General features: G+C 41.0%; 4 protein-coding genes and 1 non-coding gene across 18 annotated transcripts in view; 2 read left to right on the forward strand and 3 right to left on the reverse strand.

Annotated features, from left to right (window-relative positions):
- The window catches only part of Tbc1d22 (TBC1 domain family member 22), a 78,358-nt gene extending 54,822 nt beyond the window's left edge, over positions 1-23,536 (reverse strand). The window contains exons 1-4 of one of the 2 annotated variants that reach the window (XM_071657909.1): positions 23,365-23,536; positions 19,512-19,562; positions 10,084-10,205; positions 326-541 (exon numbers count right to left, since the gene is read on the reverse strand). In XM_071657909.1, the coding sequence (XP_071514010.1) occupies positions 326-541; positions 10,084-10,205; positions 19,512-19,562; positions 23,365-23,441 (466 nt within the window). In that variant the 5' untranslated portion in view covers positions 23,442-23,536. The remainder of the gene's footprint in view (positions 1-325; positions 542-10,083; positions 10,206-19,511; positions 19,563-23,364) is intronic. The other variant, XM_071657910.1, reaches the window with a different exon arrangement.
- A 40,055-nt stretch (positions 23,537-63,591) lies between these two features.
- Positions 63,592-196,806, reverse strand: LOC139746567 (uncharacterized). 5 transcript variants are annotated; one of them, XM_071657931.1, is made up of 16 exons: positions 196,674-196,806; positions 162,504-162,564; positions 161,621-161,676; positions 156,657-156,893; positions 150,034-150,255; positions 142,944-143,062; positions 140,183-140,349; positions 130,396-130,561; positions 119,621-119,741; positions 109,722-109,874; positions 99,609-99,748; positions 93,682-93,789; positions 86,220-86,407; positions 84,447-84,551; positions 75,671-75,859; positions 63,592-66,437 (listed from the first exon to the last, which is right to left on the reverse strand). In XM_071657931.1, exons 4-16 carry the CDS (start codon positions 156,880-156,882, stop codon positions 66,353-66,355), a joined length of 1,989 nt encoding a protein of 662 aa, XP_071514032.1. In that variant the 5' UTR covers positions 156,883-156,893; positions 161,621-161,676; positions 162,504-162,564; positions 196,674-196,806; the 3' UTR covers positions 63,592-66,352. The 5 variants fall into 5 exon arrangements, with proteins under 5 accessions (XP_071514032.1, XP_071514029.1, XP_071514030.1 ...); XM_071657928.1 differs by having other exon boundaries at positions 156,657-156,890; positions 161,509-161,676; XM_071657929.1 differs by having other exon boundaries at positions 63,592-66,428; positions 161,509-161,676.
- A 41,377-nt stretch (positions 196,807-238,183) lies between these two features.
- Positions 238,184-288,358, reverse strand: part of LOC139746597 (ADP-ribosylation factor-like protein 2-binding protein) — a 139,082-nt gene continuing 88,907 nt past the window's right edge. The window contains exons 4-8 of one of the 8 annotated variants that reach the window (XM_071658001.1): positions 279,354-279,481; positions 245,400-245,542; positions 241,684-241,790; positions 240,688-240,867; positions 238,184-239,303 (exon numbers count right to left, since the gene is read on the reverse strand). In XM_071658001.1, the coding sequence (XP_071514102.1) occupies positions 239,241-239,303; positions 240,688-240,867; positions 241,684-241,790; positions 245,400-245,505 (456 nt within the window). In that variant the 5' untranslated portion in view covers positions 245,506-245,542; positions 279,354-279,481 and the 3' untranslated portion in view covers positions 238,184-239,240. The other 7 variants (XM_071658003.1, XM_071657999.1, XM_071658006.1 and 4 more) reach the window with 7 other exon arrangements.
- RpS7 (ribosomal protein S7) lies at positions 249,819-263,895 on the forward strand. 2 transcript variants are annotated; one of them, XM_071657997.1, is made up of 5 exons: positions 249,819-249,944; positions 253,557-253,730; positions 254,536-254,717; positions 260,486-260,636; positions 263,744-263,895. In XM_071657997.1, the coding sequence occupies exons 2-5, from the start codon at positions 253,557-253,559 to the stop codon at positions 263,819-263,821; spliced, it is 585 nt and encodes a 194-aa protein (XP_071514098.1). In that variant the 5' UTR covers positions 249,819-249,944; the 3' UTR covers positions 263,822-263,895. The 2 variants fall into 2 exon arrangements, with proteins under 2 accessions (XP_071514098.1, XP_071514099.1); XM_071657998.1 differs by having other exon boundaries at positions 249,928-250,084.
- LOC139746672 (small nucleolar RNA SNORD61) lies at positions 260,355-260,424 on the forward strand. Its single transcript, XR_011712190.1, has one exon. It is a non-coding gene; the product is annotated as a small nucleolar RNA SNORD61 (small nucleolar RNA).

The raw sequence follows: 288,358 nt of genomic DNA on the forward strand, positions 1-288,358 counted from the left end.
GTATATGTGCGTGTATGGGCGTTCAAGTATATACATATGTACGTGGGTGGGTTGGGCCATCCCTCACCTGTTTCCTTGTACTACCTCGCTGAAGTGGGAAACAGCGATTAAGTATAATACATAAATAAATGTCTTTCATAAGATTAGCAACATCTCACAGTAAGCACAAAAGTAAAATAAATTCATATCAGAAACATCTGTAATGCAGTTTGATGCATGACTGGTGCTCTATCATGCTCAAGACTCTGCACTATGTAATACTTCAAATAAACTAATAAATGGTTAATTCACTGAACCCTTTTTGATAGGACATGTCTGATCTTACTTGGAGTTGCAGAGGGCAACACAGCTGTGGAAGAGTGAATATTATTGACTGAGGTATTGGGCAATACTTCTGCCAAAGGAGGTTCTGTAGATACTGTGGTAGGCTGTAGCTGACTATGGAGTTCAGCCAAGTTACTGGTGGCTAACTGTCCAGACCGATGGCTGTTGATCACACTGAGAGCCGCAGACTGAACCATTCGATTTGATATCTTTACATCTGAAGGGAAATAATACCAATGTTTACAATAAATAAGTAAAATGAAATACAAGAGATCTGTCCCAGTATCAACCTGTCACTAGTAATTTCTGTATAAGTATGCAGGATATACCACACATGATCATGATCTGTAAATACCGAATTCCTTTCAAAAATGTTAAAAAAAGAAAAAATATCCTATATCTTAAGTGTATGCATTTAAAAGGTTAACATTCAAAAAGCAAAAAACTGTACTGTTAAGTGCAATGACCAATGGTTTTGATTTTTGCCAAAACAGCAGCTAATCTAATACGCACTCCTACGCCATCTATTTTCTGTGCATATAGAAAACAGCTGTACGACAAACTACCTAACTAACTTTTATACCTGAGCCATAACCATGAATATCATTTTTTTTTTTTTTTTTTGCTTTGTCGGTCTCCTGCGTTTGCGAGGTAGAGCAAGGAAACAGACGAAAGAAATGGCCCAACCCACCCCCATACACATGTATATATAATACGTCCACATACGCAAATATACATACCTACACAGCTTTCCATGGTTTACCCCAGACGCTTCACATGCCCTGATTCAATCCACTGACAGCACGTCAACCCCGGTATACCACATCGATCCAATTCACTCTATTCCTTGCCCGCCTTTCACCCTCCTGCATGTTCAGGCCCCGATCACACAAAATCTTTTTCACTCCATCTTTCCACCTCCAATTTGGTCTCCCACTTCTCGTTCCCTCCACCTCCGACACATATATCCTCTTGGTCAATCTTTCCTCACTCATTCTCTCCATGTGCCCAAACCATTTCAAAACACCCTCTTCTGCTCTCTCAACCACACTCTTTTTATTTCCATACATCTCTCTTACCCTTACGTTACTTACTCGATCAAACCACCTCACACCACACATTGTCCTCAAACATCTCATTTCCAGCACATCCATCCTCCTGCGCACAACTCTATCCATAGCCCACGCCTCGCAACCATACAACATTGTTGGAACCACTATTCCTTCAAACATACCCATTTTTGCTTTCCGAGATAATGTTCTCGACTTCCACACATTTTTCAACGCTCCCAGAATTTTCGCCCCCTCCCCCACCCTATGATCCACTTCCGCTTCCATGGTTCCATCCGCTGCCAGATCCACTCCCAGATATCTAAAACACTTTACTTCCTCCAGTTTTTCTCCATTCAAACTTACCTCCCAATTGACTTGACCCTCAACCCTACTGTACCTAATAACCTTGCTCTTATTCACATTTACTCATAACTTTCTTCTTTCACACACTTTACCAAACTCAGTCACCAGCTTCTGCAGTTTCTCACATGAATCATTTTATCATTATAAATTACTTTCATGCTTCTATCAATATCTCACAGAGCTAATTTCAGAATGAAAATAAAGGGCTAACAATGAAACAACCAAACTCACTATATGCTTAAGCCATCCTCAAAACCATAAGTTCACACTAGTAAATTACCTCTACAATTTCATTATCAACACTTTATAAACCTAACATCCTAATTAATTCCCAAAACCAATCCCCCATGTTCCATAACCTTTAATTTTAACATCAAACATTTATCATTTCCCATTTCTTCCACATTCATTTTGACCATTACTCAATCTGATTCTGTCCTTTTCATGACTTAAAAACCATATCCTCCATACTCACACAACTAAACAATTCCAAGTCAATTCTTTATTACCACCTTGACTTCAATAGTGTACAAAACTCACAGCATCCAAGATATCTATACCTGCAAGGTTTCACATTACAATATACCTTATCCTGGTTTCTGTGGCTATTTTCCACATATGCAACTCTGTCTGTAACCAGCCTTCCTTGGTAAGGTTCTGGTCTACCAGACTTTTTGATGCCGTAGGTTTCCATTCACAACATACTGAGCACCTTGGCTGGTAAGGTACATAATGAAGGAAGCTGTCTATTTGTGTGTGTGTGTGTGTGTGTGTGTGTGTGTGTGTGTGTGCGTGGGTGAGGTGGGGGTGGGGGGTCCCATTATTCCTTTCCTACATTCATGATAGTTTCCTTAGTACTTCTCATGGAATCTCTATTCTTAATGGACTTCAAATGGTACACACATTCTAACCACTCCATTCCAGAAAGGAAATGCCTTTAAAGATATGTATGTCTGAGCCTAAATCTTCCAGCAATTTCCAAGAGTATGTTATGAGCATTCATTTACTTCCTAAATTCCATCTCTCCATGATACCATAACAACCCATGAATTAAATAAAACAGGCTTTCACTATTCCAAGGAATTCATAAGAACATTACTCGCCATGATTTCATTACTTCTGTGGTCTCATAACCTTTAAGTTTTCATATTTCTCATGAATACAACTCCCTCTGACTGGAATATCCAAATTTCATCACCTCCATGACTTCACAACCCATCTACCTTTATTACTCCCCATGAGGTCACTAATATCCACAAGTTGACAAATCCCCAAAACTTCATTATCATCATAATTTTACCACTTCCCATGTCTTTATTACTCTCGATGATCTTATATTACTGACATAAGGTATGCATAAAAATCAAAGTTCACAATAAAGCACCAACAGATATAAAAGAACACCCAGCAATTTTCTATTCCAATCAAAAGAGTATAATAGCATTATACACAAACTGGCTGATAACATGCCAACTCAAAGTTCTCTTCCATATATGTACAAAAAGATTTATGATAATCATATAGCATATAGCAACCAACTAGATGTCAATATTAGCCCATATTGTGTAAAAGCTCTAATTCATGTCCAAAACCGGGTGGGTGCATGGAATGTTTACGATGCTGTTACACAACTTGGAGAAGACCCTGCTTCTGTTTCTCATTCCCTGTCTTTGCATTACTGAACTTCAGACTTAGAGCCATCAAACACTCAGCAAGGTCATTAAAAATCTTTAAATTCTAAATGATGTCTTGGGCAGCACTGCAGCTTGCTGTGCTCAGCCAATATCCAAGATCCTTGACTAACATACTGGATGGAATGCCTACAACAGGGAAGAAATCCTTATAGGGAAGTACAAAAGTCAGCCAGTTTTAGTGCTGGATTCAATTCTTTCACGAATTGAGTATTTCTGTATTTTAACATCACCCAACAAGGCAGGCGAAGCTGCAAATCTAGATAGTGTCCAGAGATCTTTCAAAGCCCATATTAATGTGTTAAAGGTAATAAATCACTAGAAATAACTAAAAATACTAGTTATACTCTTTGAAATGCAGACAGAAGTATACCATCATCTATACCTGAAAAATCCTAAAAAGTATGGTTCCCAACCTAAATTCGGAAATAACGTTCTACAGGCATGAAAGATTTGGAAGAACTTGTAAAATCTTACTTCTAAAATCCAAAGGTACCATATGCAAGATAAGAGAACATCTTACACATCTGGGGCCCAAGACGTCAACATCTTGCCATCTGCCATCAGAAACAGCATGGAATGCACAGCGGAGAAGTTCAAAAGTGCACCGGACAGTTACCTACAATGTTTATCAGAACGACCTGTCTGGGGAGTCTATGTAGGCCTGAAGGTTGCAGCTTCCAATAACTTGCTCAACCAGCGGCCTAATCCAGCAGCCTGAGCCCAGCCTAGGGTGTTGCGGTGAAGACCCCAGAAAACTCTAAAAAGGTATCAAAGGGTTGGATCAGTGCAAAAAAATTTCTGAGCTCAGATTTTCAGTGTTTCTTTTGACCAACTTCCTTTTCATGTCAACAGAGACACCAGATTCACACACAGCCACAGCAACAATCACCTCATTAGCGTACTGTTTCTCTTACTAACAATCAGGACTTCATCCCTGAAAGAACTTTTAACTTAGCTCAGTCATGCAAGCCTGATCAATCACTTAAGGGCTGAGAATGAGCTTGCTCTCTCTTACATGTCCAAGGCTCTGGGCCACATTGTAAGGGGCATGGTTCCATTCACTGCCACATCCATACACAGATATGTAAAACACCTCACTTCCACCAATTTTTATCCATTCAGACTCTATCTATTCATCTATAACTCAGCTGCCTGTTCCAACTGGAACTCCCTCAAGGGAGGTGGCCACAGCAATAGAGTCACCATAACTAGAGACTTCCAGTGCTGCTTCTTAGCCTTCAGTGTCTCCTCCTTAACAGTCTACTGGCAGAGGATAACTCCAGTGCAGTGTTTGCTGAGGCTCCTACCTAATGTTCATGCTGACTACTTCTACCAAATGCTCCTGCCTCAATGTTCCTATCTACTACTTTTATCTACTGCTCCTATCATTTTGCCAAAAGGCAGGGCTAGCACATATTGCTCACCACAAGAAGATCTAAAGTTACAAAGAATGAGTTGTGCAAGTTTAGTGTTACAGAGTGTTATGTATGACAAGGAGGTACTGTATGTCAAACTCTCACCCAATTAATCAGTCACTTATCTCTGCTAAAACTAATACCCTTGCTTTTATTCACATCTACTCTCAACTTCCTCCTTTAACACACTTCTAAACACAGTCATCAACTTCTACAGTTTCTCACTGGAATCTGCATCAGTACTGTATCATTACTAACGTCAACTACCTTGCTTCCCATGCCTTCTCATCCTCTATAGACTATATACTCAATCTTCTCTCCAAGACTCTCGCATTTACCTACCTCACCAACCCATCCATAAACAAATCCCACACTGTATATTCTCAAGTCCTTCAACAAAGCATCTTTATCATCACTATCATATACTTTCTCCAGATCCATAAATGCCACATACAAATCCAACTGCTTCTCTAAGTGTTTCTTACACATTCTTTAAAGCAAACACCTGATCCACACATACTTTATCACTTCTAAAACCACACTGCTTCTCTCCAATCTGATGCTTTGTACATGCCTTCACCCTCTAAATCTCTAAACTCTCATAAAAATTACCATGTACACTCAGCAAAATTATATCTCTGTAGTTTGAACACTCACTTTTATCTTCCTTGCCTTTACATAAGAGTACAATACATGCATTCCATCAAACCTTAGGAACCTCATAATACATCATACTATACAATATTATCTCTATTACTTTACAGTTATGCACATCACTTCTTTGAACTTCTGTAGAATAAATGTGTTTATGAACTGATTTTTAGCCTTGAAGACTTCATGGTAGGACTTAAGTTATGCCTCTCAAGGGTCACTTCCCCTATCTTCCTATTTCCCATGAGCCTAGCTCCATGCCCACAGAAGTTTTGCCAACCAGAGGTCTCCCAGAAAAGTTATCCCTGTGCTCTTCATGAGACCTCTGTACACTTTAAATTACCCTTCATACGGCATGCACACTTTCCTGTCCCAACACTTTCACTGCTCCCTTTTCTTCATTATTTCCCAAAAAAATTCTATACCCTAATAATCTAATTCCCCCTTTTAGAAAGCTAAAATACAAGGAGGGGAAGGTTTCTAGCCCCCCACTCCTGTCCCCTTTAGTCGCCTTCTACGACATGCGGGAATGCGTGGGAAGTATTCTTTCTCCCCTATCCCCAGGGTGGGGTGGCTGCGGGAAAGGATGAAGGCAGCATGTATGAATATGTACATGTGTATATATATATCCCTGGGGATAGGGGAGAAAGAATACTTCCCACGTATTCCCTGCGTGTCGTAGAAGGCGACTAAAAGGGGAGGGAGCGGGTGGCTGGAAATCCTCCCCTTTCTTGTTTTTTTTAATTTTCCAAAAGAAGGAACAGAGAAGGGGGTCAGGTGAGGATATTCTCTCTAAGGCCCAGTTCTCTGTTCTTAATGCTACCTCGCTAACGCGGGAAATGGCAAATAGTATGAAAAAAAAAAAAAAAAATGTTATATTACATTCATTTATCTATTTTGCTTTGTTGCTGTCTCCCGTGTTAGCAAGGTAGCGCAAGAAAACAGATGAAAGAAATGGTCCAACCCACCCACATACACATATATATACATACACGTCCACACACGCAAATATGCATACCTATACATCTCAATGTATACATATATATACACACACAGACATATACATATATACACATGTACATAATTCACACTGTCTGCCTTTATTCATTCCCATCGCCACCCCGCCATACATGAAATAACCCCCAAATGTGCGCGAGGTAGCGCTAGGAAAAGACAACAAAGGCCACATTCGTTCACACTCAGTCTCAAGCTCTCATGTAATAATGCACCAAAACCACAGCTCCCTTTCCACATCCAGGCCCCACAAAACTTTCCTCGGTTTACCCCAGACACTTCACATGCCCTAGCTCAATCCACTGACAGCACATCGACCCCGGTATACCACATCATTCCAATTCACTCTATTCCTTGCACGCCTTTCACCCTCCTGCATGTTCAGGCCCCGATCACTCAAAATCTTTTTCACTCCATCTTTCCACCTCCAATTTGGTCTCCCACTTCTTGTTCCCTCCACCTCTGACACATATATCCTCTTGGTCAATCTTTCCTCACTCATTCTCTCCATGTGACCAAACCAGTGTATGTATATGTATGTATACATTGAAATGTATAGGTATGTATATGGGTGTGTGGGCATTTACGTATAAACATTTATATGTGGGTGGGTCAGGCCATTCTTTCGTCAGTTTCTTTGCGCTACCTCACTAACGCGGGAGACAGCAACAAAGTATAATAAAAAAAATATGTGATAATCTAATTATCACCATTTGTTCTACATCTCTCCTTGGAATACACTTTTCAAATAAATGGACACCCCAAAATTCTTTGGTATTTCACACGACTTGACAACCCAAACATTTTCATAACCCCATAACTTCATTACTCATATGTCCCTATGTCTTAATTACTCACAAAAACTTTAACAATCCCCATATCTGCCCCACCCTTATGACACTTCCCATATCTGCCCCACCCTCATGACTTCATTGTGCTAAATCTTCATGTCTGATTTCAATTCCCTTAACCTCACAATTCCCCATGATTTCATTGTTAATCATGAAAAAAGGAGTTAAATGAACAAATACAAGTGAAGTCATCATGTTATATTTCAACGAAAGCTGGACTTTTATCAAAGTTATCTCAGTGGTAATCAAACACACTATCAACAAAAATAATTTTAAACAGATGGTGTGGTTTTACTTCTGAATCTCTTCAAAGTGGCAACAAAGGATTTACCATTTCTAATATATTCAAAACTTTATGATTCATCAGAGTTATCAATTTAATAGTCAATACACTGAAAATGCATTGTAATTAAATACATATATTTTTTTTAATATCCAACCATCATCCCCCATCAAAACAGCTTTTCCAGTTTGATAATGTTGATATTGACTACAGGTAGAATTCAGCATCTGCCAAACCTAAAATGTGCCAGATACGACAACATGCTAGTCAAAGGAGCATTTCCCCAAAATACTTTACTGGAAACATTTTACAAAACACATTGTTTTTACAGTATAACATATCAAGACAATAATAAAATCAGTCTTAAACAATCGCTAGGACAGAAAAAACATATGTATGAATTAGTCAACACCAGACATGAAACTGGAAACCATTCATACAATATGGTGATCTAACTATTCAAAACAACAGCCCTTTCTGACTCAGCAAAAACATGAAAATTCTTCTTGAGCCTTAGTATTACATACACTTGATGAACCAACACTGTATTCTTATCAAATCAGCCTCTCAACTTTCTATATTTACTTACATGTCTTTCATAATAGTGTTAGTGTAACTCACATTTGATCAAACTGCTGTACAAAAAGGTGTCTATATCTTGCTGGAATTGGACATCATAAATGCAGGATGCATAAAACACGTAATGATAAAGTTAGACCCTGTGATGACAGTGAATCACTGTAGCAGCAGACTGCTGATGAAGCTTGGCAATAAAAACTGCAAACAATGTTGCTTAGCAGCAATATTGAGAACTAATGCATTGCAAATTTACATCAAGCAATAAGAGTGGGCTGGAAACATGCCAAATAAAACTGTATGGATACAAATGACTACAATATGCAGTTATGTTGGGAGATATTAGAAATCCGATAGATTAGCTTTCCAGTACAGATGTTTAACACCAGATAATAAAGATTTTCAGTAAAAATAAATTTCAAGCTGAAATTTTTTTCAACAAAACAGAGAAATTTTGAAATGTGGATCAAAACACAGTGAAAATTTACAAGCACAGCTGAACTTCTTAGCATGTAAACAGGGAGGAACAACAGCAATCTAGAAACATTTCCTGTCACTCCCATTCTTAACTGCATACATAAAAACGTACTTGCTCTCCATCTTCATGAATCAAGAAATATAAAAAATGAGTATACTTCTAAAGTGGTGAGAATGAGAAATCTTAAAAATTAGGCATGTATGCACAGATACCAAGGGAAATTAAGTGAAGAGTGACACAGGGTGAGATCAGATAAAATCCAATTCAAACATACTTCAATGTATCAAATTTTAGCTTCTACTGGACCTTTTGGACCCAATTGGACTAAGTTTGGGGTCAACAGAAAATTCTGTGACAGAGCACTACGTCCTAAATATACTCCAGTAAGGTAACCTGCAAGGCTAAGCATGGGATGCAAAGGAATAGTCCTTCGGTTTCTGATCTCGTAAAGGATGCATCATCTCAGTGTAAGTTTTTCTATACTTCCTTAATGTACACCATTCTCTCTGTGCACACATACACACATACTTTTGCACTGATCTACAAAAGTTTAAAGCTGCAATATCATATTTTTTTACCTTTACACCTACAATGAAAATTTCAAAATGAAACAAGAACTAGCTTGATCATTACCTGTCAGTCTAAGCTGTGTCTTGGTCATCATCTACACTTACTCAGTGCCTCTCGTCATACATCTGTAGAGTTTTTAGTTGTACAAAAGCGTGTCTTTTGTATTAGACTACTTTAGCCAAGAATGATATATGTGGTACACATACTACAAGGTCCAAGAAACACCTCAGCACCACTGAAAAGCTGAAACTGATTAAGAATCATGAGCATGGAGAGAGTATCATGCACCTCATATGTGCTCCATTTCTGACTTAGATGTGACTTCTGGAGTAATGCTAATTCACAGAAGTCTTTGCTACTTCCTGAACACCTCTACCCTTGAGTAGGTGATCTACAGACCACATCATCATCAATGGACCAAGTTAACAGTAAATGAAGTTGTGAATCCTTGTGCATCTTGGGAAATTGTGGTACAGAATGGAATTCAGCTTTTGTCAGATCGCCTTTCCCCCAAATAAATTCTAAAGACTAGGGCTTCACTGTAATACACAGACAAGGTAGTGCCAGCATTCACTTTCAAAGAATGCAAATATGCAGAGGAGATATTAAAAAACCTAAGTAAATCTATTGTTTCTCAACAAACATATGATTAAGAAATACAAACTTAGTTATGAAAAAATGTAAGAAATCAAAAGAAGAATTATCTGACCTTATGTTTCTAATGTAATTTTCTCATACTACAAAAGGTAACCCATGCAAACTTTCAATCAAGCACCATAGTTACTTCATATCTTTGTTGACTGGTTCAGTACCTGATATAACACAGAACTCGTCATCACCACAGTCCCATGCATCGTTGACAGACTCTTGGTAGTCTTGGAAGCTATCATTTGACTCAGGTTTCTTCTGGGTACTCTCCTTACGGGGACTTGACCTAGACAATAAACTAAAAATTATCACATATCCAAAAAAATTATATCAATCAATTCTATTCATTGTACCATGTATGAATTCCTGAAAGTATATATTCACATCATACCAATACAAATGAACTGAAACTACAATGCTTGCTACTAATTACCCTGATTTGTTCCATTCTCATTTTAACAGGGTAGACTAACAAAAGTGCCATCTAAACAAGATCATGATGATGGAAATATTTACGTATAAATCTTGTCTGAGAGGGTATGTAACCAGCTCCAGTTTACTATAAATTAATTTCTACCTATACTACATTCCTCTGCATGACTCAAAAATAAACACTATGGAAATAGCTAAGTCTGCCTCAAAGAAAATGAGAGTCTTGTTTAAGTGTTGAAATTTCTTTAGTTCTTGAGAGTTGCTCCGTCATGCAAGAGACTGATCTGTCCTTGTATGGAGTACTGCTCTCACATCTAAGGTAGTTCTAGTTCTGCATCCTTACTTGACATAGCTGAATCGAAAGCCATCCAATTTATCAATTCTCCCAAGCTAATTTCAAAACTTGACCCACTTGCTCTATGCCATAAAGCTGCTTCACTTTCCCTCTTCTATGGCTATTACTTTGGTTTTTGCTCCCAAAAGAAGGCTGTTTGTGGGTCCCCACCGTTAGCTAGATCATCAACACTCAGCAAGCTACTGCATCACATGATTACTATAAAGCCATAGACAACCAAGGGTGGGCTATTTCTATAACTGTTTCCTTTCCTATATCTCAAAGGTTTGGACCTCTTTACCCTCTCATGACTTTACCAGTAACTATGACTTGGCACTTCTTAAATGACAGGTTCTCCTCAAAAATTCATAAATATTTCTCCCCACCTCCTTCTTCTTCCCTTCCATTAACTTCTTTATACTTCAATTAAGGCCCACCCTCAATATGGACCTTTTTCTGCGCCTGGAGCCTCCAACATGAAATAACAATGATTATTAATAATAATTAATAATAATAATAATAATAATAATAATAATAATAATAATAATAATAATAATAATAATATATTTTATTTATTTTGCTTTGTCGTTGTCTCCCGCGTTTGCGAGGTAGCGCATGGGAACAGACGAAAGAAATGGCCCAACCCACCCCCATACACATGTATATACATACACATCCACACACGCAATTATACATACCCATACATCTCAATGTACACATATATATATACACACACAGACACATACATATATACATACGCACACAATTCACACTGTCTGCCTTTATTCATTCCCATCGCCACCTCGCCACACATGGAATAACATCCCCCTCCCCCCTCATGTGTGCGAGGTAGCGCTAGGAAAGACAACAAAGGCCCCATTCGTTCACACTCAGTCACTAGCTGTCATGCAATAATGCCCAAAACCACAGCTCCCTTTCCACATCCAGGCCCCACAGAACTTTCCATGGTTTACCCCAGACGCTTCACGTGCCCTGATTCAATCCATTGACAGCACGTCGACCCCGGTATACCACATCGATCCAATTCACTCTATTCCTTGCCTGCCTTTCACCCTCCTGCATATTCAGGCCCCGATCACTCAAAATCTTTTTCACTCCATCTTTCCACTTCCAAGTTGGTCTCCCACTTCTCGTTCCCTCCACCAATGACACATATATCCTCTCGGTCAATCTTTCCTCACTCATTCTCTCCATGTGCCCAAACCATTTCAAAACACCCTCTTCTGCTCTCTCAACCACGCTCTTTTTATTTCCACACATCTCTCTTACCCTTACATTACTTACTCGATCAAATCACCTCACACCACATATTGTCCTCAAGCATCTCATTTCCAGCACATCCACCCTCCTGCGCACAACTCTATCCATAGCCCACGCCTCGCAACCATACAACATAACAAAAACTGCTAATAAGTGTCCTGAATGGCAATATACACTGCCTGTATGATGCATCAAACTAGAACTTAAGCACTACGGAAATTAGTTTAGAAGATAGGAAATTTAATAGTGGCAGTACTGTGAGATGGTTGTAGACAGTAAAGGCTGTGGCAGTGGAGGGGATGGTAGTGGGTAGTGCTGATGATACTGAGAAGTGGTTGTAAAAACAACCTCCAAATAAACATTCAGTATTAAATACATATTTTTATATTTTTTATTATACTTTGTTGCTGTCTCCCGCATTTGCGAGGTAGTGCAAGGAAACAGACGAAAGAAATGGCCCAACCCACCCCCATACACATGTATATACATACGTCCACACACGCAAATATACATACCTACACAGCTTTCCATGGTTTACCCCAGATGCTTCACATGCCTTGATTCAATCCACTGACAGCACATCAACCCCGGTATACCACATCGATCCAATTCACTCTATTCCTTGCCCTCCTTTCACCCTCCTGCATGTTCAGGCCCCGATCACACAAAATCTTTTTCACTCCATCTTTCCACCTCCAATTTGGTCTCCCTCTTCTCCTTGTTCCCTCCACCTCCGACACATATATCCTCTTGGTCAATCTTTCCTCACTCATTCTCTCCATGTGCCCAAACCACTTCAAAACACCCTCTTCTGCTCTCTCAACCACGCTCTTTTTATTTCCACACATCTCTCTTACCCTTACGTTACTCACTCGATCAAACCACCTCACACCACACATTGTCCTCAAACATCTCATTTCCAGCACATCCATCCTCCTGCGCACAACTCTATCCATAGCCCACGCCTCGCAACCATACAACATTGTTGGAACCACTATTCCTTCAAACATACCCATTTTTGCTTTCCGAGATAATGTTCTCGACTTCCACACATTCTTCAAGGCCCCCAGAATTTTCGCCCCCTCCCCCACCCTATGATCCACTTCCGCTTCCATGGTTCCATCCGCTGCCAGATCCACTCCTAGATATCTAAAACACTTCACTTCCTCCAGTTTTTCTCCATTCAAACTCACCTCCCAATTGACTTGACCCTCAACCCTACTGTACCTAATAACCTTGCTCTTATTCACATTTACTCTTAACTTTCTTCTTCCACACACTTTACCAAACTCAGTCACCAGCTTCTGCAGTTTCTCACATGAATCAGCCACCAGCGCTGTATCATCAGCAAACAACAACTGACTCACTTCCCAAGCTCTCTCATCCCCAACAGACTTCATACTTGCCCCTCTTTCCAAAACTCTTGCATTTACCTCCCTAACAACCCCATCCATAAACAAATTAAACAACCATGGAGACATCACACACCCCTGGCGCAAACCTACATTCACTGAGAACCAATCACATATAAGACTAATAATAAAAGTAACAGTTTAAAAATTAATATTAATGCCAAATTTGACACATTCTTGAACACAAACATGTAAGGGAGGTAAATCACACAGCAAGACTGACTATCTCTCACACACAACCCTGTAAGTACCACACTAAAACAAGGTATATGTGCTGTGTGGTTTACAAAAACCAATGTTTTGAATGACACCCTGTGAGATGACCCATTACTAGGTAAGACAGAGTTCAACAAACACAATTAATGTTGCTTTGCATGATGATGCATTAACACAAAAATTATATTGTTCCAGCTTTGACATTATCAATAACTATAAAATAAGTATTCACTATGAGTTTATGATGACCTACCAAGATCATTTGTAAAAGCAAATTATATACATTCTATAACTTCTACCTTAACATGTGTAATGTAAGGTGTCCACAAAAAACCTTGTCTGCCCCACCACACACTTTTAAAGGTGCTGCCACACTTATATTTTAGTGCTTTGTCATTTCTCCTTTGGCCTTTATTACCAGTCTGGACATGGAGCTGGCACGGTCCCAGAACAATTTTAGGTACACAGGGTCTTGATCTCTTGAATGACAAAAGGCATCGATGTGATGCAGGAAGCAGCCACTTGATTGCATTTTCTGAGCACCCAGTGAGCCTAGAAATTTCATGTGTACGCACATTTTCCTGCTTCCCGGTGAGAGTTCAAGCTTTCACCTCCTATGTAGGAGCCAACCACCCTGAAGCACTTTTGGAAGAAATGCAGCACCCCAAAAATGAATTCCCACAATGATGAGCCAGCTTAAACAGACAATATATTTCCTACGTATTCCTCGCGTGTCGTAGAAAGCGACTAGAGGGGACGGGAGCGGGGGGCCAGAAATCCTCCCCTCCTTGTATTAACTTTCTAAAATGGGAAACAGAAGAAGGAGTCACGCGGGGAGTGCTCATCCTCCTCAAAGGCTCAGAGTGGGGTGCCTAAATATGTGTGGATGTAACCAAGATGTGAAAAAAGGAGAGATAGGTAGTATGTTTGAGGAAAGGAACCTGGATGTTTTGGCTCTGAGTGAAATGAAGCTCAAGGGTAAAGGGGAAGAGTGGTTTGGGAATGTCTGGGGAGTAAAGTCAGAGGTTAGTGAGAGGACAAGAGCAAGGGAAGGAGTAGCAATACTCCTGAAACAGGAGTTGTGGGAGTATGTGATAGAGTGTAAGAAAGTAAATTCTCGATTAATATGGGTAAAACTGAAAGTTGATGGAGAGAGGTGGGTGATTATTGGTGCATATGCACCTGGGCATGAGAAGAAAGATCATGAGAGGCAAGTGTTTTGGAAGCAGCTGAATGAGTGTGTTAGTGGTTTTGATGCACGAGACCGGGTTATAGTGATGGGTGATTTGAATGCAAAGGTGAGTAATGTGGCAGTTGAGGGAATAAGTGGTATACATGGGGTGTTCAGTGTTGTAAATGGAAATGGTGAAGAGCTTGTAGATTTATGTGCTGAAAAAGGACTGATGATTGGGAATACCTGGTTTAAAAAGCGAGATATACATAAGTATACTTATGTAAGTAGGAGAGATGGCCAGAGAGCGTTATTGGATTATGTGTTAATTGACAGGCGTGCGAAAGAGAGACTTTTGGATGTTAATGTGCTGAGAGGTGCAACTGGAGGGATGTCTGATCATTATCTTGTGGAGGCTAAGGTGAAGATTTGTATGGGTTTTCAGAAAAGAAGAGTGAATGTTGGGGTGAAGAGGGTGGTGAGAGTAAGTGAGCTTGGGAAGGAGACCTGTGTGAGGAAGTGCCAGGAGAGACTGAGTACAGAATGGAAAAAGGTGAGAACAATGGAAGTAAGGGGAGTGGGGGAGGAATGGGATGTATTTAGGGAATCAGTGATGGATTGCGCTAAAGATGCTTGTGGCATGAGAAGAGTGGGAGGTGGGTTGATTAGAATGGGTAGTGAGTGGTGGGATGAAGAAGTAAGAGTACTAGTGAAAGAGAAGAGAGAGGCATTTGGACGATTTTTGCAGGGAAAAAATGCAATTGAGTGGGAGATGTATAAAAAGAAGAGACAGGAGGTCAAGAGAAAGGTGCAAGAGGTGAAAAAAAGGGCAAATGAGAGTTGGGGTGAGAGAGTATCATTAAATTTTAGGGAGAATAAAAAGATGTTCTGGAAGGAGGTAAATAAAGTGCGTAAGACAAGGGAGCAAATGGGAACTTCAGTGAAGGGCGCAAATGGGGAGGTGATAACAAGTAGTGGTGATGTGAGAAGGAGATGGAGTGAGTATTTTGAAGGTTTGTTGAATGTGTTTGATGATAGAGTGGCAGATATAGGGTGTTTTGGTCGAGGTGGTGTGCAAAGTGAGAGGGTTAGGGAAAATGATTTGGTAAACAGAGAAGAGGTAGTGAAAGCTTTGCGGAAGATGAAAGCCGGCAAGGCAGCAGGTTTGGATGGTATTGCAGTGAAATTTATTAAAAAAGGGGGTGACTGTATTGCTGACTGGTTGGTAAGGTCATTTAATGTATGTATGACTCATGGTGAGGTGCCTGAGGATTGGCGGAATGCGTGCATAGTGCCATTGTACAAAGGCAAAGGGGATAAGAGTGAGTGCTCAAATTACAGAGGTATAAGTTTGTTGAGTATTCCTGGTAAATTATATGGGAGGGTATTGATTGAGAGGGTGAAGGCATGTACAGAGCATCAGATTGGGGAAGAGCAGTGCGGTTTCAGAAGTGGTAGAGGATGTGTGGATCAGGTGTTTGCTTTGAAGAATGTATGTGAGAAATACTTAGAAAAGCAAATGGATTTGTATGTAGCATTTATGGATCTGGAGAAGGCATATGATAGAGTTGATAGAGATGCTCTGTGGAAGGTATTAAGAATATATGGTGTGGGAGGCAAGTTGTTAGAAGCAGTGAAAAGTTTTTATCGAGGATGTAAGGCATGTGTACGTGTAGGAAGAGAGGAAAGTGATTGGTTCTCAGTGAATGTAGGTTTGCGGCAGGGGTGTGTGATGTCTCCATGGTTGTTTAATTTGTTTATGGATGGGGTTGTAAAGGAGGTAAATGCAAGAGTCCTGGAAAGAGGGGCAAGTATGAAGTCTGTTGGGGATGAGAGAGCTTGGGAAGTGAGTCAATTGTTGTTCGCTGATGATACAGCGCTGGTGGCTGATTCATGTGAGAAACTGCAGAAGCTGGTGACTGAGTTTGGTAAAGTGTGTGGAAGAAGAAAGTTGAGAGTAAATGTGAATAAGAGCAAGGTTATTAGGTACAGTAGGGGTGAGGGTCAAGTCAATTGGGAGGTGAGTTTGAATGGAGAAAAACTGGAGGAAGTGAAGTGCTTTAGATATCTGGGAGTGGATCTGTCAGCGGATGGAACCATGGAAGCGGAAGTGGATCATAGGGTGGGGGAGGGGGCGAAAATTTTGGGAGCCTTGAAAAATGTGTGGAAGTCGAGAACATTATCTCGGAAAGCAAAAATGGGTATGTTTGAGGGAATAGTGGTTCCAACAATGCTGTATGGTTGCGAGGCGTGGGCTATGGATAGAGATGTGCGCAGGAGGATGGATGTGCTGGAAATGAGATGTTTGAGGACAATGTGTGGTGTGAGGTGGTTTGATCGAGTAAGTAACGTAAGGGTAAGAGAGATGTGTGGAAATAAAAAGAGCGTGGTTGAGAGAGCAGAAGAGGGTGTTTTGAAATGGTTTGGGCACATGGAGAGAATGAGTGAGGAGAGATTGACCAAGAGGATATATGTGTCGGAGGTGGAGGGAACGAGGAGAAGAGGGAGACCAAATTGGAGGTGGAAAGATGGAGTGAAAAAGATTTTGTGTGATCGGGGCCTGAACATGCAGGAGGGTGAAAGGAGGGCAAGAAATAGAGTGAATTGGAGTCATGTGGTATACAGGGGTTGACGTGCTGTCAGTGGATTGAAGCAAGGCATGTGAAGCGTCTGGGGTAAACCATGGAAAGCTGTGTAGGTATGTATATTTGCGTGTGTGGACGTGTGTGTGTACATGTGTATGGGGGGGGGGGGTTGGGCCATTTCTTTCGTCTGTTTCCTTGCGCTACCTCGCAAACGCGGGAGACAGCGACAAAGTATAAAAAAAAAAAAAAAAAAAAAAAAAAAAAAGTTTGTTAAGTATTCCTGGTAAATTATATGGGAGGGTATTGATTGAGAGGGTGAAGGCATGTACAGAGCATCAGATTGGGGAGGAGCAGTGTGGTTTCAGAAGTGGTAGAGGATGTGTGGATCAGGTGTTTGCTTTGAAGAATGTAAGTGAGAAATACTTAGAAAAGCAAATGGATTTGTATGTAGCATTTATGGATCTGGAGAAGGCATATGATAGAGTTGATAGAGATGCTCTGTGGAAGGTATTAAGAATATATGGTGTGGGAGGCAAGTTGTTAGAAGCAGTGAAAAGTTTTTATCGAGGATGTAAGGCATGTGTACGTGTAGGAAGAGAGGAAAGTGATTGGTTCTCAGTGAATGTAGGTTTGCGGCAGGGGTGTGTGATGTCTCCATGGTTGTTTAATTTGTTTATGGATGGGGTTGTTAGGGAGGTAAATGCAAGAGTTTTGGAAAGAGGGGCAAGTATGAAGTCTGTTGGGGATGAGAGAGCTTGGGAAGTGAGTCAGTTGTTGTTCGCTGATGATACAGCGCTGGTGGCTGATTCATGTGAGAAACTGCAGAAGCTGGTGACTGAGTTTGGTAAAGTGTGTGGAAGAAGAAAGTTAAGAGTAAATGTGAATAAGAGCAAGGTTATTAGGTACAGTAGGGTTGAGGGTCAAGTCAATTGGGAGGTGAGTTTGAATGGAGAAAAACTGGAGGAAGTGAAGTGTTTTAGATATCTGGGAGTGGATCTGGCAGCGGATGGAACCATGGAAGCGGAAGTGGATCATAGGGTGGGGGAGGGGTCGAAAATTCTGGGGGCCTTGAAGAATGTGTGGAAGTCGAGAACATTATCTCAGAAAGCAAAAATGGGTATGTTTGAAGGAATAGTGGTTCCAACAATGTTGTATGGTTGCGAGGCTTGGGCTATGGATAGAGTTGTGCGCAGGAGGATGGATGTGCTGGAAATGAGATGTTTGAGGACAATGTGTGGTGTGAGGTGGTTTGATCGAGTGAGTAACGTAAGGGTAAGAGAGATGTGTGGAAATAAAAAGAGCGTGGTTGAGAGAGCAGAAGAGGGTGTTTTGAAGTGGTTTGGGCACATGGAGAGAATGAGTGAGGAAAGATTGACCAAGAGGATATATGTGTCGGAGGTGGAGGGAACGAGGAGAAGAGGGAGACCAAATTGGAGGTGGAAAGATGGAGTGAAAAAGATTTTGTGTGATCGGGGCCTGAACATGCAGGAGGGTGAAAGAAGGGCAAGGAATAGAGTGAATTGGAGCGATGTGGTATACCGGGGTTGACGTGCTGTCAGTGGATTGAATCAAGGCATGTGAAGCGTCTGGGGTAAACCATGGAAAGCTGTGTAGGTATGTATATTTGCGTGTGTGGACGTTTGTATATACATGTGTATGGGGGGGGTTGGGCCATGTCTTTCGTCTGTTTCCTTGCGCTACCTCGCAAACGCGGGAGACAGCGACAAAGTATAATAAAAAAAAATAATATATTTCCTAAAAGATAGCCTGAGGCACACTGAGGCAGATTGCTAGTGCTCACACCATTAAAAACACAAGTCTCAGCGACCAGATGTACAATGATTTCACCTGAGAGCATTATGTGTTTGTAACCACACATTACCCATGCACTGTGTTTGAAAATATATGCAGGGCAGACACTGCTTTTTATGGACATTGCACTGTCAGTGCTCTTATAAACAAATACCTTGCACTCTAAACTGCTTATATGTATACCCAAAGCCAGTAACTAGATTATAATTACAATACAGAACTGTCTTCCACTCTAAAAGTAAAATTTCATTACACACCTGCCAAATTCCTTGCATGGCTAAATCATTCTTAAAAATATGTTAAACATTTTGATTATGTTTACAGTCAAGAAGTTGATGAAGGCCCTTACCTTGGGCAGTGAGTGATAGGAGGATGCATAGCTCCATACACAGCTCGCATGCTGAAAAGTAAATGAGTGAAAGGTGTACTAACCCGACGGTCGATATTCCTTAAACAACTTGATTTTTTATATCTGTTCTATACTTACCTGTCCTTCATTCAAAACAGTGATACATGGTTTATAAACCACTAAATGTATCCCAGCTTTCAATTAACCAACTCCTCATTCTGCGAGGTAAGAATAACTTCTGATGAATGGAAATGTAAGAGTAAAAAAGTCTATAACACACATGTCTTACTTCAAAGATAAGTTGACCAGAAATACAAATTTTATGATTTATCATATCAGTGCATGCTCCCATTATGATGAAGCGATACAAGCAGATATATAATGAGATACAATTACAAAAGCCTTCGTTGGATAACACAAAAGAACACACGCAACTCCCAAAGTCAATATCCGCTGGCACTATTCACCATAATTTGCGCACTTCAAACAAATAAATCATGGGACAAGTGACAGTACTTCTGCATCTGCTGGAAAAGAATTAAAGTTAGTATTAAGGATTTGGGAATCAATAAAAAATTTAATTTAAAGAACACATAGATACGATAATGTTCTTAAGCCAACTAAGAGCTAACAAGAGACAGAAAACTAATGATGAAAATGTTTAACATATATCTTTTTTCTTTCTTTCACAACTGTTTGCCATTTCCTGCTTTACTGAGGTAGCACATCAAGAACATATGGGAAAAAAAGGCCTCATTCATTCAATTACATTCTCTAGCTGTAATGTGTAATGCATCAAAAGCATAGCCCTCTATCCAACACCAAACCCCTAAACTTTTTCATGGTTTCCCCAAGCTGCTTCATATGTATCTATAAGAAGTAAAATTGAATACTGCCATGTTGTATGGTCACCAGTTAAGCAGGAAAAAAAAAAAATCAGAGAATTTAGAAACATTTTACAAATATACTATTGAACTAAAGAATATGAACTACAATGAAAGACTGAAAGAGCTAGAAGCCCATAGTCTTCAATACCTCATCAAAAAATCTGGAAGTTTAGAAGACATTCAGAGTTACATTTATCATCAGAAAACATTAGTGACATTAAATGATGAAAATATACCAAAATTGATTCCAAAAGGTAGTATCTACAGTTAGTACATCATACAGCAATACAATAAGAGTCCACTCCATAAATAATTTGTAGTGTGGATGGATACTTGATGAAAAGTACATCAGCATGCCTTTGAAAACTATCAAACCATTCCCCTGCTAACATTAATCCAATCAAACCATTCTCCTGCTAACATTAAACTAATCAAACCACACCCTACCAGCATTAAACTTATAAAACCAACCCCTGCTAGTATCAAACCAATCAAATCAACCCCTGCTAACATTAAACTAATCAAACCACACCCTACCAGCATTAGATTTATAAAACCACTCCTGCTAGTATTAAACCTGTCAAACTACCCCCTTCTAGCAGTAAAAAGCTTGACACCATAACTGAAAAGTAAAATCTATTAAGATCTACACAGACTCCCAGCCTTCTTCTTAATATGAAATAAACTCACAAAGCTTATGACATGGTGCTGTAGCCTAGATCTAAACACCTATTAGCCTTCCCATTTCTACCATTTTTTGCAGCCCAAACACAACTTTCACAGCAAATATATTAATTGCAAACTTTCTACATACTTTTTTTTTCTCAGTATTTTTAAGGAGTTTCCTTATAGTTGATCCAAGCAAAGACCACACTCTACAGGCTTCAGACAGGTGCAACTGCTTCAATAAGCTTAATGATCTCCAAATGAACTGCTGACAGCATTCTCATGAAAAGTGCCCTGAGCACCAAGTGAATCGGAGTATCAAGAGAAACAGAACTCCACCAAAAATATACAGTGCAAAGCAGCATAAAATGGAGTCAGTCTATAATGTATTTGTTTCTTGAGCTTGTTCTACAGGAATCCATTGTGTTACACAATTTCAAACAAGTTTTTACCTTTAAATCATGTAAAAGATCCTTCACATGACATCAAATTTTGTCAGTCTTATTTCCTACAAAAGTTTGGTGAGGCTTTTATTGGTTCTTAAGTTTGTGTATAGTTTTTATTTATTTTCATATCAGTGGCATTTAACCCTACATTATTCCTGAACTTCACACTCCCTTCCCTCAGTTATTTACAGTCAAAGGAAAGAAAAAATTATGAACTTCACGCTCCCTTCCCTCAGTTATTTACAAAGGAAAGAAAAAATTATGCAAATCATATTCCACCTCTTTTATCATATTCTCTAAATACCTACTGACATTAACACTGCAAAACACTATCTCTACAATTCCAAACCTAACAGTGAAGCAGAGGGTCATTTAAATTAATTCAACTTGATTGTTCGGAATCTGCGGAGCACTAAAACTTAATGGCTCTTCAGCACTTTTTTGCTTAAAAAATGTATATGAAAATTTAAATGAAAATTAAGATACTCTAAAAAATTAGAGTACTTAATTTGACTATCTTTAAAACTTGTCAATTTATTTTTCATTACTAACTTAAATTTCTGTCTTCCCTTCCACTGTCATATAGTTCACATCTAACTCTGAAATTCTCAAAAATTTTTCTTTTCGTTAGTACATGTTCCACAGCAATACTGAAACTGCAGGTGTCACATAGTAAGGCAGGTCTCCTCTCCAGTAAGTGACTATGGGTCAACACAATATGACTTCGACATTTGTCTACCTTGGGAGATAACCATTAAGAGACTGATAATTCAATTCCAATTAACAGCTCGTATCCATTGCTACCTCACTATCTAACTGTCAGAATGAGCAACATTAAGAATAATCAATCCTTAGTCAACAGAGAAATCTCACAATCTCAAAATGGCAATTTTTGTTGAAGGTAGAAGCCATACTTCAACAACATTCTTTACTCATTATAGTATGTCACTCCAGTGCTTCCAAGGACCATCTAGCTTGCCATTTACAATCAACACAATAATTCATCCTTTTTCTAGTCATTGTGCAGCATAGCTTTAGTATACAAAATACAATGAGACGCTATAGCCCAAGAATCTACTTAATTGTGCAATGTAAATTCGATTAACATCTTTATGTATATTCAAATTCAATACATAATGATCTTAATATATTTACCCTACTATATTTCTGTACTTCCAAGCCCTTGCCACTTTGCATAGAACTCAAGATTTTTGTAATTCTTTTTTGTCATCTCTAACTCTATATACGAATTGTATAATAGGTTTGAGTCTCCTAATACTATGTAGCATTGTCCAGAAGTTAGGATACAAGGATAAACTGATAATTTGCCAAACATCCAAACTAATCACCTTTACCTAACTCTCTACTGCAAGCATTTATCCCGACATAGTCTATCTCAATTTAACGTACAGATTTAGAAAAAACGCAGAAAAATAATCTTGTCGGCAAAATAACGTTTAACACACTAAAGACAACTAATCACCAAAGTAATCACTACATATCAGAAGAGCTGTGTAATCCACAAGGCTGTTCTACGAGTGAATTCCTACTCTTGAAACTGCGGCGTTTGAAAAACACCTCATTCACTAATGAAATACCGTCCAATAAGCCCATCTATAGCCAATCACAGAATGTTCAAATGTATCTAATTCAGTCAGTGAATCGATTCATCGTTACATAACTAACATTCACTTACATCAACCTTAAGCCTTGTTTGTATTCCGTATTTTCCCGTGAAATTGAAATGAACCATAAAATTCAGTTACAAGAGAGAAGTTTGGTACTATGAAGAAGCGGGGTTAGGCTGCTTCTGAGAACCGTAAACACATCTCAATTATCTCTTACTCCACCTACCTTCCTGGAACTGATTTGCTGTTCTTCTTCCAGAAGTTCTTTCCATTTTGGGGATCAACTGATTGCATCTTATGCATATAATCAATGGAAGCACAGCCAATACGGGGGAAAAGTGGGTTTTACATTGAAGACTTCTCCATGTTTGCCAACATAATATCATGAGGACGACACTGTGTGGATCCCATCCATCCATGATCAAAGTTTCATATAGCAGGCCATTCATGATCTGACGATATCATAGCATTTATGAAGTGACTCTTACATCATCAAAAGAACGTTTGATATCGTGAAACAGACTACATAAATCATGAATGTTATCTCATGTATCATAATGCATAAAAGGAGAAGTTAGTAATGAAGTACTGTTGACGATCTGTAGATTCTTAGTTTTTTATTCTATGAATGCTTAAAGATTGATCATCATTTCAATTAAAACTGAATGTTTATTATAAGTACAGTAAATGAAAACTATCTTTTTTCAAGGACTAGGTCCATATTGTAAATTTTATGTAAATAACCATCTTTTTAAGTAAATCAAATATTGATAGAGCAATATGATAAGTTTCTCATAAGAAAATAAGCATTAGATTACAAACTCGTATTAACTATAGATATGACGTGTCTTCCTTTGGCAAGTGTCAGCATCTTGTTCATACGTCAAAAATTATTTTCACCAGGACGGTCAGCCATACACTGTTTTATCTCTTCTCTGCACTTAATTTTCGAGGAAATATTTTAACAAGGAAGAAATTTCATTGATGCAATAACATACCCATGTCTGATTTCACCTCTCTATGATTATAATAGAGAGAAAAAATGCAATGATAATGAGATACACATTAAATTGTAGTGAATGAACTATATTGTATCCTATGTTGAGTATGTTATTATTTTGCTATTCACCTAGAAATTTTCAGGTAAAAGTTAAGTCTTATGTAAAAGAAATAGCATAACAATACAAGTGGGCTTATGCTGTAGATCAAGGAAGTTTCGTTTATGCTAAAACCCGAATAAAAACCAGTATATGCTGCCAGTATCAAGAAAGATTGCGAAAATGTCAGGAAGTTCAAAGAGAAAGATTTATCATAACATCAACAGATGTAATGAATAAAGAATCTAGAAAGTTTGAACTTGGAAATGTAAGGGAAAGTTTTCTGACGAGATTTTTTTGGTTATATTTACATGAAAATAAACGAACGCACTCACCTACCCTCAGGAGAATACCTTTAGGTATGAACGTGCCTGCCATTGATATATATCTAGTATACAGAACTCAGAGGTACTTTTACGGATTTTAGTTTACCCTGAAATACCTTGGCTCGTAACGCGCAAGCCAGGATATTATAACAATATGACGATTCTCATATATATATATATTCGTCATTTCAAGAGTTAGCGAGGTAGCGTTGAAAAAAACAAGAGGACAGCATAAGAGGGAACATCCTCACTTGGACCCCTACTCTGTTCCTTCTTTTGGAAAATTTTCAAACGAGGGGAGGATTTCCAGCCCCCCCACTAACTCCCCATTAAGTGGCCTTTTACGACACGTAGGGAATACGTGGGAAGTATTGTAATGGTTTGGTCACATGGAAAGAATGAGTGATGAAAGATTGACAAAGAGGATATATGTGTCAGAGGTGGAGGGAACGAGGAGAAGTGGGAGACCAAATTGGAGGTGGAAAGATGGAGTGAAAAAGATTTTGGGCGATTAGGGCCCAAACATTCAGGAGGGTGAAAGGCGTGCAAGGGATAGAGTGATTTGGAGCGATGTGGTATACCGGGGTCGACGTGCTGTCAGTGGATTGAACCAGGGTATGTGAAGCGTCTGGGGTAAACCATGGAAAATTTGTGGGGCCTGGATGTGGAAAGGGAGCTGTGGTCTCGGTGCATTACACATGACAACTAGAGACTGAGTGTGAACAAATGTAGCCTTTGTTGTCTTTTCCTAGCGCTACCTCGCTCGCACACTGGGGGAAGGAGGGGCCATTTCATGTGGCGGGGTGGCGGCGAGAATGGATGAAGGCAGCATGTACGAATATGTACATGTGTATATATGTATATGTATGTATACGTTGAAATGTATAGGTATGTATATGTGTGTGTGTGGGGGATTATGTATATACATGTGTACGAGGGTGGGTTGGGCCATTCTTTCGTGTTTCCTTGTGTTACCTCGCTAACGCGGGAGACAGCAACAAAGTATAAGTGACTGATTCATGTGAGAAACTGCAGAAGCTGGTGACTGAGTTTGGTAAAGTGTGTGAAAGAAAGTTAAGAGTGAATGTGAATAAGAGCAAGGTTATTAGGTACTGTAGGGTTGAGGGTCAAGTCAATTGGGAGGTAAGTTTGAATGGAGCAAAACTGGAGGAAGTAAAGTGTTTTAGATATCTGGGAGTGGATCTGGCAGCGGATGGAACCATGGAAGCGGAAGTGGATCATAGGGTGGGTGAGGGGGCGAAAATCCTGGGAGCCTTGAAGAATGTGTGGAAGTCGAGAACATTATCTCGGAAAGCCAAAATGGGTATGTTTGAAGGAATAGTGGTTCCAACAATGTTGTATGGTTGCGAGGCGTGGGCTATGGATAGAGTTGTGCGCAGGAGGATGGATGTGCTGGAAATGAGATGTTTGAGGACAATGTGTGGTGTGAGGTGGTTTGATCGAGTAAGTAACGTAAGGGTAAGAGAGATGTGTGGAAATAAAAAGAGCGTGGTTGAGAGAGCAGAAGAGGGTGTTTTGAAATGGTTTGGGCACATGAGAGAATGAGTGAGGAAAGATTGACCGAGAGGATATATGTGTCGGAGGTGGAGGGAACGAGAAGTGGGAGACCAAATTGGAGGTGGAAAGATGGAGTGAAAAAGATTTTGTGTGACCGGGGCCTGAACATGCAGGAGGGTGAAAGGAGGGCAAGGAATAGTGAATTGGATCGATGTGGTATACCGGGGATGACGTGCTGTCAGTGGATTGAATCAGGGCATGTTAAGCGTCTGGGGTAAACCATGGAAAGCTGTGTAGGTATGTATATTTGCGTGTGTGGACGTATGTATATACATGTGTATGGGGGTGGGTTGGGCCATTTCTTTCGTCTGTTTCCTTGCGCTACCTCGCAAACGCGGGAGACAGCGACAAAGTATAATAAAAAAAATAAATATATATATATATATATATATATACATTATATATATATATATATATATATATATATATATATATATATATATACATTATATATATATATATATATATATATATATATATATATATATATATATATATATATATATATACATTATATATATATATATATATATTTTTTTTTTATACTTTGTCGCTGTCTCCCGCGTTTGCGAGGTAGCGCAAGGAAACAGACGAAAGAAATGGCCCAACCCCCCCCCATACACATGTATATACATACGTCCACACACGCAAATATACATACCTACACAGCTTCCATGGTTTACCCCAGACGCTTCACATGCCTTGATTCAATCCACTGACAACACGTCAACCCCGGTATACCACATCGCTCCAATTCACTCTATTCCTTGCCCTCCTTTCACCCTCCTGCATGTTCAGGCCCCGATCACACAAAATCTTTTTCACTCCATCTTTCCACCTCCAATTTGGTCTCCCTCTTCTCCTTGTTCCCTCCACCTCCGACACATATATCCTCTTGGTCAATCTTTCCTCACTCATCCTCTCCATGTGCCCAAACCACTTCAAAACACCCTCTTCTGCTCTCTCAACCACGCTCTTTTTATTTCCACACATCTCTCTTACCCTTACGTTACTCACTCGATCAAACCACCTCACACCACACATTGTCCTCAAACATCTCATTTCCAGCACATCCATCCTCCTGCGCACAACTCTATCCATAGCCCACGCCTCGCAACCATACAACATTGTTGGAACCACTATTCCTTCAAACATACCCATATATATATATATATATATATATATATATATATATATATATATATATATATATATATATATATATATATATAGCAGGTGTTTGATGTTTTGAGTTGGAGGGATAAGCAAAGTGAAAGAGCCTTGGAAAGTGGTTGGTGAAGAGGTAGCGAGAGAAATGTGGGAAGGCCGTTGTAGTGGATAGTGATGCATTTGAAATTCAGTAGAAAGTGCGTGAGTGTGTTGTTGATTGGCCTGTTAAGATTTTCAGTATATGTATGGATCACGGTAAATTGGCGGAATGCGCGTAAAGTGCCAGTGTTTAAAAGCAAAAGGGACAAAGGTGTGTTCAACAGTGTTCCTAGTAAGTTGTTCGGTAGAGTGATGATTGAAAAAGTTGATGGAATGCATAGAGCATAAAGATGGGAAGGAACAATGTGGATCAGGTGTTTTCTTTGAGGAATGTGTACGAGCTACAAAGAAAAATGGATGGCTATGTGGCATTTATGGATCTGGAGAAAGCGTATATGGTTGATAAAAATGCTTTGTGGTAGGTACTACGAATATATGGTATGAGAAGAAAGCAATAAGAAACAATTAGGAATTTTTATTTAAAGAGTAAAGCATATATGCTGGTAAATAGAGAAGATGGGTCTGCAACAGGGGTGTGTGATGCCACCATGGTAATCTACAGTTAATTGATGAGGTAATGATGGGGGGGGGGGGGTTAATGCGAGGGTCGTGGAGAGAGGGGAAAGTATAAAGTCTTTTGGGTGTAGAAGGGCGTGTTGTCTGATAAATGACACGACGATGGTGGAAAATCCGAGTGAGAAACTGCAGAGGCTTGTGTCCGAGTTTGGGAGTGGATGAAAGGATGTTGAGAGTAAATGAGAATAAAGTACCAAGGTATCAAGAATATTAGTTTTAGCAGTGGAAAGAGGCAGGTTATCTGGTATGTGAGTTTGAATGTAGATAACATGGGGAAGTGTATAGTGACCTACTGTCGCTTCACAAAATGTCACCTTTTGACGGCACTTTGACTTGGTGGCAGGGCACCTCACATGACCTATCAATTTCGAGAAACGATTTTGTTGGCCCATTCTACTCGATGTTCTGCGATGGTGGGTCAAAATTTACCCTTGTAATTATTCCATTAATTACATGACCTGAACCTTTCTGTGATAAAAGCTGCTCTTACGGACCTGCCCTCATAACAACAGCATGGTGAGAGGTCAGAGTTTGTGACATTCGACTGCAATGTCTCCAATTTCCTTTGGGAATAGCTTCTGCTCCCAGACAGCTTTCATGAACTGACCTTCCTGCGTCTCATATACCCGGGGCATCAACGCTGGAGGGCAGTCAGCCACTCGATTCGCTCTAGACAAAGTGTACCACTCTAGTACCTGAAGTCTTAGCCATGTGACTCCAGAATCATGCTACCCTAGGGAGCCTCCTCTGTCAGTACAACTCCCAACGTGACTCCTGATATTTCATCTTCCTGGTAGGTTTTCTTATTGTGCTTCATCTCTGACGTCCACCTTAGAGAGGACTTGTGTGGAAAATCGCCTCTGGTTGGTCACAAGCAGCAGCTGTAACAAGGGAACTAAGGCTGCGACTGCAGTACTCCTGCAACCCAAGCGCAAACCAACAGCCGCCACTCACTTCAGGAGCCGCGATGCGCGCCACACTTACCTTCTGCAGGAAGTCCACGAACGCTTGGCAGACACGCACTTCTCCCATGTGCTCCTATTTCATCCCACTTTCTCACCAGCATCACTGGCTCCCTGCTAAGCCTTTCTTGTATCACTTAAACTACCATACTTTTCCTCTTCACCATAATCCTGCACTTCCAGTAGTTCATTTTCCTTGGGCTATCTCAGTATGTACCTAAACAAAGCATTGTTGTTGTCCTTAAATGTATTTTCGTGTCCCTCTCTTAGCTGCACCACTCCAAAAATCCAAATAAGAACACTATAAGTGTTTTAGATACCTGGCAGTGGTAAAAGGCAGTGAAAGGAAAGCTGGAAAATGAGGCGAGTCATAGGGTGGGTGAGGGGGCGAATGTCTTCAGAGCATTGAGAAATGGGTGGAGAGGTCACTATTTGCATTATGGTTCAGAAATCTGAGGAGAGTTTGCTGAAATGGTTTGGATACATGGAGAGAATGATTGAAGTGAGGTTGACATAGGAGATATATGTCAAAAGTGGAGGGGAAAAGAAGGAAAAGACCGAATTGGAGATAGAATAATGAAATGAATGATTTTGAATGCTCAGGGTCTGACCATACAGATGAGTTAAAAGGTGTGCACAGGATAAAGTGAATTGAAACAATGTAGTATACATGGGACAATATGCTGTCAGTGGATTGAACCACACCATTGGAAGCAGCAAAAGAAAAGTTTGTGGGGCCTTTTTGTGGACAAGAGGCTGTGATTTTGGTGCATTGAATATGGCAGCTAGAGAATGGATGTGAGCAAATGAGGTCGTCCTTCATCTGTTCCTAGCACTAATGTGGGAATAGCATAAAAGAAATATAAATTTTCTTTTCATACATGAATGCCATTTCCTGCATACACGAGTCAGCATCAGGAACAGATGACAGAGCATTAGGGTAAAATTCCTTGCTTGTTTCCTTGCTCTGTCCCTTCTTTTGGAAAGTAATACAGGAAGGGAGAATTTCAAGGCACCCACTCCTGCACCACTTAAGTCACCTCCTTGATACTTAGGGAATATGTGGTCAGTATTCTTTTTCCCCTATCTCCAGGTTATTAGGTTCAGTAACGTTGTGGGACAAGTTAATTGGAACATAAGCTTGAATGGAGAAAAATTGAAGGAAGTGAAGTGTTGTAGATATCTGGGGGAGTGGACATAGCAACAGATGGAACTATGAAAGCAGAAGTGTCACAGGGTGGGAGAGAGAGCGAAGGTTCTGGGAACGATTCGCAGCAGGGTTGCACAAAACCACAAAACATTCCATGGTTTATCCCAGAAGCTTCACATGCCCTGGTTCAATCCATTGACAGCACGTCGACCCTGGTATACCACAATTCACTCTATTCCTTGCATGCCTTTCACCCTCCTGCATGTTCAGGCCCCGATCATTCAAAATCTTTTTCACTCCATCCTTCCACCTCCAATTTGGTCTCCCACTTCTCCTCGATTCCTCCCCCTCTGACACATATATCCTCTTTGTCAATCTTTCCTCACTCATTCTCTCCATGTGACCAAACCATTTCAACATACCCTCTTCTGCTTTCTCAACCACACTCTTTAATAACCGCACATCTCTCTTACCCTTACATTACTTACTCGATCAAACCATCTCACACCACATATTGTCCTCAAACATCTCATTTCAAACACATCCACCCTCCTCCGCACAACCCTATCTATAGCCCATGCCTCGCAACCATATAACATTGTTGGAACCACTATTCCTTCAAACATACCCATTTTTGCTTTCCGAGATAATGTTCTCACCTTCCACACATTCTTCAACACTCCCAGAACTTTCACCCCCTTCCCCACCCTGTGACTCACTTATGCTTCCATGGTTCCATCCATTGCTAAATTCACTCCCAGATATCTAAAACACTTCACTTTCTCCAGTTTTTCTCTATTCAAACTTACCTCCCAATTCACTTGTCCCTCAACCCTACTGACCCTGATAACCTTGCAGTTATTCACATTTACTCTCAGCTTTCTTCTTTCACACGCTTTACCAACTTCTGGTCGCCAACTTCTGCAGTTTCTCTCCCGAATCAGCCACCAGCCCTGTATCATCAGCAAACAACAACTGACTCACTTCCATATTTATAATTTAGCATCTATGTAAAGCAGCTGAACTTAATTAAGAGGTATTCAGGTTCATTACCACAGCAAAACCATCTTTGAAAGTTACATGTCACAGATGACAATGATAAAGTATATCTACAGTGTAAGCATCCTAATTGGATATGATAATGTAATGTAGATATGGAGTATGCTCATGTATTAGTGGAAAGATACCTCAGTGCTGGGACACTTAATGCTACAATGAGTCAAGTGCTTTGTAATAAAACTTGTCTATGTATCCTTATATCAATAACAGCAGATTTTTAGTCTCTACTAGTATTGGACAGCAGGATAAAGGTTGTGACTCAGCATCTAGAAAATTAAATTTTTTTCCTTTGCTAAACACCAACAGTGAAAAAATATTTTGAAACTGTAAAACTTACATATATCTTAAATAATGCATGATAGTACTGAGACCCCATAAATGTCTTATATAAATAATGATACTAGTAAAAAAAACATAATTCAAAATAACTGTTTATGAGATATTCTGAGAATCAATTAATATTTGAATACAATAAATTATAAATGTTCAACATATCAATGAATTTCTTTTTTCAGGTGTTTATGTTATTTTGTTAAAGACATTACCACATACACTCATACAAATCTTGTAATACTTTTATATTAAAACCCTTTCAAATCTGATAGAGGACAGCTTCAGGGTTCATCCTTTCAAAGTATGCTATATAACTATAAGCAGAAAAATGCCTCCTACAGACTCTGAACTTTTGGTTAGCTGTTTTGGGGACTTCATAATTTTGAAGTTTTTGATGAGATTTTTTCTTTTTGTGACTTAAGTAATTATTATTCTTTTTTTTTTTTTTTTTCAAACTATTCGCCATTTCCCGCGTTAGCGAGGTAGCGTTAAGAACAGAGAACTGGGCCACTGAGGGAATATCCTCACCTGGCCCCCTTCTCTGTTCCTTCTTTTGGAAAATTAAAAAAAATTGAGAGGGGAGGATTTCCAGCCCCCCGCTCCCTCCCCTTTTAGTCGCCTTCTACAACACGCAGGGAATACGTGGGAAGTATTCTTTCTCCCCTATCCCCAGGGATAAAGTAATTATTATTATTATCATTATTTTGCTTTGTCGCTGTCTCCCGCGTTTGCGAGGTAGCGCAAGGGAACAGATGAAAGAAATGGTCCAACCCACCCCCATACACATGTGTATACATACACGTCCACACACGCAAATATACATACCCATACATCTCAATGTACACATTATATACACACACAGACACATACATATATACACATGCACACAATTCACACTGCCTTTATTCATTCCCATCGCCACCTCGCCACACATGGAATAACATCCCCCTCCCCCCTCATGTGTGCGAGGTAGTGCTAGGAAAAGACAACAAAGGCCCCATTTGTTCACACTCAGTCTCTAGCTGTCATGCAATAATGCCCGAAACCACAGCTCCCTTTCCACATCCAGGCCCCACAGAACTTTCCATGGTTTACCCCAGATGCTTCACATGCCGATTCAATCCATTGACAGCACGTCGACCCCAGTATACAACATCGATCCAGTTCACTCTATTCCTTGCCCACCTTTCACCCTCCTGCATGTTCAGGCCCCGATCACTCAAAATCTTTTTCACTCCATCTTTCCACCTCCAATTTGGTCTCCCACTTCTCCTTGTTCCCTCCACCTCCGACATATATATCATCTTGGTCAATCTTACCTCACTCATTCTCTCCATGTGTCCAAACCATTTCAAAACACCCTCTTCTGCTCTCTCTACCACGCTCTTTTTATTTCCACACATCTCTCTTACCCTTACATTACTTACTCAATCAAACCACCTCACACCACATATTGTCCTCATACATCTCATTTCCAGCACATCCACCCTCCTGCGCACAACTCTATCCATAGCCCACGCCTTGCAACCATACAACATTGTTGGAACCACTATTCCTTCAAACATACCCATTTTTGCTTTCCGAGATAATGTTCTCGACTTCCACACATTCTTCAAGGCTCCCAGGATTTTCGCCTCCTTCCCCACCCTATGATCCACTTCCGCTTCCATGGTTCCATCTGCTGCCAGATCCACTCCCAGATATCTAAAACACTTCACTTCCTCCAGTTTTTCTCCATTCAAACTTACCTCCCAATTGACTTGACCCTCATCCCTACTGTACCTAATAACCTTGCTCTTATTCACATTTACTCTTAACTTTCTTCTTTCACACACTTTACCAAACTCAGTCACCAGCTTCTGCAGTTTCTCACATGAATCAGCCACTAGCGCTGTATCATCAGCGAACAACAACTGACTCACTTCCCAAGCTCTCTCATCCCCAACAGACTTCATACTTGCCCCTCTTTCCAAAACTCTTGCATTCACCTCCCTAACAACCCCATCCATAAACAAATTAAACAACCATGGAGACATCACACACCCCTGCTGCAAACCTACATTCACTGAGAACCAATCACTTTCCTCTCTTCCTACACGTACACATGCCTTACATCCTTGATAAAAACTTTTCACTGCTTCTAACAACTTGCCTCCCCCACCATATATTCTTAGTACCTTCTTCAGAGCATCTCTATCAACTCTATCATATGCCTTCTCCAGATCCATAAATGCTACATACAAATCCATTTGCTTAAGTAATTATCAGTGTAAATCATTATGAACCATTGGTTGCTAAACAATGTTATTACATAAAATGTTCAATATCATATGAAAATAACCTTTTAACACCGTGATGTATTTCTTCTTTAAAAGTTAAACATTCATCCCCACTTAAAGGAACAAAATTAAAGACAAAATTCAACATATGTTTATTACCCCATTAATTACAATCTATCTTAAACTACTGCTTATCTTCAACCTAGATCTTACCTTATATGGTTTTCATAACCATCATAAGACTATCAAAATGTAATGACAATGAATTTGAGATGCTTACAGAGAGAAAATATACCTAACATTCTTCTTCAGAAACTGATGATAAATATAATGTGAATCCGGGTCTTTTATTTTTTTCACAAATGAAATATGCATGTGATGTTCCACCTATTCTCAGGTGCTAACAATCTGACACTTGTTTCCCTCAAAATTCTGAAGTAAACACTATCAGCTAACAGCAAAGTCTTTGGTAAACATGCAGGAAATGAAATAACACTAGCAGCATCAGTCAAGTTGTCAGATAATTAATGCTCAAGAAATCATGAAGAATACTATCTTTACTGTCTTTTGTATACAGTCTTAGATGATGCCCTTACACCTCTCTTTTCTATTTTACTGGCAACTTTATTTTGTCATCCCACTTCTCACTACCCTTCCTCACTTATCCACCTCCCATCTTTCACACACTTCTCCTTCACATGCTAGCAATGCTTCCCTGAATAGCTCTCATTCCTCATTCACTCCCTTTGCTTCATTCACTTTCACCTTTTGCCTTTCAACGCCCAATCTCTGCTCATATTTCTTCTTACATGCCTTTTTTCCTGGCTCATTTACTTTCAAGATTCTTTCCTCATTCATATTGTTTCCTCTTTTCTGGAAACCCCAACAAATCTTCACTCTTGCCACACACTTTTCCATAGTTTACACCTTACTTTTCACATGCCCTGATTCAGTCCATTGACAGCACACTGACCCCTGAAAACTGCATCATTCCAATTCTCTCTCTATCCCATGTACATTTTCTTTCATGCCCCAGCATTTAGGCCTCAATCACTCAAAATCTTTATCATTCCATCCTCCCATCTCCACTTTGGCCTCGCCATTCTCCTTCCTCCACTTCTGACATATACCCTCTTTGTCAACAGGAACAGACAAAGAAAGGCTGCATCCTCTCACATCCATCCTCTCGCTGTCATGTGTAATGTACCGAAACCACAGCTCCCTATCCAAAACAAAGCCCCATACACTTTTTCATGGTTTACCCTACATGCTTTACATTCCCTGGTTCAGTCCATTAACAGCATGTTGACTCCTGTATACAACATCATTCCAATTCACACTACCTCATGCACACCTTTCACCATTTTGCATGTTCAGGCCCAAATCACTTAAAATCTTTTCAATCCATCCTTCTCTCCACTTTGGTCTCCCCAGTCTCCTTATTCCCTTCACTTCTGACACACATATCTTCTTTGTCAACCTTTGCTCACTCTTTCTCTCTATATGTCCCTTTTCAGCTCTCTCTACCACCCTTTTTATTACCACAAATCTATCTTACCCTCTCATTTCTTACTTGATCAAACCACCTCACATCACATATTGTCCTCAAACATTTCATTCCTAACACATCCACCCTCCTCTGCATATGCCTCACAACCATATAATATTTTTGGGACTACTATTCCTTCGAACATACCTATTTCTGCCATCCAAAATAATGTTCTCTCTTTCCACACACTCCTCAGCATTCCTAGAACATTTGCCCTATCCCCAAACCTATAACTAACTTCTGCTTCCATATATATATATATATATATATATATATATATATATATATATATATATATATATATATATATATATATATATATTATCCCTGGGGATAGGGGAGAAAGAATACTTCCCACGTATTCCCTGCGTGTCGTAGAAGGCGACTAAAAGGGAAGGGAGCGGGGGGCTGGAAATCCTCCCCTCTGGTTTTTTTTTTAATTTTCCAAAAGAAGGAGCAGAGAAGGGGGCCAGGTGAGGATATTCCCTCAAAGGCCCAGTCCTCTGTTCTTAACGCTACCTCGCTATCGCGGGAAATGGCGAATAGTATGAAAAAAAAAAAAAAAAATATATATATATATATATATATATATATATATATATATATATATATATATATATATATATATATATATATATATTTTTTTTTTTTATACTTTGCCGCTGTCTCCCGCGTTTGCGAGGTAGCGCAAGGAAACAGATGAAAGAAATGGCCCAACCCACCCCCATACACATGTATATACATACGTCCACACACGCAAATATACATACCTACACAGCTTTCCATGGTTTACCCCAGACGCTTCACATGCCCTGATTCAATCCACTGACAGCACGTCAACCCCGGTATACCACATCGATCCAATTCACTCTATTCCTTGCCCTCCTTTCACCCTCCTGCATGTTCAGGCCCCGATCAAACAAAATCTTTTTCACTCCATCTTTCCACCTCCAATTTGGTCTCCCACTTCTCCTCGTTCCCTCCACCTCCGACACATATATCCTCTTGGTCAATCTTTCCTCACTCATTCTCTCCATGTGCCCAAACCATTTCAAAACACCCTCTTCTGCTCTCTCAACCACGCTCTTTTTATTTCCACACATCTCTCTTACCCTTACGTTACTTACTCGATCAAACCACCTCACACCACACATTGTCCTCAAACATCTCATTTCCGGCACATCCATCCTCCTGCGCACAACTCTATCCATAGCCCACGCCTCGCAACCATACAACATTGTTGGAACCACTATTCCTTCAAACATACCCATTTTTGCTTTCCGAGATAATGTTCTCGACTTCCACACATTCTTCAAGGCTCCCAGGATTTTCGCCCCCTCCCCCACCCTATGATCCACTTCCGCTTCCATGGTTCCATCCGCTGCCAGATCCACTCCCAGATATCTAAAACACTTTACTTCCTCCAGTTTTTCTCCATTCAAACTTACCTCCCAATTGACTTGACCCTCAACCCTACTGTACCTAATAACCTTGCTCTTATTCACATTTACTCTTAACTTTCTTCTTTCACACACTTTACCAAACTCAGTCACCAGCTTCTGCAGTTTCTCACATGAATCAGCCACCAGCGCTGTATCATCAGCGAACAACAACTGACTCACTTCCCAAGCTCTCTCATCCCCAACAGACTTCATACTTGCCCCTCTTTCCAAAACTCTTGCATTTACCTCCCTAACAACCCCATCCATAAACAAATTAAACAACCATGGAGACATCACACACCCCTTCAAGGCCCAGTCCTCTGTTCTTAACGCTACCTCGCTAATGCGGGCCTCTAAGGCTCAGCCCTCTGTTCTTGATGCCACCATGCCAATGTGGGAAAGGGAAAATATGTAAGAAAAAAAATATATACATGGAATGTATGTATAGTGCTATTATGTAAAAGGTAAAGAAGAAACAGCATCACCACCTCCTGTGTCAGCAAGGTAGCACCAAGAAACAGATGAAGAAAGGCCACATCTGCTCACACTCACTCTCTTGCTGTCATGTGTAATGCAGTGAAACCATAGCTCCCTATCCACATCCAGGCCCCACAGACCTTTCCATGGTTGACCACAGGCATTTCACATGCTCTGCTTCAGTCCACTGCATCATGTAGACCCCAGTATACCACATCATTCCAATTCACTCTATTCCATGCATACCTTTCACCTTCCTGGATGTTCAGGCCCCGATCGCACAAAATCTTTTTCACTCCATCCTCCCACTTCCAATTTGGTCTCCTGCTTCTCCTTGTTCCCTCCACCTCTGACACATAAATCGTCTTTGTCAACCTTTCCTCACTCTCTCTCCATATGTCTCCATATGTCCAAACTCACCCTCTTCTACACTCTTTTTATTTCCACACATCTCTCTTACCCTTTAATTACTTACTTGATCAAACCACCTCACACCACATATTGTCCTCAAAAATTTCATTTCCATAACATCCACCCTCCTCCATACAACACTATCTATAGCCCATGCCTCACAACCATATAACATTGTTGGAACTACTATTCCTTCAAACATACCCATTTTTGCTCTCTGAGATAACATTCTCACTTTCCATGTATTCTTCATCACTCCGGAACCTTCATCACCTCCCCAACCCTGTGATTCACTTCCACTTCCATGGTTCCATTCGCTGCTAAGTCCACTCCCACATATCGAAAACACTTCACTTCCTCCAATTTTTCTTCATTCAAACTTACATCCCAATTAATTTGTCCCTAAACCCTACTGAACCTAATAACCTTGCTCTTAGTCACATTTATTATTATCATAATGCAGTCTGTTGTGGATGAAAGAGCTTGGGAAGTGAGTCAGTTGTTGTTCGCTGATGATACAGCGCTGGTGGCTGATTCATGTGAGAAACTGCAGAAGCTGGTGACTGAGTCTGGTAAAGTGTGTGAAAGAAGAAAGCTGAGAGTAAATGTGAATAAGAGCAAGGTTATTAGGTACAGTAGGGTTGAGGGACAAGTCAACTGGGAGGTAATTTTGAAGAGAGAAAAACTGGAGGGAGTGAAGTGTTTTAGATATCTGGGAGTGGATTTGGCAGGAGATGGAACCATGGAAGCGGAAGTGAATCATAGGGTGGGGGAGGGGGCGAAAGTTCTGGGAGCGTTGAAGAATGTGTAGAAGTTGAGAACATTATCTCGGAAAGCAAAAATGGGTATGTTTAAAGGAATAGTAGTTTCCAACAATGTTATATGGTTGTGAGGCGTGGGCTATGGTGGATAGAGTCGTGCAGAGAAGGGTGAATGTGCTGGAAATGAGATGTTTGAGGACAATATGTGGTGTGAGGTGATTTGATCGAGTAAGTAATAGTAAGGTAAGAAAGATGTGTGGTAAAAAAAAGTGTGGTTGAGAGAGCAGAAGAGGGTGTTTTGAAATGGTTTGGTCACATGGACAGAATGAGTGAGGAAAGATTGACCAAGAGGATATATGTGTCAGAGGTGGAGGGAACGAGGAGAAGTGGGAGACCAAATTGGAGGTAGAAAGATGGAGTGAAAAAGATTTTGAGTGATTGGGGCCTGAACATGCAGGAGGGTGAAAGGTGTGCAAGAAATAGAGTGAATTGTGGTATACCGAGGTCGACATGCTGTCAATGTATTGAACCAGGGCATGTTAAGCGTCTGGGGAAAACCAGGGAAAGCTTGTAGGTTTGTATTTTTGCTTTTGTGTGGACGTATGTATTACATGTGTATGGGGGGGGTTTGGGGCCCCTTTTTCCCTTTTCTTTCTTTTTTCCCCTTTGCGCTACCTCGCAAACGCGGGAGCAGCGAAAAAGTATAATAAAAAAAAAAAAAAATTTTTTAATATATAATATATATATATACATTTTATATAAATTTATATTTATATTTATATAAAATAAAATAAAAAAAATTATTTTATTTATATATATTTTATATTATATATATTTTTATTTATATACTTTAAATATATATTTATATATATATTTTTTTCTTTTCTTTTAAACTTTTCGCCTTTTCCCATTTTGCGAGGTACGTTAAGAACGGAAGGGGGCCCTTTTTTTGGGAAATTCCCCTCCCGGGCCCCCTCTGTTCCTTTTTTTGGAAAAAATTTAAAAAAAAAAAAAAAAAAAAAAAGGGGGGGAGGATTTAGCCCCCCGCCCCCTTTCCCCCTTTTATTCCCCTTCTACGACACCGGGGAAAAAGGGGGGAAATTTTTCTTAAATCCCCCTTTTCCCCCCAGGGTTTAATAATATATAATAAAAATAAAAATTTTTAAAAAATAAAAATATATAAAAATTTTTTTTATATTTAAAAAAAAAACTTTTTTCGCTGCCCTCCCGCGTTTGCGATTTTAGCGAAAGGAAACAGACGAAAGAAATCCCCCAACCCCCCCCCCCCATACACATGTATTACAAACGTCCACACACGCAAAATACATCCCTACACAGTTTCCCGGGTTTTTCCCCGGGCCCGCTTCAATGCTTGATTCAATCCACTGACAACACGTCCCAAACCCCCGGGAAAAACATCGCCAAATTTTACTTTTTTCCTTTTCCCTCCTTTCAAACCCCCCTGCAGTTTTAGCCCCCATTTACAAAAAAATCTTTTTTTACTCCAAACTTTCCACCTCCAATTTGGGGCTCCCTCTTCCCTTGTTCCCCCACCTCCGAAAATATATCCTCTTGGCAATCTTTTTCCTTTACCCATCCTCTCCAGGGGCCCAAAACCCCTTCAAAAAAACCCCCCTTCGCTCTCTCAACCCCGCTCTTTTTTATTTCCCACATCCTCTTACCCCATTACTTTACTCACTCGTTTAAAACCCCCTCACACCCACATTGGGCCTCAAACATCTCATTTCCAGCCATCCATCCTCCCGGCAAAAACCTATCCAAACCCCGCCTCGCAACCATACCCAAAATTTTTTGGGAAAAAAATATTCCTTCAAAAAATACCCATATTTATTAAGATTATTTATATATAAATATATAAAATTTTATATATATATATATATATTTAAAATTTTTTATATATTTTATATAGCAGGTTTTGAGTTTTGGTTGGGGGGGATAAACAAAGTGAAAGAGCCTTGGAAAGGGGGGTTGGTGAAGAGGGTAGCGAGAGAAATGGGGGAAAGGGCCGTTGTAGTGGATGTAAATGCATTTAAATTCGTAGAAAGTGCGTGGGTTTTTGTTGTTTGGGCCTGTTAAGTTTTTTCATTTTAATTTTATGGATCACGGAAAATTGGGGGGGAATGCGCGAAAGTGCCGGGTTTTTAAAAAAAGAAAAAAGGGACAAAGGTTTTTTGTTTCAAAGTTTTCCCTTTGGGAAAGGGTTTTTTTTTCGGTAGAGGGGATGATTGAAAAAGTTGAGGAAATGCAAAAGAGAAATTAAAGATGGGAAGGAACAATGTGGATCAGGTGTTTTTTTTGGGGAATGTGTACGAGCTACAAAGAAAAAGGGAAATGGCTATGGGGTTTTTAAATGGATCTGGAGAAAGCGTAAAGGGTTTGATAAAAAGCTTTTTTTGGGTTAGGTTATTTAACAAATTATAGGGGTATGGAGAAGAAAGAAATTTAAGAAACAATTGGGAATTTTTTTTAAAAAAGAAATGCATATTTTGGCCTGGTAAATGGGAGAAGATGGGGTCTGCAACAGGGGTGTGTGATGCCCCAAATGGTAATCTCATTTTAATTGATGAGGAAATTTGAGGGGGGGGGGGGGGTTAATGCGGGGTCGGGGGAGAGGGGGAAAGTATAAAGTTTTTTTGGGGTGTAGAAGGGGCGGGGTTGTGAAAAATTGCCCACGGGTTTGGTGGAAAATCCGATTGAGAAACTGCAGAGGCTTGTGTCCGAGTTTGGGAGTGGATGAAAGGAGGGTTGAAGTAAAGGGAGAATAAAGTCCCAAAGGAAACAAGAATATTTGTTTTAAAATTTGGGAAAAAGAGGCGGGGTTATTGGTATGTGAGTTTGAAGGGTTAGTTTAACGGGGGAAAAGTGTATAGGACCTACTTCCCGCTTCACAAAATTTGTCACCTTTTGAGGGGCCATTTTGATTTGGTGGCAGGGCCCTCACTGCCCTTTTCAATTTCAAAAACGATTTTTTTTGGCCCCCTTCTACTCGAGTTCTCGATGGTGGGTCAAAATTTTAAACCCTTGAAAATTTTTTCCATTAATTACATGACCCTGAAACCTTTTGTGATAAAAGCTGCTTTTTCGGCCCTCCCCTCATAACAACGGGGAAGGGGTGAGGGGGTCAGAGTTTGTGACATTCGACTGCAATGTCTCCAATTTCCTTTGGGAAAAAGGGTTCTGCTCCCCGACAGCTTTCATAACTGACCTTCCTGCGTCTCATATACCCGGGCATCAACGCTGGAGGGCATTCCCGCCACTCGATTTGCTCTAGACAAAGTGTACAAATCTTTGTTCCTGAAGTCTTAGCCTTTTGGATCCAGAATCATGTACCCCAGGGGCCTCCTCTGTCATACAACTCCCAACTTTTTCCTATATTTTTATCTTCCCGGTAGGTTTTCTTATTGGCTTCATCTCTGACCGGGCCACCCTTTGAGAGGATTGTGTGGAAAATTTGCCTCTGGGGGGGGCCCCAAGGCACAAACTGTAACAAAAGGGGGAAATAAGGCTGCGATGCAGTACTCCTGCACCCCAAACGCAAAACCAAAAAGCCCCCACTCACTTCATGAGCCCCGTGCCGCCCCCACTTACCTTCTGCGGAAATTTCCCCGAACGCTTGGGGAGCCGCACTTCTCCCCTGTGCTCCATTTCATCCCACTTTTTCACCGCATCACGGCTCCCCGCTAAGCCTTTTTTGTATCAAATTAAACTACCATACTTTTCCTCTTTACCATAAACCCCGCCTTCCAGTAGTTTTATTTTCCTTGGGGCCCATTCAGTAGTACCTAAAAAAAAGTTTTTTTTTGTCCTTAAATTTTATTTTTTGGGGTCCCCCTCCCTTTTCTGCACCACTCCAAAAATCCAAATAAAAACCATAAGTGTTTTAGATACCTGGCAGTGGTTTAAAAAGGGAGTGAAAGGAAACTGGAAAATGAGGCGAGTCATAGGGTGGGTGAGGGGGGGAATGTCTTTAAGCATTGAGGGAAAAGGGTTTTGGGGGAGGGCCCCTATTTGCATTATGGTTCAGAAATTGGGGGTTTTTTCTGAAAGGTTTTTGGGTACAAAGGGGAGAATGGTTGAAGTGAGGTTTACATAGGAATATATGTCAAAAGTGGAGGGGAAAAGAAGGGAAAAAACCCAATTTGGGGATAGAATAAGGGAAAAGAATTTATTTTGAATGCTCAGGGGACTGACCCAAACCGATGAGTTTTAAAAGGGGTTTCACAGGATAAAATGTTTTAAAAAATTTTGGGATACAAAGGGACAATATCGGGCAGTGGATTGAACCACACCATTGGGAAGGGAGCAAAAGAAAAGTTTGTGGGGCCTTTTTTTTTGGAACCCAAAGGGCTGTGATTTTGGGCATTGAATTTTGGCACTAGAGAATGGATTTGAGCAAATGAGGTTTGTTTCAAACGTTCCCAGCAATAAGGGGGGAATGATTAAAAAGAAAAATAAATTTTTCTTTTTCCCTTTCAAATTTAATGAACCATTTTCCCCCGCAACACGAGTCAAAATCAAAGGGAAAAAGGTGGGGGGAAAAAGGGATTAGGGGGGAAAAATTTCCCTTTCTTGTTTCCCCTTTCTCGTCCCTTCTTTTGGAAAAATAATACAGGAAAGGGGGAATTTCCCAAAGGGACCCACTCCTGCACCACCCTTAAAGTCACCTCCTTGTACTTAGGGAAATGTGGGCAGTAAATCTTTTTCCCCTATCTCCAGGTTATTAGGTTCAGTAACGTTGTTGGACAAGATAATTGGAACATAAGGCTTGCATGGAGGAAAAATTGAAGGAAGTGAAGTGGTTTGTAGATATCTGGGGGAGTGGACATAGCAACAGATGGAACTATGAAAGCTAAGTGTCACAGGGTGGGAGAGAGAGCAAGGTTCTGGAAACGATTCGCAGCAGGGTTTGCACAAAACCACAAAACATGCCATGGTTTATCCCAGAAGCTCACATGCCCCGGTTCAATCCATTGACGAGCACGTCGACCCTGTATAACCACAATTCACCTCTATCCTTCTGCCTTTCACACCCTCCTGCATGTTCAGCACGGCCCGATCATTTCAAATCTTTTTCACTCCTCCTTGCCACCTCCAATTTGGTCTCCACTTCTCCTCATTCCTCCCCCTCAGACACATATATCCTCTTTGTCAATCTTATCCTCACTCAGTCTCTCCAATGTGAGACCAAACCATTTCAACATAACCCTCTTCTGCTTTCTCTACCACACTCTTTAATAACGCACATCTCTCTTACCCTTACCATTACTTTTCTCGAATCAAACCATCTCCACACCACATATTGTCCGCAATCATCTCATTTCAAACACATCCACCCTCCTCCGCACAACCCTATCTATAGCGCCATGCCTCGCACCATATAACAATTGTTGGAACCACTATTCCTTCCAAACATAACCCATTTTTGCTTTCCGAGATAATGTTCTCACCTTCCACACATTCCTTCAACCACTCCCAAACTTTCACCCCCTTCCCCACCCTGTGACTATTATGTTCCATGGTTCCATCATTGCTAAATTCACTCCCAGATATCTAAAAATACACTTCATTTCTCCAGTTTTTCTCTATTCAACTTCACCCTCCCAATTCACTTGTCCCTCAACCCTACTGACCTGTAAACGTGAGTTATTCACATTTACTCTCAGCTTTCTTCTTTCACACGCTTTACCAACCTTTTTGTCGCAACTTCTGCAGTTTCTCTCCCGAATCAGCCACCAGCCTGTATCACTCAGAAACAACAACTGATCTCTTCCATATTTATAATTTTGATCTATGTAAAGCAGCTGAAACTTAATAAGAGGTATTCAGGTTCATTACCACAGCGAAAACATCTTTGAAAGTTACATGTTCACAGATGACAATGATAGTTATATCTTACAGTGTAAGCATCCTAATTGGATTATGATAATGTAAGGTTAGATATGGAAGGATGCTCATGTTTCATGATTAGTGGAAAGATACCTCAGTGCTGGGACACATAATGCTACAATGTGTCAAGTGCTTTGTAATAAACTTGTCTATGTATCTTTATATCAATAACAGCAGATTTTTAGTCTATACTAGTATTGGACAGCAGGATAAAGGTTGTGACTCCGCAATTAGAAAAATTTAAATTTTTTTCCTTTGCTAAACACAACATTGAAAAAATATTTTGAAACTGTGAAAACTTACATTATATCTTAAATAATGCATGATAGTACTGGACCCCTATAAATGTCTTATATAAATAATGATACTAGTAAAAAAACTAATTCAAAATACCTGTATATGAGATATTCTGAGATCAATTATATTTGAATACATAAAAATTATAAATGTTCAACATATCATGAATTTCTTTTTTCAGGTGGTTTATGTTATTTTGTTAAAAGACATTACCACATACCTCATTAAATCTTGTAATACTTTTATATTAAAACCCTTTCAAATCTGATTAGAGGACAGCTTTCAGGGTTCATCCTTTCAAAGGATGCTATATAACTATAAGCAGAAAAATGCCTCCTACAGACTCTGACTTTTGGGTAGCTTGTTTTTTTGGGGCTTCATAATTTTGAGTTTTTGATGAGATTTTTTCTTTTTGTGATAAGTAATTATATTCTTTTATTTTTTTTTTTTCAAACTATTCGCCATTTTCCCGCGTTTAGCGAGGTAGCGTTAAGAACTGAGAATGGGGCCACTGGGGAATATCCTCACCTGGCCCCCTTCTCGTTCTTCTTTTTAGGAAAATTATAAAAATAAATTGGATTCGAGGTGAGGATTTCCAGCCCCCGCTCCCTCCCCTTTTAGTGCCTTTACAAACACGCAGGGAAATCTGTGGGAAGTATTCTTTCTCCCCTATCCCCAGGGTTAATGTAATTTTATTATTTATCTTAATTTGCTTTGTCGCTGTCTCCCGCGGTTTGCGAGGTTAGCGCATGCGGAAACAGATTGAAAGAAATGGTCCAACCCACCCCCATACACATTTTTGGGTGTATACATACAGTCCACACACGCAAATATTACTACCCATACATCTCAATGTTACACATTATATACACTCACAGGGACACATACATATATACACATGCACACAATTCACATGCCTTTATTCATTCCCATAGCCACCTCGCCCACATGGAATTACATCCCCCCCCCTCTATGTGTGCGATTGGTAGTGCTAGAAAGACAACAAAGGCCCATTTGGTCACATCAGTCTCTAGCTGTCATGCATAATGGCCCGAATCCACAGCTCCCTTTCCACAACCAGGCCCCACAGAACCTTTCCATGGTTTACCCCAATGATTCACATGCCGATTCAATCCTTTTGACAGCACGTCGACCCCTAAGTATAACAACATCGATCAAGTTCACTCTATTCCTTGCCCACCTTTCCCTCCTGCATGTTCAGGCCCCGATCACTCAAAATCTTTTTCACTACCAACTTTCCACCTCCAAATTGGTCTCCCACTTCTCCTTGTTCCCTCCACCCTCCACATACCTATATCATCTGGTCAATCTTACCTCACTTCAATCTCTCCATGGTGTCCAAGGACCATTTCCAAAACACCCTCTTCTAGCTCTCTCTACATCTCTTGTATTTCCACACATCTCTCTTATACCCTTACATTACATACTCAATCAAACCACCTCACACCACATATTGTCCTCTACATCTCATTTCAGCACATCAACCCCTCCGTAGCGCACAACTCTAATCCATAGCCCACCCTTGCAACCATACAACATTGTTGGAACCACTATTCCTTCAAACATACACCCAATTTTAGCTTTCCGAGATAATGTTCTCGACTTCCACACATTGCTTCAAGGCTCCAGGATTTTCGCCTCCTTCCCCACCCTTGACCACTTCCGCTTCCAATGGTTCATCCTGCTAGCCATAATCCACTCCCAGATATCTAAAACACTTCACTCCCTCCAGTTTATCTCCATTCAACTTACTCCCAAATGACTGACCCTCATCCCGTACTGTACCTAAGAACCTTGCTCTATTCACATTTACTCTTAACTTTCTCTTCACACACTTACCAAAACTCAGTCACCAGCGTTCTGCAGTTTCTCACAGGAATCAGCCACTAGCGCTGTATCCAGCGAACAACAACTGACTCACTTCCCAAGCTCTCTCATCCCCAACAGACTTCATACTTGCCCATCGTTCCAAAACTCTTGCATTCCACCTCCTAACCAACCCCATCCATAAACAAATTAAACAACCATGGAGACATCACACACCCCTGCTGCAAACCTACCAATCACTGAGAACCAATCACTTTCCTCTCTTCCTACACGTACACATGCCTTACATCTTGATAAAAACTTTTCACTGCTTCGAACAACTGGCCTCCCCACCATATATTCTTTGTACCTTCTTCAAGCACTCTTCAACTCTATCAATAAGCCTACTCCAGATCCATAAATGCTACATACAAATCCATTTGCTTAAGTAATTATCAGTGTAAATCTTTATGAACAGTGGTTGCTAAACAATGTTATTACATAAAAAGATCAATATCATATTAAAATAACCTTTTAACACCGAGAAGTATTTCTTCTTTAAAAAATTAAACATTCATCCCCACTTAAAGGAACAAAATTAAAGACAAAAATCAACATATGTTTTCTAACCATTTAATTACACTCTTAAACTTAAACTACTGCTTATCTTCAACGTAGATCTACCTTATATGGTTTTCATAACCATCATAAGACATATCAAAATTGTAATAGACATAGAATTTGATATGCTTACAGAGAGAAAATAGACCTAACATTCTTCATCAGAAACAGATGATAAATATAATGTGAACCGGGTCTTTTATTTTTTCAACAAATGAAATATGCAATTGTGATGTCCACCTATCTTCAGTTCTAAAAATCAGACACTTGATTTCCCTCAAAATTCTGAAGTAAACAAACTATCAGCTAACAGCAAAGTCTTAGGTCAACATGCAGGAAATGAAATAACACTAGCAAGCATCAGTCAAGTTGTCAGATATTTAATGCTCAAGAAATCATGAAGAATACTACTTTACTGTCTTTTGTATACAGCTTAGATGATGCCCTTACACCTCCGTTTCTATTTTACGGGCAACTTTATTTAGTGCCATCCCACTTCCTCACTACCCTTCCTCACCTTATCCACCTCCCATCTTTCACACACTTCTCCTTCACGATGCTAGCAATGCTTCCCTGAATATCTCTCATTCCTCATTCACTACCCTTTGCTCAATCACTTTCACCTTTTTGGCCTTTTCAATCAACACAATCTCTGCTCATAGTCTTCTTAAATGCCTTTTTTCCTGGCTCATTTACTTTCAAGATTCTTCCTCATTCATATTGTTTTCTTCTTTTCTGAAACCCCAACAAATCTCACTCTTCTGCCACACACTTTTCCATAAGTTACACTACTTTTCACATGGCCTATATCATATCCATGGAAGCACACTGACCCCTGGAAAACTGCATCATTTCCAATTCTCTCTCTATCCCCTGACATTTTTCTTCATGCCCCAGCATTTAGGCTCACTCACCTCAAAATCTTTATCATTGTCCATCCTCCCATCTCCACTATTGGCCTCGCCATTCTCCTTCCTCCACTTCTGACATATACCCTCTTTGTCAACAGGAACAGACAAAAAAGGCTGCATCCTTCTCACATTCCATCCGCATCGCTGTCAATGTGTAATGTACCGAAACCACAGCTCCCTATCCAAAACAAAGCCCCATACACTTTGTCATGGTTTACCCTACATGCTTTACATTCCCTGGTTCAGGTCCATTAACTAGCATGTTGACTCCTGTAATACAACCCTCCTTCCATTCACACTACCCCTCATGCACACCCTTTCCATCACCATTTTGCATGTTCAGGCCAAATCACTTAAAAGCTTTTCAATCCATCCTTCTCTCCACTTTGTCTCCCCCGCCAGTCTCGCTTATTCCCTTCACTTTCTTGACACACATATCTTCTTTGCAACCTTTGCTCACTCTTTCTCTCTATAATGTCCCCTTTTCCAGCTCACTCTACCACCCTTTATTATACCGACAATCTATCTTACCCCTCATTTCTTACTTATCAAACCAACTACACATCACATATTGTCCTCAAATACATTTCATTCTAACACACAAAAACATCCACCCTCCTCTGCCATCATGCCTCTACAACCATATAATATTTTGGACTAACTATTCCTTCGAACATACCTATTTCTGCCATCCAAAATTATGTTCTCAGTCTTTCCACACACTCCGCACATTCCTAGAACATTTGCCCTATCCCCAAACCTATAACTAACTTCGTGCTTCCCCATATATATATATATATATATATATATATTTTCCCTGGGGATAGGGGAAAAAAACTAATCCCACTATATTCCCTGCGTGTCGTAAAGGCACTAAAAGGGAAGGGAGCGGGGGGCGTGGAAATCCTCCGCCTCTGGTTTTTTTTTTTTTAACTTTCCAATAGAAGGAGCAGAGAAGGGGGCCAGGTGAGGATATTCCCATCAAAAGGCCCAGTCCTCGTTCTAACGCTACCCGGCTCGCAATCGCGGGGAAATAGGCGAATAGTAATAAAAAAAAAAAAAAAATATATATATATATATATATATATATATATATATATTATATATAAATATTTTTTTTTTTTTTAAAATAACTTTTGCCGCTGTTCACCGCGTTGCTAGTAGCGCAAGGAAACAGGATGAAAGAAATGGCCCAACCACCCCCATACTACATTATATTACATACTCCACAGCACCCAATATACTACCTACACAGCTTTCCATGGTTTACCAAAACGCTTCACATTCCCTGATTCAATCCACTGACAGCACGGCCAACCCCGGTATACCACATCGTCCAAATCACTCTATTCCTTGCCCTCCTTTCTCCCTCGCTGCATTTCAGAAGCTCCCCGATCGAAAAAAAACAAAAGCTTTTTCACTCCATCTTTCCACCTCCATTTGGTCTCCATCCCACTTCTCCTCGTTCCCTCCACCTCCGACACATATATCCTACTTGGTCAATCCTTTCCTCACAGTCATCTCCATCATGGTGCACAAACCATTTCAAAACACCCTCTTCTGCTCTCACAACCACGACTCTTTTTATTTCCACACATCTCTCTAACCCTTACGTTACTTACTCATCAAAAACCAACTCACACCACACATTGTCCTCAAACATCTCATTTCCGGCACATCCATCCTCCTAGCGCACAACTCTATCCAGTAGCCCACGCCTCGCAACATACAACAATGTTTGGACCACCTATTCCCTTCAAAACATACCCATATTTTGCTTTTCCGAGATAATGTTCTCGACTTCCCTCACATTCCTTCAAGGCTCCCAGGATTTTCGCCCCCTCACCCCACCCTATGAGCCACTTCCGCTTCCATGTTCCCATCCTCTGACCAGATCCACTCCCAGATATCTAAAACCACTTTTACTTCCTCCATTTTTTTCTCCATTCAAACTTACCTCCCAATGACTTGACCCTCAACCCTACGGTACCTATAACCTTGCTCTTATTCACATTTACTCTTAACTTTCTTCTTTCACACACTTTAAACCAAACACAGTTCACTCACTTCTGCAGTTTCTACGATGAATAACCACCAGCGCTGTATCATCAGCCAACAACAACTGACCTCTCTTCCCAAGCTCTCTCATCCCCAACAGACTTCATACTTGCCCCATCTTTCCAAAACTCTTGCATTTACCTCCCTAACATACCCATCATAAACAAATTAAACAACCATGGAGACAACACACACGCCTAACCCTTCAAGGCCCATCCTCTGTTCTTAACGCTACCATTCAAATAGTGATGAAAACCAATCGCTATGCGGCCCTAAGGCTCAGCCCTCTTTTCTTGAGCACCATGCCAATTGGGAAAGGGAAAATATTAAGAAAAAAAATATATACATGAATGTATGATAGTGCTATTATTAAAAGGAAAGAAAAGAAACAGAACACCAACCACCTGTGTCCAGCAAGGTAGCACCAAGAACATATGAAGAAAAAGGCACATCTGCGACCTCACTTCTCTTGCTGAGTCATGTGTAATGCAGTGAAACCATATGCTCCCTATCCACATCCAGGCCCCACAGACCTTTCATGTTGACCACAGCATTTCACATGCCTGCTTCATTCCACTAGCATCATGAGACCCCAGGTTATACACATCATTCCAATTCACTCTATTCCATGCATACCTTTCATTCACCTTCCTGGATGTTCATGGCCCCGATCGCACAAAATCCTTTTTCCAACTCCATCCTTCCCACTTTCCAATATGGTCTCCTGCTTCACCTTGTTCCTCCACCTCTACAACATAAATCGTCTTTGTCACCTTCTCACTCTCTCTCCCATATTCTCCATATGTCCAAACTCACCACTTCTACACTCTTTTTATTTCCACACATCTCTCTTACCCTTACATTACTTACTCAATCAAACCACCTCACACCACATATTGTCCTCATACATCTCATTTCCAGCACATCCACCCTCCTGCGCACAACTCTATCCATAGCCCACGCCTTGCAACCATACAACATTGTTGGAACCACTATTCCTTCAAACATACCCATTTTTGCTTTCCGAGATAATGTTCTCGACTTCCACACATTCTTCAAGGCTCCCAGGATTTTCGCCTCCTTCCCCACCCTATGATCCACTTCCGCTTCCATGGTTCCATCTGCTGCCAGATCCACTCCCAGATATCTAAAACACTTCACTTCCTCCAGTTTTTCTCCATTCAAACTTACCTCCCAATTGACTTGACCCTCATCCCTACTGTACCTAATAACCTTGCTCTTATTCACATTTACTCTTAACTTTCTTCTTTCACACACTTTACCAAACTCAGTCACCAGCTTCTGCAGTTTCTCACATGAATCAGCCACTAGCGCTGTATCATCAGCGAACAACAACTGACTCACTTCCCAAGCTCTCTCATCCCCAACAGACTTCATACTTGCCCCTCTTTCCAAAACTCTTGCATTCACCTCCCTAACAACCCCATCCATAAACAAATTAAACAACCATGGAGACATCACACACCCCTGCTGCAAACCTACATTCACTGAGAACCAATCACTTTCCTCTCTTCCTACACGTACACATGCCTTACATCCTTGATAAAAACTTTTCACTGCTTCTAACAACTTGCCTCCCCCACCATATATTCTTTGTACCTTCTTCAGAGCATCTCTATCAACTCTATCATATGCCTTCTCCAGATCCATAAATGCTACATACAAATCCATTTGCTTAAGTAATTATCAGTGTAAATCATTATGAACCATTGGTTGCTAAACAATGTTATTACATAAAATGTTCAATATCATATGAAAATAACCTTTTAACACCGTGATGTATTTCTTCTTTAAAAGTTAAACATTCATCCCCACTTAAAGGAACAAAATTAAAGACAAAATTCAACATATGTTTATTACCCCATTAATTACAATCTATCTTAAACTACTGCTTATCTTCAACCTAGATCTTACCTTATATGGTTTTCATAACCATCATAAGACTATCAAAATGTAATGACAATGAATTTGAGATGCTTACAGAGAGAAAATATACCTAACATTCTTCTTCAGAAACTGATGATAAATATAATGTGAATCCGGGTCTTTTATTTTTTTCACAAATGAAATATGCATGTGATGTTCCACCTATTCTCAGGTGCTAACAATCTGACACTTGTTTCCCTCAAAATTCTGAAGTAAACACTATCAGCTAACAGCAAAGTCTTTGGTAAACATGCAGGAAATGAAATAACACTAGCAGCATCAGTCAAGTTGTCAGATAATTAATGCTCAAGAAATCATGAAGAATACTATCTTTACTGTCTTTTGTATACAGTCTTAGATGATGCCCTTACACCTCTCTTTTCTATTTTACTGGCAACTTTATTTTGTCATCCCACTTCTCACTACCCTTCCTCACTTATCCACCTCCCATCTTTCACACACTTCTCCTTCACATGCTAGCAATGCTTCCCTGAATAGCTCTCATTCCTCATTCACTCCCTTTGCTTCATTCACTTTCACCTTTTGCCTTTCAACGCCCAATCTCTGCTCATATTTCTTCTTACATGCCTTTTTTCCTGGCTCATTTACTTTCAAGATTCTTTCCTCATTCATATTGTTTCCTCTTTTCTGGAAACCCCAACAAATCTTCACTCTTGCCACACACTTTTCCATAGTTTACACCTTACTTTTCACATGCCCTGATTCAGTCCATTGACAGCACACTGACCCCTGAAAACTGCATCATTCCAATTCTCTCTCTATCCCATGTACATTTTCTTTCATGCCCCAGCATTTAGGCCTCAATCACTCAAAATCTTTATCATTCCATCCTCCCATCTCCACTTTGGCCTCGCCATTCTCCTTCCTCCACTTCTGACATATACCCTCTTTGTCAACAGGAACAGACAAAGAAAGGCTGCATCCTCTCACATCCATCCTCTCGCTGTCATGTGTAATGTACCGAAACCACAGCTCCCTATCCAAAACAAAGCCCCATACACTTTTTCATGGTTTACCCTACATGCTTTACATTCCCTGGTTCAGTCCATTAACAGCATGTTGACTCCTGTATACAACATCATTCCAATTCACACTACCTCATGCACACCTTTCACCATTTTGCATGTTCAGGCCCAAATCACTTAAAATCTTTTCAATCCATCCTTCTCTCCACTTTGGTCTCCCCAGTCTCCTTATTCCCTTCACTTCTGACACACATATCTTCTTTGTCAACCTTTGCTCACTCTTTCTCTCTATATGTCCCTTTTCAGCTCTCTCTACCACCCTTTTTATTACCACAAATCTATCTTACCCTCTCATTTCTTACTTGATCAAACCACCTCACATCACATATTGTCCTCAAACATTTCATTCCTAACACATCCACCCTCCTCTGCATATGCCTCACAACCATATAATATTTTTGGGACTACTATTCCTTCGAACATACCTATTTCTGCCATCCAAAATAATGTTCTCTCTTTCCACACACTCCTCAGCATTCCTAGAACATTTGCCCTATCCCCAAACCTATAACTAACTTCTGCTTCCATATATATATATATATATATATATATATTATCCCTGGGGATAGGGGAGAAAGAATACTTCCCACGTATTCCCTGCGTGTCGTAGAAGGCGACTAAAAGGGAAGGGAGCGGGGGGCTGGAAATCCTCCCCTCTGGTTTTTTTTTTTAATTTTCCAAAAGAAGGAGCAGAGAAGGGGGCCAGGTGAGGATATTCCCTCAAAGGCCCAGTCCTCTGTTCTTAACGCTACCTCGCTATCGCGGGAAATGGCGAATAGTATGAAAAAAAAAAAAAAATATAAAAATATATATATATATATATATATATATATATATATATATATATTTTTTTTTTTTATACTTTGCCGCTGTCTCCCGCGTTTGCGAGGTAGCGCAAGGAAACAGATGAAAGAAATGGCCCAACCCACCCCCATACACATGTATATACATACGTCCACACACGCAAATATACATACCTACACAGCTTTCCATGGTTTACCCCAGACGCTTCACATGCCCTGATTCAATCCACTGACAGCACGTCAACCCCGGTATACCACATCGATCCAATTCACTCTATTCCTTGCCCTCCTTTCACCCTCCTGCATGTTCAGGCCCCGATCAAACAAAATCTTTTTCACTCCATCTTTCCACCTCCAATTTGGTCTCCCACTTCTCCTCGTTCCCTCCACCTCCGACACATATATCCTCTTGGTCAATCTTTCCTCACTCATTCTCTCCATGTGCCCAAACCATTTCAAAACACCCTCTTCTGCTCTCTCAACCACGCTCTTTTTATTTCCACACATCTCTCTTACCCTTACGTTACTTACTCGATCAAACCACCTCACACCACACATTGTCCTCAAACATCTCATTTCCGGCACATCCATCCTCCTGCGCACAACTCTATCCATAGCCCACGCCTCGCAACCATACAACATTGTTGGAACCACTATTCCTTCAAACATACCCATTTTTGCTTTCCGAGATAATGTTCTCGACTTCCACACATTCTTCAAGGCTCCCAGGATTTTCGCCCCCTCCCCCACCCTATGATCCACTTCCGCTTCCATGGTTCCATCCGCTGCCAGATCCACTCCCAGATATCTAAAACACTTTACTTCCTCCAGTTTTTCTCCATTCAAACTTACCTCCCAATTGACTTGACCCTCAACCCTACTGTACCTAATAACCTTGCTCTTATTCACATTTACTCTTAACTTTCTTCTTTCACACACTTTACCAAACTCAGTCACCAGCTTCTGCAGTTTCTCACATGAATCAGCCACCAGCGCTGTATCATCAGCGAACAACAACTGACTCACTTCCCAAGCTCTCTCATCCCCAACAGACTTCATACTTGCCCCTCTTTCCAAAACTCTTGCATTTACCTCCCTAACAACCCCATCCATAAACAAATTAAACAACCATGGAGACATCACACACCCCTTCAAGGCCCAGTCCTCTGTTCTTAACGCTACCTCGCTAATGCGGGCCTCTAAGGCTCAGCCCTCTGTTCTTGATGCCACCATGCCAATGTGGGAAAGGGAAAATATGTAAGAAAAAAAATATATACATGGAATGTATGTATAGTGCTATTATGTAAAAGGTAAAGAAGAAACAGCATCACCACCTCCTGTGTCAGCAAGGTAGCACCAAGAAACAGATGAAGAAAGGCCACATCTGCTCACACTCACTCTCTTGCTGTCATGTGTAATGCAGTGAAACCATAGCTCCCTATCCACATCCAGGCCCCACAGACCTTTCCATGGTTGACCACAGGCATTTCACATGCTCTGCTTCAGTCCACTGCATCATGTAGACCCCAGTATACCACATCATTCCAATTCACTCTATTCCATGCATACCTTTCACCTTCCTGGATGTTCAGGCCCCGATCGCACAAAATCTTTTTCACTCCATCCTCCCACTTCCAATTTGGTCTCCTGCTTCTCCTTGTTCCCTCCACCTCTGACACATAAATCGTCTTTGTCAACCTTTCCTCACTCTCTCTCCATATGTCTCCATATGTCCAAACTCACCCTCTTCTACACTCTTTTTATTTCCACACATCTCTCTTACCCTTTAATTACTTACTTGATCAAACCACCTCACACCACATATTGTCCTCAAAAATTTCATTTCCATAACATCCACCCTCCTCCATACAACACTATCTATAGCCCATGCCTCACAACCATATAACATTGTTGGAACTACTAATTCTTCAAACATACCCATTTTTGCTCTCTGAGATAACATTCTCACTTTCCATGTATTCTTCATCACTCCGGAACCTTCATCACCTCCCCAACCCTGTGATTCACTTCCACTTCCATGGTTCCATTCGCTGCTAAGTCCACTCCCACATATCGAAAACACTTCACTTCCTCCAATTTTTCTTCATTCAAACTTACATCCCAATTAATTTGTCCCTAAACCCTACTGAACCTAATAACCTTGCTCTTAGTCACATTTATTATTATCATAATGCAGTCTGTTGTGGATGAAAGAGCTTGGGAAGTGAGTCAGTTGTTGTTCGCTGATGATACAGCGCTGGTGGCTGATTCATGTGAGAAACTGCAGAAGCTGGTGACTGAGTCTGGTAAAGTGTGTGAAAGAAGAAAGCTGAGAGTAAATGTGAATAAGAGCAAGGTTATTAGGTACAGTAGGGTTGAGGGACAAGTCAACTGGGAGGTAATTTTGAAGAGAGAAAAACTGGAGGGAGTGAAGTGTTTTAGATATCTGGGAGTGGATTTGGCAGGAGATGGAACCATGGAAGCGGAAGTGAATCATAGGGTGGGGGAGGGGGCGAAAGTTCTGGGAGCGTTGAAGAATGTGTAGAAGTTGAGAACATTATCTCGGAAAGCAAAAATGGGTATGTTTAAAGGAATAGTAGTTTCCAACAATGTTATATGGTTGTGAGGCGTGGGCTATGGTGGATAGAGTCGTGCAGAGAAGGGTGAATGTGCTGGAAATGAGATGTTTGAGGACAATATGTGGTGTGAGGTGATTTGATCGAGTAAGTAATAGTAAGGTAAGAAAGATGTGTGGTAAAAAAAAGTGTGGTTGAGAGAGCAGAAGAGGGTGTTTTGAAATGGTTTGGTCACATGGACAGAATGAGTGAGGAAAGATTGACCAAGAGGATATATGTGTCAGAGGTGGAGGGAACGAGGAGAAGTGGGAGACCAAATTGGAGGTAGAAAGATGGAGTGAAAAAGATTTTGAGTGATTGGGGCCTGAACATGCAGGAGGGTGAAAGGCGTGCAAGAAATAGAGTGAATTGTGGTATACCGAGGTCGACATGCTGTCAATGTATTGAACCAGGGCATGTGAAGCGTCTGGGGTAAACCATGGAAAGTTCTGTGGGGCCTGGATGTGGAAAGGGAGCTGTGGTTTTGGTGCATTATTACATGACAGCTAGAGACTGAGTGTGAATGAATGGGGCCCTTGTTGTCTTTTCCTAGCGCTACCTTGCACACATGAGGGGGGAGGGGGTTGTTATTACATGTGTGGCGAGGTGGCGATAGGAATAAAAAAGGCAGACAGTATGAATTATGTACATGTGTATATATGTATAGATGTCTGTGTGTGTATATATATGTATACATTGAGATGTATAGGTATGTATATTTGCGTGTGTGGACATGTATGTATATACATGTGTATGTGGGTGGGTTGGGCCATTCTTTCGTCTGTTTCCTTGCGCTACCTCGCTAACGCGGGAGACCGACAAAGCAAAATAAATGAATGAATATATATTTTTTTTTATTTTATATATATATATATATATATATATATATATATATATATATATATATATATATATATATATACATATATATATATATATATATATATATATATATATATATATATATATATATATATATATATATATATATATTCTTTTTTTTTTTTATACTTTATCGCTGTCTCCCGCGCTTGCGAGGTAGCGCAAGGAAACAGATGAAAGAAATGGCCCAACCCCCCTCATACACATGTGTATACATACGTCCACACACGCAAATATACATACCTACACAGCTTTCCATAGCTTACCCCAGACACTTCACATGCCTTGATTCAATCCACTGACAGCACGTCAACCCCGGTATACCACATCGCTCCAATTCACTCTATTCCTTGCCCTCCTTTCACCCTCCTGCATGTTCAGGCCCCGATCACACAAAATCTTTTTCACTCCATCTTTCCACCTCCAATTTGGTCTCCCTCTTCTCCTTGTTCCCTCCACCTCCGACACATATATCCTCTTGGTCAATCTTTCCTCACTCATCCTCTCCATGTGCCCAAACCACTTCAAAACACCCTCTTCTGCTCTCTCAACCATGCTCTTTTTATTTCCACACATCTCTCTTACCCTTACGTTACTCACTCGATCAAACCACCTCACACCACACATTGTCCTCAAACATCTCATTTCCAGCACATCCATCCTCCTGCGCACAACTCTATCCATAGCCCACGCCTCGCAACCATACAACATTGTTGGAACCACTATTCCTTCAAACATACCCATTTTTGCTTTCCGAGATAATGTTCTCGACTTCCACACATTCTTCAAGGCCCCCAGAATTTTCGCCCCCTCCCCCACCCTATGATCCACTTCCGCTTCCATGGTTCCATCCGCTGCCAGATCCACTCCCAGATATCTAAAACACTTCACTTCCTCCAGTTTTTCTCCATTCAAACTCACCTCCCAATTGACTTGACCCTCAACCCTACTGTACCTAATAACCTTGCTCTTATTCACATTTACTCTTAACTTTCTTCTTCCACACACTTTACCAAACTCAGTCACCAGCTTCTGCAGTTTCTCACATGAATCAGCCACCAGCGCTGTATCATCAGCGAACAACAACTGACTCATTTCCCAAGCTCTCTCATCCCCAACAGACTTCATACTTGCCCCTCTTTCCAAAACTCTTGCATTTACCTCCCTAACAACCCCATCCATAAACAAATTAAACAACCATGGAGACATCACACACCCCTGCCGCAAACCTACATTCACTGAGAACCAATCACTTTCCTCTCTTCCTACACGTACACATGCCTTACATCCTCGATAAAAATATATATATATATATATATATATATATATATATATATATATATATATATATATATATATATTCTTTTTTTTTTGCTTTGTCGCTGTCTCCCGCGTTTGCGAGGTAGCACAAGGAAACAGACGAAAGAAATGGCCCAACCCACCCCCATACACATGTATATACATACGTCCACACACGCAAATATACATACCTACACAGCTTTCCATGGTTTACCCCAGACACTTCACAAGCCCTGATTCAATCCACTGACAGCACGTCAACCCCGGTATACCACATTGATCCAATTCACTCTATTCCTTGCCCTTCTTTCACTCTCCTGCATGTTCAGGCCCCGATCACACAAAATCTTTTTCACTCCATCTTTCCACCTCCAATTTGGTCTCCCACTTCTCCTCGTTCCCTCCACCTCCAACACATATATCCTCTTGGTCAATCTTTCCTCACTCATTCTCTCCATGTGCCCAAACTATTTCAAAACACCCTCTTCTGCTCTCTCAACCACGCTCTTTTTATTTCCACACATCTCTCTTACCCTTACGTTACTTACTCGATCAAACCACCTCACACCACACATTGTCCTCAAACATCTCATTTCCAGCACATCCATCCTCCTGCGCACAACTCTATCCATAGCCCACACCTCGCAACCATACAACATTGTTGGAACCACTATTCCTTCAAACATACCCATTTTTGCTTTCCGAGATAATGCTCTCAACTTCCACACATTCTTCAAGGCTCCCAGGATTTTCGCCCCCTCCCCCACCCTATGATCCACTTCCGCTTCCATGGTTCCATCCGCTGCCAGATCCACTCCCAGATATCTAAAACACTTTACTTCCTCCAGTTTTTCTCCATTCAAACTTACCTCCCAATTGGCTTGACCCTCAACCCTACTGCACCTAATTACCTTGCTCTTATTCACATTTACTCTTAACTTTCTTCTTTCACACACTTTACCAAACTCAGTCACCAGCTTCTGCAGTTTCTCACATGAATCAGCCACCAGCGCTGTATCATCAGCGAACAACAACTGACTCACTTCCCAAGCTCTCTCATCCCCAACAGACTTCATACTTGCCCCTCTTTCCAAAACTCTTGCATTCACCTCCCTAACAACCCCATCCATAAACAAATTAAACAACCATGGAGACATTACACTCCCCTGCCGCAAACCTACATTCACTGAGAACCAATCACTTTCCTCTCTTCCTACACGTACACATGCCTTACATCCTCGATAAAAACTTTTCACTGCTTCTAACAACTTGCCTCCCACACCATATATTCTTAATACCTTCCACAGAGCATCTCTATCAACTCTATCATATGCCTTCTCCAGATCCATAAATGCTACATACAAATCCATTTGCTTTTCTAAGTATTTCTCACATACATTCAAACGCGGGAGACAGCGAAAAAAAAAAAAAAAAAAAAAAAAAAAAAAAATTCTTCAAAGCAAACACCTGATCCACACATCCTCTACCACTTCTGAAACCACACTGCTCTTCCCCAATCTGATGCTCTGTACATGCTTTCACCCTCTCAATCAATACCCTCCCATATAATTTACCAGGAATACTCAACAAACTTATACCTCTGTAATTTATATATATATATATATATATATATATATATATATATATATATATATATATATATATATATGTCAGTGGATTGAATCAAGGCATGTGAAGCGTCTGGGGTAAACCATGGAAAGCTGTGTAGGTATGTATATTTGCGTGTGTGGACGTATGTATATACATGTGTATGGGGGCGGGGTTGGGCCATTTCTTTCGTCTGTTTCCTTGCGCTACCTCGCAAACGCGGGAGACAGCGACAAAGTATAATAAAAAAAAAAATTGTTTCTTACATTTTTCATATGTATATATATGTACGTGTGTGTGTGTGTGTGTGTGTGTGTGTATGTGCGTATGTGTGTGTATGTGTGTGTGTGTGTATATGTATATATATATGTATATTATCCCTGGGGATAGGGGTGAAAGAATACTTCCCACGTATTCCTCGCGTGTCGTAGAAAGCGACTAGAGGGGACGGGAGCGGGGGGCCGGAAATCCTCCCCTCCTTGTAATTAACTTTCTAAAATGGGAAACAGAAGAAGGAGTCACGCGGGGAGTGATCATCCTCCTCGAAGGCTCAGAGTGGGGTGCCTAAATGTGTGTGGATGTAACCAAGATGTGAAAAAAGGAGAGATAGGTAGTATGTTTGAGGAAAGGAACCTGGATGTTTTGGCTCTGAGTGAAACGAAGCTCAAGGGTAAAGGGGAAGAGTGGTTTGGAAATGTCTGGGGAGTGAAGTCAGGGGTTAGTGAGAGGACAAGAGCAAGGGAAGGAGTAGCAATACTCCTGAAACAGGAGTTGTGGGAGTATGTGATAGAATGTAAGAAAGTAAATTCTCGATTAATATGGGTAAAATTGAAAGTTGATGGAGAGAGGTGGGTGATTATTGGTGCATATGCACCTGGGCATGAGAAGAAAGATCATGAGAGGCAAGTGTTTTGGGAGCAGCTGAATGAGTGTGTTAGCGGTTTTGATGCACGAGACCGGGTTATAGTGATGGGTGATTTGAATGCAAAGGTGAGTAATGTGGCAGTTGAGGGAATAATTGGTATGCATGGGGTGTTCAGTGTTGTAAATGGAAATGGTGAAGAGCTTGTAGATTTATGTGCTGAAAAAGGACTGATGATTGGGAATACCTGGTTTAAAAAGCGAGATATACATAAGTATACTTATGTAAGTAGGAGAGATGGCCAGAGAGCATTATTGGATTACGTGTTAATTGACAGGCGTGCGAAAGAGAGACTTTTGGATGTTAATGTGCTGAGAGGTGCAACTGGAGGGATGTCTGATCATTATCTTGTGGAGGCTAAGGTGAAGATTAGTATGGGTTTTCAGAAAAGAGGAGTGAATGTTGGGGTGAAGAAGGTGGTGAGAGTAAGTGAGCTTGGGAAGGAGACCTGTGTGGGGAAGTACCAGGAGAGACTGTGTACAGAATGGAAAAAGGTGAGAACAATGGAAGTAAGGGGAGTGGGGGAGGAATGGGATGTATTTAGGGAATCAGTGATGGATTGCGCAAAAGATGCTTGTGGCATGAGAAGAGTGGGAGGTGGGCTGTTTAGAAAGGGTAGTGAGTGGTGGGATGAAGAAGTAAGAGTATTAGTGAAAGAGAAGAGAGAGGCATTTGGACGATTTTTGCAGGGAAAAAATGCAATTGAGTGGGAGAAGTATAAAAGAAAGAGACAGGAGGTCAAGAGAAAGGTGCAAGAGGTGAAAAAAAGGGCAAATGAGAGTTGGGGTGAGAGACTATCAGTAAATTTTAGGGAAAATAAAAAGATGTTCTGGAAGGAGGTAAATAGGGTGCGTAAGACAAGGGAGCAAATGGGAACTTCAGTGAAGGGCGTAAATGGGGAGGTGATAACAAGTAGTGGTGATGTGAGAAGGAGATGGAATGAGTATTTTGAAGGTTTGTTGAATGTGTCTGATGACAGAGTGGCAGATATAGGGTGTTTTGGTCGAGGTGGTGTGCAAAGTGAGAGGGTTAGGGAAAATGATTTGGTAAACAGAGAAGAGGTAGTAAAAGCTTTGCGGAAGATGAAAGCCGGCAAGGCAGCAGGTTTGGATGGTATTGCAGTGGAATTTATTAAAAAAGGGGGTGACTGTATTGTTGACTGGTTGGTAAGGTTATTTAATGTATGTATGACTCATGGTGAGGTGCCTGAGGATTGGCGGAATGCGTGCATAGTGCCATTGTACAAAGGCAAAGGGGATAAGAGTGAGTGCTCAAATTACAGAGGTATAAGTTTGTTGAGTATTCCTGGTAAATTATATGGGAGGGTATTGATTGAGAGGGTGAAGGCATGTACAGAGCATCAGATTGGGGAAGAGCAGTGCGGTTTCAGAAGTGGTAGAGGATGTGTGGATCAGGTGTTTGCTTTGAAGAATGTATGTGAGAAATACTTAGAAAAGCAAATGGATTTGTATGTAGCATTTATGGATCTGGAGAAGGCATATGATAGAGTTGATAGAGATGCTCTGTGGAAGGTATTAAGAATATATGGTGTGGGAGGCAAGTTGTTAGAAGCAGTGAAAAGTTTTTATCGAGGATGTAAGGCATGTGTACGTGTAGGAAGAGAGGAAAGTGATTGGTTCTCAGTGAATGTAGGTTTGCGGCAGGGGTGTGTGATGTCTCCATGGTTGTTTAATTTGTTTATGGATGGGGTTGTTAGGGAGGTAAATGCAAGAGTCCTGGAAAGAGGGGCAAGTATGAAGTCTGTTGGGGATGAGAGAACTTGGGAAGTGAGTCAGTTGTTGTTCGCTGATGATACAGCGCTGGTGGCTGATTCATGTGAGAAACTGCAGAAGCTGGTGACTGAGTTTGGTAAAGTGTGTGGAAGAAGAAAGTTAAGAGTAAATGTGAATAAGAGCAAGGTTATTAGGTACAGTAGGGTTGAGGGTCAAGTCAATTGGGAGGTGAGTTTGAATGGAGAAAAACTGGAGGAAGTGAAGTGTTTTAGATATCTGGGAGTGGATCTGGCAGCGGATGGAACCATGGAAGCGGAAGTGGATCATAGGGTGGGGGAGGGGGCGAAAAATTTTGGGAGCCTTGAAAAATGTGTGGAAGTCGAGAACATTATCTCGGAAAGCAAAAATGGGTATGTTTGAAGGAATAGTAGTTCCAACAATGTTGTATGGTTGCGAGGCGTGGGCTATGGATAGAGTTGTGCGCAGGAGGATGGATGTGCTGGAAATGAGATGTTTGAGGACAATGTGTGGTGTGAGGTGGTTTGATCGAGTAAGTAACGTAAGGGTAAGAGAGATGTGTGGAAATAAAAAGAGCGTGGTTGAGAGAGCAGAAGAGGGTGTTTTGAAATGGTTTGGGCACATGGAGAGAATGAGTGAGGAAAGATTGACCAAGAGGATATATGTGTCGGAGGTGGAGGGAACGAGGAGAAGAGGGAGACCAAATTGGAGGTGGAAAGATGGAGTGAAAAAGATTTTGTGTGATCGGGGCCTGAACATGCAGGAGGGTGAAAGGAGGGCAAGGAATAGAGTGAATTGGAGCGATGTGGTATACAGGGGTTGACGTGCTGTCAGTGGAGTGAATCAAGGCATGTGAAGCGTCTGGGGTAAACCATGGAAAGCTGTGTAGGTATGTATATTTGCGTGTGTGGACGTGTGTGTGTACATGTGTATGGGGGGGGGTTGGGCCATTTCTTTCGTCTGTTTCTTTGCGCTACCTCGCAAACGCGGGAGACAGCGACAAAGTATAAAAAAAAAAAAAAAAAAATATATATATATATATATATATATATATATATATATATATATATATATATATATATATATATATATATATATATATATATGCCCATACATGCACATATACATACACAGGCATATACATCTATGCACATGTACACATTCATACTTGCTGCCTTCATCCATTCATATCGCCACCTCGCCACACAGGAAACACACCCTCTTCTGCTCTCTCAACCACACTCATTTTATTTCCACATATCTCTTACCCTTTCATTACTTACTCGATGAAACCACCTCACACCACATACTGTCCTTAAACATCTCATTTAAAATACATCTACCTTCCACAGTACAAACCTCTCTATAGCTGATGCCTTGCAACTATATAGAATTGTTGGAACTACTATTCCTTCAAACAAACCCATTTCTGCTCCAAGATAACGTTCTCTCCTTCCACACATTCTTCATTGCTCCCAGAACCTTTGTCCTCTCTCCCACCCTGTGACTCACTTCCACTTCCATGTTTCCATTCGCTGCTAAGTCCACTCCTAGATATCTAAAACATTTCACTTCCTACAAATTTTCTCCATTTGAACTTACATCCCAGTAACTTGTCCCTCAACCCTACTAAATCTAATAACCTTGCTGTTATTCACATTTACTCTTAACTTTCTCCTTTCACACATTTTTCCAAACTCAATCACCAACCTCTGCAGTTTCTCACTTGAATCAGCCACTAGAGCTGTATCTCTGACGAACAACAACTGACTCACTTCCTAGGCCCTCTCATACCCAACAGACTGCATACTCACCCCTCCCTTCAAAACTCTAGCACTTACCTCCCTTACCACTGTATCCATAAACAAATTAAACAACCATGGGGACTTTACACACCCCTGCCACAGAGCGACCTTCACTGAGAACCAATCACTCTCCTTTCTTCCTACTCAACCCTCCAGATCCAAAAATGCTACACACAAATCCATTTGTTTTTCTAAATATTTCTAAATTCTTTAAAGCAAACACCTGATCCACACATCCTCTACCACTTCTGAAACCACATTGCTCTTCCCCAGTCTGACACTCTGCACATATCTTCACCCTCTCAATCAGTACCCTCTCATACAATTTCACAGGAATATGCAACAAACTTATGCCTCTGTAGTTTGAACACTCACCTTTATCTGCTTTACCTTTGTATGATGGCACTATGCATGCATTCAGCCACTCCTCAGGTACTTCACCCTGATCCATACATACATTGAATATCCTAACCAACCAATCAACAACACAGTCACCCCCTTTCTTAATAAATTCTACTGCGATACCATCCAAATCCGCAGCCATAACGGATTCCATTTTTCGCAAAGCTTTCACTGTTTCTTCTCTCTTAACCAAACCATTCTCCCTGACCCTCTCAATTCACACACCACCCCGACCAAAACACTTTACATCTGCCACTCTATCATCAAACACATTCAATAAACCTTCTAAATACTCATTCCATCTCCTTCTCACTTAATCACTTCCTGTTATTACTTCCCCCTTTTCCCCCCCTCCACCGATGTTCCTATTTGTTCTCTTGTCTTACGCACATCATTCATCTCCCTGAAATTTAATGATACTCTTTCACCCAAAGTCTCATATACATAAACATATCAACATATACATCTGTAGATATACACATACACAGACATATACATATATACACATACATATTCATACTTGCTTGCCTTCATCCATTCATGGCACAACCCCACCCCACAGGAAATAGCATCACTACTCCCTGCTTCAGCGAGATAGTGCCAGGAAAACAGACAAAAAGGCCACATTTGTTCACACTCAGTCTCTAGTTGTCATGTGCAATGCAATGAAACCACAGCCACCCATCCAAATCCAGGCCCAACAGACCTTTCCATGGTTTACCCCAGATATTTCACATGTCCTGGTTCAGTTGACATGCTGTCAATGGACAGAACCAAGGCATGTGAAACGTCTGGGTTAAACCATGGAAAGGCATGCAAGGCCTGGATGTGGACTGTGAGCTGTGGTACTGGTGCATTAAACATGACAGCTAGAGACTGAATGTGAATGAGTGTGGCTTTTTTGTCTGTATTTCTGGCGTTACCTCACTGAAGCATGAAGTAGCAATGCTGTTTCCTGTGGGGCCGGGTAGCGCCAGGAATGGATGAGGGCAAGCAAGTATGAATATGTATATGTCTGTATATGTGCATGTATGTTGATATGCACATGTATACGTATGTATATATGCATGTATGGGCATTTAAGTACACATATGTGTATATGAGTGGATGGGCTATTCTTTGTCTGTTTCCCGGCGCTACCTCGCTGATGCGTGAAACTGCGATTAAGTATAATAAATATAAAATATATATACATACATACAGATACATATATAACAAGTATACATATTCACAATTGCTCGCCTTCATTCCTTCCTGGCACCACCCCACCCCACAGGAAACAGTATGAGATGGTCTTGTCTTGTTTGGGCATTCAGTTGCCTGTGCCATCTCAGCAAATATGAAAAGAAAAGATGGAAATTGAGAATCTGAGTACATATTGATATAGTACTGATAAAATAACATTAAAAATAACTGGTGAAGTAATGTGGGGAATGATTATGAGAACATTCATCATGAGTGACAGAACACTGATATATACAATAAAATCAAGCTTGAATATTGCCATATCAAATGGTCTCACTATCAACACTGGGATAACTCAGAAACCTACTAAGAATTCAGAAACACTTTACAAGTAAAACTGAGGGATAGAAGCATTCAAATTATCATGAGAGGTTAAAAGAAGCCAAACTTAGCACCCTAGAAAGAAGCAAAACATACATGATAATCTACAAAGGGCAACCACTTGAGGGTGCCTAAAAGGATATACAGTATTTCCTCTAAAAGCATCCCAGCAAAGAAGAACCAGAGAAATTAAGTCTGCAACATTACCCTGGAACATAACAAAAAGACATCAAAATCTGTGCCCAGTGAGAGAGAAGGAAAAGTTATGCAATATGCATAGCAGGAGAAATGAATGGCATTAGCAATAAAGCAATAAATGCAGCAAGCACAAGATGCTAATTCTGTTTAAGGGTAAAATTTCATCATTGGTAATCAGAAATATGCAGGTGCAGTCCCCTGTTCCTTCAATATCTGAAACATAGTTTCTTTTTAAATTGAGTCTAACTTTACTCATCCTCTTCATATGCCTGAACCATTTCAGCAACTCTGATCAGCCTACTCAATTGGACTGTGTTTCCTACCACATCTCTACTCTTGCACTGCCATTCTTTATATGGTCAACTTGCCTTACACCATATATCATCCTAAAGTTTTTCATTTCTCACATGTCTGTCCTCACATATTTACAACTCACTTCTTCACAACAGCCAGGGCCACTATACCTTCAAACATGCCCATTTTTGTCCTAAAATACAATGAACTGTCCTTCCACATGCTTCTTAATGCATCTTGGACCTTAACATCCTCTTTCAATCTATGACTCAATTCAGTCCCCACGCTGCAACGTCCACTCCTACTCTGCTTCCTCCTCATTCAAATTTGCAAGTGAAACATGCTATCTCATCCACTTGAGACACTGCATTACCTTACTTTTGTTAGCATTTATTCCAATGTTTCTCCTTTCCCACACTTCCAAACTTTGTCACCAGCTTCTGGAGTTTCTCTCTGGAGTCTGCCACCAGAGCCAGATTATTTGCAAACAAATGATTCACCTTCCATACATTCCTATCCACAGCATTGCTGAAGCCCCGGGCCCTCCCTCTAAGACCCTTGCATTTACTTCCTTCACCACCCTATCCATAAAAGGAGTACACAACTATGGTGATATCACACTTCCTTGACACAGACACACCTTCACCAGGAGTTACTCATTCTCCTTCCTTTCTACTTGTAAACATGCCTTACTCAGGATGTTAAAAATATACAAACACGTTGCATCAATGACTCAGTCATATTATCCTTATGACAATAACAAACTTTTGAGTGTCTAAGTATTCCTTAAAAGACACTTGACTAGGTTACTATCTCACACAGAAATATGTTAACCAAAGCCATATGCACATGATTCTAAAAACATAGGGCACAAACAATTGCAATGTTAGCCTGCAGAAATGGCACATACAAGCAAATCAGTAGTGAGAAACAAAATCAGCTATTTACCAATATTTTAACAGAAAATACAGATAATTTTGTGCAAATCTGTTAAACAACTAAATCTAGTTAAACATTGTCTACATCTGTTATGTGCCCTTTAATTCATCCAGCTCCACTAACAGGCATATGAAGTACTCTAGAACTTTAATGCATATATAATGAAATGTGTTGCATTTCTGGAAGTCTTTCTGTCACAACCAAAAACGACTAACATGAGTTTTTTCACTGATATCTATAATCTTTGAAGAGTGTCAAAACTTCATATTACTACAAAACATGAATGTGTGGATATCATATAGGCTTTCTTAACATCTCCATATATACTGATGTAGATTGTAGTATAAGTTAACAATGCAGGTGTTGTTACCTTGAGTCAAAAGAGACCAATTCAAAAATTATTAACACATACGCCCCAGCTGCAGCAAAAGAGTTAACAGCCCTAGGATTCTTTATGGGAATCCCACAGCTCTCAGGTAGTCTTGATATGTACCTTGGGCAGTCCCAAAGATATTGAACAGAAGGGATATTGACATTTTGTTTGTGCTGGGGTTGCAACAACCAGTCAAGGAATAAATCCTTTGTTTCTTCAGTGGGGTGATGAAAACATGAAGAGGAAGAGTCTTGTGAAGAATTTGTTCTGTATTTGTAAACTCACAGTGATGGGTGGTGACCAGACCTTAGTCACAATAAAGTAATGTTTATCTGGGCTGTACAGATTTGAAGGGTTTTATCTTGGGAGGAGGTGTGCTGAGAATGATTTCTGCCAGGGGATATGCATGTAAATGTAATTAGTTGTTCTGGTACTGGTAGGTGAATAGGGTAATTGATTATGTTGGTAATGGACTATAAACCTAAGGTGTGCTTTCCATTTCTGGACTGGTATAGGCGGTTTGTGAGGAGGTGGCATAGATGGGTGGGGGTCATGTGCATCCATAATAAATTTTGTAACTGTCATGTCTAAGTATGTTTATGTGGAAGGATTCAGGTCTGTAAATGTAAGTGATATAAGTTTGTTGTCTGCAGTGCATTCTCTTATGGTTCTGAGAGCTTTAATCTGACTTTGAAAGTCTTTAGTTAGTTCAGGATATGGGGAGGCATGATGCATAGCTGTTCAAACAAATAGTTTGAAGACAAAGAAAAGAATTTCATTTTGTTCCTCAGAGGTTCTGAAGGCTCATAGTTTTTGTACTGCCTTTGTGCTTTATGTTGTTGATGTGAGGTAAAAATGTAATGTATGTAAATATGTCATACCTAATATCGGTGTTTTGTTGAGCAACAGAGATTGGCAGAAAAATGTGATGTGTGAGTATGTGTTTCATGCTTGCTGAACATCTGGTGATGCATATTAAGGAATGACCATGATTGCATCAACATACAAACTCCAGAGTTAGTCTGATGTACTGTTGTTGAAAGCCCAATCAGATGCAGAGTAATGAGAATGGTACACTGCAAGGAGTGAAAGAGCACTGGAGGGAGAGAAATGCAGGAAAAATGCATGGAATGGTGTATGTGAAGGTGGCATATAAAGACAGGGATATGTGATTACTGCTGTGGCCACTCCTTTGATGGGAGTTCCTTAAGGGAACAGGCATCAGACATATAGATAGATAGACTCTGTGACAGGGGGCTAGATATGGTTATAATCTACGAAACATATTGCATGAATCTCTGTGCAAGTTGGACTTGAGGGTTGACAAAGCCCTGTAACTATCATCAAACACAATACAATAGTTGTGTTAAGTAGGCAAATTATCTGATGATTAATGGGAAAATTGCATCTAAAATCATGAAAAAGTAAATATTCAATAAGATATTTACAACTTAGACCTAACTTTGAGTATGTATTTCAGGTTTGGTCACTCTACTTTAAGAAATGTAAATTTCTACTGAAGAATGTCCAGCAGAGAACAACAAAGCTGATAACTAAAATAAGAGACAGATGAGTAACAGAGAAAGGCATGAGGATATATATTTGCCTACAAGTGAAGAGAAAACAATGAGGGGAGACAAATACATACTTACAATTAGTAAACCAAATTATCCTAAAAGGGAACAGATGTTCACAGTGGTCTCAGGTATAAGCTTTCCAGAAGCATACAATTTAAATGTTTAAATAATTGTATGAGACAAAAGAATGCTTACAAGATGGGCCCAACAAATACAGAACTCTCTCCTTGTACTGTACTGTACACCTTCTACCTTAGCTAACTCAAAAGCAGGAAGATCATTCATGGCAGTCTCAGGTATAAGTTTCATGAGAGTTGCTTCATGAACAGCTGTAATCTAAATTACCTGTGAACTTTATGCCTGTTCTCTCAATTATTCCTTGCTGACATATTAACCAAAAAAAATTTCCTTGTTACATTCTTTTTTAAATGGAACTGAATGAAAACTAATTTGGTATGAATAACCTACATGATAGAGGGCAAAAGCATGAGAATACTCAGAAACTAGGAATAGCTAAGTAAAAAATTATTCACCTCTCTAAACACAAAATCATTAATCATACAAATTACCTAAAAAACATCACTGTTGGCATACAACTAATCTACATTAGCAGCAGGTCATGAACTTCCTGGAAAGGACACCACCTTACATACTGTGCTCTGACAATGATCTCCTGAATCTAAGAAAACTACAGATATAACAGTTTGCTGGGTAAGAGAAAATTCTAGGTTGCTGATGGAACTGTAAGGAAGTCACAAGATGGTCCACAGGTATACATATATGAGGAATGATGGAAGAGAAGAACAAAATGCTTTGATTGGCTATGTAGCAGTGGATGAAAGATTGAGAAAGGCAGTGCTGGATGCTACAGTCATGAGAGGATTCTTTGGAGATTGACCATTTTGTGGTTCTTGTGGAAATGAGGATCAGGAAGAAGTGGAGGTATGGTGTAAGGAAGAATGGAGAGGTAAAGTGTTGGCAAGGCAGAAGATGAATTGAGAAAATAAAGGGAGGAGTACAAAAGGAAGGTAACTGAAAGCTTGGATGAAAGTGCAGTGAATGTAGGAATGCAGTCATGTAGGAATGAGGTGTTTAGAGAAATACTAGTAAAGGTTGTAGAATCAGTAGCTGGATACAAGGTAGAGATAAGGAATAAAAAGGGCAATTCATGGTGGACAGAAAAATCCAAAATACTGTGGAAGAGAAGAAAAGGGCATATGGTAGATTACACAATAAGAATGGACCAGTGGAAGTTCAGCAAAGGAGGGAAAAATACAAAAATGTTAGTAGAATGTTAAGAAGCTGATACAGGAAAGCAGAGTAGATGGAGATTTTGGAAGAAAGTTAAGTGAAAAGTTTTAGAATAATAAGAAACTATATTGGAAAGAGGTGAAAAGGGAAAGAGGTGGCTGTAAGAGTGGAAATGTTGAAGTGTGAAGGAAGGAGAATCACTGAATCAAAAGCAGGAAGTGAAAGGAAGATGGAAAGAGTATTTTGAAGAACTGATGAATGTGGGAGAAGGGGAGGCAGCATTTGTTACATGCATGGGTATGGAGGAGGGAAGGAAGAGAATACAAGTGCAGAGGCCTACAGCAAAGAGGAAGATAAGAGAGACAATAATGAGGCAGAAGGTAGGAAAGGCACCTGAAATGGATGAGATTATGGCTGAAATGCTGAAGCATGGAGGATAAAATATGAAAGAGTGGATGCATCTTATATGTAATTGGACATGGAAACAGAAGTTTGTGCCTGAGGATTGGGGTGAAAGCTATTATTATTCATTTATTCAAATGAAAAGCTGTGATAGATATATGTACCAATAATAGGGGAATAAGTCTGTATTGTTGACTGGTTGGTAAGGTTATTTAATGTATGTATGACTCATGGTGAGGTGCCTGAGGATTGGTGGAATGCTTGCATAATGCCATTTTACAAAGGCCACGGGGATAAAAGTGAGTGCTCAAATTACAGAGGTATAAGTTTGTTGAGTATTCCTGGGAAATTATATGGGAGGGTATTGATCAAGAGGGTGAAGGAATGTACAGAGCATAAGATTGGGGAAGAGCAGTGTGGTTTCAGAAGTGGTAGAGGATGTGTGGATCAGGTGTTTCCTTTGAAGAATGTACGTGAGAAATACTTAGAAAAGCAAATGGATGTATGTAGCATTTATGGGTCTGGAGAAGGTATATGATAGAGTTGATAGAGATGCTCTGTGGAAGGTATTAAGAATATATGGTGTGGGAGGCAAGTTGTTAGAAGCAGTGAAAACTTTTTATCGAGGATGTAAGGCATGTGTATGTGCAGGAAGAGAGGAAAATGATTGGTTCTCAGTGAATGTAGGTTTGCGGCAGGGGTGTGTGATGTCTCCATGGTTGATTGATTTGTTTATGGATGGGGTTGTTAGGGAGGTGAATGCATGAGTTTTGGAAAGAGGGGCAAGTATGCAGTCTGTTGGGGATGAAAGAGTTTGAGAAGTGAATCAGTTGTTGTTCGCTGATGATACAGCGCTGGTGGCTGATTCGTGAGAAACTGCAGAAGCTGGTGACTGAGTCTGGTAAAGTGTGTGAAAGAAGAAAGCTGAGAGTAAATGTGAATAAGAGCACGGTTATTAGGTACAGTAGGGTTGAGGGACAAGTCAATTGGGAGGTAAGTTTAAATGGAGAAAAACTGGAGGAAGTGAATTGTTTTAGATATCTGGGAGTGGATTTGGCAGCGGATGGAACTATGGAAACAAAAGTGAATCATAGGGTGGGGGAGGGGGCGAGAGTTCTGGGAGCGTTGAAGAATGTGTGGAAGTCGAGAACATTATCTCAAAAAGCAAAAATGGGTATGTTTGAAGGAATGGTGGTTCCGACAATGTTATATGGTTGCGAGGTGTGGGCTACAGATGGAGGAGGGTGGATGTGCTGGAAATGAGATGGTTGAGGACAATATGTGGTGTGAGGAGGTTTGATCGAGTAAGTAATAATTGGATAAGAGAGATGTGTGGTAATAAAAAGAGTGTGGTTGAGAGAGCAGCAGAGGGTGTTTTGAAATGGTTTGGTCACATGGAGAGAATGAGTGAGGAAAGATTGACCAAGAGGATATCTGTGTCAGAGGTGGAGGGAACGAGGAGAAGTGGGAGACCAAACTGGAGGTGGAAAGATGGAGTGAAAAGCATTTTGAGTGATTGGGGCCTGAACATGCAGGAGGGTGAAAGGTGTGCAAGGAATAGAGTGAATTGGAGCGATGTGGTATACCAGGGTCGATGTGCTGTCAATGGATTGAACCAGGGCATGTGAAGTGTTTGGGGTAAACCATGGAAAGTTCTGTGGGGCCTGGATGTGGAAAGGGAGCTGTGGTTTCGGTGCATTATTACATGACAGCTAGAGACTGAGTGTGAACAAATGTGGCCTTTGTTGTCTTTTCCTAGCGCTACCTCGTGCACATGAGGGGGAGGGGATTGTTATTTCATGTGTGGCGGGGTGGCGATGGGAATGAATAAAGGCAGATAGTATGAATTATGTACATGTGTATATATGCATATGTATGTGTGTATATATATGTATATGTTGAGATGTATAGGTATGTATATTTGCGTGTGTGGATGTGTATGTATATACACGTGTATGTGGGTGGGTTTGGCCATTCTTTCGTCTGTTTCCTTGTGCTACCTCGCTAACATGGGAGACAGCGACAAAGCAAAATAAAATCTGTTTAAGTATACTCAGGAAAGTGTATGCAAGAATATTAATTGATAGAGTGATGGAAGAGACTGAATGCAGAATAAGTGAAGAGCAAGAAGGTTTTACGAAAGGTAGAGGATGTGTGGATCAGAATTTTGTAGTTAACATGACCATGGAAATGTATTTAGCAAAAGGTAAGAAGCTGTATGCAGCTTTTATGGATCTGGAGAAAGCATATGACAGAGTTGAGTGGAATGCTCTGTGGGATGTGCTAAAGATATATGGTATAGGAGGAAAACTGTTGGATGGTGTAAAGCCTTCTGCAGCAGTGCAAGAGCATGTGTAAGAGTGGATGGAAGCTGAGCAAAAAGGTTTGGGGTATATGTAGGTGTGAGGCAGGGCTGTGTGATGTCACTGTGACTTTTTAATATAGGTATGGATGGAGTGATAAAAGAGATGAAAGCAAAACTAGGGAAAAGGGATGCAGAGATGGAGTGTGGCAATGAGATATGGTGGCTAGTGGCCGGCCTGTTTGTGGATGACACTATGTTATTTGCAGAGAGTGAAGAGAAGTTGCAGAAAGTTGTAAGTGTATTTTATGAGGTGTGTTAGCAGAGGAAATTGGAAGTAAATGCAAGTCAAAGTAGAGTAATGGTGTTTGAAAGAAAACAGAGTAAAAGTATAGATTTTGTAACACCAAATAGAGTGAAAACTGAAAGTGTACTAAATTGTGCTCTGGATATTGGGGGGGGGGGGGGGGGGGGACTGGAAGAAGTGAGGAAATTCAAGTATCTGGGAGCTATCTTGGGTAAGTGTGGTGATATGTTAGGAGAGGTAAGGGAGAGAGCAATATAGACTAGAAGAGTCATTGGGTCCCTTAATAGAATAATGAAGGGTAGAGGTTTATGTATGGATGTAAAGAGATGATTAAGGGACAGCATAGTCCTCCCAACCCTGATCTATGCAGCCGAAACATGGAATGACGAACAGAGGTCAAGAATCCAGGCTGAAGAAATGAGCTATTTGAGAAGAGCATGTGGTGTGACTAGATGGAATGAAGAAATGAAAGGGTTTATGAGAGATGTGATATGGCATCGAATGCAAAGGGAGTGAATTGAGGAGTGGTAGAATGGGTGAAACATAATACTTTGAGGTGGTTTGGGGATGTGAAAAGAATGCAAAACTGGAAGTTTACAAGGAAATTGTATGATAGTACAATTAAAGGGGTTGGTGTGAGTGGAAGACTACCTGTGACAAGGACAAATAGGGTGGAGGAATACTGGAAGGAGAGAAACAGAGGAAGAATGCCTGGAATGGTGGGTGTAAGGGAGGCAAGTAAGGTCAGGATAAGTGGAGACTCTTCTGTCATGGCTGTCCCATGATGGGAGTTCCCGGAGGGAAAGGGCATCAAAGATATAGTTAGATAGATAGAAGTCACAGAAATAAAAGCCACTGACTGTCAACAATCACACAAAAGGTAACTCCTTTACTGGGCATGCTATGAAATACTTACTTCAAGAACTTGCATAATAAAGACAAGTTTTGTTGCAGTATCTGCTCTTTTAGCAAAATGATTATAACATAATAATGGGTAAAATAATGTGTGAAAAAAGGTTATGAGTTGAAGAAATCACTTAAACTATGTATCTTTCAAAAACAAATTCTGATTCTATTAGTAATAACACTACAGCAGTTTAATTCAGTCCCTGGGACTTTATATCACACCTTATCTTTGACATTACTGAAGTCAAGAGTGATGGTAGAGGAATGCTTCTGTCACTAACTGGAGTGTCTAATGCTACTATGTGACTAACAAAACTGAAATTCTTGAGCTTCTTGTGTAGCTAGTTAACCTAAAATGTAGCTATTTATCTCATGAGAGTCTGCATTTCTGTTGTCTGTCTAGAATCTGATATGCTACCATTTATTTGGTCACAATCTGAGACCTACTGTGAATAGTTGGAGGCTAGGATGTTACTTTGTACTTGGCTGAGGTCTCCAGTCCCATTACTCTTTTGGTTGGAGTTTGGTGTGTTCACGGAAGAAAAGCGACCATACATAGGATGGGCCATTAGTGCAGCTCTAAGATCTCTAAGTGTTTCTGTAGGTGGTTCATCTATGCTGCATGATTCTGGTTTCCTGTAATAAAGAATTCCAATAACTATATGATGATATTTTTCAGTCGTCTTAACAAAACATATTGGATGTGCATGGGGAGCTGTGGTTTTGGTGCATCACACATGACAGCTGGAGACTGAGTGTGATTAGATGTGGCCTTTTTATGTCTGTCTTCCTGGCACTACCTCGCTGATGCAGAGAGTAGTGATACTGTTTCCTGTGGGGTGGGGTGGCGCCAGGAATGGCTAAAGGTAAGTAGGTATGAATATGTACATGTGTACAACATATGTCTATGTCTGTGTATGTGTATGAATATGTGTTTATGTATAAGTACGTATATGTTACTTGGGATGTAAGTTTGGATGGAAAAAAATTGGAGGAAGTGAAGTATTTCAGATATCTGTGACTGGACTTAGCAGTGAATGGAACCATGGAAGAAGTGAGTCACAAGGTGGGGGAGGGGGCGAGGGTTCTGGGAGTGATGAAGAATGTGTGGAAAGAGAGAACATTATCTTGGAGAGCAAAAACGGGTATGTTTGAAGGAATACTAGTTCCAACAATAAGGCATGGGATATAGATGGGGTTGTACGTAGAAGGGTGGATGTTTTGGAAATGAAATGTTTGAGGACAATATGGGGTGTGAGGTGGTTTGATTGAGTAAGTAATGAAAAGGCAAGAGAGATGTGTGGAAATACAAGGTGTGGATGAGAGAGCAGAAGAGGGTGTGCTGAAATAGTTTGGACAGATGGAGAGAATGAGTGAGGAAAGATTGACAAAGAGGATAAATGTGTCAGAGGTGGAGGGAACAAGGAGAATAGGAGACCAAATTGGAGGTAGAACGATGGAGTGAAAAAGATTTTGAGCGATCAGGGCCTGAACATACAGGAGGGTGAGAAGTGTGTAAGGAATACAGTGAACTGGAATGATGTGGTATACTGGAGCCGACGTGCCGTCATTGGTAAACCGTGGAAAGGTCTGTGGAGCCTGGATGTGGACAGGGAGCTGTGGTTTCAGTGCATTGCACATGACAGCTAGAGAATGAGTGTGAACGAATAAGTTGGATGGAATGAAAAAGATTTTGAGCAATTGGGGCCTGAATGAGCAAGAGGGTGGAAAGCATGCAAAGGATACAGTGAACTGGAAAAATATGGTGTGCTTGGGTCAACATGGTATCATTTGGACTGAAACAAAGCATGTGAAGCACCTTGAGTAAACAATGGAAAGGTCTGTGGGGCCTGGTTGTGGATAGAGAGCTGCACTTTTGATGCATTTCATACGACAGCTAGAAAATGGATATGATTAAATATGGCTTTCCTTCGTCTGTCCTTGGCATTACCTCACCAGGAGGGTGGATGCATTTGAAATTAAATGTTTGAGGACAATATGTGTCCTGAGGTGGTTTGACTAAGTAAGTAATGAAAGGGTAAGAGAGATGTGTGGTAATAAACAGGGCATGGTCGAGAAAACTCAAAAGGGTGTGCTGAAAAGGTTTGGACATATGGAGAATATGGGTGAGAAAAGATTGACAAAGATGATAAGTGTCAGAAATGAAGGGAACATAGAAAATAGGGAGACTAAATTCTAGATGAAGGATGGAGTGAAAATGATTTTGAGCGATTGAAGCCTGAACATGCAGAAGGGTGGAAGGCATGCAAGGGATAGTGTGAATTGGAATGATGTGGTATACTGAGGTTGATGTGCTATTAATAGACTGAACAAGGAAATGTGAAACTTCTGAGTACACCAGGGAAAGGTCCGTGGTGCCTGGTAGTGGACAGGGAGTTTTGGTGGTTTTGGTGCTTTCCACATGACAGCTAAAGAATGGATGTGAGTGGATGTGGCTTACCTTGCCAGGAGAATGGATGTGTTGGAAGTGATATGTTTGATGATAATATGTGTTGTGAAGTGGTTTGATCAAGTAAGTAATGAAAGGGCAAGAGAGATGTGTGGTAATAAAAAGAGTGTCGGTGAGAGTGCAGAAGAGGTGTGTTGAAATGATTTGGACGTTTGGAGAAAATGAATGAAGAAAGATTGACAAAGAGGATAAATGTGTCAGAAATGGAAGGAACAAGGAGAACAGAGAAACCATATTGGATATGGAGTGGAAAAGATTCTGAGCAATTGGGGCCTGAACATACAGGAGTGTGCAAGGCATGCAAGGAATAGAGTGAAATGGAATGATGTGGTATACTGGGGTTGACATGCTGTTAATGGACTGAACCAGGGCAAGTGAAATGTCGGGTAAACCGTAGAAAGGTCTATGGGGCCTAATTGTGGATAGGGAGCTGTGGTTTTGTTACGTTACACATGACAGCCAGAGAATGGATGTAAGTAGATGCGGCCTTCCTTCATCTGTTCCTCATGCTATCTTGCTAACGCAGGAAACAACAATCAAGTATGAAAAAGGAAAACAGAAAATTTTGACTTAGGTTAATTATATATAACCATAAAAATCATAAAAAATCCTAACTTTTTAGTAAAGTATAAGTAGCTTACCATTTGGTTTTAGAATATATATATGATACTTATGAAACTACCTGCAATATCAAGAATTATGATCATATATATCAAGAAAAGAGAGGTAATGTATGATTTATGGTGCAGCCACCAAACTGTCCACAACAGACACCACAGAATAGGGGTGCACTGGCAAAGACTTGCATTGAAACCCAAACTCACCAACATAAATATGAAGCAAGGGATGGCATATGTGCTGGAGCATGTCAACAATCCAATTTGCTTCAAGGAACAGGTACCTTTTCTGTGATGAAAAAACATTCTCTACTGATGCTCCTACAGCAACAAGTTATGTATGGCGACAACCAAGCACTAGGTATCTGTCAACCACCTCTGCTCTCTCTTACCAAAATAGATTTCAACTACATTGAAAAATAATGAAATATGTGCCTATAAGAGATGATAGGCCTACACTACCTTCATGGTGTAATGCATTACGTTGTTAGGACTGTAACATGTCTATTATTGTCATAATATGAATTACTGTGGTAGTTTTAACTCCTGTATCATAAGAGTAAATGTGAATAAGAGCAAGGTTATTAGGTACAGTAGGGTTGAGGGTCAAGTCAATTAGGAGGTAAGTTTGAATGGAGAAAAACTGGAGGAAGTAAAGTGTTTTAGATATCTGGGAGTGGATCTGGCAGCGGATGGAACCATGGAAGCGGAAGTGAATCATAGGGTGGGGGAGGGGGCGAAAATCCTGGGAGCCTTGAAGAATGTGTGGAAGTCGAGAACATTATCTCAGAAAGCAAAAATGGGTATGTTTGAAGGAATAGTGGTTCCAACAATGTTGTATGGTTGCGAGGCGTGGGCTATGGATAGAGTTGTGCGCAGGTGGGTGGATGTGCTGGAAATGAGATATTTGAGGACAATGTGAGGTGTGAGGTGGTTTGATCGAGTAAGTAATGTAAGGGTAAGAGAGATGTGTGGAAATAAAAAGAGCATGGTTGAGAGAGCAGAAGAGGGTGTTTTGAAATGGTTTGGGCACATGGAGAGAATGAGTGAGGAAAGATTGACTAAGAGGATATATGTGTCGGAGGTGGAGGGAACGAGGAGAAGTGGGAGACCAAATTGGAGGTGGAAAGATGGAGTGAAAAAGATTTTGAGTGATCGGGGCCTGAACATGCAGGAGGGTGAAAGGCGGGCAAGGAATAGAGTGAATTGGATCGATGTGGTATACCGGGGTTGACGTGCTGTCAGTGGATTGAATTGGGGCATGTGAAGCGTCTGGGGTAAACCATGGAAAGTAGTGTGGGGACTGGATGTGGAAAGGTGTGGTTTCGGGCATTATTGCATGACAGCTAGAGACTGAGTGTGAACGAATGGGGCCTTTGTTGTCTTTTCCTAGCACTATCTCGCACACATGACGGGGGAAGGGGATGGTACTCCATGTGTGGCGAGGTGGCGATGGGAATGAATAAAGGCAGACAGTGTGAATTGTGTGCATGGGTATATATGTATGTGTCTGTGTGTGTATATATATGTGTACACTGAGATGTATAGGTATGTATTTTTGCGTGTGTGGACGTGTGTGTATATACATGTGTATGGGGGTGGGTTGGGCCATTTCTTTCGTTTCCAAAAGAAGGAACAGAGAAGGGGGCCTGGTGAGGATATTCCCTAAAAGGCCCAGTCCTCTGTTCTTAACGCTACCTCGCTAATGCGGGAAATGGCGAATAGTATGAAAGAAAGAAAGATATATATATATATATATATATATATATATATATTTTTTTTTTATACTTTGTCGCTGTCTCCCGCGTTTGCGAGGTAGCGCACGGAAACAGACGAAAGAAATGGCCCAACCCCCCCCCATACACATGTATATACATACGTCCACACACGCAAATATACATACTTACACAGCTTTCCATGGTTTACCCCAGATGCTTCACATGCCTTGCTTCAATCCACTGACAGCACGTCAACCCCGGTATACCACATCGCTCCAATTCACTCTATTCTTTGCCCTCCTTTCACCCTCCTACATGTTCAGGCCCCGATCACACAAAATCTTTTTCACTCCATCTTTCCACCTCCAATTTGGTCTCCCTCTTCTCCTTGTTCCCTCCACCTCCGACACATATATCCTCTTGGTCAATCTTTCCTCACTCATCCTCTCCATGTGCCCAAACCACTTCAAAACACCCTCTTCTGCTCTCTCAACCACGCTCTTTTTATTTCCACACATCTCTCTTACCCTTACGTTACTCACTCGATCAAACCACCTCACACCACACATTGTCCTCAAACATCTCATTTCCAGCACATCCATCCTCCTGCGCACAACTCTATCCATAGCCCACGCCTCGCAACCATACAACATTGTTGGAACCACTATTCCTTCAAACATACCCATTTTTGCTTTCCGAGATAATGTTCTCGACTTCCACACATTCTTCAAGGCCCCCAGGATTTTCGCCCCCTCCCCCACCCTATGATCCACTTCCGCTTTCATGGTTCCATCCGCTGCCAGATCCACTCCCAGATATCTAAAACACTATATATATATATATATATATATATATATATATATATATATATATATATATATATATATATATTTATATATATATATATATATATATATATATATATATATATATATATATATATATGGGAATGGGAATGAATAAAGGCAGACAGTGTGAATTGTGTGCATGGGTATATATGTATGTGTCTGTGTGTGTATATATATGTGTACATTGAGATGTATAGGTATGTATATTTGCGTGTGTGGACGTGTGTGTATATACATGTGTATGGGGGTGGGTTGGGCCATTTCTTTCTTCTGTTTCCTTGCGCTACCTCGCAAATGCGGGAGAGAGCGACAAAGCAAAATAAAATAAAAAATAATCATAATCTAATGGGATTACGAATACTTCTGTCTGTAAAACTTTTAACTCCCATATCAACATAATAGGTTAAGAGTAAATGTGAATAAGAGCAAGGTTATTAGGTACAGTAGGGTTGAGGGTCAAATCAATTGGGAGGTAAGTTTGAATGGAGAAAAACTGGAGGAAGTAAAGTGTTTTAGATATCTGGGAGTGGATCTGGCAGCGGATGGAACCATGGAAGCGGAAGTGGATCATAGGGTGGGGGAGGGGGCGAAAATCCTGGGAGCCTTGAAGAATGTGTGGAAGTCGAGAACATTATCTCGGAAAGCAAAAATGGGTATGTTTGAAGGAATAGTGGTTCCAACACAATGTTGTATGGTTGCGAGGCGTGGGCTATGGATAGAGTTGTGTGCAGGAGGGTGGATGTGCTGGAAATGAGATGTTTGAGGACAATGTGTGGTGTGAGGTGGTTTGATCGAGTAAGTAACATAAGGGTAAGAGAGATGTGTGGAAATAAAAAGAGCGTGGTTGAGAGAGCAGAAGAGGGTGTTTTGAAATGGTTTGGGCACATGGAGAGAATGAGTGAGGAAAGATTGACCAAGAGGATATATGTGTCGGAGGTGGAGGGAACGAGGAGAAGTGGGAGACCAGATTGGAGGTGGAAAGATGGAGTGAAAAAGATTCTGTGTGATTGGGGCCTGAACATGCAGGAGGGTGAAAGGAGGGCAAGGAATAGAGTGAATTGGATCGATGTGGTATACCGGGGTTGACGTGCTGTCAGTGGATTGAATCAGGGCATGTGCAGCATCTGGGGTAAACCATGGAAAGATGTGTAGGTATGTATATTTGCGTGTGTGGACGTATGTATATACATGTGTATGGGGGTGGGTTGGGCCATTTCTTTCGTCTGTTTCCTTGCGCTACCTCGCAAACGCGGGAGACAGCGACAAAAAAAAAAAAAAAAAAAAAAAAAAAAAAAAAAAAAAAAATCAACATAATCTAATGGGAATATGTATACTTCTGTCTGTAAAACTAACATTTTCTTTGTTTTTCATGCTTTGAACCAATTTGGTATATCTACAACATCCATCTTATGTCATCAGTTTTTAATCTGATTTGATGTCCATCATGCTGTGGGTACTGGGATGAATGGCTATGCAACTGTAGCGATGTTTGGATGGATACATGCAGGGGGTGTTGGGGAGCTCACAAATGTAGACCCAGGTCATTTCACATGGGAAAAGTATGTTGAAGTATTGGAGGAGAATATGTTCTCTCTGTGAGGACAATGCTTTACGCTGAGCCATAGCCTTTTTACCTTCTCCATGACAACAGCCAAATCCAAACTTGTTTGGCTGTTGTGGCATGGTCTGAGCAACACCTGGGAATCAGTGTTGCTACACCCATCCAAATCTCCGACCCTGAAACCTACTGAATATATCCGGGCTGTCATGTATAAAGACTTCCCACATGACTGCCATCATAGTTGCACTACAGTCAACAGTAACGCCTTGCAGGCATGGGAACACCTTCAATGCCCAGAGGGACAACAGCTGACATCAGAGTTGGTGGCATCCATGCCTCAACACATGAACAGTGTTCTTTAAGCAGGACAGGATCATACCAAATATTAATGTAATAAACATGTGATGTCAATACTCCTTACCTTACTTATTATTATATTACTACCTTGATATCTAATGAATATTTGAGTACCTCAATGCTACTTAAGGATACAGTCAATATATGCATTTACTCCTTGCTGATGTTGTGCGAAAGAACATTCTAAGCGTCATTATGCACATATTGTTTACATATGGATGATGTCTTTACACTGTCATTCTCAGTTAACATAACCATACAAAATACATTCATATGGAAGATACTAATGAGAAACAGCACGATGTGTTGTATATACTATATTGTTGCCAACCATTGTGGCATGCACGGCTACCACCTTCAAGCCTGGTCCTCTAACATTCCAAAAAACTTAGGTCTGATGTGTCTTATTTTCATGAACATTATTTTTCAGACACTTTTTTGAGAGACAGTACCTGTCATTGGTCTCCTGACGAAGGCTGTGTTAAATCCAGAGAAGAAAAAATTTGTAGCTCTCGCTTTCAGATTCCCTTGCTGTCTATGATCAAATCCAAAGGTTTTTCTGATTGTTCACTCTAATAGTTTACAATGTTCTCTCTGAAGCCTCCTTTAGTAATTCACTCTGTTGATCTGATTCAGTGTCCCTATTCCCTATTCCAAAGCTAGCACCTACTGCTCTGTTTTTCTTCCTGGGTACCAAAATTATTTCTTAATTTAATACCTGCCTTCTATTTCCTTTGTATAGTCTTTAGTCTCTGAATAATGGGTATATGACTTTCTTAATCTATCACTCATCCTCCTAGATAAGGCTTATGTTGCTTTCCATTTTTTTTGTTTTTGTTTTCTTTTCCTATGTCATTATGATTTTGCAGTCACGTTCCTTTACAGTGTTTTTTTAGTTCCCTGATGTCTACAAGTACTTCCTGTTACCTTTCAGGTTCATCAGATATACCAACCAGTCCCCATACTTTATATTCCAGGTATTTCATCTTTTCCTCTAAGGTTACCACAATCTCTGTAAACTTTTTCATAAAAGAGATGCAGTAATCCCAGCTCTTTCATTCATAATCCCTACTCAAACCTTCTCATCTTTTTTAAGAGATCCTTCAGTCAATATCTAGAATTGTTTCTCTTCTAAAAATTTTGTTTTCTCTCAATATTAACTTTACGTGGCAAGATAAGAAATTAAAAAACACTGTCCAACCTAGCTCATCAAAAAAATACATTCTCTGCTTTGAGTCACAGTAAGCTATCATATTACTCAGATATAAAAAGCAGTCCCTTCTGAAATCTCACACAGTCTTAGGATGTTCTCAGCTAAGATCATGACCCTTGGTTTGGAAAGTACTACTCTAGGGTAAGGAGGAATAGTAAGAGACAAAGAGGAAGAAATAAAGTGAAGTAACAGGAAATAGCAATCTTTATAAGGTAAGGATCATTAGAATACAACCATATGTCTATAAAATGAAAGAGTATTTCAGAGAGGTCACATTTTCAATAAAACTTTTTCTGTTTAAAAGATATGCTTATTTCAGCAAAGATGTTTTTATCATATTTACTTATTTGACAAAAACTTGTCTTAAAATTATATTCTCATGTGAATAAAACTCTTGCTATGTTATCCAATTAAATCATTATCTACTTAAAAGAGTTACCCATGGATGGAGAGTGTAAGATTTTTCAGGTGTTCAGGGAGGCGAAACCTTGTCCATGAAACAATGCCCTGAAGTTCAGTTGAACTGCCACTCACGTCAGAAAATCTGCAAGTCATAAGGTTATCAATAATAAATAATAATACATACAATAACAATAATTAATAATTATCTATTTTATCCTTTATTATACTTTGTTGCTGTCTCCTGTGTTTGCGAGGTAGTGTAAGGGAACAGACGAAAGAATGGCCCAACCCACCCACATACACATGTATATACATACACGTCCACATATGAACATATACATACCTGTGGATTTCAACATACAAATATATATACATACACAGAGATATACATATATACACTTGTACATAATTCACACTTGCTACCTTTATTCATTCCCATCGCCACCCCGCCACACAAGAAATGACACCCCTCTTGCCCCCGCACGCACGCAAGGTAGCACTAGGAAAAGACAACAAAGGCTAAATTCGTTCACACTCAGTCTCTAGCTTTCATGTATAATGCACCGAAACCACAGCTCCCTTTCCACATCCAGGCCCAACAAAACTGTCCATGGTTTACCCCAGACACTTCACATGCCCTGGTTCAATACACTGACAGCACGTCGACCCCGGTATACCACATCGTTCCAATTCACTCTATTCCTTGCATGTCTTTCACCCACCTGCATTTTCAGGCCCTGATCTCTCAAAATCCTTTTCACTCCATCCTTCCACCTCCAGTTTGGTCTCCCACTTCTCCTTGTCCCCTCCACCTCTGACACATATACCCTCTTTCTCAATCTTTCCTCACTCATTCTCTCCATGTGGCCAGAGAGCATTATTGGATTACATGTTGATTGATGTGTTTTTCCAACTTCTGTAGTATTTCCACTTGCTGCAGAATAGCATGTATAAAGTGCTTTCTTTTTGTACCAACAGCATGATCAAATTCACAACTAAAATTTGAGTGCATAGTGGATGCCATTATCAAGACTAACAATGTGTTCAAAATATAGCATATCATGGACTGGTTATGCAAAGATATTTAGGCAGCACCAACACAACAGATCAGTGGCTTTCATAACTGTGAGTGACATTCCACTGAGCACCAAAGGGACTTGATAGTAGATAAAGAAAAATTAATGTTTTATTTTCCCAATACACAAATTTTCAACAACAACATCTGTGGTTATTCACTGAATTTACCAAAAATCCCAAATGTTTCTGATCCGAATTCATACAATGTAGAATAAAGTAGCAATAGATGATTACAAAGAAGTTGAGGGGTTGGGGTGATATCTAACTCTGTTGAGGTTGAGGGTCATCTTGTGATAAGGTTGATGCCTCAACAAAGGCAACAGTCAGGTTTTATATTTCACCCAACACCCAACTCAACTCAGACTCAGGAGCATCAAGCATGAGGTGTAGTCAAGGGGTTAGTGGTGCTTTACAGTTATTAGATACCTTCCTAAACAGATTATGTAATGGTTTAACTCATGTGATTAATTATGTTTAGCAATTAAAAACACAGCAAACACTGGCCTATGATAATATACATAGAGATACTTGGAAAGAACCCAAACAAAAGATGGGCAAATTCCTCAAATACCAAAGTCATTTTACTAAGTATCACCAGTACCCTTGCAGTTGCAAGATTATGTGGGTTGACAAAACTTGGAATGCTGCACTGGAGACATTAGAGAGTATTAATTACCATGAATAAACATGTAATAGTGACAGTATAAAGTTCTTCAATACATAAAATTCTTACCTCACATGGAAAATTCTGGAATAATCACTAGCAAGGTCATATTTGTTTTGCAAGCAACGTAACAGGTAAGGGAAGAGCAAACTGTCATGAGGATTCCTGTCTTCAGCTTCGTCAGTATGATTCTGGCTGAATGGGCCCATTCCCTCATCTTGTCGTAGCTTCGCACCATCAGTGGCAATGATGACAATCTAAAATGTTGTTACTGAGTCACTTCTATTTGTCATCATAATAAGTGTAACTGTATTGGCCTGTAACAGTAAATCAATAAATCATCTCTTCAGCATACAATCATCAAAATAATTGTATGCAGATTTAAACATCAAGCTTTGGGATGGTGATCCTAAGTAGAACACAGTTATTAAGGGAGAGGCACTAAAGACTTAGAAACAGCATTGGATTTCACCAGTTATGGAGACTTCTTTGCCATGGCCACCCCACTGAGGAAGTTTCCAGAGGGGACAGGCATCAGAGATATAGATAGATAGATTGATAAAACATACCTTTAAAACAACTGTTAAATCTACCAAGGAATTCTAACATCTAAACACTGATTTCAATATAGTTAAAAAAACAACCCAGTGGGATAAAAAGGGTAAGGCTAGTCTACAGGTCTTTTATACAGCAGGAGTAAGAAACCTATATTACAACAAACATTGCTTGCTTAAAGCAGTACCAAAAATCAAAGAGAGTTCTTTAGTTATGTACACAGCATAGAGTGCAATATACATAAGCTTAGATCCATACATAAACCTTAAAAATATACATGATTCTGGTTTAAATATGGACACAAGCATTAAAATCATTTCAAGCAAGTTTCTAGCCTGCACAGTGGGGTGTCATACATTACTGCGCACAACCTGTTATCTTTTCACCTGGTTTACAATACTAAGTTACAGTCTATCTGAACATCATTTGGATGGAGTTCTACACTTATGCATCCCCAACTCTTGAACTTTCACAACTACCACATAACTTTTTATACTTTTATATACTGTCAGTATTCACAATTTCATCACTTTACTTATTTCTTTCATACAAAGCTCTCATACTCTAAATGTCTTTCTATACACTATGACACATTCATAATGAGGCCTCCAATTATTTTATCTAATCTTCATTACTTTACATTTACTTATGATGTTCTTCTCAAACTATATATCACAACATTATGGACCTTGTCTAAGTCATGAAGAAACCATGCAACTCACCATCTGATCACTATGAAATGGATGAGAAGACCATGTCACTAAATTCTAATCACTATGAAACAAGCTATCAGCTTGTAAACTCACTTTTTTACTTTAATTCAACTCTGCTAAGATCAACCCAGATCTAAACATCATGCTAAAGAGATTAAAAGAATTACCATTATAAGATTCAATTGGGAGGTAAGTTCGAAAGGAGAATAACTGGAGGAAGTGAAGTGTTTTAGATATCTGGGAGTGGATTTGGCAGTGGATGGAACCATGGAAGTGGAAGTGAGTCACAGGGTGGGGATGGGGTGAAAATGCTGGGAGTGTTGAAGAATGTGTGGAAGACGAGAACATTATCTTGGAAAGCAAAAATGGGTATATTTGAAGGAATAGTGGTTCCAACAATGTTATATGGTTGCAAGGCATGGGCTATAGATAGGGCTGAGCGGAGGAGGGTGGATGTGTTGGAAATATGATGTTTGAGGACAATATATGGTGTGAGGTGGTTTGATCGAGTAAGTAATGAAAGGGTGAGAGAGATGTGTGGTAATAAAAAAAGTGTGGTTGAGAGAGCAGGATAGGGTGTATTGAAATGATTTGGTCCCATGGAGAGAATGAAAGGAAAGATTGACAATGAGGATATATGTGTCAGAGGTGGAGGGAACGAGGAGAAGTGGTAGACCAATTTGGAGGTGGAAGGATGGAGTGAAAAAGATTTTGGGTGATTGGGGCCTGAACATGCAGAAGGGTGAAAGGTGTGCAAGGAATACAGTGAATTGGAACGATGTGGTACACCGGGGTGGATGTGCTGTCAATCGATTGAACTAAGGCATGTGAAGCATCTGGGGTAAACCATGGAAAGTTTTGTGGGGCCTGGATGTGGAAAGGAAGCTGTGGTTTCGGTGCATTATACATGAAAGCTAGAGTAGTGTTAATGCAACGGGAATGAATAAAGGCAGCAAATATGAATTATGAGCACGTGTATATATGTCTGTGTATGTATATATAGGGTCAAGTCAATTGGGAGGTAAGTTTGAATGGAGAAAAACTGAAGGAAGTAAAGTGTTTTAGATATCTGGGAGTGGATCTGGCAGCGGATGGTACCATGGAAGCGGAAGTGAATCATAGGGTGGGGGAGGGGGCGAAAATCCTGGGAGCCTTGAAGAATGTGTGGAAGTCGAGAACATTATCTCGGAAAGCAAAAATGGGTATGTTTGAAGGAATAGTGGTTCCAACAATGTTGTATGGTTGCGAGGCATGGGCTATGGATAGAGTTGTGCGCAGGAGGGTGGATGTGCTGGAAATGAGATGTTTGAGGACAATGTGTGGTGTGAGGTGGTTTGATCAAGTAAGTAATGTAGGGTAAGAGAGATGTGTGGAAATAAAATGAGCGTGGTTGAGAGAGCAGAAGAGGGTGTTTTGAAATGGTTTGGGCACATGGAGAGAATGAGTGAGGAAAGATTGACCAAGAGGATATATGTGTCGGAGGTGGAGGAAACGAGAAGTGGGAGACCAAATTGGAGGTGGAAAGATGGAGTGAAAAAGATTTTGAGTGATCGGGGCCTGAACATGCAGGAGGGTGAAAGGAGGGCAAGTAATAGAGTGAATTGGATCGATGTGGTATACTGGGATTGACGTGCTGTCAGTGGATTGAATCAGGGCATGTGAAGCATCTGGGGTAAACCATGGAAAGTAGTGTGGGGCCTGGATGTGGAAAGGGAGCTGTGGTTTCGGGCATTATTGCATGACAGCTAGAGACTGAGTGTGAACGAAAGGGGCCTTTGTTGTTTTTTCCTAGCGCTACCTCACACATATGAGGGGGGAGGGGGATGGTATTCCATGTGTGGCGAGGTGGCGATGGGAATGAATAAAGGCAGACAGTGTGAATTGTGTGCATGGGTATATGTGTGTGTCTGTGTGTGTATATATATATGTGTACATTGAGATGTATAGGTGTGTGTATTTGCGTGTGTGGACGTGTATGTATATACATGTGTATGGGGGTGGGTTGGGCCACTTCTTTCGTCTGTTTCCTTGCGCTACCTCGCAAATGCGGGAGACAGCGACAAAGCAAAATTAATAAATAATAAATATTAGCGGGTGGCTGGAAATCCTCCCCTCTCTCTCTCTCTCTCTCTTTTTTTTTTTTTTTCCCAAAAGAAGGAACAGAGAAGGGGGCCAGGTGAAGATATTCCCTCAAAACCCAGTCCTCTGTTCTTAGCGCTACCTTGCTAACGCGGGAAATGGCGATTAGTATAAAAAAAAAAAAAATATAGAATGTATGTGAAAAATATTTAGAAAAGCAAATGGATTTGTATGTAGCATTTATGAATCTGAAGAAAGCATATGATAGAGTTGATAGAGATGCTCTGTGGAAGGTATTAAGAATATATGGTGAGGGAGGCAAGTTGTTAGAAGCAGTGAAAAGTTTTTACTGAGGATGTAAGGCATGTGTACGAGTAGGAAGAGGAAAGTGATTGGTTCTCAGTGAGAGTTGGTTTGCGGCAGGGGTGTGTGATGTCTCCATGGTTGTTTAAGTTGTTTATGGATGGGGTTGTTAGGGAAGTGAATGGAAGAGTTTTGGAAAGAAGGGCAAGTATGCAGTCTGTTGTGGATGAGAGAGCTTATGGAGTGAGTCAGTTGTTGTTTGCTGATGATACAGCACTGGTGGCTGATTCGGGTGAGAAACTGCGGAAGCTGGTGACTGAGTCTCTGGTAAAGTGTGTGAAAGAAGAAAGCTGAGGGTAAATGTGAATAAGAGCAAGGTTATTAGGTACAGTAGAGTTGAGGGACAAGTCAATTGGGAGGTATGTTTTAATGGAAAAAAAACTGGAGGAAGTGAAGTGTTTTAGATATCTGGGAGTGGATTTGGCAGTGGATGGAACCACGGAAGTGGAAGTGAATCATTGGGTGGGGGAGGGGCAAAAGTTCTGGAAGCATTGAAAAATGTGTGGAAGTTGAGAATGTTATCTTGGAAGGAATAGTGGTTCCAACAATGTTGTATGGTTGCGAGGTGTGGGCTATGGATAGAGTTGTGCGCAGGAGGATGGATGTGCTGGAAATGAGATGTTTGAGGACAATGTGTGGTGTGAGGTGGTTTGATTGAGTAAGTAACGTAAGGGTAAGAGAGATGTGTGGATATAAAAAGAGCGTGGTTGAGAGAGCAGAAGAGGGTGTTTTGAAATGGTTTGGGCACATGGAGAGAATGAGTGAGGAAAGATTGACCAAGAGGATATATGTGTCAGAGGTGGAGGGAACGAGGAGAAGTGGGAGACCAAATTGGAGGTGGAAAGATGGAGTGAAAAAGATTTTGAGTGATCGGGGCCTGAACATGCAGGAGGGTGAAAGGAGGGCAAGGACTAGAGTGAATTGGATCGATGTGGTATACCGGGGTTGACGTCCTGTCAGTGGATTGAATCAGGGCATGTGAAGCGTCTGGGGTAAACCATGGAAAGCTGTGTAGGTATGTATATTTGCGTGTGTGGACGTATGTATATACATGTGTATGGGGGTGGGTTGGGCCATTTCTTTTGTCTGTTTCCTTGCGCTACCTTGCAAACGCGGGAGACAGCGGCAAAAAAAAAAAAAAAAAAAAAGAAAAAGAAAAAGAAAAAAAAAAAATAATAATAATAACAATAATAATAATAATAATAATAATATAATAATGCATATATAAGTATACGTTGAAATGTATAGGTATGTTTATGTGCAAGTGTGGATGTGTCTGTATATACATGTGTATGTGGGTGGGTTGGGCCATTCTTTCATCTGTTTCCTTGTGCTACCTCGCTAACGTAGGAGACAGTGACAAAGTAAAATAAATAAAATAAATTTGATTCAAAGTAAAAGTAATTTCAAAGACTCCTGTAGTTCTGTTCATGAATCAAAAAATCTAGGTTTAAGCTCCTTCCAGGGAAGTCAATTCATGGTCAATCCTGGTGCTCATCCTTTCCTTTGGGGCTGGCTGCTAAACAGATACTAGGAATAAGTTGGCGTATATATTTACTGTATTTTCATGTATATGTACAATATAGGAAAAGCTCGGCATCATGCCACCTCATGCTTCCCCCTCCCTTAACACAGCATGAGGCAAATGCCCACTTGGACTTGTATGTTGGTGTGACTTATTGGGATTCATAGGACGTGTACAGTTACATGCTTTAGCAGCATTATTAAGAATGTTATGCTTAATCTGTGCTTGAGAGTGGAACTGAGAGAGGGATACAAAAACACGATTAATAACAATACACCCATTGCCATAAGACAAGTTGCCAAGTTCAGAGACTTATCAAAGGCACTTCATCCGCATGAAGGCCACATCAACCTACCATCATCAAGCCTTATCAATATTTTGAGGTCTCTTGACTGTGATTTGGAAGACTGACACTGTTCCTATTGACTATCACATCACTCTCTAACACCTCTAACAAAGTGGACCAACTTATTGCTACACTAAGGTCAGTTAAAGCAGATACTGTACCTACAACAGAGCCATGGCAGATTGTTCCCAAGTCATGCTACATGGAAAATTATGAACTACTCCATCATTTATGAGCCTACTGGCATGGTGGGATGTAGTGCTGTTCTGTCTTAAGAAAAAGTCTCTAAGAATATAAATTACTGAGGGTTTGGAGATAATGTGGGGTCACATGATACTGAACACCCACCACGTACTAAAGTGAGCAGTTTAAGTGAGCTATCTTAGTAACATCTCGGATTACCTCAGAGTCAGATATCCATAAACAAAGTTAGCAATGAGGAGGGATTTAATGAAACTGATAATATGGACATATAGGAATAGCTACATTTATCACAAGTTGTAAACTTTCCTAAACACTGTTAAAACACCCTAACCTTCTTTTAACCTTTTAATGGCTATGTTGCTTTCCTTGAACCTCTTACAAGATAGGTTTAGGAGCATTTTAGTATTTCTTTTTTCTTATGAAGGGAAAAATTATGATGCTAAAGAAAAAAAATTAAACATACCTGACCAATAAGGCCACATTAGTTCCCTGGAAACCTACTACAGGCCAACTTTATGAACAATAAAAAGTCAGAAAAAGAAAGATTATGAGGGAAAACAATAAACAACAATCCAAACATACCTAATCATAGCTCCATGAGGAATAAAATGAGATCTTTAGAATCTGTTATAAAGTGTGCAAGATTCCTAGAAGCAGTGAAGGTTGCTATAAGGATACAAAGTTCTGGTTTTCTATGCAACAGTTGGTGGTAGATTTTCTTTCCAGAGATAAATCTAGACCACACTGATGTCTGGAAATCATACATGATAGTTACGGCAGTTTTTTAAACAAACAAAAGGTGGGAAACTTGAAATGTAAATTCATTTACATAGCCCATACCTAAAGAATAAGTTTATGTCAGTAGTATTTAAAGGATGTAGCAGTTAGTTTTGCTGACTAAATCTGCCTGACTTTGGTGATCATCACCATGGGCAGAGGGCCATGCAGTTCAACCAGCTTTTCATCTTTCCTTCTTTATGTGAAAATATAAATGGGTACCAATTACAGCAGCTGAGTGATATCGCACAGCTCAGATATACATGGCTAGCTTACATAACCTAACTTATCTAAAGTTTTCCCATGCGAGTTTAAATGTGGGAAAAGCAACTCTTACCTGACAGGACACATGCCTACAACAGGTCAGCATTATTCATGAACGAGTTTAAATGTGGGAAAAGCAACTCTTACCTGACAGGACACATGCCTACAACAGGTCAGCATTATTCATGAAGTTAAAATGGCACCTGAGTTATTTCACTGCACAGGATATATCAGAAATATTATTGCCTTCATAACATTATGTATCAATGATAAAGTACTAATTCTAAATTCTTCTATATAAATGCAAAAAAATAAGCTCTTAAATATCAGCTTCCATCATTATGGAATCATTCAACTTAGCTAAACATTAATTATCAATCATGACAAAATCATTTTACTTTGTTTAATATTAGTACTTCGTCATTATGAAATCATTGTATCTTCTACTCTCTCACTGTTACTCTTTACTCTGTGCCATCAGTCATTTTCAATGCATTATGAGAATCACACTGGAATGAGTAGTTTGTATATACATAATATGCTACACTCAGTGAAGTTAATAAGTATCTTCATTGCCCATTTATTTTTTGGGAGTGAAAAAAAAAATCTATACCGCAACCATTTGGGGGGTAAGCAGGGAAAACTTTGAAAGGCTTATGAATGTCATCATTGCTGATTTAAAGATTTGGAAACAAAGGACATTACCTTTACATTACTTTTTGCAAGGAGGGTGTCGATCCATGCGATGGGAGTCTCCAAAAGATGATGTCGCTGCTCCTCTGGGAGAGATAAAAGGTCCAAGTAGTCATACACCTGTAAGACATAACATAAAATGTGAAGATTTGGGTATGTTAGAGTATAGGGTTAGACTATGGATAATGTTTCAACTACAGGAGTAGTAATCTTTTTCTTTTCATACTATTCGCCATTTCCCGCATTAGCGAGGTAGCGTTGAGAACAGAGGACTGGGCCCTTGAGGGAATATCCTCACCTGGGCCCCTTCTCTGTTCCCTCTTTTGGAAAAAAAAAAAAAAAAAAAAAAAAAAAAAAAAAAATTAAATGTAAATTACAAGTATTAGCCTTTAAAATTAAATATCAAATGAATATTTTGATACAGAGGAGGATGGGAAACAAAATAATAAAATAGATGCAGAGCAAGGAGTAGACTGAGAGTAATGTTGGCAAAATCACAGAAATTCATATCCCTAAGTAAAATCATTCACAACTAATATGTAACAGGAAAATAGGGTATCCAACCACCCATGTCATTCTTTACATTGAATAGAAAACTAAAAGTCAAACTTTAGCAATAATTTGACATCCTAAATGAAGATTTAATTGGTACTGAAATTTATTGACACCAAACCATATCGTAAAATTCAGCATATCTGTCAAAGCCTGAATAATCTATGATGATGACAGCAGAGCAGCATGACAAAAGACAGATAGCAGAAATGAAAGACAAAACTTAGCCCTATACAAACATCTCTTACTTTGCCCTGGTTCAGGTTGCACAGATAGTTTTGCAGAGATTATCTAAAAGTTTTGCAGAGATTATTTAGAGGTTTTGCAGAGATAATTTTCTAAAACCCAATTGCTCCCCATGTGAGCAAGTCACACATACAATGGTTTACCCTTCCTATGAACATTAAGGCATTAGATTTCAGAGCTCCCATGACTCATTTAGTAGTCAATAATCAAAGTAAATAAAAAGAAAAAAAAGACAGCATGCCTTATGTTTAGGATGTATAAGAAGATAAAGGCTACGACATATAAAGGCTATACTAATTACAAATTGGTGGGGACAAGCAAGAAAAGTATCCAAGCTGTGTTGGTGACAGGCAGGGAGTGGTGGTATGTGCTGTCCCCCACTGACTGTCACAAATGTGAATTTAACTTATATTTATGAGGCACATACACATATTTTCTATGTGCTGTGAAGACCCATTACCCAGATTTCTTGGGTGAAACACAGGGATACCTACTATGTATATCATTATCATATTTGATTGCCATTTCCTCCTTCAGCAAGGTAGCACCAGGAAACAGATGAAGACCCATCCACTCATATAAACATATATACATGGATGCACATACATGTATATATACATACATATACATATCAACATATACACATACATACATATACATACACAGACTTACACATATATACACATGTACATATTCATACTTGCTTGCCTTCATCCATTCCCAGTGCTATCCTGCCCCACAGGAACCAGCATTGCTACCCCCTGCTTCAGCAAGGTAGCACCACGAAAACAGACAAAAAAAGGCCACATTCGTTCACACTGTCTCTAGCTGTCATGTGCAATGCACCGAATCCACAGCTCCCTACCCAAGTCCAGGCCCCACAGACCTTTCCATGGTTTACCCCAGACATTTCACACGCCCTGGTTCAGTCCACTGACAGCACGTCAACCCTAGTATATCACAACATTCCAATTCATTCTGTTCCTTCTATGCCTCTCACCTTCCTGTATGTTAAGGCCCCAATCACCCAAAATCTTTTTCACTCCATCCTCCCACCTCCAATTTGGTCTCCCACTTTTTCTTGTTCCCTCATTCATTTTCTCCGTATGTCCAAAACATTTCAACACATCCTGTTCTGCTCTCTCAACCACACTCTATTCATTTCCACACATCTCTCTTACCATTTTATCATTTATGTGATCAAACAACCTCACCACATATTGTCCTCAAACATTTCATTTCTAACATCTCCACCCTCTTCTGTACAACCCTATTTATAGGCCATGCCTTGAAACCATATAATATTGTTGGAACTACTATTCCATCAAACATACCCATTTTTGCTCTCCGAGATAACTTTCTCTCTTTCCAAACATTCTTCATCACTCCCAAAACCTTCACCCCCCCCCCCCCCCCCCCCCCCCTGTGACACTTCTGATTCCATGTTTCCATTAACTGCTAAGTCCACTCCCAGATATCTAAATCACTTCACTTCCTCCAATTTTTCTCCATTCAAACAAACATCCCAATTAACTTGTCCCTCAACCCTAATGAACTTAATAACCTTACTCTTATTCACAAAACAAGGGCATGGGATGATTCACAGAGGTCAATAATATAGGCTGTGGAAATGAATTGTTTGAGAGAAGTAATGGATATGACTAGCTGGAATGAAGAAAGTAATGATGGGATGTATAAGAACTTCAGTATGGCATAGAATGCAAAAGGAATTATCTGTGGAGCAGCACACTGGGTGAAATGTGATACTTTGAAGTGGTTTGGGCACATGGAAAGCATGCAAGACATCATTTACAAGGAGAATGTACAACAGAATGATCAAAGGAGTTTGTGTGAGAGGATGACCACCTGTGACAAGGGAAAAAAGAATGGAGGAGTACTGGAGGTAGAGAAATGGGGAAGAATATATGAAATGGTATATGCAAAGAAGGACATTCTTTGATGGGAATTCCTAGAGAGAATGAGTGATACATATAAAGATGGATAGACAGCATGATTCTTATGATATTTTGGGTTGATAATATACAGTTTGGACGTATGGAACAAATGAGTAAGGAAAGGTTGACAAAAAGGATATGTGTCAAAAGTGGGGGGACAAGGAGAAGCAGGAAACAAAATTGGAGGTGGAGAGTTGGAGTGGAAAATATTGTGAGTGACTGGGGCATGAACATGCAGAAGGGTGTAAGGTGTGCATAGAATAGAGTGAATTGGAATGATGTGGTATACTGGGGTTGATGTGCTGTCAATGGATGAACCAAGGCATGTGAAACATCTCAGGTAAACCATGGAGAGGTCTGAGGGGCCTGGATGTGGACAGGAAGCTGTGGTTTCAGTGCATTACACATGACAGCGAGAGACTGAGTGTGAGCAGATGTAGCCCTTCCTCGTCTGTTTCTTGATGCTACCATGCTGACGCAGGGGTGGCGATGCTGTTTCTTGTAGGTCAGGGTCGCACTGGGAATGGATGAAGGTGAGCAAGTATGAATACGTACATGTGCATATGTGTATGTGTATGTGCATGTATATATGTGTGTATATAAGTTGATGGGTCTTTCATCATCTATTTCCTGGTGCTACCTCACTGACGTGGGAAACAGCAATCAAATATAATAATAAAATGATAATAATAATAATAATAATAATAATAATAATAATAATAATAATAATAATAATAATTATTATTTTTTATCATTTTGCTTTGTCGCTGTCTCCCGCGTTTGCGAGGTAGCGCAAGGAAACAGACGAAAGAAATGGCCCAACCCACCCCCATAAACAATGTATATACATACACGTCCACACACACAAATATACAAACCTATACATCTCAATGTACACATATATATACACATACAGACACATACATATATGCCCATGCACACAATTCACACTGTCTGCCTTTATTCATTCCCATCGCCACCTCGCCACACATGGAATACCATCCCCCTCCCCCCTCATGTGTGTGAGGTAGCACTAGGAAAAGACAACAAAGGCCCCATTCATTCACACTCAGTCTCTAGCTGTCATGCAATAATGCCCGAAACCACAGCTCCCTTTCCACATCCAGGCCCCACAAAACTTTCCATGGTTTACCCCAGATGCTTCACATGCCCTGATTCAATCCACTGACAGCACGTCAACCCCAGTATACCACATCGATCCAATTCACTCTATTCCTTGCCCGCCTTTCACCCTCCTGCATGTTCAGGCCCCGATCACACAAAATCCTTTTCACTCCATCTTTCCACTTCTAATTTGGTCTCCCACTTCTCCTCATTCCCTCCACCTCCGACACATATATCCTCTTGGTCAATCTTTCCTCACTCATTCTCTCCATGTGCCCAAACCATTTCAAAACACCCTCTTCTGCTCTCTCAACCACGCTCTTTTTATTTCCACACATCTCTCTTACCCTTACGTTACTTACTTGATCAAACCACCTCACACCACACATTGCCCTCAAACATCTCATTTCCAGCACATCCACCCTCCTGCGCACAACTCTATCCATAGCCCACGCCTCGCAACCATACAACATTGTTGGAACCACTATTCCTTCAAACATACCCATTTTTGCTTTCCGAGATAATGTTCTCGACTTCCACACATTCTTCAAGGCTCCCAGGATTTTCGCCCCCTCCCCCACCCTATGATTCACTTCCGCTTCCATGGTTCCATCCGCTGCCAGATCCACTCCCAGGTATCTAAAACACTTTACTTCCTCCAGTTTTTCTCCATTCAAACTTACCTCCCAATTGACTTGACCCTCAACCCTACTGTACCTAATAACCTTGCTCTTATTCACATTTACTCTTAACTTTCTTCTTTCACACACTTTACCAAACTCAGTCACCAGCTTCTGCAGTTTCTCACATGAATCAGCCACCAGCGCTGTATCATCAGCGAACAACAACTGACTCACTTCCCAAGCTCTCTCATCCACAACAGACTTCATACTTGCCCCTCTTTCCAAAACTCTTGCATTCACCTCCCTAACAACCCCATCCATAAACAAATTAAACAACCATGGAGACATCACACATCCCTGCCGCAAACCTACATTCACTGAGAACCACACAAGTGAGTCAGTTGTTGTTCGCTGATGATTCCGTGCTGGTGGCTGATTCAGGTGAGAAACTGCAGAAGCTGGTGACTGAGTTTGCTAAAGTGTGTGAAAGAAGAAAGCTGAGAGTACATGTGAATAAGAGCAAGGTTATTAGGTACAGTAGGGTTGAGGGACAAGTCAACTGGGAGGTAAGTCTGAATGGAGAAAAACTGGAGGAAGTGAAGTGTTTTGGATATCCGGGAGTGGATTTGGCAGCGGATGGAACCATGGAAGAAGAAGTGAGTCACAGGGTGAGGGAGGGGGCGAAAGTTCTGGGAGCACTGAAAATAAACCATGGAAAGTTTCATGGGGCCTGGATGTGGAAAGGGAGCTGTGGTTTTGGTGCATTATTCATGGCAGCTAGAGACTGTGTGTGAACGAATGTGGCCTTTGTTGTCTTTTCCTAGCGTTATCTCATGCACATGCCGGGGGAGGAGGTTGTCATTTCATGTGTGGCAGGGTGGTGATGGGAATGAATAAAGGCAGCAAGTACGAATTATGTACATGTGTATATATGTATATGTCTGTGTATGTATATATATGTATATGTTGAAATGTATAGGTATGTACATGTGCGTGTATGGACGTGTACGTATATACATGTGTATGAGGGTGGGTTGGGCCATTCTTCCGTCTGATTCCTTGCCCTAACTCGCTGATGCAGGAGACAGCAACAAAGTATAATAAAAATAAATAAATAATAATAATAATAATAATAATAATAATAATAATAATAATAATAATAATAGTGCAGAGGATGTATACAAATTTTTCCTTATGGGTTGGTACGACAAAATGAGATCCAATAGTCATTAGAAATATTAGGGCTTGAAAATTCTAAGGATGTGTATAATTCCTGAGACGTTTTGAGTATGGATGATAATATAGTTGTACAGGGCTGAATAAATCTTAGATGATAAAAAGGATGTCTATTGTTCTTAAGAAATTTTTGCTCTTTAAATGATGGTAAAAAAAGAAGAAAACAAAGGTACAAAATGACAGATAAAAGTCACATGATCACCTCACAGTTACAGTAGGACTGAAGAATTTTCTTAAAGGCTCTGATAATGGGGACAAAGTCAGCTCCATGTGGGCCATATGGTGTCCAAACCAGAAGAACTACTTGACTTTCCTTGAGCTCTGCTCCTGGAGAGCCTGAAACTGAGAGTAAAAAATCAAAATATAACTTTTTTCAAACTTCTAGTTAAATATTTCCACATCCAAGGAAACCATGTCAGAAAGGCTTCATCTGCAACAAAATCAATGATAAAGAGTCAAGGAACTAAATGATTACATCCAATCATCCTTCTGCAAAAGTAAGTAAGCAATTAGGTTAAAAAAAAGAAAACTAAAAAAGATTTATAGGAGCTAATAACACCTTAAAAAAGAACAAGGATACACATATCACTAAAGCAGATAAGGCTAACACTGTTGTGATTTTAGACAAAAGTAACTATTTATCTAAAATGAATGATCTTCTAAATGATGACACAACATATTCTAAAGTTAGTAAAATCCCTTAAAAGCAATTAATTCTCATTTCAATAAAGAAATAAAGTTATTGTTGAAAGGTACTAGTTCTCTTATCAAAAGTTTGTCATCTTTGTCCCCTTCATTGCCATATATGTATGGACTTATCAAAACACATAAACAGAATTTTCCAGCAAGACCTATAGTGAGTTCAGTTTCTTTATTAAGCCCTTTAGTGGGTAAGGTATCAAATTCTAATATCATGAACAATATAGATTTAGTCAACAAGCTAAACAATATCAATGTTAATTTTGATTTCAAACTAATTAATTTTGATGTTTCCTCACTTTTCACTAAAGTTCCAGTTGATGACCTTTTAGAATATCTATCTGATGTCTTGGATGATATTCTTTTACCTGTTTCAAAGTCTATTTTCACTGAACTGATAAAATTGTGTATAAAAGACTGTGTATTTCAATTCAATGGAGATTATTGTGCTCAAAAATTTGGTATGGCAATGGGTAACCCTCTTTCACCTGTACTAAGTAATCTCTATATGGAATTTTTTGAAACAAAATTACTAAAGGATATCTTACCTTCTAATGCAATTTGGTTTAGGTATGTAGATGATGTTCTTTGTGTTTGGCCAACGAATGAAAATTTACAAATATTTCTCCCCTTAACAATTTAGTACCTTCTATCATATTTACTGTAGAAAATGAAAATAATGGTATGTTACCATTTTTAGATTGTATGATCCATAGGCAAGGAAACAAGTTTAAGTTTAGCATATATAGAAAACCCACCAATGTATGCTCATATATCCATTATTACTCATCTCAACATGATAGAGTTAAATCATCATCATTTCATTATCATGTTCCTTAGGGCATTATGAACTTGCAGTCCAGAGTTTATTGATGATGAGTTTGAGAAGATATATTCTATTGGATCTAAGTTAAAGTACCCTAGATCTTTCATTGATAAATCCCTTAAGTTAGCAAAGAAATCATTTTATAGAGTTGAGCCCAAACCTCCCATTGACACCAAGAATCTTTTAGTTCTCCCTTTTAATAATATTTTCATTTTACTTCCCATGTTGCTTAAATCCTTTAATGTAAATGTTGCCTTTAGCAACAATAATACTATAAAGAATATCTTAATCAGGAATTCACCAGAAAATTCTCTTGGATGCATCTATAAAATGACATGTGGAAATTGTGATAAATTTTATGTCGGTCAGGCTGGTGAGGATCTTTCTGTTAGACTTAAGCAAAATAAATATAGTATAAGAACGGGACAAGAATCAAATGCCTTGTTTAATCACGTTAAAAACTATGATCATTGTATTGGCTGGAGTAATGTCATCTCAGTTATTAACTCTAACCCTAATACCAAGAGTAATATCATTGATTTATTCATTTATTTTGCTTTGTCGCTTTTTTCAAACTATTCGCCATTTCCCGCGTTAGCGAGGTAGCATTAAGAACAGAGGACTGGGCCTTTGAGGGAATATCCTCACCTGGCCCCCTTCTCTGTTCCATTTTTTTTGGAAAATTAAAAAAAACAAGAGGGGAGGATTTCCAGCCCCCCGCTACCATATATATATATATATATATATATATATATATATATATATATATATATATATATATTTTTTTTTTTTTGCTTTGTTGCTGTCTCCCGCGTTTGCAAGGTAGCGCAAGGAAACAGACGAAAGAAATGGCCCAACCCACCCCCATACACATGTATATACATACGTCCACACACACAAATATACATACCTACACAGCTTTCCATGGTTCACCCCAGACGCTTCACATGCCCTGATTCAATCCACTGAGAGCACGTCAACCCCGGTATACCACATCGTTCCAATTCACTCTATTCCTTGCCCTCCTTTCACCCTCCTGCATGTTCAGGCCCCGATCACTCAAAATCTTTTTCACTCCATCTTTCCACCTCCAATTTGGTCTCCCACTTCTCCTCGTTCCCTCCACCTCCGACACATATATCCTCTTGGTCAATCTTTCCTCACTCATTCTCTCCATGTGCCCAAACCATTTCAAAACACCCTCTTCTGCTCTCTCAACCACGCTCTTTTTATTTCCAGACATCTCTCTTACCCTTACGTTACTTACTCGATCAAACCACCTCACACCACATATTGTCCTCGAACATCTCATTTCCAGCACATCCATCCTCCTGCGCAAAACTCTATCCATAGCCCACGCCTCGCAACCATACAACATTGTTGGAACCACTATTCCTTCAAACATACCCATTTTTGCTTTCCGAGATAATGTTCTCGACTTCCACACATTCTTCAAGGCTCCCAGAATTTTCGCCCCCTCCCCCACCCTATGATCCCCTTCCGCTTCCATGGTTCCATCCGCTGCCAGATCCACTCCCAGATATCTAAAACACTTTACTTCCTCCAGTTTTTCTCCATTCAAACTTACCTCCCAATTGACTTGACCCTCAACACTACTGTACCTAATAACCTTGCTCTTATTCACATTTACTCTTAACTTTCTTCTTTCACACACTTACCAAACTCAGTCACCAGCTTCTGCAGTTTCTCACATGAATCAGCCACCAGCGCTGTATCATCAGCGAACAACAACTGACTCACTTCCCAAGCTCTCTCATCCACAACAGACTTCATACTTGCCCCTCTTTCCAAAACTCTTGCATTCACCTCCCTAACAACCCCATCCATAAACAAATTAAACAACCATGGAGACATCACACACCCCTGCCGCAAACCTACATTTACTGAGAACCAATCACTTTCCTCTCTTCCTTCACGTACACATGCCTTACATCCTCGATAAAAACTTTTCACTGCTTCTAACAACTTGCCTCCCACACCATATATTCTTAATACCTTCCACACAGCATCTCTATCAACTCTATCATATGCCTTCTCCAGACCCATAAATGCTACATACAAATCCATTTCCTTTTCTAAGTATTTCTCACATACATTCCTCAAAGCAAACACCTGATCCACACATCCTCTATCACTTCTGAAACCACACTGCCCTTCCCCAATCTGATGCTCTGTACATGCCTTCACCCTCTCAATCAATACCCTCCCATGTAATTTCCCAGGAATACTCAACAAACTTATACCTCTGTAATTTGACCACTCACCTTTGTCCCCTTTGCCTTTGTACAATGGCACTATGCAAGCATTCCGCTAATCCTCAGGCACCTCACCATGAATCATACATACATTAAATAACCTTACCAACCAGTCAACAATACAGTCACCCCCTTTTTTTATAAATTCCACTGCAATACCATCCAAACCCACTGCCTTGCCGGCTTTCATCTTCCACAAAGCTTTTATTACCTCTTCTCTGTTTACCAAATCATTTTCCCTAATCCTCTCACTTTGCACACCACCTCGACCAAAACACCCTATATCTGCCACTCTATCATCAAACACATTCAACAAACCTTCAAAATACTCACTCCATCTCCTTCTCACATCACCACTACTTGTTATCACCTCCCCATTAGCCCCCTTCACTGAAGTTCCCATTTGTTCCCTTGTCTTACGCACTTTATTTACCTCCTTCCAATATATCTTTTTAATCTCCCTAAAATTTAATGATACTCTCTCACCCCAACTCTCATTTGCCCTCTTTTTCACCTCTTGCACCTTTCTCTTGACCTCCTGCCTCTTTCTTTTATACATCTCCCACTCATTTGCATTATTTCCCTGCAAAAATCATCCAAATGCCTCTCTCTTCTCTTTCACTAATGATCTTACTTCTTGATCCCACCACTCACTACCCTTTCTAATCTGCCCACCTCCCACACTTCTCATGCCACAGGCATCTTTTGCGCAAGCCATCACTGCTTCCCTAAATGCATCCCATTCCTCCCCCACTCCCCTTACCTCCTTTGTTCTCACCTTTTTCCATTCTGTACTCAGTCTCTCCTGGTACTTCCTCACACAAGTCTCCTTCCCAAGCTCACTTACTCTCACCACTCTCTTCACCCCAACATTCTCTCTTCTTTTCTGAGAACCTCTACAAATCTTCATCTTCGCCTCCACAAGATAATGATCAGCCAACCCTCCAGTTGCACCTCTTCTTAACATCCAAAAGTCTCTCTTTCGTGCGCCTATCAATTAACACGTAATCCAATAACGCTCTCTGACCATCTCTCCTACTTACATACCTATACTTATGTATATCTCTCTTTTTGAACCAGGTATTCCCAATTTTTTCAGCACATAAATCTACAAGATCTTTACCATTTCCATTTACAACACTGAACACCGCATGTATACCAATTATACCCTGCGACAATACTCACCTTTGCATTCAAATCAAATTTTAGGGAGAATAAAAAGATGTTTTGGAAGAAGGTAAATAAAGTGCGTAAGACAAGGGAACAAATGGGAACTTCAGTGAAGGGGCTAATAGGGAGGTGATAACAAGTAGTGGTGATGTGAGGAGATGGAGTATTTTGAAGGTTTGTTGAATGTGTTTGATGATAGAGTGGCAGATATAGGGTGTTTTGGTCGAGGTGGTGTGCAAAGTGAGAGGGTTAGGGAAAATGATTTGGTAAACAGAGATGAGGTAGTAAAAGCTTTGCGGAAGATGAAAGTCGGCAAGGCAGCGGGTTTGGATGGTATTGCAGTGGAATTTATTAAAAAAGGGGGTGACTGTATTGTTGAGACTGGTTGGTAAGGTTATTTAATGTATGTATGATTCATGGTGAGGTGCCTGAGGATTGGCGGAATGCATGCATAGTGCCATTGTACAAAGGCAAAGGGGACAAAGGTGAGTGGTCAAATTATAGAGGTATAAGTTTGTTGAGTATTCCTGGGAAATTATATAGGAGGGTATTGATTGAGAGGCTGAAGGAATGTACAGAGCATCAGATTGGGGAAGAGCAGTGTGGTTTCAGAAGTGGTAGAGGATGTGTGGATCAGGTGTTTGCTTTGAAGAATGCATGTGAGAAATACTTAGAAAAGCAAATGGATTTGTATGTAGCATTTATGGATCTGGAGAAGGCATATGATAGAGCTGATAGAGATGCTCTGTGAAAGGTATTAAGAATATATGGTGTGGGAGGCAAGTTGTTAGAAGCAGTGAAAAGTTTTTATCGAACATGTAAAGCATGTGTATGTGTAGGAAGAGAGGAAAGTGATTGGTTCTCAGTGAATATAGGTTTGTGGCAGGGAAGTGTGATGTCTCCATGGTTGTTTAATTTGTATATGGATGGGGTTGTTAGGGAGGTGAATGCAAGAGTTTTGGAAAGAGGGGCAAGTATGCAGTCTGTTGTGGATGTGAGAGCTTGGGAAGTGAGTCAGTTGTTGTTCGCTGATGATACAGCACTGGTGGCTGATTCTTGTGAGAAACTACAGAAGCTGGTGACTGAGTTTGGTAAAGTGTGTGAAAGAAGAAAGTTAAGAGTAAATGTGAATAAGAGCAAGGTTATTAGGTACAGTAGGGTTGAGGGTCAAGACAATTGGGAGGTAAGTTTGAATGGAGAAAAACTGGAGGAAGTGAAGTGTTTTAGATATCTGGGAGTGGATTTGGCAGCGGATGGAACCATGGAAGCGGAAGTGAATCATAGGGTGGGGAGGGGGCGAAAATTCTGGGAGCCTTGAAGAATGTATGGAAGTCGAGAACATTATCTCGGAAAGCAAAAATGGGTATGTTTAAAGGAATAGCGGTTCCAACAATGCTGTATGGTTGCGAGGCGTGGGCTATGGATAGAGTTGTGCGCAGGAGGGTGGATGTGCTGGAAATGAGAAGTTTGAGGACAATATGTGGTGTGAGGTGGTTTGATCGAGTAAGTAATAATAGGGTAAGAGAGATGTGTGGTAATAAAAAGAGTGTGGTTGAGAGAGCATAAGAGGGTGTTTTGAAATGGTTTGGCCACATGGAGAGAATGAGTGAGGAAAGATTGACAAAGAGAATATATGTGTCAGAGGTGGAGGGAACAAGAAGTGGGAGACCAAATTGGAGGTGGAAAGATGGAGTGAAAAAGATTTTGAGTGATCGGAGCTTGAACATGCAGGAAGGTGAAAGGCGTACAAGAAATACAGTGAATTGGAATGATGTGGTATACCGGGGTCGACGTGCTGTCAATGGATTGAACCAGGGCATGTGAAGCATCTGGGGTAAACCATGGAAAGTTCTGTGGGGCCTGGATGTGGAAAGGGAGCTGTGGTTTCGGTGCATTATTACATGACAGCTAGAGACTGAGTGTGAACGAATGTGGCCTTTGTTGTCTTTTCCTAGCACGGCCTCGCACACATGAGGGGGGAGGGGCTTGTTATTTCATGTGTGGCGAGGTGGCGATGGGAATGAATAAAGGCAGACAGTATGAATTATGTACATGTGTATATATGTCTGTGTGTGTATATATATATATATGTATACGTTGAGATGTATGGGTATGTATATTTGCGTGTGTGGACGTGTATGTATATACATGTGTATCTGAGTGAGTTGAGCCATCCTTTCATCTGTGTCCTTGCGCTACCTCGCTAACGCGGGAGACAGCGACAAAGGAAAATAAATAAATATAAATAAATATATATACAACAATGTTGTATGGTTGTGAGGCGTGGGCTATGGATAGAGTTGTGCGCAGGAGGGTGGATGTGCTGGAAATGAGATGTTTGAGGACAATGTGTGGTGTGAGGTGGTTTGATCGAGTAAGTAATATAAGGGTAAGAGAGATAAGTGGAAATAAAAAGAGCGTGGTTGAGAGAGCAGAAGAGGGTGTTTTGAAATGGTTTGGGCACATGAAGAGAATGAGTGAGGAAAGATTGACCAAGAGGATATTATGTGTCAGAGGTGGAGGGAACGAGGAGAAGTGGGAGACCAAATTGGAGGTGGAAATCTGGAGTGAAAAAGATTTTGAGTGATCGGGGCCTGAACATGCAGGAGGGTGAAAGGCGGGCAAGGAATAGAGTGAATTGGATCGATGTGGTATACCGGAGTTGACGTGCTGTCAGTGGATTGAATCAGGGCATGTGAAGCATCTGGGGTAAACCATGGAAAGTTGTGTGGGGCCTTGATGTGGAAAGGGAGCTGTGATTTCGGGCATTATTGCATGACAGCTAGAGACTGAGTGTGAACGAATGGGGCCTTTGTTGTCTTTTCCTAGTGCTACCTCGCACACATGAGGGGGGAGGGGGATGATATTCCATGTGTGGCGAGGTGGCGATGGGAATGAATAAAGGCAGACAGTGTGAATTGTGTGCATGGGTATATATGTATGTGTCTGTGTGTGTTTATATATGTGTACATTGAGATGTATAGGTATGTATATTTGCGTGTGTGGGCGTGTGTGTGTGTGTGTACATTGTGTATGGGGGTGGGTTGGGCCATTTCTTTCGTCTGTTTCCTTGCGTTACCTCGCAAACGCGGGAGACAGCGACAAAGCAAAATAAATAATAAATATATATAGGGTGTTTTGGTTGAGGTGGTGTGCAAAGTGAGAGGGTTACGGAAAATGATTTGGTAAACAGAGAAGAGGTAGTAAAAGCTTTGTGGAAGATGAAAGCTGGCAAGGCAGCAGGTTTGGATGGTATTGCAGTGGAATTTATTAAAAAAGGGGGTGACTGTATTATTGACTGGTTGGTAAGGTTATTTAATGTATGTATGACTCAGGGTGAGGTGCCTGAGGACTGGCGGAATGCCTGCATAGTGCCATTGTACAAAGGCAAAGGGGATAAGAGTGAGTGCTCAAATTACAGAGGTATAAGTTTGTTGAGTATTCCTGGCAAATTATATGGGAGGGTATTGATTGAGAGGGTGAAGGCACTTAAAGAGCATCAGATTGGGGAAGAGCAGTGTGGTTTCAGAAGTGGTAGAGGATGTGTGGATCAGGTGTTTGCTTTGAAGAATGTATGTGAGAAATACTTAGAAAAGCAAAGGGATTTGTATGTAGCATTTATGGATCTGGAGAAGGCATATGATAGAGTTGATAGAGATGCTCTGTGGAAGGTATTAAGAATATATGGTGTGGGAGGCAAGTTGTTAGAAGCAGTGATGTAAGGATGTAAGGCATGTGTACGTGTAGGAAGAGAGGAAAGTGATTGGTTCTCAGTGAATGTAGGTTTGCAGCAGGGGTGTGTGATGTCTCCATGGTTGTTTAATTTGTTTATGGATGGGGTTGTTAGGGAGGTGAATGCAAGAGTTTTGGAAAGAGGGGCAAGTATGAAGTCTGTTGTGGATGAGAGAGGTTGGGAAGTGAGTCAGTTGTTGTTTGCTGATGATACAGCGCTGGTGGCTGATTCATGTGAGAAACTGCAGAAGCTGGTGACTGAGTTTGGTAAAGTGTGTGAAAGAAGAAAGTTAAGAGTAAATGTGAATAAGAGCAAGGTTATTAGGTACAGTAGTGTTGAGGGTCAAGTCAATTGGGAGGTAAGTTTGAATGGAGAAAAACTGGAGGAAGTAAAGTGTTTTAGATATCTGGGAGTGGATCTGGCAGCGGATGGAACCATGGAAGCAGAAGTGGATCATAGGGTGGGGGAGGGGGCGAAAATCCTGGGAGCCTCGAAGAATGTGTGGAAGTCGAGAATAATATCTCGGAAAGCAAAAATGGGTATGTTTGAAGGAATAGTGGTTCCAACAATGTTGTATGGTTGCGAGGCGTGGGCTATGGATAGAGTTGTGCGCAGGAGGGTGGATGTGCTGGAAATGAGATGTTTGAGGACAATGTGTGGTGTGAGGTGGTTTGATCGAGTAAGTAACGTAAGGGTAAGAGAGATGTGTGGAAATAAAAAGAGCGTGGTTGAGAGAGCAGAAGAGGGTGTTTTGAAATGGTTTGGTCACATGGAGAGAATGAGTGAGGAAAGATTGACCAAGAGGATATATGTGTCGGAGGTGGAGGGAACGAGGAGAAGTGGGAGACCAAATTGGAGGTGGAAAGATGGAGTGAAAAAGATTTTGTGTGATGGGGGCCTGAACATGCAGGAGGGTGAAAGGAGGGCAAGGAATAGAGTGAATTGGATCGATGTGGTATACTGGGGTTGACGTGCTGTCAGTGGATTGAGTCAGGGCATGTGAAGCGTCTGGGGTAAACCATGGAAAGCTGTGTAGGTATGTATATTTGCGTGTGTGGACGTATGTATATAGATGTGTATGGGGGTGGGTTGGGCCATTTCTTTCATCTGTTTCCTTGCGCTACCTCGCAAATGCGGGAGACAGTGACAAAGCAAAAAAAAAATATATATATATATATATATAGAGAGAGAGAGAGAGAGAGAGAGAGAGAGAGAGAGAGAGAGAGAGAGAGAGAGAGAGAGAGAGAAATCAGCAGATCCTATTCAACAGAAAATATATAGGGAAGAGGCATCTACACATAAGTGACACTTCACTGTTTTCCCATGTTCTCACAACATATCATACCTCTTATTCTTTATTACGTAAATCCTTATGCTGCTTGTCTTATGTACATGATTCTCCTGCTTGCTGCAAGCAAATAACAAGAGCTTCATTGATGTGGGCTAAAGTGTTTCCACAAATCTAAATACTAAATTATAAAATATATGACAGGATATGTATATTAAAATTACTTTGCACCAAACTGATACATGAAAGTCTGTCCTCCTTTAACATGATTAAAAGTTTTGTACTCCCTTAAGAAAGAATTCTCAATACTTCAATGATTTTACCTAGACTGTAAGGCCCTTTAAAGCCTTCACAGAGTGGGCACATCTGCAGTACACAACAAGCACAAACAATGCCTGCTAATAACACTGCCACTGCCAAACCTATCACAATAGGTATTATATTCAGTGGTGGAGGATCATTTTTGACAACAGGATCTGAAAAATAAAAAGTTAATATCAGTCTTCAGTATATGGCTACTGTAAAATTTGGGGGCATTGTCCCAGCCTCGTAAAAGTCATTTAAACTATGTGATCACCATACCTACTTTCTTATGTCTTTAAATATACAAGGAGTACTGATTTTTGGTTCTTGAAACTTGGTATAAAGATGGCTCATATACAGAATCTCTATGAAAGACTCTACATATCACACTATGCTTAAAATAAGGTAAAATGAGACTAGATACAAAGAGAGTCACTTGTATTATGAGGTAATATCTCGTTTTTTTAATGGATGGTTGGACACATATGAGTTTATATATACTAAGCCATAGAAGGTATGTGAATCACAATTTTCTGAAGGAAAATGTAAAATGATTAAGCTTAAAAAAGTCTCATCATAAGTGCTTGCATAAACTGACATGGAAGGTACCCTTCCTCCTTCTTCATCTACTTAGTATACCAGCTTTTTATTTCCAACTTCTAACTCTTTTTGAGATTCCTTTGTATTAAAGCCATTAAAAGGCCACTGAGATCAAAATGAGAGGTATACTGAAAAATGTTTTCATTTAAATATCCAAGGAAATAATCTCTTCACATTAAAAAAGGCTCCGTCTAGACCAAGGGTTTTCAAACTTTTTCCAATGATGGTACTCTAAAGTCATATAACTATTTTGTGGCACACCTACCAAATTTTCCATTAGTAAAGTTGCCTTAAGAACAGGGTTCCCACTCTTTTACTGACATAAAATTCAAGGCTTTTTCCAGGATATTTCCAGGATTTGTTAAAGTTCTTGGTTCCAATTCAATGCTAAGTAAATGTTTTGAAAGTAAACATGCGATATTTATAAAAATTTCGCAATCTTTGAACGTATTTGAATTTAATGATATTGCATTGGGAAAAAAAGACTTTAACCCAATCTGAGTCAATAAGAGTTGACTTGGCAAATGCGAAGCACGTTTTTTCAAAAAATTGGCCATCACGATCATTATTAACCATTGCTTTCATTATTCCATAACAGATGTGAGCAAGCACTATCGAGACCGCGATTTCAGTTCGATTCATACCATACAACTCGTCCCACAAAAAAGCCGCAATGTAGTATTAAAGTATATTCAGGGTACGAAACGAGGGACGAATGAGGCCCAAAGGAAGTAACCTTTTTCTAACTTCCGTTTCAAGGGTTTTTCCTGGACATTTTCAATTTTACGCGTTTTCCAGGCCTTTTTCCGGCCAGGAGCACCTCAAATAAAATTCCCGGATTTTCCCGTTTTACCAGTGGCATGGGAACCTTGTAAGAACATGTACTGAAGGCTCAAAGAGCTGAATTATTGGATAAAATTAAAGTTGTACGGACCAATTACAACTTCAATAAAAAAGATGCAAATAAATAAATAATTTTGAAAATTTCCTAATCATCATACATGCTGGCGTTACCAGTACATACAATTTAGAAATCATTTACTCTTGCAGAGAAGTCAACCCATCAATTGACAAAAATAAGCCAAGTAATGAACAGCGAACAAATGTAAATAAAGAAACCACCATGAGGCAGATTTTATTATATTCCTGCGACTTTATGCATGAGACTATAGATATTAGTTGGTATCACATTCTGTATATACCAGTATATAAGAATGAACAGTGAATTGCAAAAACAATTACATTTCTCAGGTAACAAATGACTAAACATAAATTATGCTAAACACAAATTATGTTAAAATAATCAAAGCAGAGCAAAAGAGTTGACACTTTTGAGGTACCTCTGGGTAATGCCGGCGGCAACCCAGTGTGCTGTAGCACCCTGGTTGAAAATATTGGTCTTGATTATTGTCATATTTAAATGTACACAGATAATCTAACAAGGGAAAATGGGAACACGGGATGACATCCATACATTTAGTGTTACCCTTGACAGAATAGAATATCAGATACTGGGGCATTCTAACAATTCTAGGATGCTTTCAACTGAGTCACTGCTGGAATCAATGATTTCCAGTATTTTTCTAATTTGGTACTCCTTTTAAGAAAGTGGCATTTGCAGTTCCTATTCTTATAAAGTTCCTGGAATTCTGAATACTGTAATATGACATGAAGTACTCAAATAAGTCATGTTTACAGTATTTTCAGAATATAACCTCATTAATCAGTTTCAGTTTTTTCATACCTGATCACTGTTTCCTGTGTCAGCAAGGTCACACCAAGAAAAAGACAAAGAAAGACACATCTACTCACATACACACAGACACAGATATATTCCCATCAATTCTCTGGACCTTAGAACAATTGTAATTTTCATACATTTCTGTATCTTTGTTCTTTAGAGTAATATGAGGAATATACCCTAAGGGTTTCAGGCATGATTTTAGTTATGGTTTCTGTCATGGATTCATTCATGGTGTTAGTCCAAGACAAGTTGACAGTGCACAGGGGAGGGCTGAAACTGTAACCTTATCAAAATTTATACCTATGGAATAACAAGTCTATATAAAAAATTGTTAGGAATCTTTTTTACTTGACTAGGTTATCTATAATGCTTGACTCAGAATGAGGATGAAGGGATAAGGAGAGAATAATTGAGAAGATACACTAAAGGAAAGAACACTTTCTTCCAGCAGCTTAGAGTTGGCTTGATAGTTTCTTAATTTTGTCTAAGGTCTCAACATTATAGTTATCATCCTGAAAAGCTAAATATAGCAGCACCAACCATAACTTAATAAGGATTCTAAATCATGGCATTTATATAATCTACTATTTGCAATGATTACAGCATTTACTCTTCATAAGTTTCCTACTACTTTATCCCTGGGGATGGGAGAGAAAGAATACTTCTCACATATTTCCCGCATGTAGTAGAAAGCAAATAAAAGGGATGGGAGTGAGGGGCTGGAAATTCTCCCCTCCTCTTTTAATTTTCCAAAAGAAGGAATGGAAAAGGGGGCCAAATGAGGATTTTTTTCTTCCAAGGCTCAGCCATCTGTTCTTGATGCTACCTCATAAATAAACTTCATAATTACTGTAAAATCTTTTGTAAGCTTACTCACTCAAAGCTAGCACATTAAAACAAGTTTCATGGAACATTTGTGTACCATGTAGTACTGGGAGCAAAATAAGAGTTGGTGGAAATTTCATTTGTAAAATATCAAACACGTCTGCATTAAATCTCATGGCGAAAGGTGATATTACAATCAAGTTATGAGACAGGTTAAGTTCCGTATCAAATGTCTTTATGAGATGCCTAACTCAGGTAAAATCCAAACTGAACTTATGAATCTTAAGCCAATTAATTTTTAGATGCAGGGAAAAAATGCATAAAGTTTCACAATCTAACCCTTACAAAGTGATATTCATCTCAAATGACACTGCAAGTTGGGGGGACTACAGTAAAACCTCTGTTACTTGAAGTGCACTGGGTATCAGCCATCTTGGGTAACAGAATTATTAGTTAATCAAATTTTTTTTTATACATATTAAATAATTGTAGTTAGTAGTTGGTAGGCAACTAATGACCAGGGAGGTATGTTACCAGTACTATCTGCCTGGGTATTGGGAGGGTTAGTGATGGCTACAAAGTGAGCCAGCACTTCAGTACACAACCTATTCTTTGTAACTAGATTTTCCTGTGGTGAATGCTGTATGCTAGCTCTGCCTTTTGGCAAAATTGTAGGAACAATATACAGAGGTAGTAGGTAGAAACATTTAGGTAGAAGCATCAGGTAGAAACATTAGGTAGAAGCATTAGGTAGAGGGGGGGGCTCTGCAAACCCTGTGATAGATTTGCTCTCTGCTAGTGGCCTGTTAAGAGTAAGGCACCAATGGCTGAGAAGTGGCACTGGAATTCACTGGTTATAGAGACTCTATTACAGTGACCACCCCCTTGAGGAAGATCCAGAAGGGAACAAGCATCAGAGATGTAGATTGATAGATTATATAATTCAGAAATTGTAATACACCCATCTCTTGCTGTCTGTGGGGATTATGTTCTGTGAAAACCTCACACAAAAAAATACACAAATGGCAAACCAATAAACATACAAAGAAAAATGGGACATGTGCACCAGTTTCATAGACAGCACTGGCGGACTCTCCTCTTACCTTCATATTAAGTGATGTGCGGAACCATTTTACACCCTCCATGTCAGGACTGCTTGTCTCCTTTTCTGTTCTATCAAAATAGGACCACCAGGCTAGCCTTACCATCTACTCCTTACACGCACCAAACAACTACTCAAACCCCACTGATTTTCTTCACATAAGTTCTCTTCCCATCTCCTGGCTACAAAACTGCTTTTAAATATAATGATGATACAGTCCAAAAAATCTATGGCCCTTAATCCTCTGCATCATGGATTGCTAAGAATGTCCACGTTCCAACCTCTTTCTTCCGCCAATGAGAAAGGGGGCTCACACAACAGTTGTATACCAGTCCCTCCCACAACTTCTGTTCACCACACTAACATTCGTGGTCTTTCTAGCAACCTCTGTTCTGTTGAACACCATTTGTCTAGTATCTCTCTTAATATCTTACTTCTTTTTGAGACCCAGCTGTCTAATGATGTTCTCACAAGCCCCTTTCTCATGTCCGACTATAATCTCTACTCACAATTCCGGTTCAAAGATGGTGAGTGCTTATGCCTCAAGGATCTTGAGTCCCTAAACTATGATGTTATATGACTCAAGGTCTGTTTCCCAACTACCAGACTCTTCCTTGGTCTTGCCTACAGCTCTCTTAATTCTACAAACTTTATATCTTTCTTTGACTATCTAAACACTTGCCATGATCTGAGACCCTCTACCAAGGAGACTTCAATGTTCATCATAGGAAATGGTCAAAATTCCTTCTATATAAATGGTGGGGGACTGATGACCTCACATTCTCCATTCTCAATTATCACTCACCCTAACCACATTTCTGACTGCTTTGACTACTCTTCTAATATTCTGGATCTGTTCTGCATCTCTAATCCTGCATGCTGTAGCTACACAATCTCACTCCCAATTGGTTTATCTGACCACACTCTCATATATGCGTCTATCTTAATGGCACCTCCTCAACTAGCAGTCCCTTCTACACATAATTATTGGCACATCAACAAAGCTGACTGGAATAACTTGCAAATACCTTTACTGACTTTCCTTGAGTATATTATTGTCTCTTATGAGGTGATACCTCTGTCTCTGCCAAATGCATAGCAAAGGTTTTTGCTGCAGGAATGAATGCATTCATCCCCTGTTCCTCCAAGACAACCTCTTCTGGTCCTTGGCTCAACCATTCCTGTTCTGAGGCTATTCAGGCAAGTGATCAGCCATATCAGGCCCGGAAAAGTCTCCTTTCTTTGACTCCCATTCTTCATCTATCACTGCCAATAATCATTGCAAGTATGTTAACCATTAAGGAAAGCATTCCCTAAATCAAAGGGAGTGTGATAACCTCTCCTTTTCTTGCACTCATGTCTTTCTGGTTTTTAGCTAAGGGTATCGCCAACATGTTACTCCACCTTTCCTTCACTTTTCCCTTCTGATGGTACTATAGCCATCACTCCTAAAGAAAAAAAAAATTAAAATTCGTTTATCCTCTAACTCTACCATGAATGACTCCAACCTTCCTTCACCCCTGATGCTCCTCTTACTAATCCTATGCCCTTGCAGTTATCTCTTTTTAAACTGTTCGAAAATCACTTATCTCTCTGGACACAAGCAGAGTTTATGGTCCTGATGGGATCCATCCCAATATACTGAAAGAGTGTGCCTCTGAACTTGTACCTGTGCTTACTCGTCTGTTCTGTTTCTGTTTAAATACAGAACTTTTCCTTCTTGGAATCATGTGTTGGTACATCCCATCTCTTAGAAGGATGACCGTTCTAACTCCTTTAACTAATGCCCTGTTGCTTTGACATCTACCGCTTCCAATGTCTTTGAACTCTTCCTCAAATCCCATATCCTCAGACACCTTGAATCTCAGTCTCTTCTCTAATCACCAGTACAGCTTCTGAAAGGTGAGATCTACAGTTGATAGTCTTCCCTATCTTACTAATGTTGGTCATCATCCCTGAAAGATTTTGGAGAATCCTAAACAGTTGCCCTTGATATATCCAAAGCTTTTGACAGTGTGGCATTGGTGTCTAATTTCTAAGCTCCACTCTTTTGGCTTCCCTCTTTCAGTTTGCTTCTTAACATCTACTTTCCTCTCTGTCTGGTGTCTCCATGGTTACTGATGGATCAGCTTCTCCCTCTTTCTCCATCAACAGAGGTGTCCCTACACTTTTGCTCTATCAATGATTTCCTTTCATCTACAAACAACCAAATGCACTCATATGCTGATGACTCAAAACAGCATTCCTCCACATCCTTCATATCTGCTTCTTCTTCTCTTACTTGATCTACATCTGGTCTTGACACAACTTCTTCAATAAACTCAGACTTGGACATGATATCTCAGTGGAGTTGATGAAATCTGGTTAGGTTCCATGCCTCCAAGACTCAATTTCTGCCCATCTCTCTGTAGGAAAGTCCTCAAATTTCCAGTCTCCTTCGACATTTTCTGTAATTCTACCACTACTCAATGAATACACCTAGTATTACTGTAACAACCACTCTGTCTTGAAAACCCCACATTACAGAAATAGCTAAATCTGCATCTAAGAAACTGGGAGTCCTGTTTAGATGTCAAAATTTCTTTTCCTCTGAACAGTTGCTCAATTTATACAAAGGACTGACCCATCCTTGTATGGATTACTAGTCTCACATCTGGAGTGGTTCTAGCTCTGCACTCTCACTGGACAGAGTTAAGTGAAAAGTGATCCGACTTATAAACTCTCCGAGGATAACTTCAAAACTTGACCCTTGGTTCACTTTCCCTCTTCTATAGGAACTACTTTGGTTCTTATTCCCAAGAGCTAGCTGCTTATGTGACCTCACCACTAACTAGACCATGTAATACTTGGCAAGCTACTGCATCACATGATTATTGAGCAGATATTGGCAACTCAATTGTGGGCCATTTTGATAAATGTTTCTTTCCCTACACCTTAAAGCTTTGGAGCTGTCTACCCTCTCATGAATTTCCTAATACTCATGACCTGGCACTTTTTAAAAGACAGTTTTTTCACTTCCTATGAAATCTATAAGTACTTTCGTTTGTCTCTTCTTTTTCCCTTTTATTAACCTCTCTATACTTCAATCAAGGCTCAGCCTTGAAATGGACTTTTGTCTAAAAAATTATAAAAAACATAGCTTCTGACACTGAATAAACTTATCTAAATATCCTTTACTTGCTTGAAGTAGCTCTGACTCAGGTACACTGTTTTCTTTATATGGATGCTCAAAAATCTTCAGAGTTTTAGACCTGATCGAAAGGTTATTAAGGTTGCTTATCTTTTTTCCCATACTCTATGTGTAATAAGAGCATCTTCTCCCTAAGCAGATTTCTAACCCTTGTGGTTACCTACAGACAATGGAGTAGGTAGGAGCACAGCACTTTGAATTTTCTCTGCATTCTTCTTTATGTTGCGAATCATAGAATCACCCAGGTTGTAAGCATACCCAAGTGCTGACACTTCCTCTCCAGCATTAGCACTTTGTAAGGTTTCTAACTTCATTTCTGAGGTCTGAGAGGTTCCCTTTCTTTGAAGTGCTGGTTCTAGGGTTGGAGAAGATAATGCTTGATGTTTTATGCCATGTTAACAAACACAAATACATTGGGTTGCAGATAAATCACATTAGTATACCCAAATCTCACATGTAGCACAGATCCACACACAAACATGGAAACTACGAGACTGACCAGCTGGCAGGAATGTGGCGCGCTCCACCCAGGACCCATGCTTACTTCACCTGCCAACCCTTACCGAAGTATAGGAGCACTTTCTACTACCCTGACACTCCCTCATCAGCATCAGCACATTGTAAGATTTCTAGCTTCATTTCTAAAGTCAGGGAGGTTATCTTCCATTTAACTGCTGGTTCTGGGGTTGAAGATGTTGTTGGACATCTGGATGCCATATGAACATAAAACACAGGAGGTTGCAAGAAAATCACCTCAGCAGGTTTACCTAAATCACACAAGTAACACAGATCCATACACAACAGTAGTAACTGCGAGACTGACATACTGGCAGGAACATGGTGCACTCCACCCTGAATGCATACTTATTCCACCTGCCAACCCTCTATGAAGTTTTGGTGACTTTTTACTGCAAACACACCTGCATAGAGGCAAATTTTGACCAAGTTAAGTGAGGGACTGGTAGAAGCAGAATCCTCACATGACAGCAAAGCTGCATATAACGATTTTGCATAAGGCAAGGGCTGGGCATTTTAAAACATTTCGCTATTTGTGAGTATCTCACATAGATTATATATTGTCCTATGTAAACAAATATGCATTTTCTACCACACAGACTCACACAGGAGTAAATTTTGACCACATAAAATGAGGGATTGGTAGAGGCAAAATCCTCCCATGCTAGCAAAACTGCATATAATGATCATGCATAAAGGGAGGACTGGATATTTCAAAATATTTTACCTATTTGTAAATATTTTACATAGAGGAAAAATTAATATATGGAAGCAAATAAGCACTACTAAATGCTTCACTCTTCTTCTGCTTCTTGGTGATATCATAAATAGTCATCATGCCAACATTGAAGTCCTTCATAAGAGCTGCTTTGTACCTGCCCTTAACCAGCCTCTTGCACAACTCCATCTTTTTGTGGATTAAAGCGGTCCTCTTGTGCTTCATGCAACATGTAGACTGCTTCAAGAAGCTGTCAAGCAGTAGCTGACAATGATTGAATGAGGCCACTGTCTACAATAGTGGTCCAGGCACAAGAAACATGCAAATGTGCAAGCCAGCACATATCATCACGCCAGAAAACACTTGAGAGGCAGTAAACAATCACCAGAGACACAAAACAACAGGTGGTGAGTATGAAAAGCAATGCAGCATGGTGCATGCACAATCTGAAAAAATTCTTACACATCTTTTTTATTTTTCAATTTTTTTCGGATAACCAATGGTTGCCAACCAAAACAGAAAAACACGTTGTTTTTGAACATTCTGTTGTCCCAAAATCAAGGGTAACAGAGGTTTTACTGCACTTTCTCTTTTCACTTTCATTATGAAATATACCTTGCCACAGAACATTTTTCACTTTATCATTTGAAGCATCATAATAAGAATTCAAGAAAAAAAAAGATTGTATGTTGGTGATTTCTGATTACATAACACCATACACACTACAATGAATAAAACAAATTCTCTCATCAACCTGATGAAGTAATATTCACGATGCTGTCTCATCCTAAACTAGGAAGTTTTGAGCTGTAGGGTTGGGTAATGAGCACATTAATGTACCATGGCTGAGGTGTTTGGATCAAAACCAGCATATACCTGAAGTGTATGATTTATCTATCTATGGCAAGTGTTTTGGTCATCAGCAGAATAACTTATGCGGCCAAAGTCAATCACTCTAAAACAAGCAATAGATGAAGTGTCTGGGTTTATTTTGTAAATTGGCTAATATGTTTAGGTCAATTACACTAAAATGTACAATGCCTGAGGTATCAAGATTACAGACATTACCATAAACTAACCAAGTATTTTAGGGAATATTCTACCTGATATCTTTCCTCAAAGTGGGATTTAACTTAAGAATTCTTTCTAACACCATTCCTCACAGTGGAATTTGGCTTAAGGACTAAACAGACAGAGTGACAGATGGCTTGAAAAGACAGTTACCATTGAGCCTTACAGCATGGCTGAAGAGTGATGGGCAGCTATCTGAATCACAGCGCTCATCTATGGGTGTCACTCTTGCACAGTACCATCCACTGCTCAGGTTGAAGAAGATGTACTTTGTCTGTTGGCATATATACTAATTAGAAAATCATTTTCAAAATCATGGAATCACTGTAGCATTCAAAAGCTTGGATATAATTACAATTTTGTGCCGTTCTGAAAAAACAGCAAGCTGTGCTCATTGTAATTATCAGATATAATCTGTGTAATTCCTGTTCTGAAAGGGCAAAGCTGTGTTCTTTGTGAATGTTCATACATAGTCAAAGTCCTCTCTTACATTTGCAAAACTACGAAGGGAGGATTGTTTTGTCATTCACTAATACTATTTTCATCCATTTAATGATCTAATTAGACATATCTAAGCTTCCCTTATTTTCAGTAAATGATGAAGATGGGAAGAAGAATGCACAAAAAAAGGGGAAAATATATGAATAAGCATGTGATGATAGCTTAAACTGATGTCTAGATCACAATACTCTAAATAAAGCCATTCACACAGATGCAAATAACTTTGTGTTAATAATGCATAAAGTAACAATGTCATGTCTATATTGTAATCATTACTTTCAATATTTTGATACAGTAGGAAGGTTCTTTACCAATAATTACTTAATACACTGACTACTGCTATTCTAGATGTGTAGTGTACTTTCCTTTTCAAAGGACTGAAAAGAAATTCTATCAACTTTATTGTCTTACCTTTCAAAAGACCCCTATTTTCTGAAGTGGGAGTATGTGATAGAGTGTAACCAAGTAATTTCTAGACTAATGTGGATAAAACTGAAAGTGGATGGAGAGAGATGGGTGATTATTGGTGCCTATGCACCCGTTCATGAGAAGAGAGATCATGAGAGGCAAGTGTTTTGGGAGCAGCTGAGTGAGTGTTAGCAGTTTTGATGCATGAGACCGGGTTGTAGTAATGGGTGATTTGAATGTGAAGGTGAGTAATGTATACATACATATACATACATAGACACATACATATATAAACATGTGCATATTCATACTTACTTGCCTTCATCCATTCCTGTCGCTACCCCACCACACAGCAAATGGCTTACACTCACATATTTACATAAATGCCCACACACACTCACATATACATACACAGACATATACATACATACACATGTACACATCCATACTTGCTGCCTTCATCCATTCCCATCACCACCTCACCACACAGGAAATAGCAATACTCCCCCCAGCAAGGTAGCCCCAGGAAAGGACACAAAGGCCACATTCATTCACATTCAGTCTCTAGCTGTCGTGTAATGCACCGAAATCACAGCTTCTTCTCCACATCGAGGCCCCACAGACCTTTCCATGGTTTACTCCATATGTTTCGCATGCCCTGGTTCAATCCAATGACAGCACGTCGACCCCGGTATACCACATCGTTCCAATTCACTCCATTCCTTGCACTCCTTTCACCCTCCTGTATGTTCAGGCCCCAAATGCTCAAAATCTTTTTCACTCCATCCTTCAACCTCCAATTTGGTCTCCTGCTTCTTGTTCCCTTCACCTCTGACACATATACCCTTTTTCTCAAGCTTTCCTCACTCATTCACTCTGTGTGTCCAAACCATTTCAATGCACCTTCTGCTCTCTCAACCACACTCTTTTTATTACCACACATCTCTTTTACTCTTTCATTACTCACTCAGTCAAACCACCTCACTCCACATATTGTCCTCAAACATTTCATTTCCAACACATCCACCCTCCTATGCACAACCCTTTCTATAGCTCATGCCTCAAAACCATATAACATTGTTAGAATCACTATTCATTCAAACATAACCCATTTTTGCTCTCCAAGATAACGTCCTCACCTTCCACACATTCTTCAACGTTTCCAGATCCTTTGCCCCCTTCCCCACTTTGTCACTGTCTCCCACATTAGCAAGGTAGCACAAGGAAACAGACGAAAGGATGGCCCAACCCACCCACATACACATGTATATACATACACGTCCACACACAGCACATATATATATATATATATATATCTATACATCTCAACATATACATATCTATACATCTCAACATATACATATATATACACACACACACATATACATATATACACATGTACATAATTCATACTGTCTGCCCTTATTCATTCCCGTCGCCACCCTGCCACACATGAAAATGAAAACCCCTTCCCCCCGCATGTGCACAAGGTAGCACTTGGAAAAGACAACAAAGGCCACATTCGTTCACACTCAGTCTCCAACTGTCATGTATAATGCACCGAAACCACAGCTCCCTTTCCACATCCAGGCCCCACAGAACTTTCCATGGTTTACCCCAGACGCTTCACATGCCCTGGTTCAATCCACTGACAGCACGTCGACCCCAGTATACCACATCATTCTAATTCACTCTATTCCTTGCACGCCCTTCACCCTCCTGCATGTTCAGGCCCCGATCACTCAAAATCTTTTTCACTCCATCTTTCCACCTCCAATTTGGTCTCCCACTTCTCCTCGTTCCCTCCACCTCTGACACATATATCATTTTGGTCAATCTTTCCTCACTCATTCTCTCCATGTGACCAAACCATTTCAAAACACCCTCTTCTGCTCTCTAAACCACACTCTTTTTATTACCACACATCTCTCTTACCTTATTATTACTTAATCAAACCACCTCACACCACATACTGTCCTCAAACATCTAATTTCCAGCACATCCACCCTCCTCCGCACAACTCTATCTATAGCACACACCTCGCAACCATATAACATTGTTGGAACCACTATTCCTTCAAACATATCCATTTTTGCTCTCCAAGATAACGTTCTCGATTTCCACATATTTTTCAACGCGCCCAGAACTTTCGCCCCCTTCCCCACCCTATGATTCACTTCCACTTCCATGGTTCCATCCGCTGCCAAATCCACTCCCAGATATCTAAAACACTTCACTTCCTCCAGTTTTTCTCCATTCAAACTTACCTCCCAGTTGACTTGTCCCTCAACCCTACTGTACCTAATAACCTTGCTCTTATTTACATTTACTCTCAGCTTTCTTCTTTCACACACTTTACCAAACTCAGTCACCAGCTTCTGCAGTTTCTCACATGAATCAGCCACCAGCGCTGTATCATCAGTGAACAACAACTGACTCACTTCCCAAGCTTTCTCATCCACAACGACTGCATACTTTCCAAGACTTTTGCATTCACCTCCCTAACAACCCCCCCTTTTTTTTTTTGACGCTGTCTCCCGCGTTTGTGAGGTAGCGCAAGGAAACAGACGAAAGAAATGGCCCAACCCACCCCCATACACATGTATATACATACGTCCACACACGCAAATATACATACCTACACAGCTTTCCATGGTTTACCCCAGACGCTTCACATGCCCTGATTCAATCCACTGACAGCACGTCAACCCCGGTATACCACATCGATCCAATTCACTCTATTCCTTGCCCTCCTTTCACCCTCCTGCATGTTCAGGCCCCGATCACACAAAATCTTTTTCACTCCATCTTTCCACCTCCAATTTGGTCTCCCACTTCTCCTTGTTCCCTCCACCTCCGACACATATATCCTCTTGGTCAATCTTTCCTCACTCATTCTCTCCATGTGCCCAAACCATTTCAAAACACCCTCTTCTGCTCTCTCAACCACGCTCTTTTTATTTCCACACATCTCTCTTACCCTTACGTTACTTACTCGATCAAACCACCTCACACCACACATTGTCCTCAAATATCTCATTTCCAGCACATCCATCCTCCTGCGCACAACTCTATCCATAGCCCACGCCTCGCAACCATACAACATTGTTGGAACCACTATTCCTTCAAACATACCCATTTTTGCTTTCCGAGATAATGTTCTCGACTTCCACACATTCCTCAAGGCTCCCAGGATTTTCGCCCCCATACATAAACAAATTAAACAACCATGGAGACATCACGCACCCCTGCCGCAGACCAACATTCACTGAGAACCAATCACTTTCCTCTCTTCCTACATGTACACATACCTTACATCCTCGATAAAAACTTTTCACTACTTCTAACAACTTAACTTTCACACCATATATTCTTAATACCTTCCACAGAGCACCTCTATCTACTCTATCATATGCCTTCTCCAGATCCATAAATGTTACATCCAAATCCATTTGCTTTTCTAAGTATTTCTCACATACATTTTTCAAAGCAAACACCTGATCCACACATCCTCTACCACTTCTGAAACCACACTGCTCTTCCCCAATCTGATGCTCTGTACATGCCTTCACCCTCTCAATCAATACCCTCCTATATAATTTCCCAGGAATACTCAACAAACTTATACCTCTACAATTTGAGCACTCACTCTTGTCCCCTTTGCCTTTGTACAATGGCACTATGCAAGCATTCCGCCAGTTCTCAGGCACCTTACTACGAGTCATACATACATGAAATAACCTTACCAACCTGTCAACAATACAGTCACCCCCTTTTTTAATAAATTCCACTGCAATACCATCCAAACCCACTGCCTTGCCGGCTTTCGTCTTCTGCAAAGCTTTTACTACCTCTTCTCTGTTTACCAAATCATTCTCCCTAACCCTCTCACTTCACACACCACCTCGACCAAAACACCCTATATCTGCCACTCTATCATCAAACACATTCAACAAACCTTCAAAATACTCACTCCATCTCCTTCTCATATCACCACTACTTGTTATCACCCCCACATTAGCCCCCTTCACTGATGTTCCCATTTGTTCCCTTGTCTTACGCACTTTATTTACCTCCTTCCAAAACATCTTTTTATTCTCCCTAAAATTTAATGATACTCTCTCACCCTAACTCTCATTTGCCCTCTTTTTTGCCTCTTGCACCTTTCTCTCGAACGAATGTGGCCTTTGTTGTCTTTTCCTAGCGCTACCTCACGTGCGTGCAGGGGGAGCGGGGTGTCATTTCATGTGTGGTGGGGTGGCGACAGAATGAATAAAGGCAGCAAATATGAATTATGTACATGTGTATATATTTATATGCCTGTGCGTGAAGGGAGCGGGGGGCTGGAAATCCTCCCCTCTCAGTTTTTTTTAATTTTCCAAAAGAAAGAACGGAGAAGGGGGCCATGCGAGGATGTTCCCTCAAAGGTCCAGTCCTCTGTTCTTAACGCTACCTTGCTAACGCGGGAAATGGCGAATAGTGTGAAAAAAAAATATATATATATATATATATATATATATATTTTTTTTTTTTTTTTTTTTTTTTTTATACTTTGTCGCTGTCTCCCGCGTTTGCGAGGTAGCGCAAGGAAACAGACGAAAGAAATGGCCCAACCCCCCCCCCCCATACACATGTACATACACACGTCCACACACGCAAATATACATACCTACACAGCTTTCCATGGTTTACCCCAGACGCTTCACATGCCTTGCTTCAATCCACTGACAGCACGTCAACCCCTGTATACCACATCGCTCCAATTCACTCTATTTCTTGCCCTCCTTTCACCCTCCTGCATGTTCAGGCCCCGATCACACAAAATCTTTTTCACTCCATCTTTCCACCTCCAATTTGGTCTCCCTCTTCTCCTCGTTCCCTCCACCTCCGACACATATATCCTCTTGGTCAATCTCTCCTCACTCATTCTCTCCATGTGCCCAAACCATTTCAAAACACCCTCTTCTGCTCTCTCAACCACGCTCTTTTTATTTCCACACATCTCTCTTACCCTTACGTTACTTACTCGCTCAAACCACCTCACACCACACATTGTCCTCAAACATCTCATTTCCAGCACATCCATCCTCCTGCGCACATCTCTATCCATAGCCCACGCCTCGCAACCATACAGCATTGTTGGTACCACTATTCCCTCAAACATACCCATTTTTGCTTTCCGAGATAATGTTCTCGACTTCCACACATTTTTCAAGGCTCCCAAAATTTTCGCCCCCTCCCCCACCCTATGATCCACTTCCGCTTCCATGGTTCCATCCGCTGACAGATCCACTCCCAGATATCTAAAACACTTCACTTCCTCCAGTTTTTCTCCATTCAAACTCACCTCCCAATTGACTTGACCCTCACCCCTACTGTACCTAATAACCTTGCTCTTATTCACATTTACTCTCAACTTTCTTCTTCCACACACTTTACCAAACTCAGTCACCAGCTTCTGCAGTTTCTCACATGAATCAGCCACCAGCGCTGTATCATCAGCGAACAACAATTGACTCACTTCCCAAGCTCTCTCATCCCCAACAGACTTCATACTTGCCCCTCTTTCCAGGACTCTTGCATTTACCTCCTTTACAACCCCATCCATAAACAAATTAAACAACCATGGAGACATCACACACCCCTGCCGCAAACCTACATTCACTGAGAACCAATCACTTTCCTCTCTTCCTACACGTACACATGCCTTACATCCTCGATAAAAACTTTTCACTGCTTCTAACAACTTGCCTCCCACACCATATATATATATATATATATATATATATATATATATATATATATATATATATATATATATATATATATACATATATATATATATATATATGTATGTGTTGAAATGTATAGGTATATATATGTCCGTGTGTGGACAAGTATGTATATACATGTACATGTGGGTGGGTTGGGCCATTCTTTCATCTGTTTCCTTGCGCTACCTTGCTAATGTGGGAGACAGCAACAAAGTATAATAAATAAATATAGATATATATGGAGTAGGGAAGAAAGAATTCTACCTCCATATTCTCTGTGTGTTTGAGATGGCAAGTGAAAGAGGTGGGAGTGGGGGGATGAAATCCCCCTTTCTTGTATTTCAATTTCTGAAAAGGTAACAGAAGAAGAAGCCAACCAGGTAGTGCTCATTCTCATTGAATGCTCATGCTAGGGTTTCTGAATGTGTGTGAATGTAACTAAGATGAGATGAGGGGAGAGATTGGTAGTATGCTTGAGGAAAGAAACTTGGATGTTCTGGCTCTGAGTGAAACAAAATGCGAGGGTAAAGGGGAAGACCTGTTTGGAAATGTCTTGGGAGTAAAGTTATGGGATGGTGAGAGGACAAGAGTTAGGAAGAAGTAGCACTACTGAGGCAAGAGTTGTGGGAATGTGTGATATAGTGTAAGGAACTAAATTCTACACTGATACAGGTAAAACTGAAAGTGGATGGTGGGAGATGGGTGATAATTACAATAGTGATTATGCACTTAGCCATGAGATGAAAGATCAAGAGAGGCAAGTGTTTTGGGAGCAGCTGAGAGAGTGTGTCAGCAGTTTTGATGTACAAGACTAGGTATCAGTGATGAATTATTTACATGTGAAGGGAAGTGGTGTGGCAGAGAAGGGTATAATGGGGTGCACAGGGTATTTAGTATCATGAATGGAAATGGTGAAGTTTGTGGAGTTTCAGTAGGCATAAGATTACACATTAACTGATAGACATATAAAATGACACTTTTGGATTAAATAAGCTAAGAGGGCAGATGGCGGGATGTCTGATCACTATCTTGCAGAGGTGAGGGTGAAGATTTGTAGAGGTTTTCATAAAAAAGGAAACAATTCTGGGGAGAATAAAGTGGTGAGAGAAAGTGAGCCTGGAAAGGAGAGATTGAGTGTAGAATGGCAAAAGGTGAGAGTAAATAAAATGAGGGGTGGGTGAGGAATGGGAAGTACTGAGGGAAGCAGTGCTGACATGTGCAAGAGATGCATGTGGCATCAAAAGGTGGGTGGGCAAATTAGAAAGGGTAGTGAATGGAGGGATGAAGAAGTTGCTCATGAAAGAGAAAAGAGAGGCATTTTGGTGGCACCTACAGGAAAGGAGTACAAATGACTGGATGATGTATAAGAGAAAGCAACAGGAGGTCAACAGGAAGGTGAAGGGGTTGGAAAAGAAAACAAATGAGAGTTGGGGTGAGAGAGTATATGTAAACTTTTCAGGGAGAATAAGACGTTTTGGGAGGAGGAAAATGTGTGAAAGACAAGAGAACAAAGGGAAACATCAGTGAAATGGGGCAAAAGGGGAAGTGATAACAGGTAGTGATGAAGTGAGGAAGAGATGGAAAGCATATTTTGAAGGACTGTTAACTATGTCTGATGGCAGAGTGGCAGATGTAAGGTGTCTGGATCGGCTTGGTATGCAAAGTGAGAGAGGTGTGGAGAGTGGTTTGGTAATTAGAGAAGAGGCAGTGAAAGTCTTGTGTACAATGAAATCCAGCAAGGGGGCTGGAGTGAATGGTACTGCTGTTCAATTTATTAAGAAAGGGTGTAGCTGTGTTGCTAATCAGTTGGTAAGGATATTCAATATATGTAAGAATCATGGTGAAGTGCCTGTGGATTGGCAGAATGCATATACAGTGCCACCATATAAGAGCAAGGGGTATACTGGTGAGTGTTCAACTACTGAGATATACCTTTGTTAAGCATACCTGGAAAGTTGTATGGAAGGGTGATTGATTGAGAGGGTGAAGGCATGTACAGAGCATCAGACTGGGGAGGAGCAGTGTGATTTCTGAAGTGGTAGAGATATGTGGATCAAGTGTCTGCTTTAAAGAAAGTGAGTGAGAAATATTAAAAAAAACGGATTTGTATGAGGCATTTATGAATCTGGAGATGACATATGGGAGGGTTGATAAGATGCTTTGTGGAAGGTCTTAAGGATATACGGTGAGGGAGAAAAGCTGCTAGAAGCAGTGAGTTTTATCAAGGTTATTATGCTTGTGTATAAGTAGTAAGAAAGGAGAGTTAATGGTTCCAAATAAAAGCTGGTTTATGGGAGGGGTGTGTGATGTCAACATGTTAATGGACAGGGTGGTGAGGGAGGTAAATGCGAGTCGTGGAGAGAGTGGCAAGCATGCAGTCTGTGGAGATGATAGGGTGCTGGAAGAGTCAGCTGTTTTCTGATGGCAATGAGTCAGTGTAGGGGAGTAAACAAAGGTTCTAGGAGCACTGAAGAAAGTGTGGAAAGAAAGAACGTTACCTGGGAGGGGAAAAATGGGTATGTATGAAAGAATAGTGTTGAATGTGTGGAAGGCGAGAACATTATCTCAGAAAGCAAAAATGGGTATGTTTGAAGGAATAGTGGTTCCAACAATGATATATGGTTGCGAGACATGGGCTATAGATAGAGTTGTGTGGAGGAGGGTGGATGTGTTAGAAATGAGATGTTTGAGGACAATATGTGGTGTGAGGTGGTTTGATTGAGTAAGTAATGAAAGGGTAAGAGAGATGTGTGGTAATAAAAAGAGTGTGGTTGAGAGAGCAGAAGAGGGTGTTTTGAAATGGTTTGGTTACATGGAGAGAATGAGTGAGGAAAGATTGACAAAGAGGATATATGTGTCAGAGGTGGAGGGAACGAGAGGTGGGAGACCAAATTGGAGGTGGAAAGATGGAGTGTAAAAGATTTTGAGCAATTGGAACCTGAACATGTAGGAGGGTGAAAAGTGTGCAAGGAATAGAGTGAACTGGAACAATGTGGTATACTGGGGTCGACATGCTGTCAAAGGATTGAACCAGGGCAAGTGAAGCGTCTGGGGTAAACCATGGAAAGTTTTGTGGGGCCTGGATGTGAAAAGGGAGCTGTGGTTTTTGGCGCATTATACATGACAGTTAGAGACTGAGTGTGAACGAATGTGGCCTTTATTGTCTTTTCCTAGTGCTACCTCGCACACATGCGGGGGGAGGGGGTTGTCATTTCATGTGTGGCGGGTTGGCGAAGTATGAATTATGTACATGTGTATATATGTATATATCTGTGTATGTATATATATGCATACATTGGAATATATAGGTATGTATATGTGCATGTGTGGATGTGTATGTATATACATGTGTATGTGGGTGGATTGGGCCATTCTTTCGTCTGTTTCCTTGCGCTACCTTGCTAATGCGGGAGACAGCGACAAAGTATAATAAAAGAATAAATAATAAATGAAAATGAAAGAATAGAATTCCCAATGACATTATATGGATGCGAGGCATAGGCTATACATAAGGATGTGTGGAGTAGAGTGAATGTACTGGAAATTAAATGAATGAGGATCAAGTAAACATTGCAAGGGTAAGAAAGATGTGTGGTAGTAAAAAACGAGTGTGGATGAGAGTGTGTGTTGAAATGGTTTGGACATACAGAGAGAATGAGTTAGGAGAGGTTGATAAAGAGGACATGTATAGAAGAGGAGGGAACATGGAGAACAGGAAGACTAAACTAAAGATGGAGTGATGGCGTGAAAAAGATTTTGAACAATCACGGCCTGAAAAGCAGAAGGGTGAAAGGCATGCACAAGATAGTGAACTGGAATGATGTGGTATACTAAGGTTGACGTGCTGTCAATGGACTCACACAAGGTATGTGAAGCATCCAAGATAAACCATGGAATGGTCTGTGGGGCCTAGATGTGGTTAGGGATCTGTGGTTTTGGTAAATTACACATAGCAGCTTGTGTATGGATGTTAGTGGATGCGGTACTGTTCTCTCCAACATTCTGACGATAAATCACCCATATGAAAGAACATTAACTGATCTACTGTACGATAACACATGGTGGGTGGCACTGGACAACATTTATGCTATAATTTCTGAAAGGAATTCCTATTTGTGCCATCCACAGAGTATGAAAAAAATAAGTTTGCCTATGTATATATCATCCACAGGGAAAAGGTTACACAGCACAAACTAGATCATAATATGCATAATATTAAGCATAAAATTATTTGATTTTACTCACACTTTGAATTATTAGCTTCCCATTCGGAGGTATGCGAGTGATGCGTCCATAAGTGGTATTGTCACCTCGACAACTAATACTATGGTTGCTGTTATGCCACAAATGAAGCTCAAATTCTGAAAATCTATATTTATCATTTGATCTCCAAGTCACCAAAAGACTGCGGCTGGAAGAGAAAATATTCATGCTATACTTTGTATTTTCTCAGCTCTGTGTAAGCTTGTTTTGTGTACCATGTATGAAAGTTATTCTGCTACAAGGTTAACCTCATTTTCAGTTACTCTGATATAAACATATGATTACTTTCAATTTACCATGATATAAAGTTATCATTATTTTCAATGACTTTGATATCAAGGTATCATCATTTACAATTTTTCTTTTTTTTTTTTTTTGTCGATGTCTCCCGCGTTTGCGAGGTAGCGCAAGGAAACAGACGAAAGAAATGGCCCAACCCACCCCCATACACATGTATATACATACGTCCACACACGCAAATATACATACCTACACAGCTTTCCATGGTTTACCCCAGTCGCTTCACATGCCTTGATTCAATCCACTGACAGCACGTCAACCCCGGTATACCACATCGGAGCGCTCCAATTCACTCTATTCCTTGCCCTCCTTTCACCCTCCTGCATGTTCAGGCCCCGATCACACAAAATCTTTTTCACTCCATCTTTCCACCTCCAATTTGGTCTCCCTCTTCTCCTCGTTCCCTCCACCTCCGACACATATATCCTCTTGGTCAATCTTTCCTCACTCATTCTCTCCATGTGCCCGGACCATTTCAAAACACCCTCTTCTGCTCTCTCAACCACGCTCTTTTTATTTCCACACATCTCTCTTACCCTTACGTTACTTACTCGATCAAACCACCTCACACCACACATTGTCCTCAAACATCTCATTTCCAGCACATCCATCCTCCTGCGCACAACTCTATCCATAGCCCACGCCTCGCAACCATACAACATTGTTGGAACCACTATTCCTTCAAACATACCCATTTTTGCTTTCCGAGATAATGTTCTCGACTTCCACACATTCTTCAAGGCTCCCAGAATTTTCGCCCCCTCCCCCACCCTATGATCCACTTCCGCTTCCATGGTTCCATCCGCTGCCAGATCCACTCCCAGATATCTAAAACACTTCACTTCCTCCAGTTTTTCTCCATTCAAACTCACTTCCCAATTGACTTGACCCTCAACCCTACTGTAACTAATAACCTTGCTCTTATTCACATTTACTCTTAACTTTCTTCTTTCACACACTTTACCAAACTCAGTCACCAGCTTCTGCAGTTTCTCACATGAATCAGCCACCAGCACTGTATCATCAGCGAACAACAACTGACTCACTTCCTAAGCTCTCTCATCCCCAACAGACTTCATACTTGCCCCTCTTTCCAAAACTCTTGCATTCACCTCCCTAACAACCCCATCCATAAACAAATTAAACAACCATGGAGACATCACACACCCCTGCCGCAAACCTACATTCACTGAGAACCAATCACTTTCCTCTCTTCCTACACGTACACATGCCTTACATCCTCGATAAAAACTTTTCACTGCTTCTAACAACTTGCCTCCCACACCATATATTCTTAATACCTTCCACAGAGCATCTCTATCAACTCTATCATATGCCTTCTCCAGATCCATAAATGCTACATACAAATCCATTTGCTTTTCTAAGTATTTCTCACATACATTCTTCAAAGCAAACACCTGATCCACACATCCTCTACCACTTCTGAAACCACACTGCTCTTCCCCAATCTGATGCTCTGTACATGCCTTCACCCTCTCAATCAATATCCTCCCATATAATTTACCAGGAATACTCAACAAACTTATACCTCTGTAATTTGAGCACTCACTCTTATCCCCTTTGCCTTTGTACAATGGCACTATGCACGCATTCCGCCAATCCTCAGGCACCTCACCATGAGTCATACATACATTAAATAACCTTACCAACCAGTCAACAATACAGTCACCCCCTTTTTTAATAAATTCCACTGCAATACCATCCAAACCTGCTGCCTTGCCGGCTTTCATCTTCCGCAAAGCTTTTACTACCTCTTCTCTGTTTACCAAATCATTTTCCCTATCCCTCTCACTTTGCACACCACCTCGACCAAAACACCCTATATCTGCCACTCTATCATCAAACACATTCAACAAACCTTCAAAATACTCACTCCATCTCCTTCTCACATCACCACTACTTGTTATCACCTCCCCATTTGCGCCCTTCACTGAAGTTCCCATTTGCTCCCTTGTCTTACGCACTTTATTTACCTCCTTCCAGAACATCTTTTTGTTCTCTCATTTACAATGTCAGCACTTTTACCACAAGACTTGTTGTTACAAAAAAAGAATTACAAGATAAACAGATTAAATGAATTCACATGTTAATGTTGGTACAAAACAGGTTCAACATTCACTCAAAATTCTTTAAAGATAGGGGTTTTGGATAATGAAAACCTTTTTGTCTAGTATGTGAACCCTTTCAATACTTACAAAGGAGTATAGTCTCTCAAACTTTGGATTCTTATACTGATTATTTATCCTCCTGAGGCCCATCCCTCATATCTATGATAAGACAGAAATCTAGTGGGGGTAAATCTGCCACTAACGGGGTGCCTTTGTTTCAGCAAAGACCCCAATCCCATCACAGTGGACCCAACACTGCTACATGAGGGCAATGAACTCAAATCCCCAAACCAGGTGGACAATACTAGACCATCAAGATGGGTAAAGAAAGGGAAAAGTTTGAGGGGAAGCATGATGGGCTTCATGCTTCAAGTTCAAGTTTGAGAGATAAAAAAGGTTTTTCATCCATAACAAAAAAAAATCATACTTAAATTTCTTTTCTTTCTTTTTCTTTCAAACTATTCGCCATTTCCCGCATTAGCGAGGTAGCGTTAAGAACAGAGGACTGGGCCTTTGAGGGAATACCCTCACCTGGCCCAATTCTCTGTTCCTTCTTTTGGAAAATTGAAAAAAAAAAAAAAAACGAGTATTTGCAAGTGAAAGTATGCACAAATAAAAGAAAAAAGGGTCACTCTTATTCTCAACAAAATGGTGGATCATGTTTCATTCTTCCAGTCAGACAAGTTATGAAGCTGACCTAATGCTACACACTAGCAACGAGTACATTTAGTTTAAAGTGCTTAACATTAAAAGTGTTGATGAGCTCCAAAGACCTTGCTGGCCTGTCTCTGATATATTGATCCTCCTAGTCCTTCACTCATCCTCTCCATATGTCTGAACTTTATTAGCATGCTCTGGATAGATCTCTCAATCAGACTGTACTTCCAATAACATCTCTGTCTTACACTATTATTTCTGAAACAATTAACCTACCCCACACCACATGTCCTCACACATTCCATTGCCAGCACTGGCCTAAATTAGAAAATACAACAAGTGTTTTGTCCCCAGGCTCAGAAAAATAGTAATGTTAAAGATGATACATAAAGTGCTTGAAATAAAAATGATGAGTCATGGGGAGAAGAGAGAAGCATCTGACCTACCTATACTACAAAGGAGATTGATAAGGGGAGACAAAACTTGATTTAACTTCCAACATGGTTATGAAGCTATGATGATACGAAAATAGGTTGGTTTCATTGAGTAGAAAGGCATTATTAAACCAAATGATAATGACCAGAAGTTGGGAAAAAACAGATGAGGAATGATATTAAGAAATGTCTTCTAATTAACACAAAAAAGGACACTTGCAACTAATTACGTGAAGAGGAATTACATTCTAATATCACAATGTAATTCAAAAGCATACCTAACAGGAATAAAGGTTGAGTATCCCTTCTCTGAAATGTCTGACGAGAAGTGTTTCAGATTTTGGATTTCTTTGGATTTTTGAATATTTGCATATACATAATGAGATGTGGAAAACAGGATGGTGTGGAAATAAACAGGTTAGATCTGAGACATACCTCAATGTTTCGACTGTTCAGCAGTGTTCTTCAGGCTATACTGATTCTAGCATTTGGTGGGACTGTGTTCCCCAACAAGTGATGGTCACCCGGTCGGATGCCTTGGTGTGTCGCTCTCTGATTCGATCACTTGTCCTGCTGCCTCCACCCGTTCACAGCAATCTCTGCTGCCTGACATTACCAGCAGATGAACCCAGACCTTGTGTTAACATTGTTCTTAATCCTTTCCTCTAGGTAAGCTCTCACACTATCACTAAATGGTTTGTCACTTGCCTCTAGTTGCCTTGGTATTAACCATTTAGTGACAGTGTGAGAGCTTACCTAGAGAAAGGGATTAAGAACAAAGTTAGCAAAAGGTCTGGGTTCATCTGCTGATCACGTCAGGCAGCACAGATTGCTGTGAACGCATGGAGGTAGCAGGACAAGCAATCCATTCGGAGAGCGACACACCAAGGCGTCCGATCAGGTTGGGTGACCATCACTTGCTGGGAAACACAGTCCCTCAGAAAGCTGGAATCAGTATCTCCTGAGGAAGATGACTGAATGAACAAAATATTGAGGTATGTCTTAGCTCTAACCCATTTGTTTCCATACCAACCTGCTTTCTACATTTGTTGTGATGGATAATAGATAATGAGATGTCTTGTAGATGGGATCCAAGTCTAAACACAAAATCCATTTGTTTCATATACAACTTCTAAATGTAGCCTGAAGGTAATGTATACAATATTTTTAATAACTTGCATGTGAAAGAAAGTTGGTGTAACACTGAACCATCAGAAAGCTAAAGTGTCACAATGTCAGCCACCCATGTGGACAATCTGTGGTTGTTTGGCATCACCTTCATTCCTGACTGAATTTATATGCTACTGATAAGCAATTATTCTCTTACACTTATTCACACAGAGCAGAGAATAAGCAAAAAACTTAGTGAGTAATGAACTTATGTCTGGCAGTGACAATGGTTTGTAACAAACTGGTGCCAACAGAGCGTCAGAACCCAACATGGGCAAGTAAGGTCATGCGTGGAATTTTCCACTTGCAGTGTCAAATCGCAGCTTAAAATGTTTTGGATTTTGGAGCATTTCAGATTTTGGATTAGGGATGCTCAACCTGTACAAGATTATGAAAGAGTTCAGTATGCATACAATCCTCCCATTACAAAATGACATCCAAGCTTTGGTTAAAAATTTAGGTTTTGAAAGCTGAAAAACATTTTCTCCCTGAAGTGTTCTAAGCCTTTATATGCACTGTATGTCAATCCTTCCTCACTCATTCTCTCCATATGTCCAATTGATTTCAACACACCCTCTTCTGCTCTCTCAACCACACTCTTTTTATTTCCACACATCTCTCTTACCCTTTCATTACTTACTCAATCAAACCACCTCACACCACATATTATCCTCAAACATTTCATCTCCAACCATCCACCCTCCTCCACACAACCCTATCTATAGCCCATGCCTCGCAACCATATAACGTTGGTGGAACTACTATTCCTTCAAATATACCTATTCTTGCTCTCCAAGATAACATTTTCTCCTTCCACACATTCTTCATTACTCCCAGAACCTTCGCCCCCTCCTCCACTCTGTGACTCACTTTCGCTTCCATGGTTCCATTCGCTGCTAAGTCCACTCCCAGATATCTAAAACACTTCACTTCCTCAAATTTTTCTCCATTCAAACTTACATCCCAATTTACTTGTCCTTCAACCCTACTGAACCTAATAACCTTGCTCTTATTCACATTCACTCTCAACTTTCTCTTTTCACACACTTTTCCAAACTCAGTGACCAACTTCTGCAGTTTCTCACTTGAATCAGCCACCAGTGCTGAATCATCAGTGAACAACAACTGACTCACTTCCCAGGGCTTCTCATCCACAAGAGTCTGCATACTCACCATCCATCTCTCCAAAACTCTTGTATTTACCTCCCGAACCACCCCATCCATAAACATATTAAACAACCATAGGGACAACACACACCCAGCCAAAGGCCGACATTCAATGGGAACCAATCATTCTACACATGCCTTACATCCTTGATAAAAACTTCTCACTGCTTCTAGCAGCTTACCTCCCACATTATATACTCTTAAGACCTTCCATGAAGTATCTCTATCAGCACTATCACAGGCTTTCTCCAGATCCATAAATACTACATACAAATCCATCTGTTTTTCTAAGTATTTCTTACACACATTCTTCGAAGCAAACACCTGATCCACACATCCTCTACCACTTCTGAAACCACACTGCTCCTCCCCAATCTGATGCTCTGAATATGCCTTCACCCTCTCAATCAATACTCTCCCATACAATTTTCCAGAAATACTCAACAAATTTATGCCTCCATAGTTTGAACACTTACCTTTTTCCCCTTTGCCTTTTTTTTTTTTTTTTTTTTTTTTTTTTGCCGGTCTCCCGCGTTTGCGAGGTAGCGCAAGGAAACAGATGAAAGAAATGGCCCAACCCACCCCCATACACATGTATATACATACGTCCACACACGCAAATATACATACCTACACAGCTTTCCATGGTTTACCCCAGTCGCTTCACATGCCCTGATTCAATCCACTGACAGCACGTCAACCCCGGTATACCACATCGATCCAATTCACTCTATTCCTTGCCCTCCTTTCACCCTCCTGCATGTTCAGGCCCCGATCACACAAAATCTTTTTCACTCCATCTTTCCACCTCCAATTTGGTCTCCCACTTCTCGTTCCCTCCACCTCCGACACATATATCCTCTTGGTCAATCTTTCCTCACTCATTCTCTCCATGTGCCCAAACCATTTCAAAACACCCTCTTCTGCTCTCTCAACCACGCTCTTTTTATTTCCACACATCTCTCTTACCCTTACATTACTTACTCGATCAAACCACCTCACACCACACGTTGTCCTCAAATATCTCATTTCCAGCACATCCATCCTCCTGCGCACAACTCTATCCATAGCCCACGCCTCGCAACCATACAACATTGTTGGAACCACTATTCCTTCAAACATACACATTTTTGCTTTCCGAGATAATGTTCTTGACTTCCACACATTCTTCAAGGCTCCCAGGATTATTGCCTCCTCCCCACCCTATGATCCACTTCCGCTTCCATGGTTCCATCCGCTGCCAGATCCACTCCCAGATATCTAAAACACTTTACTTCCTCCAGTTTTTCTCCATTCAAACTTACCTCCCAATTGACTTGATCCTCAACCCTACTGTACCTAATTACCTTGCTCTTATTCACATTTACTCTTAACTTTCTTCTTTCACACACTTTACCAAACTCAGTCACCAGCTTCTGCAGTTTCTCACATGAATCAGCCACCAGCGCTGTATCATCAGCGAACAACAACTGACTCACTTCCCAAGCTCTCTTATCCCCAGCAGACTTCATACTTGCCCCTCTTTCCAAAACTCTTGCATTCACCTCCCTAACAACCCCATCCATAAACAAATTAAACAACCATGGCGACATGACACACCCCTGCCGCAAACCTACATTCACTGAGAACCAATCACTTTCCTCTCTTCCTACACGTACACATGCCTTACATCCTCGATAAAAACTTTTCACTGCTTCTAACAACTTGCCTCCCACACCATATATTCTTAATACCTTCCACAGAGCATCTCTATCAACTCTATCATATGCCTTCTCCAGATCCATAAATCCATGAGTCATACATACATTAAATAACCTTACCAACCAGTCAATAATACAGTCCCCCCCTTTTTTAATAAATTCAACTGCAATACCATCCAAACCTGCTGCCTTGCCGGCTTTCATCTTCCGCAAAGCTTTTACTACCTCTTCTCTGTTTACCAAATCATTTTCCCTAACCCTCTCACTTTGCACACCACCTCGACCAAAACACCCTATATCTGCCACTCTATCATCTTTGTACAATGGCATTATACATGCATTCTGCCAATCCTCAGGCACTTCACCATGATCCATACATACACTGAACATTCTTACCAACCAATCAAAACACAGTCACCCCCTTTCTTAATAAATTCAACTGCAATACCATCCAAACCCACCACCTTGCTGGAGTTCATCTTCTGTAAGGCTTCCACCACCCCTTCTCTATTAACCAAACCACTCTCCCTGAGTCTCTCATTTCGCACCCCACCCCAACAAAAACACCCTACATCTGCCACTCCATCATCAAACACATTCAAAATACTCAACCTCCTCCTCACTTCATCACTACCTGTTATCACTTCCTCCCTTGCCCCCCCTTCACTGATGCTCCCATTTGCTCTCGTCTTACATACATTATTTACCTCCTTCCAAAAAATCTTTTTATTCTCCCTAAAGTTTAATGATACTCTCTCACCTCAACCCCTCATTTGTCCTCTTTTTCAACCCTAGCACCCTCCTCTTGACCTCCTACCACTTTCTCTTATACATTCCCCAATCATTTGCACTCCTTCCTTGCAAGTATCATCGAAATGCCTCTCTTTTCTCTTTCACTGACTTTACTTCATCCCACCACTTGTTACCCTTTATAATCTGCCCACCTCCCACCTTTCTCAAGCCAGATGTATCTTTTGCACATGCCATCACTGCTTCCCTAAATAAGTCCCATTACTCACCTACCCTCCTCATGTCATGTGTTCTCACCTTCTGTCATTCCATACCCAATCTCTCCTAGTACTTCCTCACTCAACTCTCCTTTCCAAGCTTACTTACTCTCATCACTCTCTTCTCCCTGACATTCTCTCTTCTTTTTTGAAAACTCCATGAATCTTCACATTCACCTCCACATGACAGCGATCAGACATCCCACCAGCTGTCCTTCTCAGCACATACACATCCAAAAGTCTCTCTTTTATCCGCCCATCAGTTAACATGTAATCTAATAATGCCCTTTGACCATCTCTCCTACTCATATTGTGTATATTGTGTATATCTCTCTTTTTAAACCAGGCATATACTCAAGCAGGGGGTAGCGATGCTGTTTCCTGTGAGTGGGGTGGTGCCAGGAATGGATGAAGGCAAGCAAGTAAGAATATGTACATGTTTATATATGTACATACATAAACTTTCATACACGTAAGTAATAAAAGAGGGGAAGATTTCCAGCCCTAGTTCCCACCATTTTTCGTTGCCTTCTCCAACACACAGGAGATACATGGGTAATATTTGTTCTCCCCTACCCCAAGGGATATAACTAATTATGCCTCGCAAAGAAATATATGTGGAATAAGAAAACTGATTAATTACTGAAACAAAAGGAAAGGATACTGATCCATAATGAGCCAAATGACAGCAGCAGGTTATGATATGTGTGTTGGTGACATGATCCTAAGGAACTGTGAACACTGAATAGCAAGAAGCAGGTGGATTGGTGACATCGACATAGTGGCAGGAGATGACAGGCTAAGGGTGAACCTCCTTAATGAGCAACAGCTATGGTGATCTGAGGATGACTAAAAGGTGAAGTGAATGTGAAGCTTCCTCTCTATTTCTATGAGGGAAGAAATGATCCTGATCCCAATATTCATCATGGAACATCTCATTGCTCATGAGACAAACCACAGGGGATAGAAATTAACACTCAAAGAGTAAGAATACTTGTGGTGAAAATGACAGTAATGAGAATGATTAAATAAAATTGCCAGTAAAGAGAATGATTGAATGAAAATGACAATGACGAAAATGATTAAATAAAATTGACAGTGAAGAGAATGATTGAATAAAAATGACAGTGAACTTTAACAGTAGTATATGTGACAGACATTATATCAGAATAAGCTTGTTTATGATACTAAATCACTCAACTGACTTCTTATTGTTGGGATCCAAGTAGAATGTAGTATTCCAGCTCTTCAGATCAACACGATTGGATGGATCCACCCAAATGAAGTCAGAAAATTGAAGAGACTTATGTACTGGTTTTTCCACAGCCAACATATAGCAACCAAAATCGAGATTGCTGTAACTCATATGGCCCTGTAAAAAAGAAAGTCTGGTATACAGAATATGAAAGAAGACTCATCTTTTACTGATACTATTAATGTGTAGTAAAAGTTTTATATTTAATGTAGTATGTGTATACTGCATGATAAATTCAAAATCTACAACACTGTAGTTTGTTCTATCATAATACTGACAAAATACAACTCTCTGAAGCTGTATGTTCCTTACAGAATGAGTTTCACTTCAATGTGTGAGAAACTTACTGCTGAGTCTAGACAAAGTAAGTTAATGATACAAGTGCTGAAAACTGGAAAGCCAATTAATAAGGAAGCTTTCATACAACCAGGTGGTAACCCTACCGATTCATTCTGGCAATTAGCCACTGATACACAATATAGCTAAAATTCCATCTCACTGCCAAGGTCTGCCAACAGATAACATCATCTTACCTCTAGCCCTTTCCACCTAGCACAAAAATGAAAGTATTTGTTACAGCCAAACTAAGTCATAGGATAAATGTGATGACATGCACGTCTTTGGCTTATTTAATCTATGCTCAAAAATAACTTTCTTTTTATCAAAATCAATTTCTAAAGCCTGAAATTCAGCTAAAGACATCTCTGCTTTCATCATATGGATGTGTGGTCTACAAATGGGACAAAGGGCACTCAGTCATCCTTTATCCGAGGTTCATAATCTTACACAATAGGAAAATTAAACATACAGATGAGATATAGCTCAAATGTTCTTCATTAATAGATGCGACAATCATGGATAAAAGTGCTCCCCTGGTGAGACTTTTAACTCAGAAGGGAGAGGAAAAAGCAGTTTTAAGAGCATAATATTCAAGGAATTTAAACCCACCAAAGGAATCATTATGACCAAGGAATCACCAAAGTTGACAGCAAAATATATAGACTTGAAATCCATCAGCGTAATCATCATAACAATAATCTCTGAAACTGATAGCATATGGTGTTGTCAATTCATGTTACTGATGCACTAAATTCTACTGTGAACACTCATAAGTACTAACATCTGGATGTTATTTTAGTGTAATGTAAATCTAATGGCAAGGATTAGATCTAAGTATAAAACTAAAAAATTGCATAAAACATCACTAAAAAATACTTTCTATGCCTTCAAATAATCACTTCAAATTCATCCTTTTTTTTTTTTTTTTTTTTTTTTTTTTGCCGCTGTCTCCCGCGTTTGCGAGGTAGCGCAAGGAAACAGACGAAAGAAATGGCCCAACCCATCCCCATACACATGCCTTGATTCATCCTATAGCAACATATTTTTCCACTCCTTGGCAAAATCCTTTTTATGCATAATATCAATATCATAAATGATAGGGTTAGGAAGTGCTGCTACTGCAACAGAGATCAATGATTGGAAAAAGTCAGAATTTAGTGCCTTTTTGTGCTGACTTCATTAACACACCCTTAGTTGTGGAACCAATAGGGTAGGTGTTGCCCAACTCCCCGATATGTAAAGCCTTCATTGCTTAATCTTGCATTTTAAAGAGCTGGATTTATTTCCAGAGATTCGAGCTGTGAAGCTACTTGTCCTCAGGGTAGATGGGAATGAAATATATACATTCTTTCTTTTTTAAGGGACAGAAGGGGGAGTATCTACTAGACTTGCACAAGAAGGGTAGTTCAGACTGTTAAAAAACTGTGTTGGAACAATCAGATCTTACTTTCTCTGGACCCAAAAAGTTATAACAGGCCAGAAGAATCTAGCACAATATAATATTAGGAATAATTGCACTAAGGATGTGGTTCATGAAAGTATATCATCAACAGAGATACCTAAACGACTGCCTAATTTTATGATATAATTTTATGATATAAATCTGTGTTCAAACTGAAAGAAAAAGCACAAAGTGCATTTATATATGAAAAAATTATGTTGTCAAATAGTCTAACCAGTCAACTAGCAGCATCAATTCTTACCTTATGCTTTATGTTAGACTATCACAGTGACATGCTGCAACAATGAAGAGACTATCTATTCATTTGTGTTATCCTTACCTTTTTCAAGTCTGCAAGTACCTTGATGTAAGCAGAAATTTCCTAAAACATAATGGTTTCCAGTTATCCACATATATTCAAGTGTAAAACACCCAACAGTATATTAAAAATATGTGATGAAGATTTTTCTATCTTTATCTGGCAGTAATGAATACAAATCTAATAAGAGTGAATGCTGATTTAGGAGGTAAATCAAAGGGGGTAAGCCAGAGGCAGAGACTGAAGAAGAATTAAGAAAAAAATTTAATACAATGAAAAAGACATGAATATTTTTCTGTTCCTGAAAGGTGGTGGAGAAGTGGAAAATGTCTCGGAAGATAACGAATGTATATGCGACAAAAGGAAAATCTAGTAAAAAAAGAAAAGGAAATAAACCATAGCAAGACACTTAGGGGAAATCTAAGAAATTTCTTAATGTCGCATAATAGCTCTGAATCTATCAAAATTTAATTACTTCTTTTCATTCCTGAAATTAATTGAATGACTGTTGGCACATCCAAAAAAGAAGTGGATAATGTTCTGATCCATATATAATGATCCTTGATAATGTTTTTACCTTCTAGGATTTAATGGGTGGAATTTTTGACTAACCTGGGATCCATTACGGGGTCCTTTTGTGGGAAAGAGATCTCCAAAGTCAGCAGTCATGTTTGGAATGCAGTTTGTTTTGTTATGGATATCTGTTTGCTTGTACAGCCAAAGCCTCACATCTGATATGCAAGAAACTGCAATGAGTATCATAACAAGTGCAATATAAGATAACTAGAAATTGCAGAATGATAAACTGTGTCACTAACACCCGTTAAAATAAGAAACCAAACCAGCTTGAAAAACAAAAGAAATTAAACCTGAAAGATATAGTAACAGCAATAATGTGGGGCAGGAATTGGAACATAAAGCTGACCAGCTAACACAGTGAGCAGTTCTTCAAAAGATGCAAAGATAGAACACTCAAAAGCCAAAGCAAGAATGAAACATGCAACTTGTTACAAAAGTGTGAAGAAAAATCTTTAATGAAAAGAGTTAAGCAAAAGCAAGAAATGAAACATATAACTTGTTACAAAAGGGTGAAGAAGAATCTTTATTGAATATAGTTAACTAAGAGATGGAATTATGAATGCTGTCAGCATATAAAAGTTTAAAATGTTGTATGATAGCATACAGCTTAAAAGATGGCAACTCATGAATGCAGAGTTCCTTGTACTGCATATATAGGCAATTACACATAGTAGAAGGGAGCATGTGTATGTGAATACCTAATGTAGACTATCTATTTGAATAATAAAAGAAATACTGCACTAGTGGAGTTTCACCTCTTAACATAACTTTATCTTTACAAGTTTTTCAACATGTTAACACTAATTACATTTGTTATAACTTCAATACCTCATTCCAATAAACCCCACTCTACAACTACAAAAAAACTTCTCCCTTTATTGTCAATTTCCTTCACAGAATCAGCTAGGCCTGAAAATTCCAAGAAGTGACCAGGGAAATCAGTCTCAGAATAGTATAAACTATCAGAAGATCAATCGACCAAAGCTGACACCTCATAATTCATTTCTAAGACCTAATGTAACAGCTCAAAACTTTTGGCCTTAATGGGCAAGTTGTACTACTGATTAGCCATTTCCCATCATGCTCTAAAGCACTTGTTCAATCAGGTTTGGTTTGCAGATAGTGAAGCTTTCCTGTTGCTTGATCTAAAAGGTCTTTCTTTTTCCTCTGAAGAATTAAAAGAGTTATCATGAGGATTAACCACTGAATAATCAGGAACAAGAGCCTTTATCACTAAACTTACAATATGTGAAGGCCTAACAGTCTGATCCAAGGAAAAACCTTAACAATATCAGAGTGTCTATTGCAGATGAAAACTTAGCTGTACAAAAAAATAGGAATTTCCCCTCTGCTTTTTCTTTTTTGAAAATAGACACAACTTATTAGGTCTACCCTTTTCTTCAAAGGGAAACTGTAGCAAGAGACAATTCAAATGGTGTACTTACTAATTTTATGACCATCAACCACTTCCAGCAAACAGAACATTTCTTATGAGCAAAGAGATGTTTATATGAAGTGTAACTGGCATGGAAAGTGCAACTGGAAAGAGGAGGGTCATCAAATTCAATAGCCACTATATAACCTGCCAAACAGAGCAAACCTTAATTTTTGCTGATGTGGAAGTTTGACCATGAGGAATATAACATCTTCCACAGCAGGTGGGGACAACTTTACTCAAGAAACAAATAGAATCATATTACTCCATATCATATGAAGGCAGAAAAAACTCACTCATTATAACTGTTATCAAGCCAAGAAATGCCATTAAGTAAAAGTCAGTACAGTGATGTAAATGCAACTGAAACCAACATCCACCAAACTATGGAAAATGTATGGTTCTGTTTAAAAAAAAAAATTTTCATTTAAAAAAGATTAATAGTTTCAACAGGAAACTTCAGTTCCCTAAAAGAAGGATAATGTACAAAGTGATAAGATAAGGTAAGAATCAAAATGGCCTACTCACCATTAATAATATTATCCATACAAACAATGATACCCAAACTAAGAGACATTCTTGAAATTTTATATAGCAAAAGCAAAGGGTGAAAGCCCCTATGATTAATACTGGACAACTTTAGTTTCCAATTAAGTAAGATTCCACACAACGGAAAACTCCACAGTTCCATTCAAGTAACCAGTGTTGTGCATCTGTATTCCATTGACTCCAACTTACTGTTTCTTCTAATCTAAAATCTGGAGTGGAAATTATGATTTCACTTGAGCTACAGAGGGACTCAGAAGCCTACTGAACTTTAAAGACAAAGGTGACAAAGCAAGGATTCATAGAATTTCAAGGCATCTTAGTCAAGATTCCATTGCAACCAAGCCAAAATGAAAGCTAAGGTTCCATTCCAGGTAGATCTGCAACAGAAACTCAAACTGCTGTTGAGTTAAGAACAGAAATGAAAGTTCCATTTGGGTTCTGTGGAACTTGAAGCACTTCTAGGCTAAGGTCTTATTGCAGCCAAGCAAAATCAAAAGCTATGGTTTTATTTCAGCCTGACATACAATATAACCTCTACTTACCATTAAGTTTAGGACAATAACTAAGGTTCTGTTTGGTTCTATTAGGGACTCCCAAAGCTTCTCGGTCTACGTTCAATGACAGCCAAGCAAAACAAAACAAAAACAGCCAAACCTACAATAAAAATCTAAGCTACTGTTACTGCCATAGTGTAGCGCTTCGTGTTCCAGACCGTGAAGCATTCATGGGCTACCCTGGGTTGAATGCATAGGTCCAAATCCTGGTTGCAGCAGTTGGTCCACAGTCAACCCAGCTCTTCATCCACTGCTAAGGGTTGGTTGATTAAATGTGTACCTGGCTCAGGCAAGATTATATTTAGGGCCTCAGTTGCCCATGCCATCTCAGCTAACATAAAAAAAGTAATCACAGAGGTGATTTCCATGACCAAATGATCACACAAAAATGAAAGGCAATGTTTCATTTCAGTTAGACCTATGGTATAAACTCAGGCTATCACTGAGTTTAAAAGAGAAACTAAGGTTGCTGTGGAACTTCCCTAATGATCTTGGCAACAAAATAAAACAATCTTAACGATCTTGGAAAATGAATAAAACTAAGGATCTGCATACTGTATATAACCAAGCTTTGCTGACGTTCTGCAAGGGACAATCTGACTGGGAGCACTAGGATTTCCGTAAGTAAACATCTAACTCAGTTCCCCCTAGTCACTAGTGTATATCATTGGGACACTAAAAGAAGCATGGGAACTGTGGGTCTCAGGATATGTCTCCACCTCCCATTCAATGACTCAAAGTCATGAGATCATCTTGTGTGGTCCATACCTTTCAAAGGAGTGAAATAATCGTTCCGTCTCAAAATACCAATCAACAATTATCCCATGAAAACAAAAATATATATAGGACACTGACTTCACAACTTTTGTGTTAACCTCAAGAAGTCAGCACTAGCGGGTTGGGCCTTGCCCTAAAGATCTATTTTTGTAAGCCAGGTGAATATGACTGGCCAAGGAATCAAGAACAACAAAGATACTTGGAAAAAAAAATCACTTGAAACTCAGAAAATCAAACACATTGCAAGAAAAGATTACTTTATGAGAATAAAAAGCGATGAAAAAGATGTACAACAAACTCATGATCAACCAGCTAGTTCAGCTAACCAAAGATGCCTAAAAAATAGATTAAGGTACTCATAAGTTGTCAATCAATCAGATGAGAAGGGAGTTCCATGGAACACTTATCTTACTTGCACTGTTGTATAATCAATGAGAGTTACATAAGAATGGGAAGAAAATGCTTGAAAAATATGAAAAAATTTCATTCTGTATTAAGTTCATGGTCAAATGAAGAATTTTGTTCAAGGTATGAGCTAAGTTAAGTTCCAAATTAAACCTTTTTTCAAAAAAAAGTTAAACAGGTAGTATCCAAACTAGAGTAATAAATCATATGCCATTCATCTCCTTAGATGGTACGGAAAAACTGGAAAAAATTGTAAGGTATGATGCATGGCCAAATATTCAAATTATTAGTCAATCTAATTTTCTAGTTAAACACTTATATAGGGGGAATGATTCAGGCAAAATTCATCCCAGAATTACATCTCTTCCTCAAAACAATTCTTTAGATACTGGAAAAAACTGCATAAACTTTCATGAGTATCCGATTTGCTCTTCTCAAATTATGGCCAAGTATGACCCTCAGTGAAGGATTGTCTGGTGAATAGATATACAGATGACACATGGATGACATCAGTGGTGGACAGAGTGATCATGATCTACCAATCTATGTAGGCAACAAAATTAGCTTAATACAGATCCAACATCCCTAAAAGTCACAAGGTGAAAACACCAAAAATAACAACAGCTGAAAGAATAGTCAACATATCTGCACTGCAAGGAGCAATGGTTAACAGGTCTGAATGCAGAAAAGGTAGCTAGTAAAAACAATTGGCTTATGGCCAGTAGACACCACCTATGCCTCTGCACCAAAAATGTCAGGCCTAGGTGGGCTGACATGTGGTTATTGGGTCTCCATGAGAATGCAGTAGCTAGCTTTACAAATACTGCAGTAGATGAGGAGGGTGAAATCCTAAATGGATACATCATGTTTAGGGGGAAAATGGTGTTATGACTCCACTTTGATCAAGTGCACTCTCTGATGCCCATAAGGTTCATTTCAGAAGTAAGGTAGTACAACAAAAGGAAGACTTATTCAAGTGGTAGTAACAGGAAAAAAATCATTATAAATGAGGTCAAAAAGGTAGGCCACATCCTTTGTGCCATTTCCCAATCTATGTGGAAGCAAGAGTAGCAAAAAGGGAGCAAAAGTAGATGAGAATAAAGAAGCACCAACAACAACAGTAAGAAAAAAAACAATGGTAGAAACAACAATGATAGTACATGAGAATATTGGCGGAATGCGTGCATAGTGCCATTGTACAAAGGCAAAGGGGATAAGAGTGAGTGCTCAAATTACAGAGGTATAAGTTTGTTGAGTATTCCTGGCAAATTATATGGGAGGGTATTGATTGAGAGGGTGAAGGCATGTACAGAGCATCAGATTGGGGAAGAGCAGTGTGGTTTCAAAAGTGGTAGAGGATGTGTGGATCAGGTGTTTGCTTTGAAGAATGTATGTGAGAAATACTTAGAAAAGCAAATGGATTTGTATGTAGCATTTATGGATCTGGAGAAGGCATATGATAGAGTTGATAGAGATGCTTTGTGGAAGGTATTAAGAATATATGGTGTGGGAGGCAAGTTGTTAGAAGCAGTGAAAAGTTTTTATTGAGGATGTAAGGCATGTGTACGTGTAGGAAGAGAGGAAAGTGATTGGTTCTCAGTGAATGTAGGTTTGCGGCAGGGGTGTGTGATGTCTCCATGGTTGTTTAATTTGTTTATGGATGGGGTTGTTAGGGAGGTGAATGCAAGAGTTTTGGAAAGAGGGGCAAGTATGAAGTCTGTTGGGGATGAGAGAGCTTGGGAAGTGAGTCAGTTGTTGTTCGCTGATGATACAGCGCTGGTGGCTGATTCATGTGAGAAACTGCAGAAGCTGGTGACTGAGTTTGGTAAAGTGTGTGAAAGAAGAAAGTTAAGAGTAAATGTGAATAAGAGTAAGGTTATTAGGTACAGTAGGGTTGAGGGTCAATTCAATTGGGAGGTGAGTTTGAATGGAGAAAAACTGGAGGAAGTGAAGTGTTTTAGATATCTGGGAGTGGATCTGGCAGCGGATGGAACCATGGAAGCGGAAGTGGATCATAGGGTGGGGGAGGGGGCAAAAATTCTGGGAGCCTTGAAGAATGTGTGGAAGTCGAGAACATTATCTCAGAAAGCAAAAATGGGTATGTTTGAAGGAATAGTGGTTCCAACAATGTTGTATGGTTGCGAGGCGTGGACTATGGATAGAGTTGTGCGCAGGAGGATGGATGTGCTGGAAATGAGATGTTTGAGGACAATGTGTGGTGTGAGGTGGTTTGATCGAGTAAGTAACGTAAGGGTAAGAGAGATGTGTGGAAATAAAAAGAGCGTGGTTGAGAGAGCAGAAGAGGGTGTTTTGAAATGGTTTGGTCACATGGAGAGAATGAGTGAGGAAAGATTGACCAAGAGGATATATGTGTCGGAGGTGGAGGGAACGAGGAGAAGAGGGAGACCAAATTGGAGGTGGAAAGATGGAGTGAAAAAGATTTTGTGTGATCGGGGCCTGAACATGCAGGAGGGTGAAAGGAGGGCAAAGAATAGAGTGAACTGGAGCGATGTGGTATACCGGGGTTGACGTGCTGTCAGTGGATTGAATCAAGGCATGTGTATGGGGGTGGGTTGGGCCATTTCTTTCGTCTGTTTCCTTGTGCTACCTCGCAAACGCGGGAGACAGCGAAAAAAAAAAAAAAGATGAAATAGCAGTCAGTAAGAAAGCAGAATGCCTGTGCAAGAAACAACAACAGTACACAGAGCATCAATGGCAATATGGACTGTAAGAAGAGCATCAACAGGAAAGACAGCAGTATCGGAATATAAAAGCAACCAGTGTAACAGGGAACAAAGAAGCAACATCAGACAAGAATGCAGAAGCAACATCAACAGGAATAAAAACTGCAAGACCACAGAAGGATACATAATTCAGCAAAAATGACAACAACAACACCAAAAGGGGTTATAAAATGCAACAAGAATGACATAAAAAACAGTAAACGTAAATGAACAGGCAACAAAAATAACTAAAAATACAGCAGCAACTGCAAATGAATTAGAAAAATTGTGGAGAATGAAAAGGCAACAAAAACAACAATGGAGACAGCAGAAATAGATGAGAAGCTACAAATGCAAAAACAGCAATAGGGGAAATGCAGTAGAAAAAGGAATGCAAAGGCAATAACAGCAACAAGGGAGGCAGCAGCAATAGCAGAGGAAAGTGCTGATGCAATAAAAGCAACTGGAGTGGGAGGTGCAACAACAGAGGGAATGTAGAATTAAATGTAGCAATTCAACTAAAAAGAATAATACTGAGATTTGAGAGAATATACAAAAAAAAAAGAAAAAGAAGACTTCAGCAATAGCAAAAGAGCCATCATAAAGTCACCAGCAAATAGAGACAAGAATACAGACAGAAGAAACAACAGTCAACAACATAGCATAAAGATTCCACTTACTATTACATTCATTGGGGCATGAGTTTCCAGATGAATTCTTCAAATGAAAGGTAAACTTCAGAAGAGCAGAATCATTCCTGTAGGTGTGATTTATATCATAACAATTCTCGCAATTTTCCTCTGGCGTGGTACTTTCTTTTTTCGAAGCATATGCTTGCAACTCAAGGCCGATATCTCCTACACGCTTACTTCTTCTCTTCACCTTATCCCACCTGTAACAGCCTGGTAAAAGAGGCCATTTAGTAAAACAGCTAATAAAACATTGGGTATGTAGAAATGAATGAAGAGGAATATCATAAATGTGTGTTCAATTACTTATTTGCAATCATCTATTTGTCTTTTAGGGGAAGAGAGTTTTATTCTCATGTGGTTCCATCTCTTGATCAGTCTCTAAAATCATACCTTTTAAATTTCGGTATGCTGTCCACATGAACCATGTCCTACTGACATGTTTCTTGCTTAATTACATGCTATATCCACTGATTGTTCTATCTCATCTCTCAGAGAACTCTTCACTGTCTATGCTTCAATCTCAGTTGTGGCTGGGTCACCCTTTACTCTTCTCTCTTCCAAGGAGGGCAAATTTAAGGCCTTTAGCCTTTTTCTGTAACTAAACTTTCTTAATTTTGGTATCATCTTTGTTGCCACCCTCTGAGTTTTCTCTCTTAGCTCTTTGTGCTTGTTTAAGGGCAATAACCTGAGAAGAATATTTCAATTTTGGCCTTATTTAGGATGTGAACAACTTGCTAATTATTTCCTTATTCATATACTTGAATGCTATTCTAATATTTACCAGAGGAGAGTTTGTTTCCTTGACTATTATCTTAATGTGTGATACCTTTAGCCTTCTTTCACTGTATCCCATCCTCATTTCTTTATTTTTACTCTGGTTGAACTTCATGAACAGGTATCAGACCAACTCTCAAGCCTGTTTATTTTCCCTTTTAAATTCATGCAATCTCTCCCACTTTCCACTTCCCTCATGATCTATGTATCATCTACCAACATAATCAAGTAGGAGTTCATGCCTTCTGCTAAATCATATGTATAGATCAAGAAGAGTAATAATCCCATAACAGAATCCTGTGGCACTATGCTGGTGAATTCCACTCAGTTTAAAAAAGCTTCTCTGACATATATCTTCCATTCCCTGCCACTCAGATAATTTATCGGGTGAATGAGTCTCCCTATCATTCCCGCTTAACAATCCAACTTCTTAATCTGTCTCCCATGCAATACAGTATTAAATACTTTCTACCAGTTCTGATACAACCAATCCATTTAGCCTTCTACTCTGTCCAAGATAAAGCTCCCTCTCTCCTAGAAATCTGAGGTTCCTTATATATAACCTCCTTTCCCTGATGTCATATTGTCTAATGCTTCTCTGCAGGAAGTCATTCTTTTCCTTTCTGATGATCTTTTCCAGTTTCTTACAGACCACACTAATCAGGGAGACCAGTTTGAAGTCCAAAACTTTTTCCCAGTCTCCTTTCTTTGTCCACTCCCTTGGCATTTTTCCTTTCTCTGGCAAAATATTGAACAGTATTTCACAAAGTTTTATCAAATGTATCTGCACACACCTTCAGCACATATGGAGAAGTTCAATCAGGACCTTGAGCCCTGTATGGATCAAGACCCTTTAGTATTCTGTTAATGTCTTTTCTTGCATTTTTCTAAGTATCTCCATCCTTTCTAAGAGTTCCTCCCTGTTCTGTTTCACTGGTGTTGAGGTGTAGTGTCTTTCACTGTAAGAACACTTTTGAATTTGTCATTCCATTCCTCATTTATCCTTACTTTATCCACTTCAACTCTTCCCTTTGAATCCTCTTGCCTGATTAACTGTTCGTTAACTGACAATTTACTCCTGATGAATGTATAGAAGAGTTTTGGATTTTCTTATTTGTCTACATTTTTTTTTTCAAGTATAGTCATTCATTTGTAATGACTTATTTGTACTATGTAGGAAAGGAGTTTTACACAACTGGGGCCCTATCTCTTGAAAATTTTTTGCTATCATACTTCTTAAATTAATGTATGCTGTTTGCATTTACCATGTCCTTAGTCCATGCCAATCATCCACATGCACACTGTAAAAGTGCCTCTTTGCATCTTTTTAATAATGTTTGTTGCTTCATTTCATGTTATGTCCTCTTGTTGCTCTATTCCTACACCTCTTTAAGAACTGTTCACTGTCTATGTCATTGGTCTGTTTTAAAACTAAAAGGTTGTAATCAAGTCACCCCTCGCTCATAGATCTTCCAAGGGGAGCGCATTTAATAGCCACTGTCCTTTCCTTGTAACTCAGCTCTCATAATTCTGGTACAATGTTTGTTGCCCTTCCCTGGGCCTTCTCTATTGGGTCTTTTTGCTTTATTAGGTGTGGTTACCAACCCTGGGAATCAGTTTCTAGTTTTGGCCTTATGCAGGATATGAACAGGTAGGCAAATATCTCCTTGTGCATTTACTTGATGGCTATTCTGATAACTGCCTGCAGACAGTTTGTCTTCTTAACTATTCTCTTAACATGGGAATCCGGCGACAGGTTGTGCCAATGTCAACTCCCTAGAGCTTCTTGCACAAAGAATCCTGAAATGTATTTTCTGCTAGATAATAATCATATTGCAATCTTCTTTCAATTTGTCTAATCCTCATACATTTACATTTTCTTGGGATGAATTTCATTAACCATGTATCAGACCAATTTTGGGGTATGTTTAGGTATTGTATGCTGATGAAATTTTTCCTCACTTTTCATTTCCCTCATGATCTCTGCAACATTTGCAAACATAGTCAGGTGGGATTCTTTACCTTCAGGCAAGTCATTTACATACATCAAGAAGAGCAAAGTTCCAGTACTGAACCCTGCAGTAATCTGCTGGTCACCTGAACCCAGAGGAAAAGGCTACTCTGACATGTGTCCTCTGTTCCCTTCCACTGAGATAATCTTCCATCCACTAATGGAGTTTATCCCTTATTCCTGCCTGGGGATCCAGCTTCTTCGTCAGCCATCCATTCATTACAGTATCGATGCTTTCTGGCAATCTACATACAGAAAAATCTAACAAGCCTACCCTTTTGTTTGACAAAACTCACTTTCTTGTAAAAATCTTAGAGAGGTTTGCATTACATGACCTTTCCCTAAAACCATGTTGTTTCTCAATTAGGTAATTCATCCGCTATAGAAAGCATCAATTTTCTTTCTGATTATCTTTTCTAGAGCCTCTACGACCACACATGTCAGAGACAAGTCTTTAGTTCAGTGTCTCTTCACAGTCTCATTTCTTATAGATATGTATAATGTTTGCCCCTTTTCAATTCCCTTGGCATTCTGACTCTCTTCAGCAACTTCTTGAAAAGTATTTCAAGAGGTTTATCTAATGTATCCACACATATCTTCAGTAAGTAAGGCAAAATTTTATCACGTCCATCGCCCTTTTAAGTATTCCATGAATGAAATTCCTATACATCTAATGCTTTGTGCAAGCAAGTACTTATTTGTACTGCATGGGTAGGGAGTTCTATACACATGGGGCCCAATATCTTGTACATTTTTTACTGTAATACTTAATTCATGCATGATGGCTGCATTAACCATGCCCTGTCATTTTATTCCAATCATTCACCATCCTTCTACTATAAAAGTAATTCTTTATATCTTTTACAGCTATAAAAGTAATTCTTTATATCTTTTTTTAACAATTTCGTGCTAAATCTCATCTCCAATACGGTCTCCCCCTTCTCCTTTCTCCTTCACTTCTTACACATATAACTTCTTTGTCAACCTCTCCTCACTCATTCAATTCATATGTCGAAACCATTTCAGCACACCCTCTTAAGCTCTTTCTACTACACTCTCTCTTACCCTTTTATTACTCAATAAAACCACCTCACACCACATATTTCATTTCCAAGACATCCACCCTCCTCTGCACATCTTCATCTATGTCCCATGCCTCGCATCTATGCAACATTGTTGGTACTACTATACCTTCAAACATACCAATTTTGTCCTCCCAAATAACAACTCTCTTTCCACACATTCCTCAATGCTCTCCAACTCTTCACTCCCATCACCCACCATATGATTCATTTCCACTTCCATAGGTCCATCTCCTAACATGTCCACACCAAGGTATCTAAAGCACTTCACACCCAAACTAACCTCTCCCTCTACCCTGCTAAACCTAATAACCTTGTTTTTATTCACATTTACTCTCAACTTCCACCTGTCACACACTCTTCCAAATTCAGTCATCAACTTCTGCAGTGTCATTAACAGACATGTGACTCACTTCCCAGCCCCCTCATCCCCTGGAGCTTGCATACCTGTCTCTGTCTCCAAAAGCCTTGCATTTATCTCCCTCCTTGTAATTTAGTTCTCTTAATTCTGGTACCATCTTCGTTGCCCTTCTCTAGACCTCCTTTATTAACTCACTGTTTCTTTAGATGAGGTGACCAAACTTTAGAAGAATGTTCTAATTCTGGCCTTATGTATGATATGAACACCTTGTTAAATATTTCCTTATCTACAAACTTGAAAGCTATTCTGATATTTGTTAGAAGACAGTTTGTCTCCTTAACTATTCTCCTGACATGGAACTCTGACAAGTTAAAGATGATGTCAGCTCCCAAGCGCTTCTCCAGCACATAATCTGAAGCTTATATCCTGCTAGGTAATAATCATATTGACACAATCTTTTGCTCTGTCCCACCCTCATTACTTTTCATTTGCTTGGGTTGAATTTATCAAATGTGTTTCAGACCAACTTTGGAGTTTAGGTCCCCTTGCAAGCTGATGCAATCCTCCAGGAAGTTGATAGACATCAAACACTTATCAATTTCGGCTTGGAAAATAATATACCTGATAGAAAGGGGGTAAAAAGGAGGAAATGCATGTCAAAACACTGCTGAATGCTATTGGACTACCAGATGTGATTTCCATGATAAAGAAAGAAGAACTGGTGGTTATAACCAATATGTATGGGGGCATCCAGTTATGACTGATAAGGAAGTACTTCAAAAAGCTAGAAATCTTAAAAGCATGATGGAATTCAATGGGATATCCATCAAATGTGACAAATCCAAGGAAGAGAGGGAGAAACACAAAGAGCAGAGTCAAAAGACAAAAAATTGGAGACAACACACACAACAGGAAGATGGAGCAATTACTTATTTGTAATTATCTATTTGTATTGTAAGAGGAAGGGAATTTTACACTCATGTGGCCCTGTATCTTAAACACACTCACCTATGATACAACCTCTTATGTATGCTGTTTACATAACCAAGTCCCCTGTCAATATATTCCATTCATCCACCACTCTCATACTAAAAATAAATGTTTCTTTACATCCTTATTTACAAGCTTCATACTTAATTTCACGTTCAATCCTCTCATAATTATATCCCTACATCTCTCAAAGAACTGTCCACTTCATTGATCTCTTTTACTAACTTAAAGATTGTGATCCAGCCACCCCTCTGTCTTCTTTTTTCCAAGGTGGGTAAATCTATAGCCCCTAGCATTTCCCTGCAGCTCAGCCATCTCAATTCTGGTATCATCTTTGTTGCCCTCCTCCAGACCTTCTCTATGAGTTCTTTGTGCTTCTTTAGGTGTGATGGAGTGAAAAAGATTTTGAGTGATCGGGGCTTGAACATGCAGGAGGGTGAAAGGCGTGCAAGGAATAGAGTGAATTAGAACGATGTGGTATACCGGGGTCGACGTGCTGTCAATGGATTGAACCAGGGCATGTGAAGCGTCTGGGGTAAACCATGGAAAGTTCTATGGGGCCTGGATGTGGAAAGGGAGCTGTGGTTTCGGTGCATTATTACATGACAGCTAGAGATTGAGTGTGAACGAATGTGGCCTTTGTTGTCTTTTCCTAGCGCTACCTCGCGCATATGGGGGGGGAGGGGATTGTTATTTCATGTGTGGCGGGGTGGCGATGAGAATGAATAAAGGCAGACCACACGAATTATGTACATGTGTATATATGTATATGTCTGTGTGTGTATATATATGCATATGTTGAGATGTATAGGTATGTATATTTGCATGTGTGGACGTGTATGTGGGTGGGTTGGGCCATTTCTTTTATCTGTTTCCTTACGCTAACGCAGGAGACAGCGACAAAGCAAAATAAATAAATAAAATAAAAATAACTACGGGAAAACTATGCTATTTGCTTGCTTAGCTGTGCACTTGTTCATGGGTTGTTTATGACATTCATAGTAGTAGGTATAAGACTATTCTTGTATCTGTCTGTACGAATACTGGTTGGTACAAAGTGACTGAGGTGACAGATGACAGTCAGTACAGGCTGGACGGGAGGAGCTTTCTGCGACAAAGCCAAGGGCGAGGATTGGGCTGGTGCAGGTAACTGTCAGTGTCATAGTGTTTACACTAAACACCAAGACAACTACATAGAGACTCTCACTGAGTTACTGGTTCAATAGTTTCCTGGTAAAGTTATCTAGCATGCATTTCTTTTATAATCAATTCATTGAAGGTAGATAATCTTTTGTGAAGATTGTAGGTCCAATCAAGCACATATGTGTACATGTGTGTGTCTGCAGCATAAGGAAACCACAAATGAGGAAAAAACAGCACTCATATTACTAACCTGTATGATGAACAAAGAAGGTCTGATGTGCAACTACAGTGAAATTGTCAGGTGATGTCAGTGGATGCATCCCATCAAAGATGAAGAGGGTGGCACTGTAGTTTCCATGGGGCAGAGGAAGAGTCTTAACTATTAGTGTTCTTTCCTCCCAGCCAGGCCGATCCTGGTAATCAATTGTTACACAGCGCCTTCTTCCTCTTGATGTGAGACCACTAACCATAAGCATCACTCTCCCTGCTGGGTATCATGTATGGGTATTGTGCTGCATATCCAGTTCTGAGACCAGGTTATCACAGCTATCACCACTTTAGATAATCTCTCATACCAAGAATATTCTCATGTTAGTAATCATGCTCATACACCCTGAAAATGATGCACCACACTCATTATAACTTTGCACAGGTTCTTAATTAAAAATGTCCTCAATTTCCCTCCTGACACTCATAACTCCTTCAACATTCTTTATCAAAAACTGCAGATAAACCCAAATATACTCACACACTGAAAAGCCAGAACAGAAAACAATGATTATGAACAAAAAACAGTAACACATTCATTTAAAAAAAATGTGCCCAGGATACAGATAGAGTATATTTCCTTAAATCCATGTCTTGATTTCAAAAGTATTCTTTATTGTGACTGTATTCCAATAGAATGTACTGATCAACACGGTGACCATAAGGAAACCATTCCTGTTCTGAAGCCATTCAGGCAAGGAAAGGATCAGGCATACTGGCCTTGAAAAAACTCTCCTTCCTCTGGCTCCCATTAAGCTTTTATCACTGCCCATAACCACCACAAGCACGTCAACCATTAGGATAAGCTTTCCTTTATTCAGAGGAAGTACAATAACCTCTACTTTTTATCTACTGATAGGTCTTTTTGGTCTTAGCTAAGAGCATCACTAACAACTTCTGTTTCTCTACCTTTCCTTAACTTTTCCATTCTGATGGTACTACAGATGTCTCTGCCATACACAAAGCAACTTTCTTTGGTTCCTGTTTCTCTTCTAACTCCATATTGGATGACTCAAATATTTCTTCCCTCCTGATGATCCTCTTACTAATCCTATGCTACTCCCGGTTATCTCTTTTCGGATTGTCCATAAAGCACTTCTCTCTCTCTGGACACAAGCAAGGCTTTATGGTTTTGATGGCATCCATCCCTGGGCACTGAAAGAGTGTATATCTTACTAATCCTATGCTACTCCCGGTTATCTCTTTTCGGACTGTCCGTAAAGCGCTTCTCTCTCTCTGGACACAAGCAAGGCTTTATGTGATGGCATCCATCCCTGGGCACTGAAAGAGTGTATCTCTGAACTTGAACCTATGCTTACTTGTATGTTCTATTTCTGTTTAAAAACCACAATTTTTCTTTCTCTCTGGCAGCATGAATTAATACACCCCATCCCTAAGAAGGGTGACAATTCTGACACTTCTAACTATCGTCCTATTTCTTTGACATTTACCATTTCCAAAGTCTGAATCCCTCCTCAACTCCTATATCTTAAACACCTCAAAAATCAGATTTCTCTCTGATTATCAGTATGGCCTCCTTAAGGCAAGATCCACTGGTGATATTCTTTCCTATCTTACTAATGTCTGGTCATCATCCCTGAAAGATTAGGGGAATCATGTGTAGTTGCCCTTAACATATCCAAAGCTTTTGACAGGGTGTGGCCTTGGGGGTCTCATCTCTAAGGTCCCCTCTTTTGGCTTCCTTTCCTCACTTTGCCTCTTCATATCTATATTCCTCTCTGGCTGATCCATCTCTGTGGTTGTTGGTGGATCAGCCTCCCTCTTTTTTTCCATCAACAATGGTGTCCCTCAAGGTTCTGTCCAGTTCCCTACACTTTTTCTCTTTTTTTTTCAACAATTTATCCTCAACAAATAATCAAATGCACTCACACACTGATGACTCAACACTGCATTCCTCCACATCATTCAATCCCACTGCTTCTCTCACCTGATCTGCATCTTGTCTTGCCATAGCTTTCTCAATTAACTTAAGACTTGGACAGGATATCTCAGTGGGGTAGATGAGATCTAGTTAAGTTTAATGCCTCCAAGACCCGGTTTCTACCTATCTCTCTATCAAAAACTCCTAACAACTCTTGTCTCCCTATTGACAGTTCTGTAATTCTACCTCCTGACTCAATGGCTTTCTTGGATACCCTACAATGCAGGAACAGCTAAGTCTGCCCTTATGAAACTGGGTGTCCTGTTTATATGTCAAAACTTCTTTTCTTCTAAAGTTGCTCTGTTTATACAAAGGACTGATTCATCCTTGTATGGAGTACTGCTTTCACATCTGGGATGGTTCTAGTTCTGCATCCTTACTTGACAGAGTTGAATTAAAAGCAACCTGACTTAAATACCATCCTACGCTAATTTCCAAACTTGACCCTCTTGCCCTACCCCGCAATGTTGGTTCCCTTTCCCTCTTCTAGAGGTATTACTTTGGTTTTTGCTCCCAAGAGCTGGCTGCTTGTGTGCCCCCATCACTAGCTAGACCACACAATGCTAAGCAAGCTGCTGTGTCTCATGATTACTGTGTGGCCATTGGCAACTTAAGGGTACATCATTTTGATAACTTCTTTCCCTACATGCTGAGGCTTTGAAACACTCTACCTTCTTATGCCTTTCCTAATAACTATGACCTGGCACATCTTACAAGACAGGTTTTTCACTTCCTCCAAAACCCGTAAATACTTTTCCTTGTCTTTTCTTTTTCCCCTCCATAATTCTCTCTTATTTCAATTAAGGCCCAGCCTTGATGTGGACTCCTGTCTGGGACTGGAGCCTTCAACATAAAAGAAAAAAGGAATTACAGAGCACTACCACAAACATTTAAATAAAAAAAAAATTCATTAAACACTTTGAAACCCATACCATGCATTTCTTTCCTCACCTCTCTATCATTCATTTACTTCATACTTGTTCACCACTTCCTGCCTTAGCATCTTAGCACCAAGAATAATCAAACAATAGACTCATGTGCACACATTCACTCTTGTTTTTTATGTATGATCACCACAATCCTAGGCTACTAGCCAGTCAAGCTCCACAGGCCATTCTATGGTTTTCCTTGACCATTTCGTTTGACCTGTTTTAGCTTATAGCCAGCAGCCCCTATACACCACAGTGATCTAATTTATCCAATCCTATGAACACTTCTCATTCTCCTATATGCTCAGGCCACATTACCTCAAAACCTACTTTCATTGAATCTTTCTATCTCCTTCTCGGTGTCCTCTTCACTGTTGCTTCCTTTTCTTCTGACACATAGATCCTCTAAGTCTTTCTTTGCTCATCCTCTCTACACTCTTAAACAATTTCAACACATCCTAATCAGCTCTCTCAATCAGACTACTCTTCCACCAACACCTCTCTTCCTGTCATTCCTCACATGATCAACCTGCCTCATTTCCCAGTATGTTGACCTCTCCTTCCACACTCCTAAATGCATCCTGGACCTTGCCCCCCATTCCTAGAACTCACTTTTAGGTCACCATGCTTCTATTATCACTGCCATGACCACTCTTATGTATCTACAGCAATCCACTTTTTCAAGGTTATCCCCGTTCATACCTTCATACCTACATTCAAGCTATTCTGTCCCCCCCTACCCCCACCAGCTACACCTCACAACATTAATTTTGTTTCCTTTAATTCCTCCATTTTTCACATACTCTCCCAAACTCAGGCACCAGCCTCCAAGTTTACCACAGTGCTGTGTCACCTGTAAACGTTAACCAACTCACCTCCCTTGCACTACGACCCCCTGAATACAGTCAACCCACGCTTGTGTTTACCTTCCTCACTACCCCTTCCATGAACAGTTTAAACAGATAAGGTGACATCACCTTTGATACACTGTCACCTTTACTTTGAACAACTCAAACTCTTCTCTTCTTATTTACACACACACACACACACACACATCATAGTGATTAGCAACACTGAACATGAGTCACCATGGGCCAACCCACTGCCAGACCTGCATGGGTTTGAATCCTAGACCTGGGTGTATGTGTGTGAAAGAAGAGCAGAGACATGATACATATACATGAGGTTAAGAGATGGAGCAACACAAGCACTAATCTCTCTCTCTCTCTCTCTCTCTCTCTCTCTCTCTCTCACATTAACTCTTCTGATCAAAATTCCTCATCCCCTTCTGAAGCTCTCCTCTTGCATATGTATTTTCAACACCTTCTACAAGGCATCTCAGTCAACTTTACCATATGCTTTATCTACTTCCATCAACATCACAAGCAAAATCCTCTCCTTCTTCAAGTGTCTCTCACAGTCCCTCCAAACAAATCCTCTACCACTCCTGACACCACATTGTTTCTTCCCAATCTCATGTTCTGTACATGCCACCATCCTTTCAATCACCACTCTCCCATACAATTTACCAGGTACACTCAACAGAATTATACCTCTGTATTCACAATTTTTCTATTCCATCATTCTATTGATTCCTGAAATGATTATGAACAGTATGAGGTATTGAAAAGAAAAAACAAAATTCTTTTCAATTACTAGCAACAACCACAAAAAATTAGTCTTTTTAGTTGTTGGGAACTGATGATCAAGTACTGCTTGCTGCTTAACCTTTCATCAAGTGATTGGCATAGGTCATGTCGAAGGTGACTCAGACCTTCAACATGCCTCCACATTACACTTGGGGTTTAGCTTTACATGAAGTTTTATAATAGTACTAAGCCAATATTCTATTTAATACAAGGTGATTTTTTTCAATCACATCTGTTGTTTTGCTACAGACTGTTGAGGTCTGCTCAGAGAGTTTGCAGTTTGTTGTTCCATTTATTAATAAGAAAGTCTCTTACTGGAGTTATGGAGAGTAAAGAAGAGGTCCAGGATGGAGTTAGCAGTGTCCAGTAGGTGGCAGTTCCTGATGCTTAGGAAATCACGTCTGGTGTTCATGGCAAGACCACTCACCTCTTTTGATCTGTTCCTGTACCCTAGTTGGGAGTCATATCCTCTCACATCACAACCTGCCAGAAATAAACTAATGTGACTTTATGCCAGGACCACATCTAAAAAGAGAAAAATCACAAAAATTGTCATCAGATGGAAAGGGAGTTTGGAAATTGATAACAGAACTAAAGGTCGTAATAAAAGAAATCAGTACAATTAATGTGTTTCAAAATGAGTGACATCAATGTAAAGAAGACACCATTCACAAAAAGTGTCAAAGAGAAATATCAGAAGAGTCTTCTGTGAATGTTCTTGAAATAAACCAACAAAAGGAAATGATTATATAGCAGACACCAGAGACCTGGGAGAATTTTTGGGACTAATGATTAGAAGAAAAAGGGGTACTGACTGATGCAGTCGCCCAAAGCCATGGGGACACTGACACTCCAGAGTTGTGGAGACACTGGCACACCAGAGCTAGGGGTACACTGACACACCAGAGGTGTAGGGACACTGACACACCATAGCCGTGGGGACACTGACAGTCTAGAGCTGTGGGGAAACTGACATACAGATACATGGGAAATTGTTGTGAAGCTGTAGAGTAATATACACTGCAAGTGACAGAGAATATTAGTGATATGTAAGGTTTACTGGAAAGGTTTAAAAATGCAGTTTTCAGAATCAGTAGATGTTGACAAAAATGGTGATTTTCTACAAAACCAATTAATGTTTATAAAGCGACAACAGGAATTAAGATCAATAGGTCAGGAAGCAAAGAGGCGTAAATCGTTTATTACTTTTGAACAGAAAGAACATATTCTAGCGAAAGAGACAAAGATTTCCAAATGATGAGAGACTTGGATCACTTACTTTCAGGCGGTGAGACACTTGGAGCACTTACCCTTCGAGGTGTCATAACCGAAGGAGCAGATATCACCAGACCTCATGATGCCATGGACACTCTGGGTGAGGAAGAGATGAAAGGCTTGTTATTTTGGAGAGAGAGAGAGAGAGAGAGAGAGAGAGAGAGAGAGAGAGAGAGAGAGAGAGAGAGAGAGAGAGAGAGAGAGAGAGAGAGAGAGAGAGAGCACAGCAAGAACTCGGCAGAAATCTCCAGTGTATTCAAATTCACTGTCAAACAGCCTCCTCAGAATCTAATGGTCTGTTGTTTAAATTCCGTTGTATGCAGTTGTAAAATGCTATCAACTCCCCAGCGATCAAGTGCAGCGACCCAAAGCATTCTGTGGAGTCAGACGTTTTCAGAGGACTCCCATTGGTGAAATCAAATGTATGGAAGTCAGCAATAAAAGTGATGATCATGAAGGTACGAAAACTGAATTCTTCAACAGTCAAGATTATTCCTGAAGAAATTAGAAACGACTATCGAGAATTATGAAAAAGAAACAAATGACTGGCTAACGTGTAATAAAGAACTACCCCACACCAAACCACAATCTTATCCCGACTCTCCCCTGACGAACGTTCGTACAGCCATCTAGAAAAAGAACTCAGTCCCAGGAAAAAGATAAGCAAATCAGCATGCTATGAAAAGGACTTCAGTATCTTCTTAACATCTACATCGTTACGCTAAGCACAGAATACTTTCCCCGATGGTTCAAAAAGACCAGAGTAACATCATAACCAGATGCCAGAAAAGTACCCTAAGAACCACTAACCCATATCCTTCCTATAGGTCTAGAAAAACTTTCTAATAGAACTATCTAAGATTATAAGGACAATGAAAAGAGCAAATTCTATAACCCCTTTTAACACTATACGACTTCCAGAGGAGCAATAGTACCACCACCACCACCTGTCCTGCGTAGTCGCGTTTGCTGCAGAAAATAATCGCTAATAATGGCTATTTCCAGAGGATAAGGAATGACTTGTACACTTATAGAAACAGGAATAAGCAACACCTTTGAAAAAGTGCAGACAAATGGCCTACAATATAAAATACTAGTAACCACTAGACATAACAGAGATTACAGAACGACTACTGGCCAATTATGTAAACAAATGTTTGGCCGGACTCGTGATCAAGTGTGGGACATGATGACCCAGCCAGCCAGGCACAAGATGGCCTCCCATCACTAACACTAGTCACCAACCACACGGCTGACACTCCTCTACCTGATGTTTACAAGAGCCACAGGTAACCAACATAAAAACATTCGAAAAACAATCGGTAGAAAAAATCAAACAAGCAAATTTACTATATTAGCGCCAGGAAGAATAAGAGCCAACGATACAGTAACAACATAGTAACGATATAGTAACAATACAGTAACAACAAAAATGCACAAGTTACACAATCGTGGGTCACACATCAAGGGGTTTTTCCGCACAAGAGCAAGTTTCTCTGAAATTGTAATAATCATTTAGATAATGATTACCAATTAACAGGTGATCATTATTTTCCTATCGGTAACCAAACACACTGTAATAATAATCTAATTAATAATAGTCAACAAACTCGTGATAATCATTTAAAGATAACTAATCAGCAATAATCATGCAGATGATAATCAAAAGATTTGTGATTATTATTAACTTACTGATGATTAAACAGACTGGTGATAACTTTGTAGTTATTGATCACTAAGAGACTGGTGATGATTATCTAGTTGATGATAACCAAACATGCAGGTAATAATGATCATTTCGTTAATAATAACCAAGAGACTAGTGATATTCTAGTTAATAATATATGAGCGATAATAACTATCTCGTCAATAATAACCAACAGACTGTTAATAATCATTTAGGTGATAATAACAAGACTGGCAATAATCAAAGTTTATGATAACCAACAGACTGGTAACAATCATCTAGATGATAATAACCAAAAGACTGGTGATAATAATCTAGTTAACAATAACCAAGAAAGTAGTGATAATCAAGTTATCAATATCCAAGACTTGATAATCATCTAGTGAATAATAACCAAAAGACTAGTAACAATGATTTAGTGAATATTAACCAAAAGTCTGGTTTGTCATCAATCGTGGTAATGTGTGAGGCCGAGTAGATGATGGTCATGTGCCACACACTAGATGCCAGCCACAAGTTATGATGTAATGTTAACCTTCTGCCCTCACCACGGACAGACCACCGGGGCACAGTATGATATACGTGGTGTCACCAGCAAGCCTGGTACACCATGCGTTAAGAACAGAGGACTGAGCCTTAGAGGGAATATCCTCACTGGGGCCCCCTTCTCTGTTCCTAATTTTGGAAAATTAAAAACGGGAGGGGAGGATTTCTAGCCCGCAACTTGCTTTCCATTTTAGTCACCTTCTACGACAAGCAGGGAATACGTGGGAAGTATTCTTTCTCCCCTATCCCCAGGGATATCATATATATATATATATATATATATATATATATATATATATATATATATATATATATATATATATATATATATATATATATATATATATACACACACAAACTGACAAGTTTGATTCCTGGAATCTTGTAAGTTCAATTGAAAGAGTGATTGCATAGATTTTGATATTCATTATATATATATATATATATATATATATATATATATATATATATATATATATATATATATATATATATATATATATGTATATATATATATATATATATATATATATATATATTTTTCATTTTTTCCTTTTTTTATTATTATACTTTGTCGCTGTCTCCCGCGTTAGCGAGGTAGCGCAGTGACAGACGAAAGATTGGCCCAACCCACCCACATACACATGTATATACATACACGTCCACACACGCACGTATACATACCTATAGATTTAACGTATACATATATATGCATACACAGACATATACATATATACACACGTACATAATTCATACTGCCTTTATTCATTCCCGTCGCCACCCCGCCACACATGGAATGACAAACCCCTCCCACCGCACGTGCGCGAGGTGGCGCTAGGTAAAGACAACAAATGCCACATTCGTTCACACTCAGTCTCTTGCTGCCATGTACAATGCACTGAAACCACAGCTTCCTTTCCACATCCAGGCCCCACAAAACTTTCCATGGTTTACCCCAGACGCTTCACATGCCCTGGTTCAATCCATTGACAGCACGTCGACCCCAGTATACCACATCGTTCCAATTCACTCTATTCCTTGTACGCCTTTCACCCTCCTGCATATTCAGGCCCCGATCCCTCAAAATCTTTTTCACTCCATCCTTCCACCTCCAATTTGGTCTCCCATTTCTCGTTCCCTTCAGCTCTGACACATGTATCCTCTTTGTCAATCTTTCCTCACTTATTCTCTCCATGTGACCAAACCATTTCAACACACCCTCTTCTGCTCTCTCAACCACACTCTTTATATTTTCCACACATCTCTCTTACCCTTTCATTACTTACTCGATCAAACCACCTCACACCACATATTGTTCTCAAACATCTCATTTCCATCACATCCACCCTCCTCCGAACAACCCTAGCTATAGCCCACGCCTCGCAACCATATAACATTGTTGGAACCACTATTCCTTCAAACATACCCATTTTTGCTTTCTGAGATAACGTTCTCGCCTTCCACACATTCTTCAACGCTACCAGAACCTTCGCCCCCTCCCCCACCCAGTGACTCACTTCCGCTTCCATGGTTCCATCCGCTGCCAGATCCACTCCCAGATATCTAAAACGCTTCACTTCCTCCAGTTTTTCTCCATTCAAACTTACCTCCCAATCGACTTGTCTCTCAACCTTACTGAACCCAATGAGCTTGCTCTTATTCACATTTACTCACATCTTTCTTCTTTCGCACACTTTATCAAACTCAGTCACTAGCTTCTGCAGTTTCTCACCCGAATCAGCCACCAGCGCTGTATCATCAGCGAACAACAACTGACTCACTTCCCAAGTCTTTTCATCCACAAAACACTGTATACTTGCCCTTCTCTCCAAAACTCTTGCATTCACCTCCCTAACAACCCCATCCACAGGAAAATTAAACAACAATGAATACATCATGCACCTCTGCCGCAAACCGACATTCACTGGGAACCTATCACTTTCCTCTCTTCCTACTCGTACACATGCCTTACATCCACAATAAAAAAAACTTTTCACTGCTTCTAGCAACTTTCCTCCAACACAATATACTCTTAATACCTTCCTCAGAGCATCTCTATCAACTCTATCATATGCCTTCTCCAGATCCATAAATGCTATATACAAATCCATTTGTATTTCGAAGTATTTCTTACATACATTCTTCAAAGCAAACACCTGATCCACACATACTCTACCACTTCTGAAACCACACTGCTCTTCCCTAATCTGATGCTCTGTACATGCCTTCACCCTCTCAATTAATACCCTCCCATACAGTTTCCGGAGAATATATATATATATATATATATATATATATATATATATATATATATATATATATATATATATATATATATATATATTCTCTGGGTATAGGGGATTAAGAATACTTCTCACGTATTCCCTGCGTGTCGTAGAAGGCGACTAAAAGGGGAGGGAGCGGGAGGCTGGAAATCCTCCCCTCTCGTTTTTTTTTTTTTTTTTAATTTTCCAAAAGAAGGAACAGAGGGGGGCCAGGTGAGGATATTCCACAAAGGCCCAGTCCTCTGTTCTTAACGCTACCTCGCTAACGCGGAAAATGGCGAAGTTTAAAAAAAAAAATAATATATATATATATATATATATATATATATATATATATATATATATATATATATATATATATATTTCTTATTTTTCTTTTTATACTTTGTCGCTGTCTCCCGCGTTAGCGAGGTAGCGCAAAGAAACAGACGAAAGAATGGCCCAACCCACCTACATACACATGTATATACATACACGTCCACACACGCATATATACATACCAATACATCTCAACGTATACACATATATACACACACAGACATATACATACTTATACATCTCAACGAGTACTTATATATATACACACACAGACATATACATATATATACATGTACATAATTCATACGGTCTGCCCTTATTCATTCCCGTCGCCACCCCGCCACACATAAAATGACAAACCCCTCCCCCCCGTATGAGCGCGAGGTAGCGCTAGTAAAAGACAACAAAGGCCACATTCGTTCACATTCAGTCTCTAGCTGTCATGTATAATGCACCGAAACCACACCTCCCTTTCCACATCCAGGCCCACACAACTTTCCATGGTTTACCCCAGACGCTTCACATGCCCTGGTTCAATCCAGTGACAGCACGTCCACCCCAGTATACCACATCGTTCCAATTCACTCTATTCCTTACACGCCTTTCACCCTCCTGCATGATCAGGCTCCGATCACTCAAAATCTTTTTCACTCCATCTTTCCACCTCCAATTTGGTCTCCCACTTCTCCTCGTTCCCTTCACCTCTGACACATATATCCTCTTTGTCAATCTTTCCTCACTCATTCTCTCCATGTGGCCAAACCATTTCAAAACACCCTCTTCTGCTATCTCAGCCACACTCTTTTTATTACCACACATCTCTCTTACCCTACTATTACTTACTCAGTCAAACCACCTCACACCACATATTGTTCTCAAACATCTCATTTTCAGCACATCCACCCTCCTCCGCACAACTCTACCTATAGCCCACGCCTCGCGACCATATAACATTGATGGAACCACTATTCCTTCAAACATACCCATTTTTGCTCTCCAAGTTAACGTTCTCGACTTCCACACATTTTTCAACGCTCCCAGAACTTTCGCCCCCTCCCCTAACCTATGATTCACTTCCGCTTCCATGGTTCCATCCGCTGCCAAATCTACTCCCAGATATCTAAAACACTTCACTTCCTCCATTTTTCTCCATTCAAACTTACCTTCCAGTTGACTTGTCCCTCAACCCTACTGTACCTAATAACCTTGCTCTTATTCACATTTACTCTCACCTTTCTTCTTTCACACACTTTACCAAACTCAGTCACCAGCTTCTGCAGTTTCTCACCCGAATCATCCACCAGCGCTGTATCATCAGCGAACAACAACTGACTCACTTCCCAATCTCTCTCATCGACAACAGACTGCATACTTGCCCCACACCGTATATTCTTAATACCTTCCACAGAGCATCTCTATCAACTCTATCATATGCCTTCTCAAGATCCATAAATGCGGAAGTGAGTCACAGGGTGGGGGGTAGGGGGCGAATGTGTGGAAGTTGGGAACGTTATCTTGGAGAGCAAAAATGGGTATGTTTGAAGGAATAGTGGTTCCAACAATGTTATGTGGTTGCGAGGCGTGGGCTATAGATAGAGTTGTGCGCAGGAGGGTGGATGTGCTGGAAGCGAGATGTTTGAGGACAATATGTGGTGTGAGGTGGTTTGATCGAGTCAGTAATGAAAGGGTAAGAGAGATGTGTGGTAATAAAAAGAGTGAGGTTGAGAGAGTAAAAGAGTGTGTATTGAAATGGTTTGGTCACATGGAGAGAATGAGTGAGGAAAGATTGACAAAGAAGATATATGTGTCAGAGGTGGAGGGAACGAGGAGAAGTGGGAGACCAAATTGGAGGTGGAAGGATGGAGTGAAAAAGATTTGGGGGAATCGAAGCCTGAACATACTGGAGGGTGAAAGGCGTGCAAGGAATAGAGTGAACTGAAACGATGTGGTATACCAGGGTCGACGCGCTGTCAGTGTATTGAACCAGGGCATGTGAAGCGTCTGGGGTAAACCATGGAAAGTTTTGTGGGGCTCGGATGTGGAAAGGGAGCTGTGGTTACGGTGCATTACACATGACAGCTAGAGACTGAGTGTGAACGAATGTGGCCTTTGTTGTCTTTCCTAGCGCTACCTCGCGCGAGCGAGGGGGGAGGGGGGTGCCATTTCATGTGCGGCGGGGTGGCGACGAAAATGGATGAATGCAACAAGTATGAATATGTACATGTGTATATATGTATATGTCTGTGTATGTATATGTATGTATACGTTGAAATTGTATAGGTATGTATATGTGCGTGGGCGGGGATGTAAGTATATACATGTGTATGGGGTTGGGTTGGGCCATTCTTTCGTCTGTATCCTTGTGGTAACTCGCTAACGCGGGAGACATCGATAATATATAATAAATATAAATAATATATATATATATATATATATATATATATATATATATATATATATATATATATATATATATATATATTCATCTGTTTCCTTGCGCTACCTCGCAAACGCGGGAGACAGCGACAAAGTATAATAAATAAAATAAATAAATAAATATATATATATATATATATATATATATATTTTTTTTTTTTTTTTTTTTTTTTTTTTTATAGTTTGTCGCTGTCTCCCGCGTTTGCGAGGTAGCGCAAGGAAACAGACGAAAGAAATGGGCCCACCCACCCCCCCCCATACACATGTACATACACACGTCCACACACGCAAATATACATACCTACACAGCTTTCCATGGTTTACCCCAGACGCTTCACATGCCTTGCTTCAATCCACTGACAGCACGTCAACCCCTGTATACCACATGACTCCAATTCACTCTATTTCTTGCCCTCCTTTCACCCTCCTGCATGTTCAGGCCCCGATCACACAAAATCTTTTTCACTCCATCTTTCCACCTCCAATTTGGTCTCCCTCTTCTCCTCGTTCCCTCCGCCTCCGACACATATATCCTCTTGGTCAATCTCTCCTCACTCATTCTCTCCATGTGCCCAAACCATTTCAAAACACCCTCTTCTGCTCTCTCGACCACGCTCTTTTTATTTCCACACATCTCTCTTACCCTTACGTTCCTTACTCGATCAAACCACCTCACACCACACATTGTCCTCAAACATCTCATTTCCAGCACATCCATCCTCCTGCGCACATCTCTATCCATAGCCCACGCCTCGCAACCATACAGCATTGTTGGAACCACTATTCCCTCAAACATACCCATTTTTGCTTTCCGAGATAATGTTCTCGACTTCCACACATTTTTCAAGGCTCCCAAAATTTTCGCCCCCTCCCCCACCCTATGATCCACTTCCGCTTCCATGGTTCCATCCGCTGACAGATCCACTCCCAGATATCTAAAACACTTCACTTCCTCCAGTTTTTCTCCATTCAAACTCACCTCCCAATTGACTTGACCCTCACCCCTACTGTACCTAATAACCTTGCTCTTATTCACATTTACTCTCAACTTTCTTCTTCCACACACTTTACCAAACTCAGTCACCAGCTTCTGCAGTTTCTCACATGAATCAGCCACCAGCGCTGTATCATCAGCGAACAACAATTGACTCACTTCCCAAGCTCTCTCATCCCCAACAGACTTCATACTTGCCCCTCTTTCCAGGACTCTTGCATTCACCTCCTTTACAACCCCATCCATAAACAAATTAAACAACCATGGAGACATCACACACCCCTGCCGCAAACCTACATTCACTGAGAACCAATCACTTTCCTCTCTTCCTACACGTACACATGCCTTACATCCTCGATAAAAACTTTTCACTGCTTCTAACAACTTGCCTCCCACACCATATATTCTTAATACCTGCCACAGAGCATCTCTATCAACTCTATCATATGCCTTCTCCAGATCCATAAATGCTACATACAAATCCATTTGCTTTTCTAAGTATTTCTCACATACATTCTTCAAAGCAAACACCTGATCCACACATCCTCTACCACTTCTGAAAACGCACTGCTCTTCCCCAATCTGATGCTCTGTACATGCCTTCACCCTCTCAATCAATACCCTCCCATATAATTTACCAGGAATACTCAACAAACTTATACCTCTGTAATTTGAGCACTCACTCTTATCCCCTTTGCCTTTGTACAATGGCACTATGCACGCATTTCGCCAATCCACAGGCACCTCACCATGAGTCATACATACATTAAATAACCTTACCAACCAGTCAACAATACAGTCACCCCCTTTCTTAATAAATTCCACTGCAATACCATCCAAACCTGCTGCCTTGCCGGCTTTCATCTTCCGCAAAGCTTTTACTACCTCTTCTCTGTTTACCAAATCATTTTCCCTAACCCTCTCACTTTGCACACCACCTCGACCAAAACACCCTATATCTGCCACTCTGTCATCAGACACATTCAACAAACCTTCAAAATACTCATTCCATCTCCTTCTCACATCACCGCTACTTGGGATGAAGAAGTAAGAGTATTAGTGAAAGAGAAGAGAGAGGCATTTGGACGATTTTTGCAGGGAAAAAATGCAATTGAGTGGGAGAAGTATAAAAGAAAGAGACAGGAGGTCAAGAGAAAGGTGCAAGAGGTGAAAAAAAGGGCAAATGAGAGTTGGGGTGAGAGACTATCAGTAAATTTTAGGGAGAATAAAAAGATGTTCTGGAAGGAGGTAAATAGGGTGCGTAAGACAAGGGAGCAAATGGGAACTTCAGTGAAGGGCGTATATATATATATATATATATATATATATATATATATATATATATATATATATACGCTTACCTTCCTGCCCCAGGAGTCTCCCTTTTATCTTTAAGAGGATTGTGCAGCACTGAGGAAGCCGGCCATTTCCGCCAGTAAGGATCATGAATCTTGTTCAAATCTGATGCCATTTAGTGTATGGAGTGCACTGAGTTTGTGTATTGGTTTAGTGTTGATATTGGTGTGGGGATTTGAATGTTATGTGCGTCGTACGTACATGATGCCCAGAATGGTTGCTGTTATGATCAGCGGAAGTGATAATTCATCCAAGGTGAGTGGAAGTTGTGAGTGGAGCCACTTTTCCAACTGTGTAATGTAGTGCAGTAAGTTTACTGAGGGGGCATCAGGGTGATGTGACGTGATTATGGGGTCGTCTGTACATGAAAGGAACTTCGTGCTTTACATTGTGGCTTGCTAGCAGTAATGGGAGGTGGTCTACGAAGACTAAAGAGATCTGGAGCACTGTATTCCTTGAGGAACTAAACTGCAGAGCTTGTCTTGTGTTTTATAGATATAAAACCATTGTTTAGTGAGTAGTAAGGTGACCAGATATAAAACCATTGTGTTTAGTGAGTAGTACGGTGACCAGATATAAAACTGGCTAACCACTTTTTCTCATTGTGGTGGAGGGTGGTATCAAGTATCCTCTGCGTGAAGATGTGTTGGGGGACACTAATGGTTTATTGTTGTCCATTGCCACTAGTACTGCTGTTGAAGGCATCTAGGATATGTACCATAATGGTGGGGTGGTTGAGTGTGAAGCCATGTTGTGTGGGTGAGCGTGGGATATACAGTTTCTGTTGTGGATACAGAGTGATATATGGTGTTAGAAGGAGGCGGAGTTAAGTTATCTGGAAGGTATTAGGATAAGTATCATCTTGCTAAATTTCCAGATGTTACGGACGTCGTTGCGTAGCCAAGTAGTTGAAGATATCTTCAGGTGCTTGCATTGCAAATGAGCCAAAGTGTTTGATGTGGAAGTTTGATATGTTGTCAGGCCCGTAGCAGCAGAGTTCTCTAAGGTTTTAATTGCTTTCCTTATATCAGTGGTTGTGAAGGATTGTTTTTGGGTGGATTTTGAGTAGATCTGTCATGACTTTCTTCTTTAGGTGAGTTTGGTTTGTGGCTGCTTTTCGATGTGTTATATGATTATATATGTGTGGTCTTTGGGAGAAGGGGTTTCCTTATAATGGGTTGGGAGTGTTTCATGAGTGGGGCTAGAGTGATGTAACTTATATCCCGTGCCTAAGCCAGGTATCCAGTCTATCCACCAATATTTCAAATAATAGCTGGGTGGACTTCAGGCACATACAAAGATTACCTGTCAGAACGATTGGATTCCTTCCTCAGTATGTTTACGGATGATGCCAAAGTCATGAAGGAGGTAAAAGGCGAGTCCTCTGGAGACAAAGGCCAAAGTTAGTGCGATACATGAATGATAAAAGTGATCCCCATTAAATGCAAAGTATGATCATCAGACGACAGCGAAAGAAGACTTTACACTGAATATTATCTACAAGGAAATAAAATGCATGAATCTGTGAGTCAGAGTGAATTTTAGCAGGCATTGTCCCCAACCTGTCCTACAGCAGGAGAATAGCAAATATGAAAATAACTAATCAAACTGTTTGCATCTTATATTTGACCAAAACTAGAAAAAGCTTAAGCTTAGCTTCGGTCATCGCACTTCAAGAAGTACAAAGAACTAACAGATGTTCCGAGGAAGGCAACAACGATGGTATCAGATTAGTGATACCTGAGATACATTGTGGGAAGGGTTACACAGGCCCAGACTATGTCCACCACAGAAAAGAGTTACTGGTGACCTGATTACAAGGATAGAACCACTATAGGACGTAACATGAATAAAAAAAAGAGACGTAGGCTAATACTAATGTAGCTTAAAGTAGTGGACTAATAGAATAAACTGACTAGGGAAACTGAATGTTGACACCAAAAGTTGTCAAAGGATGGAGCCTCGCAATTGTAGAACTCACTCACTGTACAGTAAAAATAAGTAATTATACACGAGAAACAAGAACAGCCTTTAGCTTCACAGAAGCCTTTATGCACTATGGACCAGGCATAAAGACCACATAAGAAGCAGACAAGATAGGTTAGGTGGGAAGGTGTAGGAAGTGGGGGTATGGCTGACCTGGGGACTGGCTGCTCGTGTGGTGTTCCCGGGGAGTTGACTACAATATCACAGGTAGTGGGAAAGTCACCACCAAAAGCTGTAGAAGGTACAATGTACCCCCCCCCCCCCCCAACAGGGTCTCCTTAGTTCACTTACTGAACATTAATCTTATCTCTTATCTTGTTATCATAATGACACGTCCCTCAACCTCACAAGACGAGACAACACTATCTGCACCACACTTCCCGTACCGCACTACACCACACTACACTACCTGCACCACACCGCACTCTGCTGTTGTGGGGGGTGAGGGGGGGACCAAGAGGCTACTGTTGTACGGGGGGGGAGGTGTTACGGGGCAGCAGTAACGGCCAGTAACATATCAAGGTCACCTGCTATATGGGCTGCAGGCACAGTGGCTGGTCGGTCCTCACTACTACTGCTCCCAGGAGAGCTGGCCACCCCCACACGTAACTCACACACAGCAGGGGCATGATGGAGGGTGAGCACGTCTCAATCTCTGATATCTCTAGTGAAGACGTTAGCAGATAACTACAAGTTCTTGACGGAAAGACTCATGATTTTCACCGTCAGCTGTTCCCATGTTTGCTGACGAAGTAGGAATACAGGACTAATGGGGTGGAGGGATATTATGGCCCGTGCTAGGCCGCTCTGGGGTTGTGGCTGATGGGTGGGCCTTGTTAGGGAAACGCTGAACAAAATGATATTTTGTATAAATTTACTGAATACTTTTGTTCTCTATTGTTGGATCACTTTAATAATAATTCTGAATTTCATCTCCCGGTTCCCCCGCTCTCCGAGTGGGCTTCCTGGAGTGTGGTATGTAGTAAAAAATATAATCATAAAGTAAAAGGAGAAATTACTTACTTGAGCGAAAACACTTCTGTAAGGAAAGAAGGTCGGGTGAAATGAACCTCTTCGTTTTCCTGAGAGTAACGAAGGAGGGGGAAGGTGGTGTGCTCTGTTCGTATCTACACAAACACAAAACATTTCACAATGAACCACAAGTGAGGCTCATCAAGATGCTTGACTACCATACAGGAATAAGGGAGGTACGCCTTCAATGTAGAAAATATTATCTTAGTGGAAGAGAACAAAGGGCTTGTTAGAGGAGCCTTTTTCAAACGGTGCCTAGCAGCATATTGACAAGACTGCGATAGAACCACTACCCTTCCTCATCTATATAGATGATTTGCCAAAAGGTCTGGACTCTTACCCAACTGTGATAACTACTGATGAAAAGCTCATGAGAAAAGTGAAGAGTGAGTGGGGATTGCATCAATTTATAATTAAATTTACAAAGGCTGAAAAGTTGGTGTGATATTTGGTTGAGAAAATTCATCTGGATTTACATTTTACCGACTATAACACCAGTCAGCAGCAAGAAAATATAGTAGCCATCTCGTCCCGTCCACTATACTCCCACCATTACCTACAGTACACTCTGAGTGAACCTACCTTAACTATTATCATCGTTCAACGAGAAGCGACTGTCACGGAGTTGTCGTCAAACCGAGGAACAATTACATTCTGTGGTAAACTTTAAAGCTCTCGTTAAACAGCGGCTTCACTATCAAATGCTTATATCCTATCCTATCGTTGAGTCTGTGTGCTGTTAACTTGGTGAACATCAATAGCTGCTGAGCCAGGCTGTCGTTCACGTGGTGAACATCAGCAGGTGTGCACGAATTTCGAGTCAGCATTACATCTTTGTCCACACACTGAACTAAACACTCATTCCTATCCCTACACTTAACAGTAAACTAGCATTTTTCCAGTCAAGTGAGTGATTATCCTACTAAGATATTAGAATAAAACTACACCAATACAGTATACGAACTCTCCATCAATCTAATGACTTGTCTTTACATCTTAGTAAAACAATCACCCAGTTGCCTGGAAAATGCCAAGGTTATTGTTCAGTGTACAGATAAGAATTAAAGTAAAAATAATATAATCCAGCATAATTAAACACCGTGATAATGTACTCAATATCAGTCATGTACAAATTAGATCTTTATCAATCGTTCATGAGTCTATGTCAGGCCATCCGGAAGATTCAAGGTCCAGTAAAGGGTGGGGCAGGCAGACCCTTGTGCAACCTTGCTTCTTACTAATTAAAAAGTGAAGGTCACTTGACCCCATTCTGTGTTCCTCCGGTTTTGTTTACATAACCTGTATCGTATCTATTTTCTCACTCAGTAACTGGTCCTCTGAAGACACGGTATTACACGAAAGCGCTTGGGATTTTCGTTTCCTTTTACTACTGATGTTTCTGCATTTATGAAGTCACGTGTTTGACTCGTTGTGGATAAGGAGCTGTGGTTACGGTGCATTACACATGACAGCTAGAAACTGTGTGAACGAATGTGGCCTTTGTTGTGTGTCTTCCTGGCGCTACCCCGCTGAAACAGAGGATAGCGATGCTGTTTTTCCTGTGGGGCGGGGTAGCGACAGGAACGGATGAAGGCAAGTATGTATGTAATGTCTGTATGTATATGTATGTATATGTATGTATATGTGCGTATGTGGGCGTTTAAGTACATATATGTGTATATGAGTGGGTAGGCCATTATTCGTCAGTAAACTGGCGCTACCTCGCAGAAACTGCGATTATGTATAATGAATAAATAAATACAAATAAACACACACACACACACACACACACACACACACACACATACACACACACACACACACACACACACACACACACACACACACACATATATATTTTTTTTTTTTTTTTTTTTTTTTTTATACCTCGTCGCTGTCTCCCGCGGTTGCGAGGTAGCGCAAGGAAACAGACGAAAGAAATGGCCCAAACCCCCCATACACATGTACATACACACGTCCACACACGCAAATATACATACCTACACAGCTTTCCATGGTTTACCCCGGACGCTTCACATGCCTTGATTCAATCCACTGACAGCACGTCAACCCCTGTATACCACATCGTTCCAATTCACTCTATTCCTTGCCCTCCTTTCACCCTCCTGCATGTTCAGGCCCCGATCACACAAAATCCTTTTCACTCCATCTTTCCACCTCCAATTTGGTCTCCCTCTTCTCCTCGTTCCCTCCACCTCCGACACATATATCCTCTTGGTCAATCTTTCCTCACTCATTCTCTCCATGTGCCCAAACCATTTCAAAACACCCTCTTCTGCTCTCTCAACCACGCTCTTTTTATTTCCACACATCTCTCTTACCCTTACGTTACTTACTCGATCAAACCACCTCACACCACACATTGTCCTCAAACATCTCATTTCCAGCACATCCATCCTCCTGCGCACAACTCTATCCATAGCCCACGCCTCGCAACCATACAACATTGTTGGAACCACTATTCCTTCAAACATACCCATTTTTGCTTTCCGAGATAATGTCCTCGACTTCCACACATTTTTCAAGGCTCCCAAAATTTTCGCCCCCTCCCCCACCCTATGATCCACTTCCGCTTCCATGGTTCCATCTGCTGCCAGATCCACTCCCAGATATCTAAAACACTTCACTTCCTCCAGTTTTTCTCCATTCAAACTCACCTCCCAATTGACTTGACCCTCAACCCTACTGTACCTAATAACCTTGCTCTTATTCACATTTACTCTTAACTTTCTTCTTCCACACACTTTACCAAACTCCGTCACCAGCTTCTGCAGTTTCTCACATGAATCAGCCACCAGCGCTGTATCGTCAGCGAACAACAACTGACTCACTTCCCAAGCTCTCTCATCCCCAACAGACTTCATACTTGCCCCTCTTTCCAAGACTCTTGCATTTACCTCCCTAACAACCCCATCCATAAACAAATTAAACAACCATGGAGACATCACACACCCCTGCCGCAAACCTACATTCATTGAGAACCAATCACTTTCCTCTCTTCCTACACGTACACATGCCTTACATCCTCGATAAAAACTTTTCACTGCTTCTAACAACTTGCCTCCCACACCATATATTCTTAATACCTTCCACAGAGCATCTCTATCAACTCTATCATATGCCTTCTCCAGATCCATAAATGCTACATACAAATCCATTTGCTTTTCTAAGTATTTCTCACATACATTCTTCAAAGCAAACACCTGATCCACACATCCTCTACCACTTCTGAAACCACACTGCTCTTCCCCAATCTGATGCATATATATATATATATATATATATATATATATATATATATATATATATATATATATATATATGGGTGTTGACTGAGAGGGTGAAGGCGTGTACAGAGCATCAGATTGGGGAAGAGCAGTGTGGTTTCAGAAGTGGTAGAGGATGCGTGGATCAGGTGTTTGCTTTGAGGAATGTATGTGAGAAATACTTAGAAAAGCAAATGGATTTGTATGTAGCATTTATGGATCTGGAGAAGGCATATGATAGAGTTGATAGAGATGCTCTGTGTAAGGTTTTAAGAATATATGGTGTGGGAGGCAAGTTGTTAGAAACAGTGAAAAGTTTTTATCGAGGATGTAAGGCATGTGTACGGGTAGGAAGAGAGGAAAGTGATTGGTTCTCAGTGAATGTAGGTTTGCAGCAGGGGTGTGTGATGTCTCCATGGTTAATTTGTTCATGGATGGGGTTGTTAGGGAGGTGAATGCAAGAGTTTTGGAAAGAGGGGCAAGTATGAAGTCTGTTGGGGATGAGAGAGCTTGGTAGATGAGTCAGTTGTTGTTCGCTGATGATACAGCACTGGTGGCTGATTCATGTGAGAAACTGCAGAAGCTGGTGACTGAGTTTGGTAAAGTGTGTGAAAGAAGAAAGCTGAGAGTAAATGTGAATAAGAGCAAGGTTATTAGGTACAGTAGGGTTAAGGGTCAAGTCAATTGGGAGGTAAGTTTTAATGGAGAAAAACTGGAGGAAGTAAATTGTTTTAGATATCTGGGAGTGGATCTGGCAGCGGATGGAACCATGGAAGCGGAAGTGAATCATAGGGTGAGGGAGGGGGCGAAAATTCTGGGAGCCTTGAAGAATGTTTGGAAGTTGAGAACATTATCTCGGAAAGCAAAAATGGGCATGTTTGAAGGAATAGCGGTTTCAACAATGATGTATGGTTGCGAGGTGTGGGCTATGGATAGAGTTGTGCGCAGGAGGGTGGATGTGCTGGAAATGAGATGTTTGAGGACAATATGTGGTGTGAGGTGGTTTGATCGAGTAAGTAATGTAAGGGTAAGAGAGATGTGTGGAAATATAAAGAGTGTGGTTGAGAGAGCAGAAGAGGGTGTTTTGAAATGGTTTGGTCACATGGAGAGAATGAGTGAGGAAAGATTGACCAAGAGGATATATGTGTCAGAGGTGGAGGGAACGAGGAGAAGTGGGAGACCAAATTGGAAGTGGAAAGATGGAGTGAAAAAGATTTTGAGTGATCGGGGCCTAAACATGCAGGAGGGTGAAAGGCGTGCAACGAATAGAGTGGATTGGAACAATGTGGTATACCGGGGTCGACGTGCTGTAAGTGGATTGAACCAGGACATGTGAAGAGTCTGGGGTAAACCATGGAAAGTTCTGTGGGGCCTGGATGTGGAAAGGGAGCTGTGGTTTCGGTGCATTATTACATGACAGCTAGAGACTGAGTGTGAACGAATGGGGCCTTTGTTGTCTTTTCCTAGCGCTACCTCGCTCACATGAGGGAGGAGGGGGTTGTTATTCCATGTGTGGCGGGGTGGCGATGGGAATAAATAAAGGCAGACATTATGAATTGTGTACATGTGTATATATGTATATGCCTGTGTGCGTATATATATGTGTACATTGAGATGTTTAGGTATGTATATTTGCGTGTGTAGACGTGTATGTATATACATGTGTATGTGGGTGGGTTGGGCCATTCTTTCGTCTGTTTCCTTGCGCTACCTTGCTAATGCGGGAGACAGCGAGAAAGCAAAATAAATAAAAATAAATAAAATATATATATATATATATATATATATATATATATATATATATATATATATATATATATATTTATTATTTTCATTTATTTTGCTTTGTCGCTGTCTCCCGCGTTTGCGAGGTAGCGCAAGGAAGCAGACGAAAGAAATGGCCCAACCCACCCCCATACACATGTATATACACACACGTCCACACACGCAAATATACATACTTATACAACTCAATGTACACATATATATACACACACAGACACATACATATATACCCATGCACACAATTCACACTGTGCCTTTATTCATTCCCATCGCCACCCCACCACACATGGAATACCATCCCCCTCCCCCCTCATGTGTGCGGGGTAGCGCTAGGAAAAGACAACAAAGGCCTCATTCGTTCACACTCAGTCTCTAGCTGTCATGCAATAATGCCCGAAACCACAGCTCCCTTTCCACATCCAGGCCCCACACAGCTTTCCATGGTTTACCCCAGACTCTTCACATGCCCTAGTTCAATCCATTGACAGCACGTCCACCCCGGTATACCACATCGATTCAATTCACTCTATTCCTTGCCCGCCTTTCACCCTCCTGCATGTTCAGGCCCCGATCACTCAAAATCTTTTTCACTCCATCCTTCCACCTCCATTTAGTCTCCCACTTCTCGTTCCCTCCACCTCTGACAAATATATCCTCTTGGTCAATCTTTCCTCACTCATTCTCTCCATGTGACTAAACCATTTCAAAACACCCTCTTCTGCTCTCTCAACCACAGTCTTTTTATTACCACACATCTCTCTTACCACTATCATTGCTTATTCGATCAAATCCCCTCACATCACATATTGTCTAAAACATCTCTTTTCCAGCACATTCCCCCTCCTCCGCCAACCTTATCCATAAATCCACGCCTCGCAAACATTATACATTGTTGGAACACTATTCCTTCAATACTACCCATTTTTGCTTTCTGAGATAATGTTCTCGCCTTCCACACATTTTTCAACGCTCCACAGATACTTTTCGACACCTTCCCCCAACCTCGTGACTCACTCGCTTCCTGGTTCCATCCCGTGCCAATGCACTCCCAGATAGCAAAACACTTCTCTTCCTCCCGTTTTTTCGACATTCAAACTTACTACCAAGTGACTTGTCCCTCAACCTTCTGTGTCCACACCCGAAAAATTAAAACCATACTTTAAAAATTCTTTGTAACAAAAAAAAACCCCACACAAAACCACATACATATTTTAACCCAGGGAAACAAAATTTCCCAAACTGTGTTTTATTCTTCCCCCTTCCCCACCCCACCACACATGGAATACCATCCCCCCCCCCCTATTTTGGGGGGGGGGTTTAAGCGCTAGGAAAGGGGAACAAAAAAGGGCCCTCATTCGTTCCCCATTCAGTCTCTAGTGTCATGCAATAATGCCCGAAAACCACAGCTCCCTTTCCACACCCGGGCCCCCACACAGTTTTTCCAGGGTTTTTCCCCCAACTCTTCACATCCCCTATTTCAATCCATTGACATTCCCCCCCGGAAACGCAAAAAACCCCTTGCCCCCCTTTTTCCCCGCCGGAAAGGGGCCCGGGGCCTCAAAAATTTTTTTTCCACTACCCCACCTCCAAGCAAAACCACCCGTTCCCAAACCCGAAAAAATTTTTTCCAAAATTTTCCTCCCCACCCAAAAGGATTAAACCTTTTCAAAATATATATATGGGTGTTGACTGAGAGGGTGAAGGCGTGTACAGAGCATCAGATTGGGGAAGAGCAGTGTGGTTTCAGAAGTGGTAGAGGATGCGTGGATCAGGTGTTTGCTTTGAGGAATGTATGTGAGAAATACTTAGAAAAGCAAATGGATTTGTATGTAGCATTTATGGATCTGGAGAAGGCATATGATAGAGTTGATAGAGATGCTCTGTGTAAGGTTTTAAGAATATATGGTGTGGGAGGCAAGTTGTTAGAAACAGTGAAAAGTTTTTATCGAGGATGTAAGGCATGTGTACGGGTAGGAAGAGAGGAAAGTGATTGGTTCTCAGTGAATGTAGGTTTGCAGCAGGGGTGTGTGATGTCTCCATGGTTAATTTGTTCATGGATGGGGTTGTTAGGGAGGTGAATGCAAGAGTTTTGGAAAGAGGGGCAAGTATGAAGTCTGTTGGGGATGAGAGAGCTTGGTAGATGAGTCAGTTGTTGTTCGCTGATGATACAGCACTGGTGGCTGATTCATGTGAGAAACTGCAGAAGCTGGTGACTGAGTTTGGTAAAGTGTGTGAAAGAAGAAAGCTGAGAGTAAATGTGAATAAGAGCAAGGTTATTAGGTACAGTAGGGTTAAGGGTCAAGTCAATTGGGAGGTAAGTTTTAATGGAGAAAAACTGGAGGAAGTAAATTGTTTTAGATATCTGGGAGTGGATCTGGCAGCGGATGGAACCATGGAAGCGGAAGTGAATCATAGGGTGAGGGAGGGGGCGAAAATTCTGGGAGCCTTGAAGAATGTTTGGAAGTTGAGAACATTATCTCGGAAAGCAAAAATGGGCATGTTTGAAGGAATAGCGGTTTCAACAATGATGTATGGTTGCGAGGTGTGGGCTATGGATAGAGTTGTGCGCAGGAGGGTGGATGTGCTGGAAATGAGATGTTTGAGGACAATATGTGGTGTGAGGTGGTTTGATCGAGTAAGTAATGTAAGGGTAAGAGAGATGTGTGGAAATATAAAGAGTGTGGTTGAGAGAGCAGAAGAGGGTGTTTTGAAATGGTTTGGTCACATGGAGAGAATGAGTGAGGAAAGATTGACCAAGAGGATATATGTGTCAGAGGTGGAGGGAACGAGGAGAAGTGGGAGACCAAATTGGAAGTGGAAAGATGGAGTGAAAAAGATTTTGAGTGATCGGGGCCTAAACATGCAGGAGGGTGAAAGGCGTGCAACGAATAGAGTGGATTGGAACAATGTGGTATACCGGGGTCGACGTGCTGTAAGTGGATTGAACCAGGACATGTGAAGAGTCTGGGGTAAACCATGGAAAGTTCTGTGGGGCCTGGATGTGGAAAGGGAGCTGTGGTTTCGGTGCATTATTACATGACAGCTAGAGACTGAGTGTGAACGAATGGGGCCTTTGTTGTCTTTTCCTAGCGCTACCTCGCTCACATGAGGGAGGAGGGGGTTGTTATTCCATGTGTGGCGGGGTGGCGATGGGAATAAATAAAGGCAGACATTATGAATTGTGTACATGTGTATATATGTATATGCCTGTGTGCGTATATATATGTGTACATTGAGATGTTTAGGTATGTATATTTGCGTGTGTAGACGTGTATGTATATACATGTGTATGTGGGTGGGTTGGGCCATTCTTTCGTCTGTTTCCTTGCGCTACCTTGCTAATGCGGGAGACAGCGAGAAAGCAAAATAAATAAAAATAAATAAAATATATATATATATATATATATATATATATATATATATATATATATATATATATATATATTTATTATTTTCATTTATTTTGCTTTGTCGCTGTCTCCCGCGTTTGCGAGGTAGCGCAAGGAAGCAGACGAAAGAAATGGCCCAACCCACCCCCATACACATGTATATACACACACGTCCACACACGCAAATATACATACTTATACAACTCAATGTACACATATATATACACACACAGACACATACATATATACCCATGCACACAATTCACACTGTGCCTTTATTCATTCCCATCGCCACCCCACCACACATGGAATACCATCCCCCTCCCCCCTCATGTGTGCGGGGTAGCGCTAGGAAAAGACAACAAAGGCCTCATTCGTTCACACTCAGTCTCTAGCTGTCATGCAATAATGCCCGAAACCACAGCTCCCTTTCCACATCCAGGCCCCACACAGCTTTCCATGGTTTACCCCAGACTCTTCACATGCCCTAGTTCAATCCATTGACAGCACGTCCACCCCGGTATACCACATCGATTCAATTCACTCTATTCCTTGCCCGCCTTTCACCCTCCTGCATGTTCAGGCCCCGATCACTCAAAATCTTTTTCACTCCATCCTTCCACCTCCATTTAGTCTCCCACTTCTCGTTCCCTCCACCTCTGACAAATATATCCTCTTGGTCAATCTTTCCTCACTCATTCTCTCCATGTGACTAAACCATTTCAAAACACCCTCTTCTGCTCTCTCAACCACAGTCTTTTTATTACCACACATCTCTCTTACCCTTTCATTGCTTATTCGATCAAATCACCTCACATCACATATTGTCCTCAAACATCTCATTTCCAGCACATCCCCCCTCCTCCGCACAACCTTATCCATAAATCACGCCTCGCAAACATATAACATTGTTGGAACCACTATTCCTTCAAACATACCCATTTTTGCTTTCTGAGATAATGTTCTCGCCTTCCACACATTTTTCAACGCTCCCAGAACTTTCGACCCCTCCCCCACCCTGTGACTCACTTCCGCTTCCATGGTTCCATCCGCTGCCAAATGCACTCCCAGATATCTAAAACACTTCACTTCCTCCAGTTTTTCTCCATTCAAACTTACCTACCAAGTGACTTGTCCCTCAACCCTACTGTACCTAATAACCTTGCTCTTATTCACATCCACTCTTAGCTTTCTTCTTTCACACACTTTACCAAACTCATTCACCAGCTTCTGCAGTTTCTCACACGAATCAGCCACCAGCACTGTATCATCAGCGAACAACAACTGACTCACTTCCCAAGACCTCTCATCCACAACACTGCACACTTACCCCTCTCTCCAAAACTCTTGCATTCACCTCCCTAACAACCCCATCCATAAACAAATTAAACAACCGTGGAGACATCACGCATTCCTGCCGCAAACCGACATTCACTGAGAACCAATCACTTTCCTCTCTTCCTACTCGTACACATGCCTTACGTCCTCGATAAAAACTTTTCACTGCTTCCAGCAACATGCATCCCACAACATATATTCTTAATGCCTTCCACAGAGCATCTCTATCATATGCCTTCTCCAGATACATAAATGTTACATGCAAAGCAACCGCTGCTATACCGCGGTGTTCTGCTTGTGGTAATTGTCTTCAACATACAAACACAAACCACACAGCGTGTGATGCTTTAGTGTAAAGTCAAAGGTCAAATCAGTCTCAAATACATAACTAATTCATAACCAATACATATTTTAAAAATGTCATGTTTTAATTCTTGGATCATTCTAATACTACCGGTTGTTATTGTAAATAAAAACTGGTCGCCATCTTCGCGCACCAGATGACCAAACCTTCAAGTGCATCTTGCTAAGCGTTCCTGCTATTGCAGCACATACACTGGAAACGAATATGGTATCAATCAGTTCCTTACAATTTACACAGTTGCTCTAACTCAAAGCCTTGCCCACTTTGAGAGAGTTTAAATCTGAGACATAAATGCCACAGGGAAAACCCACACTAACAGATGTACAGTGAAATGAATATATTATTTACCACTTTCGTCAAAATATATTGATACAACAGGCGTTGCGTCGTTCTAATCAAGTGACTTTAATGTCGCACAATCGACTTCATACATTTGACTCATGAGTGTAATGTAAGATGTGGATATAATCAGGTGCCCTCTTATCAAGTCATAAGGAATTATAGTTTCTTGCAATATATATTTAGATCCAACTCGAAAACGCTGAATTACCATAGGTAGAATATGTTCATAGCCGTGTCCACACACTGTACAGGTCACACCATTAATATTTCTGTCCAACCTAACCTAACGTTGCGACATCTTGTAGTCTAGTGACCCTGTTATCTTCAACAGTGCATGTTTTACCAGGTACATTTATTGATGTACACTCAATTTGTTGGGCTTGTCTATACTTTTCTTGCTGTTTCAAATGTAATAGTAAGGTACTTCCTCCTTACAAATCTTCAACATATCCTTCACAATCGTATACTGTGTTCACTTGACGTAACCCAGGCAAGTCTGGCAATGACGGCAAGAGTATCCTGGAAACGTGTGTGACGGCCAGCCACAAGGCTGATATTACACACACATCAGCAGCAGCAACACATCATCACTCTTCATGAATGAGCAGGAGCAGCCTCTGCCTCAGCCACCACCACCAGTAGTCGCGACAGCACCTCATGGAGGCCCACCGTCACTCCTACAAGGTCACATAATAGCGTTGCTTGACAAACGCTGGGAGCAAGAGAGGCACGACACGCACCACGTGGCAAAATTTCCTGCTGTCTCACTGCTGGTGTAGCTGTCGAACACCACGACCTGTCTCACTGCTGGTGTCGCTGTCGAACACCACGACCTGTCTCACTGCTGGTGTAGCTGTCGAACACCACGACCTGTCTCACTGCTGGTGTAGCTGTCGAACACCACGACCTGTCTCACTGCTGGTGTAGCTGTCGAACACCACGACCTGTCTCACTGCTGGTGTAGCTGTCGAACACCACGACCTGTCTCACAGCTGGTGTAGCTGTCGAACACCACGACCTGTCTCACTGCTGGTGTAGCTGTCGAACACCACGACCTGTCTCACTGCTGGTGTAGCTGTCGAACACCACGACCTGTCTCACTGCTGGTGTCGCTGTCGAACACCACGACCTGTCTCACTGCTGGTGTAGCTGTCGAACACCACGACCTGTCTCACTGCTGGTGTCGCTGTCGAACACCACGACCTGTCTCACTGCTGGTGTAGCTGTCGAACACCACGACCTGTCTCACTGCTGGTGTAGCTGTCGAACACCACGACCTGTCTCACAGCTGGTGTAGCTGTCGAACACCACGACCTGTCTCACTGCTGGTGTAGCTGTCGAACACCACGACCTGTCTCACTGCTGGTGTAGCTGTCGAACACCACGACCTGTCTCACTGCTGGTGTCGCTGTCGAACACCACGACCTGTCTCACACTCTCTCTCCTACAGATACATTCATGCCGGGCTCCCCGCTCAATATATACTAAATGATAATACTCCTGCTTAACAAGGCCGTTTAAACTTGTCCTCAGACATCGTCACGCAATAAACAGGACACCTACAGAATGTATGGGAACGGATGTGGCCTTCCTTCGTCTGGTCCTAACGCTTCACTGCTATCGTGAGAAACGGGAAAAGAGAGAGAGAGAGAGAGAGAGAGAGAGAGAGAGAGAGAGAGAGAGAGAGAGAGAGAGAGAGAGAGAGAGAGAGAGAGAGAGAGAGAGAGAGAGAATGGAGCCAGGTGATGATATTCCCTCAAAGGCCCAGCCCTCTACTCTTAACGCTACCTCGCTAACGCGGGAGATGGCGAATAGTATGAAAGATATATATATATATATATATATATATATATATATATATATATATATTATCCCTGGGGACAGGGGAGAAAGAAAACTTCCCACGTATACCCTGCGTGTCGTGAAAAGCAAATAAAAGGCGAGTGAGCGGGGGGGGGGGGGCTGGAAATCCGCCCCTCCAGTTTCTACTTTTCCAAAAGAAGGAACAGAGAAGGGGGTCAAGTGAGGACTTTCCCTCCTAAGCTCAGCCTCTGTTCTTAACGCTACCTCGCTAATGCGGGAAATGACGAATATATATATGGGAGGGTATTGATTGAGAGGGTGAAGGCATGTACAGAGCATCAGATTGGGGAAGAGCAGTGTGGTTTCAGAAGTGTTAGAGGATGTGTGGATCAGGTGTTTGCTTTGAAGAATGTATGTGAGAAATACTTAGAAAAGCAAATGGATTTGTATGTAGCATTTATGGATCTGGAGAAGGCATATGATAGAGTTGATAGGGATGCTCTGTGGAAGATATTAAGAATATATGGTGTGGGAGGCAAGTTGTTAGAAGCAGTGAAAAGTTTTTGTCGAGGATGTAAGGCATGTGTACGTGTAGGAAGAGAGGAAAGTGATTGGTTCTCAGTGAATGTAGGTTTGCGGCAGGGGTGTGTGATGTCTCCATGGTTGTTTAATTTGTTTATGGATGGGGTTGTTAGGGAGGTGAATGCAAGAGTTTTGGAAAGAGGGGCAAGTATGAAGTCTGTTGGGGATGAGAGAGCTTGGGAAGTGAGTCAGTTGTTGTTCGCTGATGATACAGCGCTGGTGGCTGATTCATGTGAGAAACTAAAGAAGCTGGTGACTGAGTTTGGGAAAGTGTGTGAAAGAAGAAAGTTAAGAGTAAATGTGAATAAGAGCAAGGTTATTAGGTACAGTAGGGTTGAGGGTCAAGTCAACTGGGAGGTGAGTTTGAATGGAGAAAAACAGGAGGAAGTGAAGTGTTTTAGATATCTGGGAGTGGATCTGGCAGCGGATGGAACCATGGAAGCGGAAGTGGATCATAGGGTGGGGGAGGGGGCGAAAATTCTGGGAGCCTTGAAGAATGTGTGGAAGTCGAGAACATTATCTCGGAAAGCAAAAATGGGTATGTTTGAAGGAATAGTGGTTCCAACAATGTTGTATGGTTGCGAGGCGTGGGCTATGGATAGAGTTGTGCGCAGGAGGATGGATGTGCTGGAAATGAGATGTTTGAGGACAATGTGTGGTGTGAGGTGGTTTGATCGAGTAACTAACGTAAGGGTAAGAGAGATGTGTGGAAATAAAAAGAGCGTGGTTGAGAGAGCAGAAGAGGGTGTTTTGAAATGGTTTGGGCACATGGAGAGAATGAGTGAGGAAAGATTGACCAAGAGGATATATGTGTCGGAGGTGGAGGGAACGAGGAGAAGAGGGAGACCAAATTGGAGGTGGAAAGATGGAGTGAAAAAGATTTTGTGTGATCGGGGCCTGAACATGCAGGAGGGTGAAAGGAGGGCAAGGAATAGAGTGAATTGGAGCGATGTGGTATACCGGGGTTGACGTGCTGTCAGTGGATTGAATCAGGGCATGTGAAGCGTCTGGGGTAAACCATGGAAAGCTGTGTAGGTGTGTATATTTGCGTGTGTGGACGTATGTATATACATGTGTATGGGGGTGGGTTGGGCCATTTCTTTCGTCTGTTTCCTTGCGCTACCTCGCAAACGCGGGAGACAGCGACAAAGCAAAAAAAAAAAAAAAAAAAAAAAAAAATATATATATATATATATATATATATATATATATATATATATATATATATATATATATACATACATATAGGCATGTTTGAAGGAATAGTGGTTCCAACAATGTTATGTGGTTGCGAGGGTGGATGTGTTGGAAATGAGATGTTTGAGGACAATATGTGGTGTGAGGTGGTTTGACCAAATAAGCAATGAAAGGGTAAGAGAGATGTGTGGTAATAAAAAGAATGTGGTTGAGAGAGCAGAAGATGATGTGTTGAAATGGTTTGGTCACATGGAGAGAATGCGTGAGGAAAGATTGACCAAGAGGATATATGTGTCAGAGGTGGAGGGAAGGAGAAGCGGGAAACCAAATTGGAGGTGGAAGGATGGAGTGAAAAAGATTTTGAGGGATCGGAGCCTGAACATACTGGAGGGTAAAAGGAGTGCAAGGAATAGAGTGAACTGGAACGATGTGGTATACCGGGGTCGACGCGCTGTCAGTGTATTGAACCAGGGCATGTACAGCGTCTGGGGTAAACCATGGAAAGTTTTGTGGGGCTCGGATGTGGAAATGGAGCCGTGGTTTCGGTGCATTACACATGACAGCTAGAAACTGAGTGTGAATAAATGTAGCCTTTGTTGTCTTTTCCTAGCGCTACCTCGCACGCGTGCGGGGGGAGGAGGGGAATGCTATTTCATGTGTGGCGGGGTGGCAGCGAGAATGGATCAAGGCAGCAAGTATGAATATGTACATGTGTACATAGGTATATGTCTGTGTATGCATATGTATGTATACGTTGAAATGTATAGGTATGTATATGTGTGTGTGGGCGTTTATGCATATATACATGTGTATGTGGGTGGGTTGGGCCATTCTTTCGTCTGTTTCCTTGCGCTACCTCGCTAACGCGGAAGACGGCGATTAAGTGTGTGTGTGTGTGTATATATATATATATATATATATATATATATATATATATATATATATATATATATATATATATATATATATATATATTATCCCTGGGGATAGGGGAGAAAGAATACTTCCCACGTATTCCCTGCGTGTCGTAGAAGGCGACTAAAAGGGGAGGGAGCGGGTGGCTGGAAATCCTCCCCTCTCTTTTTTTTTTTTTTAATTTTCCAAAAGAAGGAACAGAGAAGGGGGCCAGGTGAGGATATTCCCTCTAAGGCCCAGTCCTCTGTTCATAGCGCTACCTCGCTAATGCGGGAAATGGCGAATAGTATATATAGTATATATAGTATGTATATATATATATATATATATATATATATATATATATATATATATATATATATATATATATATATATATTACACCTGACCAGTTGTTTTTCCCCTCCTGATGACTAAAATGTGGGTAAAAAAAAATTGTGCAACAAAAATTGTGGACCAAACCCACCGGATGGACAAGTGAGGATGGTCGGGTAGAGGCACTGGTGGATGTTCGGGTAGAGGCACTGGTGGATGTTCGGGTAGAGGCACTGGTGGATGGTCGGGTAGAGGCACTGGTGGATGTTCGGGTAGAGGCACTGGTGGATGTTCGGGTAGAGGCACTGGTGGATGGTCGGGTAGAGGCACTGGTGGATGTTCGGGTAGAGGCACTGATGGATGGTCGGGTAGAGGCACTGGTGGATGGTCGGGTAGAGGCACTGGTGGATGGTCGGGTAGAGGCACTGATGGATGGTCGGGTAGAGGCACTGGTGGATGGTCGGGTAGAGGCACTGGTGGATGTTCGGGTAGAGGGACTGGTGGATGGTCGGGTAGAGGCACTGGTGGATGGTCGGGTAGAGGGACTGGTGGATGAGGCACAGTTGTCTGGTAGTAATGGACGTTTGAGCTGAGGTCAGGATCGGTTCTCATACTGTACGGTACTGAACCCTCACAGGGTTCTCATGATGTACGGTACGTGTGCAGGATGTATGATGAGTGACGACATCATCATCCTGGACGAATACATAAATTACTCCAATATACGCAACGGTAGTTTCCAGGTGTTCATAACTCTGTAAACTTATTGACTATGATATTTGTGTCATTAATTCTTCCAATACGTACATTAACTATACATATTCATCTAATATCAACCTAACAATTTCATGACGTTCTACCGGAAGACAGACAAATGATATTCATGATGGCGCAAAATTCACCTCTCGTCTAAGGTAGGCTAAGACAATATCACACAAGCAAAATCTAATCTAAATCTAATTATTGAATATATTATAGGTAGGAATCAGGAGTATGGGCGGAATATAGGAATCCAATGGCAACAGTAATGACCACCAGACAGCCAGCTTGATATAACAAGAGCCACAGTCAACCTCCACCTTAGCTGTTTCGACGTTAATCAGACAGCCATATTTCAGAAAACCATTACCAGCAATTACTGTTATAGCTAACCGTACTAATATGTTTAAAACTCAAATAACTTAAAACAGAAATTACTTTACGGCAACTAAGCTATCTATTACTTACCATAAGTCGCCATACCTGTCTACCTTCGAAAAGCTATGTGAGATTCCATCAATGGCCATATATATATTGCGAGACTGTTTTTACTCTAAAATTTTAGAATTATTCTGAACGACTGAAATTGTTCAAGATTTTTCGACAGGCGGTTATAACTTGACGTTGTCGGTCCTAATGACCCTGGCAATCGAAAGGCTTAAATTTCAAATAACGAACCCACCTTCCACTTACCATGCTGACCAGCGAGGGTGTTGTCATCGGCATTTCTCTCCCTCCTACACCACCAGTGACTTGCTTATCATCGGATGAGACTCTTTGCTACCAAGAGGAAGATCACGTTCGATGGCGAGGTTTAGGGTGGGGTTAAGTCAGGTGTGAGAGGGGGGGGGGGTTAAAATGAAGTGGAAAGTTGTACCGATTATGTTGCGCCCTTGATAGGAGCAAAACTCTCCATCCTTACCAGCGGCCTCCACAATTAGCTCTCCGTCGGCAGCTGAATCTTAAACCTAACCTGACGGTTAGCTTACTGACACACCATCGATAACTTCCTCCATCATGATACACTACAATGAAATATCAACATAAACATTACAGCAAACTCAACGATAACATCTGACTCCCGCCTTCACCAGCGGTGTCTTCTCTACATGATACAGGGCAGTACAAGACGCTGGTTTACCGTCCCACGCTCTAGCAGCCGACAAACTCGTTCCTAACTGTTCTGTGTTTACCATTCAGTCACTTAGGAATGCACCTGCCTTACGATTGTGGATATACCTCAGGAGTGTACACAGGCCTCAAAAATGTGCACAGGCCTCAAAAATGTGCAGAGGCCTAAAAAATGTACACAGGCCTCAAGATTATACACAGGCCTCGAAAGTGTATACAGGTCTCAGAAGTGTACACCTGCCTCAGGAGTGTACACAGGCCTCAGTAAACACCTGCCTCAGGAATGTACATAAGCCTCAAGAGTATACACACCTCAGGAGTATACACAGGCCTCAGGAGTATACACAGGCCTCAGGAGTATACACAGGCCTGAGGAATGTACACTTAATTCACATGAGTCTAGAAAGGACTGACCCTGCCTGACACGTACACACCTGCCAGTAACAATGAAAGTTACAGTAACAGCAGATGTTGAGCTGCTGCCATACGTTACATTGGCACTTTGCAACAAATATATCTTGCATTACACCATCACTACACAGATCCATCAAACCACTCATCACATTATCCAACTGGTCCCCTCTTCCTACAACCGTTGTATCATTCATCATGCTTAGGTTCTACGTACCAGCATGTACGCAGCAACGTATCCTTCCCGCCCGGGTTGGGGCCACTTTTTCAGCCAGTTGACTGTGTATATGTATATATATCAAAATACATACATACATACATACATATATATATATATATATATTTTTTTTTATACCTCGTCGCTGTCTCCCGCGGCTGCGAGGTAGCGCAAGGAAACAGACGAAAGAAATGGCCCAACCCCCCCATACACATGTACATACACACGTCCACACACGCAAATATACATACCTACACAGCTTTCCATGGTTTACCCCGGACGCTTCACATGCCCCGATTCAATCCACTGACAGCACGTCAACCCCGGTATACCACATCGCTCCAATTCACTCTATTCCTTGCCCTCCTTTCACCCTCCTGCATGTTCAGGCCCCGATCACTCAAAATCTTTTTCACTCCATCTTTCCACCTCCAATTTGGTCTCCCTCTTCTCCTCGTTCCCTCCACCTCCGACACATATATCCTCTTGGTCAATCTTTCCTCACTCATTCTCTCCATGTGCCCAAACCATTTCAAAACACCCTCTTCTGCTCTCTCAACCACGCTCTTTTTATTTCCACACATCTCTCTTACCCTTACGTTACTTACTCGATCAAACCACCTCACACCATACATTGTCCTCAAACATCTCATTTCCAGCACATCCATCCTCCTGCGCACAACTCTATCCATAGCCCACGCCTCGCAACCATACAACATTGTTGGAACCACTATTCCTTCAAACATACCCATTTTTGGTAAAGTGTGTGAAAGAGTTTGGTAAAGTGTGTGAAAGAAGAAAGTTAAGAGTAAATGTGAATAAGAGCAGGGTTATTAGGTACAGTAGGGTTGAGGGTCAAGTCAATTGGGAGGTGAGTTTGAATGGAGAAAAACTGGAGGAAGTGAAGTGTTTTAGATATCTGGGAGTGGATCTGGCAGCGGATGGAACCATGGAAGCGGAAGTGGATCATAGGGTGGGGAGGGGGCGAAAATTCTGGGGGCCTTGAAGAATGTGTGGAAGTCGAGAACATTATCTCGGAAAGCAAAAATGGGTATGTTTGAAGGAATAGTGGTTCCAACAATGTTGTATGGTTGCGAGGCGTGGGCTATGGATAGAGTTGTGCGCAGGAGGATGGATGTGCTGGAAATGAGATGTTTGAGGACAATGTGTGGTGTGAGGTGGTTTGATCGAGTGAGTAACGTAAGGGTAAGAGAGATGTGTGGAAATAAAAAGAGCGTGGTTGAGAGAGCAGAAGAGGGTGTTTTGAAGTGGTTTGGGCACATGGAGAGAATGAGTGAGGAAAGATTGACCAAGAGGATATATGTGTCGGAGGTGGAGGGAACGAGGAGAAGAGGGAGACCAAATTGGAGGTGGAAAGATGGAGTGAAAAAGATTTTGAGTGATCGGGGCCTGAACATGCAGGAGGGTGAAAGGAGGGCAAGGAATAGAGTGAATTGGAGCGATGTGGTATACCGGGGTTGACGTGCTGTCAGTGGATTGAATCAAGGCGTGTGAAGCGTCTGGGGTAAACCATGGAAAGCTGTATAGGTATGTATATTTGCGTGTGTGGACGTATGTATATACATGTGTATGGGGGGGTTGGGCCATTTCTTTCGTCTGTTTCCTTGCGCTACCTCGCAAACGCGGGAGACAGCGACAAAGTATAAAAAATATATATATATATATATATATATATATATATATATATATATATATATATATATATATACATTTTTTTTTTCTTTTTTTTTTGCTTTGTCGCTGCCTCCCGCGTTTGCGAGGTATATATATATATATATATATATATGGAACGATGTGGTATACCGGGGTCGACGTGCTGTCAATGGACTGAACCAGGGCATGTGAGACGTCTGGGGTAAACCATGGAAAGTTCTGTGGGGCCTAGATGTGGAAAGGGAGCTGTGGTTTCGGTGCATTATTACATGACAGCTAGAGACTGAATGTGAACGAATGGGGCCTTTGTTGTCTTTTCCTAGCGCTGCCTCGCACACATGAGGGGGGAGGGGGTTGTTATTCCATGTGTGGCGAGGTGGAGATGGGAATAAATAGAGGCAGACAGTATGAATTATGTACAAGTGTATATATGTATGTCTATGTGTGTATATATATGTATACATTGAGATGTATAGGTATGTATATTTGCGTGTGTGGACGTGTATGTATATACATGTGTATGTGGGTGAGTTGGGCCATTCTTTCGTCTGTTTCCTTGCGCTACCTCGCTAACGCGGGAGACAGCGCAAGAAAAAAAAATATATATAATATAAATATATATATATATAAATATATTATATATATATATATATATATATATATATATATATATATATATATATATATATATATATATATATATATCCCTGGGGATAGGGGAGAAAGAATACTTCCCACGTATTCCCTGCGTGTCGTAGGCGACTAAAAGGGAATGGAGCGGGGGGCTGGAAATCCTCCCCTCTCACTTTCTTTTTTTAATTTTCCAAAAGAGGGAACGGAGGGGGGGGGGCGGGTGAGGATGTTCCCTCAAAGGCCCGGTCCACTATTCTTAACGCTACCTCGCTGATGCGGGAAATGGCGAATAGTATGAAAAAAAAAAAAAAATATATATATATATATATATATATATATATATATATATATGTGTGTGTGTGTGTGTGTGTGTGTGTGTATGAGTGAATGGGTCTTTCTTCGTCTATTCCTGGCGCTACATCGCTGACGCGGGAAATGGCTATAAAGTATAATGATAATAATAATAATGATAATAATAATAATAATAATAATAATAATAATAATAAATAAATAAATAAATAATGACAATAATTGAAGATCTGAGTTAGAATTTTGCTGTAGACCCGTCACACCACACCCTCCTCAATTATAACCCTTCCCGACCGCCTATCTCCCCTGAACCCCAGGAGCGACACACAAGCCTGACTGTATAGCACGACGTATAGTGACTGTATAGCACGACGTACCGTGACTGTATAGCACGATGTACAGTGACTGTATAGCACGACGTACAGTGACTGTAGCACGACGTTCCGTGACTGTATAGCACGACGTACAGTGACTGTGTACCACGACGTACAGTGACAGGAAACATTAACCGGACCTCAAAAATCCTTTATGAAAATTACGTTACTTGTAAAGTTACTTATGCCAAGTGGTCACCCCCCTGAGCACGACGCAACGGTTCGGCCCCACACCTCACGACGGGTTGACCCTTACAGGTCAGGTCAAAGAGCATTCCATGATACCCAAGGGTTGAACCCGGTGTTCATCGGTCGTGGTGAGGGGTTGAAACATCAGTGTAAATCCTTCGGTGTAAAGCTGTGGTCATGTCCTCAGTGTACTAGTAAGGATTATCTCTAAATTGTAAACATTCCTCATCATATTATTCCTCCATAAACTTAACCACTCCATTGGACGAGCTACATCAATCCCTTACCGCACCTCTAACTACCCTACTCCAACCAACTGCACCTGTATCTCATACATTATACAGTGCATCAATGCCTTACATCCTTGTATTATATTTTCACTTAATATATAAAAATATGTAAATAAAGACAAACACACACAAAGAACATGAATCAGAAGACCTTGACCTCTCCTGCCTTAACATCATATCAACAATATGGCGTTAGGATAACCGATTATATCCATTATAGATAAAAACAAGAAACCGACTCGAGGAAGACGTGTCGTCTTACCTGCATAAAACACTTGGGTCTCGGCATCGTTGCCTGACAGTACATCACCTGGCCGATGACCACAACACCACACAACCAGAAATATGATGTTGGTTTAAGGAGCGCCATCGAATAATGCTTACACTTACGAGTAGCCACCTGGTACTGGCTCGGGCGCGCAGTACGATGTGGTGGCGGCCGGGGATTTTTGCGTCTGGCAGCCAGTCACTAACTTCACCAGTATTCATAACACATACATGCTAGGTAAGGTTAGACTAAAGCTAAGAACAACAATAACAACTATATTAATAGTATTAAAAATAATGATGATGATGATAATAATAATAATGATAATAGACAATACCTCAGGATTCCAGCCGACATCTACAAGACTTGACCTGTTCTGTAAAACTTCATGATGTGTTTAAGAAAAGACTATCAACTTATTCGAGAATCTGAGAAGTAACATTACCCAACGATGTACCGTACCTTCTTGCTTCAGAGGTAACACTACCACTGTAATGTAACTACGTAGCTGTAATGTAATCTCTTAAATATTCTCGACTATTATACAAGTTTTTAGACTATAGGCGGGTGTTTTCAGGGAATGTAATATTATGCTTCATGAAAATGAAAGAGATGGATACGGAAACACGACTAACAATAACAGCAGTGCTTTGTTGCTTAAGGTACATATGGTGAAATAGCTCAGGGCAATGAACTACCGAAGGTGCAGGATTACGACGGGGAAGTAGGGGCCAACTTAAGCAAGTTGAGAAAATAAGAGACAGGCTTGGCACTGGTGAAAGTGGACGCCGGAGATGAGTAACCACAAGACCTGCCGGGAAGATGAAACACCACCACTCACGTAGGACACTTCTACTGACGGAGAAGGCGCCCCAAAGGCGGCTTGAGTCTAGTCACATGGCCAAGAATTCAGGTACCGTAGTGGTAAACTTAACGTCTAGAGTGGGTCAGCTGCTTGACTGCCGTGTTAAACTGAACTGAAATTATGGACAAGAAAAACCCTTCAAGGAAGAGCAGAAAGAAGGAAAGATGGGAAAGAAAAATAGTGGAAGGAAAGGGAAGTTTTAGTGGAAGCTTAAGTGAGAACTTGATCCAGCGTGCACGGGTTGTGTGAATTTGGCTAAGGACAGGTCAGGGCACGGAGAAGTGGACGGGGGTCTGAAGGGCTTTCTGGTGTATATTGAGGAAAGGTTAGAGTGGATGTAGGAGACAGCCAGGCTAAATATACTGGATGTGGGAGATGGGGTCTTTAATTTTCAGAGCCTCGTGTTTGTCCGGTCTGCTGTCTCCAGGGTCTCGGTGAACAAGGTATGGCAAGCTCGTACATGGTTTATTTGTATAACATTGTGTCTTCTTAGACATATAGGAGGCAGCTTTGCGCGCTGATGCAAGGATTCGGCTGTTATGAAATCCTGCCCGCCAGTTGGCGTTTAATTAAATATTTAGCGAACGTAATGTCTTGTTCTGGAGGCGGTGGTTTGAACATGTTGGCCTGGGTTGCAAGTGACGTGGTGTTAGAGTTCTAGGACAGAGAGTGGACGGATTAGGGCTGCGTACAGGTGTAGTTTGGTTTTCATGCTTGTACGACGAAAACGATAGTCCAACTAGGGCGAGTCGTACCTGGGTGGCCTAACTGTTATGTTTGCGTAGTGGGAATCTGTTACTAGTGAGTACTTAGGTTGGAGTAGGATTAACGAAACGGCAGTAAAGGTAAACAGAGAGGTAAGGTGTAGCGGGAGGTCACCTATGAGACGTGAAGTATGTTATCATGCACATTACTGGGTTATCTCTGATACACCACTTGAGCTTCCACTGGGAGACGACTGATCAATCTCGGATTGAGCTCTTCGAGACCAGCCAAAAATTTTACCGCGCACCAGTTGTCACATTTTCGGCGGAGAGTAACGTTAGTCACGGCGTATTGTCACTTGTCTACAAGATGACGGGACGGAGCGCTGAGGCACGCCTGCAGTTGGTTGAAATTTACGAGGCAGGTTGTTGTGGTATGTGATCTACGTCTTCCTGTTGTGCAGGAAGTTGCAAATTTTTCCTATAGGCTGTAGAAGATTAAATTAAGTACAGATTTTATAGCTCAGTCCTCCGTGCCACACCGAGTCGAATGCGTGTTCCAAGTCTCTGGTGACCAAGGCAGTTTTGTAACTTGTTTCTCTACTAACGTGTATGTCATTAGTCAACAGGTTAAGATTTGCTTGTGTCGAGTGGTATGGTCTATAGCCAGACTGTCTGGGGCGAGGGGTCTGTGTCTTCCAGGTACCATTAAAGTCTTTGATTGATCAGTCTCAAACGCTTTTCCCAAAGACTCAATCAAGCTTATGGGCCTGTAATCAATGGGAATTTTGTGGTCTTTACCAAGCTTGTGGGCCTGTAATTAACGGGAATTTTGTGGTCGTTACCAGGTTTGGGGATAAATGTAGTTCAGGCCTCTCAAAAGTGGGCTAGAAAATAGCTAGAGGTTACTGAAGCATTGTATATGTTGGAGATCCTGTGGCTGTCGACTCAGGTTGGTTTCTACACACATCTTACTGATGCTTAAATCTCTTTTCAGTCATTTCTTTGCAGAGCTTCCATTATGGGGATAGTAATGTCTTTAGGATGGCATGGTTAATTGTTACTCTGGGTGTTCTGCAGTGTTCGTTGTGCTGATTCCAAGCCATAATCTCCCTGATTTCTGGCGCTACTCGAAGACTGAGTGGGTGGGGAATGAAGACTTGTTCCTAGTGTTCTGTGGACGGTCTGGTTACCTCTTCTGGGTCAGTAACAAGTCTGTCGTTTTCTATCAGTGAGCAGGTACGGGCCTCCGGATTTACCAGTCTGTCACGGTCCTCTTCGAACCTCTTCATGGTATGGTTATGGGGTTAAGTGAGATCCCACTGTACTTGGCGTATGTAAATGTTTTGTTGGAATCTGTGTCTGTAGCATGCTGGTAGACTTTTCTGTTTGAGGGAATGAAGGTGAACCGTGGGGTAAATGTAGTTATGGGGAATGCTGCGTTCGCTGCATGTAATAGTGAAGAGTGGATGTGTTCTAAGTGTGTGTCTCTGTTATGTGTATGTCAATGTGTATGTCATTTCAGTCGAGTGTAATGCTGTTGTTATATAGGAGTCCTACTGTACTTTTTCGTACTTATATTTCGGTAGTTTTCATGAAGATTGTGTTTGAAGATATGTTTTCTTTTAATTTCGATAAATCATTTAACGTTCTCTTCTGAACTTTTCTATTAGTTCTCTATATTTCTCCAAGTGTAGTGACCAAAATTGAGAAGCGCATTCTAGTTTTGGCCTAATGCAAGAAGTTACCAACTTGCTCAATCTTTTCTTATGCATATGCCTGAATGCTATTCTAACACGTACCACAAGACAATGTCTCCTTAACCATTACTTTAGTGTGGAATTCAGGCGATAGGTGAGGGTCGATGTCGACTCCAAGTCTCTCTCACACAAGGATACATACAACTTACTCTGCAGAAGGGTACACGTTTGCCCTTTGCGCTCCCTTAGCACTTTGCCTTTCTTCAGCGACATGTTGTTTAGTATTTCAAGTGGTTTGTCAAATGTATCTGCTAATATTTTCAGACTGTATGCTGAAATTTCATCAGCTTAAGACCCTTCAGAATGGTGGAGAACCAGTAACATTGTTACATTCAATTGTGCTAAAACGCAATTTCTCCTTATAAGAATCCTTCGTTTAAAAACCTTCGTTTAAAAACATCTTAATTCAACCCTATTTTTAAAAGAAGGAACAAAGAAGGGGGCCAAGTGAGGATAATCCCTCTAAGGCTCAGTCCTCTGTTCTTAACTCTACCTTGCTAACGCAGGAAATGGCGAATATATGTGAATAGTGATGGGTGATTTGAATGCAAAGGTGAGTAATTAGGCAGTTGAGGGAATAATTGGTGTACATGGGGTGTTCAGTGTTGTAAATGGAAATGGTGAGGAGCTTGTAGATTTGCGTGCTGAAAAAAGACTGGTGATTGGGAATACCTGGTTTAAAAACAGAGATATACATAAGTATACGTATGTAAGTTGGAGAGATGGCCAGAGAGCGTTATTGGATTACGCGTTAATTTATAGGCGCGTGAAAGAGAGACTTTTGGATGTTAATGTGCTGAAGGTGCAACTGGAGGGATGTCTGATCATTATCTTGTGGAGGCGAAGGTGAAGATTTGTTGAGGTTTTCAGAAAAGAAAAGAAAATGTTGGGGTGAAGAGAGTGGTGAGAATAAGTGAGCTTGGGAAGGAGACTTGAGTGAGGAAGTACCAGGAGAGACTGAGTGCAGAATGGAAAAAGGTGAGAACAAAGGACGTAAGGGGAGTGGGGGAGGAAAGGGATGTATTTAGGAAAGCAGTGATGGCTTGCGCAAAAGATGCTTGTGGCATGAGATAAGTGGGAAGTGGGCAGATTAGAAAGTGTAGTGAGTGGTGGGATGAAGAAGTAAGAGTATTAGTGAAAGAGAAGAGAGAGGCATTTGGACGATTTTTGCAGGGAAATAGTGCAAATGATTGGGAGATCTATAAAAGAAAGAGGCAGGAGGTCAAGAGAAAGGTGCAAGAGGTGAAAAAGGGCAAATGAGAGTTGGGGAGAGAGTATCATTAAATTTCAGGGAGCATAAAAAGATGTTTTGGAAGGAGGTAAATAAAGTGCGTAAGACAAGGGAACAAATGGGAACATCGGTGAAGGGGGATAATGGGGAGGTAACAACAAGTAGTGGTGAAGTAGGAAGATGGAGTGAGTATTTTAAAGGTTTGTTGAATGTGTTAGATGATAGAGTGGCAGATATAGAGTGTTTTGGCCGAGGTGGTGTGCGAAGTGAGAGGGTCAGGGAAAATGGTTTGGTAAACAGAGAAGAGGTAGTGAAAGCTTTGCGGAAGATGAAAGCCGGCATGGCGGCGGGTTTGGATGGTATTGCAGAGGAATTTATTGAAAAAGGGGGTGACTGTGTTGCTGACTGGTTGGTGAGGCTATTCAATGTATGTATGGCTCATGGTGAAGTGCCTGAGGATTGGCGGAATACATGCATAGTGCCATTGTTCAAAGGCAAAGGGGTAAAGGTGAGTGTTCAAATTACAGAGGTATAAGTTCGTTGAGTATTCCTGGGAAATTATGATAGGATGTTGACTGAGAGGGTCAAGGCATGCACAGAGCATCAGATTGGGGAAGAGCAGTGTGGTTTCAGAAGTGATAGAGGATGTGTGGATCAGGTGTTTGCTTTGAAGAATGTATGTGAGAAATACTTGGAAAAACAAATGGATCTGTATGTAGCATTTACGGATCTGGAGAAGGCATATGATAGAGTTGATAGAGATGCTTTGTGGAAGGTGTTAAGAGTATATGGTGTAGGAGTCAAGTTATTAGAAACAGTGAAAAGTTTTTATCGAGGATGTAAGGCATATGTACGAGGAGGAAGAGAGGAGAGTGATTGGTTCCCAGCGAACATCGGTTTGCGGCAGAGGTGCGTGATGTCTCCATGATTATTTAATTTGTTTATGGATGGGGTTGTTAGGGAGGTGAATGCAAGAGTTTTGGAAAGAGGGGCAAGTATGCAGTGTGTTGTGGCTGAGAGGGCTTGGGAAGTGAGTCAGTTGTAGTTCGCTGATGATACAGCGCTGGTGGCTGATTCGGGTGAGAAACTGCAGAAGTTGGTGAATGAGTTTGGTAAAGTGTGTGAAAGAAGAAAGTTAAGAGTAAATGTGAATAAGAGCAAGGTTATTAGGTATAGTAGGGGTGAGGGACAAGTCAACTGGGAGGTAAGTTTGAATGGAGAAAAACTGGAGGAAGTGAAGTGTTTTAGATATCTGGGAGTGGATTTGGCAGCGGATGGAACAATGGAAGCGGAAGAGAGTCACATGGTGGGCGAAGGTTCTGGTAGCGTTGAAGAATGTGTGGAAGGCGACAACATTATCTCGGAAAGCAAAAATGGGTATGTTTGAAGGAATAGTGGTTCCAACAATGTTATACGGTTGCGAAGCGTGGGCTACAGATAGGGTTGTGCGGAGGAGGATGGATGTGTTGGAAATGAGATGTTCAAGGACAATACGTGGTGCGAGGTGATTTGATCGAGTAAGTAATGAAAGGGTAAGAGAGATGTGTGCGAACATAACAAGTGCGGTTGAGAGAGCAGAAGAGGGTATATTGAAGTGGTTTGGTCACATGGAGAGAATTAGTGAGGAAAGATTGACAAAGAGGATATATGTGTCAGAGGTGAAGGGAACGAGGAGAAGTGGGAGACCAAAGTGGAGGTGGAAGTATGGATTGAAAAAGATTCTGAACGATCGGGGCCTGAACATGCAGGAGGGTGAAAAGCGTGCAAGGAATATAGTGAATTGGAACGATGTGGTATACCAGGGTCGACGTGCTGTCAATGAATCGAACCAGGGCATGTGAAGCGTCTGGGGTAAACCATGGAAAGTTGTGTGGGGCCTGGATGCGGAAAGGGAGCTGTGGTTTCAGTGCATTACACATGACAGCTAGAAACTGAGTGTGAACGAATGTGGCCTTTGTTGTCTTTTCCTAGCGCTACCTCGCGCGCGCGCGCGTGCGGAAGGGGGGGGGGTGTAATTTCATGTGTGGCGGAGTGGCGACGGGAATGAATAAAGGCAGCAAGTATGAATAATGTACACGCGTACATATGTGTAAGTCTGTGTATGTATATATATGTATACGTTGAAACGTATAGGTATGAATATGTGCGTGTGTGGACGTGTATGTAAATACATGTGTATGTGGGCGAGTTGGGCCATTCTTTCGTCGTTTCCTTGCGCTACCTTGCTAACGCGGGAGACAGCGACAAAGTATAATATATATATATATATATATATATATATATATATATATATATATATATATATATATATATATATATATATGATTGGTATTCATAAAGCTGTTTCCCATGTTAGTGGCAGGGTTGCAGTCTTCTAAAATCAAAATCATTTTTCAACTCACGTTCAGTTCCTCAAGTTTGCATCATCATCATCATCATCATCATCATCATCATCATCATCATCATCTTCCCTCTCAATTCCTCAACTATATTAGCAGCTCTTTGAGTGACTACTGACTTGATGAATTTTAAAAAAGATTAGGATTTTCTACTGCCTTGAGCACAGTGTTATTTTCAGGTCTTTATTCCTCCTTTCTAATCATAATATAATCTTGCCTTCATATCTTATACGTTATAAATGACGGGTGTCTGCAGGGCTGCTTACACGTATGTCACAACCCATCACGAGGTTCCTTTGCTTCCTGACATCTTTTAAGGAATCCATCTCTTCTTAACCTTCCTCTGTTTGTGGTAAGAGCCACCTCTATTTCTACTTGTTCAATCTGTGTATGTGTGTGTGTGTGTGTGTGTGTGTGTGTGTGTGTGTGTGTGTGTGTAGCGGGGGGGGGGGGGGGGCTGTGAACGAGTGGTCATTGCCTCGGTGGTCGAAAGTGTGATGGGCTGACCGAGTTCACCTTGGCTCACCAAGAAGAGTAAAAGCCAAGGTTCCAGCAGGTGCAGGAGCAACAGATGGCTGCCGCCGCACCCATGACCTTGCTCGCCATCGTCAACAACATAAAATTATACGTGTGTGTGTGTCAGACTCGGTGCCGAAATGGTCATTCTTGTCGTCTGCGTGATATGTGGAGCTGTTAAGGATTTTACTGCCCGCCCGGCCCGGCCTGACCACTTTGTGATACACTATTACTTTACATCCTTCCTGCCACCACCTCCAACCACCTCACATTGACCTGCCCGCCAGTCTACCCCAGCACATCTCAAGGTTACACTGACCCACCCATCACATTCCGGGACACCTACACGTCACACTGACCCACCCGTCACATTCCGGGACACCTGCACGTCACACTGACCCACCCGTCACATTCCGGGACACCTGCACGTCACACTCACCCACCCATCACATTCCGGGACACCTACACGTCACACTGACCCACCCGTCACATTCCGGGACACCTGCACGTCACACTGACCCACCCGTCACATTCCGGGACACCTGCACGTCACACTGACCCACCCGTCACATTCCGGGACACCTGCAAGTCACACTGACCCACCCATCACATTCCGGGACACCTGCACGTCACACTGACCCACCCGTCACATTCCGGGACACCTGCACGTCACACTGACCCACCCGTCACATTCCGGGACACCTACACGTCACACTGACCCACCCGTCACATTCCGGGACACCTGCACGTCACACTGACCCACCCGTCACATTCCGGGACACCTGCACGTCACAGTGACCCACCCGTCACATTCCGAGACACCTGCACGTCACACTGACCCACCCGTCACATTCCGGACACCTGCACGTCACACTGACCCACCCGTCACATTCCGGGACACCTACATGTCACACTGACCCACCCATCCACATTCCGGGACACCTGCACGTCACACTGACCCACCCGTCACATTCCGGAACACCTGCACGTCACACTGACCCACCCGTCACATTCCGGGACACCTACACGTCACACTGACCCACCCGTCACATTCCGGGACACCTGCACGTCACACTGACCCACCCCGTCACATTCCGGGACACCTACACGTCACACTGACCCACCCGTCACATTCCGGGACACCCTGCACGTCACACTGACCCACCCCGTCACATTCCGGGACACCTGCACGTCACACTGACCCACCCGTCACATTCCGGGACACCTGCACGTCACACTGACCCACCGCTCACATTCCGGGACACCTGCACGTCACACTGACCCACCCGTCACATTCCGGGACACCTGCACGTCCACACTGACCCACCCGTCACATTCCGGGACACCTGCACGTCACACTGACCCACCCGTCACATTCCGGGACACCTGCACGTCACACTGACCCACCCGTCACATTCCGGGACACCTGCACGTCACACTGACCCACGCATCACATTCCGGGACACCTGCACGTCACACTGACCCACCCGTCACATTCCGGGACACCTGCACGTCACACTGACCCACCCGTCACATTCCGGGACACCTGCACGTCACACTGACCCACCCGTCACATTCCGGGACACCTACACGTCACACTGACCCACCCGTCACATTCCGGGACACCTGCACGTCACACTGACCCACCCGTCACATTCCGGGACACCTGCACGTCACACTGACCCACCCGTCACATTCCGGGACACCTGCACGTCACACTGACCCACCCGTCACATTCCGGGACACCTACACGTCACACTGACCCACCCGTCACATTCCGGGACACCTGCACGTCACACTGACCCACCGCATCACATTCCGGGACACCTGCACGTCACACTGACCATCACATTCGGGAATGCACGTCACACTGACACCGTCACATTCCGGGACACCTGCAGTCACACTGACACCGTATTCGGGACCCCTGCAGTCACACTGCCAGTCACATTCCGGGACACCTGCACGTCACACTGACCACCGTCACATTCCGGGACACCTGCACGTCACACTGACCCACCCGTCACATTCCGGGACACCTGCACGTACACTGACCCACCCGTCACATTCCGGGACACCTCACGTCACACTTGCTTCACATTTTGATCCACTCTCACTTCCGGGAAACACCTCATCTACTGCACTGACTGTGATGTGTGGTTTTTTTGTGACGTTAACAGGGCACCCGTTCAAATTGAGGGCTGCCGATCACCTGCCACCGAAATAGCCACCGCAGTCAGACACGTCTCCGGGCACCTGACTACGCCACGCCACATTCGGGCAACTCTGCATGTCACTGCCACCCGTAATTGGCGGGACCCGCACGCACACTGACCACTACATTCGACACTCACTCACATGACCCCGTCACTCCGACACTCAGTACATGACCACCTCACATTCGGGACACTCACGCACACTGACCCACCGTCACATTCCGGACACCTGCACGTCACTGCCCACCGTCACATTCCGGGACACCTGCACGTCACACTGACCCACCCTCAAACCTAGTCACACTGACCCACCTCACATTCCGGGACACCTCACGTCACACTGACCCACCCGTCACATTCGGGACACCTGCACGTCACACTGACCACCGTCACATTCCGGGACACCTGCACGTCACACTGACCCACCTCACATTCCGGGACACTGCACGTCACACTGACCCACCCGTCACATTCCGGGACACCTGCACGTCACACTGACCCACCCGTCACATTCCGGGACACCTGCACGTCACACTGACCCACCCGTCACATTCCGGGACACCTGCACGTCACATGACCCACCGTCACATTCGGGACACCTGCACGTCACACTGACCCACCCGTCACATTCCGGACACCTGCACGTCACACTGACCCACCCGTCACATTCCGGGACACCTGCACGTCACACTGACCCACCCGTCACATTCCGGGACACCTCAGTCACACTGACCCACCCGTCACATTCCGGGACACCTGCACGTCACACTGACCACCGTCACATTCCGGACACCTGCACTCACACTGACCCACCCGTCACATTCCGGGACACCTCACGTCACTGACCCACCCGTCACATTCCGGGACCCTGCACGTCACATGACCACCTCACATTCGGGAACTCAGTCCATGCCCACGTCACATTCCGGACACCTCACGTAACTGACACCTCACATTCGGGACACTGACGTCACACTGACCCCCCTCACATCCGGGACACCTGCACTCACATGACCACCCGTCACATTCGGACACCTAGCACGACCCACCGTCAATTCGAACTAACGTCCACGACCACGTCACATTCGGACACTGCACGTCACACTGACCCAGCAATTCGGGAACCTGCACGTCAATGACCACCGTACATTCGGGACCCTGCACGTCACTGACACGTCACATGGGAACTGCACGTCACACTGACCGTCACTTCGGGAACCTAGTACAGACACCCTCACTTCGGGACACTGCAGTCCACTGACCCACCTCACTCCGGACACCTGACGTAACGACCCACGTAATCCGGGACACCTGCAGTCACATGACAGTCACATTCGGGCACGAGTCACTGACCACCGTAATTCGGGACACCTAAGTCAATGACCCACGTACATTCGGGACACTGCACGTAACTGACCACCCGTCACATTGGACTGGCAGACACCGTCACATCGGACCTGACTCACAGCCACCGTACATTCCGGCACCTACCGTCACACTGCCCCGTCACATTCCGGAACTAGTCACACTGACCGCAACATTCGGGACACTGCACGTCACATGACCCACTCAATTCGGACTGCGTCACTGACCCCGTCACTCGGGACATGCAGTCACAGACCCATACATTCGGGACACCTCCGTCACACTGACCCACCGTCACATTCGGGAACTCACGTCACATGACACCGTAATTCCGGGACACTGCACGTCACTGACCCGTACATTCGGGACCTGCAGTACACCCCGTCCATTCCGAGAACTGCGTCACCTGACCCACGTAATCGGAACCACGTCCACGCCCACCGTCACATTCGGGACACTCAGTCACATGACCCACCTCACATTCCGGGACACTGCACGTCACACTGACCACCGTACATTCCGGAAACTGCACTCACACTGACCACGTCACATTCCGGGACACCTAACGTCACACTGACCCCCCGTACATTCGGGACACCTACGTCACATGACCCACCGTCAATTCCGGACACTCACGTCACATGACCCACCCGTATCCGGGACACCTGCACGTCACACTGACCCACCTCACATTCGGGACACCTGCACGTCACTGACCAGAACATTCGGGACACCTGCACTCACACTGACACCGTCACATTCGGGAACTGCACCTGACCACGTCACATTCCGGACACCTCCGTCACACTGACCCACCCGTCACATTCCGGGACACTGCACGTCACACTGACCACCGTCAATTCCGGACACTGAGTCACTGACCCCCTAATTCGGAACCTGCAGTCACACTGACCCACCGTCACATTCCGGGACACCTGCACGTCACACTGACCCACCCGTCACATTCCGGGACACCTGCACGTCACACTGACCCACCCGTCACATTCCGGGACACCTGCACGTCACACTGACCCACCCGTCACATTCCGGGACACTACACGTCACACTGACCCACCCGTCACATTCCGGGACACCTGCACGTCACACTGACCCACGCATCACATTCCGGGACACCTGCACGTCACATGACCACGCATCACATTCCGGGACACCTGCACGTCACACTGACCCACCCGTCACATTCCGGGACACCTGCACGCCCACACTGACCCACCCGTCACATTCCGGGACACCTGCACGTCACACTGACCACCCGTCACATTCCGGGACACCTGCACGTCACACTGACCCACCCGTCACATTCCGGGACACCTGCACGTCACACTGACCTCCCCTAACCCCCACATGTAGCATGTGTCAGAAGATGCCGTACACAGGTACGTTTAGTCATGTCATCTGCTGGGGATGACACGGCCTGACACGTGTATCATGACTTGGACAAGACTGGCTCCCTACTTTGACATGACACACTGTAACACATTACGATAACGTACCCAGACTCTGGGGGCTGCATGTATCACCAGGTAGCCAGACTCTGGGGGCTGCATGTATCACCAGGTAGCCAGACTCTGGGGGCTGCATGTATCACCAGGTAGCCAGACTCTGGGGGCTGCATGTATCACCAGGTAGCCAGACTCTGGGGGCTGCATGTATCACCAGGTAGCCAGACTCTGGGGGCTGCATGTATCACCAGATAAGCGGGTCAGGGCGGCGCGCCGTGGGTTGGAGTTATGAGTGTCATAAACACCAGAACCAGACATCCCTGCATGGGAGCTGACCACCAGTCTGTGGTATCCAGGAGTTGCCCCGCCATCCCTCTGTGGGGAGGAATTGGGTTGCCTACTCCATCTCTGGTGGGAGCAGTGGGGGATGTCCACTTCTTGTCTGTAGGGGAGGCAGAAGGATGATCCTAACTGACTATGTCTGGAGGGAATGGTATTAAAATCATCCATGTATGTTAATGTTCCATCTACACTTGGACAACGCTTAACATCTCCACATAACCTAACCTCCCACACTACCTTCAACAAACCCCAAACTTTAGCGTCACCATTCTACCCGTACTTCTACTGACACATATCGTCATCTTACCTGATGTAATTATTCTTCACTTTTCCTACAATAACACATTATCGTTGGCATCATTACAGGATGTTCTTATAGTGGTATAAACCTAGGTTTAGCTCTGACGTATGACGACAATACTACATGAACGTATACATACGCTGACAACGGTAGTATGATATATTCTGAATACTGGCACCACTTATTGTACATGCCCGTATGAAATGGAATCTCTTATGCGGAGATGAATAATGATGTTTGCAGGTTATACAGTTCATCTGGTTTTTGTGCACACACACACACACACACACACACACACACACACACACAAACACACACACACACACACACACTATTTGTTGGCAAACATTGGGGCAACATTCAAGTCCATGTTTGACGAAATCTTCAACAACGTCTAAGCATCGTACGACGTTAAGACCAAACTTGAATATACTTCTTTACTTTGATGATCGCACGTACGAAGCAGAGTTAATACAGCAGGTTGTGAGGAAGGCAACAAAGATATTACCAGAATTATGACAGTTGACTTACAGAAAAAGACGACAAACCTTGATTATGCCATCATGGTGACCTGATCACAACCTTTAAATTTCTAAACCTGGCTGATGATAGCGTACACAGTAAACACTTGGCTGACAGCGTACACAGTAAACACTTGGCTGACAGCGTACACAGTAAACACTTGGCTGACAGCGTACACAGTAAACACTTCTTCCAAATGTGTAGCGATTGTACAACGAGAGGAAACAACGTGAAATTTAGCAATTTGTTCAAAAAAATGTAAATAATTTTACAATAAAAAATATAAAATGTAACATTATGAAGTCCGGAAAACGCCTCTGCCAGCTCACTATAAGCCATACTTACATGCATATATATATATATATATAATATATATATATATATATATATATTATATATATATATATATATATATATATATATATATTGTAACTAACCAGTCAATAACGGTCATCCACTTTCTTAAGAAATTCAACTGCAGCCTCCTCCACTCCATCTGCTTTGCCGCACTTTATCATCTGCAACGCTCCCATCGTGTCTTATCTTTTCATCCAACAACTTCCCAAAACTCACATCGCATATGTCCATCTGCGACTATACGTCATACATCAGTGTTCCAGCATCTGCCAATATGTCATCGAACATTTTCAACATTTCCTCCCACAATCAACCTTCTTTCAAAACATTTTCTTCATCAAATTTTTCCTGCAATTAACTCCCCTCCAGTTTTTGATTTTCCAAAGAAGGAACAGAGAAGGGGGTCAAGTGAGGATATTCCCTCTAAGGATCAGTCCTTTGTTCTTAATGCTTACTCAGGAAATGGCGAATATGTATGATCCTGAGAGGAAATATCCTCACTTGACCCCCTTCTCTGTTCCTTCTTTTGGAAAATCAAAAACTGGAGGGGAGAATTTCCAGCCCCCCTGCTTCCTCCCCTTTTAGTCGCCTTTTACGTCACGTAGGGAATACGTGGGAAGTATACTTTTCCCCCTAACCTCAGGGATATATATATTTATGGATCTGGAGAAGACATATGATAGAGTAGATAGAGATGCTTTGTGGAAGGTATTAATAATATATGGTGTGGGAGGAAAGTTGTTAGAAGCAAAGTTTTTATCGAGGATGTAAGGCATATGTACGAGGAGGAAGAGAGGAGAGTGATTGGTTCCCAGCGAACATCGGTTTGCGGCAGAGGTGCGTGATGTCTCCATGATTATTTAATTTGTTTATGGATGGGGTTGTTAGGGAGGTGAATGCAAGAGTTTTGGAAAGAGGGGCAAGTATGCAGTGTGTTGTGGCTGAGAGGGCTTGGGAAGTGAGTCAGTTGTAGTTCGCTGATGATACAGCGCTGGTGGCTGATTCGGGTGAGAAACTGCAGAAGTTGGTGAATGAGTTTGGTAAAGTGTGTGAAAGAAGAAAGTTAAGAGTAAATGTGAATAAGAGCAAGGTTATTAGGTATAGTAGGGGTGAGGGACAAGTCAACTGGGAGGTAAGTTTGAATGGAGAAAAACTGGAGGAAGTGAAGTGTTTTAGATATCTGGGAGTGGATTTGGCAGCGGATGGAACAATGGAAGCGGAAGAGAGTCACATGGTGGGCGAAGGTTCTGGTAGCGTTGAAGAATGTGTGGAAGGCGACAACATTATCTCGGAAAGCAAAAATGGGTATGTTTGAAGGAATAGTGGTTCCAACAATGTTATACGGTTGCGAAGCGTGGGCTACAGATAGGGTTGTGCGGAGGAGGATGGATGTGTTGGAAATGAGATGTTCAAGGACAATACGTGGTGCGAGGTGATTTGATCGAGTAAGTAATGAAAGGGTAAGAGAGATGTGTGCGAACATAACAAGTGCGGTTGAGAGAGCAGAAGAGGGTATATTGAAGTGGTTTGGTCACATGGAGAGAATTAGTGAGGAAAGATTGACAAAGAGGATATATGTGTCAGAGGTGAAGGGAACGAGGAGAAGTGGGAGACCAAAGTGGAGGTGGAAGTATGGATTGAAAAAGATTCTGAACGATCGGGGCCTGAACATGCAGGAGGGTGAAAAGCGTGCAAGGAATATAGTGAATTGGAACGATGTGGTATACCAGGGTCGACGTGCTGTCAATGAATCGAACCAGGGCATGTGAAGCGTCTGGGGTAAACCATGGAAAGTTGTGTGGGGCCTGGATGCGGAAAGGGAGCTGTGGTTTCAGTGCATTACACATGACAGCTAGAAACTGAGTGTGAACGAATGTGGCCTTTGTTGTCTTTTCCTAGCGCTACCTCGCGCGCGCGCGCGTGCGGAAGGGGGGGGGGTGTAATTTCATGTGTGGCGGAGTGGCGACGGGAATGAATAAAGGCAGCAAGTATGAATAATGTACACGCGTACATATGTGTAAGTCTGTGTATGTATATATATGTATACGTTGAAACGTATAGGTATGAATATGTGCGTGTGTGGACGTGTATGTAAATACATGTGTATGTGGGCGAGTTGGGCCATTCTTTCGTCGTTTCCTTGCGCTACCTTGCTAACGCGGGAGACAGCGACAAAGTATAATATATATATATATATATATATATATATATATATATATATATATATATATATATATATATATATATATATATATATATGATTGGTATTCATAAAGCTGTTTCCCATGTTAGTGGCAGGGTTGCAGTCTTCTAAAATCAAAATCATTTTTCAACTCACGTTCAGTTCCTCAAGTTTGCATCATCATCATCATCATCATCATCATCATCATCATCATCATCATCTTCCCTCTCAATTCCTCAACTATATTAGCAGCTCTTTGAGTGACTACTGACTTGATGAATTTTAAAAAAGATTAGGATTTTCTACTGCCTTGAGCACAGTGTTATTTTCAGGTCTTTATTCCTCCTTTCTAATCATAATATAATCTTGCCTTCATATCTTATACGTTATAAATGACGGGTGTCTGCAGGGCTGCTTACACGTATGTCACAACCCATCACGAGGTTCCTTTGCTTCCTGACATCTTTTAAGGAATCCATCTCTTCTTAACCTTCCTCTGTTTGTGGTAAGAGCCACCTCTATTTCTACTTGTTCAATCTGTGTATGTGTGTGTGTGTATGTGTGTGTGTGTGTGTGTGTGTGTGTGTGTGTGTGTGTGTGTGTGTGTGTGTGTAGCGGGGGGGGGGGGGGCTGTGAACGAGTGGTCATTGCCTCGGTGGTCGAAAGTGTGATGGGCTGACCGAGTTCACCTTGGCTCACCAAGAAGAGTAAAAGCCAAGGTTCCAGCAGGTGCAGGAGCAACAGATGGCTGCCGCCGCACCCATGACCTTGCTCGCCATCGTCAACAACATAAAATTATACGTGTGTGTGTGTCAGACTCGGTGCCGAAATGGTCATTCTTGTCGTCTGCGTGATATGTGGAGCTGTTAAGGATTTTACTGCCCGCCCGGCCCGGCCTGACCACTTTGTGATACACTATTACTTTACATCCTTCCTGCCACCACCTCCAACCACCTCACATTGACCTGCCCGCCAGTCTACCCCAGCACATCTCAAGGTTACACTGACCCACCCATCACATTCCGGGACACCTACACGTCACACTGACCCACCCGTCACATTCCGGGACACCTGCACGTCACACTGACCCACCCGTCACATTCCGGGACACCTGCACGTCACACTGACCCACCCGTCACATTCCGGGACACCTGCACGTCACACTGACCCACCCGTCACATTCCGGGACACCTGCAAGTCACACTGACCCACCCATCACATTCCGGGACACCTGCACGTCTCACTGACCCACCCGTCACATTCCGGGACACCTGCACGTCACACTGACCCACCCGTCACATTCCGGGACACCTACACGTCACACTGACCCACCCGTCACATTCCGGGACACCTGCACGTCACACTGACCCACCCGTCACATTCCGGGACACCTGCACGTCACAGTGACCCACCCGTCACATTCCGAGACACCTGCACGTCACACTGACCCACCCGTCACATTCCGGGACACCTGCACGTCACACTGACCCACCCGTCACATTCCGGGACACCTACATGTCACACTGACCCACCCATCACATTCCGGGACACCTGCACGTCACACTGACCCACCCGTCACATTCCGGAACACCTGCACGTCACACTGACCCACCCGTCACATTCCGGGACACCTACACGTCACACTGACCCACCCGTCACATTCCGGGACACCTACATGTCACACTGACCCACGCATCACATTCCGGGACACCTGCACGTCACACTGACCCACCCGTCACATTCCGGGACACCTACACGTCACACTGACCCACCCGTCACATTCCGGGACACCTGCACGTCACACTGACCCACCCGTCACATTCCGGGACACCTGCACGTCACACTGACCCACGCATCACATTCCGGGACACCTGCACGTCACACTGACCCACCCGTCACATTCCGGGACACCTGCACGTCACACTGACCCACCCGTCACATTCCGGGACACCTGCACGTCACACTGACCCACCCGTCACATTCCGGGACACCTGCACGTCACACTGACCCACCCGTCACATTCCGGGACACCTACACGTCACACTGACCCACCCGTCACATTCCGGGACACCTGCACGTCACACTGACCCACGCATCACATTCCGGGACACCTGCACCTCACACTGACCCACCCGTCACATTCCGGGACACCTGCACGTCACACTGACCCACCCGTCACATTCCGGGACACCTACACGTCACACTGACCCACCCGTCACATTCCGGGACACCTGCACGTCACACTGACCCACCCGTCACATTCCGGGACACCTGCACGTCATACTGACCCACCCGTCACATTCCGGGACACCTGCACGTCACACTGACCCACCCGTCACATTCCGGGACACCTGCACGTCACAATGACCCACCCGTCACATTCCGGGACACCTGCACGTCACACTGACCCACCCGTCACATTCCGGGACACCTGCACGTCACACTGACCCACCCGTCACATTCCGGGACACCTACACGTCACACTGACCCACCCGTCACATTCCGGGACACCTGCACGTCACACTGACCCACCCGTCACATTCCGGGACACCTGCACGTCACACTGACCCACCCGTCACATTCCGGGACACCTGCACGTCACACTGACCTCCCCTAACCCCCACATGTAGCATGTGTCAGAAGATGCCGTACACAGGTACGTTTAGTCATGTCATCTGCTGGGGATGACACGGCCTGACACGTGTATCATGACTTGGACAAGACTGGCTCCCTACTTTGACATGACACACTGTAACACATTACGATAACGTACCCAGACTCTGGGGGCTGCATGTATCACCAGGTAGCCAGACTCTGGGGGCTGCATGTATCACCAGGTAGCCAGACTCTGGGGGCTGCATGTATCACCAGGTAGCCAGACTCTGGGGGCTGCATGTATCACCAGGTAGCCAGACTCTGGGGGCTGCATGTATCACCAGGTAGCCAGACTCTGGGGGCTGCATGTATCACCAGATAAGCGGGTCAGGGCGGCGCGCCGTGGGTTGGAGTTATGAGTGTCATAAACACCAGAACCAGACATCCCTGCATGGGAGCTGACCACCAGTCTGTGGTATCCAGGAGTTGCCCCGCCATCCCTCTGTGGGGAGGAATTGGGTTGCCTACTCCATCTCTGGTGGGAGCAGTGGGGGATGTCCACTTCTTGTCTGTAGGGGAGGCAGAAGGATGATCCTAACTGACTATGTCTGGAGGGAATGGTATTAAAATCATCCATGTATGTTAATGTTCCATCTACACTTGGACAACGCTTAACATCTCCACATAACCTAACCTCCCACACTACCTTCAACAAACCCCAAACTTTAGCGTCACCATTCTACCCGTACTTCTACTGACACATATCGTCATCTTACCTGATGTAATTATTCTTCACTTTTCCTACAATAACACATTATCGTTGGCATCATTACAGGATGTTCTTATAGTGGTATAAACCTAGGTTTAGCTCTGACGTATGACGACAATACTACATGAACGTATACATACGCTGACAACGGTAGTATGATATATTCTGAATACTGGCACCACTTATTGTACATGCCCGTATGAAATGGAATCTCTTATGCGGAGATGAATAATGATGTTTGCAGGTTATACAGTTCATCTGGTTTTTGTGCACACACACACACACACACACACACACACACACACACACAAACACACACACACACACACACACACACACACACACACACTATTTGTTGGCAAACATTGGGGCAACATTCAAGTCCATGTTTGACGAAATCTTCAACAACGTCTAAGCATCGTACGACGTTAAGACCAAACTTGAATATACTTCTTTACTTTGATGATCGCACGTACGAAGCAGAGTTAATACAGCAGGTTGTGAGGAAGGCAACAAAGATATTACCAGAATTATGACAGTTGACTTACAGAAAAAGACGACAAACCTTGATTATGCCATCATGGTGACCTGATCACAACCTTTAAATTTCTAAACCTGGCTGATGATAGCGTACACAGTAAACACTTGGCTGACAGCGTACACAGTAAACACTTGGCTGACAGCGTACACAGTAAACACTTGGCTGACAGCGTACACAGTAAACACTTGGCTGACAGCGTACACAGTAAACACTTGGCTGACAGCGTACACAGTAAACACTTCTTCCAAATGTGTAGCGATTGTACAACGAGAGGAAACAACGTGAAATTTAGCAATTTGTTCAAAAAAATGTAAATAATTTTACAATAAAAAATATAAAATGTAACATTATGAAGTCCGGAAAACGCCTCTGCCAGCTCACTATAAGCCATACTTACATGCATATATATATATATATATATATATATATATATATATATATATATATATATATATATATATATATATATATATATATATATATTGTAACTAACCAGTCAATAACGGTCATCCACTTTCTTAAGAAATTCAACTGCAGCCTCCTCCACTCCATCTGCTTTGCCGCACTTTATCATCTGCAACGCTCCCATCGTGTCTTATCTTTTCATCTAACAACTTCCCAAAACTCACATCGCATATGTCCATCTGCGACTATACGTCATACATCAGTGTTCCAGCATCTGCCAATATGTCATCGAACATTTTCTACATTTCCTCCCACAATCAACCTTCTTTCAAAACATTTTCTTCATCAAATTTTTTCCTGCAATTAACTCCCCTCCAGTTTTTGATTTTCCAAAAGAAGGAACAGAGAAGGGGGTCAAGTGAGGATATTCCCTCTAAGGATCAGTCCTTTGTTCTTAATGCTTACTCAGGAAATGGCGAATATGTATGATCCTGAGAGGAAATATCCTCACTTGACCCCCTTCTCTGTTCCTTCTTTTGGAAAATCAAAAACTGGAGGGGAGAATTTCCAGCCCCCCTGCTTCCTCCCCTTTTAGTCGCCTTTTACGTCACGTAGGGAATACGTGGGAAGTATACTTTTCCCCCTAACCTCAGGGATATATATATTTATGGATCTGGAGAAGACATATGATAGAGTAGATAGAGATGCTTTGTGGAAGGTATTAATAATATATGGTGTGGGAGGAAAGTTGTTAGAAGCAAAGTTTTTATCGAGGATGTAAGGCATGTGTATGAGTAGGAAGTAAGGAAAGTGATTGGTTCTTAGTGAATGTAGGTTTGCGGCAGGGGTGTGTGATGTCTCCATGGTTGTTTAATTTGTTTATGGATGGGGTGGTTAGGGAGGTGAATGCAAGAGTTTTGGAAAGAGGGGCAAGTATGCAGTCTGTTATGGATGAGAGAGCTTGGAAAGTGAGTCAGTTGTTGTTCGCTGATGATACAGCGCTGGTGGCTGATTCGGGTGAGAAACTGCAGAAGCTGGTGACTGAGTTTGGTAAAGTGTGTAAAAGAAGAAAGCTGAGAGTAAATGTGAATAAGAGCAAGGTTATCAGGTACAGTAGGGTTGAGGGACAAGTCAATTGGGAAGGAAGTTTGAATGGAGAAAAACTGGAGGAAGTGAAGTATTTTAGATATCTGGGAGTGGATGTGGCAGGGGATGGAACCATGGAAGCGGAAGTGAATCATAGGGTAGGGGAGGGGGCAAAAGTCTGGGAGCGTTGAAGAATGTGTGGAAGTCGAGAACATTATCTCGGAAAGCAAGAATGGGTATGTTTGAAGAAATAAATAGTGGTTCCAACAATGTTATATGGTTGCGAGCCGTGGGCTATGGATAGAGTTGTGCGCAAGAGGGTGGATGTGCTGGAAATGAGATGTTTGAGGACAATATGTGGTGTGAGGTGGTTTGATCGAGTAAGTAATAATAGGGTAAGAGAGATGTGTGGTAGTAAAAAGAGTTTGGTTGAGAGAGCAGAAGAGGGTGTTTTGAAATGGTTTGGTCACATGGAGAGAATGAGTGAGGAAAGATTGACCAAGTGGACATATGTGTCAGAGGTGGAGGGAACGAGGAGAAGTGGGAGACCAAATTGGAGGTGGAAAGATGGAGTGAAAAAGATTTTGAGTGATCGGGGCCTGAACATGCAGAAGGGTGAGTGGCGTGCAACCCACATACACATGTATATACATACACGTCCACACACGCAAATATACATACCTATACATCTCAATGTATACATATATATACACACACTGACATATACATATGTACACATGTACATAATTCATACTGTCTGCCTTTATTTATTCCAATCGCCACCTCGCCACAAATGGAATAACAACCCCCCTCCCCCATAATGTGTGCGAGGTAGCGCTAGGAAAAGACAACAAAGGCCACATTCGTTCACACTCAGTCTCTAGCTGTCATGCAATAATGCACCGAAACCATAGCTCCCTTTCCACATCCTGGCAATACAGAACTTCCCATGGTTTACCCCAGAGGCTTCACATGCCCTGATTCAATCCATTGACAGAACGTCGACCCCAGTATGCCACATCGTTCCAGTTCACTCTATTCCTTGCACGCCTTTCACCCTCCTGCATGTTCAGGCCCCGATCACACAAAATCTTCTTCACTCCATCTTTCCTCCTCCAATATGGTCTCCCACTTCTCCTCTTTCCCTCCACCTCTGACACATATATCCTCTTGGTCAATCTTTCCTCACTCATTCTCTCCATGTGACCAAACCACTTCAAAACACCCTCTTCTGCTCCCTCAACCACGCTCTTTTTATTTCCACACATCTTACATTACTTACTCGATCAAACCACCTCACACCACATATTGTCCTCAAACATCTCATTTCCAGCACATCCTCCCTCCTGCGTACAATTCAATCCATAGCCCACGCCTCGCATCAATACAACATTGTTGGAACCACTATTCCTTCAAACATACCCATTTTTGCTTTCCGAGATAATGTTCTCGACTTCCACACCTTCTTCAAGGCTCCCAGAATTTTCGCCCCCTCCCCCACCCTATAATTCACTTCCGCTTCCATGGTTCCATCCGCTACCAAATCCACTCCCAGATATCTAAAACACTTTACTTCCTCCAGTTTTTCTCCATTCAAACTTACCTACCAATTGACTTGACCCTCAACCCTACTGTACCTAATAACCTTGCTATTATTCACATTTTCTCTCAGCTTTCTTCTTTCACACACTTTACCAAACTCAGTCACCAGCTTCTGCAGTTTCTCACATGAATCAGCCACCAGCGATGTATCATCAACGAACAACAACTGACTCACTTCCCAAGCTCTCTCATCCACAACAGACTGCATACTTGCCCCTCTTTCCAAAACTCTTGCATTCACCTCCCTAACAACCCCACCCATAAACAACTTAAACAACCATGGAGACATCACACACCCCTGCCGCAAACCTACATTCACTGAGAACCAATCACTTTCCTCTTCCTACACGTACACATGCCTTACATCCTCGATAAAAACTTTTCACTGCTTCTAACAACTTGCCTCCCACACCATATATTCTTAATACCTTCCACACAGCATCTCTATCAACTCTACCATATGCCTTCTCCAGATCCATAAATGCTACATACAAATCCATTTGCTTTTATAAGTATTTCTCACATACATTCTTCAAAGCAAACACCTGATCCACACATCCTCTACCACTTCTGAAACCACACTGGTCTTCCCCAGTCTGATGCTCTGTACATGCCTTCACTCTCTCAATCTATATCCTCCCATATAATTTACCTGGAATACTCAACAATCTTATACCTCTGTAATTTGAGCACTCACTCTTATCCCCTTTGCCTTTGTACAATGGCACTATGCAAGCATTCCGCCAATCCTCAGTCACCTCACCATGAATCATACATACATTAAATAACCTTATCAACCAGTCAACAATACAGTCACCCCCTTTTTTAATAAATTCCACTGCAATACCATCTAAACCCGCTGCCTTGCCAGCTTTCATCTTCCGCAAAGCTTTAATTACCTCTTCTCTGTTTATCAAATCATTTTCCCTAACCCTCTCACTTTGCAATCCACCTCGACCAAAACACCCTATATCTGCCACTCTATCATCAAACACATTCAACAAACCTTCAAAATACTCACTCCATCTCCTTCTCATATCACCACTACTTGTTACCATCTCCCCATTAGCCCCCTTCACTGAAGTTCCCATTTGCTCCCTTGTCTTACGCACTTTATTTACCTCCTCCCAAAACATCTTTATATTCTCCCTAAAATTTAATGATACTCTCACCTCAACTCTCATTTGCCCTCTTTTTCACCATTTGCACCTTTCTTTTGACCTCCTGCCTCTTTCTTTTATACATCTCCCACTCATTTGCAATTTTTCCCTGCAAAAATTGTCCAAATGCCTCTCTTTTCTCTTTCACTAATAATCTTACTTCTTCATGCCACCACTCACTACCCTTTATATATATATATATATATATATATATATATATATATATATATATATATATATATATATATATATATATATATATATATATATAATCCTATGAGTCCATGGGGAAAATGAAACACGATAAGTTCCCAAATGCACTTTCGTGTAATAATCACATCATCAGTTATTAACTTTAACTCTAGTACCACGAGAAATATCACTAAATATTCTATCATTAAATACACAAAGAATTATAATCTTTATATTAGTGATGGTCTATGCAAATTAGATAAACATTGATAAAATTTGTATAATGATAAGTTTATGAACGCTCGGTGTCTGTCTTGGACAATCGCATGTTTACCAAATGGCGTCTTACCTTCGTCTCTTCGTTGTATATCAACTGACTGTTATATTTCTTTCTTGTGTCTCCCCAAGATGATGTGATTATTGCACGAAAGTGCACTTGGGAACTTATCGTTTCATTTTCCCCGTGGACTCATAGGTATATACTTGATCACATGCAAAATTTTGATCCTTTTCAATATATATATATATATATATATATATATATATATATATATATATATATATATATATATATATATATATATATATATATATGGTGCAGCCTCCATAAGTTGGGTGTATAGTAACAGCTGCCAACGGGTCAGATATTTCAATGTGGGCGCTTGCTTGTAAGCAAGACAACGTCACGTTTTAAGTATAATACTTACTCTCGTTTTGCATTCTTATTGTCTAATTTGTAGTTAATTTCCTTTATATCTTTACTTTTTCGCTTTATGAAGCTTCTCTCTGCAAGATTTCGTTGCTTTATTTATCAATTAAGATGAGGTAAAGCTTGGCTCTCCGTTTGGATGCAGTTCACCAAGCTGGTATGGAGGACAGTGTGCAAGTGACGTCAGCAAGTCTGGATAACGTCTAACTCAAGTACTCGACAACTCCTTATATACAACTTAGGTTAATAACTATTATGGAGACAAATGTTAGACTATAACGTTTTCTAATGATAGACCAGCTCTTCCCCCGCCATCATTACTGGATCTTACCTGACCATTACGGTAACTCCTTGATTAGATGCCACGATACAATCCTTCACCACGACGGTACGATCCTCAGCACGACGGTACGATCCTCAGCACGATGGTACAATCCCTCAGCACGACGGTACGATCCTCAGCACGACGGTACAATCCCTCAGCACGACGGTACGATCCTCAGCACGACGGTACAATCCCTCAGCACGACGGTACGATCCTCAGCACGATGGTACGATCCTCAGCACGACGGTACGATCCTCAGCACGACGGTACAATCCCTCAGCACGACGGTACGATCCCTCAGCACGACGGTACAATCCCTCAGCACGACGGTACGATCCTCAGCACGACGGTACAATCCCTCAGCACGACGGTACGATCCTCAGCACGACGGTACAATCCCTCAGCACGACGGTACGATCCTCAGCACGATGGTACAATCCCTCAGCACGACGGTACAATCCCTCAGCACGACGGTACAATCCCTCAGCACGACGGTACAATCCCTCAGCACGACGGTACGATCCTCAGCACGACGGTACAATCCCTCAGCACGACGGTACGATCCTCAGCACGATGGTACAATCCCTCAGCACGACGGTACGATCCTCAGCACGACGGTACAATCCCTCAGCACGACGGTACGATCCTCAGCACGATGGTACAATCCCTCAGCACGACGGTACAATCCCTCAGCACGACGGTACGATCCTCAGCACGACGGTACAATCCCTCAGCACGACGGTACGATCCTCAGCACGACGGTACAATCCCTCAGCACGACGGTACGATCCTCAGCACGACGGTACGATCCTCAGCACGACGGTACAATCCCTCAGCACGACGGTACGATCCTCAGCACGATGGTACAATCCCTCAGCACGACGGTACAATCCCTCAGCACGACGGTACAATCCCTCAGCACGACGGTACGATCCTCAGCACGACGGTACAATCCCTCAGCACGACGGTACGATCCTCAGCACGATGGTACAATCCCTCAGCACGACGGTACGATCCTCAGCACGACGGTACAATCCCTCAGCACGACGGTACGATCCTCAGCACGATGGTACAATCCCTCAGCACGACGGTACGATCCTCAGCACGATGGTACAATCCCTCAGCACGACGGTACAATCCCTCAGCACGACGGTACGATCCTCAGCACGACGGTACAATCCCTCAGCACGACGGTACAATCCCTCAGCATGACGGTACAATCCCTCAGCATGACGGTACAATCCCTCAGCACGACGGTACAATCCCTTAGCACGACGGTACGATTCTTAACGCATGATGTCCTGGCCTTTGACGCGTCCATCAAGAATTAGATCAAGTTGAGGGCAAGTGGTAAGAGCAAGGTAGCTCATGACCCGACCAATAATGGACGAATGGATCAACCTACGTTTTCCATACAACTTTACATACCTACATCCCTGCATACTTGCATACCTACATCCCTGCATACTTGCATACCTACATCCCTGCATACTTGCATACCTACATCCCTGCATACTTGCATACCTACATCCCTGCATACTTGCATACCTACATCCCTGCATACTTGCATACCTACATCCCTGCATACTTGCATACCTACATCCCTGCATACTTGCATACCAACATCCCTGCATAACTGACACATCTACATTCCTGCATAACTTACATACCTACATCCCTGCATAAATGACACACCTACATTCCTGCATAACTTACATACCTACATCCCTGCATAACTGACACACCTACATCCCTGCATACTTACATACCTACATTCCTGCATAACTTACATACCTACATCCCTGCATAACTGACACACCTACATCCCTGCATACTTACATACCTACATCCCTGCATACTTACATATCTACATCCCTGCATACTTACATATCTACATCCCTGCATACTTACATATCTACATCCCTGCATACTTACATACCTACATCCCTGCATACTTACATACCTACATTCCTGCATAACTTACATACCTACATCCCTGCATAACTGACACACCTACATCCCTGCATACTTACATACCTACATCCCTGCATACTTATATATCTACATCCCTGCATACTTACATATCTACATCCCTGCATACTTACATATCTACATCCCTGCATACTTACATATCTACATCCCTGCATAACTTACATACCTACATGCCTGCATACTTACATATCTACATCCCTGCATACTTACATATCTACATCCCGGCATACTTACATATCTACATCCCTGCATACTTACATATCTACATCCCTGCATACTTACATATCTACATCCCTGCATACTTACATATCTACATCCCTGCATACTTACATATCTACATCCCTGCATACTTACATATCTACATCCCTGCATAACTTACATACCTACATGACTGCATATTTACATATCTACATCCCTGCATACTTACATATCTACATCCCTGCATACTTACATATCTACATCCCTGCATACTTACATATCTACATGCCTGCATACTTACATATCTACATCCCTGCATAACTTACATACCTACATGCCTGCATACTTACATATCTACATCCCTGCATACTTACATATCTACATCCCTGCATACTTACATATCTACATCCCTGCATACTTACATATCTACATCCCTGCATACTTACATATCTACATCCCTGCATACTTACATATCTACATCCCTGCATACTTACATATCTACATCCCTGCATACTTACATATCTACATGCCTGCATATTAAATAACTGACCTCTGAAATCCAACAGGTGGGGCAGAGATAGTGTCACACAGACATGGTATTGATTTCAATACAAGTTCTCGTAGTAACATTCGGCACGATCCTTTATAAATAGAAAAAACTTCTCTTGACTCTAAATAATGATTTGTTAGAGATAACGTGACTAGTGGAACTAAACACGTGTTTCCTAGTAAAGTATGAAACGATGATACACTCATCACCACCAGACCTGACCAGGCCCGCTAACTACCACCACCAGACCTGACCAGTCCCACTTCCACCAGACCTGACCAGGCCCACTAACTACCACCAGACCTGACCAGGCCTGCTAACTACCACCAGACCTGACCAGGCCCGCTAACTACCACCAGACCTGACCAGGCCCGCTAACTATCACCAGACCTGACCAGGCCTGCTAACTACCACCAGACCTGACCAGGTCCGCTAACTACCAGCAGATCTGACCAGGCCCGCTAACTACCAGCAGACCTGACCAGGCCTGCTAACTACCACCATCAGACCTGACCAGTCCCACTACCACCAGACCTGACCAAGACCGCTAACTACCACCACCAGACCTAACCAGGCCCGTGGTCGGGGTCTGAACATACAGGAGGGTGAAAGACGTGCAAGGAATAGAGTGAATTGGAACGATGTAGTATACCGGGGTCGACGTGCTGTCAATGGATTGAACCAGGGCATGTGAAGCGTCTGGGGTAAACCATGGAAAATTCTGTGGGGCCTGGATGTGGAAAGGGAGCTGTGGTTCCGGTGTATTACACATGACAACTAGAGACTGTGAACGAATGTGGCCTTTGTTGTCTTTTCCTGGCGCTACCTTGCGCGCGTGCGGGGGGAGGGGGGTGCCATTTCATGTGTGGCGGGGTGGCAGCGAGAATGGATGAAGGCAGCAGGTATGAATATGTACATGTGTATACATGTATATGTTTGTGTATGTAAATGTATGTATACGTTGAAATGTAAAGGTATGTATATGTGCGTGTGTGGGCGTTTATGTATATACATGTGTATGTGGGTGGGTTGGGCCATTCTTTCGTCTGTTTCCTTGCGCTACCTAGCTACACAGGAGACGGCGATAAAGTATAATGAAATATAATATATATATATATATGGATGTGCTGGAAATGAGATGTTTGAGGACAATGTGTGGTGTGAGGTGGTTTGATCGAGTAACTAACGTAAGGGTAAGAGAGATGTGTGGAAATAAAAAGAGCATACTTGAGAGAGAGCAGAAGAGGGTGTTTTGAAATGGTTTGGGCACATGGAGAGAATGAGTGAGGAAAGATTGACCAAGAGGATATATGTGTCGGAGGTGGAGGGAACGAGGAGAAGAGGGAGACCAAATTGGAGGTGGAAAGATGGAGTGAAAAAGATTTTGTGTGATCGGGGCCTGAACATGCAGGAGGGTGAATGGAGGGCAAGGAATAGAGTGAATTGGAGCGATGTGGTATACCGGGGTTGACGTGCTGTCAGTGGATTGAATCAAGGCATGTGAAGCGTCTGGGGTAAACCATGGAAAGCTGTGTAGGTATGTATATTTGCGTGTGTGGACGTATGTATATACATGTGTATGGGGGTGGGTTGGGCCATTTCTTTCGTCTGTTTCCTTGCGCTACCTCGCAAAAGCGGGAGACAGGGGCAAAAATAAAAAAAAAAAAAATATATATATATATATATATATATATATATATATATATATATGTATTATCCCTTGGGATAGGGGACTAAGAATACTTCCCACGTATTCCCTGCGTTCGTAGAAGGCGACTAAAAGGGAAGGGAGCGGGGGGGCTGGAAATCCTCCCCTCTCGTTTTTTTTTTTTTTTCATTTTCCAAAAGAAGGAACAGAGGGGGCCAGGTGAGGATATTCCAAAAATGGCCCAGTCCTCTGTTCTTAACGCTACCTCGCTAACGCGGGAAATGGCGAATAGTTTAAAAGAAAGAAAGAAAAGAATATATATGTATGTATATAAGGTAGGGTTAGTTAGTGAACACACAATAAAAAGGCACCTCTCTCATAACAATACTTATTACAGCACCTTGAGAATTGCATTTAGAAAATAGCCCAATTAAAGGCATTCACAAAGAGCCTCAATTGCACCATAAATCGGCAGGAGTGGTGGAAACCCGAAAACAAACTCCATGTCAGTATCCTCAATCTATATGCTCGTATTTATTGATATTCCTATTTCCTTCTTATCAATGATTTCTCTTTATATGCAGTATTTACAGACAACAATGTCACTAAGTACCTAAGTTATCTAACCATGATATCGTTCAGCGTACCTTCCGTCTATCCCTTTAACCAAACCCGTTTAGACATAAACGCTTCCTTTAATCTTATGACAATTGTTTCCAGCTACTGATATCACCTTTCACCTCCTAAACTATTGTAACTAATCTTGTGTCATCTCGCATTTCATTTCTTAGTCTAATTCGACTTAAATATCATAATATCTTTGAACATACCTGCAACTGTAAGTAATTGTTGTTACATCTTGGACTTGCTGCTAAACATATGGCCTTCCCTACAAAACCCCACCACAGGAATCCCCGAAACATAAGAGCATCCAGTCCCTCCGGCCTCACACTATCTGTATCTCTAAGGGATTTTTCACATTTATCTTACAACTACATTTACTTGTGTGTGTATATATACACACACACATATATATATATATATAATATATATATATATAAATATATAAATATATATATAACTCCAAGAAAATGTAGGGTTGACACCTTCACAATGATGAAAAACTATATATGGTATGGCAGTAATTTCACTGAAGGAAGATAATCAGGAATGGCGTAATGTTATTACCCTAATAATAACATATGAAGAGAATAAATGATACATTTCCCTTATATATATATATATATATATATATATATATATATATATATATATAATGGGTGGCTGGAAATCCTCCCCTCTCGTTTTTTTTTTTTTTTTTCCAAAAGAAGGAACAGAGAAGGGGGCCAGGTGAGGATATTCCCTCTAAGGCCCAGTCCTCTGTTCTTAAAGCTACCTCGCTAATGCGGGAAATGGCGAATAGTATGAAAGAAAGAAAGATATATATTTACGTATATATTGCATATGAATGCGCAATACCATAAAACATACAAACCTTCAACAGCCAGGATCGAACCCGGGACACCTGAGTATATATATATATATATATATATATATATATATATATATATATATATATATATATATATATAAAACAAGGGTCATACACATATAGTGACTGGGATACATAGCCAACAGCATGTATGGTCTTTGAATTCTCTTGAATACTTGAAGAAGGTGTTTACAACTATTCGACTGTTGGTTATACTCTGAAATTGCCGGCCTAAATGACCACGGCAGTTGATAAATTTACAGCATAAAAAAGCCACCCACCAATAGTGATTAACATTCATTGAGTCTGCTTCCTTATTTCAATTGTCCGATGTCACTTGTTGAAAAGTATTTGTGTGCCAAGTCTCAATAATAGTGATCGGGATAAAATGAATTGCAGTCTGTTAACCTTTCATCTTTGTAAGGAACAGAAGCACAGTATATGATTGGAAGGGTATGAAACAGTTGGACGATATGTGTTTGGAAGTATAAGGAATATTAGCACCCTAGAGGAGGAATTTTAACAAAACAGTAGGTGCCCATGAGACAGACATAACAGTGTGATGATACGAGGACAGTTCACTCCCAGGACATTGTAACACCTTCAACTTACCTTTATCTTAACTATTGGTGGTATCATGTATTCTGAAGGCTAGAAAGGTGACACTTACTATGAGAGCACCACTGTGGGGAGTGACTCAGACCAAACAATGGGAAAGTGGCACTGCCTAGACCCTAAGAGTGGCACTGGCTGCTCTAAGAGAGTGGCCCTATCCACCCTGAGAGATTGGCACTGGTCACCCTTGAAGAGTGGCACTGGAAACCCTCAAGTGGCATTGGCCAACATGAGAAAGTCACTGGTCACCCTGAGAGAGTGGCAATGACCACCATGTCCCTGGCCAACCTGGGAGAGTGGTACTGGTCACCCTTAAAATGGTACTGACCATCCAGGAAGAGAGACCCTGAGAAAGTGGTACTGATCACTCTGGGAGAATTGCACTGGCAACCCTGGTACAGTGATACTGGCCAATCTGGGAGAATGGCACTGGCAACCCTGGTACAGTGATAATGGCCACCCAAAGAGTGGCACTGGCCACTCTGAAAGAACGGCATTAGTAACCTAACACTGGCATCACTCACCCTGAGAGTGGCACTGGCCCCCCTGGGAGAGTGGTACTGGCCACCATGGAGAAATGGCACTGGCCACCCTGAAAGAGTGGTACTGACCAACTTAAGGAAGTGGCAGTGGCCATTCTAGGAGAGTGGCATTAGCCATTCTGGGAGAGTGCTCCACACTGGTCAGTACTGAGGTAAGCCCCAGCAGCAGCCTCTTCACATGAACACCATGACTGGCACTCCTTCCCACTGATGCACTAACCACTCACACTTACCTCTTATGACTCAACTATAAACAATATATATATATATATATATATATATATATATATATATATATATATATATATTTTTTTTTTTTTTTTTCATACTATCCGCCATTTCCCGCGACAGCGAGGTAGCGTTAAGAACAGAGGACTGGGCCTTTGAGGAAATATCCTCACCTGGCCCTCTTCTCTGTTCCTTCTTTTGGAAAATCAAAAAAAAAAAAATCAAAAAATATATATATATATATATATATATATAAATATATATATATATATATATATTTTTTTTTTTTCATACTTTGTCGCTGTCTCCCGCGTTTGCGAGGTAGCGCAAGGAAACAGACGAAAGAAATGGCCCAACCCCCCCCCCCATACACATGTACATACGTCCACACACGCAAATATACATACCTACACAGCCTTCCATGGTTTACCCCAGACGCTTCACATGCCTTGATTCAATCCACTGACAGCACGTCAACCCCTGTATACCACATCGCTCCAATTCACTCTATTCCTTGCCCTCCTTTCACCCTCCTGCATGTTCAGGCCCCGATCACACAAAATCTTTTTCACTCCATCTTTCCACCTCCAATTTGGTCTCCCTCTTCTCCTCGTTCCCTCCACCTCCGACACATATATCCTCTTGGTCAATCTTTCCTCACTCATTCTCTCCATGTGCCCAAACCATTTCAAAACACCCTCTTCTGCTCTCTCAACCACGCTCTTTTTATTTCCACACATCTCTCTTACCCTTACGTTACTTACTCGATCAAACCACACATTGTCCTCAAACATCTCATTTCCAGCACATCCATCCTCCTGCGCACATCTCTATCCATAGCCCACGCCTCGCAACCATACAACATTGTTGGAACCACTATTCCTTCAAACATACCCATTTTTGCTTTCCGAGATAATGTTCTCGACTTCCACACATTTTTCAAGGCTCCCAAAATTTTCGCCCCCTCCCCCACCCTATGATCCACTTCCGCTTCCATGGTTCCATCCGCTGACAGATCCACTCCCAGATATCTAAAACACTTCACTTCCTCCAGTTTTTCTCCATTGAAACTCACCTCCCAATTGACTTGACCCTCACCCCTACTGTACCTAATAACCTTGCTCTTATTCACATTTACTCTTAACTTTCTTCTTCCACACACTTTACCAAACTCAGTCACCAGCTTCTGCAGTTTCTCACATGAATCAGCCACCAGCGCTGTATCATCAGCGAACAACAACTGACTCACTTCCCAAGCTCTCTCATCCCCAACAGACTTCATACTTGCCCCTCTTTCCAGGACTCTTGCATTTACCTCCCTAACAACCCCATCCATAAACAAATTAAACAACCATGGAGACATCACACACCCCTGCCGCAAACCTACATTCACTGAGAACCAATCACTTTCCTCTCTTCCTACACGTACACATGCCTTACATCCTCGATAAAAACTTTTCACTGCTTCTAACAACTTGCCTCCCACACCATATATTCTTAATACCTTCCACAGAGCATCTCTATCAACTCTATCATATGCCTTCTCCAGATCCATAAATGCTACATACAAATCCATTTGCTTTTCTAAGTATTTCTCACATACATTCTTCAAAGCAAACACCTGATCCACACATCCTCTACCACTTCTGAAACCGCACTGCTCTTCCCCAATCTGATGCTCTGTACATGCCTTCACCCTCTCAATCAATACCCTCCCATATAATTTACCAGGAATACTCAACAAACTTATATATATTTTTTTTTTTTTTTTTTTTTTTTTATGCTTTGTCGCTGTCTCCCGCGTTTGCGAGGTAGCGCAAGGAAACAGACGAAAGAAATGGCCCAACCCCCCCCCATACACATGTACATACACACGTCCACACACGCAAATATACATACCTACACAGCTTTCCATGGTTTACCCCAGACGCTTCACATGCCTTGATTCAATCCACTGACAGCACGTCAAACCCTGTATACCACATCGCTCCAATTCACTCTATTCCTTGCCCTCCTTTCACCCTCCTGCATGTTCAGGCCCCGATCACACAAAATCTTTTTCACTCCATCTTTCCACCTCCAATTTGGTCTCCCTCTTCTCCTCGTTCCCTCCACCTCCGACACATATATCCTCTTGGTCAATCTTTCCTCACTCATTCTCTCCATGTGCCCAAACCATTTCAAAACACCCTCTTCTGCTCTCTCAACCACGCTCTTTTTATTTCCACACATCTCTCTTACCCTTACGTTACTTACTCGATCAAACCACCTCACACCACACATTGTCCTCAAACATCTCATTTCCAGCACATCCATCCTCCTGCGCACAACTCTATCCATAGCCCACGCCTCGCAACCATACAACATTGTTGGAACCACTATTCCTTCAAACATACCCATTTTTGCTTTCCGAGATAATGTTCTCGCCTTCCACACATTTTTCAAGGCTCCCAAAATTTTCGCCCCCTCCCCCACCCTATGATCCACTTCCGCGGGTTAGGGAAGGGTTAGAGAGGTTAGAGAGGGTTAGGGAAAATGATTTGGTAAACCGAGAAGAGGTAGTAAAAGCTTTGCGGAAGATGAAAGCCGGCAAGGCAGCAGGTTTGGATGGTATTGCAGTGGAATTTATTAAAAAAGGGGGTGACTGTATTGTTGACTGGTTGGTAAGGTTATTTAATTTATGTATGACTCATGGTGAGGTGCCTGAGGATTGGCGGAATGCGTGCATAGTGCCATTGTACAGAGGCAAAGGGGATAAGAGTGAGTGCTCAAATTACAGAGGTATAAGTTTGTTGAGTATTCCTGGTAAATTATATGGGAGGGTATTGATTGAGAGGGTGAAGGCATGTACAGAGCATCAGATTGGGGAAGAGCAGTGCGGTTTCAGAAGTGGTAGAGGATGTGTGGATCAGGTGTTTGCTTTGAAGAATGTATGTGAGAAATACTTAGAAAAGCAAATGGATTTGTATGTAGCATTTATGGATCTGGAGAAGGCATATGATAGAGTTGATAGAGATGCTCTGTGGAAGGTGTTAAGAATATATGGTGTGGGAGGCAAGTTGTTAGAAGCAGTGAAAAGTTTTTATCGAGGATGTAAGGCATGTGTACGTGTAGGAAGAGAGGAAAGTGATTGGTTCTCAGTGAATGTAGGTTTGCGGCAGGGGTGTGTGATGTCTCCATGGTTGTTTAATTTGTTTATGGATGGGGTTGTTAGGGAGGTAAATGCAAGAGTCCTGGAAAGAGGGGCAAGTATGAAGTCTGTTGGGGATGAGAGAGCTTGGGAAGTGAGTCAGTTGTTGTTCGCTGATGATACAGCGCTGGTGGCTGATTCATGTGAGAAACTGCAGAAGCTGGTGACTGAGTTTGGTAAAGTGTGTGGAAGAAGAAAGTTAAGAGTAAATGTGAATAAGAGCAAGGTTATTAGGTACAGTAGGGTTGAGGGTCAAGTCAATTGGGAGGTGAGTTTGAATGGAGAAAAACTGGAGGAAGTGAAGTGTTTTAGATATCTGGGAGTGGATCTGTCAGCGGATGGAACCATGGAAGCGGAAGTGGATCATTATATATATATATATATATATATATATATATATATATATATATATATATATATATATATATATTTTTTTTTTTTTTTTTCATACTATTTGCTATTTCCCGCAATAGCGAGGTAGCGTTAAGAACAGAGGACTGGGCCTTTGAGGGAATATCCTCACCTGGACCTCTCCTCTGTTCCTTCTTTTGGGAAAAAAAAAAAAGAGAGGGGAGGATTTCCAGCCCCTGCTCCCTCCCCTTTTAGTCGCCTTCTACGACATGCAGGGAATACGTGGGAAGTATTCTTAATCCCCTATCCCCAGGGATAGTATATATATATATATATATATATATATATATATATATATATATATATATATATATATATATATTTTTTTTTGCTTTGTCGCTGTCTCCCGCATTTGCGAGGTAGCGCAAGGAAACAGACAAAAGAAATGGCCTAACCCACCCCCATACACATGTATATACATATGTCCACACACGCAAATATACCTACACAGCTTTCCATGGTTTACCCCAGACGCTTCACATGCCCTGATTCAATCCACTGACAGCACGTCAACCCCGGTATACCACATCGATCCAATTCACTCTATTCCTTGCCCTCCTTTCACCCTCCTGCATGTTCAGGCCCCAATCACACAAAATCTTTTTCACTCCATCTTTCCACCTCCAATTTGGTCTCCCACTTCTCCTCGTTCCCTCCACCTTCGACACATATATCCTCTTGGTCAATCTTTCCTCACTCATTCTCTCCATGTGCCCAAACCATTTCAAAACACCCTCTTCTGCTCTCTCAACCACGCTCTTTTTATTTCCACACATCTCTCTTACCCTTACGTTACTTACTCGATCAAACCACCTCACACCACACATTGTCCTCAAACATCTCATTTCCAGCACATCCATCCTCCTGCGCACAACTCTATCCATAGCCCTCGCCTCGCAACCATACAACATTGTTGGAACCACTATTCCTTCAAACATACCCATTTTTGCTTTCCGAGATAATGTTCTCGACTTCCACACATTCTTCAAGGCTCCCAGGATTTTCGCCCCCTCCCCCACCCTATGATCCACTTCTGCTTCCATGGTTCCATCCGCTGCCAGATCCACTCCCAGATATCTAAAACACTCTACTTCCTCCCGTTTTTCTCCATTCAAACTTACCTCCCAATTGACTTGACCCTCAACCCTACTGTACCTAATTACCTTGCTCTTATTCACATTTACTCTTAACTTTCTTCTTTCACACACTTTACCAAACTCAGTCACCAGCTTCTGCAGTTTCTCACATGAATCAGCCACCAGCGCTGTATCATCAGCGAACAACAACTGACTCACTTCCCAAGCTCTCTCATCCCCAACAGACTTCATACTTGCCCCTCTTTCCAAAACTCTTGCATTCACCTCCCTAACAACCCCATCCATAAACAAATTAAACAACCATGGAGACATCACACACCCCTGCCGCAAACCTACATTCACTGAGAACCAATCACTTTCCTCTCTTCCTACACGTACACATGCCTTACATCCTCGATAAAAACTTTTCACTGCTTCTAACAACTTGCCTCCCACACCATATATTCTTAATACCTTCCACAGAGCATCTCTATCAACTCTATCATCTCCAGATCCATAAATGCTACATACAAATCCATTTGCTTTTCTAAGTATTTCTCACATACATTCTTCAAAGCAAACATATATATATATATATATATATATATATATATATATATATATATATATATATATATATATATATATATATATACCACTCCAAACAAAACATCCTACATCTGCCTTTATTCATTCCCATCGCCACCCCGCCACACGTGAAATAACAACCCCCTTCCCCTGCATGTGGGCGAGGTAGTGCTAGAAAAAGACAACAAAGACTTCAGTCGTTCACACTCAGTCTCTAGCTGTCATGTATAATGCACTGAAACCACAGCTCCCTTTCCACATCCAGGCCCCACAAAACTTTCCATGGTTTACCCCAGACGCTTCACACGCCCTGGTTCAATCCATTAACAGCACATTGACCCCAGTATACCACATCGTTCCAATTCACTCTATTCCTGGCACATTTACCTCCCTCACCACTCCAACCATTAACAAATTTAACAATCATGGTGATATCACACACCCCTGCCACAGACCAATCTTCACTTGAAACCATTCACTCTTCTCTGCATATTCGCTCCTCTCTTCAGAACTCGTATTTACCTCCTTAATCAACCCATCCATAAACAAATTGAACATCCATGGTAATATCACACCACCTGCACTTGGAACCATTCACTCTCCTCTTTTCCTACTTGTATACATGTCTTACATCATTAATAAAAACCCCTCTGCTTCTCACAGCTTTCTTCCCGCCCCATTATATTCTTAAGACCTTCTACAAGGCATCTACATCATCCCTATAATATGATTTCATCATATCCATAGATGCCAAACACAAATACAACTATTTCTCTAAATATTTCTTACACATATTCTTTAAAACAAACACCTAATTCACATATCCTCAGCCACTTCTGAAACCACACTGCTCCTTCCATATCTGATGCTATGTACATGCCTTTCCCTCTCAATCTCAATACCCTCCCATGCAACTTACCAGGCACACTCAAAACACTTATACCACTGACGTTTGAAATCTCACCTTTAACCCCCTTGCCTTTATACAATGGCACTTTCCATGCATTCTGCCAATCCTCAGGCACCTCAACATGATCCATACATACAGTGAAAACCCTTACCAACCAATCAACAACAAAGTCACCCACTTTTTTAATAAATTTAATTCCAATACCATCCACTCCAGCTACCTTACCACATGTCATCATAAGCGAGGCTTTCACCACTCTTGTCTCTTCACCAAAACACTCTCCATGACTCTCTTACTTTACATACCACTCCAAACAAAACATCCTACATCTGCCACCCTATCATCAAACACATTAAAGTCCTCCAAAATACTCACCTCATCTCCTCCTCACCTCATAACTACCTGTTATCATGTCCTCTTTTGTCACCTTTCACTGATGTTCCTATTTATTCTCTCATTCTTCATACATTATTTACCTGCTTCCAAAACATCTCCATTAAGTTTACTGATACTCACTCAACTCTAATTTGACATCTTTTCAACTCCTGCATTTTCCTTTTGATCTCCCCTCACTCTCTCTCATACATCTCCAAATCACTTGTAATCCTTCCCTAAAAGCACTGCCCAAATGCCTCTTTTCTCTTTCACTAGCACTTTACTTCCTCATCCAACCACTCACTACCCTTTCTAATCTTCCCACCTCTCACCTTTTGCATGCATATGGATCTCTTGTACAAGCCAGCACTACTTCCCTAAATACCTTCCATTCCTCACCCATTCCCCTTACTTTATTTACTCTCTATCAATGTCTTTCATATATATAAGTTACATAAATCAATTCTTTAAAGTACTTGCTCCACTCCTTACAAACTTCTGTTGCTGCCACATACAGAAATGCCTTGCCACAGCCAATGAGAAGGGGGTACAGGGGTATATTGTACCCAGGCCTGGGGGTCCAAAAGGGGGCCCAGGAATTTCCTGGGATCTCGAAAATTTATTTATTTATTCATATTTTATCACACACCCCTGCCACAGACCAATCTTCACTTGAAACAATTCACTCTCCTCTGCATATTCGCTCCTCTCTTCAGAACTCATATTTACCTCCTTAATCAACCCATCCATAAACAAATTGAACGTCCATGGTAATATCACACCACCTGCACTTGGTTTACCCCAAACGCTTCACATGCCCTGGTTCAATCCATTGACAGCACGTCGACCCTGGTATACCACATCATTCCAGTTCACTCTATTCCTTGCACGCCATTCACCCTCCTGCATGTTCAGGCCCTGATCACTCAAAATCTTTTACACTCCATCTTTCCACCTCCAATTTGGTCTCCCACTTCTTGTTCCCTCCACCTCTGACACATATATCCTCTTGGTCAATCTTTCCTCACTCGAAAATTTATATTTATTTATATCTATCATGGAGGGAGTATATGAGCATGAGGCCTCATATGCAGAAAATCAACAGAGCACTCCATTCCACCCCTATCTCATCTTCCATACCCTTTTTGGCCTTACAGCTCATGGAATTAAACCACAGTGGATAAAAACGGGATGACTAATAGAGGAGGGTAGAGGACCCAAAAGAAACTTCGTACCCCTCAATAAAATTCCTCTTAGAAGACCTGTCCCCGGCCAACCACAGAGGTGTTCTTGGAAGATCCCCATAGTTGGCAAAACCATTTTTCATAAGGTATACGGCTCATGGGAAATAGGGAGTTAGGGAGAATGACCCTTGAGATACATACCCTTGTCCTATATTGAACACTTTAGGGTTGAAAATAAGCTATTGTACTTTAAAAACATGCTTATTCTATTAGAATACAAATATAAAAGACCATGTACAAAACTGTAAGGCAATAATACAATGACAGTATGTTATAGCTCTTGCAACACCATCTGGTCATTATACTCCTCCTGCCTCTCCTTGGAAATGGTGATACTGGTCTCGGCCATATGCAGCCTGTGGCCAACCAATACAAAGATGAATTTTTGGTGGTGCCTTGGAGAGCTGTGGATACTCAAAACTTGATGCTGTCATTGATAATATGGCATTCATTTTTCTATGCATGTGTACTCAAAACCATGGTAGGCTAGGGACCTCTTCGCAGTTTCCCACTTTTGGTTTTTGCACAGACCTCCCTTTCTGCTTCTGCTTATCAACTTCACACACAGTTTGTTATCTTCCATTAGATTTTCATTTCAAGGGCTTTCCTTTTGTTAATTTGTACTAGATTTTTTTCCTTACTTGGTTGGGGGGCGTGGGGTTTTACCCGTAAAGAGCACCAGCCACACTAGCATATTTTATAGCTCAGAATGCATCTTTCCACACTCATTTAAATTTGAAAGTGGACTTATTGGTTCATAGAGGTGTCTTATGTCACTCATGGGGCAGAATGTAACTATGTCTTATGTCACTCATGGGGCAGAATGTAACTAAGTATGGTACTTACAACCCATTCATTCCTCACTGTGTCCTAGAAGATTCAGCTTCTTACATACTCTCTTTCTCTCTACTAACTAAAGCCTTTATTACAGTATGTTATTTCTCTTTCCACAACCTATTCTTGTCAGAATTTAAAAATGGATTCACCTTGTCCCCTTAATGTCATTTTTAAAAGAATAATTTTTAGATTATGGGATATAAGTATCACTTCTATGTAAAGATTTTGTTAAACACTTAATTATTTTTATCTGCCTTTTTCAATTCCAACTCAACCATAATGCATCAATGATCCTAGTCAGGTTTTTCTGTACTGTGGAATGGAACCAGTACTAATGCTTCACTTTATGTACATTATGTAGTTAGAACACTGCTCACAACTGCATCAATTAGTGCTCTATTTAATGCCCCTACATCACTTAACTGTGTTGTTTTATCGTTTCTAGCTTTCTCCTTCACTTCTCTTGGAACTTCAGCAATACGTTATCATTCCTTTTTGTTTTTTCATTTACACCTCTAAGACTAAACCATCTGTGATAAAAAGCTAACCTACATATAACAATCAATATAATCAGTGGCTTCTGAGTTCAGAAATGATATTCTATACAAGGCATCGTATCAAACTAATATGACATCAAGGAGGTGGTTCTTTGTTAGGCATCATAACTCTGAAGTTAAAAAAATGAGTCTTGGGCTAATGAAGTTTGAAGATCTGTAACTTGGCATCAAATAAAGCAATGAAGATAAAATAAGGAATTCTATATCTGACATTTTAAGCACCCTAGGGAAGTGGTGTTAAATGAAAAGATATGGTATCAAATCAAGGAACTAGTATCTCAGCAGACTGAGACTCTCAGTCTCTCTTTAGTTCATACGGTCCAGTATACAAAGCATGCACTTACGTCATGGGCACAAACATTCAGTGTGAACATTATCTTTGTGGACACTGTTTATTTTACATTAATTCATGTGTAATTTACTCTGATAACAGAAAGAATAAAAGAATTATATCTTGAGTTTGTGTAAGACATCAAATACCCAGCAAATTTTTCAATGATCTTATGATTTAAGTTTTGTTATTTGAAGTAAATCTTCTAGTCTAGCAGATCCATCTTCTTTGCTCTGAAAAAGAAATGGTTTTAAGGTAATAAGAACAGTTCTTTTCATAGAGGACTATCTTCAATTGAGATGAAAGAGTAAAACTGAAGTGTTCCTAACATTATTCTCATGATTTCTAATGTGACAGAATGGCTTATCTCACTTATACAAGGAAACATTATTATGGCAAGGTCAAATTATCGTTAATAAGGAAGAGGTGTCTTCTCCCCACATTCTTACTATTTTTTCTTCTTTTCTTTCATACTATTCGCCATTTCCCGCATTAGCGAGGTAGCGTTGAGAACAGAGGACTGGGCCCTTGAGGGAATATCCTCACCTGGGCCCCTTCTCTGTTCCCTCTTTTGGAAAATTAATAAATTTAGTATACTGTTATACAGTATATTTAACTTCTAAACCATATAACAGTACTACCATGAGTATTTACCACTTCTTCATTTAGCAACTCTCCTGATTTACTTTTTTCCTTTATACATGAATATGCAAAGGCAAAAATCTTTTGCTCAGGCAACCCCTCTGACAGGAGTTCCCTGGGAGAATGAGCACTAAGGATACAGATGGAGAGATGGATGGACAAAAGAGAATTTCATGTAAATATTCCTATTTCCTCTGTAAATGAACTCAGCATCTGCTTCCTTTAAATGATGGTCAGCCCAATATGTAAAATTATTCACCATGCATTATGACCATTCCTGTTCAATATTTGACATTTCGATGTTAAAATATGGTTTACGCTCTACCACCTGATTTCTGACAGTTCAAAGCAGACATGTGTAGTTTCTAAAGAAAGTGCTTAGGAAAATTGTACATTTGTGTTACTATTTAAAAGTACATGAAAATAAGCATAGTACAAAGGACTAAAAAAAGAGGAGATCAATCTCAAGATATCACTTCATACTTCATTTATAAAGTATTTCACGTTCATCAAATGGGCTATTACATTATGACTTTACACTTTTATCTCAGAGGATAAGTGCTCGCAAAATCTTTACTTTTCTCTGAAATTAAAACAATGGTATCTCTAAGCTCTGTTTGTTTAACCAAACTGACACATTATTTCAACCAACTATATACAGTTTATGCCTTCAGACTCTGCATGAAATTAGACCTATAAGGATACTGACAATGACAGAGTGGCAATGAGAATATCAGCAGAGAACTTTTAATGTGGTTCATCAATTTTCAACTTACCTGTGTTACATTGTGATGATAGAACATACACTTAGCTCATGGTAGCAATGCCAATGCATCAAAAATGTACATAAGAGAGACTGGTAACAGAAACTGTTGAATCAACAGTTTACAAAGTATGGCCATAAGCTATCACGGGTAAAATGAGTCATTTGTAACAAAACTTCAAATACAAAAAAAAAAAAGACAGCTTTCCAACCTGCTTGACCTCTAGCATGGCAGTCTTGAAAGCTAAAAAGTCTGTAAAGGTCAGCAGAAGATCAAACACTTCTCCACCAGGAGCATGAGAAGTTGCTAACTCTTGTAGAAAAGATGTCATCTTGAATCCACTGTCATGATTTGACAATTCTCTCTCTATGTACCCCTCAATCAAATCAGTCTGAAGAAAAGGCTGTGTCTTAGTACAATGACCATTATCAGCTATCTATTACCTTTCATTCCAATTCCATTTACATAGGAGGGATCAAATACATTCAGCTCTTCAAAAACTCACACATATCCTAAACATGTGTCCAGTGTGTTCAAAGACATGGTACACCACTTTAATAATAAAGACACCTTAACTTCTCACTTTGCACTCTAAAGTCAATCATCAGGTGAGACTAACATCCCCACTCACACACTAAACACTTTTACAGCACATACCAAAAATCTTTCCTCCAATATCATCACCCAAATTATCTTGAGCTCTAAACATTTAACACATTTCAGCTATCTATCTATCTTTTCCATTCTCTACTTCTTTTCCTTGTACCTCCAACCTTACTACCAAACATTCTATATCGCAATGCTATTTCAAAAGACTTCTGTCCAAGCATTTTTCTAATAATTTCTTTATAATGCAAATTTTCTCACAGATACGTAATGCATAATTTTGACAGCATAAGTTGCTTAATATCTATGGACACGTTATCAGCAATTGCATTTTCTTTTGTTACAAACTTTACTATTAAGTATATGAAACCAGCAAGTCCAAAGTAATAGTAACATGGGAGTTTAAAAAGAGTTCTGTATGTCACCAGGATTTGAATGTGAGAGGTGACATATAGAACCAAAACTCATAGATACACAAAAAAGCAATGTCTGTATTCAATATTATAACATGAGCTCTGATCATCTACTTTTTACAAATGTTACAAAACAGACAACGCAATAGCAATGTAAAATAAGAACGATAAAGAAGTTATTAACATACATATTGTTTGTAAATATCCGTGTACTCTAGTTTGTTCTCCTCAACATCATCAAACACATGGCAATGATGCTTTAGGAAATTTTCTCTTAAGGCAGCAAATTCACCACCTGCAAAATGTATACAGAATGAAAACTAATTTCATATTCTATACATTGACAACTATTTCATACCTAGAAGGTTGCCTCTGAAAGAAAAGAAGTGCTTCAAAACACACACAAAAGAAAATTTTGAATTTTGGCAAAACAACCTTAACAAAATATACAGTACAGCTAAAAACTGAGAAACAATAAAGTCAATAAAAATAAAATGTAATACCACCTCTATGCTGCAGAAACACTTACAGACAGCCCATAGGAAAGGGTGACATTACTGCAAGGCTATATTGTGTCCACAGGTGACCCATATTACACATGCACACTACCAGGTATAAAGAATAAATAAATAAATAAATAAATAAATAAATAAATAAAACAACTTACTATATGACAGATCCTAAGTGGTGGCAGAGGGGGGAAGCAGATACATTTATGCTGCATATATCTGGACATTCCATTCACTTTCAAGGCCACTCTCAATATTGCATGCTCCTAGAAAGTTTAGATTACTTTCCTAAACACTTTATGAAAAATCTATAATTCTACCAATTGCGTAATACAACTTTTATGTTATAGCTGTATATAAGTTATAAAACTTGAGTAATGATGCACACTGTGCAGTCAGTGTGGCTAGCATATCATGAATAAACATACTCTCTTTTATATGGGTAAATGTTTAAAACAACAAAAGCTGAGTCCTATAAGGTACTGCACAGTCAAACTCATGAAAGCCACATCCTGCACAAAAAGAACAGAACACCATTATGCACAACAACAAGAGTAAATGTGAATAAGAGCAAGGTAATTAGGTACAGTAGGGTTGAGGGTCAAGTCAATTGGGAGGTAAGTTTGAATGGAGAAAAACTGGAGGAAGTAAAGTGTTTTAGATATCTGGGAGTGGATCTGGCAGCGGATGGAACCATGGAAGCGGAAGTAGATCATAGGGTGGGGGAGGGGGCAAAAATCCTGGGAGCCTTGAAGAATGTGTGGAAGTCGAGAACATTATCTCAGAAAGCAAAAATGGGTATGTTTGAAGGAATAGTGGTTCCAACAATGTTGTATGGTTGCGAGGTGTGGGCTATGGATAGAGTTGTGCGCAGGAGGATGGATGTGCTGAAAATGAGATGTTTGAGGACAATGTGTGGTGTGAGGTGGTTTGATCGAGTAAGTAACGTAAGGGTAAGAGAGATGTGTGGAAATAAAAAGAGCATACTTGAGAGAGCAGAAGAGGGTGTTTTGAAATGGTTTGGGCACATGGAGAGAATGAGTGAGGAAAGATTGACCAAGAGGATATATGTGTCGGAGGTGGAGGGAACGAGAAGTGGGAGACCAAATTGGAGGTGGAAAGATGGAGTGAAAAAGATTTTGTGTGATCGGGGCCTGAACATGCAGGAGGGTGAAAGGAGGGCAAGGAATAGAGTGAATTGGATCGATGTGGTATACCGGGGTTGACGTGCTGTCAGTGGATTGAATCAGGGCATGTGAAGCGTCTGGGGTGAACCATGGAAAGCTGTGTAGGTATGTATATTTGCGTGTGTGGACGTATGTATATACATGTGTATGGGGGTGGGTTGGGCCATTTCTTTCGTCTGTTTCCTTGCGCTACCTCGCAAACGCGGGAGACAGCGGCAAAAAAAAAATATATATATATATATATATATATATATATATATATATATATATATATATATATATATATAGATATATATATATTATATATATATATATATATTTTTTTTATCATTTTGCTTTGTCGCTGTCTCCCGCGTATGGGCATTTATATACATAAATGCCCATACACATACATATACATACATACATACACATATCAACATATACACATATACATACCCATGCATAAATAAACATATACATCTTCATACTTGCTTACCTTCATCCATTCCTGGTGCTACCAAGCCCCACAAGAAACTGCATCGCTACCCCCTCCTTTAGCGAGGTAGTGTCAGAAATACAGACAAAAAAGGCCACATTTGTTCACACCCAGTCTCTAATTGTCATGTGTAATGCAACGAAACCACAGTACTTTCCATGGTTTACCCCAGATGTCTCACATGCCGTGGCTCAGTGCACTGACAGCACATCAACCCCAGTATACTACATCGTTCCAATTCACTCTATTCCTTGTATGCCTCTCACCCTCCTGTATGTTCAGGCCCTGATTGCTCAAATTTTTTTTCACTCTATCCTTCCACCTTCAATATGGTCTCCTGCTTCTTGTTCTCTCCACCTCTGACATATATCCTCTTTGTCAATCTTTCCTCTCTCATTCTCTCCATATGATCAAACCATTTCACCATACCCTCTTCTGCTCTCTCAACCACACTCTTTTTATTTCCACACATCTCTCTTACCCTTTCACTTCTTACTCAATCAAACCGCCTCACATCACATACTGTCCTCAAACATTTAATTTCCAACACATCCAACCTCCTCCATACAACCCTATCTACAGCCCATGCCTCGCAACCATAAATCATTGTTGGAACTACTATTCCTTCAAACATACCCATTTTTGCTCTAAGAGATAATGCTCTTTCCTTCCACACATTCTTTATTGGTCCCAGAACCTTAGCCCCCTCCCCCACCTTGTGACTCGCTTCTGCTTCCATGGTTCTATTCACTGCTAAGTCCACTCCTAGATATCTAAAACACTTCACTTCCTCCAGTTTTTCTCCATTCAAACTTACATCCCAATTAACTTGTCACTCTACCTTACCGAACATAATAAAATTGCTCTTAATAACATTTACTCTCCACTTCTCCTTTCTCACACTTTTCCAAACTCAAGTCACCAACTTCTGCAGTTTCTCATTCGAATCAGCCACAAGAGCTGTATCATTGGCGAACAACAACTGACTCACTTCCCAGGCTCTCTCATCCCCAACAGACTGCATACTCCCCCCTTTATCCAAACTCTTCCATTTACCTCCCTAACCACCCCATCCATAAACAATTAAAAAACCATGGAGACATCACGCACCCTTGTCGCAAACTGACATTTACTGGGAACCAATTACTCTCATCTCTTCCTACTCATACACATGCCTTACATCCTGGGTAACACCTTTTCACTGCTTCTAGCAACTTACCTCCCAGACCATATACACTTAAGACCTTCCACAAAACATTTCTATCAACTCTATCATATGTCTTCTCCAGATACATAAATGCTACATAAAAATCCATCTGTTTTTCTAAGTATTTCTTACCCACATTCTTCAATGCACACATCTGAACTCACATCATCTACCAATTCTGAAACCACAACCATTTTATTGACCAACCCCTTGGGGTGGATGAACAGCTAGATTGACTGTGGACCAACTGCGCAAACCAGGATTCGAACCTATGTGCTCGACCATGGGTGGCCCATGAATGTGTCACAGTCAGGAACACTCACCACTACACCACAGGATGTACATGAATTTCATTTCTGGGATGCAATGTTCAGTATGTGAATGAACAAGAGATTGAGTGGTAGGAGATTAAAAAGGATATGCCTGGTAAAGTAAATGATGGTATTCTTTGTGGGTCAGGAAATACAGAGAACACATACACAAAGGTTCTAAAGGAAATTTTCAATACACTATGACAACTTACTAAGAATGATGTTTTCTATATGACCAATAAGAGAATCTATACGCAGAGTGTTTTCTGTGCTGTTTGACGCCAACACCTCTTCTGTCTCCTCCTCCACTCCTGCCATCTCTCACCTCTTCTATGGACCACCAGCGTCTTTAATTCTGTAATCCATGCACATTTATCAAAATGCAATTTGTTTAACTCAAAGATAACATCTAACTGATGAGATAACAAAAAGCATATCATTTCCTAAAATTTACCAGATATTATTCCTCAGAAAATGAGGATATTTCTTGCACTTTGATGCCATACATCTTTAACCAGAATTTTAAGAATATTCCTATATCATATATTGCTGAAGAAAATATCCCTTACAAAAGTTGTATGCTTTCCTCTCCATTAATGTGGCATGGCGTATAGAGGTGAAGCAAGGTGTATTTTGCCTTACATGGAGGAACAGATCCTCTTTACATGATTATCATGTTCTAGATATGAATTCATTCCACATACATCTAAACTCATTCACTAGATGATACTTTAACAGGCATGATTTCACACATCCCAGATGTACCATTTACACAACTTTTACATGATTGCTGTTTCCTGCTTTGTTGAGGTAGTGCCAGAAACACAAAAAATGGCCACAACTGTTTACATCCATTCTCTAGCTGTAATGCGTAAAGCATCAAAACCATAGCTCTCTATCCACAACCAAGCCTCACAGTTCTTCCATGGTTTACCCCAGACACTTCACATACTTTGGTCGAGTCCATTAATAGCATGTCGACGCCAGTGTACCACATCACTCCAATTCACTCTCTCCTATGCTCCTACAGGTTCAGGCCCCAATCGCTCAAAAGGTATGGTGAGGTTTTCATAATCCCTATTGATTTATTACATGTGTTTAACCTGGTTTTACATTTCTTTCCATACTTTCCCTGACATCTATGACCCTTTCTACAACTGTCTCGTCTAATATCATAAATTACAATAAAATGACCAAAATCATGCTCCATTGCTTTTATTCTAATCGCTAACCATTACACTACCAATTACACTACCATTGCAGGACAAAATTACTCATTATCCAGTGCTAGTTTCGATGTATAACTAAACTGGTAATTTACCAGAGATTTTACTACAGCAGGTCTTACCCCATTCCAGATAAACTAACGCTGTAAAACACTGGGAATAATATTTCATATTCCAGAAACCTGTACCACTAAAATCAATAACAACCCCTAATCATTCAACTTGACCCCTTGAACCCTTACACATCCCTAACTAAACCTCAAAATCCTAGCAAATTCTATCTTAAGCGAATTTAGAAGACTTGTATTTTCGAAAACAGAATTCTTTTCAGAATTTTGACTGTGTATAAATAATCTTTGACGTTCAAGATCTTTTCAAATGTGATATTTTCACACGACTGATTGGACTTATAGAGGTGCTAAACCTTCATTAAAGATACACAAATCGGGTTGACACCAAATTCATAGACGAGAAGTTGATGGGGTGACCCCGCATGTCAAAGTAAGAAAATCTAGAGCTTACATAACTTTAATGATACTTTAAAGTTTATTACAATAATATCATAAGGTTATTTTCATTATTCTTTATTTAACTGCAATATCTATCATTATTCAAATCTCTTCCCGTGAATATATTATTTCAATTACTTTAAGGTCGTTGTCTCAGTTATTTACCTGAGAATAACTTTAGGCCTGTCCTTCCCGCTAATATATTTATTACAGATAATGTTAAGGAATTCAGCCTGGTTTCCCTTTACTATTAATAAACGCCAGTATTTTTTCTTCAGAATATCATGGATATTATCTGATTCTTTGACATTCTCAAAACCTACTTCACCAATTTCATTTGAATATAACTTTAGTTAATCAAGACTGTTTCATCTTAGGTTGATTGTGCTTAGTGCTCTACGGCTGGGCCGCTGAGATCTTTACCTGATGCTCGTAATTTCATGAACTTTCTAGTGTGATCTACTTCAGTGTTGAGGAACTTCTACATCTACTGTCATCACGATATTAGTCTAGAAATCATTTGACGGTAAGGACAAATTTCCTTTGTTACCTTGTCAGGTGTCAAAAGTCAAGATCCGAGCAGGAGTGACCACAGAACACCTGAAACATTCCTCTGAGTAGCTCTTCGTAAAGGGCAAGGAAATCTTACGACAAATAAATGCTGTTCAAAGTCGAAATGATCACATTAAACATTGTATTTTTTTGTTCTAGCATTATTTCATGAAGAGTTGTTTCTTGGTTATACCTCCTTGTTTAATTCAATAAATCGAAAAGTTGAATTGTCACAATGAAAAGCATAACTGGTGGAGGCAATTATATTAATTTGATTTTCAATGTTCTTTGTAAAATGGTAACTTATTGCAGTGTTCATTCACTTGAAAAGCTGGGGATACTTGCTCTAAGATGCAGTTAAGCTATAAAAGTTTTGGCAAAAAAAATTGTCAACTAACGGAAGCTGATATAACTCACGATCAAGAATTAACGGTCGTAACCATCCCTGTGTCTACAAAATGCACAATAAAAAAAGAAAACTCGGTTTTAGGGTATGCATATCTATAGATCTTCGACCTTTATAACATGACGGCATGTAAACAAATTGCTAAAGTAATGCACCCCTAACAAATGTTATAATCAATATAACACTAAAGTAACGAAACAATGCCAACTGTTGCCCGCTAAATCATACAACAATATATTTTGGGAGAACTACACATACCCGATTCTTCCTCCATCATTGCAGATGTAGTTGATTTATTTACGCTTTTTCTTTATTCACTGAAATGTGGTCTGTAATTCTCTTTTCACACTAAAGTATGATAAAAGAATTCCAGATTTCACTAGCAAATACCACAATTCTCATGTTATTTTGTAGTAACGTGCTCAGACCAGTATATTCAGATCAGTATATGTCTTATGGTAAATCTTGTGTGCGATACTGGTCACGTAATATGTGGCATTTATGGATCTGGAGAAAGCACATGATAAGGTTGATAGAGATGCACTGTGGAAGGTGCTACGAATATACAGAGGGAGGAAAGCTATCAGAAGCAGTAAGATTTTATCTACGGAGTCAGGTATTCACGAAGGTTAGAGAGGAGGGCGACTGGTTCTAGAAGGTGGGTCTGTTGCAAGAGTTTGTGATTTCACTATATGGTCGTTTAATGTTTATGGATGAAGAAAATGCAAGGGTCTCGGAGAAAGAAGCATATATGCAGTCTGCTGTTGGGGTTGGTGGAGGTGGGGAGTGAATTGGTTGTTGTTTGCTGATGATACGGCACTGGTGGCAGACTGAAGTTAGAAACTTGAATTCGGGAGACTGAGAGGACAAAACGAGAAAAAATGTGAATATGGTATCAAGGTTACTAGGTTTGGCGGTGAAAAGAGAGATTATGTAGAACGTAAGTTTGAATGGAAATAACTTGCAAGAAGTAAGTGGAATATTTTAGATACCTGCCAGTGGATGTAACAGCAAACAGAACCATGGAAGCTGAAATGAGACATAGGGTGGGTGAAAATGGTAAGGCCTTAGGACGCATTCAGAAATGTGTGGAAAGAGAGATCACTGTCTTTAAAGGCAAAGATGGGTATGTTTGATACTATAGTAGTCCCGCCTGTGCTGTATGAATGCAAAGCGAAGGACCTAAGACAAATATGAAAAGGACAGAGTGATTGTATTGGAAATTATACGTTTGACAGTATATGGCGTAAGAGATTTGAACAAATAAGAAATGACAGGTTAAAAAACAGGAGTGGTAGTATGCATGAAAGAGCTGAAGGTGTGCTGAAATGGTTAGAACACCCGGAAATGAGTGAGAAAAGGATAAAGACAGAAGGGTGATACAGAACGAGGCCATTTTTTTTTCGTATACTTCTGGCGCTAGCTCGGGAAATGGAGAGCATATGTGAAAAACAGAGTCGGCAAAAAAAAGTCTCCCCCCGCCCTTCCCATATATTTTTAAATGAGATACACGGTTAAGGCTTACTGTGGGTACAGGCATATAAACTCAGGGTGAAATACATAAAACATCCTTTCATAACTTGGATACTGTGTACCGTATAAGCTTGATCGTGCTTACACTGCAAGGATATTGGTTCCTTGGTACCTATTTTGTCCAAACCATAGCCACTAAGTTTGTTGGGCTACAAAACAAATATTAGAAAAGTTAAAGATCTTGAGGCTAATATTATTTTGATAAATGATGATGGGAAAGCTAGCACAAATATAACATTTTAACTGTCATAATCAAGAGAAGATTGAATGATAATGCACAGATTACATATCAAAAAATCTTCAAAGTAAATGGTTAGTGTACTATAACAGTTGTTACACAGATCCAAGCACCACATGAATTTAAGGTCAGATTCATTAAGTATGGTTAAATTTCAAGATGAGCTATAAAAAACAATTTTTAAGCAGAGTCTATGTTAGTTTATATACGTGTGCTGTGCGCATGGCGACCCTCATACATCCCGTCACAATATGCAGCCTTCTCTACTCTTGCTGCGTTAAGCTGTAGCAAAGGTATGTTATCGCCATGAAAAAGTGACTGTAAAATACTCAATTCCCTCCTGAAAACGAATTCTTAAGCCAGAAACATTTGTAATTGTGGATGAAGGTGATAATGAGGTGTTTAAATATGACACAACCACGTGAAACTTAAGGTAATATGTATGTAGGAAAGAATGATTTCTTGTCCATGTGACTCGGGTGTGCATATGATAGAGCGTTGTGTCGTTTGAAGTGGTAATTATTTTCTTGTTTATATTAAAGAAAAATTAATTTGTGTTGGAGATTGACAATTATTTCATGTTTGAATTTAAGATAAATGAAACTGGTTTCAATTTTATGTAAATATGGAAAGAATTTTCTGATTTGATGTCGAGGGATTCTTGGCTTTATACTACTTACTTGAGTACTCAGCATTCTAACTCGGATAAACATACATTTATGTTAGCAAGCACACATGTGTTTTATAAATTGGTGGTTTCGTGTGGGTGCATAAAAGTTGAAGGTTCGACCGTAACAATATTGATATACTTAATCACAACAGTTGCTGACATTGTTATAGGCTACCTCTTAATTCAAATTTGATAAGTACATTAGTAACAATTAATCATTGTTGATGCACTCTTCAATATCTATCATTGACGATTTAAAGTTGATATAGAGGGGTTTTCCTAAACATTGAAAAGCATGTAAATCTCTTGAACATGCATGAAGTGGCCACTTCTATATAGGTTTATTATAGCTTTTCCTCTTACGGGTTCTTGTTGCTAATGCAAGGAATGGGTAAAAATGTAGAACAGAGATGCCGGTTTAATAGGTTTGTAATCTTATTTTTTCTCATGGAATATTTGTTGCTATTGTCAGGAATGATACGTGTGGAATTTTGCATTACTATCCTTTCCAATTATTTTTATGATGTGATTTATTATATGATGCTAGGACGCCATCGTCTCTTCGATGTATATCAACTGACTTATATTTCTCTCTTGTGTCTCCCCTGATGAAGTGATTATTACACAAAAGTGCACTTGGAAACTTAACGTCTTTCATTTTCCCCATGGACTCATAGGAATATCTTGATCATGCGTAAGATTGTGATCCTTTCCAATATACATATACCTACACAGATATTACATACACCCATGTGTACATATTCATACTTGCTTGCCTTCATTCATTCCTGTCACTACCCTGTCCCACAGGAAATGTTATCCCCTGCTTCAGCGAGGCAGTGCCAAGAATACAGACAAAAAGGCCCCATTCGTTTGCATTCAGTCTTTAGCTATCATGTGTAATGGACCGAAACCACAGCTCCCTATCCACATCAAGGCCTCGCACACCTTTCCATGGTTTACCTCAGAGGCTTCACATGCCCTGGTTCAGTCCATTGACAGCACATCAACCATGGTATACCACATCGTTACAATTCACTCTTCCTTGCACGCCTCTCCCCCTCCTGTATGTTCAGGCCTCAATCGTTTAAAAATCTTTTTCACTTCATCCTCCCACCCTCAATGTGGTCTCCTGCTTCTCCTTGTTCCCTAGGGACCACCTCTGACATATACCTCTTTGTCAATCTTTCCTCACTCATTCTCTCCATATGTCCAGACCACTTCAGTACTCTCTTCTGCTCTCTCAACCACACTCGTTTGAATTCCACACCTCTCTCTTACCCTTCATTGCTTATTTGATCAAATCACCTCACACCACATATTGTCCTCAGACATTTCATTTTCAACACATCCACCCTCCTCCGTACAACCCTATCTATAGCCCATGCCTTGCAACCGTAAAATATTGTTGAAACTACTATTCCTTCAAACATACCCATTTTAGGTAACATTCTCACCTTCCACAAGGTCATTGCTCCCAGAACCTTTGCCCCCTCCCCCACCCTGTGACTCACTCCTGCTTTCATGGTTCCATCCACTGCTTACTCCACTCCCAGATATCTAACACACTTCAATTCCTCCAACTTTTCTCCTTTCAAACTTACATCCCAGTTAACTTGTCCCTCAACCCTAATAAACTTCATAACCTTGCTCTTATTCACATTCACTCAACTCTCTCCTTTCACACACTTTTCCAAACTCAGTCACCAACCTTTGCAGTTTCTCACGAATCAGCCTCTACTACTAGAGCTGTATCATCGGCAAACAACAACTGACACTTCCCAGGCCCTCTCCTCCACAACAGATTGCATACTTGCCCCTCTCTCCAAAACTCTTGCATTTACCTCCCTAACCACCCTGTCCATAAACAAATTAAACAACCATGGGGGACATCACACACCCCTGCTGCAAACTGACATTCACTGGGAACTAACTGCTGTTTCCCGCGTTAGTGAGGTAGCGCCAGGAAACAGACGAAGATTGGCCCATACACCCGTATGCATATTTACTTATATTTATTTTGCTTTGTCGCTGTCTCCTGCGTTTGCGAGGTAGCACAAGGAAACAGACGAAAGAAATGGCCCAATCCACCCCCATACACATGTATATACATACACGTCCACACACACAAATATACATACCTATACATCTCAATGTACACATATATATACACCCACAGACACATACATATATACCCATGCACACAATTCACACTGTCTGCCTTTATTCATTCCCATCACCACCTCGCCACACATGGAATACCATCCCCCTCCCCCCTCATGTGTGCGAGGTAGCGCTAGGAAAAGACAACAAAGGCCCCATTCGTTCACACTCAGTCTCCAGCTGTCATGCAATAATGCCTGAAACCACAGCTCCCTTCCCACATCCAGGCCCCACACAACTTTCCATGGTTTACCCCAGACGCTTCACATGCCCTGATTCAATCCACTGACAGCACATCAACCCAGGTATACCACATCGATCCAATTCACTCTATTCCTTGCCCGCCTTTCACCCTCCTGCATGTTCAGGCCCCGATCACTCAAAATCTTTTTCACTCCATCTTTCCGCCTCCAATTTGGTCTTCCACTTCTCCTCGTTCCCTCCACCTCCGACACATATATCTTCTTGGTCAATCTTTCCTCACTCACTCACTTCCCACGCATTCCTCATGTGTCGTAGAAGGCGACTAGAGGGGATGGGAGCGGGGGGCCAGAAATCCTCCCCTCCTTGTATTTTTAACTTTTTAACTTTCTAAAAAAAATGGGATATATATATATATATATATATATATATGCACTAAACATATCAACATATACATACAGAGACATAGACATATATACACATCCATATTCATACCAGCTTGCTTTCATCCATTCCTGTCACTACCCCACCCCACAGGAACCTGCATCGCTACCCCCTACTTCAGAGAGGTAGCAGTAGGAAAGCAGACGAAAGAGGCCACATTCTTTCACACATTCTCTATCTCTCATGTGTAATGCATTGAAACCACAGCTCCCTTTCCACATCCAGACCCCACAGACCTTTCCATGGTTTACCCCAAACACTTCATATGCCCTGGTTCAGCCCAGTGACAGCACGCCAACCCCGGTTGTGAGAGGTGGATATTTTCCCCTTTTATTTATTTGTTTTTACCTTATTGCATGAAGTAGGAAAACTTAGCAGAGTCATGGTATTTGTTGAGTTATTTTTATTTATTTATTATTTTTGACAGATGCCGCAGTTCTGCAATGGGAAAATTATTAAGCGTTCTGCTGATCAGCCTGATGAGTTCGAAACATCTATTGGGCAAACCTTGCTTGATTTGGAGTTGAACTCGGAGCTAAAGGCACAGCTTCGGGAGCTTTCCATAACTGGAGCCAAGCAAATTGATGTTGGTGATAAAAAGGTTAGTGTAATTCTTATTGTGTGGAGGTAGTAATTCTGCAAGCCAAATTTCAAATGAATTGTTTCTCTTAAGGAAATGATTCTTGATTATCAAGCTGCTGTAATTGCCTGCCAGTTACACAGTCCCAGATCAACTTGCTCATCCATATAGTTCTTTTGTATGTTTATTATATCAGGTGAACTTTGGGCTACTGGATGCCATGTTCACTTAAATACATCAATAATTTTTGTTTCTTGTATCTTGCTCACCTTTTCTGCCTTTTGTACAGTTTAATTCCTTACAATTTTGTTTATACATGCTTGCCTCTCCCTCCCTAATGAGATACAATCAGCAGCTGAACTTTTGAGGAAAAATTCATTTATTACTCTCATGTTCCTACTTTAATAAAGTGAAGAGTAGGCTTTCCACTTCACCACTTGTGCCATACAGTCACAATTTGCACTGTGCAGTAATAGGGGTAAAATGCACTTGAATACATATTTATGAGTAACTTTAGTATTGATGCATAAACTATCGTCTCGCTTATTTTCTGGTTTATCTTGTCAGCATAATCTTTTTTAAATGATCATAGTAGAGTTCAAAGAATTTGTGACCCCTAGTCGTCAGCATAATGGGTTGCTAAGAATCTCAGGTTCCCACCTGACTGCTGCCAGAGAGGGAGGGCTCAGACAGTAGTAGTACCATCCCCTCCAATGTCCTTTATCTCTCCAATGGACCTGCCTCTTTTCCTGTACACTGTACATATAATTTTATTTTTCTCAGTAATATATATATATATATATATATATATATACATTTCTTACAGTGTATTGCAATTTTTGTGCCTGTGCCATTGTTGCGGGCATTCCAACGTGTACAACAGCGTCTTGTGCGTGAACTTGAAAAGAAATTCAGTGGCAAACATGTTGTTGTGATTGCACAGCGCCGTATCCTGGTGAAGCCCACTCGTAAAATGAAAAACCCTCCAAAGCAAAAGAGACCAAGGAGGTAGGTTATAAATAAAGTTTGCTATAAGGTTCAGATAATCCTGTACTATTACTTGCAATGCCCCAGTGATGTAATAATTAGCAATGCTGGCTACTAGTTGTGATTGCACAGTGCCGTATCTTAGTGAAGCCCACTTGTACGATGAAAAACCCTCCAAAGCAAAAGAGACCAAGGAGGTAAGTACCACATTGTTCCAATTCACTCTATTCCTTGCACACCTTTCACCCTCCTGCATGTTCAGGCCCCGATCACTTAAAATCTTTTTCACTCCATCTTTCCACCTCCAATTTGGTCTCCCACTTCTTGTTCCCTCCACCTCTGACACATATATTCTCTTGGTCAATCTTTCCTCACTCATTCTCTCCATGTGACCAAACCATTTCAAAACACCCTCTTCTGCTCTCTCAACCACACTCTTTTTATTACCACACATCTCTCTTACCCTTTCCTTACTTACACAATCAAACCACCTCACACCACATATTGTCCTCAAACATCTCATTTCCAGCACATTTACCCTCCTCCGCAGAACTCTATCCATAGCCCACGCCTCGTAATCATATAACATTGTTGGAACCACTATTCCTTCAAACATACCCATTTTTGCTTTCCGAGATAATGTTCTCGACTTCCACACATTCTTCAATGCTCCCAGAACTTTCGCCCCCTCCCCCACCCTATGATTTACTTCCGCTTCCATGGTTCCATCTGCTGCCAAATCCACTCCCAGATATCTAAAAGACTTAACTTTCTCCAGTTATTCTCCATTCAAACTTACCTCCCAGTTGACTTGTCCCTCAACCCTACTGTACCTAATAACCTTGCTGTTATTCACATTTACTCTCAGCTTTCTTCTTTCACACACTTTGCCAAACTCAGTCACCAGCTTCTGCAGTTTCTCACATGAATCAGCCACCAGCGCTGTATCATCAGCGAACAACAACTGACTCACTTCCCAAGCTTTCATCCACAACAGACTGCATAGTTACCCCTCTTTCCAAAGCTCTTGCATTCACCTCCCTAACAACCCCATCCATTAACAAATTAAACTACCATGGAGACATCACACACCCCTGCCACAAACCTACATTCACTGAGAACCAATCACTTTCCTCTCTTCCTACATGTACACATGCCTTACATCCTCGATAAAAACTTTTCACTGCTTCTAACAACTTGCCTCCCACACCATATATTCTTAATACGTTCCACACAGCATCTCTATCAACTTCATCATATGCCTTCTCCAGATCCATAAATGCTACATACAAATCTATTTGCTTTTCTAAGTATTTCTCACATACATTCTTCAAAGCAAACACCTGATCCACACATCCTCTACCATTTCTGAAAGCAAACTGCTCTTCCCTAATCTGATGCTCTGTACATGCCTTCACCCTCTCAATCAATACGCTCCCGTATAATTTCCCAGGAATACTCAACAAACTTATACCTCTGTAATTTGAGCACTCACTCTTATCCCCTTTGCCTTTGTACAATGGCACTATTCACGCATTCCGCCAATCCTCAGGCACCTCACCATTAGTTATACATACATTAAATAACCTTACCAACCAGTCAACAATACAGTCACCCCCTTTTTTAATGAATTCCACTACAATACCATCCAAACCCGCTGCCTTGCCAGCTTTCATCTTCCGCAAAGCTTTTACCACCTCTTTTCTGTTTACCAAATCATTTTCCCTAACCCTCTCACTTTGCACACCACCTCGACCAAAACACCCTTTATCTGCCACTCTATCAGCAAACACATTCAACAAACCTTCAAAATACTTACTCCATCTTCTCACATCACCACTACTTGTTATCACCTCCCCATTAGCCCCCTTCACTGAAGTTCCCATTTGTTCCCTTGTCTTACGCACTTTATTTACCTCCTTCCAAAACATCTTTTTATTATCCCTAAAATTTAATGATACTCTCTCACCCCAACTCTCATTTGCCCTCTTTTTCACCTCTTGCACCTTTCTTTTGACCTCCTGCCTCTTTCTTTATACATCTCCCCAGTCATTTGCATTATTTCCCTGCAAAAATCATCCAAATGCCTCTCTTCTCTCGTCCACTAATACTCGTACTTCTTCATCCCACCACTCACTACCCTTGCTAATCTGCCCACCCCCCACGCTTCTCATGCCACAAGCATCTTTTGTGCAAGCCATCACTGCTTCCCTAAATACATCCCATTCCTTCCCGACTCCCCTTACGTCCTTTGTTCTCACCTTTTTCCATTCTGTACTCAGTCTCTCCTGGTACTTCCTCACACAAGTCTCCTTCCCAAGCTCACTTACTCTCACCAGTCTCTTCACCCCAACATTCTCTCTCCTTTTCTGAAAACCTCTACAAATCTTCACCTTCGCCTCCACAAGATAATGATCAGATATCCCACTAGTTGCACCTCTCAGCACATTAGCATCCAAAAGTCTCTCTTTCGCACGCCTATCAATTAACACGTAATCTAATAATGCTCTCTGGTCATCTCTCCTACTTACATATGTATACTTATGTATATCTCTCTTTTTAAACCAGGTATTCCCAATCACCAGTCCTTTTTCAGCACGTAAATCAACAAACTCTTCATCATTTCCATTTACAACACTGAACACCCCATGTACACCAATTATTCCCTCAACTGCCACATTACTCACCTTTGCATTCAAATCACCCATAACTATAACCCGGTCTCGTGCATCAAAACTACTAACACACTCACTCAGCTGCTCCCAAAACACTTGCCTTTCATGATCTTTTTTCTCATGCCCAGGTGCATATGCACCAATAATCACCCATCTCTCTCCATCCACTTCCAATTTTATCCATATCACTCTAGAGTTTACTTTCTTACACTCTATCACATACTCCCACCACTCCTGTTTCAGGAGTAGTGCTACTCCTTCCCTTGCTCTTGTCCTTTCACTAACCCCTGACTTTACTCCCAAGACATTCCCAAACCACTCTTCCCCTTTACCCTTGAGCTTCGTTTCACTCAGAGCCAAAACATCCAGGTTCCTTTCCTCAAACATACTACCTATCTCTCCTTTTTTCTCATCTTGGTTACATCCACACACATTTAGACACCCCAATCTGAGCCTTCGAGGAGGATGAGCACTCCCCGCATGACTCCTTCTGTTTCCCCTTTTAGAAAGTTAAAATACAAGGAGGGGAGGATTTCCAGCCCCACACTCCTGTCCCCTTTAGTTGCCATCTATGACACGTGAGGAATGCTTGGGAAGTATTCTTTCTCCCCATCCCCAGGGATATATAATATAATATTAATAAAGAGAGCATGGTCAAGAGAGCAGAAGAGGGTGTTTTGAAATGGTTTGGTCGCATGGAGAGAATGAGCATGGAAAGATTGACAAGGGGATATATGTGTCAGAGGTGGAGGGAACGAGGATAAGTGGGAGACGAAATTGGAGGTGGAAAGATGGAGTGAAAAAGAATTTGAGTGATCGGGGCCTGAACATGCAGGAGGGTGAAAGGTGTGCAAGGAATATAGTGAATTGGAATGATGTGGTATACCGGGGTCGACGTGCTGTCAATGGATTGAACCAGGGCATGTGAAGCGTCTGGGGTAAACCATGGAAAGTTCTGTGGGGCCTGGATGTGGAAAGGGAGGTGTGGTTTCGGTGCATTATACATGACAGCTAGAGACTGAGTGTGAATGAATGTGGCCTTTGTTGCCTTTTCGTAGCACTACCTCGCGCACATGTGGGGGTAGGGTTGTTGTTATTTCGTGTGTGGTGGGGTGGCGACGGGAAAGAATAAGGACAGACTATGAATTATGTACATGTGTATATATGTATGTCTGTGTGTATATATATGTATATGTTGAGACGTATAGGTATGTATATGTGCGTGTTTGGACATATATGTATATATATGTGTATGTGGGTGGGTTGGGCCATTCTTTTGTTTGTTTCCTTGTGCTACCTCGCTAACGCGGGAGACAGCGACAAAGTATGATGAATAAATTGAATATATATATATATACACATATTTTTACATATTCGCCTTTTCCTGCGTGAGCGAGGTAGCATTAAGAAGAAAGGACTGAGCCTTCAAGGGAGTATCCTGTCTTGGCCCCCTTCTCTGTTCCTTTTTGGAAAATTAAAAATAGGAGGGGAGGATTTCCAGCCCCCCGCTCCCAATATATATATTTTTATAAATGTTCCCTCCACCTCTGACACATATATCTTCTTTGTCAACCTTTCCTCACTCATTCTTTCCAATGTGACCAAACCATTTCAATACGCCCTCTTCTGCTCTCTAAACCACAGTCTTTCTATTACCATACTTCTCTCTTACCCTTTCGCTACTTGATTGATCACACCACATTATGTACTCAAACACTTTATTTCCAACACATCCACCCCCACCGCACTACCCAATCTATAGCCCATGCCTCTCAACCATACCTATTTTTGCTCCGAGATAACATTCTCTTTTTCCACATTATTCATCACTCCCAGAACCTTTTACCATCTCCCCACCACATGACTCATTCTGACTTCCATGGTTCCATTTGCTACCAGGTCTACTCCCAGATATTTAAAACTTCACATCCTCCAATTTTTCTCCATTTAACCTTTCCCTTCCTCCAGTTTTTCTCCATCCTTACATCCCGTCTAACTTAACCCTTAACCCTGCTGGACCTACCTTGCTCTTATTCACATTTACTCTCGACTTTCTCTTTTCACACACACACTTCCGAACTCAACTTCTTCAGTTTCTCACTCAGATCATCTGTTAGTGCTGTATCATTGGAAAACAGCAATTGATGTAATTACTTCCCAGGCCCTCTCATCCCCATCAGGCTGCATACTTGCCCTTCTCTCTAAAATTCTTGCATTTACATCCCTAACCACCTCATCCATAAATGAGGTAAACAACCATGGTGACATCACACCCCTGCTGTAGACTGACTTTCACTGGGAGTCAATCACTATCCTTTTTTCCTACTTGTACACATGCAGTACACCCTTGATAAAAAGTTCTCCCTGCAGTGCCTGACATTGAAGATTTTTGTATGTGCTCAAGATTGTTTCTAATTGGAGTAACCCTTGATGGACAAGATCATGGGGTTGACAGTAGATTTCTTGGTTGCAGGAGTTATCTTTTAGTGCAGCAAGGGTGGCATTGCATTTGTATTAAAAATAATTATTTGAGTTAGTGGTGAGTTCTACATGGTATGCTCCAATATTTGACACTTGGACTCATAAATAAGTATAGATCCATTCCAGGATAGGCCTAATGCTATTAATTTAAGGGCACATTTCACTATTTTGTTAACTTTCCATGCACCTCGAAGCTTTAAACTTTTCACCATATAACTTTCCCAGTAACTATGACGTGGCACAATTTAAAAGACAGGTTTTTCAAGTCCTCCAAAACTCGTAACGGCTTTCCCATGCATCTTTTTCCCTTTTGTAATCCTCTGTATATTTTAATGAAGGCCTGGCCTTGATGTGGACTTTTGTACGTGACGATCCTCCAACATGAAAAATGAAAAGATTCTGATTGGAGGCATAAAGCACTTAGCATATTTATATTTACACTGTAATATCTGGTGGGCAGGTAAAGCTTTATGGGCCATTCTTATGTGGAAATTGCAAATTAATAATGATGACTTTTTTCATGGATGATTTACATGATTACCATTCATTTTCCTCTAAGAAGAACTGAACTTTCTGATATTAGAAGTAATTTGACTGTGTTTACTCCCTTTTAACACACTCTTCATCATCCAGCCGTACCCTGACTTGTGTACATGATGCCATTCTGGAGGATCTTGTTTTCCCTGCGGAGATTGTTGGAAAGAGGATTCGAGTTCGGCTTGATGGCTCCCGGCTAATCAAGGTTCATCTTGACAAAGCGCAGCAAACCAACATTGAACACAAGGTAAATGAGCTCACTACAAAGAATATGGCAAACGTAAATGTGAATTATTTATGGTAAACACTCTTGTGAATTATAAGCATTTTTTATTTAATGTGTATTCCCATTGTATGTAGCTAACTCATTTATAGGATCATTGCAATAAGTCATATATCCAGAGAACTGCACTAGAGTTCAGGTTAAGCTGAGTTTTAAGGTATTGGCTTTGAAATATGTAACCCAATATGTATGTACATGCAGTCAGTTTGAATTGCTGCATATTGAGCCCTTTCCTAAAACACTGAAATATGATTTGGGAGTATCTTGTGCTCAGAATATGATGAAACAAATTGCTGTTGCTGGTATTCTTTTTCATTTCCAGATTCAAATGCTATATAAGAAATCAATCAGATCATCATATTTTGTGTGGATGGGGTAAAAACCACCCTGATGCAGTGGTTGTGTGTTTGTGCAAGAATGTTCAGAAATTTGTAATCCATTTGCTTTTTGCTTTCTGGAAGTAACAAATATGTATGAGATTTAGTTATGCATTACTGTATATATCCCTGGGGATAGGGGAGAAAGAAAACTTCCCACATATTCCCTGTGAGTCATAGAAGGCGACTAAAGGGGGAGGGAGCAGGGTGCTGGAAATCCTCCCCTCCCATTTTTAGTTTTCCAAAAAAGGGAATAGAAGGGGGCCAAGTGAGGATATTTTCTCTTAAGGTTCAGTCCTCTGTTCTTAACGCTACTTCGCTAAGGCGGGAAATTGTGAATATGTATAAAAAAAAAAATTACTGCATATGAGGTACCTTTACAAAGGAATGCTTCTTATGTGGGATTACATGCTGAGTAAGGATTGGGCATGAATATGGCTAGGTGGATTATTGCTGGAAGAGGTTTTTAACCTTTTGTTGGTGTGTTCACGTTACACTAGCACAATAGTCTGCATGTAAAAGGCTCTTTGGAGTCTCTAAAGCTTCTGGCAGACTAGCAAGTAAATTTTGATAAGCCTCTGGATTGTAAGCATTAAAGAAAATGATTTTTCATGCATTTTGTCAGCATTTATTTTATGTACAGGTGCCAAACATAATTCCACCTCAACTAGAGCAAATAGCTCATGGTTATTGCCTGGTTTTTTAAATTTGCTGATCAGAGTAGTTGATAACTGTCCAAGTTTGGCTTTTCAGGGTCAGTTTATGCTTCCTTCAGGATGGCTAGGAGTATGTTTTACTGTGGCTCTGTGATCATGCCTTTGAGTGTTCACTCATCTCTTATGCTAAGATTAGGTTTTGCAACCCCTTGTGTTTAATTTTTGCTTTATATGGGATAGGATCAGGTGCATACAGCCTTTTAGGTCAATCCATACATATCTGCAACCCATGTCTTTTGTGTTGGAGTGAAACATGGATTTACATGTTAATTTTAATTATGTTTTCATTTTGCACAGCAAGTTTTCATTACATAAGGTTAGCCTCTATTCATCTACAACTTCATGCAGTGAACAGGATCACATTTATTATGTTCTGGCATCCTTATCTGAAAAACCTTTTCTCATTGGTTTATGCTTAGTCTGTATTTGATAATGGGTTTCTAGACTTCACCTTTATCATTTGCACTTTTGGGAGATAGACAAGAGAAAGAAATCACGGAAAATTCTTGGGTGTTGAGATAAAAGGAATGGATGTGGGAGTTAGCACTAAATTTGGATGATACAGTTGTGATGTGATAAACTTGACTGGGAGGTGGTCTTCTGTGTGTGTGTGTGTGTATTTATTTATTTATTTATTTTGCTTTGTCGCTGTCTCCCACGTTAGCGAGGTTGCGCAAGGAAACAGACGAAAGAATGGCCCAACCCACCCACATACACATGTATATACATATACGTCCACACACGCACATATACATACCAATACATTTCAAGTATATGTACATATACATTTTTTTTCATGCTATTTGCCATTTCCCGCGTTAGCGAGGTAGCGTTAAGAACAGAGAACTGGGCCTTAGAGGGAATATCCTCACCTGACCCCTTTCTCTGTTCCTTCTTTTGAAAAAAAAAAAATAAAAAAAGAGAGGGGAGGATTTCCAGCCACCCGCTCCCTCCCCTTTTAGTCGCCTTCTACGACACGCAGGGAATACGTGGGAAGTACATATACATATATGCACATATTCATACGTGCTTTTCATCCATTCCCATTGCCACCCTGCCACACACGAAATAGGACCCCCTTTCCCCTGCACGCACACGTGAGGTAGCGCTAGGAAATGACAACAAAGACCACATTCGTTCACACTCAGTCTCTAGCTGTTATGTGTAATGCACCAAAACCACAGCTCCCTTTCCACATCCAGGCCCCACAAAACTTTATGGTTTATCCCAGATGCTTCACGTGCCCTGGTTCAATCCATTGACAGCACATCGAACCCGGTATGCCACATCGTTCCAAATCAGTATTATCAGTGGATTATACTGATCAGTACTAGTATTAGGGAAGCATTTATTTATTAGACTTTTTGCCTGTATTCCTTGAAAAGAAAGCAGGAAAATTGACTGGGATATGTTTACTTCACAACTGTACTTTCAACTTAGCTTTAATAAAGTGTCCCAGCTCAATAGAATTGCTGATAAAGTGCAAGCATTTTGGATTTTGTTTTTAAAGTGACTTTGGAACTAGATGGGATAAAGTTGAGAGGATGGGTTTGAAATTTATGAAAGTTGACTAAAAGTACAGAAACACTGTATCACAATGAGTTTTGTTAGCTGCAAAAGAAAATTGATAATATCTGACATTTAGGACTTTTCTCTGACAGAATCACTGGATATGCACAGATTGCATGAACCACCTTTCTGGAAATCCAGAGCATGTTAATGGGTATTGAGAGTATATACCACTACCAAGCATGTGTATTCCCATTCTCAGTCTCATCTAAGACTTTCTGGATCTCATGATATTTATTTCATCATGTAAACTTGATTTCAGAATGGGATAGGGGGAAGACTTTGACTTAATGATGATCATTTAAGGATGATTTCTGATTGTTTACTCTAAGAAGTTCTGAAGTAAATTTGATTATGAATGAAGGATTGAATCATTAAGCTCAGATAGTAATATTTGGATATGTTTCAGGTTGACACATTTGCAGCCGTCTACAAGAAACTAACTGGGAAGGAGGTAAACTTCGAGTTCCGTGATACTTATTTGTAAGAACTTGAGTAAAGATGTGAAAAAATGTGAAATTTCTTTTCCTAGAATACATTGCCAATAAAATGATAGGGTAAGAAAGACGTGTGGTCATCAGAGAATGATCAAGAGAGTAAAATGATAGGGTAAGAGAGACGTGTGGTCATAAGAAAATGATTAAGAGAGATGAAGAGTACATTGCCAATAAAATGATAGGGTAAGAGAGATGTGTTGTCATAAGAGAATGAATAAGAAAGATGAAGAGAGTGTGCTGAAAAGATTTGGATGTATGGAAAGAATGACTGATGAGAGGTTGACGAAGAGGTATACCAGTATGTGTCTGAAGTCAAGGGTACAGAGAAAAAGGGTAGACTAAATTAGATGGAAGGATGGAGTGAAAAAGATTTTAAATGTTCAGAGCCATACCATGTAGGAGTGTGAAAAATGTGTACAGGATAGAGTTAATTAGAACAATACAGGGGTTGATATGCTACCTTTGGACTGAATCAAGGCGTATGAAGCAGATGGGGGAAAGCACGTAAAGTTATGTGGGGCCTGGTTATGTATAGAGGTCTTTGGTTTCAGTGCCTTACATGACAGCAGAAGAATTGGTTAGCAAGTGGGGGCTTTCCTTCTTTTGTTTGTGATGCAACCTTGCTAACATGGGGAACAAAGAACAAGTATGAAAGAAGGGAAATATTTTGCCAAGCATTTATGTATTGATATAAACAGTAACTGTTTGCTAATATAAAAGTTCTAATTTCCTTGTGGGAGAATATGTGCAATACACATGTAAGATGTAAAATATAGGTGTCTGAAATCACAGCAACAGGAGGGTATATAGATACCCATCGCAAGAGATGATAAAAAAATGTTAGTCTACATAACAGAAAAGGAAGTAGATTAGAAGTAACATTATACACTGGATAAATATACAGTTAATAATGAAGTTACAAGTGATTATAACCGATGTTAAGGGGATCTGCAGTAATGACACTTACATTGGACACAAAATGTAATTATATTTGAGGACTTCATAAGAGAATACGCATAGGTGTGACATGTACAAAGATATTTCGGTATTCAATGATTTTATTGGAAAACCAGGACTGGATCAATATAAGCACTGATTTATGAAGACAGAGAAATGGGGAAGGAAGGCCAACACTACATAGCTCGGGGTACATTTGTACACAAAAATTTGGTGATTGTTAAAGCAGGTATGATTCGGTAGCCAACTGGTGATTGTTAAAGCAGGTATGATTCGGTAGCCAACTGCTCGGCATGAAAGAACAACATAAGATGCATATGATTTAACACCGAACATGCAAGAATGATAAGACATTTAAGGAATGCAAGAAATGAATGAAAATGAATATTCAAGGCCTTTTTGATGTCTACCATTATCCACTACCAAGAAGTATTACCATGTAAAGCTAAAAAACCTGCAACGAAATTAATAGAGAAGAGGAATGAAGAGTATTCAATTTAATAAAGCATCAACTTAGATTGTCAACAATCACAATCATTGGCCGATGACACCCCCTCCTTCATACAACTAAATTTAATCAGAAGGAAGAGGTTTCCTTACAATTTCCTGACCTCGGGAGTTGGACTACTACTAGACCCGCTAACATGCCAAAAAATTCAACGAGCTCATATCTAGCCTTAGCCAAACCCTCTCTAGCAGCAAAGTTTCCTGCTAACTAAATTCCCAATGATTATATAAAATGGAAGAATCCAACTTGCTTTACATGCCTATTAGAGTTCCATCAAAATGCTAATTCTTAGAACCTGTAGTTTACATCATGAAGATGAACTACCTAGAGAAACTGCTTGCCAATAGAAAATCAAAATATGACCACGAAATTTGGAAACTTAATGGATGACTGCCTGAATATTCAGAGAGGATTTACATAAGCAGACTTATCACATGGATTTCAGTGAAGACAACTGCACAGTAATGCATTATGATACCCTCTCACCCCCCCCAAAAAAAATAAAAAGATATTAAAAGTATAAAAAAGTTTGGTATACATATATCAGAAGTTGAGAAGAACCTTGCAGTGATAATCAGTACTAACGTTAACTACTGTAAACTTTTCTGTACAGATTAAAGCCAAAACACCTCGTTGCTACAAACCAAAAGGATAATGTACTCGCCCTCAGACCATATTTCAAACATGCTATTCAGTTTTGGCCACCAAACCTGATCAAAGATGAGAAATTGAGGGAAAGACAAACAAAATTATAAAAAAGGTGAGGAGATATGATAGAATTTTCCAAAATAATTTTGAAAAAATAAAATCAGCAGACATTCGAAGTAATAGTATGACAATGAAATATGAGTATGTAATAATGTGGGCTAAAGTTTTCCACGTGCAGGTTGGTTTATCATTTTATGAAATTCCTTAACTGTTTTGAGTTTGCGTATGTAATGTGTCAGGCACATAAAGACCTTACTATCTCTCCTTTTTCAGGAAATTAGAAACCCTACTGAACACATCCGGTACGCAATGCTTTGATGCACTGCATTATCCTAAGTTGTCCAGTAATGTCAATTGTATAATGAGCGTGACTAATGAAGATTACTGTAAAAAGAAGGTACCCTTTACTGAATGTAAACCTCAGCAAGATAAAGATGGTCCGCGTTTTTGTGTGGAATTGCTCAGTATGTGATATAATATATGGCTCGGCAAAGCAGATGTGTTTCTGCAAGTTTTACTATACATTATCAGCCATCCTAAGTTATTATCAAAAAGCATTGCAGCACACACAAACAAGGAGGCAAGAGAGCTATTCAGTTCCTAGCAACCACACTTTTAATAGTTAAATCACCTCTAATTAAAAATGGCAGATGAAAGTCGCTTTTTATATCAAGATTTGTCAAAGTGGCTTGTAGCGACAAAGAAAATGTTATTGATAATCTACCTCAGGATGACATAAACGGGCACAATGTTGACTTGTAATTATTATTCGGCACAAACAGGACAGTAAGCAAGTTGAGTACTTGTTTGGGATGTGGCACATTTCGAATTAATGCTTATTTCAAATGACAATTCATCTAGCAGTTTCTATAACGTCATTTTCTTCATGTCTTGCAACATTTCCAGTTGGAATTGGCATTCCCAACTTTGGTCAGGCATCTTTGGCCTTTGGGATGGCCTTACGTATTTAGTGCGGTAGGAAAGTTAAATTCAGTGTGTTTCTACCAGGAAAGTATGGCATGTGTGGTTGTAGGAAGGGGTAAATGAATAGTTCCAGGCAAAGGTGAAGCTATGTCAACGATGTGTGATATCATCATGGCTGAGGTGATGAGAGAGGTAAATGTGAGGGTCATGGAGAGAGGTGTGGTTGTTCAGTATACTGGTAGTCCGGTGGGGAAGTGTCAGTCTTTACATAACAGCTCCATGGCGGAATTGAGAAATAAACTCCAGAAGCTTGAGTTTGGGTGCGGGACAGTGTGAAAAGTTATGATAATGTACACCAAGGTAGGGTTATGACCTGTAACAGGAGGGGCTGAATGGGGGGAAACCCGGAGGAAAACGAGTGCTTCAGGTACTTGCAAGTGAACATGTCAACGGATGAAGTTATTGGTAAGGAAGGTGTAGAAGGAAAAGTCAGTGTTTGTTAGGATATAGATGGGTATGTTCAAGGGTGCTGTAGTGTTAACAGTGTTAAATGGTTGCAAGTCTTGAGCAGAGGAGTGAAGAAAGGAAGAGGGTGGACGTACCGAAAATGAAATCTCTTAGCACAAATTATGTAGCGAGGCAGATTGATTGTGAACGGAATGAAGGTGTAAGAGCGAGGTGTACCTAAACGCAGTCTGAGTGATTGGGACGAGCAGTGTGTGCTGTAATGATTTAGACATTGAATGCTGATGAAAGACTGACAAAGGATGTACGTGTGGAGGGAGGAGACCGAGATAATGATGTGATGAGACGGAAGTTGAGGCTTAAATACTAATTAGGGCGGGGGCGTTGATTTAAGTGGGTGGATGTAGCATTCGTAGGTCGACGCGCGTCATTGATGGGATCCAAGTAATATCAAGAGGTCAACATAAATCATGCAATAGCCTGAAGGGAAAATGCAGGATCTGTTTCACCACATTATAAATGACGAAGAATAAGTGAATGTGCTTATCAGGACAATGCCCTGGTCAAGATAAGCTGCGGAAATTTCAAAATAGTGCTTCTAGAAATGAGACAAGTTTGTACCGAAAGATAAGACGCGAAAAAAAGGTCCATAATGTTATTAACTACAACAAACACGCAGAAAAATCTGTGGTACTTGAGAACCTCAGTTTTCATGGAGGACTCTGAAACTGGAACTCGAAACAAGGTTTTTATAAGTCAGTCAAGGTTTATTTCCCTTTGTTCTTCATGTTGACCGACCTCTAACAGTATTCTGCACCATAAATTCATTCCAAGTATACAGTCATGCTCTTAATGAAATTCAAAAGCAAATGCAAGTAAGCAGGACACCAGCCTCAAGTACTACTCTTCCAAATTAGTGTTGAAGTGGTGCCCGGAATTGTCAGACGATTGCTTATTTTTTTCCAAAAAAAACTTTGCTTCAAAATTGAAAGATGAGATATTCGAACACTTCTATACTTGAAATAAGTAAGGAAAATATATCATAATGGCCTCAGTACCCGATACATACTCAATGAATACGATGCAAAGGAGCAGAAAATATTTCTAGAATTTTCATTTAACAGCTTAATTGAGCATCATTAAGATAACTAAACGTTAACACCAGATTTGTATTCAGTATGAAAAATACTTCTTATAATGAGTTTTTAAAGGAAATCTATCTTACAGAGAAAAGTACCAAAAATTGAAGGGTATTTTTTAGCTCCAAAAACTTTGTTTCAAATTTGAAATAAGATAATCAAACACGTCTATACTTGAAATAATCATGGAAAATAATCGTAATACTCTCAGTTACCGATACATATTCAGTGAATACGATATAAAGGAACAGAAAATTTCAAAATTGACTTCATTTAACAGCTTAATTTGGTGTCATAAAGACGACTAAACGTTAACACCAGATTTGTATTCAGCATGAAAAATACTTCTTATATTGAGTTGTTAAAGGAAATCTGTTTTTCCGAGAAAAATAACAAAAATTGAAGGTAATGGTTCAGGAATTTTTTTAGCTTAAAAAACTTCGTTTCAAAATTTAAAGACAAGATATTCAAACACTTCGGTACTTGAAATAATCATGGAAAATATATCATAATGCTCTCAATTGCCGATTCATACCCAGTAAATACGATGCAAAGGATCAGGAAACATTTTTAAAACTGACTTCATTTAACAGTTTAACTGAATGTCATAAAGATGACTAAACGTTATCTTAACACCAGATTTGTTTTCAGCATGAAAAATGCTTCTCATAATGAGTTTTCAAAGGAAATCTTATTTTCTGAGAAAATAGCAAAAATTGAAGGCAATAGTTACAGTGGTGTATCTAGGGTAATGGCAGGTAGGGCGCCACTCAAGAGGTTTGTTTTTTGACATATGTTACCCGATTGACATTTTCAATGGCTTGGTTTTCTGAGATTAACAAGAAACTCGCCTACTTTTCAACTGTAGTAATATTTTGCTACTATTAGTTGCATTACCGCTTCTACGTTACAATTTTGATCAAATAATTCTTGAAGTCTTTAAGACTTTATATGAATTTAAGTTTGGCCTGACTTTTCAACAGTCTATAATTACACTGTATATATTTTTATATACATCCCACTGTATGTAAGTTTTTAATCAAGCGAGGGGCGCAGTTTCGGTGCTTGGCATAGGCGCTATTCCCCCTTAGACACGCCCCTGATGGGCTTGTTCGTACACGGAGATTGTCATAAAAGACAAACTGTCTCAATCATTCTGACGTTCACCGTTCTGAAATGTTTTATTTGTTATCTACAGTTCATAAAATGACCCGCACAAACGGGGAGCATGATGTAGCAGTACAAGCCTTCTCTGTGATCACGCCGTTGGGAGCATGATGCAGCATAATACAGAGCTTTCTGTTGTAATCATATTGTTGTAAACATAATGCAACAGAATGGAAGGCTTCTGTTATGATCACAGTGTTGAGAGCATAATGGACCACAATGTAAGGCTTCTGTTTTGTTAAGAGTATGGAGCATGAAGCAACGCAATGCAAGGCTTTAGCTGGTATGCCGCCGGTAGGAGAATCAGGCAAACAAGGTGAAGCATCACGATGCACCTATTTGTAAGTTTTTTGCTTTGATCACACCGTTGATAACAATTCTTGGTATGTTCTGTACGGATTTGAAAGTCTATCTGAAGAGGATGAATCTAAAAGTAAGAAACCATATTATACATTCATTTCTTGCAAATTATGATTACTTCTTAGTCCAGCACAAACAAGGTTTTAAGGGAACACGAACCGAAAACGTTAATTTATTGACCGCCATTATCAAATGTAAGGTTACATCTCGTCGTAAAAAATTCAACCGACAATAGAGGGAGAAGAATCATGTTACGATTTGTACATCTCCAAGGCTGTTTTTGTTTGTTCTCTCTCTCTGAAAGACAAAGGGAATTTTCGAGCGTACCTCAAATCTCTAAGACCGCGTACCCTGAACAAGTGTCTAAGTATCGATCATCCTGATGCCATGTTTTCACTGCGCCGCACGCCAACAGGATCATAGCACAGCAACGTAGACAGCTAATATACAGTAAGCATTCTTAAAGACAAATTATGACGCACTTGGTGAGGTCCTGTCAGCTGGAGGATGTGTAACTATAGATCATGGAGTGTGCGTGTCTACAACCAGCACGACACAAGTCACCACCCACTACAATCTATGGTCTCTCAGCCTTTCCCACCGCGTGTCTTCTGCTAACTAATTCTTTCAGGAGTTCCATAATGACGTAATCTACTGACGATGCAGAAAACCCGTGATATTCACAAGAGCGGTTGCTTTGTAAGATGAAATATTTAATTCCGGTGCTTGCAATCGAGTCAGATATGCGTTTTAGTCTTCATTTGATTAATACATGTTGCGATGAAAAATGTTATGAACTCTTTTATGCCTTTCTTGTGAAACATAATCATTACTTTAGATTATTTAAATGGGTAATATACTGCTTATTACTACGGCTCTTTGGGTTCCTATGGCATCAGAAATTGTCGTGTATTGTGTGGTCAAAATGCAAGAAAATGTAGCTGAAATACTATTTAAATCAGTTTAGTACTTGAATAAGATTTATCAACCAAACCGGATGGACTTCCCGCTCGTTATTTGAGAGGATGAACGAAGAAATTAGGTTGACTAAGCTCGATCAAAGTCACACATTACATCATTTAGTAAAGTTATTATTTCTTAATAGAGCTATATGATTACGTTCACCCCCCCATATATATATATATATATATATATATATATATATATATATATATATATATATATATATATATATATGCTGTCTCCCGCGTTTGCGAGGTAGCGCAAGGAAACAGACGAAAGAAATGGCCCAACCCACCCCCATACACATGTATATACATACGTCCACACACGCAAATATACATACCTACACAGCTTTCCATGATTTACCCCAGACGCTTCACATGCCCTGATTCAATCCACTGACAGCACGTCAACCCCGGTATACCACATCGATCCAATTCACTCTATTCCTTGCCCTCCTTTCACCCTCCTGCATGTTCAGGCCCCGATCACACAAAATCTTTTTCACTCCATCTTTCCATATATATATATATATATATATATATATATATATATATATATATATATATATATATATATATATATATATAATTCGTCTAGTTTGCTCATTACCTGCTAGTGACACCCTCCTTCCATCTTTGTCAGTATTTTGTGAGTGTGGTGTGAGGGTTGGGGCGGAAGAATCAATAAAGTGGGAGGAGCCAGGGTACACGAGGCGGGGGTTGGGCTGGCGGGAGGGGCGCTGATCATCAGGTACTCTGGGTCCGTCTGGGCTCCTCCCTTCCTCCCTACCACCACCATCACCACACCCTTACCACTACCAGCCATGCCCATACCACTCATCACCATACCACTATCGTCACTTTATCCATGCTGAAACCAACCACGTCCATGCCACACTACCATACCCACACTACCACCCACCATCACACCACCACCCATCTCCTACACTATGATACCAACAGCCAGCCACCCATCATACACCCAAGTCACGACTAGACCAAACCACAAGCCATCGCCATAACTGCATCACCTGACCACAACATCTCTCTACGTCACACAACTATCCCCTACAACTGTCCTACACCACATCTTTACCTCATATCACCTCCCTACGCCACATCATCGCCTCATACCACCACCCTACACCATGCCACCTCGTATCACCATACCATGCCACACTATCACCTCTTACCACCATCCTACGCCGCACCATCACCTCATACCAGCTTCTAACACCACACTATAACACCATACCACCTCCCTAAACCACATCATCACCTCATAGCACCCCTCCCTACACATCACCTCCTCACACCACATCATAATCCCATAAACAACAGACTTCATTCTACTTTCCTGCACATCATTACCTCAAACGCCACATGACCACATACACCACACCGTCGCCCTAGACACCACTCATCATACCACCTCCCTATATATGACCACCCTTCACCACACCACCTTGCCATACTACTACCCTGCACCACAGCACTACAGCATACCTTCTACCTACACCATATCTCCACATCAGGAGCTTGATCATAATTTTTCTATATTTAAGAGAAATGTTTCTGGGTCAGCCATTCTTCATGATCTCACCAGTTGTTCCTTGCTCGCAAATGTTGCCAAGTGTTCGATATTATGAAAAATATCTCAGTCTCCAGTGACCGCATGCGCCATGTTGACCCATCGCCAACCTACTGTTAACCTGATGAATCACACGACCAAAATCATCGTCGTTCTGGTGGCCTCAACCCATCGTCCCAAGAAACTCGTTTTCTGGCCACCATGACAGCCCAAGATCCGTCTTGACCTCCAGTATGTGCATGGCAGACACGGCGGCGGTAGCACAGGGGTGGGGTCGGGGTCCTTAGAGAGGAGTAGGGGAGTTGGGAGAGGACGGAGGGGAAAAGGGAGAGCCGGGGGGAGGGTACGTTCTCATGGGCGCCGCATGCAATCAAGTAGGTCTTGCCTGAGAGCCTTCGTCATGTGTACTTATTTCCAAAATGCGGAACACAACTCACACATAGCCGGAGGAGGAGGGAGCTGAATGGCACTCGAGTTGACTCTCTCCCATAACATATGGTTGACAGCTTAAAGACGGAAAACAAAGCAACACATACAACACTAACGTGGAACACATTTGATTGCCTCGGAGCCCCCGAGCCCAGAAAAAAACCACAACTCCGTAATGCAACGCACAAGGTAGGTATATCTTAATGTACTTTACTCACTTCTTTCTCGACCATCACACATGATGACCAGAGAAACCCAGCACGATCAAGGTGCATAAAAAGACAACAGAACTACATATGGAGACATTTCTATATTTCTAATCGTATCTATGTATTTTGACATTTTTCTAATCCTTAATATAGACAACATTTCTAAATTTCTAATAATATTTATGTATTTTAACATTTTTCTAATCCTCAATATGCATTCTCTGTTCAACGCTAAAAAATGGGTTATCGAGGTTGTCTGATCTTGGGGTCTTCATGACCAATCTAGCGTTGTAGGTATACGTACATTTCGTGTGCCTGTACTTGTTAACTGATGATGTCTTCGTATGTGTTGTCAGTACTTGTAACATTTGTTTCTGACATGCTCAAGTTGTCACCATTTTATCTTTATATAATCCCTTTGTCTGTAGCTGTGTCCTCGTGTAAATTCGTGTTTATGCCTATGTCTACTTGCTACATGCATCTGCAGTGTGTGTACTCTCTGTCTGTAAATCATTGGCGTAAAACTGTGTCTGGTAACGCGTTGTAGAAATGTGTGTTGCTCTGCTGGTGGCGTAATGTGTGACCAAGCCGGGTTGGTGAGGCCATCGAGCCTTTATCACTCTGGGCAGAGAAGGTTTCACAAGGTAAAAATAATATATCATATTTACTCTTACAGATATGATACTGGTACATACATTAACTTAGTTAAGTGATTGATTCCCCCCAAACATTGTTTTAAATTAGTTTTTCCAACGCTAGGATCTAAACTGGCAAAAATCACACCTTAATTCTTTCTTTCATGAGATCTTAATCCATAATTCTTTCTTTGTCACTCTTATTTCATCTAAAATCTGTCGTAGGTGTTATATATTCAACAGTCGTGCCCCTTTTATTGATTCATATATTTTTTTATATATTCTTTAGGACGACAATGGAAGTGTGACACCTATGTCCGATATACACGACACAGTGGGAGCTGTAGGAGAAGACGTGCAATATCGTCCTCGGTCTCTTTCACGCCTCCTGTCAAGAGGGGTTCAACACACAGATCCTTCCAACTCTAACATCCATCCCTCGGAGCTTATCAGGCTCTTCTGGAAGAAGCAACTGCAAATTCTCGTCATCCTTATCTGCCACCAGAGATCCCTCGTCCTTGAACTACAGTTCAGTCCTATAAATGCATCAAGTTCATACAAGCAGGTACAAGCCGCTCGTTACAAGAACCGCACCTCAACCATTGTAAACGTTACCGGTGACTGGTAGACTTTATAATATCCTCCACCTTTATAGATGCGTGTAAACACACTGTTTAACATTTTCTTTCGTAGCCCACAAGATATATTATTGCATGTATTTTTTTACTTGGTTCGTAGCTTTTGGCGGGGTGGCGACGAGAATGGATGAAGGCAGCAAGTATGAATATGTACATGTGTTTATATGTCTGTGTATGTATATGTATGTATACGTTGATATGTATAGGTATGTGAATGTGCGTGTGTGGGCATGTATGTATATGCAAGTGTATGTGGGTGGATTGGTCCATTCTTTCGTCTTTCTTTGCGCTACCTCGCTAACGCGGGAGACAGCGACAAAGTATAATAGATAAAATAATAGTAATAATAATAATAATAATAATAATAATGATAATAATTTTTTCTTTTTCTTTTAAACTATTCGCCATTTCCCGCGTTAGCGAGGTAGCGTTAGGAACAGAGGACTGGGTCTTTTTTGGAATATCCTCACCTGGCCCCCTCTGTTCCTTCTTTTGGAAAAAAAAAAAAAAACGAGAGGGAAGGATTTCCCGCCCCCGCTCCCTCCCCTTTTAGTCGCCTTCTACGACACGCAGGGAATACGTGGGAAGTATTCTTAATCCCCTATCCCCAGGGATAATATATATATATATATATATATATATATATATATATATATATATATATATATATATATATATATATAAATATATATATATATATATATATATATATATATATATATATATATATATTTTTTTTTTTTTTTTTTTATACTTTGTCGCTGTCTCCCGCGTTTGCGAGGTAGCGCAAGGAAACAGACGAAAGAAATGGCCCAACCCCCCCCCCATACACATGTACATACACACGTCCACACACGCAAATATACATACCTACACAGCTTTCCATGGTTTACCCCGGACGCTTCACATGCCTTGATTCAATCCACTGACAGCACGTCAACCCCTGTATACCACATCGCTCCAATTCACTCTATTCCTTGCCCTCCTTTCACCCTCCTGCATGTTCAGGCCCCGATCACACAAAATCCTTTTCACTCCATCTTTCCACCTCCAATTTGGTCTCCCTCTTCTCCTTGTTCCCTCCACCTCCGACACATATATCCTCTTGGTCAATCTTTCCTCACTCATCCTCTCCATGTGCCCAAACCACTTCAAAACACCCTCTTCTGCTCTCTCAACCACGCTCTTTTTATTTCCACACATCTCTCTTACCCTTACGTTACTCACTCGATCAAACCACCTCACACCACACATTGTCCTCAAACATCTCATTTCCAGCACATCCATCCTCCTGCGCACAACTCTATCCATAGCCTACGCCTCGCAACCATACAACATTGTTGGAGCCACTATTCCTTCAGACACAATTGAAAATGTGAAGGAAAATAGTGAAATTGGAGAAAAATGTAGCTTAGACATTGAAGCCTATTGATACAGTGGTTAAATTGATGAGAACTGCTATTGACGTTTGTGTAAATAGATTATACTTTTCCTTTTTTCCATAGCCAGAGGTTGAACCATTATGTGACATTCATTTTTTTCATTCATTTCAAGCTAGAAGTTTCAGTTTTCTAAATTGTTTCTTACATTTTTCATATGTATATATATGTATGTGTGTGTGTGTGTGTATGTGCGTATGTATTTGTATGTGTGTGTATGTGTAAATGTATATATATATGTATATTATCCCTGGGGATAGGGGTGAAAGAATACTTCATCTTGGTTATATCAACACACATTTAGACATCCTAATCAGCCTTCGAGGAGGATGAGCACTCCCCATGTGACTCCTTCTTCTGTTTCCCCTTCTAGAAAGTTAAAATACAAGCGCGTGTCGGGTGTAGAATGTATTTTGCATTATATGGAGGATGACGGACGCATTGGAGTGTTTACCGATGCTACACGGACATATGCATGATTACATAAAATATGGACTCCTGCTGACGGGCTAATTCAAGATACAATATTTTGCGAGATAGCTGAGTTACTTCGATATCCTGACGTACAGTAAATTTGACTCATCGCAATCCCGATTTTCGACCAGCCGCATACATACCGTAAGACAGATAATGGAAGTTTGACGACCAACTATAAACTGACGTAACGTGTACTCATGTGACGCCTGAGCGATGCTCATGAAGATTCCCGTAATATCAATAACTAGAATTTTACATTTTGATAAACCTGAAAATCGTCCTAAACCTTACTGTTCTATTGTGCACACACTCACCGCCCTGAAGATTCGGGCTTCAATCATGGGTCGCCGAACATGTGGGATAACATGATAGAAAGGTAGGTAAACATTAGTCATCGCGCTTTGAAGAAATGTATTTCTCCGATATTCAGTAAGGCAACTGTGGTGAGGTTCCTGATCATCAGGGTTAGTGAACGTAATAGCTGAAACAACCAGAATCAACAGCACTAATGAGAATTTCATCTCACCTCTTTCAGCATCTGATATTTGCCTTTTGTTTACATAATCTGAAAGTTGATAAAATGTATCTGGTTCAGCGGCGGAACTCGCCAACAATTACACACCTGCAACACTTAATATTCACTGTTTACATCTTTCTTCAACTTCTATGAAAATGGACGTTAATTACGTGAGTGGCCTTATCTCCACCTGGACAGTACCCACTTTTTTGGAATTTTCTTTGCATTTTATTTTCGTTTAAAGATACTACTCAAACTAATGAAGTTGTGGACTATAGGGCACAGTGCTGAAGAGAAGGGGAAAAAGAACACAAGAAACCTGAAATACTTTCAGGAATATTAGTTTGTTTTTGATCTACCTCTAAATTATTGTGACTTGTGATGACACCGTGTCACACAACTTCTGAGGGGAGGAAGTAATATTTGGTCCTAGTTTAAACACTACGACAACTATGGGCTCACAACTGACACGCAAATGGATTGAAAACAAGAAAATAAGGAACCAGTATCAACTTATCTTTACATGGAAACACCACCAGGGTACCAGTGACCCTCATGTATTGTACCAGCTGTGATGACCATTCCTCAGTCGAAACTACGTTGCCTTCTGCAGGACGATATCCACCACAATTCCGACAAGTAACCCTATACTCCGCGCACCTTCACATTGCCACTACAACATCCAAAGATAGAAACCAAAGTTCGTGTGACGCCTCCGGCATTTTTTATTATTGCTAATGCGCCAATTTTTTCTAAGGTCACTTCCCCTTCATATATATTTCAATAACATAAAGTTAGCGAACTATACAGCAAATGCATTATGCAATAATTCTCCCATTATCAAATACTTTATCAAGACCTTAAATATTATTAATCATTCCTTTTTCAAAGAAAGGGAAAACACTACGTCATCGTAACGTCACTATTTCGTTCAGTTTGGTCGCCAGATCTTGCAATGACACATTTTCGTATCATTTTAAATAAGGAATAAAAGTCCTTCATAACCTTGTACATTAAAGCGTTATGCTATTAATCACTCACTCGAGAGTACTTATTTCGAAATTAGAAGGTTATGATCATTATGAAATCATCAACAAAGGACAAATGAAAAATTGTGTTGGAGACTCTAGTCTCGAGCTTTAGTCCACACGAAGGCCGGGCATTAACTGAAATATAGAGAGGTTTCGAAAAGGGAAACAGAAGACAAGGAAAAATACTTGCGAATTTTGAAGTGAAAAACCTGTCTTTTGAAATGTGCCAACTGCGATAAAACGTATTATATTGAACCTGTCGACGTGTCATGCTGTCGTTATGGCTATATCTTTAGTTTGAATCTCACAACTCAATTACACATTATATGGCCGTTCCAATGATTTACACGTTCACAACCACAGTGACATCGATGAATTAACTCTCACAGGTAATACCTCCGCCAAATAAAGCAGCCATTTTATGACGAACTTTGTGTTCTTGTGTTACATTCTAATATTGTGAAGGTATAACTCCAAACCAATCACGTCATCACAAAAAATTCAAATGTCATTTAAATATGGTTCATGAAAAGTGTAATGAGAACTGTGGCGAAGTTCAACAAAGTTCTGTATTCTAACACGAACATTTACTTGAAATCAGACGTAAAAGTAAACGATTCCTGTTTAGTAAAAGAATCATCAGCTTACACGACGACATGACAACCTTACGAGAATCATTTATTCTGGGACAAACACTGGCTATAACATATACACAAACATCTCTTGCATTATAAATGTAAACACTGTCTCGGAATTAAGATAATTCATGATAACTGGCAATTCTGACCATTTGAAAGCTAAGGCATTGTTTACGTTCATTTGGACCCAGTAACTCACCAAGTCTTATCTATGTTCCAAATGGCTACCATAAAATCATAAAATCAAAGTTTAGATCATTTTGAGCTGCCAGAGAAGGTAAGTTGAGGTTTTAATTGGTTGTTGATTAGCCCTACACTTTCCCTCATACTCATAACCGTAACACTGTGTTACAGTATGTGCTGTGTATGTTCAAGCATATGTGTATCTTATATACTGTGTAGTCATACACTCTTATATATGTTTACGGTTATAATGTGTACTGTGTATAATTTGTACCGTGTATGTTTATGCACTGTGCATATGTACGATGTACGTCCATGCACTGTATCTGTTATCTCCGGTGTATGTTCATGCACTGTATTTGTTATAATATGTACGGTGAACATGCACTGTGTATGTTCATATATACCGTGTATGTTACAATATGCACCGTCTACATCTATGCAGTGTATATGTTACGATATTCACTGTGTAAATTCATGTGCTCTTGTATGTTTGTGGATGTGAGTATAACGGCAGGAAGAACCACAACTTAGAAACATACCATAAAACACAGTGGGCGGCCATGACCCGTAACCTGTCACTCCTGAGGCATGGGGTCAGCTGATGGAAGCCATGCACCACTCCAGGAAAGTGTGCCGGCTTACTGGCAGCCGCGAGTGCCCAGGATCGCTGAAACACCAAAGAAACAAACGCAGATACTACAGGGAAATAAGGCAATGATTTGCTGTTAAGAAGGTATACTCAATATAGAAACAGATAGATCTACTTTTGTGATATGATACGCAATGCATCACGAATTGTTATAACTAAATGCCTTTTATAAACATGTGTATACTTGTGCTTGTTCCGGAGAACTTGTCATTCACAGCAACTGTCAACTGCTTACACATGTCAACGCTTCGCAGTGTTGCACGAAAGTCAAATGAAAAAGAATTCATGTAAGTCATAATCTCTATCAACTTGAAATATATAGATATTTGTACCTACCACAGGGAAATGATTCTCTATGAGAATCCATTATGTAGATCGGAGGATATAAGAGAACTATTAGTAGTTTACAATGTGATTACTCCTTGTGTTTTACAGGGACAGGCTTACATTTGGGTTGCCCCGTTTTTTGACCTTGTATATATGTACAACGTCTCTACCTATGTATGTATATACACATACACCTTAGCTTGTCATAACTTTTGTATGTCAGCTGCGACGGCACGGGCAGCTGAGGCCCTAATCAAGACCATCCAATCAACGCTGTTGGAGGTTTGTATGTTCTATGAAGGTGCGCGTTCATATGCACTTTATTCGTATTATATATATATATATATATATATATATATATATATATATATATATATATATATATATATATATTATCCCTGGGGATAGGGGAGAAAGAATACTTCCCACGTATTCCCTGCATGTCGTAGAAGGCGACTAAAAGGGGAGGGAGCGGGTGGCTGGAAATCCTCCCCTCTCGCTTTTTTTTTTAATTTTCCAAAAGAGGGAACAGAGAAGGGGGCCAGGTGAGGATATTCCCTCAAAGGTCCAGTCCTCTGTTCTCAACGCTACCTCGCTAATGCGGGAAATGGCGAATAGTATAAAAAAAAAATATATATATATATATATATATATATATATATAGATAGATAGATAGATAGATAGATAATAGATAGCGATAGATAGATAGATAGATAGAGAGAGAGAGAGAGAGAGAGAGAGAGAGAGAGAGAGAGAGAGAGAGAGAGAGAGAGAATGATTCCACTGCTTCTTCGTTTTAACTTCTAATTCATTTTCTAGCCACTTTTAATGTTCACAGAGCAGAATAAGCTGGCCATTGTTCTGTATCAACTATCCACAAACCATTATGAACATTACTATTCATTGTCCAAAGTCAACTCGTTTACACTCGAATATGAACTCGACCTTAAAAAATGAACTCCTCGACAAAGCAGTCTCCAATTACGTCAACAACGAACTACAGGAGACTCGTTCAACAACCATGAGTTAATTCGTCTACCAAACAGTGATTTCGTCTTGATGGTACCTCAACTATACTGCAGTCGACTCGTCTTCACACCAGAGTTAACTCGCTTCACATCAGTCAAACTGTCTCACACGAGAGCCAACTCGACCCACAAATCAAACAATCCGCAAACCATCGTCAGCTGTCCACAAACGCAAGTCCTGTCGTTCCGAAAATCTTTACGAGTTTGGAGAGAAATTTTATGGCCAGCTATGAGTCGTATCCTCCTGAGAAGGAGGGAAGATCCTGGTGCGGCCTCCATACCGCTAGCACCAGTCTACATCCTAGATGATGGCTTCTACTTAAATCAACGTATGCACTAGTCTTCAAATTTTATTCCCTATATACACAAATACAAATGACATATATATATATATATATATATATATATATATATATATATATATATATATATATATATCCCTGGGGATAGGGGATTAAGAATACTTCCCACGTATTCCCTGCGTGTCGTAGAAGGCGACTAAAAGGGGAGGGAGCGGGGGGCTGGAAATCCTCCCCTCTCGTTTTTTTTTTCATTTTCCAAAAGGAGGAACAGATGGGGGCCAGGTGAGGATATTCCACAAAGGCCCAGTCCTCTGTTCTTAACGCTGCCTCGCTAACGCGGGAAATGGCGAATAGTTTAAAAGAATGAAAAAAAAAAGGATATATATATATATATATATATATATATATATATATATATATATATATATATATATATATATATATATATATTGCTTCTCATCGACAGGGAAATGAAACACGGTAAGTTCCCAAGTGCACTTTCGTGTAATGGTCACATCATCAGGGGAGGTACAAGAAGGAAATATAACAGTCTATTGATATATATCATCGCAGCACCAAGCATCAGACACACATGATTAACTTGCATATCTTCTATGTTTTTGACTGTAAAAGAAAAGATTAAAAATAAGTAAATTATCCGTATGAAAACGTATGTTGACCAAGAAAATGACGTGGTCACGGTGTGTCGGTCATGCCAAGGTGTGACCTCTGACGGTGATAAACAACGCTTGACCTGACGTGACCTCGGCAAGAATTTTGATATTGATGCAAATATCTCATAAGCACAAATATGTGATTTATAAACATACTAAGAAATAAAAGCCTTAACGAGGCGTGAAGTGCTCTACAGAGTGAACGTTAGCGGACAGTAAAGGATGACTTGATCCTGACGAACGTTTGTGTTGTAGCTCGTTGCCAACATTACCATATCACTTGTTGTTGACGTTAACGTCAAAATTTCGAAAACGTAGCAGCATTTAACCTGATGTAATAAAGCTGACTATTAGCTGCAGAGGTGACAGACTAAAGTCGTATACATAAACAAAAATCGCTCAGTAAAGGGTAATTTTTGCACTACCACTTGCTTTATGAAAATGTAAACAAGACATTGCTCGTTGGTGTGGTGCAGCCATCGGGCTCTGCCTGACGTCAGATGATTCATCTGTTACTTATAGTGAGGGTACGGGCGAAGGGCGCCGTGGTCCACGTGTACTCGAGAAGATAGCAGCAGCAGCAGGTATGTGTGGCGGCTGCTGCCAGCTTGACTCAGGCTTCATGACAGTAAGGTTGGGGGTGAATGACCCGAAGGCACAACTTCCTTACAACACTATGGCAGAGTAAGCTTTGCTGGGGACATACGAGGTGGATGGACTATGTCTTCCTGTACATTCCCACGTGAAAGGCGGGAAATGAAACCGGATTTTCATGGAGTCATAAGCCGGACACACCTCTGGTGGGTCGAAAATCATCCCACTAAAAAGGAACGAAGACGCATGTCAGAGAAATCTTTTCAAAGTGGGTTGGTGTTACCAGTGGCTATGACAGTCGTGGGCATGGCTGACCCAAGGTAATGACATGCCTAAGGGGAGAATTTGGTGTATAGCAAAATATTCTAGTTCATGATGCTACGGTCCTCGGAGAGGTGATGGATGGAAAGCAAGGCTATGCGCCATCATACATAGGAACCATGAGCACCTCCAGAGCTGGTGTGAGACTCGGTGGATGAAGATCATCGCCAAGTGATGAGGATGAGTCACACTAAGAGGAGGCGCCTCCTCCATACCACAATACTGTGGCAGGTAACAAGCTGCACGAGTACTGGGATCGAGGTAATACCCAACAAATCGCAGGAAGATATTAAGAGAACTGCATTTAGGTATACGTAATAAACTATGAATATATTTCGTATTTATATTAGAATATTCTCATTTGAAATGACAAGAACTCACAGAGAAGGTCAAGAAGAGGCCATATTGTGTACCCAGAGCCAGGCCTGCTGACCCCCACCACAAGCAATATAGATGGAGGGCACACCACAGGAAGCTTCAAGGTTGTTTATGAACAAACATCCAGGGACGATAGTGAAGGATCTGACCCACACGAGGCACTGGGGATGTGACACGCTGGGTATGATGGACTCTCTCCTGATACACGTTGCTTCAGGGACTGATACTTCATCTTGTGACGTCTTCCTCTCCAGGTCTGTCTAGCAGTACCTTTTGTTTTGTATTTCGTTACAAGTATAGGCTGTCGTAACGGCTGGTTCAGATTTAGGTCAACAGGTAAGGAACTGAGTTCCGGAATCATCTGAAGTGGTTCCAGTGGCTGTGTGCCTCCTTCCCCCACAGACACACATGGGTTGGGGTGGGGATGCTGTGGCCCAGAATCGTATGGTCAACAATAACCATGACACACTGAGTGACCCGTTCGACCTCTACTGACGGTGGTGTCAACGAGCACCAGACACAGGAAGAAATTTAACAAATCAACTTTCGTTCATCGCTCGGCACAAGCATGAGTCTGCTAGCTGCACAACTCCATCAATTTTACTGAGCTTTACACTAAGTTTTCATACTTTATTCGCCTTCTGGAAGACAAATCATCGTATTAAAGGTAGAGTAACGTCATTCTGAACTTTCGGTATTAAATGGGTTTTTGTGGAATATAATATTCATATAGAAGAGATTCCCACACAAATTTACTAAAGAAAACTGAGTAATACTCTTCGTCCGTTTTCTTCATATGAAGCAAAATGTCGACCGTTAAACAACAAATTTCAACGAACCGTTACGTTAACGGAACAAAGAAAGTCACAAGTTGTGCTGCTCCGGGTCGGCATCTCACGTGTCCAACTTGTGATGAATGAATTAAGGAAAGTATCGTGACTTCCAACTGTCTTGTATTATACTTATCCATCATACATAGTCATGCTATATCAACACTAATCATCATTCATCATACATAGTTATGCTATATCAACACATCATCATTCATCATACATAGTCATGCTATATCAACACATCATCATTCATCATACATAGTCATGCTATATCAACACATCATCATTCATCATACATAGTCATACTATATCAACACATCATCATTCATCATACATAGTCATGCTATATCAACACATCATCATTCATCATACATAGTCATAGTATATCAACACATCATCATTCATCATACATAGTCATGCTATATCAACACATCATCATTCATCATACATAGTCATGCTATATCAACACATCATCATTCATCATACATAGTCATGCTATATCAACACATCATCATTCATCATACATAGTCATGCTATATCAACACATCATCATTCATCATACATAGTCATAGTATATCAACACATCATCATTCATCATACATAGTCATGCTATATCAACACATCATCATTCATCATACATAGTCATGCTATATCAATGTTCTCAGAAACAGTTCGTTCCCTTCAGGTTTTGAGAGATTTTTGAAAATACTTCATTTTTTGTTTAGGTGTAGCATTGACTAATCATATATGTAGTTCACTTACCGAGAAATTACATAAGATGTGGGTTTTATCTCATGAATCTTATGACATCGTTAACACATTTTCTCATTTATCACAGACACAATTCTTGTTGCACATCATCCCATTGGTAATGGCAGCTAAGATGATGCATCACAACATACATGATCGACCTGAAGTGTAGTAAGCGAAGATAGAGTAACAGTCAGTATATATAGGTGGATCCTGATGGGTGTCGCCACAACAACGAAGGAAGCTAAAATCAACATAGTTTAGCCGTTGACTACGTGGCAATTTCTTCATCACTACAAGTTTGTTAATGGAACACAGACCGATATTTATACGTTGATATCTCCCTACCCGGAAATTAAGGTACCGTTAGCGTGACGTCCGCAGTTGGCTAACCATCATTCGAAAGCAAACCATCAACACGATCTGATTCAGGTACTCTAGCCAATACTGCTAATAATAAGCAATTCATCTCCTTAGTAATTCTCGCGATGTGATGGTCTGGGGGATACATTTGCAATTGGTTATCAAAATGTCTCCTTCACTGTTGATTCTTATAATCTGTTCCTTGTAATATGATGGTCGTATACGAATTATCTTCATCAGCCAAGTCTCTGACCACAGCTGCACATCTCTCGGTCAATTTGGAGATTTAAACAATCGTGAACGCTGCTAACATCCACCATATTATCCTTTCCCATTTCCCTGTCATGTACCCCTCTGGGCAGTGCAGGTGAGAGCTTATTCATTTTGATAAGCTTTGTTTCCACGACTCTAACAATATCAGATGCACTTTCCTTTGTGCGATCCTTCAGTTCCAGTTCTTTACTATTAACCCATCCACACCTGGATACATCACTACCATTAACAACACTAGCATCCTACCCTCTCCGCACTAACAGTGGGGCTGCTCCATCCTTGCCGTCTCCAGGTTTTTATCTTCAGAATGTACTATTCTTTTTTCTTCCTCTTGCTTAGATCTATCACACTTAATAGACATCCCAACGAATTCTACCATGTCCTTAAGATTCTTAACTTTCAAGTACTTCCTGTCTAAATGGCTCCAATTCAAACGTAGCCTTAACTGGTTATGAACACTGCTTTATTCTACCTATATCCTTTTTAAAGAGACCCAATTTGTAAGCGTGATTAGATAAGACTATTAAGTGAGCAGCTGCAGTAAACCAGAGAATGAAAGTGCACCACTGCGAAAGGGAAGCGTATCTTTCTTTATATAACCAAGAGGCAACACCATCACAGTTGCACACATAAATTCTCAGGTTGTTAGATACTTTACACAAGTAATCTTTAATATCTATCACTAGTATTACTTCAGAGGTTAATCTAAAGGTCTCCAGCTTTGCCTAAACCAGAAATGAATAGTATGGATTTAGTTATAAGAATACATCAACACCAATCAGTCAAAACAAGATCAGCCAAGAGTGTCACAGGGTTTGGTTCTGGGACCATGTTAACTTTCCTTGATTTACATTAATGATATGCCTGAAGGTATAGAGTCCTACCTGAATATGTTTGGAGATGATGCAAAAGTCGAGAGAAGTGAAAAGCCAACAGGATTGCAGCAGTTTACAAGAGGACCTAAACAGACTCCAAAGTTGGTTTGAGACGTGGTTGATGAAATTCAATCCTTGTAAATGTAATGAGGATGGAACGATGCGAAAGACGGCGGCCTCAATATGATTATTACCTAACATGAAGTAAGCTTCTAGATTGTGTGTGAGGGCACTGGGAGATGACATCATCCCTAACCTGTCGCCAGAGTCCTATATCAACAAATATCATAAAATCTTTCAAAATTATGAATAAAGAAATATTTAGCAAACTATCCATATACTACTTGAGGCTTCTTAGATTTGGTCACCGCACCTAAAAAAAAAAAAAAAAAAAAAAAAAACTCAGAAGGTCCAGCGGAGGGCAACAAAGATGGTGCCAGAATTAAGAGCTCAACTATAGGGTAAGGTGGAGGTTTTAGATTTACCCTCCTTGCAAGAGAAAGGAGTTGGTGTGACCTAATCAAACCTTTAAGGTTAAAAAAAAATCGACGAAGTGGACAGTACTTAGAGAGGTGTAGGGATAGTAGAACCAGAAGACATGAAAGCAAGTAAGAGAATTGTAAATAAGGATGTAAAGAAATACTTTAATAGTAAAAGAGTAGTAGATGATTGGAACAGACTGACCGAGGACATGCTTGATACAGGCGACATACATAAATTCAAGAGGCTGTAGGATAGCAGTGTTCAAGAGTTGAGGCCTACGTGTGTAAAACTCCCTCCCCGTACAGTACAAATAAGTCATTACAAACATGTGATTACAAGTGATTTAAGACGTGGATGGCATCAACATGATTCTGAAAAAGTAAAGGCCCCAGGACTAAGCCATGTAGTTCCTATGATCTAATGTGACGGTCACCTTTGACATTTTTCCTTTGCTGCCTTTCACTAAGGTAATTTTCGATCAATAGAAGTCCTCAGCATCCCCGCCAATAGTTTCTTCTTTTTCTTTTTCAACAACTTCAACCGAGGAGCACTGCCAAGAGTACTCCACCGGTCTACAACTACAGAGTCCACTCGCAACTCTCGTCCAAAGCTCACCCAGTGGTAGAAGTCCTGCAAGTTTGTACTGCATGATAACTCGTCTCGTAACCTTCACTCTCTCACAACTAGGTACGTACTCCCCTGGCAAGTATTCACGCAATTATGATCTGATCATCTTCTCCATTATTCTACAACTTTGAGTCATCATACGGTATTTTAGTGCAGTTTTCTTACCTAGTCTCTTAAATATAGGTATGATATTTAATCTCTTTCACCCGTCTGGGAGAAATCCTTCTTCCAATGACAATGAACAGCAGCTCATAGAGTCTATCATGTGTCTGCACATTCCTCAGGGTCATGTGACGTATGTGGATTCATATCCTTTATCATCCTGTTTATGTCTTGGTGGGTAATCTTAAAATTTTCTACGGTTACCCCTTTCTTACCTCTCCTGTGTTTAGAGTGCTTCTTCGTCCACCGTGAGGAAACACTGAAATAATCTGGCATTTAGCTCCTCGCATTAGAAAAGTGGAAGTGAATGAAAAAAATATTCAGGGTTCCGCCTTGTTTATACACTTAACTTAAAATTAGAAAGGCTATAGGTAGAGGGTTTTTCAGTATAGAGACTTGTTCCTCTTTTGATAATTTACTGTATTTTTGTTTATGAAACAGCTTTGTAATTTCTTTTGACTTTATCACAATCCATTTTCTGCTCGTCCCTTATCTTGCAGCATTTATTTCTTGCAGCCATAGACCTCTAAAAGGCTGTTAGGTTGATGTATCGTTTGCTCATTTTCCATGAAGCATCTCTATTCACTTTAGTTTGACAGTTGAGCCATGTCTCTCTACTCCTTGAAGACCTCTCCTCTACTGGCACAATCCTCAGTCCCTCACTATATAATTCACCAAACCTATGTACCATCGGCACCACACTTACTCTGGAACTTCCTCTCACCCTCTCTCTCTCTCTCTCTCCTGACCACAGAACTGGCTTACTTCTTTATAGATACCAGAGTCTTGTACCTCAACTTCGAGTTAGTTAGGCCTCAGATTTAATTTGGTTTATTTGTAGTGTTGTACAATATAAGAACCATTATCCTCCTTCCTACCAACTAATTTTTTTTCTTAATGTGTAT

Source organism: Panulirus ornatus, chromosome 65 (assembly GCF_036320965.1).
Source record: "Panulirus ornatus isolate Po-2019 chromosome 65, ASM3632096v1, whole genome shotgun sequence".
NCBI classification, from domain to species: domain Eukaryota; kingdom Metazoa; phylum Arthropoda; class Malacostraca; order Decapoda; family Palinuridae; genus Panulirus; species Panulirus ornatus.

Excerpts from the sequence above, each read along its gene's own strand:
- LOC139746567 (XM_071657927.1), bottom strand. The coding sequence starts at position 196,781 with ATGGCGCTCCTTAAACCAACATCATATTTCTGGTTGTGTGGTGTTGTG. Across the intron at positions 162,565-196,673 it reads GACCCAAGTGTTTTATGCAG|AGTGTCCATGGCATCATGAG; the intron begins GTAAGACGACAC and ends TTCCTCACCCAG. Across the intron at positions 86,408-93,681 it reads TTGCAAAAAGTAATGTAAAG|ATTGTCATCATTGCCACTGA; the intron begins GTAATGTCCTTT and ends ACAACATTTTAG.
- RpS7 (XM_071657997.1), top strand. The coding sequence starts at position 253,557 with ATGCCGCAGTTCTGCAATGGGAAAATTATTAAGCGTTCTGCTGATCAG. Across the intron at positions 253,731-254,535 it reads TTGATGTTGGTGATAAAAAG|TGTATTGCAATTTTTGTGCC; the intron begins GTTAGTGTAATT and ends CATTTCTTACAG. Across the intron at positions 254,718-260,485 it reads AAGCAAAAGAGACCAAGGAG|CCGTACCCTGACTTGTGTAC; the intron begins GTAGGTTATAAA and ends TTCATCATCCAG.